General features: G+C 43.5%; 2 protein-coding genes across 2 annotated transcripts; both read left to right on the top strand.

Annotated features, from left to right (window-relative positions):
- The first annotated feature begins 21,113 nt into the window (after positions 1-21,113).
- On the top strand, positions 21,114-190,293 carry RGS22 (regulator of G protein signaling 22). The gene is made up of 26 exons (XM_040354637.1): positions 21,114-21,150; positions 30,866-30,894; positions 38,561-38,623; positions 44,339-44,557; positions 53,354-53,439; positions 66,223-66,388; positions 67,108-67,249; positions 73,532-74,114; positions 75,590-75,751; positions 89,946-90,126; positions 93,626-93,774; positions 98,088-98,199; positions 108,872-108,994; positions 110,553-110,654; positions 126,069-126,263; positions 128,956-129,048; positions 140,959-141,125; positions 157,195-157,357; positions 159,337-159,495; positions 163,805-163,873; positions 174,022-174,183; positions 176,775-176,954; positions 178,602-178,760; positions 180,625-180,741; positions 187,371-187,476; positions 190,129-190,293. The coding sequence occupies exons 1-26, from the start codon at positions 21,126-21,128 to the stop codon at positions 190,236-190,238; spliced, it is 3,822 nt and encodes a 1,273-aa protein (XP_040210571.1). The 5' UTR covers positions 21,114-21,125; the 3' UTR covers positions 190,239-190,293.
- A 50,259-nt stretch (positions 190,294-240,552) lies between these two features.
- LOC120941420 (cytochrome c oxidase subunit 6C) lies at positions 240,553-250,427 on the top strand. Its single transcript, XM_040354776.1, has 4 exons — positions 240,553-240,661; positions 245,447-245,580; positions 246,849-246,987; positions 250,299-250,427. Exons 2-3 carry the CDS (start codon positions 245,467-245,469, stop codon positions 246,972-246,974), a joined length of 240 nt encoding a protein of 79 aa, XP_040210710.1. The 5' UTR covers positions 240,553-240,661; positions 245,447-245,466; the 3' UTR covers positions 246,975-246,987; positions 250,299-250,427.
- The last annotated feature ends 5,808 nt before the right edge of the window (positions 250,428-256,235 follow it).

Genomic DNA, 256,235 nt, shown 5'->3' with positions numbered 1-256,235 from the left:
GATCATGGGCCTCTTGGCTGCATCTCTGATCAGTCTTCTTGTATGAGCTGAAAGTTTAGAGGGACGGCCAGGTCTTCGTAGATTTGCAGTGGTCTGATACTCCCATTTCAATATCATCGCTTGCACAGTGCTCCTTGGGATGTTTAAAGCTTGGGAAATCTTTTTGTATCCAAATCCGGCTTTAAACTTCTCCAACAGTATCTCGGACCTGCCTGGTGTGTTCCTTGTTCTTCATGATGCTCTCTGCGCTTTAAACTGACCTCTGAGACTATCACAGTGCAGGTGCATTTATACGGCGACTTGATTACACAGGTGGATTCTATTTATCATCATTAGTCATTTAGGTCAACATTGGATCATTCAGAGATCCTCACGGAACTTCTGGCGAGAGTTTGCTGCACTGAAAGTAATGGGGATGAATAATTTTGCACGCCCAATTTTTCATTTTTTTTATTTGTTAGTTTGAAATATCCAATAAATTTCCTTCCACTTCATGATTGTGTCCCACTTGTTGATTCTTCCAAAAAAATTAGTTTTATACCTGAAATGTGGCAAAAGGTCGCAAAGTTCAAGGGGGCAGAATACTTTCGCAAAGGCACTGTACATAAATAGTAGGTTGTATAAACTGAGGGTATGGAGAGTTATTCCTCAGAATTGGTGTGTGGGTTTTTTTTTTTTTTTCACTTCCTGGCAGTAAACTAGGTCAGGTTTGACGTGGGTTTTCATCATTTTTCGGGTGCATCCAATCAACTACAGCCCTGGACAAAGGTGTTCAGTAGGGATGAGCCGAACACCCCCCCCCCGTTGGGTTCGCACCAGAGCCATCGAACGGACCGATCATTCGGTGAATGTTTAGAAACCCCCCCATATTGACGTCAATGGGACTCGAATGGTCAAATTCAAAAGTGCTCATTTTAAAGCCCAATATGCAAGTTATTGTCATAAAACTGGTTTGAAAACCAGGGTCTTGCCCCAGGGAATATGTATCAATGGGGGAAAACAAGTTTTACAAGTTTTACAAACGGTTGTTTTTTTTCCTGGAGCAGTGATTTTTAATGACGCTTAAAGTGGGGGGGAAAAAAATTAAAAATTACTTTTAAATATCGTACCTGCTGGGTGTCTATAGTATGCCTGTGAGGTGGCACATGTTTAGAACTGTCCCTGCACAAAATGAGATTACTATAAGGAAAAAGTAATTTAAAACTTCTTGTGGCTTTAATGTAATGTCTGGTCCCTGCAATATGGATGAAAATCATTTGAGAAAAATAGCATGGTTTCCCAGGTCATCACAAGCCCCTTTGGCCCTATATACTTTGCACCGCCTGTATACTGCTGTTCAAACAAGACAGGGACTGTAGGTTTGTTGTTAAGTAGAATCTGTTTGTAATTGTGAACTGGTACTTTTTAAAGTGTAGCTCCAGCCATAAAATCTATTTTTTGAAAACCTAGAGAAGGGTTATCACCCCTGTAAACCATTTGTTTGGCTGTCTGCATCTGTTCAGAAGATTGCAATTCACTTTCTGTCCCAATGACAAATAATTTTTAAAAAATGTGGGTTTTTTAGTGAAACAAGGATTGGTGATAAAGCATCAGTGGACAGGAGACTCCTCTTACAAAAGAGAATTTCCCTTCCTAGGGGTAGATTTCCTCACTTCCTGTTGTCTCTTTCCGTTTGCAAGTAGGAGTCATTTGTAAGTTGGTATATACTCTGCATAAATTTGGGCCCTAGGTGTTGGTGTTGCCACAACACTGTAAGTCCTCACAGTTAGTCTTGGTGGGTGCTGGAACGCCCTGCTGTGTGAACTGTTATATCAAGAACTGTAATTGCATGCCATTGTTGAACAGTGGTAGAAAAAATTGGGCCTTTGGTGCTGGTGCCACAACACTGTAAGTCCTTACAGTTACTCTTGTTGGGCACAGGAATGGGCCCTGCTGTGAAATATTAGATCAATAATTGTAATTACATGCCCCTGTTGAACAGGGGCAGAAAAATTGGGCCTTTGGTGGTGCTACAACCTCTCTCAAATACTCTAGTTGGAGTGCTACAATGAGCCCGCTGCAAAGTATTGCATCAAATTGTAATTGCATGCCCCTGTTAAACAGGGGCAGAAAAATTGGGCCTTGGGCACTGGTGCACACTGCAGAGGACACGGGCAGTACACACACAACACAAAGCTTTAGGTCAGGGGTGTCCAAACTTTTTCAAAGAGGGCCAGATTTGATGAAGTAAACGTGTGAGGGCTGACCATTTTGCCTGACATTCTTTGAACCATTAAAATAAATGCAAATTAACAAATGTGCTACCCAATAAGAATTCTGTGTGGTGTGTGTGTGTGTGTGTGTGTGTGGTGAAATAAAAAAAAAAACTGAAGCAAAATAAGGGTCACCGCCCATGAGTGTAGCCTTCCCAGTGCCACGAATGCAGCCTGATCCATGCCCATCTGCAGCCTCGAAAGGAAACAGGGAAGGGGGCGGGACGAGCGCAAACAGATTACATACAGGAGAATCTCCTGTTTGCTTGACAGCTTCTTTAATACAAAGTCTTGCCTCCTATGATAGACAGAACAGTCGTCCACTGCCAGCCCAGGAGACTGGACTTCCTATTACAAATGCCGCCGAGTAAATAGGAGATTCTCCTGTATGTAATTGGGAAGAGCTGATCTAGCTAAACTATACAGTGTATAAATATATACAACGCCTGGGATGCATATATATCCTCTGCACACTGTAACTTTAACTAGCCTGCCTGCTCTATCTTTAACCACAGCCGCAACACACTACACAAGGCTGACCTGTAGGTGGCCTTTTATAGTGTGGGGCGTGTACTAAACCCCCTGAGCCATAATTGGCAAAAGCCACCCTGGCTTTGGCCAATTATGGCTCTCCGTTTTTTTTGCAAGCTGTGATTGGCCAAGCATGCGGGTCATAGCGCATGCTTGGCCAATCATCAGCCAGCAATGCACTGCGATTCCGCAGTGAATTATGGGCCGTGACATGCCACTCGAATTTGGCGCGAACGGCCCAAAACGTTCGTAATTCGACGAACGATCGAACATACGATGTTTGAGTCGAATACGAAGCTCATCCCTAGTGTTCAGTATACCATAGCAACATCTAACAAAAAAAAGGTCTAAAAACACTGGAGTTATAATTGCAAGAATTTCATAAGTGTTAAAGGCTTTTATTGACAATTGCATTACATTTATGCAAATAGTCAATATTGACCCTACTTTTTGAAGACCTCTGCAGTTCGCCCTGGCATGCTGTAATTTAACTTCTGGGCCACATTATGTTTGCTGCCAACCCATTCTTGCATAATCAATGCTTGGAGTTTGTCAGAATTTGCAGGGGGTTTTTTTTTTTTTATACCACAAGTTTCAATGGGATTAAGGTCTGGGGATTTACCAGACCATGAACCCAAACTGTTTCCCAAGCCTCTTGGTTATCACTTGTGCCTTATGGCAAGGTGCTCCATCATGCTGGAAAAGGCATTGTTCTCCCAATCCAAGAACAGTTTGGTGATAAATTTGCTCTCGGAGGATGTTTTTTGTACCATTTTTTTTTTTTTTTTTTTATTCATTGCTGTGTTCTTAGGCAAAATTTGTGAGTGAGCCCACTCCCTTGGCTGAGAAGCAATGCCAAGCTCTGCACTGTTGGTCTCCCGATCCCACAGCTGTCACTTGCTGGACTTTCCTGGGCGCCCTGAGGCCTTGTTAACAGCAACTGAACCCCTCCTTGAAGTTCTTGATGATCCGATAAAAAATTTTTTTTTCTCCCTTCGCCTTTCAGGACAGCACCTTGGAGAGAGCGTAGCTCCACCACTTCACAGGAAACACTGCGAGACAACGCCCCTTTAAAAAGCAGCTGCTTCCACCATGCCTTCAGTTTTAGTGTTTCCTCCACCATGGAAGCACTGCTGGGGAACCAGAGGGGCTGCGCTCTCTCCAGGAGGGTTTTGGCAGTACCTTCATCCATTGTTTTTTTCTCTCAGACCAGACCAACCCAACCCAGCTCCTTCCTGTATGTGAGGGGGGCGCTCCGGTGTCTCTTCCTTTGCTGGCTCACAGGAGTAATGGTCGATCGGGGGTTGTCCGCCCAGGGTGTTCGGGGGGCCGCGGTTGTGCTCACACTGAGCGTCCATGCCAGGTCTCTGCATGGCGGCGTTGAATCCCGGATAGTGGGTGACGTCAGTTCCGGTGGGCGGAGACTTCCAGCAGGGCGTAGCAGCAAATTGTTCCAGCTGCTGGAATGCAGGAGAAAGAGGCGGGTCATCTGGCCGGGACTTCCTTTCGCTCATAGGAGGAGCTAAGCAAAGGATAAGAAGCTATTTAAAACTCGGTGGCAGCAGCTGCGGTGGTCCATAATGAAGGAAGCTGAACCATCAGCAGCGGTGGCGGATGCATGCGCCCAGAATCCCGGCCAGGCCCAGGTAGGAAAGGTACAGTGGTGCCTCTTTCCTTTTTTTTATGCACTGGGTGTTCTTGTTGGTGTTACTTATTAAAACCTGCAACTGTCTGCTTTAGTATTAATGCTCTAATAGCAGTTCAGCAAGGAGTGAGACTCTGTGGCACATAGGGTGTCGGCTAAAAGGTGCTGTGTGTTCTCTTTATTGGCGATTTATTTAACCCTAAAAAGGGCCTGGGGGTTTTTCTGTTTACTGTTGTTTCAGAAAGCCACAGCTAAATCGGAGAGCGCAACAGGAAGAAAATGCCCCTCGTGCAAAAACCCTTTAAGGGATTCTTGGCCAAAACCACTGTGCAGATCCTGCATTGTGGATTTAGTGAGGGAAGAATCTACACAGTAGTGTAAAGATCTCTTATCCTCTGTAAGAAAAGAGTTGGCAGAGACCCTAGGGACAGTGCGTTCCCTGGTAGAGAAAAAAGGCTAGAGTTCCAGCCAGGAACAGAGTTCTCAATCCAGTATCCCTCCGTCCACTTCCAGACCAGTGGAGAGTGAGTCTGAGGATGAAAAGGGGAGCGTTCCCCCCCCCCCCCCTCAACTGTTGATTTGGAGGAAGATGAGGCAAGATCCTCTAGGTATAAACTGTCGCTTGAAGAGGTGGACGAATTGCTCAAGGCAATATATACCACTTTGGAAATCCAAGAGGAAAAATCCCAGTTGTCGGTACATGACAAAATGTATCAGGGTCTGAAAGAAGTTAAACATAGAGGCCCGGATTCACAGACATCGGCGCATATTTATGCCGCCGTAGCGTATCTTCTTTACGCTAAGACACTCTTTCCTGGTGTCATACCAGCGTGACGCTGGTCGGGCTGGGTGGTTAACATCGGGAGCATTCACTTAGGACATCAGCTTAAGGCTAATCCTGCTTTACATATCCCTATTTACTGGGTCTCATCTCCATACAGGGTAACAATTGGCTCTTTATTATCCCCAGCTACTACCTGGGTTAGAGCCATTTACTATATAACCCAATTACTACTTACCCATTTGGGTTTCATTAATGTTATCAATTATCTAATTTAGATGGGAGCCCCAGTCACCTGCCAGTTGAACATACATTCATCTGTGATTCATGTTTTATGCTCTTGGTTTTCCCACTGGCCCTACCTCAGTTCCCGGTTGCAGACAACCCTAGCGAACCATGCGTTCCTGGTTGCACATCCTCGCATGCTGGGAATGAATCTTACCCCACTACGCATCTGCCCCTGAAGATTGGCTAAAATGCCATGAAAGGCGTCTCGGGCTTACACAGATGCTACATGTTTCAGTTTTAGGACCTATCTTGGGTTTAATGATTCTATATTTTTAAATAATGCAATGTACAAGTTGTTATACAATGTTTATGGTTTTTGCATCATGCTTTTTATATGCACTGTCATGTATGTTTACTATTTTGTATACATTTGAAATCGCATGCTCTGCTATGTGTTTTAGACAAACGCATCCATATTACACTGTCTTATCTTTGAGTTCTCTCATGCATACCTCATTTAAAGTCCCAAACCCCTCTTCTATTCTACATATAACAGGGATGGAGATATATGTTAACATATTTCTCATTTAAGTCCCAAAACTTTTTTTCTCATCTTTACGCTACGCCGACACAGCGCAGAGAGGCAAGCGCAGAATTCACAAAGCACTTGCTCCCAAATCTGCGCTGGGTTTCTTAGGCGTAAGTCGGCGGAAGTGGGTGTGGGCCATGCAAATGAGGCGTGACCCCATGCAAATGATGGGCCGAGCGCCAGACAGATACGAATAACGAACGGCGCATGCGCCGTCCCGTGGACGCATCCCAGTGCGCATGCTCAGAATCACGTCGGAACTACTCCCTAAGATACGTCGGATCACTGCCTACGACGTGAACATAACCTACGCCCAGCCATATTCACGTACAACGTAAAATACGACGGCTTGTGTTCCCTGGTCCATACCTTTGCATGGGTTGCGCCTCATCTATGGGGAATAACTTTACGCCGGACGTACGACTTGCGCAAACCGCGTATATTATGTGCCTGGCGCACGTACGTTCGTGAATCGCCGTATCTCCCTCCTTTCCATATTTGAAAAGAAAATCAATGGGTGCGCCAGATGCGTCCAGCGTAAATATGCGCCCACGATACGCCGGCGTAGGCAAGTTACGTCGGTGAGATGAAGCCTATTTTTAGGCGTATCTCAGCTTGTGGCTCAGGCGCACAGATACGACGCACACATTTATACTTACGCCGGCGTATCTAGAGATACGTCGGCGTAAGTGCTTTGTGAATCCGGGCCAGAGTCTTCCCAGTTCATAAGATCCTAACACATACTATTAAGAGAGTGGAGGGATGCAGAAAAAGGACAGTTTTTCTCCAAAGCCCTCTAAAGACGGTTTCCTTTTTGAGGAAAAGCAAGAGTTGGTTTGGAATAAAAAAACTAAAATAGATGCCGCCTTCTCCCAAGTATCTAGAAAGACTGATCTAGCTTTCGAGGATATGGGCATCCTTAAGGATGCTATAGATAAAAGGGCAGATGGGCTACTGAAGAAAGCCTGGGACTCAGTATTGTCCAATCTGAAACCTGCAATGGCTGCCACGGTTGTTGCCAGGAACATGGAGTGTTGGTTGGAGCAACTTTAAAATCCATGTGATAGCAGGCACTTCCAGGAAGGATCTATTGGAGTCCTTTCCCAGTTTGCTAAAAGCGGTCAAATATATGGAAGACGCTTCAGCAGAATTCATCAGGATGACGGCCAGATCCTCAGCGCTAGTTAACTCAGCGAGAAGAGCCATCTGGCTAAAAACCTGGTCAGGGGACTCTGCCTCCAAAGTAAAATTATGCTGAATCCCCTTTTCAGGAGACCTGATGTTTGGGCCAGAACTAGAGTCTGTCCTTGACAGGACAGCAGATAAGAAAAAAGCTTTCCCACAAATGAAGAAAGTGGTGTAGCAAAGGAAAAATGTTCATCCTTTTCAGCAAACCAATAAAAAAAGAGCCCAAGCACAGAAAAAGTCCTGGAATCCTCAGAGAGGAAGAGGCAGGGGAGGGGTGCTCTTTAGACCTCCCGAACAAACTCCTAAAAAACAATGACCATCTCCCAGTAGGGTGAAGATTACAGGACTTCCTTCCAGCTTGGGGGAAAAAACAACAAGAAGTCCTTTCGCTCTGAGCCTAATCGCACAGGGGTACCAACTAGAATTCTCAGATTCCTCCAAATCGATTTTACATCACAAATCTTCCAAAGGTCTGGGAAAAAGCCCTGGCTATGAAGTCTCTTTTGCAAGAACTAATGCAACAGGAATTTATTTCCCAAGTACCGAAAGATCAGCGGGGGAAAGGGTTTTATTCCCACATTTTTCTGGTCAAAAAAACATCAGGGAAGTTTCGCCTGATCCTCAATTTGAAGATTCTCAACCTGTCCATAAAATTCAGAATGGACACGATTTTTTTTCTGTGAGGAATCTACTTGCCCCAGGTTGTCACATGGCATTGATTGACTTGAGAGATGCATATCTCCATGTTCCAATAGCACCCCAGTCACAAATTTTTTTGCGGCTAGCAGTAAATCTGGGGGGAGAAGTGTGGCACCTGCAATTTCGGGCCCTGCCTTTTCGGCCTTTACTCTTCTCCCAGACTGTTCACGAAAGTTATGGCAGAGGCTCTAGAACCCTTGAGGCTGAAGGGAATCCCAATAGTACCTTACTTGGACAATCTGCTGCTGTTCGCGGATTCGAGAGATCAGGTGGAGGTCAATCTACAAATAACCCAAGCACACCTAAAGGGTCTGGGTTGGCTTTTCAACCTCCAAAAATCCAATCTTCTACCATCCCAAAGGGTGAGGTTCTTGGGTTACAAGATAGTCAGTAAAACCAGAGAATTTTTTTTCCCCAAGAGGAGATAGAAAAAATGCAGTCAGCTCTGAAAGCTCTTCAATGCGACTCAGATCTCAGTGAGGCAAGCTATGTCCACTGTCGGTCTCTTGACAGCGGCAATTCCTTTGGTTCAGTTGGCCAGATTTCATGCCCATCCTCTGCAGGCAGACATCCTGAAGAATTGGTCCTATCAGGAACCCCTAGAAAAAAGGTTCAAAATAGGACCAAAGACAAAAAGATCACTCTGGTGGTGGAGAAACCAAAGAAACATTTCGAAGGGGCTTCTTTGGAACCTTCCAGTAACTCACCGAGTAACAACAGATGCGCGTGCATGGGGGTGGGGAGCCCACCTGAAAGAACAGACAACTCAAGGAGTCTGGTCAAAGTCAGAGGCAAGGAGATCCTCAAATTGGAGGGAGTTGAAGGCTATACAGCTAGGTCTTCTCTCTTTTCAGCTGACCCTAAAGAAACAACATGTACAAATATTATCGGACAACATGACAGCGGTAATATATTTAACAAAACAAGGGGGTACAAGAAACAGGACATTAATGGAGCTAGCTCATCAAATTCTGAGATGGGCAGAAAACAACTTGGCCTCTATCTGCAGTCCATCTGAAAGGTACGGAACACACTCTAGCAGATCTCCTCAGCAGGAAAGAATTAAGAGAAGCAGAGTGGTCGCTGAACCAGGAGGTATTCGAGAAAATCTCAGAAAAGTGGGGGTTTCCTCAGGTGGACCTCTTTGCATTTTCTTGTTTTGCAAAGACACCGGCTTTCTTCTCTCTTCAGAGGCAGGATCAAGCTATCGGGATAGATGTGTTGGCCCACAAGTGGGACTTCCCTTTGTCTTACGCATTCCCCCCATTCCAACTGGTACCAAGGGTATTGGCAAAATTCAGAGTGGAATCCACAGAACTAATTTTGATAGCCCCCTACTGGCCAAAGAGGCTTTGGTTTGCCACCCTGATGAATCTTTCAGCAAAACCCCCCCTGGAGGTTGCCGATCAGGGCAGATCTGTTGTCTCAGAATCAGATTCTCCATGCAGATCCAGGCTATCTCAACCTAACAGCCTGGTTTCTGAAGAACAAATCTTAAGACGAAAGGGATTATCAGAAAAACGTATTAATACCCTCCTGGCAAGTAGAAAAGAAGTCACCAGAGCTATATACTTTAACCACTTGGGATCCGCCTGCCGTCAATAGACGGCTACAGTGCGGATCCCAAAAGCCAAACCGCCGTCAATTGACGGCCGCCCCTTTGGGCGTTCCCCGCGCGCGCTCCAGAGCGCGCTGCGGGGAAAATCTGTGTTGGCCGTGTCCCTCGGACACAGCCAATTACAGATCGCCGCGAACGGCCAATCAGAGTGGCCGTTCGCGAGGCGATCTGTGCGGCCAATGAGAGAGGATCTCATATGTAAACATATGAGATCATCTCTCATTGCCGTTTTACACAGAGACAGCGGTGCTGTCTCTGGAGAGGAGACCGATCTGTGTCTCTTGTACATAGAGACATAGATCGGTCACCCCCCCAGTCACCCCCCCTCCACCTACAGTTAGAACACTAAGCAGGGATACATTTAACCCCTTCCTCACCCCCTAGTGTTAACCCCTTCAATGCCAGTCACATTTATACTGTAATTAGTGCATATTTATAGCACTGATCGCAGTATAAATGTGAATGGCGCCAAAAATGTGTCCGATGTGTCCGCCATAACGTCGCAGTCCATTAAAAATCGCAGATCGCCGCCATTTCTAGTAAAAAAAATAATTAAAAAAAATAATTCTGTCCCCTATTTTGTAAGCGCTATAACTTTTGCGCAAACCAGTCGCTTATTGCGATTTTTTTTTTTTTGTTTACCAAAAATATGTAGAAGAATACGTATCGGCCTAAACTGAGAAAAAAAAATGTTGTTTTTTTTTTAAATTGGGATATTTATTATAGCAAGAAGTAAAAAATATTGTATTTTTTTCAAAATTGTCTCACTTTTTTGTTTATAGCGCAAAAAATAAAAACCGCACAGGCGATTAAATACCACCAAAAGAAAGCTCTACTTGTGGGGAAAAAAGGACGTCAATTTTGTTTGGGAGCCACGTCGCACGACCGCGCAATTGTTAGTTAAAGCGATGCAGTGCCGAAAGCTGAAATTTCACCTGGGCAGGAGGGGGGTATATGTGCCCAGTAAGCAAGTGGTTAAAGTCTGGAAAGTCTATAATACCTGGTGCTCCAGCAAGAACTTTAATTTTAGTAATACTATTTCGGTTCTAGAATTTCTTCAAGAAGGATTGGAGAAAGGTTTAGCAGCAAGTACCCTCAAGATGCAGGTAGCTGCCTTATCATTTTTTTTTTTTTTGGAAAAAACACTGTCAAGGGAACCTTTCATCGTTAAAAATGGCCACTCACCAGATCCTATTAGAAAAAATGCCTTTGGTTTATTCCCAGGATAACCACTCCTATTTTATGGCACCACAGCTGTCAGATGTCTTGGATATAATAGTGAGGTCTCTCTTTCTCTATTAAAGCTCACAGAAACAGAGTGCCCCTCATAGTGTAGTAGGTAAAAGAATTTAATGGTTTTTAAAATGCAAAGCCATATATTGCATTTACATTTTGTTGTGCCTGTATGCCGACACCAAGCTTCTCCAGTCGTGTATGCAAGCATGTGAAGGAAAAAGCGTTTCTCTTTCGTGTCCCCCCCGAGCCTTTCTTACGATCGGCGTGTTGTCCTGTGGGTATCAGCAGCCTCTGCACGTTTCGCAAATTGTGTTGTCAGCAGGAAACTTCTATTTAAAGGGGCGTTGTCACGCAGTGTTTCCTGTGAAGAGGTGAAGCTACGCTCTCTCCAAGGTGCTGTCCTGAAAGGCTCGTATAAATACCGTCACCAATAAGTCTAACTAAGGTGTTTGTTTTTTTTGGTGCAATGTTGATGGCAGCAATATCCTTGCCTATGAATTCTCCTTTTGTGCAAAGTAATGGTGACTGCATCTGTTTCCTTGCAGGTAACAATGGTTAACGGAGAAAGAACACACTCCCCCTTTCCCTTTTTTTTTTTTTTCTTATTTTCATCGCAAAGAAGGACTTTGCAATTCATCTGATCATCCTTCATAACATTCTGGAGTATATGCAAGTTGCCATCATAAAAACTGAGGCAGCAGACTTTAAATTTTTTATATTTGTGTCATTTGTGCCTAGAAATTTTATCACTCAGTTATATTGTTATTTTATGTACATTTAGGAAAGTATCTAGGCCTTTCTTAAAGCAATCTACCGAGCTGGCCAGAACCACCTCTGGAGGGAGTCTGTGTTTCACAGCTCTTACTGTGAAGAAACCTTTCTGTATTTGGAGGTGAAATCTCTTTTCCTCCAGATGTAAAAAGTTCCCCCTTGTCCTGTGATGACGTGGGTGTTGAGTTATTCCCCCAGATGTACTCCCCCTAGCATGTAGGATGCATGCATATTCTTATCCCCCAAGTGTATAACTTTACATTTATCAACATTAAACCTTATTTGCCACTTGGTTGCCCAATTAGACTTGAGGTTGTCTTGTAAATTGGAGATATCCTATAACAACGTTAATCCACTGCATAGCTTGGTGTCTGCAAAGACAGAAATGTTACTTTTGATCCGAGACCCTATATCATTTATAAAGATATTAAATAATTACTGTTGTACGTGCAGTTGGTTTTGTGCATTGAATCATCAGTTTTAAAAGGGTTGACAGCTCTCTGTGCTGTATGATGGCTCATGGTAAAATGCACAGCTACTTATTAAAATTGTGTAAGTCTCTTTGGTCTTATAAGAAATGACAAATCTTTCGGTCTAGTTCCAGTCTTGCAGCAGCTCTTGCGTGTTTTCGGTTTATGTTCTGGTATATTGGACAATAGTTACTGAGACAGGCCTATATTGTTTCCTCGGTGTTGTAATTTCATCTGATACTTAAGCCAGCCATTTATTCTCACCAATGGTGACATTGTCAGGCACTTATCCCTTCTCTTCTGTAAATTAGGGTATATGATGCTCTGAGATCATCTTTCTTTTCTGAAAGCACTTTTTAAAACAATGTCGCACATTCAAACAGAGACCAGACGTAAAGGTAATGGAGAGAATGTCAAACCCTTGAAGTGATCAAGTATGCTTTTGAGTATTGAATTTTTTTTATTTTTTTATTATTATTGTAAAATAAACATTACAAACATCTGACTCATACTTGCGTACAAATTCAACTTAACCACTTGCTTACTGGGCACTTATACCCTCTTCCTGCCCTGGCCAATTTTCAGCACTGTCACACTTTGAATTATTTTTTTCCCTTTTCTTAAATTTTTGTGTGTGTGTGTTTGTTTATGGTAGTGGTTAAATACTATTTGTGTGAAAGGGGGCGGGGGGATGGTTTTTGTTTTGGTACAGGGCTGCATAACTATGCAATTGTCAATTATTTCATAGTTTATTATAAAATTTTGCAAACCAGGTGATTTTTCGCCTTCACTGATGTGTGCAGATGAGGTGGCACTGATGAGTAGTGTGGGACCAATATCCCTGTAACAGAAGTCGGTTACCAGCTTTCACATAATGTAGCTGCTGACTTTAAACATTGGGATACTTGCCTGTCCTGGAGTCCAGTGATGTTGCCACCACAGCCAATGTTTATTATTCATTGCTGTTAAGGCAGTGCTTCTCAATTATTTTCTGTCATGCCCCCCCTAGGAAGAAGAAAACATTTCGCGCCCCCCCCCCTAGGAAGAAGAAAACATTTCGCGCGCGACTGTAAATAGTATCATTTGTCTATAAAATTATTATAAGTACACCTCTGCATAACACCGTATCCTTATTAACGTATAAGAGAATAAATAGTAAGCACACCGGTCTTTCCTCGTCTCCCACCGTAGTCACAGTGAAGCCAAGCGCTACATACGCCTCGTCATATTTCCTCGTCTTAGCCTTCGGGAGACTTTCTGTTATCTCCTTCTCTCTCCGCCTGTCTTCTCATCCCTGTTAAAAAAATTTCCATGATGTCACTTGAGGGTCTGCTACACTTCGTGTCTACAAAGAGTCACACGGGCGGGTTTGGCCAATCAGGATAGAGCATTATGTCTATCCAATCGGGTCTGTTCTCCTCGAAAGGGTCACGTGGTCCTCCGCGTCGGGCTGCTACTGGGGCTGCGCTGGGACAATCTCAAGTGATCGCGCCGCGCTGCTCCCTCTCTCTGCAGTATGCAGTATTTGCCGAGGTCAAACGAGCCCCCCTTTACAGAGCCTTGTGGCCCCCCAGGGGGGCGCGCCCCACTATTTGAGAAGCACTGTGTTAAGGGTACCCGGCCGTGTAGCCTTTCCACTACACGGCCGGGTCCCTACTGCGAATGTGCGGAGTGCACTCCACTCTCACCGGCCTGGCAGAAGAGGGGGCGAGCTGCTGATGTACTTTGCCACGACCCGGTCTCCCGGAAGTGGTGACTGGGTCTGGCTGCATAACACTTCCTGCCTTAAATTGGCTACACTTTGCCAGTGCTGGCTCTGCTGCTCCTCCAGTAATCTAAAGATAGGGTAGATTTTGGATTCACTAGGAGATTTAGATGGACTTGACTAAAGCTGGCTATATACCATTAACCACTTCAAGACCAAGCCTATTTGACAATACTTTTTTTTTTTACAAGTTACAAAAGAAGAGACCAGTTTGGTACTGCCCATGACACACCTCCATCCCTATACAACAAAGCAAAAATAGCCTATGGGACTTTGAGTGAGGCGAGCACAGGGGGCCGTCAAAACTAGAAATAAACTTGGTTACAAAGTTTATTGAAAACATGAGTAACTACATGGACATAAAAGCCAAGCTACTGAGGTAGCATAATGACAAATTGCCTAAAAACATTCACGTGTGTTATTGTATTTGTTATACAGTAATCACTCGGATTGTGAGAAACACGGTATACAAACGTTTAGCAATACGCGCGTGTGTGTGTGTATATATATATATATATATATATATATATACACAATTATATACACACACAATTATATACACACACACTTCTTCCCTTTTTTTTTTTTTTTTTTTTTTTTTTTATTAAATCCTGACTTGCGAGCGTTGTCTTGAAAGATGAGCAGGATTCAAGCCAATTACCTTTTATGTGGCCAGAGGTGCAGAGGCACAGGTACCGTTTTTTTTTTGGTGTGGCAATCGAATTTAAGTGATCGGACATGGTGTAACTTCGTAAAAACTAATTTCTAATCAATGATGGGGGAATTGTGCGAGAACTATAATTGAAAAAGAAATGTGCATGAGCTGTGACCTGGAAAGAAAATAATATTCCTGGCCACAATTTTTTTTTATCTGTGGCAACATGAGGTGAAAATGAAGGCTTGGTTGATCAAATTTTAAAATCAATGGTGGCATCTTCAGATCACAATATTTCGGATTTTCAAAAGAAAATGCATTCAAAATGTGACCCATGCATGGCCTGCATTAGATAAAGGTGCGTTTAAAGGCTGAAAAAACGTTCTTTCTACTGTGTAAGCTTTCATTATAAATAATCAGGGGTAGTTGGGAAAACTGGTTTACACGCAAGTCAAATTCTTAATTAACAAATCTGTCTCGCTTTTTCACTATGGTATAACCTGAAATGTATACCCCATTCACACTATTCTGCACAACCTTCCCTAATTGGGGCTGTCTGGGAACCTTTAGGCTGGGTTCACACTGCAGTATGAAGCGGTTCACAGCAGGGGTTTGGTTTTTGGCTGAAACAGACCAGAAGATGTGTAATTCGCTCTGGAGCTGCTCTGGAGATTGAGAGACGGTCACAATCTCCTGACTTGCGAATTGGATGCGGTTGAAAACTCTGCCTTCTGCTCAGTCTGTCTCATCTGATTGTGCCGTTGTGGACATGTCCCGTCCAGTGGGATTTGATACCACGCTCCCTGATCCATCCGACAGTGAGGATGACTCCTTCACAGTTGCAGCAGTGAATAAGAAAACGCTGGCTGCTAGGGTTGCAAACTCATCCCTTTAAAACAGAACACATATTAATTACACAGGTTCTGTGGCTGATTAAGGAGGTAATTAAACTCACTTGGTGCCTTATTTGCATTAAATTAGCCTCACAACCTGTGTAATTAATATGTGTTCTGTTTTAAAGGGATGAGTTGGCAACCCTACTGGCTGCTGAGGGATAGTGGTTTGTCTGGATCAGTGATCCTTACTATGTTGAAGGCGACTTCTACCAAGATATACTATCGTACATGGGAAAGTGTACATTTCTTGGTGCTAGTCGATTTGGTGCTTATCCTCACTCCTTTTCTGTGGCTCGGATCTTGGCCTTTCTTCAACATGGCGTTGAGCAGAAGTTGGCCTGGAGTACCATCAAGGGCCAGGTGTCTGCCTTGGCAAACTTCTTTCAGTGATCCATAGCCACGCACTCTTTCGTTTGCACCTTCATTCAGGGCGTTTGGCATGTGGCTCCGCCTGTACTGTCTCTTTTGCCACTGTGGGATTTAAATTTGGTGCTCTCGGTTCTCCAGAAACCTCCATTTGAGAATTTTCAGCCGATTCCCTTGCCTACGCAGAAGGTGGCATTCTTGGTGTCTATTACATTGACCCGTAGGGTGTCAGAGTTGGCACCATTATACTGTCTTACTCCCTATTCGGTGGTTCACAGAGCTAAGGTGGTTCTTCATCCCTGTCCATCGGTCCTACCTAAGGTTGTCTCGGACTTCCATTTGAATGAGGACATTGTGTTGCCTTCCATGTGTCCCAAGCCGGCTCATCCCAAGGCATTTGCTTTGCATGCCTTTGGCTCAAACTATTGGGGTGTATCTGGCAGCCACGCAGTCCTTTCGGAGGTCAGACTTGCTTTTTGTGGTTACACAAGGACCAAGGAAAGGGCTGCCGCTTCTTCGGCTACCATCTCCAAATGGATCAGACAGGCGGTGACTCAAGCCTATTCTATTTAAGGTAGGGTTCCTCCTTCCCTGTCACAACTCATTCTATTTGGGCGCTTAGTACTTCTTGGGCCTTCTGCCATCAAGCGTCAATATCTCAGGTTTGCAAGGTGGCCACTTGGTCGTTGGTGCGTACTTTTGCCTAATTCTACAAAGTAGATATTTCGGCATCTGTTTATGCTTCTTTTGGCCGCAAGGTTTTGCAGGCTGCTGTTTACGACGGCCTGGATGAGCTCCTGTGACTCGGTTAGGGCTCTTGTTTTTAGCCTTTGGGTAATTTTCCCCCTCCCCTCATTTTCCTTTTGGACGTCCCTATAGTCAGGATTAATGGAGTGCTGTGTCCGTCGATGAACTAAAGAGATAATAGGATTTATGTACTCATCATAAAATCAATTTCTCTAAGTTCATCGACTGACACAGCACCCACTTCTCTAAGGAGTTTGATACTTTTTGCTACTAAACTGAATGCCTATAGCAGGGAGGGGGTTATATACCAGTAGAGGATGGCCCATGGGGGTAGCCAAGTTTTCTGTTCTGGCTAGCCCTACTCATGCAGAGGGCAATATAACCCTATAGTCAGGATTAATGGAGCACTGTGTCTCTCGATGAACTCGGAGAAATGGATTTTACGGTGCGTACAAAAATCCTATTATTCCAAATTGTATACAGCTATCTGTATTGTGAGGGTTTACATACACTGCCACCTCATTTTCCTAAGCATTCATCAATGTTTTAACTACCTGAGAATTATTGCTATGTTTTTTTTTAGTAGGAAAAGTCATCCTTATTTATAGGACAAATCCAAAAAGCCAGGAGGCATCCTAGATGACTAGGGGTGTTAACACTCAGGCATGTATTTCTATTGTGACAAACTGTTGTTATCTATTATGTGAGGGGCAAAATTCTGGATACAGGTTTGAGGCCTAAGGCCCCATTCACACTTCTGTGACTTGTCATGTGACTTTGGTCCACAAAGTTGCATGACAAGTCACACCCCATGTTTCCCATTGAGTACCATTCATATCTATGTAACCTAAAGGCGTTCCTGCACTACATTAGTCCGACTTTCATATGACTTGAGGGCCATAGACTTCAATGTAAACCCTTGAAAGTCACACTGTAAAATTGCAATGGAAATCACACAATTTTGATCCCGAACAAGTGTGAATGGACTCTAAACCTGTATTAGAAATTATGCACCATACTAATTCACGTTATATAGAGTATTTTAATACAGGTGGGGTCACACCATTTTTTTCTTTTTGAGTAACTCCCTTTTAATAACTTTTTTTGAGAGGTAGCGCACAGCCCATTTATTTCTAAATAATTTTTGTACTTTGTTTAGCTCTGGTTTTAGATCTTCTATTTTTTCCTTTACCAGAAAACTATTTATTTTTTCTCCTGTGCTAAAGTCTGCTTTGTGTTCATGCACAATAGATGCAGTAAATTTGTATTTATTTTTTCAGACAAAAAAAAAACTTTTTTAGTATTTCTAAGTGACCAATTTTGGGAAGAACAAATACATCACTGACACATTAATCAAGACAATCTCTAATATATCCCAATATATAAAAGAAAATAAGATTTTTTGCCATTTGACGCAGTAACTGAAACATTTATGAAGCTATGTTAACAGGTATTGTTAAAGTACTGGAAAAAAGAAGACTGCGCTGGAAAATAAATCTATTACTAAGCTGCAACACAAAGTGAAATACACACAAATACAGATAAAAACAAATATGGATGCGCTCTAAAATTAACGTGCAAGTGAACCTTCAGTTCAATGAAATTCATGTGACTTTTGCTAGACAGACACCATTGACAGTAACCAATGATGTCCATGACTCGTGGACATCGTTGGATAGAGATGGGGCTCAGCCATTTTATCACCTACCGAGCCACGTTTGAGCTTTGAGTGGAGGATTCCACCAGCTGTGTCCCTGATCTGACGGCCCCCATTGTTGGAGTGACCAGATTGGTGTCAGAACATCAGTGAGGAAAAGGCCCTGGCTGGGTGTTAGCCACAGGCAATTTTAGCCTGTGCAGCTGGTAAGCACACATTCTTTAAGGTGGTGAATTCACAGTGTCTGTCAAGCAAAAGTCACATAATATTCATTGAGCTGTCTGTATAGTGATTCATCATTTGCAAAAGATTCGCCTTCTGCAAAGAAATCTCCACTTGGATATTTGATTTGTTGTCACAGGATTTCCCACAGAATTAATAACCTCACAGTTGGGACTGTATTTGAACTCTTTAGGAATTTATTTACCGCTTTAAGTTAAGGTTCACTTGAACGTCAATTTGAGAGAGCAACCATATTTGTTTTTATTTACTGTATATATATTTATTTATATTTAATTGTTAAAGTACTGCATATGTAAATCCTCACCTTGTACAACAACCAATTCAGTTTTAGAAATGAAAGGCAAAACTGTACAGGGCCGGTGCTAGACTATTTTGCACCCTAGGCAAGACCAGCTACTTACAAACCCCCCAAGTCAGTCAGAAATGTTATATCCTTGTAGAAATATGGGAGGTAAAAAAACCTCAAGTAACAGAGATAGTGTGCAGCAAAATATGGCCCCTAAACGAACAAAAGGCTGTGACAGGCTTACCAGTACAACTGCCCCACAAGAGGCCAAATTACCTGCCAAGCTGCCCTATATACTCCCCACAGGAGAGAACACACCATCTGGTGCACGGCGCATGCCTGGTTCAAGACTCACAGTTCAACCGTGCATGCGCCGGATGGCTGATTGCGCATTCATAGCAGAGCAAGTAGGGAAGCAGCATACTGAGCTCCAGGCACCAGCGCCAACAGGGAAAGTGGGACAACCTGTCCACATGATGCCGAAGACCCAGACATCCAAAAAAAAACATACAACAGCAGGGACTACTGTAGGTCCATAGGCATGCACAGGGGGTGTGCCTGAGCAAACCCCATTCACCCCCCCCTGCAGTGCTGCTGCCTTCCCACCTCTCCTCTTCTGCCTGGCTGCTGCAGGGAATGTTTCAGGAAGGATAGCAGGGGAAGACACCAGTAAATATGTAATTTATCAGCACATTCCTTTTCTAAATGAATTTAGTGAGCACACTCGCTCACTGTGTCCATTCATAACCGAAGCATAGTAAATTGTTTAGTATGCTTTAGTTTGTGAATGAACAGGAAGCCTCTTAGCACAGAGCACTCATTCATTCACTGCCTGTGCAGCTGAGGCTGCAGAGAAAGGCATGTGTGTTTGGGCTTTGGTATGCACCCCCCTAATGCAATGGGCTTTGCACACCTATGTGTAAGTCAAGGTCAAATAGTACGAACCAGCGGCCGTGGCTGCACCCTAGGTGGCTGCCTAGTGGTAGCACAGGCCGTGTGTTTGTGTGTGTGTGTGTGTGTGTGTGTGTATATATATATATATATATATATATATATATATATATATACACACAGTATCTCACAAAAGTGAGTACACCTCTCACATTTTTGTAAATATTTTATTATATCTTTTCATGTGACAACACTGAAGAAATTACACTTTGCTACAATGTAAAGTAGTGATTTTACAGTTTGTATAACAGTGTAAAATATGGTGGCCACACACAATATTGACACTTTGGCACTGACTGGTGTGTTCTGGCGGGGAAGGGGGGCTGTCCCCCACCAGAACACAACAGCTCAGTGGGGAGATCACTGTACTAACATTGCATAGTTAGTACAGTGAGCTCCTTATTTTTTTTTAATTTAGCCTGCTTTGTTGAACGAAAAAAAAAAAAACTGCCTGGTGTGTACCAGGCATTATGCTGGCCATATATGTATAGTGGGTGGTAAAAGAAAGCTGCCTGTTTTTACTTCCTCACAACCACAAGTGTAAATGATTCCTGTAAATGCGGTTAGGTTCACACTAGCCGACTCCAAAGTTTGCGCTATTTTCATTTCAACTTTGGAGTCTTTTATACAATTTTAAAGTGACTTTAGACCCAGGTTAACATTGAAGTGATTTGGCATGCGATTTGACATGTCAATTTGCATGCCAAATCGGCAGCTATTGCCGGCAACGGCACTGTCCGGAGCGGTGCAGCAATGACTTTGCGGCACCGCACCGATTCCCAAAAGTAGTTTCTGTACTACTTTTGACGACCTCAGGTATAATTTCAATAGGCATCTGTGCAGGAATGTCTCTGAAATCTCCCCCCGAAGTCGGAACTGACATGCGGGTATGAAATTGTGCGAGTTCAGCTGAACTCGTACGATTTCAATCCAGCAGCAGTTGTGAACCTAGGCTTACACTCTCTGGCACTGAAGTTATGTCAAAGTCAGACCAAAGTAGTGCAGGAACCTTTTCTGAAATTGCAGCGACTTCCGTAATGTCAATTGGAACGGTTCTGATAGAGCTACATGGCATTTCACATGTCCTTCGACTTTTGGGTCTAAAAGCTGGAACCTAAGTCGCAGGATTGTATCTGTCCCAAGTTCCCCCATTTGTCGCAGCACCGCAAGGACATACTTATAGAGATTATCTATGAGACTCTTTATGAATTCCAGGGACAGAGTACAAGTAAAGCTGGGCACCGACATTACTAGTAAATATTTGCAGCCTTGCTCCCTCCTCTCTATTCAGCAATCCCCAGAGACAGACAGCACAGAGCTTGTAACCTGCTGGGACATTAGCTATGCTTCCAGGAAAGTTGTGGGTGGAGAAGAGCTCTCAGCATTCATGACACTTCTGGGCGACTCCATAGCAACATCAAGTCACACACACACCCAGCAAGACGGAACAGCAATCCAGTAACACTCTCTGCTCCATAGAGATCAGGACAGGCACCCTCACTATGCTGTCTGACCTGCCAATCATTGCATGAAAGCTCTCCGTCACTCATCATGGGACACAAGAGACTGGCAACAGGTAGGAGAGATCTGCACTGACCACCACGACACATCGAATGCCCGTCTTCTATTACCTATGATCACCAACTGTTGTGGTGCTTCAAGTCCCATCCAGATGCTGGCAGGGCATGCTAGGACTTGTAGTCCCACAACAACCGGAGAACCGGTAAAAAACATTTAGATGCAAAAATTGTTTCCATAATGGAATCAAATAATTGAGTGATACTGTAATATAAATATATTCTGATACATTTTTGTTGGGAAAATTGACACTCAGAAGTATTGAACTTAATTTTTCTTGGCTCGTCGTAGTGTTGTACATCACCGCGTTCTTGACGTTCGCAATTTCAGACAACATTTGTGTGACCGTGTGTATGCAAGCCAAGTTTGATGGAAATTCTGTTGGAAAAAAATCCACAGTTTTGTTGTCGGAAATTCCGATCGCATTAGACAAGTGTCCCCATTGGAGAATTTCCCCATACTTTTTGTTCTGGGGACAACTCTAAAATGTTGAATGATTCCCTCACATTCTTTCTATGTATGTGACAATGATAACCAGTAACAATAGAGAAGTGAATACCCCCAATGGAGACACAGACAGCAATAAAAACGTGTCCTAGCCGTTCCATATTATATCCTAATGTAGCAAGGTCCCAGGTCTTCTTTAGTCAAATGAGAACCTCCATAGCCAAGAGCTGCTGACATCCTTTCGTATAGACTGGGTTGTAAGGCATAGTGGGTGTAATGCAAGGTAGATTCATGGGCGCCAGACACTTCTGCATGGCGGGTGTCAGTGGATGAGTTTCTCTTTTTGGGTCCAATGTTGAATGGTACAATTGCAGATCACATGGTGGTATCGGTGTAAGAATCGGTGCAACCATCTACCCAGGGTTTCCTAAAATCATCCGTGCAAGCAAAGGCCTTGGCTGGGCTAAAGACAATGCCTGGTTAACTTGCCATCTGGTAAGCAAGTTTTTTATCTAGTGGCGGTGCACTTTATGAATTAAGCACTGTGGTGACTACATTAGATGAATTAATCTCACCATTTCAAAACCATTAGTTATATGTTCTCCAATGTCTTTTGGACTTTTGGACTTAGCGCGGCTTCCCTTTTTCACTTCTTAAATGCAAAGAGATTTTATTTCTCTTGAACAGAACTGTGGGAGAGAGGGTTAGGGCTAGGACTCCCTTAGGTAGTTGCAATGTTAATTAGCAGACTCAGAGACTTCTACAGGTAGACAGCCATGCAGGGAAAGGCATCCAGCAAGACGCCACATCTGCTGGTGTAGGAATGCTGTCTCCTATGGCAACAGTCTTAGAACAGTTCCCAATTTCTTGTAGGTTCTCAACCCACTGAGATCCCAGTCTCTTTGACTAGACTTGCTGATTCACTGCCACCAAATCCCCTGAGCTCTTCCAATCTTCACTTAAAACGGATCTCCCACGCCAAAAACGTTTTTTTTGTGAATGGCTATTTAAAAGTTAAATTACCCTAACTTGCGCAACTCACGTGTCCTGTCTTCCCCGCCCGCTCCGCTGCTATACAGTCTGAAATAAAAAGTTATATTCCTCCTTCCGGTTTCTGCACCATTTTAACTGTGGGCATATAAGCCCACAGCCCGGTACTTCCTTGTTGCGGTGGATGCTGATGTCCCAGCATCCACCGCTAGATCTCGCACATGCGCACGAGCAACGGGCACCAGCGGCTTTGGCGTCTGTGTTGCGCATCACAATCGCGCAATATTTTGTCTAACAGGGGAGAATACGATATCCAGCTCCCAGAATATGACACAAGCTCCCAGAAGACACTACGCGGGACAGGAAACTAAGAGAAACCCGACAAAAAACCCGAGGGAGGCAGACCGGAAGCCAATGCAGTTTAATGGTACAGTAAATACTATTTTAATTAAAAATATCGGTTTCAACATTCTTTAGGAGAACTATTATTTATGCGATCATGTTTAATTTTGGGTGGAGATCCGCTTTAAGTATCTTCCTCAAGCGTCACCCCCGCTTCTCTGCTGGGTCCCTAGCTTGGCACTCCAGATGCTTCTAAAGCTTTACCCCACTGGCCTGCTCGGTGCCAGGCTGGACACACAAGGCTGCTCTGCAAGCGTCACCTCCGCTGGTTGGGTCCCTGGCTTGACACCTGCTGAAGTTTCCCAATTCTTCACTGTCCCCGGTTGGTGAGAATACTGCTTGGGGACTTGCTTCAGCTGCTCACTGTGGCCCCTGGTAATAAGGTGGTTGGTCTCTTAGTGGCGACAGCTTCCCCTCTACATCCGACCACAACAGTTCTTCCGGCCAGCAGAGCCGTCACTTCTGGTTGGACTGCAAGCCGCAGTCCCAACCCTGCGCTGCTCTCTTGCTTCTGGATAGGCCCTCAGACAGCCTAGCAGCCAGATGTGCCCGGAATAGGCCCAAACTCTGGCCTAGCAGCCCGGGCAATAAAACAGACGTCCACCCAGACAGCCATCCAGATGGCACAGAACCCTGATCACCTGACTCCACCCAAATATATAGGTTCTCCCAGCAGGCCAAGGGATTTAAGAAAACCCCTGCCCATATATTCCTAATCTGTCCTTGCTTTGCCCTTTTCTCATCTAATGTCACCAGGTACCTAGCGGCAGAATAGAGAAGTGCAGCGATTTCAGATTTGGGGTGAACTCAATTGATCCCTAACAATGAGCCAAGGTTACTACACCTGGCAGGTAAATTTAGTAGCAACCCTGCCTAAACATCAGGGTGCTACACTAATCTAAGAAAAAAAAAAGCATGATTTACAGATTATATATTATTATTATATTTTTCATTCAGGATTTATATAGCGATAACAGTTTGCACAGAGCTTTAGAATATAAGGGAGGCAATACTGTCACAAAGCAATTTAAGACGAGGGAGTTAAGGAGGGTCTTGGGTGGGTGGAAGAACTTACAATCTAATATAGACTTTAAAGTAAATCTATATGTAGCGCTACCCCCTCAGGAGCCGCTGATTGTTTTGGGATCGGCGTATTAGGTTACCTCTATGTGTTGTCTAGGGGTGAAGGTAGTGAGTAGAGCAATAAGCGAATGTCCAATTCGTAGATAAGGTTTTCTGAATGCTTTATTTCTTGGCCCAACACGACCAACATCAACTTGAGGTAGACAGGTAAGGTTGATGAAGTAAAGGAACTTTGCGGTATCAGGCTTTGGATAGAAGGAAAGCAATCCTGCTTTCTGCAGTAACACAGTTAATCGCCACTCCAGCCAGAGTGGGTGAAGTGCCCCCGGACAGACCCCTGCCACAGGCCTGGCAGCCGGAGTGCCACTTTAAGGTTGCTGGGAGAAACGGGCCTCTGCCACAGACCTGACTCAGATGAGACCTCTGCCACAGGCCTAGTACTTGGATGAGCTAAATGATTGAGCAAATCCTCCCAGTAAATCACGGTAGGGTCACCGGTTGACAGTGCAAGTGTACCTGTCAATGTTCCGGTCACCAGATCCCCGATGGTTCGTTCAAGCCCTTTTGGATAACCTGCCTCCGGGTTCTCCTCAAGCCGCTTCCCCACCGAACGGCATACAGCCTGGGATCTCCTCAGTAGAATTGGGGACCTAGTAAGTCACTGGGGCCCCTTTGTGGCATCAGTTGCTCCAGGCCAGAAGGGCCCAGAGTCTGGAACTCCGCGTTGCGCGCGACCCCAGGCCAGGTAGGCCATAGTGGTGGGGCCCGCGATGTGCGCACACCCTAAAGGTGGGTGCCGCACCTGGAACCAGGAACCTCCGAAGAACCAAGAACAATGGCCTCCGCCACAGAAATACCCCCTCCCAGCATGCACAGCGAGACTCAACTCCTCTTATTGGCTGCTGGGAAGAAGTGGCTCCGCCTGGATCCCCTCTGGCGCCATCTGCCGTCCAGAGATGAGACAGTATCTCTGGACACACAGACTGACCCACAGGACAATCCAGAATTTGGTGACAGACAAATTTAACAAAATTAAGAATGAGAGCAACTTATCTCTCTCATTCTCCCACTAACTTTAGCATAGTGCCCTTACTGAAAGTAAAGGGGCGCTACATATAAAATGCAGAGATTGCACTGCAAATATCATTCTGAAAATGCTGGTTGTCTGTAAGGCCAGGTTCACACTAGTGCGATGCGAGAACCCTGCAAATGCACTGCGGGTTCCCGCATCGCACCCGACTCGCACGGCAGTTCACACTGCCATATGCAACCTGCTGGGAGTGTCATACAACATTAACGACACCCCCATTTCAGCTTACATATCGCACTGCGAATTGACAGTTCGGACATGAATCGGATGGCATAGGTGTGACCACCCATGTGATCCGATTCTGGTGCAGACCAAAAAAAGGGTCCTGTGCGTGTTTGGTCTGAATGTGGTGCATTATCAACCATACTATCTGTATGGCTGAAATCGCATTGCTTGGACATCGCATGTGATTTGCACTGCACTTGTGTGAACCGAGCCTGAGACACAACATTGATACAATCATGCAGATGAGCAAAGATGGAATTTCTGATTTGCATAGTTGTCCTAGTAGCTATGAGTTCTAAAGCTATCAATTCAGCATGACAGCTAGGCAGCAAGCATTTTCAGAAGGAGAGGTCAGCAGTGCCCCCCTTTTTTTTTTTTGCTTAGTACAGGTCTCCTTTAAGCACCAAATTTTAATTTAGACTGCACTGGAAAGAGAGGAGCTGATTTATTAAAACAAATCCATGATGTGTAGCCTATTCCATCCAGTGATATGTTCTTGTGCAGATAAGCAAAGGAAAGCTAAATCCCAATGGTTTGTTGTGGGTAATCACCCTCTTATTGATTAGTCACAGTTTCTATTAATCTGACCCACTGTCTACATATGACAACTGGCAGAGACTAGAAATAATTGGCTTTATTATGTCTTTAGATGTACAATGAGTGAAAAGTGCCCTACATAGAGCCTTCTGTGGGATAGGAATCCTCATGAGTTCCCAGATTCTTATGCCCCATACAGACGGTCGTTTTTTGTGATGAAAAAAAATGAAGTTTTTGAAAACGTCATTTAAAATGATAGTGTGTGGGGAAAATGTCGTTTTATGTCTTCAGAAAAACGACCAAAAAAAAATTCGAACATGCTCGAATTTTTTGTGTCGTTTTTCAAAATGTCATTTTTTGTGTCAATGAAAATGATAGTGTGTGGGCAAAACGACGTTTTTGAACCCGCACATGCCCAGAAGCAAGTTTTGAGACGGGAGGTAAAACTACCATTCATAATGGAGTAAGCACATTCATCACGCTTTAACAGACAAAAAAGCACGAATCATCTTTTACTAACAAGTAACCAGCTAAAAGCAGCCTCAAGGCGAATAGAACTTCCCCTTTAGAGTGCCGTCACTTTGTTCATCATTTTTCAAAATGATGGTGTGTATGCTACATCGTTTTTGAAAATGAAGTTTCAAAAATGTCGTTTTTTTTCATCACTTCAAACGTCATTTTTTTTTCATCACAAAAAACGACCGTCTGTATGGGGCATCACTCTCTGAGCCTTGGCATGTATCCTTAGGGTGAATTCACATTTGCAAATGCACCTGCAGTCTGATTACATGCAAGAACCCATGTGGGGTTGAAAGCAACGGGAGGCTGCCGGCTGGCTCCCACAGCTAATTGCACCCACAGCTACTTGCACCCACTTGCGTGATTGGCCCTGGACACAGGCAGCAATTGACAATTTAGAAAAAGTGGACTCTACATGGACTTTTTAGGCACCACAACACACACAGTCATCTAAAAGTAAAGAGTTTATTGATACAAAAAAAATCTAAAATGACAAACAAAGTGAGGTTAAAATTCCTAGCACCATATGCTAGTATAAAAACCACATAGACATTACCATAACCACTAATAGGCCAAACTGTAACTTTGTGTAGGACTTGTATAATTGCAGTCATTAATATCTAGGTAGGCCTGGTGTAGGTTGATGTAGAGAGTAGAGAAGCTCGGAGCTCTACATGTTTCACACCCACACGCTTCTTCAGGAGCTTGAGGTAAGTATTCATAGCCATATAGGGAAACCTGGGATGTCTGATCCACCAAAAGAGGGAAGAGGGGAAGGCAAAAGAAAGGGAAAATAATTGTCAATAACCCTCCAAGGATAGAGTCTATATGGGGCACTAAACAGCTGTATGGGGCACTTCAACTCAAAAAACAGCTTGTGGCTATAAAAATAAGGAGTGTTTTCAATCAATCAATCCACTGAGGGATCCAGTATTCATATGCCCCAACGGGCTATAAAGCCATGTATTGGTGGTCCAACTTAGGAGTGGTAACTTCAGTGTAGCAAGATGTGCTGGTCCCCGTTGCCAAAAAAAAGGGAAAGAAAAGAAACCCCTCATTTATAGGGGATGGAAAAGATGTCCTTGAACTGATTGATTTAAAAAAATATATATTTTAATAGCTTTTTACTTTTAGATGACCGTGTGTGTTGTGGTGCCTAAAAAGTCCATCTACAGTTCACTTTTTCTCAATCGTCTTTAATCGAAGTGTTGCAGCCTCTTATTACCGGTATATCTGCATCCACAGTACCATCCCGTGAGGATGCTTTTTCTTCATACAGGCAGGAATTGGACTGCAGAAGCATTCACGAGTGTGAATGCACACTTATGCCCCGTACACACCATCACTTTATGTGATGAAAAAAAACGACACTTTCTGTGAAGTAAAAAATGACGTTTTTGAAACTTCAATTTTCAAAGACGAAGTTGCATACACACCATCGTTTTCTCACAATGATCTTGCAAAGTCAGGTTACGTTCCACCACGTTTTACCATTGAAGCTAGCTTCTGGGCATGCGTAGATGAAAAAACGTCTTAGAAAACGACGTTTTTTGCTACACACGGTCAATTTCTGTGAGGTAAAAAGTGCACTTTTGAAAAACGACACATAAAATTGAAGCATGCTTCAATTTTTTTCTGTCGTTTTTTAGAAGACATAAAACGACGTTTTTGCCCACACACGGTCAATTAAATTGACGTTTTTGAAAATGACGTTTTTTTCCATCGCAGAAAGTGATGGTGTGTACGCGGCATTAAAGTAAAACTAAAGGCACAATTTTTCTATTTTGGATAATGTAATGGAGGGTCATAACCCTTGTCAAATATTTTTTTTTGTCATCTGTGTCCCATTTAGGATATTTCCTTTCACTTCCTGTCTCATAGTCAAACCAGGAAGTGAAAGAAAATCCATGGTTGTCACCAGCGTCACCTACCTCAGTTTTAGTGACAACTGAAATTTGGAATTTTCTTTCACTTTCACCTTCAGTGATAATTGTAAACACAACAAATAGAGAGGGTCAATCTCCCTAACGGGGGGACAAACAACAATAATGACCTGACAGGTAATCCCTCTACACTCTGTCCAAAATAAATAAATAAATGCCTTTGGTTCTACTTTAAGCTGGCCATACACACATAGGGGTAGATTCATGTAGAAGATACGACGGCGTATCTCCAGATACGCCGTCGTATCTCTGAGTGTGCGGCGTCGTATCTATGCGCCTGATTCATAGAATCAGTTACGCATAGATTTGACTAAGATCCGACCGGCGTAAGTTTCTTACGCTGTCGTATCTTATTTGCAATTTTAGGCTGGCCGCTAGGTGTCTCTTCCGTATATTTATGCGTTGAATATGCAAATTAGGTAGATAATGTCAAATACGTGGGGTCACACTACATTTAGGTAAAACACGCCCACATCATCCACATTTGAATTAGGCGGGCTTATGCCGGACCACATACGTTACGCCGCCGTAACATAGGGCGCAAGTTCTTTCTGAATACGTAACTTGCGCCCTAATTTACGGCGGCGTAACGTATCTGAGATACGTTACGCCCCGCACAAAGATACTCCATTGTATCTGAATCTACCCCATAGAATTTTGAGGATCAAAGAAGCCAAAAGGAAAAAATGAAGGTCAAACAGCGATTGCAGCCAATCAGCTGCAGTTTCTGTTCGGGTATTTTGACAACCATGGGTGTCACCACGTGGCAGGGGAGAATCGCCCATATGTGATGTTTAGCTTGGATGGAGGAACCTGTTAGATCTTTCATTCAACCTGCTGGCTAAACAAAATTTATTATTATTATTATTATACAGGATTTATATATCACCAACAGTTTACGCATGCACTATACAATGTAGAGGGGGGGGGGGGGCAGCACAATTACAGTACAGTTCAATAGGGCTGGAACAACTAATCGATTAATCGACAACTAATCGATTATGAAATTAATCGATTACAATTTTCATAATCGATTAATCGGCCAGTAACATAATGGGGTTAAAAAAACTAAAATTGGCCCTTTATAGTACAAAAAAGCAAATCGCTACTGTAAATATTACATTCACTGTCCCCACAGTAAAACAAATTAACCCCTTACAGTAGCGATTATTTGCTCTTTTTGTACTTCTTTTTGTTTGTTTTTTTAACCCCATTATGTTACTAAACATCTCAGGCCTGGGTCACACCTCTGTTTTTTGGTGCTTTTTGCAGAAACACACTACAGTTCATTTACATGTTTTCCTATGAGACACGTTCACATCCATGATTTTTTTTCAGCTGCTGCGTATTTGGAAAGGGCAAGGACTTTTTAACGCAAAACGGTGCCATTTTGTTTTTTTTGGTTCAATATACTTCAATGGAGAAGCTGTAGAAAAGCATGTAATGTGTTTTTGCGGCAATTTGTGTTTTGTAATCTGCCCAACAACAAATTGGCCCAATTTTTTTTTTTAAATGCTAATTATTTTTTATTTTTTTTAAGGCTATTGTCCGATTAATCGATTAATCGAAACAATAGTCGGCCAACTAATCAATTACGAAAATAATCGTTAGTTGCAGCCCTACAGTTCAAAACAGAAGGTACAGGGGGGCCCCGCTCGTAGAGCTTACATTCTAAAGGGAGGGGGTGGTGGTGAAAAAGGTAATAGTTGTAGAGAATGATTAGATGGGGGTGGCTCTGGGACAGTTGTTAGATGGGTGTGGGATAGGCTTCCCTGAATAAATGAGTATTCAGGGATCTCCTAAAGGTGGACGGGTTAGGGGCTGACCAGACATACTGGGGCAGGGAGACCCAGAAGATGGGAGAGGCTCTGGAGAAGTCCTGAAGGACTTCCTGAAGAAATCTTTGCATGTATGGCCTGTTTTACAAGACAGATCAGCCTGCTGTGAAGCTGGCCGTACACCGCTCAAATTTTGACCAATTAATGCTAAATCTGACAAAACAAGCTAAGGGTGGATCTGTCAGCAGCAGACGGCTCCAAAAAAGTTGACTGAAAAATAAAATAGCTGGATGGAAAATGTACAGCCAAATAGTGACTGCAGCCAATCAGATGCAGTCACTATTCAGATATTCAGACAGCCGCGGCTGCTGCAGTTGCTGAACACAATAGCCAGCAGTAAGGATTCTCCATCCCACGTTATTTAGAGTGAATGGAAGAATCTATTCATATTTCCCTGCATAGCTAAACAAGAGAAGTCTAATTATGTACGGCTACCCTAAACATCCTAACAATGCAGGTTCGATGTAGGTGCTGCCTCTTCATGTTGTGTGATATACAGTGTAGTAGAGGCATGTATATTTACTATGCTGTGCACATAATATTTTTAATTCTTACATTTTTCAGCAGGCAAATGATATAAGCAACAATTTTATTCATGTTATAATGCTCAGTTTTTTTTTTTATATATTCATTTTCCAGGGCCTCCTAATATAACAGAAGATGTTTTTGTAAGTATGACATATTCTTTGACATATATTTTCATATAACTACATTTAAAAAATATTTTCAGGAATAGCAACCTGTTTTTTTATAATCTAATGTTATGGGATTGTAGGCAGTAGGCAATTTAAAGGGGTTGTAAAGACAAAGGGCCAGATTCACAAAGGGGATACGACGGCGTATCTCCTGATACGCCGTCGTATCTCTGTTTCTATCTATGCGACTGATTCATAGAATCAGTTACGCATAGATATCCATAAGATCCGACAGGTGTAATTGTTTTACACTGTCGGATCTTAGGATGCAGTACCGCGGCCGCCGCTGGGGGGAGTTCGCGTCGTAAACCAGCATCGGGTATGCAAATTAGGAGTTACGGCGATCCACGACGGATTTTCGTGTTCGCTACGTCGCCGCTAGTCTAGTTTCCCGTCGCAAATTTAGTCGTCGTTTTGGGTGCCCTAACTTTAGTCAGCAATCGTGTTGCTGTCTAAAGTATGGCCATCGTTCCCGCGTCGAAATTTAAAATTTAACGTCGTTTGCGTAACACGTCCGGGAATACGGAAGTACGCTACGCGCGTTGCCGTTCGAAAAAATGACGTCACGGCGCGCAAAGCACAACGGGAATTGCGAAACGGAGCATGAGCAGTAGGTCCGGCGCGGGAGCGCGCCTAATTTAAATGGCACACGCCCATTTGAATTGGCCCGCCCTGCGCCGGAGGCCGCCGGCGTAGTTTTCATCGCAAGTGCTTTGTGAATCAGGCACTTGCGATGAAAACTTGCGGCGGTGTAACGTATCTACGATACCTTACGCCGCCGCGATTCTACGTGAATCTGGCCTAAAAATATTTTCCTCTTAAATTAAAGTCTGACAGTAGCTGATAAAGTAAAAAGTAATGTTTTGCATTATAACTAGTTTGATACCTGTTGAAATCGAGCTGTTTTATTCACCTCCAGCATTCCTGATTCGTTATTCTCACTGACTTCCTGGTTTGCGGTGCGCATTCATTCTTGCTACATCACGGCCTAGTGGGAACTACAGTTCCCATTAGGCTTGGCCTCCATGACTGTGAGGGATAAGGGAGCATCTTCACGCAGGGCTGTAGTCATAGGGAGGAGGTGAGCACATTCTGCTTTCCACCATGCAAAACGGCTCAGATGCTGGTGGAAAGCAAGAAGAGGAGAGACAGGAAATGGCATTTTCAAACCTGGATTACTGTATTTTGGAGGTCAAAAGGAAAAACGAGGTAAGTGATATTTAAATGGTCTAGCTTACAGCAATCAATTGATCTAATAAAAAATGAACCTTTAGTGTTCCTTTAAACAAAACTATTACACACAAGCCAGACCACTGAATTGGATGAATAACGGCTGCGGCTTTATTAATGGTTTTATAGTGGTTGTAAACCCACTTTTGAAAAAAAAAATAACACCTGCAAGACAAAGGCATAATGAGCTAGTATGCATATCATAGTATTATGTAATACTCACCTGGTGCAAATACACAATTTTTTAAACATAAACCGATGAATACTTTTATTAATCTTATATTAAAATACAGAGTACTTCAAAGATGGCCCAGCCACTATGGCTCAGGCCGAATAATCCTTTTTCCACAAATGTTATCCATTTCCCTCTACGCTTTCTATTATAAAAAAAGGGGCAAATAAAAAGCCATGTCAGGGGAAAGGGGGGGGCGGGGAGCTTTCCTAGTTAATCCTGACTGGCGAACACCTATGACCAGAGCCCCTTTTTATATGAGGGCCCTGTCAGATAGAAATCGCATAGCCTCATACAGCCTAACAGCAGCCCTGAATGAGAGGAACAGAGGCCACTGTGACATACAACCTTAAAGCGAAACCATCTGCCGCAGTGGCAGACTAGACTTGTAGTTCTCTCATTCACAAATTGCTGTGAGCGGAGCCCTAGACAGCAAAACTTTTTTTTTTTTAAATCTAACAGCAGGTGCGAGGGAAGGAGGCCCACCTGTCTGCTGTCATTAGGGAGGGGGGGGGGGTGCTGATAATGCTATTTATTACAACCTAAATACAGTAAGCTGTAACATGTTCTGAAAAGAAAACGTATCCTTTAAATCCTCATTTTTTTTTAATCCTCTACTAAACTACTAAACAAGTTGTTATTGCTATCTTAATCCCCAGTGGATAGATCTTCAATCACTTCTTCGGACTCCTAGTACTAGGACATAAAGTGAAAAGAACCTCCTAAGTGGAGGTGCAAATAACAGTAAAAACCTACCAGAGGTTCTGACCCTTAGCCTGACCCTCAGCCTATGGTGCAGTACAGAAACTACTTTGGGGAATCAGTGCAGCGCCGCAAAGTCGGCGTCGCACCAATTCAGAAGGTGTCATTAACCACTTAAGGACCGCCTAACGCCGATATACGTCGGCAGAATGGCACGGCTGGGCACAATCACGAACCCGATCGCTGCCGGAGTCCCACGATCGGTCCCCAGGGCTGAAGAACGGGGAGAGCTGTGTGTAAAAACACCTTCCCTGTTCTTCACAGTGGCGCTGTCATTGATCGTCTGTTCCCTGATATAGGGAAAGGCGATCAATGACATCACACATCCAGCCCCGCCCCCCTACAGTTAGAAACACATATGAGGTCACACTTAACCCCTTCATCGCCCCCTAGTGGTTAACTCCCAAACTGAAATTAACTCCCAAACTGTAATTTTCACAGTAAACAATGCATTTTTATAGCATTTTTTGCTGTGAAAATGACAATAGTCCCAAAAATGTGTCAAAATTGTCCGATGTGTCCGCCATGTCGCAGTCACGAAAAAAATCGCTGATCGCTGCCATTAGTAGTAAAAAAAAAAAATTCATAAAAATGCCATAAAACTATCCCCTATTTTGTAAACGCTATAAATTTTGTGCAAGCCAATCGATAAACGCCTATTGCGATTTTTTTATACCAAAAATAGGTAGAAAAATACGTATCGACCTAAACTGAGGAAAACATTTTTTTTTTATATATACTTTTGGGGGATATTAATTTTAGCAAAAAGTTAAATATATTGAATTTCTTTTCAAAATTGTCGCTCTATTTTTGTTTATAGCGCAAAAAATAAAAACCGCAGAGGTGATCAAATACCACCAAAAGAAAGCTCTATTTGTGGGGAAAAAAGGACGCCAATTTTGTTTGGGAGCCACGTCGCACGACCGCACAATTGTGAGTTAAAGCGACGCAGTGCTGAATTGCAAAAAGAGGCCTGGTCCTTTACCTGCATTTTGGTCCGGGTCTTAAGTGGTTAAGGGCAATAGCTTTAGCATGTGATTTGACATGTCAATCGCATGCCAAATCGCATCAATGTGAACCAGGGCTGATTTCTATAGAGTGCTAAACACATTGGGCCAGATCCTCAAACAAATTACGCCGGCGTATCTATGGATACGCCGCGTAATTTCAAAGCTCCCCCGTCGTATCTCTGTATTGTATCCACAAAACAAGATACAACGGATTCTGGGCTCGATCCGACAGGCGTACGTCTTAGTACGCCGTTGGATCGTAGGTGCATATTTACGCTGGCCGCTAGGTGGCGTTTCCGTTGAATTCCGCGTCGAGTATGCAAATTAGCTAGATACGGCGATCCACGAACGTACGTCCGGCCGGCGCATTTTTTTACATCATTTTTACATTTTTTCCGGCATATAGTTACCCCTGCTATATGAGGCGTATCCTATGTTATGTATGGCCGTCGTTCCCGCGACAAATTTTGAAAATGTTACGTCGTTTGCGTAAGTCGTTCGTGAATAGGGCTTTGCGTAGAATGACGTCACTGTCGTAAGCATTGGCTTGTTCCGGTTTAATTTCGAGCATGCGCACTGGGATATCCCCAAGGACGGCGCATGCGCCGTTAAAAAAAAAACGTCATTTACGTCGGGTCACGACGTATTAACATAAAACACGCCCCCATCACATACATTTAAATTGCGCGCCCTTATGCCGCCTAAGTTACACTACGCCGCCGTAACTTACGGCGGGAAATCTTTGAGGATACAAAAAAAAAAAGTAAGTTACGGCGGCGTAGTGTATCTGAGATACACTACGCCGGACGGAGAGAAGCGCCGCGCTTCGTGGATCTGGCCCATTGAGTTTCATGACCTGTGTGATGTCTTTGATGCAAAAAAAGTGACTGAGACATTTATACGTCTGGTTTGCTGTAGTTGTTTCTACTACATGAAACATATTAGTGATGAAATCATATGCTTGTATGTTATACACAGTATCTCAAAAAAGTGAGTACACCCCTCCCATTTTTGTAAATATTTTATTATATCTTTTCATGTGACAACACTGAAGAAATGACACTTTGCTACAATGTAAAGTAGTGACTGCACAGCTTGTATATCAGTGTAAATTTGTTGTCCCCTCAAAATAATTCATCAATAACATATATACAATAAAGCTAAATAAGTAGAACCTCACTAAACTGATAAACAGTTTGGAAGTCATGAATTGAAAGCTATTATATCAGTGGTCTCCAAACTGTGGCCCTTGCTTGCCTTTATCCGACCCTTGCTGCAGTATTCCTCTCACTGACACCAACAATGGGGCATAATTCCTTTTACTGACATCAACTACGGGGCACTATCCCTCCCCCTAATGTCAAAGATGCACTTTTTACTCTGACTGATGCCAGGACAATTTCTATTCCCAATGGCCACATTCCGGCCCCCTTAAAGTCTGAAAGACATCAAACTGGCCCTTTGTTTAGAAAATTTGGAGACCCCTGTTCTATATGAATATTCCCACACAGGTACATGAGACACATTCTCTTTAACATTATTATATAGGTGACTTATTGAGCTTGGGAACTGTTCTAAAAAACATTGACCCACTTAGATCTCAGCATTGATATGTTCAGCAGTGATTTACAGGTTGAGTGATTTCCTTTACTAATTGTTGGTCCTTTGGACACAGGGACTTGAACATCTAGCCTCAGTGTGCCCCTCCCAGCCTTTTTGTGCTCCGGTGAGGGGAAGCAGGATGGGGCTGTGTGTTGTATCGAGTGGTATTGATGTTTATGGCCCTGTGAGTTTCAGGGACGAGGGTCTAAAACGCAGTTCTGTCTTTTTGATCTCCATTCCTGAATGCACAGGGCCCTAAACACCAGTACCTGTCTATCCCGGTGCACTAAAACTCTGGGAGAGATGCTCTGCAGATGGACAGCCCCGTGTGCAAAGGATCTTAGTTTGTGTGTGCGTGTGTGTTGTGTATGTGTGTGTGTGTTGCGTATGTGTGTGTTTCCATCAGTCCTACCTTTTAGACATTGTTTCAACAGATAACATCCCTGTCCTTTAGCAGAAGTTGTGTTAGGTGGATGTTGCTAGGAGAGGTTAATATAGAACAGTTTCTTTTATATTGTTACAATGATTGTGTGTGTACCAAACACAGTACTGTTTACAGTAATTCTACCTGCTTAACGCTCTAATACTCAGTGTGATTTGGTGTAAAACTGAACAACAGGAATACATCTAAATATACAGATTAAATACACATATGGGAGACATTCTACGTGCCATTCAATTTGTATTTCCGTCCAGGAATGAGATTACTTTGGACCAGCTTGGCTGAAATACATTTTGCAGATGACACCTCGTTAGGGTGACCACATTTCCAAACTACCAGTCAGGGACACCCTCCCTTCCCAAAAATCAGCTTGTGCTGTAACGAATCACATTACAGTGATTGGACACAAGAGGCGGGATTTCTGATTTCCCCAATCACAAGCAGGGGGCGGGATTGTGCTCCTCCAGGCATTCCCAGCCAGGACAAGTACTGTCAGTGAGTGAAGCGGTGATGTGGCAGCCTTTTTTGGGGGCATCATATTGGCCGGGGGGGGGGGTGTCTGTGTCAGTTTCATTACGGGACACTGTATTGTCCTGCAATGAATGTGCCCGGGACAGACCTGCAAAATGCGGGACTGTCCCGGGCAATCCGGGACACGTGGTCACCCTACACCTCGTGTGTGGCAGATGATAAAGCTGTAATCTAGTGTGCTACCTATGCTACATACAATGAGACATTTCTTCTTCCAGCAGGTGTGCAAATGACTTCTCCTCTGTTTAGTGCACTAAACACACAGGATTTCTCTTGCTCCCGTACCTCCTTTTTTTAATGAATACATGTGTCTGAATAGCCAAAATGGAGAGGACGGGCAGATGATCACATGGTTTCCACCTTGACCAATCAGAAAACATCTTGTAGTCATTGAAAAAAATACAATGCTTCTCCTGAGTGGCAGGGGTGTGAGAGCGAGCAATCCTCTGTGTTTAGTGCACAGAGAGGATGCCACAGAGCACCCCCTGGATAAGGACATGGCTCACTGTATGTACCATAGACTACAAGAGTGAATTACAGTTTCACCATCAGTCACACAGAAGTGGCATGCGGATAATTAGTTTGAGACAATATGGTCCAAAGTGTTTGAGGCCGGAATCACACTTGTGCGGTGCGAATTTCAGCTCTCTTATCTCTGCAGAGAGATAACAGGAGTGTTCAGCAGATCAGCTCCATTTTAGATGCGAATTTGGAGACCTGGGAGAGGAGAGGGGAGGGGGGAAGTGTACTGAGCTGAATGAGAGAAATCCTGAAGAGAAATGAACACATGTGCGAATCAGATTCGTACCCATAGAAGATAATGGGCCTGAATTCGCACCGCAATGCCTAGAAAACGCACACGTTTTTTCGGCAATGCGCAGTGCGAATGAATCGCACATATGTGAACCAGCCTCATTGAAATCAATGTAGTTTATAATGTAATGAGAATTGGATGCGGCTTAAGCCACAACCAATTCGCATAGGTGTGAAGCTGATTTTTCCAATATTTTTTATCCCAGAGGAACCCCTAAAATAAATTCCCTGTCTCAATGATGTTTAAAAGTTTGAAAGCTGTCACAGTGGTGGTCAGAATGCCACACTTACAGACAGCTGTAAAGAAAATTGGTGTTATTCTCTTGGCTCTACCAAGTGGAATTGGTCCCAGAACTATGCATACACCATCAGATGGGAGGTCAATCAGTCACAGCTCAAGGAACCCCTAGCAACCTCAGGAGGAACCCGAGGGGTCCATGGAGAACGTCTGGTTTAAACCCATTCCTTGAATACGTCTTCAACCTATGAAAAAACTAGGTGACTGACAGACTCTATTTATTTTCAGGACTTACTGTAATCTCTCATTTCAGATGATTAATGTGATACCATTGAACAGAGAATGGTATATGAACATATGGCTATATGATTATACAGTATGCATTATAGTGATAAGTGATTGAACCAAAATGAACATTCACCATCAAAAAATGTGGTCTACTATATAGTATGATTTATCTGCTATTATACTTCACATGTGGCTTTCACCAAATGTCACCTGTTTACATTGATTACGTTTCTGCAGATCCTGGTATTGTAGTGGCTCATTATTTAATAAAGAAGCACAGAGGGGAATCATTTCAAACTACAGCACAGATCAGTACAATTTGTTCCTGAGCTTATTAATGGTAGGTGTGTCAGATACATCATGAAAGGAATATAGTATTCATTCAGGTATTGATTAACTGGCTGTCAAACTAGTCTGAAAGGGTGGGCATATCACTTCATACTCTAAATACTGTGGCTTAGATTTCATGACTTGTTGTGTTCTTTGCACAGGAGGACTTCCTAGTAACGGATGATCTGCTTGTGGATTACTTCAATGAATTCCTTCGCCTTCCAGTAAGTGTTTGTTTACCATGCAGTCAACAGTAACATGTTAATCTCCCATCCCCAGTGATACCAGTATTGACATTACACGTATTATGCCTAGTACACACAGGCTGAATGTCGGGTGACATCAGCCGTTTTTTTACATCACATAAAGCGACCGTGTGTACGCGGCATTATAACTCAATAGAACAGCAGGGGAGATCGCTGACCTGACATCGGATTGTTAGTACAGCAGCTCTGACCGGAGCTGTCAGTTTTTTTTTTTCTGGGTTGAACGAATAAACACTAGTGGTGTGTACTGGGCTTTACTCTCTGTACTCTGAAAATGAAAGAAACTCTAGGTAGTGATCTGGTTAGTGAAAGGAGCATTAATGCCCATTAGGATGACTAGCCTATCAGTATATAGGTCAAATGCAGACACTCATTTTCAGCACCACATTTATTTAGGGCTCATTTACATGTTTGGTCCTTTAACGCGTGTTCTGTCATGCATTAACATTTATTGAATTAAGGCTGCTCTTTTAAAATAATGGGCTGCCAAAAATTGGACGTGCCACAACATTTTGGACACATCACACTATGTTGTAATGCACTGCAATGCATATGCATATGCACTGCAGTGTGTTAGAGTGGCATACAATGAATAATACTGCATAAACACATGTAGTGTGCATTGCCATGTGTTCCCACAACATATAGATCTAAAACGGCTCTAGAGGTGTATCTAAAACCAAACTTTTTATAGTATTATATAGCGTGGTGAGGGGCTAGATTCCAAGTTTTTCTCTCCATTAGGGACATTCACTCTTCATATTTGTCCTGGGGACCATTGTTACTAGAGCTGAAAGTGATAGGAAAATCTGAATTCTTGGGTCACCAAACAGGCATTTAGGGGGATCTTACAATGAGGACACTTGTTCCAATGATAACTCTGTGGGAAGGCATGAAGCAAATCTAGCCAACGGCAAACAGATAGCAAATTTATCATGATCGGGACTTAAAGTGGAGGTTCACCCCCAAAAAAATGTTTTAACATTACATTCAGCCGAGTTGTCCTAATGACAATCGGCTGTTTTTTTTCCCGTACATACCGTATTTTCACCGCCGCTTCCGGGTATGTCTTCTGCGGGACTGGGCGTTCCTAATTGATTGACAGGCTTCCGACCTTTGCATACTGCGCGTCACGAGTTGCCGAAAGAAGCCGAACGTCGGTGCGCAGGCGCCGTGTAGAGCCGCACCGACGTTCGGCTTCTTTCGGCAACTCGTGACGCGCATTCTGCGACGGTCGGAAGCCTGTCAAACAATTAGGAACGCCCAGTCCCGCAGAAGACATACCCGGAAGCAGCGGTGAAAATACGGTATGTATGAAAAAAAAACAAAAAAAAAAACAGCCGATTGTCATTAGGACAACTCGGCTGAATGTAATGTTAAAAATGTATTTTTGGGTGAACCCCTGCTTTAACTGTTCCCTACTCTACCCAAAATAGAAGTTTAGATAAAATAGGGCTAACAGCTTAAGAACAAATATGTAATATATTGCAGATTACAGTCCTTAGATGAGGTGGCTGTCTTAGTAAATATCCGTAGATCTCCAGAGGCGGCCCTATTCCAAAAGCTACCTGATGAGGTTCCCTGGAAGTCAATGAAATGAATCACGTACATATTGTTGGCGGCAAGGATTACTATTGCTAAACATTGGTAACAGCCGGCAATTCCTCTTGAATATGTAAAGAGTAAGCTTATCTGAATTATGGTCAATGACAGACTCACCTATATACTTCGTAACAACACTAAGAAATTTGATAACATATGGGAACTGTGGATCTGCCGATCCGCCATATCCTAGTTTCCTAGTGAGCCCTGGGCTGACCCTCCCCTTCCTTTTTTCATTTTTCATTCTGGTTTCTTCCTTTTCTTTTCCTTTTTCTTCTGTTGTTTAATCTTGGTTGTTTCAGGTTGTCTTTAGGATAGGGTACCAGACATCCCCAGTTTCAGGGGACAGTCCCCTGATTGAGGACACTGTCCCCAGACCAAGTCTGTCCCTGGCTTTGTCCCCAGATTGGATTTAATAGGGGGCAGGGGCAATTTCAAAGACAGTCAGTGCAGAATTAAAATAAAAAAAATAGAATTACACCCCCCCCCCCGCTCCGCCGTACCTACTAGCATACGGGGGTGTATTTTTCCCATTATCTGTACCCCTTTCTGATGATCATGTGCTGGTCGGAGCGGAGGGAATGTTTCTTCAGTTTCGGGCGCATGCCCATTCAGCTTCGCTCGCATGTTCTTCTCTCTTGGTTTAAATCCTGGTCAGCCACCTGCCTATCTCCTTGCCTTCCCTGGCGGAGTGATCTTCCTCCGCTCCCCACCCAGTAGTAGCCGGGGCCTGAAGAGTAAGACTTGAGAGGCTGTGAAGCGGGCGGGGACGAGCAGAGAGTGCTGATTGCTGCCATTACTACATTACTATTACATTGCTGCCTGGTTGTAATCTAATTTGCTGATTAGAATTTGTATATTTCTGGTCCCTTGTGAATTGGGACTATGCTTCCTAACTTTTGATAATGATTATATTTCTTTAAAATCAGAATCCTAACCTGAGAACATTCCACTGCTATTGATTGTTTATTTGATGCTGGTCTACATTATTCCTATTTGCTTTTACTTTATGGACTTGTGTTTGTGATATAACAACAACCGGAGAACTGACTATTGTTTAACTGATATATTTGTTACTGTCAGATATTTTTCAATAGAATATTGAAATATAATAACATTATAAAGGGAACAACTGTTTTTTTTTTTTTACAGATAATTTGGCTTTGAATTACTGTATTTATTGGGGTATAACACAGATAACAGTATAACAAGAAGAGCTTTATTTAAACTTTCAACTGAACTTTTTATTTAGTTTTGCAGAAAGTGTGAAATTTAGCATTAGTTTTCCTAAAGAAAGGATCTAAGTTTTCATGAAAGCTTGCATCTTCTTTAACCCCTTCGCTACCGAGTCATTGTAAAATGACATCGACGGGAACCCTTCCTCCTTCAGACTGGACGTTATATGACGTCCTTGCATTCCCGGGCGGCTAGGGGGCACGCGCGCACCCCCGCTGCATTGCTCGGGACACAGTACTTGTGTGCCCGGCGGGCGTAATGTCCGCCGGGCACCCGCGATTGCCCGCAATCGTGGCAGGACCATGGATCTGTGTGTGTAAACACACAGATCCATGTCCTGTCAGCGGTGAGGAGACCGATGTGTGTTCCCAGTACAGAGGAACACACATCGATCTCCTCCCCTTGTGAGTCCCCCTCTCCCTAGAGTTAGAACACACTTTAGGGAACATATTTAACCCCTTCAGCGCCCCCTAGTGTTAACCCCATTCCCTGCCAGTCACATTTACACAGTAATCAGTGCAGTTTTATAGCACTAATCGCTGTGTAAATGTGAATGGTCCCAAAAATGTGTCAAAAGTGTCCGATATGTTCGCCGCAATGTCACGTTCACAATAAAAATCGCAGATCGTCGCCATTACTAGTAAATAAAAAAAAAAATGCCATAATTCTATTCCCTATTTTGTAGATGCTAGAACTTTTGCGCAAACCGATCAAATACGCTTATTGCGATTTTTTACCAAAAATATGTAGAAGAACGTATCGGTCTAAACTGAGGGAAAAAAAAGTATTTAAAAAAAAAAAGTAAAAGATATTGTGTTTTTTTCAAAATTGTCGCTCTTCTTTTGTTTATAGCGCAAAAAATAAAAACCGCAGAGGTGATCAAATACCACCAAAAGAAAGCTTTATTTGTGGGGAAAAAAAAGAGCGTCAATTTTGTTTGGGAGCCACGTTCCACGACCGCGCAATTGTCATTCAAAGTGCGACAGCGCTGAAAACTGAAAATTGGTCTGGGCAGGAAGGGGGTGAAAATGCCCTGTATGGAAGTGGTTAAAAACTTAAAACAGAACTAAAGGCAAACAAATTAATAGCAGGTAACCTCTTAATACCCAAATGCCAAATGTTCTGCATTATTGAGGGCTAACACAGTACAATACTCTATTACTGCTATCCGTTTTTTAAAAACTCTTTCCTTCAACGACCCAAATTCTCAAGAGTTACTTTTGACTCAAGGTTAACAGCAAAAAAAGAAAACCCCTGAAACAATTAAATATATGTTTTTGTACTAAACTTGTATATTTTTACATTCTGTTGTCTTTCCATAAAAACAGTAACTTTAAGTGATACTAAAGCCTTTTTTTGTTTTCAAATAACAAACATGTTATACTTACCTGCTCTGTGCAGTGGATCCTCCTGTTCTTGGGTCCCTCGCTGACACTCCTGGCTCCTCCCTGCTGCCAGGTGCCCCCACAGTAAATAGCTTGCTGTGGTGGCAGGCTCTTGACCCGAGGCTCTGTGTTTCCATTCACACATGGAACCTCGGTTTGGCCCGCCCCCTCCATCTCCTGATTGGCTCACTGGTTGTGATTGACAGCAGCGGGAGCCAATGGCTCCTGCTGTTGCTGGGAGCCAATCAGGAGTGCGAGTCCTCAGGGAAGCAAGGCTCTCCTGGACATCCTTGGTTCGAGAGGGAGCTCAGGTAAGTAATACGGGGGTCTGGGGGGCTCCAGCATGCAGAGGGTTTTTAACTTTCATCAATAGAATGCATAAAGGTAAAAACCTTTAGCTAGATTCAGGTACAATGGTGCAAACTTGCGGCGGCGTAGCTTAGCGTGTTTAGGCTACGCCGCCGTAAGTCAGCTAGGCAAGTACATGATTCACAATGTACTTGCCTGCTATCTTACGGCGGCGTAGCCTAAAGCGGGCGGGCGTAAGGGCGCCTAATTTAAATGTGTTTGAGGGGGGCGTGTTTTATGTAAATGAGGCTTGACCTCACGTTTTTTTACATTTTTTCCTACTGCGCATGCGCCGGGCGCCTACATTTCCTAGTGTGCATTGCGGCTAAGTATGCCGCACGGGCCTATTGATTTTGATGTGGACGTAAACAACGTAAATCCCGATTCACGCACGACTTACGCAAACAACGTAAAAAATTCGAATTTCGACGCGGGAACGGCGGCCATACTTGACATTACTATTCCAATAGGGCCTAGCTCTAACTTTACGCGGCCTATCTCTTACGCAAACGGCGTAAAAGTACTGCGTCGGCCGGGCGTACGTTCGTGAATCGGCGTATCCCCTCATTTACATATTCTACGCCGACCGCAATGGAAGCGCCACCTAGCGGCCATCCAAAATATTGCAATCTAAGATAGGATGGCGCAAGCCGTCCTATCTTAGATATGTTTAAGTGTATCTCTGTTTGAGCATACGCTTAAACATAAGTCGGCGTAGATTCTGAGTTAGGTCGGCTTATCTACTGATAAGTCGGCCTAACTCTTACTGAATCTACCTAACTGTGCCTTCACAACCACTTTAAACTGATAGTCCAATATACTTTTAGTGGCATAAAGCTGCAAACTGATAATAACCCCTTAAGATTCATGGTTTTCTCCTGCCAGTTTTTTTTTTTACTAAAGCCCATGTGTCCATGAGGCCTTAGTGTACCAGGGTTTCTATTATAACCAGGTGTGACCTAAGAGCTAGAAGATAAGTAAAGAGTTAGCTCTACACCTTTTTTCCTATTGTAAAATTAAGGTTTGTTGTCTCTATTTATCTCTCTTTTGCTATTTATATTTGTATATATACAAATATTTATAATTGTCGTTCTTTTTACAGACTTTCACCGAAGCTATCAAATTCAACAAAACGTATGGGATTTTCGAAGTACTCAGCGATTTTCCAGATCAGCTGAACCAGCAAATTAAAAAAATGTTGCAGGAGTATCAGCCCCCAAACCCCATCTACGATGCCACAAGAAGCATCACTGGACACAAATCCAAAAAATCCTCTGTTAATGATTTACAGCTGAACATTGATAAACATTATAGCATTATGGTAAGCTGTACTTATTATGCATTGTCTACTGTCTTAACCACTTCAATACCGGGCTTTAAAACCCACCTCCTTCCCGGGCCTATTCTGGCACTTCTTTCCTACATGTACAAATCCTCATTCTTTTGCTAGAAAATTACTCAGAACCCCCAAACATTATATATGTTTTTTTAGCAGACACCCTAGGGAATAAAATGGCGGTCATTGCAACTTTTTATCTTGCACCGTATTTGCGCAATAATTTTTTAAACGGCTTTTTTTTGTAAAAAAAACGGTTTCATAAATTAAAAAATAACAAAACAGTAACGTTAGCCCAATTTTTTGGTAAAATATGAAAGATGATGTTACGCCGAGTAACTAGATACCTAACATGTCACGCTTTAAAATTGCGTACACTCATGGAATGGCGCCAAACTTCGTTACTTAAAAATCTCCATAGGCGACACTTTAAAATTTTTACAGGTTGCCAGTTTAGAGTTACAGAGGAGGTCTAGTGCTAGAATTGTTGCACACGCTCTAACGCACGCGGCGACACCTCACATGTGTGGTTTGAACGACGTTTACATACGTGGGCGGGACTTACGTGTGCGTACGCTTCTGAGCGCGAGCTACCGGGGACAGGGGCATTTTAATTTTTTTATTATTATTTTTTCTTTTTTATTTTACTTATTTCTTTATTTTTTACACTTTTTTTTACACTTTTTTTTTTTTCAATCGCTTTTATTCCTATTACAAGGAATGTAAACATCCCTTGTAATAGGAATGTGCATGACAGGTCCTCTTTAAGGAGAGATGCAGGGTCAATAAGACCCCACATCTCTCCTGCAGGCTGGAAAGAATGAGATCGTGAAAAAAAATTCACAGATCTCATTCAAACTAGCCGCAATTGCGGTTTGTTTACTTACGGGGACCCGGGCGTGACGTCATCACATCGCGCCCGGGCCTCCGACGGTCATAGAGATGACTGGTGACCAGATGGTCACCAGTCTTCTCTATGGCAAACATCCAGCAGACGGCGATCATCTCTCCGGGCCCCCGGTGGGACGGGAGAGCCTGGAGAAGCACCGGATGGCGGCGGGAGGGGGGGATGTCCCCTCCCGCCGCCTGTAAGAACGATCTAGTGGCGGAACCGCCGCTATGATCGTTCTTACGGTGCGCAGGATCGCCGCCGCTAAAAAATGATATCTCAATGATGCCTCCGGGTGCAGGCATCATTGAGATATCCCCCCCGCAAAGCCCATCACGTCATATGACGTCCACCCAGGATAACAGGTCCCCGTTTTGGACGTCATATGACGGCGTGCGGGTGTCAAGTGGTTAAATTAAAGCCCAACTCAACTTTTAGCTTGAATCAGCTAAATGCATTCTAGGTGAATCAAACCAAATGGTGTGCAAAATCATACAGTTCATTTTCTTTAAAAATCAGCTACTGCTAGAGTAGAATGGCCTGTTCCCTGCCAGCATGTTGTAGAGAAAGACCCTTCCCCAGGGCCGTCTTAATAGCATCATGAGCTCCTGGGTAAAGTAATGCTCTGGGGCCCCTATAATGAAGACAGCGCAGGTAAACAGACATCAAGTAGGTAGGAGGCAAGTGGAGCTTCCCCTTTTGGGTGGAGCTCCGCCTTAACTACATGAACAATCATTCTGTACAGCAAAGTAACAGTGGGAGAATACTACATACATAAAGTAACAAAGCTGTCCTGTGCATATAATATATCTGCTAGAATGATGACTCCCCAGCACTATGACCCCTCTATGCCCTAGAGGGAGCATCCCTCCAGGCATTCATAGCCTTTCGGTGCAAACAGTGCTGGACAGCCTGCTGTGTCGACGGTGCTGCCGACACAGCAGCTCCCACTCCAGCTCCTACCCCGCAGCCTTCGAGTCCTAAGAATTCAAGCTGCATGGGGTGGGGTCAGAGCTTCACTGGTGCTCAGGCCCTGCCCACCCCTGCTGGCTGTGGAATAATAGGTATCGTTCTGCACAGCACGGCGCACCGCTGCCAGCCTGCCTTCCCTGTGTATTCATCACTCTCTGTGCCATCATGGGGCCCCCCAATTTCGGAGCAGCGTGGGCTCAAGGACCAGCTGCCTTGGGGAAAGTGCAGGGGCCTCCCATGCAGCTGGGGCCCCTGGGCAGTGCCCAGGTGTGCCCTCTCATTCAGACAGCCCTGCCCTTCCTCCCTGTTTGAAGGCAGGGTTCTTTTTCGGCAGAGGTCTGACACACAGCCAGAATTCTCCAATCATCAAGGAGCATAACCTTTATTGATTGGAGAGCTCTGGGTGGGGGTAATAGTGTTGGGAAAGAGGAAGGGGGAGGAGGTTGCTGGACCTCTGCAGAGAGACCACCACTACTATACAGAGAGCAAGGCTGCTTCTTTGCAGCATGCTGGCAGGGAATAGACTTTTCTACTCAGGCTGTGGCTGCTTTCTAATAAAAAGGAGCTGAAAGCTTTACATACCTTTTATTTAATGTGCTTGGAATGTATTTAGCGGGTTTCATCGAAAGGTTTATTTGGGCTTTAATGATACATTTCAGTCACATTTAAAAATAAATAAGAAGGAGTCAGCCTACTTACTCAGTACTTCAGTTTCACATGCAGATATTACTTTAGTACACAAATCCACCCCACTTCCCTTTGTCAGTACAGGGGGTCCCCGACTTACGAACGCCCGACTTACGAACAACTCCTAGTTACGAACGGGACTAATCGGCCATTTTTGACGGCGGGCACATTTGACGGAACATCAGAAAACTACGTATCTCCTGTTCTGCGCATGCACAGCCATCGGAAAACATTTGGAAAATTACGTAATTGTCCTTTAGCCGAGGATCCCCCCATGCGCATGCGCTGCTGCAATCAGCGGCGCATTGCGAGGGGAATATCTCCTAAACCGTACAGGTTTAGGAGATATTCTTTATACCTACAGGTAAGCCTTATTATAGGCTTACCTGTAGGTAAAAGTCAAAAAGTGGGGTTTACAACCACTTTAATATTTTGCCTTTAAACAATTATAAAAGCGAGAAGCTATTTAATAAATAAAAATAAATATGACTAATGAGACTGATATCTTACCAACAATATATTATGCAATGATGACCAATGAACTGATTCTGAAATCAGGTGATCAGATCAGATTCTCCTACATTTGCACATTTACTCTTGTACATTTGTGCCAGGATTCTTGAACTTACTACAAATAGGTAACTTTTGTTGCAAACAAACATATAATCCTGATTGGTGGTTTGTGTGTTTCCAGGTAGACTAATCCTTTTTTCTTTTTGAAGCTGTCAACAAACAGTTAAATTAAATGAAGCATTCCCAGGTATGTTACTTTGGATGCCATAAATAGGACAGCTCACAGTAGTAATAGCCCAGATCTCTGTGTGTGGCCAATATTGTTAATCTGTTGTTGCTTAGATGCTTGTTTGTGATAATCCTCTTAGTCACTATTCATAAACTGGATACATTGTATGTTCCACAACAAAAAGTCACACCTTCCTTTATCAGAAGTGCCAAAAGAAGAACTACTCAATTTAACAGTAAGGTTCACCTAATACCTAAACAGAATTCAGTTTAAAATAAGCTTCAACGTTTACCATTCAGCTTAGTCATTGCAAGAAGCACTAACTGCTCCCAAATCAAAAATATTTATTTAATGACTATGGCCCGGATTCATAAAGCACTTACGCCGACGTATCTTGAGATATGCCACGTAAGTGTAAATATGCGCCGTCGTATCTATGCGCCGGACTCTGAAACCAAAATACGCCTGAAAATAGGCTTCATCCGACCGACATAACTTCCCTACCCCGGTCGTATCTTGGGCGCATATTTACTCTGGCCGCAAGTGGCGCTCCCATTGATTTCCTATTCACATATGCTAATGATGTTTTAGGTACTTCTATGACGCTTGGCCTATCATTTGCATGGGGTCACGCCTCATTAGCATGGCTCACGCTCACTTCCACCTACGACGGCTTACGCCGAGGAAACCCAGCGTATCTTTAACAGCGAGTGGGAGCGAGTGCTTTGTGAATCCAGTGCTTGCCTCTGTGCGCTGCGCCGGCGTAGCGTAAAAGAGATACGCTACGCCGGAATAAATATGCGCCAATGTATGTGAATCCGGGCCTATGTATATAACATGCTGTGCAAAAACCTATATTTTTATTTGTGAAAAATATACTACAGCGCTAATTAAATAATCAATTCCACGTGCACCTAAATAAAAAACCAAATAATATAGCTGCTATCTTGAGTGATACCAAATCCAAACAGTGAAACATATAAAATATAGATGCGCTAATATTAACTTAAAAGGTGATAAAACGTACAAAGAAAACTAATCAGGGAGAACACTCCATAAACTGTGAATTACTAATATGTCCTTAATTAGTGCACAGTGATTAGCAGGATTCCATGCAGGGAAAAAAAAAATCACTCTCTTCAATCTGAATGCTAATCCAGCCCTCCACCGCTGTGATCAGATGATACAGGCACTCACAGACAGGGATTGCATGAAAGAAAAGAGAAAAAAACCTCTCATTGCGCAATATTCGATGACAGATCAAAAAATGTAATCAGAGCATTGACATATGCACTCACGAATCCCCGCTTTCAGTAAAGCATGAAAACGCCACTCAGTATGCTGTTTCCTCAGCTCGATCCGATGCACTCAGATTCGATCGCAGGCTCCTCCTTACGCGTTACGTCACAGGCACGCGACTTACTCATGGGTTCCTACCAAAGGTAGGTAGGAAGGTAGGAACCCATGAGTAAGTCGCGTGCCTGTGACGTAACGCGTAGGGAGGAGCCTGCGATTGAATCTGAGTGCATCGGATCGAGCTGAGGAAACAGCATACTGAGTGGCGTTTTCATGCTTTACTGAAAGCGGGGATTCGTGAGTGCATATGTCAATGCTCTGATTAAATTTTTTGATCTGTCATCGAATATTGCGCAATGAGAGGTTTTTTTCTCTTTTCTTTCATGCAATCCCTGTCTGTGAGTGCCTGTATCATCTGATCACAGCGGTGGAGGGCTGGATTAGCATTCAGATTGAAGAGAGTGATTTTTTTTCCCTGCATGGAATCCTGCTAATCACTGTGCACTAATTAAGGACATATTAGTAATTCACAGTTTATGGAGTGTTCTCTCTGATTAGTTTTCTTTGTACGTTTTATCACCTTTTAAGTTAATATTAGCGCATCTATATTTTATATGTTCTATATTTTTATTTACTTATCTAACCCCCTAGTTACTGAGGGTAAAACAAATCCTAACATGTGTTAGTAAAACCGTATACGTCATCACAACTACTTAAACCCCTTTCACACAGAAACCTCCGCTAAGCAGAATCCACTTGCTCAGCAGATCTCTCTGCTAACCCCCTTGAGCAGGCGGATGACAGGTCTGTGTCTTCTCCACTATGCAGAGCGGACAAGGACACAGTCCCGCTCACCTCTATGGGGCAATCAGATGGAAACGATGCCGCCTGTGCGTTTCCATCCGATCCAATCCGTTTTTGATGGACATGATTAGATGGCAGCGAGTGTCAGCGGACATCCGCCTCTCCATAAAAGAGACTGGAGGGTCCGACCAAGTCTGCCTGAAAAAAGAACAGGTGAACCTGATCGGACAGCCCATGGGAAAGGATCCCAAGTGTATCAAGATGAATTATACCTTCAGGACAAATTGGGATTTCATTTAGTGGCCCAAAATAGTAAAAAAAAAAAAAAAAATTTAAATTTCGCTGTATATTTCTTGCTATTACCATAACCTACCACCAAAGAACAACCCAAAATAAATCTTTTTGCTTCTGATGATCGCAGCAATACCATGTACAGGTGCAATATTGGGTTGGCCCACCCTTGTTGAAGCTATAAAAGCTTCAACTCTTCTGGGAAGGCTGTCCACAAGGTTTACAAGTGTGTCTATGGGAATGTTTGACCATTCTTCCAGAAGCACAATTGTGAAGTCAGGCAGTGATTTTGGATGAGAAGGCCTGCCTTGCAGTTTCTGCTCTAATTCATCCCAAAGGTGTTCTATAGGGTTGAGGTCAGGCAAGTTCCTCCACCAGAAACTCGCTCATCCATGTCTTAATGGACCTTGTTTTGTGCACTGGTTCAAATATTTTGGTGGCGGGGGGGTTATGGTGTGGGATTGTTTTTCAGGGGTTGGGCTTTGCCCCTTAGTTCCAGTGAAGGGAACTCTTAAGGCGTCTGCATTACAAGACATTTTGGACAATTTCATGCTCCCAACTATGTGGGAACAGTTTGGGGATGGTCCCTTCCTGTTCAAACATTACTGCACACCAGTGCACAAAGCAAGGTCCATAAAGACATTAATGAGCAAGTTTGTGGTGGAGGAACTTGACTAGCCTACCCTCAACTCGATAGAACAACTTTGGGATCACTTAGAGCAGAGACTGTGAGCCAGGCCTTCTCGTTTAATAACAAAAAGATGGCCCCTGCCCTCACCTATAACTGGGCTTCACAGCAAGGAGCCCATGGAAGGGGCGCATGAAAGACAAAACCAGAGAAAATTCCCAGCTCAACTCACCAACTAGTTTGCTTCTCGTCCAACATCAGTGTCTGACCTCACAAATGCGCTTCTGGGAGAATGGTCAAACATTCCCACAGACACACTCCTAAACCTTGTCGACAGCCTTCCCAGAAGAGTTGAAGCTGTTATAGCTGCAAAGGGTGGGCCAACTCAATATTGAACCCTACAGACTAAGACTGGGATGTCATTAAAGTTCATGTGTGTCTAAAGGTATTTCTACCCAATACTTTTGACAATATAGTATGTGTATGTTCTTTGTACCTGTAGTACAGGGCAGAAACAATGGTGTGCCTTTTGCTTTTTTTTTATCCTACCTAAAACACACTGACACTGAAAGGAATTTAAACAATACTTTTTTAAACAAAATCCTACCCAGAATATACCTACCGTACCCTGACCTTTAACCCTTACATTGATCCTAACACTAAGACTGGCACTGACCTTGATCAAACCTTGATCTAGCTATTTGTTTCTTTATTTTTAAATGTTTTGTATTTTTTTACACACTTTTGTTTATTTACATCTTCTTCTCCTGCAAGGAGAGAAAGGTCCAATGTATCTTCCTTTCCATCCAGAACGGAAAACAAGCACGGGGGCAGGCTGCACAATTTCTGATCCCTGTAATAGCCAAACAGAGGCTATCACAGTGATAAGGTGACCCAAAAACGGGAGTACCTGGTCCCAGTCATTAGTATGAGACCCGGGACTCCCAGTGAAGCCTGGTCCGTGTTCTGGGAGCGCACATTGCAGCATGCTCCCAGCACAAAGACAGGTACACATATATGTGGCCTCACAGATAAAGACCAACGTCAATGAGGCTGTATATGTGCGCATGGTCAGTGAGAAGGGGTTAAAGTTGAAGTTGAATTAAAAATATTTTTGGGTATACAGTACCAGGAATATATCTTGCATCTAAGGCCCTTTTCACACTACAAAATAAATCCGTTTTAATAATCCGTTTTAAAATCCGTCAGATAATGTTAAAAAACGGAAGTTATACGTCCTTTTAAAATATCATTAAAGTCTATGGCATTTTTTATTGTTCCGTAAAGATCCGTAATAGTCCGTTATAACGTACGGACGTTAGTTGTAACGGAATATGTGACGGGTCTTGCACTATTTTTTGTCCTTTTTTTGTCCGTTGCAATTAACGGATATATTAACGTCCGTTATATTTTAACATTGAAGTCTATGGCGCACGGACGTTAGTAAATGTCTCCGTAAATGTCCGTTATGTTAACGGACGTTAATTTTACTGAGCATGCTCAGTAAAGACTTCTGGAGCTGGACTTCAAGAAAGGGTGAAATGGTTTTTATTAACGGACGTTAGAAAGGAATGATATAACGGATGTATACGGATATATACGGATAAACATTATCCGTTTTCAATAAAGGAAGAATGGTAAAATATTTATCCGTATGTATCCGTTATTAAATCCGTTAATAAACGTCCGTTAATAGGTGTAATAACAGTAGAAACGGATATTATAAAACGGACATACAATCCATAGTGTGAAAGAAGCCTAATGAATAGTATCCAAGGTCCTGCTGATTACTGTAAAAATGATCACTTCAGTGATACTGCATCCTCTTTACTGCAAGTTTCTGGTGCTGCATGGATTAACTGCCTCTTAACTCTCTGTAAAGCTGGCCATACACTAGTACATTTTCGAACAAACATACAATTAACGATTTGGCGAATGTCGTTCAAAATTTCATTGTAACTATTTTGGAAAAAATAGGCTTACTGAACAAATACCACATACACTGTTAGAAATTTGGTTAAGAATGTTTTTCTCATCAAGCTCCTTCAAATTTTCTCATCAATGCAGGTGAAAGGGAACATAGATTTGACCCCACTAACAACTGGAAAATCTAATAAACATTCACAATATGAATTTTTTTAAACTAATTTTTACAAGTATAGCGCCCTGCTCATCCTCCCCTTCTGCCCCACATGTCCATTTATAAAATGCCTGGTTGTATTTTTTCACAGAATGCAGTGCTTTCTGTGAATGGAGGAGAGACGTATCAGTGATAGGAACCCTCTATTTCATTCACAGACCAAATAACTAAAGATAAAATACATATAATATATATATATATATATATATATATATATATACCTATCTGTGTAGCAATGTAGCAGTGAAAGTATTGTGACTTCAGCGACAAATAAATACATAACACACATTCAGCTAGAAAACATGTTAATGACTTATTTGCGTTTTTCTAAGTGTCTGAATCGGGAGCAAGGAGTTCAGTGGGTTAAGAAGGAGAGGCTTCCAGCTTTTTTAAAGAGTGATTGCTATTTTGAATACAGGTACAGTAAACTATTTTTATTTTCTTTATAAACTTTGTTCCTAATGTCTCTAGTTGCCATCTACAAAAAAAAAAAAAAACATGCCTTTAAAGCACGCTATACAGCATAGTGCTTGTGCAGAGTCATTTGTCCCTCTATATGAGGTAAAATACCTGGTTTATCCTGCTTGTTCTTGTGTCCCCCTGTGTGCTGACCACGGTACTTTTGTCTGTTGATTCATTAAACCGTGGTCAGTTTATGTGCCACTATCAGCCCGCTGTCTCTCTCTCTCCTCCTCTCCCCCTCCCTCCCTCCCTGTCTGTCAGCCATTGAGTCAGTGCCAATCTGCTCCCCGCCCCTCTCCTGCTGCTATTCTGTGTAAAATAACTCTGTGTAATTACTAGAATACCTCTGTTATATGCAGCTATGATGCACAGTGCCTTTGTTTTATAAAAATTATGTAGCTCCATTCCTTATTGCAGAGTACTGCTGTGCAGTCACCTGACCGCCCACTGCTCTCCTCCCGGCTGACATCAGTGGGGCATCTCAGTCCCTCCCGCTGTAGTCCTCAGATCAGGAAAGTAGAGCGGTATGACGTCACGTGACTGTACAGTGTCGCTCTGAAATAATATATTGCACTGCATAATTTTCATAAAACAAAGACACAGGTTTATTTACTAACAGCAAATCCACTTTGTACTACAAGTGCACTGAAAGTGCACTTGGAAGTTTAGTCGCTGTAGATCTAAGGGAAAGATCTGAAATGCATGTCTCCCTCAGATCTACAAGTGCACTTGTAGTGCAAAGTGTATTTGCCTTTAGTAAATAACCCCCACTGTGCAACATAGCTGCATATAACAGAGGGGATTTTAGTATTTACACAGAGTGACTTTACAAGCACTTTAAGGCCCCTTGCACACAGGGCTGCCTGGATGCAGTGTGTACCTCCCACTGTTTTAGTGCACATTTTATGGGCCCAGGAGGGACAAGTACAGCATCCATTCAAAATCTATAGCAGACTGAGGTTGCGCAGGGCTGAGCACTGTACCGAGAGTCATTTAGGACCTTGCACATTCAGGACCTTACCCCTTTGTCTCTGAATGCACAGGTTCAGGGCAGGACTTAGGGTGGTGGGGGCCCCTGGGCTTGAGTGTTGAAGGGGCCCCCTGGATCCGAGAATTGGGGGGGGGTCGAAGTTGTTGAGCGGGGGGGCGAATTGAAGTTGTTGAGCCGGGGGGGGGGGGGGGCGCACTAAAGTTTTAAAGTTGTTGAGCGGGGGGGGGGTTTTGCAGTTGTTGAGCGGGGGGGGGAGTGCCTCTCACCTGTGCCAACAGCCGGGGCCACAGACTGTCATTAGCCCGGCTCTCGGCTTTCTTCCCTTCAGCAGCCACAGTCCTCCACACACCGCTCCGGTTCCTCCTGCTTCCGTGCTGCCTCCTCTTGAAATGCAGGAAAATTAACCCTTTTGCGGGACTGCGGGAAGAAGCTGTCTGTGTGGGAAAGTCCCGCAGAATCTGTGCGTGTTGGGAGGTATGCGCAGGGCCGCCATCAGGAATTTTGGGGCCCCTTACACAGCTTAAGGCATGGGCCCCCTGGAGCAGAGAACCGCCTGAAATTGAGAAGCGGGGGGGGGCCTTTACAAAAAAAAGAAGAAATAAAGAAAAAAAATATATATATATATATAAAGGGGGGTAGCCATCTGGGGCCCTGGGGACCTCTGGGCCCTTCCTTTAATAAAAATAAAAAATAAACCTCTGGGCCCCTTAATAAAAAAATAAAAAAAATAAACATTTATAAAAAAATACATAAAAAAAGGGAGGTTGCCTCTGGGCCCCTGGGGACCGACAGGTCCCTAAGCGCCACCCAGTACAGCATTTAGCCCCATCCAGCTGAAATCTGCCATAGACACATGACAATGGTCTGCTTTTATTTGTATAGGTTAAAACAGTTGTTGTAACTGATTAAAAAGTTTTAGCTGGAGTTGGGTTTTAATTTGTTCTTTCTTACATGCATCCATCTAAGACCTCATGAGGAGGTTGAGGGGGAGGAGGATGAGGGGGGGAGGTTGAGGATGATCGGATGGACCTTGCCAGGGAAATCCTTGGCCTTTTGGATGTGGCTCCCCCTGAGGATGGCAGCAGTCAGGCCTCCATCAGGGGTAGCCCCTCCCACTCCTCCCCCAACAGGGCTCCCCCCCAAGGGTCTCTCTCTCCCCTCCTCCCAGGCCACAAGCCTCAGCTGCAGGCAGGAAGGCCACCCAGAAGACCAGGGGGGTGGCCGAGTTCCTGCCTGCAAATCTTTTGTGGGACCAGGCCTGTCAGACCCAACATCTGGGTCAGGTCACCCGGACTTTGGCCCAGATGGAGGACAGCCTGGGCTCCATAAAAGACTCGGTCACTGAATTGAGCACAAACTCGTTGGCGGTCATAACTTGTTTTGTGACCTGCAGGCCGCCACAGCAGGCGTGGCCCTGGAGGCGAGTGCCCTGACCCAGGCTGTCCACGCCAATACCCAGGCTGTCCAGGCCAATACGGCAGCCCTCACTGTCTGCTTGAACAGGATAGCCGTGGCCTTGAAGGGCAGGCCAGCAGTTGTACAGACACCAGGGGAGGCTCCTCCTTCCCCTGCTCCCCCCCATGAGTCTCCCCTGGTTGGCCGTGGCCGTGGCCGGCCCAGGCGTAGCTCACGCCGCCATTAATTTTGGGTGTACTTTTGATTTTTGTTTGTTTTCTTTTTTTTTTTTTTATTCTACTGTGATTATGATTTGTTATATTTTTGTGAATGATGTATGAATGTGGGGGTGACATTCCTGATGAAAAAAGGGTGTCACCCTCATTTTTGGTGGAGTAGGGATCCCCAGGACCAGGGAGAAGTGATCCCAGGTCCATGTGAAGGGTGCATGAATGCACAGTGACATAATTGGAGCCTTGGCGTGGCGTTGCTGCTCCCTAGTACCATGCGGGGTACTTCGGTCTAATCCAATTCGATGAGGATGTGGGGTGTGTGTGCTAGGGACCACAGTGGTGTGCATGCATGCATTCTCATTGTGCCATGTTTAATGTGTGTGTTTACTGTGCAAAGATGCCTTCTGCGAGGCGTCTCCTGGCTGCTGTTCCCTCAGAAGAGGGGGTACCCTCGGTCAGGGGGGGAATGTCTGGTTGGGGGGTCAGGTCATCACATATGTCAATCTCCAGGCCCCTTTTCACTGCGAAGTTGTGCAGCATGCAACATGCACCGATGATCTAGCACACAAATTTTGGGGAATACAACAGGGTACCCCCAGACTTATCCAGGCATCAGAAACGGGACTTCAGGAGGCCAAAGGTGCGTTCCACCACTGCACGGGTACGTATGTGTGCAGCATTGTAGTTTTACTCTCCTGGGGTTTGGGGGTTCCGGAATGGAGTCATGAGATGGGGTCCAAGTGCATATGCAGAGTCACCTGGAAGGGAAAAGACAGGAGGATGTTAGTCATGCATGTGCCCCTCGTGATGTCTGCATCATGGGGGGGGGACAGTCATACCTGACACCCATGTCACTCACCAACCAGCCAGCTGTCCCCATACACGTTCTGTTCAAATTCTCTTGGGATGTTGCTTTGACGTATTTATGAAGCTGTCATGGTTGGATCCTGTGTGTTTGGCACGGACATGCCATATGAGGTATTGGGCATCGACTATCACCTGTACATTAATTGAATGCCAATGCATCCGATTGCGGTACATGTGCTCTGTCTCATGGGGGGGCTGTGGTGCCACATGTGTGCAATCAATGGCCCCCACAGTTCGTGGGAATCTGTCATTGTCTTCATCCGCAGGTCCTCCTGGGTGGGTTTGATGATTTGGTTTGCCATGCGTCTCAGGATTGCAGGGACAACCTGGTGCACACATCTGCTAATGGAGGATTGTGACATCCCAGCCAACAATCCACTTGTGCGCTGAAAAGAGCCAGTGGCAAGGAAATGGAGTGTTGCCACTACCTTGACCAGTGGCTCCAGTGCATGTGAGCGGTGTGTTGGGCTGGTGATGTCATCCTGCAGGGTTGTGGTTAATTCCATGATGGCTTCAGGGCTGAATTTGAAGTTGCGATACACCTCAGGCGTCTGCGGTATATCCTCTCCTGTGCCCACCTCCTCCGTTCCCTCCTCCTTCTGCGTTTCTCTAAAGTCACTAGTATAGCTATGAGCATGGATGCCCCTGGCATGTTGGCATACAGATTGTTGTCCTGCAAGTGTGTGTGCTCAGCTCTTCCCTAACGGTGTTGCTTTAGCTGACCTGTACACGGCTGGTGCAAAGTTAAGGCACTTTTTATAAGGTGTAAATTTCCGCCGTGAAACTAGCAGATGCGCACAGGGCGTAGCCTACGCCGCACAAGCGTACTTTTGTGGATCGCCGTATCTCCCTCATTTGCATATTTAACTAGCAAATCAATGGTGTGTCTAGTGTATTTTGCGCTCCAAGATGCGCCGGTGTAATCGTTTTACGTCGGAACGGAAAAAAATGGTTTTCAGGCGTATCTCGTTTTGAGGATACGGCGCATAGATACGCGCGGCGCTTTTTTGAATTACGCCGCGCATCTCTAGATACGTCGGCGTAAGTGCTTTGTGAATCTGGCCCTTTGTTCTTTTTGTCTATGTTCAATAAACATCTTTCTGATTTAAAAAAAAAAAAAACGCTCTCCATCCAACCTCACTGAGCTCGAGCTGTTTTGCAAGGAGGAAAGGGCAAAAATGTCAGTCTCTTGATGTGCAAAACTGATAGAGACATACCCCAAGCGACTTACAGCTGTAATCGCAGCAAAAGGTGGCGCTACAAAGTATTAACTTAAGGGGGCTAAATAATTTTGCACGCCCAATTTTTCAAAAATAGCCCAGTGCGCATGCTCTAGTTCTCGGTGGAAAACGTCAATGACGCCGACGTGTGCGTCATTGACGTAAAGTCGTATTCAAGAACGACTTAGGAAAACGACGTACCCGACGGGAAAAGAAGACGCGGACCCGACGCCATACTTAACATGGCATACGTGGGACTGGCGTAAGGTTACCCCTCATATAGCAGGGGTAACCTTACGCTTACGCAAACGACGTAAGCGACGGTTACGCGACGCAAATTCGTTCGGGAATCGGCGTATTAGGCTCATTTGCATAAACAAATGAGACCTGAATGTAAACGCCACCTAGCGGCGAATTACATTTAAGATCCGACAGTGTAAGTGACTTACACATGTCGGATCTTCAGCGTATCTATGCGAAAATGATTCTAGGAATCACTCACATAGATACGCGGGTCAAAAAAGAGAGATCCGACGGAGTTTCCTGAGATACTTCGTCGTAACTCTACTCAGAATATGGCCTTCTGTCCCACTTGTTGTTGATTCTTCAAAAAAAATTACAGTTTTATATCTTTATGTTTGAAGTCTGAAATGTGGCAAAAGGTCACAAAGTTCAAGGGGGCCGAATACTTTCGCAAGGCACTGTGTGTGTATATATATATATATATATATATATATATATATATTTTTTTTTTTATTATTAAAGGGCCCAGAGGTCCCCAGGGCCCTGGATGGCAACCCCCCTTTTTTTATAATTTTTTTATATATATTTTTTTTTCTCAATTAGCGGTGGCATCCCCCCACTCTTCTCAATTCGTGGCAGCCCCCCTGCTTCTCAATTTCAGGTGGCAGCACCCCCCCCCCCTGGTTCTCTGCTCCAGGGGGCCCATGCCTGAAGCTGTGTAAGGGGCCCCATAATTCCTGATGTCACCCTGTTAAAGGAAGTGGAAAAGTAACAGATCTATTGGCAGGGTTAACAGGTCATTAAACTATATTACATTAACTGTGTTAATGCTATTGGCAGACTGTGTTTCATATATTCGGTATATATATTATATATATATTTTTTGCCCAGAGTTGCACTTTGGGAAGATTTACCAATCAGCTTCCAGGTTTTAATGGTTTTAACGTTTAAGGTTTTAAGATTTTAATGTCAAAGGTTAATTGAACATGCTGATTGGTTAATATGCACTGTGCACCAGTGTTAAAAAAATCTCCATCTTTGAGTTATATTTTATAGTTTGTTTTATTTATTTTTTCTCATATCACCAGACCTATCCTCTAAGGCCATTCATTTTGTGTAAATACTATATACAACTGTAAGAAGATAGAAGGAAAAAGCTAAAAAACAGCATTTGGAATTTAATAGATTTATCATTTTTGTTTTCCTCCCCTCAACTCTGTGTTATGGAAGGCTGGTATAAGAAAGAATGTGTTGAATGTTTTAAGTGTTGTTAAACATTATACGATAAGTGGTCATGAGATACCAAATGTTACCATGGTTACCCGAGGCATGGCTTTGTCAGGCAGCTGTAAAATGTGAGCACGGCAGAAGACCAATAAAGAGGGGAGTGGTGAAGATTTATGTCTGGTTTAACAGTTTTGAGGATAATGGCGTCTTCATGTTACCATGGATAAAGTATACAATATTCAGTTTGACTAAAGAGAGTTTAAACAGTGGCGGCTGGGGCTCAAAATTTTTGGGGGCGCAAACAAACGAAAAAAAACAAAACAATTGCAGTCTCACTGTGCCCATCAAATGCAGCTACTGTGCCCATCAAATGCAGCCACTGTGCCCATCAAATGCAGCCACTGTGCCCATCAAGTGCCATCAGTTGTCGCCACTGGCCCATCAATTGTCGCCACTGGCCCATCAATTGTCGCCACTGTGCCCATCAATTGTCGCCACTGTGCCATGCCATCAAATGCAGCCACTGTGCCATCATTTATCGCCACTGTGCCCATCAATTGTCACCATTGTGCCATGCCATCAAACACAGCCACTGTGCCATCAATTGTCGCCACTGTGCCCATTGTCACCACTGTGCCCATTGTCACCACTGTGCCATCAATCGTTACCACTGTGCCATCAGTTGTCACCACTGTGTCATCAATTGTCACCACTGTGCCATCAATTGTCACCACTGTGCCATGCCAAACGCAGCCACTGTGCCATCAATTGTTACCACTGTGCCCATCAATTGTTACCACTGTGCCATCAATTGTTACCACTGTGCCCATCAATTGTTACCACTGTGCCCAGCAATTGTAGCCACTGTGCCCAGCAATTGTCGCCACTGTGCCCAGTAAAATGCTGCCACTGTGCCCAGCAATTGTCGCCACTGTGCCCTGTAAAATGCCCCCCCTGCCTGGCACTTACCTTTCTGGGGTTAGCCGTGCTTCTAACGTCCCTCGATGACGCTTCAGCCAATCAGGTTACCGGTAACCAGAACCGGTGAACCCGATTGGCTGAGACGCCTGTCACTCTTATCCAAGGAACGCACCCCCCGTGTGTCCCGAGGATAAGCATCTGGAAGCCGTTTACAGCCTGAGGGCTGTAATCGGAAAGCCTATCAGAGCCGCTGTACACAAGTCCCTCGGAAAAAAATCAAAAGTACAAACACGCATGCTCTGAATCAATGCTAACCATAAGACAACATTAGCAGAAGTTGCCCAAAGGGTGGCACTAAGGAGCTGAAAAACCACGTAGTACGTCTAGTACATCACTACGTTCATGTTTGTTGGCTAACAAAGTTTTGCTATCTGTATGCAGAACAAGTTCACTGCCAACACCCTTCATACAAAATTCTACATATTTGTCCGATGGAAATCCGATCGTGTGTACAAGGCTTTAAACTGGGTATTGTTGCACTCTGCAGGCTGCTTATTCAGAAGGGGTGCCTCCCATGTTTCTAACAATAAAAAAAAACACTGCAAGCGTGACAAATATTTTTGAACATTTTGGATCACGCACAAAATTCTATGATTTTGCAACTATATACTACTCCCAGGATTCTTTTGCTCAGACTCCGGTGGAATTTAAATTTGGGACTTTAAAGTGGAAGAGTGTGAATTCTCTAGCTTGGACAATACAACAATGAAAAGCTGATCGAGGCTTTGGCCTTCCTCCATTCCAATAAAAATTGTTTGTTCTTTTGCACTGTTGTGTTCCTGTTATATCCCCTCATTCCTTCTGGTGATAACATGATTACAGGGCAAAAAAAGAAATGTTCCCAATAAGGCTACAGCCAACAATAACATGTTTTTGTAAAGTGCATCTGAATGAATTATTTAATCCCTCTGCAACTCATAAATCAATATTATTTTACAATTTCTTCTTTATATACTGTATATATGGCTATACTTTAGTCAACATTTTTTTACCCAACAGCCATTTAAAACCTCTTAAAGCTATTAAGTAGGACTGTGTTGGCAATGTACATTGTTCACAGCTATTTTAACAGCATATATATATAGTTTTCTACATTCTCAATTCTATAGCACAGCTGATGTCAATATCTAAAGTATATCTAATGCCAAATAAAATATGACAGGGGTTAAAACACTTCTTCATTCCATCCAAAACAAAACAAAAAAAGTTTTGGCTATAGGTATACTTTATGACTCTTTAAACAGTCCTTTTAGGCTAAACACACAGTTCTCTTTGATGCAGGTATATAAATCCTTTGCCTTATGCCAAACAAGGTCTCATTAATTGTGACTGTGGTTTTCATTTACTCTCAAATTGAAAAAGTTCTCAGTTGGCTATATATAGATGTGTTGGGGTTTTCTCTTACTACGTGCTCTTTATATACTATTGTTCCTTAATCCACATACTGTAATCCCTGTCTAATTATAAAAACGTTCTTGTTGTTCCAAAAAGATAGAATCTAAAGCTGCCCATAGATGGATCGAAATTTGTCCAGTTCAGGATGAATTCCGATCCACGTATGGCCACTGTGGTTGTACAGAAAGCGATCCTCCAATCAACTTTTGTACAACAGCCCTGTTGAATTTAAGACAGTAAATCAGTTTGGGGAGATTATTATAGCATCAGAATACATTAATCAGCGCTGCAATCAATAACTATAGCTTGCTTCGCTAATCAGTGTATTTTGACAGCAAGGAAGTCTCCCCGATGTCAGAATAAGATGACACAGAGGGAGGATTCCCCCATCCACATTGAATGTGTGGATGGGGGAATTGGGTCAATTGAACAAAAAAAAACCCCTATATATGACCAGCTTTAAAAACTGTTCTTAAAGGAGTACAATACACTCATTGACAAATGACCTTCCCCTAGAGTTGAAAAGAGGTCCTGTAATTTATTGTATCTTTCCACTAGCCAGTGTGTAACTTCTAAACACATTTTAGAGTTCCTTTCATCTCTTTAATAGGGATGAGCCCGATGTTCAAGTCAAACGTAAGTTCTACTCGAACATTGGGTGTTCGCCCATTCGCTGAATTTAGAACATTACGAGGCATTCACAACAAATTCGAAAGCCACGGAATGCACCATGGCATCTTATGAATGGCCAAAGCATGCACCTGACCTGCATGCTTTGGCCAATCACAGCACACTCTGCTGAGAGAGACATAATTGGCCAAAGGGTGCCTTTGGCCAATCATGGCTCAGGGGGCTAAGTCCACGCCTCACACTATATAAGGCTGCTGCTTACATGGCGGCCTTATATAGTGTAATGAATGAAGAGAGATTAAGCAGCTTAGTGGCGTGCAGGCAGTGTAATTCACATATATATATACATACCCAGCCTTGTGTGTATATATATATATATATATATATATATATATATATATATATATATATATATATATATATAATATAGTGTATTGAAGTGATTAAGGGGAACCCTGCACCAAAATTAATAAAAAAATGTTGCGGGGGTCCGCCCCAAAATCCATACCAGGCCCTTCAGGTCTGGTATGGATTTTAAAGGGAACCCGTACTTAAAATTTTAAATAAAATGGCATTGGGGCCCCCCAAAATCCATACCAGACCCTTCAGGACTGGCATTAGGGGCCCCACAAAATCCATGCCAGACCCTTATCCGAGCACACAACCTGGCAGGCCACAGGAAAAGGGGGGGACGAGAGAGCACCCCCCCGTACCAAGCCATATGCCATCAACATAGGGAGGGTGCTTTGTGGTCCCCCCAAAGCACCTTGTCCCCATGTTGATGAGGACAAGGGCCTCATCTCCACAACCCTTGCCTGGTGGTTGTGGGGGTCTGCGGGCAAGGGGGCCCCCAGATTCCGGCCCCCCTCTATGTGAATGGGTATGACCTACTCATTCACCAAAAATTATGGCGCAGACGGCCCCAAAAAAAGTCAAGGGCGGGGCCACCCAGTGATGTTATTAGGTGACCCGACCCCTCCGTTACATCAGCACATAAGAGCTTTCAAACCCAAAAGACGCCAGTCACGGAGATGCCTCCCATGGAGGCAGAGTTTTTCAGTTTTTTATTTTTCAGGATTGAAGATAGATGGACATAGCGGTACACTTTTAAAAAAAATTGTGCAAAACTGCCTCCTGTCATTTTTACTTGTTTGAAACTTTTTTTGGTGAATGGGTAGGGGATTGTACCCAATACCAATTTACATAGGGGTGGCGGGATCTGGCGGCCCCCTTGTTAATCTGATAAGCTCCCCACTCGGAGACCCCCACAATCAGCGACCTGCCAGTTTGCATGCTCGGATAAGGGTCTCGTATGGATCTTTTTTACATTTTGGCATGGGCCTGGTGATGGACTGGGGGGGGGGGAACCCACGCCGTTTTTTTTCAATACATTTTTTATGTATATTGCCAGGATCCGGCAATACATTACAGCCGCAAGCAATTTTAAATTACATCTTTTCCTTTAGAGGCCTACTTTACAGGCAGACTAAGGGAAACCGCCAAGCACGATATTTAAAGGAATATTTCATTTTTATTGTTTAAATCTAAGCATTATTAAAATCACTGCTCCTGAAAAAACTTCAATTTTTAAAACTTTTTTTGCATTGATACATGTCCTCTGGGGCAGTACCCGAGTCCCAAAACACTTTTTTGGCAATAACTTGCAAATAAGCCTTTAAAATTAGCACTTTTGATTTTTCATGTTCATGTGAATTGTATTTTCTACAATATATCTGCTTGGGAATGGAGAGGTATTAACAAAAAAAACACAGTCAGTGCCTCCTGCAGTTGTGATTGTTATCTGCAAATCTTAACTATTCCTGCAACACGTTTCTTGCCTCCCTTCTTACCTTCCAAGACTTCCTAGTGGTCAGTGAGAGTGAGGCCTCGTACACACGACCGAGTTACTCGTCGGGCGAAACACATCATTTTCCTCGTCGAGTTCCTTGTTAGGCTTGTTGAGGAATTCGACAAGCTTGCTTTGCGTACACACTGTCAAGACAAAATCTCCTCGTTCTCAAACGCGGTGACCAACAACACATACAACGGCAAGGGAAGTTCGATTTCACTGGCACAACTCTTGGGGCTGGTTTTGCTAATGTGTTTGCTAATGTGTTTGCATGTTAAAGTGGAGGTTCACCCAAAAATCAACTTTCTGCCATTAGATCCAGCATACTGCTGACATCTGCAGTATGCTGTTTTTTTTTGTGCTTATTGTTTTATCAGCCGTTGTTATCCGGCTCCGAGCGGGGATTCCTTCCGGGTATAGGCGTTCCTAAGCCAAGCGGAGTTGATTGACGGGCTGCTAAAGCGCGTCACGCCTTCCAAAAATACCCGAAATGACACTCGGGTGTTTACGGCGCCTGCGCAGTCAGCTCTACACGGCAGGCGTAGGCGCCGTATAGCGCCGTAAACACCCGAGTGTCACTTCGGGTATTTTCAGAAGGCGTGACGCACTTTAGCAGCCCGTCAATCAAATCCGCTTGGCTTAGGAACGCCTATTCCCCACAGAAATCCCCGCAACGGCTGATAAAACCATAAGTAAACAAAACAAAAAAACAGCATACTGCAGATGTCAGCAGTATACTGGATCTAATGGCAGAAAGTTGATTTTTGGGTGAACCTCCGCTTTAAATAAAAGTTTGGTAAGAGACGATTTGCACTTTTCAGTCTGTTACAACTTTAAAAATGTGTTATCTCCATTACAAATGCTACTTTTACTCCCGTCTCATACTTTAATCTGAGCAAGCGTGGGTTTCTTAGCATACACACGCTCGAGTTTCTCGTCGGAAACCAGCCTGACGAGGAACTCGACGAGCCAATTTGAGACTCCCATCGAGGAAATAGAGAACTTGCTCTCTTTTTTGCTCGTCGAGTTCCTCGACAGTTTCCTCGATGAAAAATGTACACACGACCAGTTTCCTCGGCAAAAAAGCTCTCCCACCAAGTTTCTTGATGGATTCTGCCGAGGAAACTGGTCGTGTGTACGAGGCCTGACTATGATAAGACAGAACCAATAAAGAGGCCTGGAAGTTGAAGAGAGGTACAACTTGCTGAAAAACGCTAACAAACTGTGAAAAACTGAGCTATTCAGCGTTTATCAGCGATTTAAGCCATAAGCAGGCCGCCTCTTGCACTACATAGTTGAAGGTAAGTCTAAAGGAAATTCAACAAGAAAATTGTATAATGTATGCCCAGCTTTATCTTCATATTGATATTACTGCCCTCCTGAACCTTTTTCAAACCTTTGATATATATATATTGATGGTTTTATTATTATCTCCCCTTTACCTTAAATAAACAAGAATGGACAACTGCTAGGCAGTGTAGAGGATAAATCCAAAGCAAAAATAAAAAATGTTTTACCTTCTATTGGGTCTAGTGAAAGTGGCAATTTTTTTAACTTATAAATATAACTTTTTTTTACATAATATCATGTCATGGATTCAATAATTGCTAAATGCATAGATAAATGAAACTCTAGGTTCTCAATTCTTTCATAATTACAGTAAATAAAGCTTAATGGTCCCTTTGGCTTTTCCTTTTGGTGGTTTCAGACTTGCTAAGCTGATGTCCCAGGTAAAAGTGAGGCATACAGGAGTTAGTTTACAGCTTGATCCTCAGTACCAGCCTTGGATACACAAACGAGAGGTAGAGCCATCCCCATCCCCACAAACGGAAAATGAGGAACTCATGAAGAAATTCTTTGTTACTCTTGGACAGGTAATGCCCAGCTCCAGCCAAAACTTTTTTTCTTTTTGGAATGAAATAGATATAAACTATTGACTATGGAGACATTTATTTGACCTGCATGCAGCTGTTGTAAGCTTTTTTAAGTTTTAGTGATGCAAGGTATAAAAAACCATGGCTTCTGTGCAGTAGAATGAGGTATGATATGAAGTATAAAACCCTTGCTTTTTATGGCATGTGATGGAAGTGATGAAACGTACATGCCTCCTGTTTAATATATCAGTACTGTAATGTATGTATTTTTTACTAGAGGGTTATTGGTTTCTCTTGGCCTACCTCAATATAACCTGGTTTTACTATCTAGTTTCTCAATAAGCATAGTTCCATGGAAGCCGCGATTTCTATATTTTGCAATGAAGATAGATGGCAAATCTGAAACAGCTGCAGGTATCGTGGATAAATTGGTCTATATTTAGGCTGTATTTGGCTATAAAACCGTGATTCTGGATGCACTTTTGGCCACTGAAGAATATAGGAATGATTTGTATTTCTTCTTCCACTATAGTAAAATAAGGGATAAGCCCCTTGTTTGGATTTGTGAGTAAGTGATGATGATATGTGAATACCTTCAGTTTTATTACAATGCTGTATTAGTTATTCTCCCATAATATAGATTTGTTATTTAGGAGAACGGAGATAATCCTGAAGTCTGTGGCTGACTAGTTAAATATTTAAGTTTATGTTTTTCCCAGGCTTCTTTTACCCAAACAAAAGAATGGTTTACAATAGCAAAGCAAAATGAGCCTACGACAACCACTGATTCATCTTTTGGACCCATCACCTGGGAGCCTGCACATGGTAGACCTTCACTGTACAATGGATATAATAATCATGGTAAGTGAGAATGCATTTCATACACAGCACTTTCAGAGCCAACGATGATTAATTTGGTCAAAATTCTAGCAAAAATAAGGCTTATGCCGCATACACATGTTTGAACATTCCGACAAGAAAAGTCCGATGTGAGCTTTTGGTTGGAAATTCCGAAGGTGTGTATGCTCCATCGGACTTTTGCTGTTGGAATTTCTGCCAACAAAAGATTGAGAGCTGGTTCTCTATTTTTCCGATGGAAAAAGTTCCTATCGCCAAATCTGCTCGTCTGTATGCAATTCTGATGCACAAAAAAACACGCATTCTCAGAATCAAGCAGAAGAGCCGAACTGCCTATTGAACTTCATTGATCTCGGCTCGTCGTACGTCTTGTACATCACCGCGTTCTTGACGGTCGGAATTTCCGACAAGATTTGTGCAACTGTGTGTATGCAATACAAGTTTGAGCCAACATTCCGTCAGAAAAAAATCCACGGTTTTCTTGTCGGAATTTCCAATAGTGTGTACGCGGCATTAGTATATCCAGGTTTAGCATACCCAGCAAGTGTATGTCTAGATGTTGTCTTTTTACCTTGTTCCTGTACTGAGAAATATTACTCCCTGCGACATCAGCACCAGGCTTGTGAAATTCTTGCAACTGCTGAAAGCTCAGTCGCTATTAATGTAAGTGTGCCCCCAGAAATACATCTCCCAAAAGCCAAGCGTTTGGGCAGGCTCCTGGGAGTCAAGGTGGCAGCATTATTTTGCTAGGAATTAAATCAATGTAAGCATATGGAAAGAGTTATAGGGGGGTGGGATATAGGCAAACGTCTGTAGTCAAGCAATCAGAGCTGACAACGCTGGTTGGGATTTTGGTGCAGAAAAGACACCTTGTTGTCAGCTCACTAGAGAAGGTTAGGAGCACACTGCATTTCTGGCAATTTAACAGGTATTTTTCTGTATTTGTAGCATTTTTAAAGCAATAAAATATGGAGGGAATAGGGAACTGCTTACCTTCTGCCATGTTTTTGTAAAACAAATTGTGATAAATAGAGGCAGAGAACAGAGAATATTATGATAGTAAAGACAGGTGTGAAGCAGTCAGTACTTTCCCTTATGCTTCTCTGATATCTGTATATTTTGTATAGAAATGAACAGTCTATGTTGTCCTTATGACGCGTACAGACGGTCGTTTTTTGTGATGAAAAAAAACGACGTTTTAAATCATGAAATAAAACAACGTTTTTGAAACATCATTTTCAAAAACGACGTTGCCTACACACCATCGTTTTTTCACAATGCTCTAGCAAAGCGAGGTTACGTTTCACCACTTTTTTCCATTGAAGCTCACTTCATGACTAGCTTCTGGGCATGCGCGGGTTTAAAAACGTAGTTTTTTGCTACACACGGTCAATTTCTGTGAAACAAAAAACGACGTTTTGAAAAACGACACAAAAAATTCGAGCATGTTCGAATTTTTTTTTGGTCGTTTTTTTGAAGACATAAAACAAGGTTTTGCCCACACACGATCATTTTAAATGACGTTTTTTAAAACGTCGTTTTTTTTCATCACAAAAAACGACCGTCTGTACGCGGCATTACACTCTACAAAGCTGAACATCAATATTTTAAAAACAAATTTTATTAATGCAATGCAGTACCTACATTTTTCCTTATATTAGCTTCATGTGATCCCCTGTACAGGAAGCCTAAAGCTGGGCTTAGACGGTTAGTTTTTTTTTCGAGGCAGATGGAGAATCCCTCCTGCCAGGACATTATATTCTGACAGCAGCTTCTGCTGCTGTCAGGATACACTGATCAAACGTTTTTCCAGCATGTGCGTTCAACAGAACAACCTTCTATACTTCCCAAACTCTGATACGGCTTGAGAATGGAGCTTCTGACATGAGAAGGGAGCAGACTGAGTATAGTAAATAAAATGTAAAATGATGAGCGCAATAATAAACTAATAAAAAGTGAAGAATAGCAAGTGCAATAAATGCTAAATATAACTGTGAAATAAATACAACAAAGTGCAATAAAACAGCACAAAATGTCCCAAATAATGATATTCTGTGATCTTCGGGCCAGATCCACAAAAGGGATACGCCGGCGTATCTACTGATACGCCGTCGTATCCCTGTTTCTATCTATGCGACTGATTCGCAGAATCAGTTACGCATAGATATTCCTAAGATCCGGCAGGTGTAATAGTTTTACACTGTCGGATCTTAGGATGCAGTACCTCGGCCGCCGCTGGGGGCATTTCTCGTCGAAATTCCGCGTCGGGTATGCAAATTAGCACTTACGGAGATCCACGAAGCGGTTTCCCTTCGTGAAGTCTCCGTAAGTTGTTAGTTTTCAAACGCAAAATTAGGGCTACTTTTACAAAGTGTAAAGTTAGTACACCTTGTAAAAGTATACCCTTCTTTCCCGAGGCGATGTCAAATTTTTTTTTTCCCGCCGCATCTTTTTTTTTTCCCGCCGCAACTTTTTTTACCCGGCGCGATTCACAAAACTCGGCGCAACGTAATTTCGCGCAATGCACGTCGGGAAAATCGCGTCGGGAGCATGCGCAGTACGTCCGGCACGGGAGCGCGCCTAATTTAAATGGGACTCGCCCCATTAGATTGGGCACGCCTTGCGCCGGACAGATTTAAGTTACACAGCCAAAAATTTCTAGGTAAGTGCTTTGTGGATCGGGCACTTAGGTAGAAATTTTGCAGCGGTGTAACTTAAATAGGAAGATTTAAGTTAAGCCCGCTGGCTGTGGATCTGGCCCTTCGTGTATAAAACTGATGTGCTTCTGGTAATCTTCTAAAAAAAATCTTCAAATAGTGAGCTCACAGAGAAGGTCATCTCCCACAGAGAGGTCCATTTTTTCTGCTCATCCAGTAGCCTCTGAAAGCAAATCCAGAAGCTGTACAGGTCATTGTGTGAGTTTCTCCCAGCTTTATCACTGCTGAGTCTAATTGGCACATCTAGTAGCCGCTGAAAGTCAATCCAGCAGCTCTACAGATCAGTCTGTGAGAGTTCCCCGGCTTTATCACGGCAGGCTCTGATTGGTGCATCCAGTAGACGCTGAAAGCAAATCCAGAAGCTGTACAGGTCATTGTGTGAGAGTTCCCCGGCTTTATCATCGCTGGCTCTGATTGGTGGCCACTGCCCGTACCCAGGGGTGTATTTAGGTTTTGTCCTGCCCTAGGCCTGACTAAACTCGTGCACCCCCTAATTGAAATTTTTTGAAGTGGGGACACTAGTTCTGATGGCCTGGGGGGGGGGGAATGGATTCCCTTAATTTGCATAGATTTCCTCTCACTTCCTGTTTGGCTATGGGACAGGATCTGAAGGGAAATCTCTGCAATGGGACAGGGATGGTAAAAATTAGAAGCGAGGCCCCCCCCCTCACAGTTACAGAATGCCAACTGCCCACATACTGGAAGCAGTGCGGCCAATTTATGGGGATACTAAACTAATTTGCCTAACAGTGTAGCGCAAGCCGGCAGGGACACTGTCCGTGCTGCCCCCCTGCAAAGTGCTTCCCTAGGCCTGGGCCTTGTTGGCCTAGGCCAGGATACAGCATTGCCCGTACCGTTGGAACCCTGTTTTAGATCACATTATGGGAACCATTCCAGGAGATATACAGCCAGAACAAGTTACCAAGGAAAGCAGAGATATCCATTCAAGGTTCATTATATCTACAAGGAGGTAAGTGCTCTGTGAGCTCACTATTTGAAGATTTTTTTAGAAAATTACCAGAAGAACATCAGTTTTATACACGAAGATCACAGAATATCATTATTTGGGACATTTTGTGCTGTTTTATTGCAATTTGTTGTATTTATTTCACAGTTATATTTAGCATTTATTGCACTTGCTATTCTTCACCTTTTATTCGTTTATTATTGCGCTCATGATTTTACGTTTTATCCACTTTGTGATTTATATATTTACACATTTAGATTGAGCTGCAGTTGTAATTTCAGATTTATACCCATTTATATTTACTTGGAGGCGCGAGAGCCTCATTTTATCAGACTGAGTATAGTGATTACCCCATTGGTTCAGCCTCACTCTCCGATAATATTGTGAATTGTTCAGTAAGCAAGATGTATTCCTAAATGCAGTGGAGAAATTGAATTTTATCAAGGTGAACATGTCTGCTTCATGAAGAATGTGTTCCCTATTACCCATTTTAAAGTTTCATTTGTTCCCCTTATCCTTTGTATAGCATGTATATGTTTTACAGGTATTAAAGGGGTTGTAAAGGTACAATTTGTTTCCCTAAATAGCTTCCTTTACCTTAGTGCAGTCCTCCTTCACTTACCTCATCCTTACATTTTGCTTTTAAATGTCCTTATTTCTTCTGAGAAATCCTCACTTCCTATTCTTCTGTCTGTAACTACACACAGTAATGCAAGGCTTTCTCCCGGTGTGGAGTTTCGTGCTAGCCCCCTCCCTTGAACTACAGGAGAGTCAGGACGCCCACTAACACGCAGCTCCTTTCTCTATCTGCAACGTAGAGAGCGTCCTGACTCTCCTGTAGTTCAAGGGAAGGGGCGAGCACGACACTCCACACCAGGGAGAAAGCCTCGCATTACGGTGTTGAGTTACAGACAGAAGAACAGGAAGTGAGGATTTCTCAGAAGAAATAAAGGACATTTAAAAGCAAAATGGAAGGATGAGGTAAGTGAAGGAGGACTGCATTAAAGTAAAGGAAGCTATTTAGGGGAAAACATTTGTACCTTTACAACCCCTTTAAGGTATTTATTTTATGTATGTATGTACATCATTCAAAACTAATATTAACATTTTATATTGAGAAACTGAAAATATATAAATATACAGGACATATTTATTCATATGCATACATAATGTAGTCGATTTACTAAAGGCAAATATGCTGTGCACTGCAGTTGCTCTAGATCAGGGGTCTCAAACTGGCGGCCCTCCAGCTGTTGTGAAACTACAAGTCCCATCATGCTTCTGCCTGTGGGAGTCATGCTTGTAACTGTCAGCCTTGCAATGCCTCATGGGACTTGTAGTTTCGCAACATCTGGAGGGCCGCCAGTTTGAGACCCCTGCTCTAGATCTTAGTATAGGAGGGGAAGGTCTGCTGATTTCTATCATCCAATCACATGCAAGTACAAATTATATTTTTTTTTTCCTTGCATGTGATTGGGTATTCTTTTCAAAGTGAAGCTTTACCTCATTTAATAAGCTCTGAAGCAACTGCACTTTCAGTGTACAGTATATTTGCCTTTAGTAAATCAATCTCATTGTGTCTTGACTGTTCACCCCATAGGCACTAAAGCCCCATACACACTATCAGTTTTCCTGCAGGTTTTTCTCTTCAGGTTTACCAAAACCATGTAGTGCAAGGGCCTGCCTGATTACATACGAATTGAAACTCTTAGGCCTTGTACACATGGTCGGACCAAACCGATGTGACTGGTCCGTCGACCGTTTTCATCAGTTCACCTCTGAAGTGGCCGTACGGCCTGATATGTGTACACACCGTCAGTCCAAAACCTGATCGGGTCAGAACGCGGTGACGTCAAACACACGACGTGCTGAATAAAACGAAGTTCAATGCTTCCAAGCATGCGTCGACTTGATTCTGTGCATGCGCGGGTTTTGAACCGATGCTTTCTGTACTAAACATTGGTTTGGTCCGATGGGGCAGCGGTCCATCGGTTCGGTTTTGAAGCATGTTTTAAAATTTTGGACCAAAGGAAAAGAGACCGATGGCCTATACACACGGTCGGTTTGGTTTGATGAAACTGAACTTCAGTTCATTCTCATCCGTTCGGTCCGACCGTGTGTACGGGGCCTCAGGGCTCTTTCACACTGAGCGCCCGTACAGGTCCGTCTGTCAGTTTTTTTTTGCGGACCTGTACGGGTGCTTCGTGCTCCTCTATGGAGCCGCGGATGTCAGCGGTGACATGCCCGCTGACATCCGACCCGCTCCGATCCGCCAAAGTGTGACGGAGGAAAAATCTACTTTTCCTTCCATCTGGTGGATCGGATGAACACGGACACACGGTCCGTGTTCATCCGATCCCCCCATAGGGGGGAGCGGAGAAAAGACAGGGCGATCCCTTCACAGTGTGCGGGGACCGCCCTGTCATCCGCCAGCTTAGCGGGGATCAACGGAGCGATCCCCAGTGTAAAAGCGGCCTAAAGGTTTGACCTCATATTAGATGGTTTTGGTAAACCTGAAGAGAAAAACCTGCAAGAAAACTGATAGTGTGTATGGGGCTTAAGTGTTATAAAGTGTAATTTATATATTGTATTTGTTTTAAGCATCACAGGAACCAATATCTTCATTATTGAAGAACACACAAGATGCTCAGGAAGAAGATGAGTATTCTGTATCCATTGCAGATTCTCCTATCCCCAGTCCAGTAAGAATTTATATTGAACAGAAAGAAGAGAAAACAAATAATACAGATCAGCAGGAAAAAGTTCAGGACAGAAACGTCCCAGTCTTCCCAACAATGGAGGACTTTTCCTTTTATTATGTTGATCAGGTTATGAAGACTGCGGTATCCAAGCTTAATGGAGAGAAGGTGGAACAAAATGCGGGTGAGATTGATGTTTTCAGCCTATCAGAGGTGACGATTCAGCCTCTGCAGAACACAAGCACTTCTTCCACTACATCTGAATCCACAATCGAAGAAGAAATTGACATCTCAGATTCAGACAGCGATGAGCTGGAAGCCCTGGAGTCCTCACGTAATAAGCATGAATACTCCCATATCCATAGCCAGAAAGAATTTGAAAGGTTTAAATCTTTTATAAAAGGAACATCTGGGGAAAAACTATTCTGGTTATGGATGGACATTGAACGACTGAAAGCTATAACTGACATGAAGAGGAAGCAGAGGTACTCATATTGCACCAATTATTTATTTGAATACTGATACTTTAAAAATACATTTTGAACTTGGTATTGACGTGTTTCCGAGGAGGTAGGTACTTGGAAAAATTTTTCTTTTCATGTGTCTGAAAGAAGCTAAAAAAAATCCCAAATTGGCCTGCAGTGTCAAATATAACCTCTAGATAGTGTAATAAAAACTATCGGCAGTGTAAACAAAGCTGCACTAAAAGTGCAAAAAGGGCAATGAGGACTGAAATGAGCCCCCTAATGATATACTAAAGTAAAAAAAAGTGCAAAATCTGTAAAGGTGTAAGACCAATATAATCGTAAAGTACACTGGGCCAGATTCAGGTAGAAGTGCGGCGGCGTAACGTATCGTAGATACGTTACACCGCCGCAAGTTTTCATCGCAAGTGCCTGATTCACAGAGCACTTGCAATGAAAACCTACGCCGGCGGCCTCCGGCGTGTGCCATTTAAATTAGGCGCGCTCCCGCGCCGGACCTACTGCGCATGCTCCGTTTCGAAATTCCCGCCGTGCTTTGCGCGAAGTGACGTCATTTTTTCGAACGGCGACGTGCGTAGCGTACTTCCGTATTCCCGGACGTCTTACGCAAACGACGTGAATTTTTTAATTCCGACGCGGGAACGACGGCCATACTTTATACAGCACATATGTGTGCTGTGTAAAGTTAAGGCACCCAAAACGACGACTAACTTTGCGACGGGAAACTAGACTAGCGGCGACGTAGCGAACGCGAAAAACCGTCGTGGATCGCTGTAACTCCTAATTTGCATACCCGACGCTTGTTTTTACGACGCAAACTCCCCCCAGCGGCGGCCGCGGTACTGCATCCTAAGATCCGACAGTGTAAAACAATTACACCTGTCGGATCTTAGGGATATCTATGCGTAACTGATTCTATGAATCAGTCGCATAGATACTCTGAGAGATACGACGGAGTATCTGAGATACGACGGAGTATCTGAGATACGACGGAGTATCTGAGATACGACGGAGTATCTGAGATACGACGGAGTATCTGAGATACGACGGAGTATCTCGGCTGTGAATCTGGCCCACTGTTCCTAGAAATAGGAAAACAGAGGTACAGCTACAACAACATATAGGGGGTTATTTACAAAAGGCAAATCCACTTTGCACTACAAGTGCAAACTACAAGTGCAAAGTGCACTTGGAAGTGCAGTCGCTGTAGATCCAAGGAGGACATGCAAGGAAAAAAAAAAAAAACATTTTAGCTTGCACATGATTGGATGATAAAATCAGCAGAGCTTCCCCTCAGATCTACAGTGACTGCACTTCCAAGTGCATTTTCATTGCAATTTCAAGTGCAGTTTGCACTTGTAGTGCAAAGTGGATTTGCCTTTTGTAAATAACCCCTGTTGTTTTTATTCAAATTCTAGAGGCAAGATTCCATTATACTATAATAATGTAGTATTGTACTTGTAATATATTTCCAGTCATCTTAACAAGATGAAAAAAATGTACCTGGTGGCCACCGGAGACCATTATCTTCAGGGTGAAGTCCTAATGAAACTGGACCTTCTCGATACCAATCAGTGGAGTGAAAGCCATCTACACTCTGTCCAGGGTGAAATTGTCAAGCGTCTCCTTCTATACTGGTAAGAATCTCTGTCCATCCAAATTTAAAAAAGTTTTCTCCATTTATGAGGAATCTGAAATAAGTCAATGTTACAATTAAAGCATATCTAAACCCAAAAAGATTATTTATTTTTTATATTGCAATTTACCCTTACTTATGCTTATACTGTGGTGACTGCATTTGTTTTCATTTTTTTTCCCACTTTATATTCAACTGGTGATCTAGCCAGAAAATCTGATATTTTTCTACTTCAGTTAATGAACCAAGCTGTCCAGCAAAAGTGGCAGTTAGAGGGTCAAGACAAACCATTAAAAGCTGAACTAAACCCTCCTTTCCTTTGCTGGCAGAGGATCTGCCATCTTAGCCTCTGTTAGATCTGCAGTTGCCATGGTGCTGCACATGTGATCAGTTATTACATCAGCTATCTGACAGCTTGACGGTTCAGTTGAGAGCTAACATAAGCGCACTAGTAACTGTAAGGGCCCATTTACACTATGTGTGGTGACCTGCATTTTTCCACAGTGTATTTGAAGGCATCACACATCAACATACAACAGTGCAACATACTGCACTGCTGTGCAGAAACACAAAGTAGTAAAAAGCTGTAAAAAGCTGCATGTGTGAACCTAGCCTAACAGTTATTATTCACTGCATGCCTTGAATGTAACTTTTGGCACCGATTTACTGTGTGCCAACCTTCCGTGGATGACAGTGGGACATGGCTAGATTCATTGGGCTGGTAAACACTGTATGATATTTCAGCTCACCCCTGCAGACCAGGAAAGGAGAGGTTAACACTAAAGTTAACCCCAGAAAAGTAGAGCTCCTCTTTAAAAAGTGTTAGCTGGAGTTCAGCTTTAGGCCTCATGCACATTGGGCATTTGACCATCTCCAGGGCTTTTTTTCACCGTGAATGCGGGGAAACGCAGTTCCGGCATATCCAGCACTAAATGTATGTAATTTGCAACGGTGCTGGGGTGCGCTGGAAGGTCTATTTAAGCTAGCTGCTAGGGGATCTATTGTTGCTGGAGGGGGTGTATTTTTGCATGGCAGTCTATTGTTTCTGAGGAGGTCTATTGTTGGTGGGTCTTATGTTGTTGGGGGGGGGGGTGTCAGTTGTCACTGGGAGGGTTCTACTGCTGAGAAAGGGGTCTATTGTTCCTGGCTGCTGGAGAATCTATTGATGCTGGCTACTGGGAGATCTGTTGTTGCTGCCAGGGGTCTATTATTGCTGGGGTAATATTTTGTTGCATGGGTCCATTGTTGCTGGGGTGATATTTTGTTGCAGGGGTACACTGTTTCTGGAGGAATACATTGTTGCCTGGGGGGTATATTATTGCAATGACAAATTCTGTACCACTTATTTAGCAACACAAACTTATACTTAGTTCTGTATTTTCTAAATGGGGTGGTGCTGGGAGGTGGGTAGGGGGTGGAACCAAGGGACAGTGCTCAGAGGTGGATAGGGGCAGACAAGTGCTGACTCAGAAGGGGGGAGTTCCAGCACTTATTCTCTGAGAAATAAAGCCCTGGCTATCTCTCCTAGATGCCTTTGTAAATGCGTGTAACACGTTTAAGTGCATCAAGCATCAATTAAAGAGGAGTTCCGCCTGGGGAAAAAAAATAATTAAAAGCCACCAGCTACAAATACTGTAGTTGCTGACTTTTATTAAATGGACACTTACCTGTCCAGGGAGCCCGCAATGTTGGCTCCCCAGCTGAATTTCGGATCTTCTGTCGGGTGCTGCCACTAGGGTTGCCACCTGTCCAGGATTCACCCGGACAGTTCGGGTTTGGGATCTTGTGTCCGGGTTTCAGTCTGCCTATAACCTGGACACATTATTTAGACTGGGCTGTGGCTCCCCAAGTAACTGAGGTAGTCACACAAAAATCTGTTACCATTCGGGAGATGCAGGCCACTGTCTGGGGGAAGGTTTGGCATCACTGTGGGGGAGCCACGATGTCAGCAAGAGCAGTTTGGCCACACCCACTGTTTGCCGCAGCGCGCTGCATTACCACTCTCCTTGAGGCACCCAAAGGTGCCCCAGGTCTTTTATAATCCTATTGTGTATACTACGAATAAAAACGTGCCCTGTGCCGCTAAATTGTTCGGGTTTGGCTTGAAGAAAAGGTGGCAACCCTAGCTGCCACCACCATTCGTCGTACTGAGCATGCACGAAGCGCGCATCGCTTTCTAACTGGCCTGGTGGTGGAGGAAGGAGGAGGGGAGCTGACCTTTAAAGGGAGGGCGGGGGTTGGGGGGGTGGGGGTGCAGATAAGCGGAGGTTCTACTTTGGAGAATAATAATTTATTTTGGCCATTGAAAATATTTAAAGTGGTAAAGGTGTCTAGCATAATGCACGTGTACACCGACATCAATCGTTTTTTTTCTGCCAAAATGCTGCTGCTTCTGTACGCGCTGGCAGGCAGTAGAGTTTTTTTCTGCCTCTAAACTCCTCTAAACTCCTCTAAACGCCTATGTGTGCATGGACACATTGGCACGTTTAGAGACAGAAAAAACCCACCAGACATCCTCAATTGCAGCATTAAAAACTTCCAGTGTGCATGAGGCCTTCCTGTGGTTCTAAAGGCATTTTTGTAAATTAAAAAAAGAAATTATACTTACTTTCTCTGTGTAACGATATTGAACAGAGCCAGCTCCTTATCTCTTCTTTGGTAGTCCTTTGCTGGAGCTCTCCCCTTCTTCTTTTTACGAGTGCCTCCACACAAGCCATGTGCCAATAATTTCTGCTGCTCTCATTGAAGCACATGAAAGCAGGAAGAGTGGAGACAAAGGGCCAGATTCACAAAAGAGATACGACGGTGTATCTCAGATACACCATCGTATCTCTGACTTACACTGGTCCTATCTATGCACCTGATTCATAGAATCAGATACGCATAGATAGGGCTGAGATCCGACAGTGTCACACTGTGTTACACTGTCGGATCTTTTTTTAAATTTAAAAATGGCGCCGGGGGCGTTCCCGCTGATTTACGATAAATAATATGTAAATCAGCGAGATACGCAAATTCACGAACGTACGCGGACCCGACGCGGTGTTCTTACGTCGTTTCCGTAGCGCGGTACCCGTCGTATACTTACCCATGCTAAAAGCAGGGGTAAGTATTGTTAAGTATGGCCGTCGTTCCCGCGTCGATTTTGAAATTCCCTACGTCGTTTGCGTACGCCGATTCACGAACACGCGCGTCGCAAGTCCCGCTCACGTCGCAACCACTGACGTCCTATTGACGTCAGTGGGAGCAATGCACGCCGGGAAATTCCCCGGACGACGCATGCGTATTTAAATCGGCGCGGGAGCGCGCCTGATTTAAATATGACACTCCCCTAGCCGCGGAATTTGAATTCCGCTGGGGGAGTTAGGATCCGCCGTCGCAAGTTTGGAGGTAAGTGTTTTGTGAATTTGACACTTTCCTCACAAACTTGCGAGGGCGGATCTTAAAACACATAGGTTACACGGATCTAAAGATCCGCTAACCTTTGTGAATCTGGCCCAAGAACTGTTGATGGCGCTGGAGAGGACTCATGTAAGTGTTTAGAGAGCAGAAGAATAGTCAATGGGGTGTTTTTTTGCATTAAAGGCTAACTCCATAAAGAAAAAATAATATAACGTATACAATTGGGACACAAGTCATATTGTGATTGAATGTTTTTAAAATCCCCTTACCTTTTCAATCTGCAGCCGCTGTCATTTTCTGAAAATGCAATATGGCTACCTGGAGGTTTTCTGTTTACAGAAACATCACTTCCTGCTTGTGTGATTGGCTCCCTGACTTCCCCAGAAGTCTGCACTAAGATACAAGTCAGATTTCAGGCATCCTCTTCAACAAAAATGTCATTTTTGGTGAAATACTCCCAATAGGAACATGTCTAAAGGGATGCAGACCCTACAGCTCTACTTATTGTTGCCTCGCAGGTGCACAGCTGGTTGGTACCATTAGACCCACTTAGAACATGGGCACAGAAGAACTAACAGTTATTTCTTCAGAATAACAAAAGGTAGCAATCTGCAACAAAGTTTGTTATATTCCTTGTAATGTACATAGATCACCCAGAGGGGAATGTTTTTTTCTCAACAAAGTAGAGTTACGCTGTAAGGTAAAAAACACCCAGACTTTAGGATCACTTTAATTCAGCTTTTAATTGTTACTGAAGTTTATCCAAATTTGAAAGTGCATCTAACACCACCCTCTCCCCAGGCTGACAATGCTGCTGTCTAAGGGTGGCTTTCTTGCTCCTACATCCAGAGTGGAGACACCCTAAGACAAGCAGTGTGTTACTAGGAAAAATATAGACACAAAAAGCGTCTATACGGTAATGCGCTGCCAAAATAATCCTAAACTAAGCAGCCAACACAACAAAAAATAGATCACTTTTTGTCACAAATAGAACATGGAAAAAACAAAAGTGTGGCGCTGATGAAAGTATAAAACAAAGTCCATATGATAGGACAATTGCAGGTAGTAAATAAGCCAAAGTCCACAGTAGAACCAGATCTCTGAAGCGAATGAAGGACAACAAAGTATAAGTTCCTTAAACCATGAAGATGGATATAGATGTCTGCTTACCAGATGTAGAGACTTGAATAGGTGTACACCTATCAAGTCATACAGGCTTGTAGGTTGCTGAGAACCTGATGTCGTCTGTTGGGGGAAAGAGATGTAGGATCCAATAGACCTTCCTCCTGAGTGTTGTAGATTAGCCGATAACCATGTAGAAGTCTCAGACACGAGAATCGATGATTGACCAAAAGGAAATTAAAACACACATAGCGTGATACTGTATATGGTTGAAATTTATTTTAAGGGAATAAAAAATTTACACTCACGTGTGACCGGAGGTAATAAAAGCGCTTGTATAATAAAAGGCAGAAAAGGTCAGTGTCTTCTCCCGACGCGTTTCGTCCAATAGAACATCGTCTTGGGGCACTGACCTTCTGCCATATGAGCCAAATATATAACAGTAGATGTCCCCTACCTTAATTCCGTGATCCGTATGGCGACAGGTCGCGTCGCATCTCGATGGATCTCCACTTCCGGGTTGGAACAAGATGGAGTCGCTAGCGTGCGCTTCAAGCCTTGATCTGAAAACGAGGCTTGAAGGAAAATGGGACGCTCATTATGCGAAACAGCACGCACAAGGCGAGGAGCGGAACGTAACTACGCTAAGCACCAACGTGAGTAACGTGACGCGACTGGCGTTCTGACTATGAAGCGCAATAAAGAAAATATGCGTGTCACCGGCATAAGACGAAAACTCACGTGGTGTAAAGCCTCCAATAGAGGCACACGGTGGACATGATACAAAACCGCAACACAAAAGAGTGGGGACATCTAGCGTTTAAATAAGGGATGGCACCAAATAACCAATTGTGAGTCAGTTAGATGTAATAATAGTCACAAATGCATGTGAATATTAAATGCAAATAACAATAAGAAAATTCATCTAAAAAATTCATAGATACATAAAATATCAATCTATTGATGTATAAGAATAAAAGATGAGATCAAAATAGAATTAAAAATAAGAAGTCTAAAAATGTAAAAAGAAACTTCTACATGATCATATATGGCCACAGTACCATAATAAAAAACAGAGAATGGGGATAATCATGATTTGTTAATAAAAGAATTAATATCCCATTCGACATTCAATCCATATGGCATATACGTTTGTAATTCGTATATCCAAAATGTTTCAAGCCTCGATACCCCTCTAGTCTTGGCTCCACCTCTCCAGGGGGCCACAAATTTATCTATAATCAAAAATTGGGTACCAGCAGGATCTCGATTGTGTTCTTGTCTAAAATGGCGTGGTACCGTGTGTTTTGTATTGCCCCCTAAAATCTTAGCAACATGTTCACCTACGCGAACTGAGAATGCTCTAATAGTACGACCCACATATTGCTTGCCGCACGGACAAGTAATCAAGTAGACAATATGTGTGGTGGCACAGGTGCAAAAAGATTTAATCGGGTAAATTTTGCCCGTAATACGTGACTGAAATTCAACAGATTTCGATCTCCCACAAGTGTTATACAAACAAACGTTGCATTTTTTGCACGGATAGTACCCTTTCATATCATGAAAGAACGTTGGTTGGGTGGGTGGGTCAACAACATTAGGAGCAATTTTGTTCCTCAAAGTGGGGGCTCCTCTAAAGATCACCTTCGCCCTATCTGGTAATAACGGACCCAAAGTTTTATCCTGTTTGAGCACATCCCAATGTCTATCAAAGATTTTTTTGATGTCATTGTGTTGAGTTGAGTAGGACGTGAGCATCGAAAATCTGAATGATGTATCGGGCTCACGAGGGACTCTTTCATTCAACAAAGAGTTACGGTCAATAAGTGCAACACGATGCAATTCTGCCTCGACTGACATTGAGTCATAACCTTTATCTAAAAATCTTTCTTTAAGCATGGAAGCCTGGGCGAGATAAGTTTCGCTGTCAGTACAATTCCTCCGTAATCGGAGGAACTGGCTCTTGGGTACCGATTTAAGCCACGATTTGTGGTGGCAGCTGTCCACCGGAATGAAGCTGTTCCTGTCCGTAGGTTTGAAAAAAGTACGGAATTTAAACTGCCTAGACTCAATGGCTATCTCTAGATCTAAAAAGTTAACCTTAGTCAGGCTGGAATCAAAAGTGAACTTGATGCCACGATTGTTTAAATTCAGAGAACTAAAAAATTCTCCCAGGGCTTCAGCAGTACCATCCCATAGGAGGAGGACGTCATCTATGTATCTGGCCCATAACACCAGGGACGGGTGTCTGTCAGAATAGATGACGTCCTCCTCCCATTTGGCCATGAACAAATTCGCCAAACTGGGGGCAAACTTGGCCCCCATGGCAACACCACGTTTTTGAACAAAATACTTCTGATTGAACCAGAAATAATTTCTAGTTGTGGCAAACTCGAGAAGTTCCAAAATATAGGACTTCTGGTCACCAGTAATTGAAGGATCGAGGCCTAAAAAATAGGAAACAGCCTCCATTCCTAGTTGCTGGGGGATACAGGTATAAAGGGACTCCACATCTGCTGTGGCAAGCAGATAATCACCCTTAAGTTCTATGTCACCAAGCATTTTAATGGTAGAGGTGGTGTCCTTCAGATAGGAGGGGGTACGCTTTACCAGGGGTTGCAAATAACAATCAATATAACGGCCAATTCTGGATGTGATAGAATCAATCCCGCTAATTATTGGTCTTCCGGGAGGCTTATATGGGTCCTTATGGATTTTAGGCAGGTAATATATTGTTGGGATTCTCGGGGCAACTGGTATCAAAAAAGATCTCTCTTTCTGGTTAAGAATGTGTGAATCAAAACCCTTAGTAATCAGGACTTCCAATTGTTTCTTATAAACATTAGTAGGGTTATTGGGAAGTACTTGATAAGTTGCTGCATCTCCAAGGATACGGTCCATTTCAGCAATATAATTATCCTTATCCAAGATGACTATCCCCCCGCCTTTGTCAGCAGGGCGGACTATAATGTCCTTCTGGTCGCAAAGGGAACGGAGTCCTTCCCTTGGTAGAGGATGGTTATAAAAAAATTTTATAGGTAGAGACTTCAAATCAAATCTTAAAGATTTGAAGTCTCTACCTATAAAAAAAATTTATAACCATCCTCTACCAAGGGAAGGACTCCGTTCCCTTTGCGACCAGAAGGACATTATAGTCCGCCCTGCTGACAAAGGCGGGGGGATAGTCATCTTGGATAAGGATAATTATATTGCTGAAATGGACCGTATCCTTGGAGATGCAGCAACTTATCAAGTACTTCCCAATAACCCTACTAATGTTTATAAGAAACAATTGGAAGTCCTGATTACTAAGGGTTTTGATTCACACATTCTTAACCAGAAAGAGAGATCTTTTTTGATACCAGTTGCCCCGAGAATCCCAACAATATATTACCTGCCTAAAATCCATAAGGACCCATATAAGCCTCCCGGAAGACCAATAATTAGCGGGATTGATTCTATCACATCCAGAATTGGCCGTTATATTGATTGTTATTTGCAACCCCTGGTAAAGCGTACCCCCTCCTATCTGAAGGACACCACCTCTACCATTAAAATGCTTGGTGACATAGAACTTAAGGGTGATTATCTGCTTGCCACAGCAGATGTGGAGTCCCTTTATACCTGTATCCCCCAGCAACTAGGAATGGAGGCTGTTTCCTATTTTTTAGGCCTCGATCCTTCAATTACTGGTGACCAGAAGTCCTATATTTTGGAACTTCTCGAGTTTGCCACAACTAGAAATTATTTCTGGTTCAATCAGAAGTATTTTGTTCAAAAACGTGGTGTTGCCATGGGGGCCAAGTTTGCCCCCAGTTTGGCGAATTTGTTCATGGCCAAATGGGAGGAGGACGTCATCTATTCTGACAGACACCCGTCCCTGGTGTTATGGGCCAGATACATAGATGACGTCCTCCTCCTATGGGATGGTACTGCTGAAGCCCTGGGAGAATTTTTTAGTTCTCTGAATTTAAACAATCGTGGCATCAAGTTCACTTTTGATTCCAGCCTGACTAAGGTTAACTTTTTAGATCTAGAGATAGCCATTGAGTCTAGGCAGTTTAAATTCCGTACTTTTTTCAAACCTACGGACAGGAACAGCTTCATTCCGGTGGACAGCTGCCACCACAAATCGTGGCTTAAATCGGTACCCAAGAGCCAGTTCCTCCGATTACGGAGGAATTGTACTGACAGCGAAACTTATCTCGCCCAGGCTTCCATGCTTAAAGAAAGATTTTTAGATAAAGGTTATGACTCAATGTCAGTCGAGGCAGAATTGCATCGTGTTGCACTTATTGACCGTAACTCTTTGTTGAATGAAAGAGTCCCTCGTGAGCCCGATACATCATTCAGATTTTCGATGCTCACGTCCTACTCAACTCAACACAATGACATCAAAAAAATCTTTGATAGACATTGGGATGTGCTCAAACAGGATAAAACTTTGGGTCCGTTATTACCAGATAGGGCGAAGGTGATCTTTAGAGGAGCCCCCACATTGAGGAACAAAATTGCTCCTAATGTTGTTGACCCACCCACCCAACCAACGTTCTTTCATGATATGAAAGGGTACTATCCGTGCAAAAAATGCAACGTTTGTTTGTATAACACTTGTGGGAGATCGAAATCTGTTGAATTTCAGTCACGTATTACGGGCAAAATTTACCCGATTAAATCTTTTTGCACCTGTGCCACCACACATATTGTCTACTTGATTACTTGTCCGAGCGGCAAGCAATATGTGGGTCGTACTATTAGAGCATTCTCAGTTCGCGTAGGTGAACATGTTGCTAAGATTTTAGGGGGCAATACAAAACACACGGTACCACGCCATTTTAGACAAGAACACAATCGAGATCCTGCTGGTACCCAATTTTTGATTATAGATAAATTTGTGGCCCCCTGGAGAGGTGGAGCCAAGACTAGAGGGGTATCGAGGCTTGAAACATTTTGGATATACGAATTACAAACGTATATGCCATATGGATTGAATGTCGAATGGGATATTAATTCTTTTATTAACAAATCATGATTATCCCCATTCTCTGTTTTTTATTATGGTACTGTGGCCATATATGATCATGTAGAAGTTTCTTTTTACATTTTTAGACTTCTTATTTTTAATTCTATTTTGATCTCATCTTTTATTCTTATACATCAATAGATTGATATTTTATGTATCTATGAATTTTTTAGATGAATTTTCTTATTGTTATTTGCATTTAATATTCACATGCATTTGTGACTATTATTACATCTAACTGACTCACAATTGGTTATTTGGTGCCATCCCTTATTTAAACGCTAGATGTCCCCACTCTTTTGTGTTGCGGTTTTGTATCATGTCCACCGTGTGCCTCTATTGGAGGCTTTACACCACGTGAGTTTTCGTCTTATGCCGGTGACACGCATATTTTCTTTATTGCGCTTCATAGTCAGAACGCCAGTCGCGTCACGTTACTCACGTTGGTGCTTAGCGTAGTTACGTTCCGCTCCTCGCCTTGTGCGTGCTGTTTCGCATAATGAGCGTCCCATTTTCCTTCAAGCCTCGTTTTCAGATCAAGGCTTGAAGCGCACGCTAGCGACTCCATCTTGTTCCAACCCGGAAGTGGAGATCCATCGAGATGCGACGCGACCTGTCGCCATACGGATCACGGAATTAAGGTAGGGGACATCTACTGTTATATATTTGGCTCATATGGCAGAAGGTCAGTGCCCCAAGACGATGTTCTATTGGACGAAACGCGTCGGGAGAAGACACTGACCTTTTCTGCCTTTTATTATACAAGCGCTTTTATTACCTCCGGTCACACGTGAGTGTAAATTTTTTATTCCCTTAAAATAAATTTCAACCATATACAGTATCACGCTATGTGTGTTTTAATTTCCTTTTGGTCAATCATCGATTCTCGTGTCTGAGACTTCTACATGGTTATCGGCTAATCTACAACACTCAGGAGGAAGGTCTATTGGATCCTACATCTCTTTCCCCCAACAGACGACATCAGGTTCTCAGCAACCTACAAGCCTGTATGACTTGATAGGTGTACACCTATTCAAGTCTCTACATCTGGTAAGCAGACATCTATATCCATCTTCATGGTTTAAGGAACTTATACTTTGTTGTCCTTCATTCGCTTCAGAGATCTGGTTCTACTGTGGACTTTGGCTTATTTACTACCTGCAATTGTCCTATCATATGGACTTTGTTTTATACTTTCATCAGCGCCACACTCTTGTTTTTTCCAAGCAGTGTGTTACTGGCTGGATCGCCAGTTGAAAATAAAGAAAAAAAGCCTAAAGTGATATTAAAGCTTTTTTTTTTTTTTTCTTTCTTAATAACAAACATGTTATACTTATCTGCTCTGTGCAGTGGTTTTGCACATAGCAGCCCGGATCCTCCTCTTTTTGGGTCCCACGCTGGCACTTCTGGTTCCTTCCTCCTGGTGGGTGCCCCCACAGCAAGCAGCTTACTTTGGGCACCCAAGCAGGCACGCTCCTGAGCAGCGGCTCTGTGTGTCCATGACTTGGCCCTCTGTTTCCTGATTGGCTCACTGGCTGCGATTGACAATCAGGAGTGCGAGTGCCCGGAAAGTGGACTCTGGTAAGTATTGGGGGCGGATGGTGGGGGTGCTGCACACAAAAGTTTTTTTTACCTTCATACAGAGAATGCATGAATGTTAAAAAACCTTGTGCCTTTACAACCTCTTTAAGTAAATTGAGGCCGCGTACACACGGTCGGTCAAAACCGATGGAAACTTGCTTTAAAATTGAACCGATGGACGCCTAACCGATAGGTCAAAACCGACGGTTAGTATGCAAAAGCATCGGTTAAAAACCTGCGCATGCTCAGAATCAAGTCGACGCATGCTTAGAAGCATTGAACTTCATTTTTCTCAGCACGTCGTTGTGTTTTACGTCACCGCGTTGGACTCGGTTAACCATCGGATGGACCGACCGTGTGTACGCTTAGGCTACTTTCACACTGAAAGCGCCCGGCAGCGCTTTACCATCATTTCAGTGGCCGAAGAAGGGGTTAAAAGCGCACCTGTTGCCAATCGCTTCGCCGGTGCTTCGGTAGTGCTGCCAATTCATTTTAATGGGCAGGGCATTTTGGGAGCAGTGTATACACCACTCCCAAACCGCCCCAAATATGCTACTTGCAGGACTTTTCAGAATGTCACCGCCCCAATGTGGAAACACTCAGGCTTTCACGCTTGGGTGGCATAGGAGACTTTTTTCAGGCACTTTACAGGCGCTATTTTTATTTCTATGCATTCAGTGTGAAAGGGGTCCTAAAGAAATATATGAATGTTTTTTTTTAGATATAGATAAACTTTAACTTTAAAATAAGCAACATTCGTTTTGAAAATGTAGAGAATCTGATATACTGTATATATTGTGTATTTATATATATATACATGCACAGTCAGTCCCAAGATATAATACATCGGTTGTATGTCATTTGGAACAGGTAAAAACAATTTTAAACACAGAATTTTTTTTATTTACATTTTTTAGATAGCATAGGTAAGGGTTAATACCCATGTAATGTTTTTTTTTTGCTGTCTGTGCCCCTGTTCAGAAGATTTCACCTCACTTTCTTCCCCTGTGACAACTGGATTTTTAACATTTTGAGTTGTTGTGGAAACATGGATCGGTAATAAAGCTTCAGTGGAGTCACCTTTTTCCCTAGATAACTCTTAGGCCCCGTACACACGGTCGGTTTGGTCCGATGAGAATGGACCGAAGTTCATTTTCATCGGACCAAACCGACCGTGTGTATAGGCTATCGGTCTGTTTCCTTCGGTCCAAAATTTTAAAACATGCTTCAAAACCGAACCGATGGGCCGCTGCCCGATCGGACCAAACAGATGGTTAGTACAGAAAAGCAGCGGTTCAAAACCTGCGCATGCTCAGAATCAAGTCGACCCATGCTTGGAAGCATTGAACTTCGTTTTTTTCAGCATGTCGTGTGTTTTACGTCACCGCGTTCTGACCCGATCGGATTTTGAACTGATGGTGTGTACGCACATCAGACCGTCAGGCCACTTCAGCGGTGAACCGATGAAAACGATCCGTCGGACCATTCTCACCGGTTTTGTCCGACCGTGTGTACGGGGCCTAACAGGAGTGAATTTCCCTTCCTAGGGGTAGATTTCCTCCCACTTCCTGTTGTCTCCCTCCATTTGTAAGTATGAGTCATATGTAAGTCAGATGTTTGTAACTCGGGGACTGCCTGTATATACAGTATCTCACAAAAGTTAGTACACCTCTCACATTTTTGTAAATATGTGTATATCTTTTCATGTGACAACACTGAAGAAATTACACTTTGCTACAATGTAAAGTAGTGAGTGTACAGCTTGAATAACAGTAAAAATTGGCTGTCCCCTCAAAATAACTCAACACACAGCCAATAATGTCTGAACCACTGGCAACAAAAGTACACCCCTAAGTGAAAATGTCTAAATTGGGCCCAAAGTGTCAACATTTTGTGTGCCAACTACTATTTTCCAGCACTGCCTTAACCCTCTTGGGCATGGAGTTCACCAGAGTTTCACAGGTTGCCACTGGAGTCATCTTCCACTCCTCCAAAAAGACATCACGGAGCTAGTGGATGTTGGAGACCTTGTGCTCCTCTGCCTTCCATTTGAGGATGCCCCACAGATGATCAATAGGGTTTAGGTCTGGAGACCTGTTCTGAGTGGAACCTGTCCTGTTAAACCGCTGTATGGTCTTGGCCGCCATGCTGCAGCTCAGTTTCAGGGTCTTGGCAATCTTCTTATAGCCTAGACCCTCTTTATATAGAGCAACAACTTTTTTTTCAGATCCTCAAAGAGTTCTTTGCCATGAGGTGCCATATTGAACTTCCAGCGACCAGTATGAGAGAGTGAAAGCGATAACACCAACTTTAACACACCTGCTCCCCATTCACACCTGAGATCTTGTAACACTAACGAGTCTCATGAAACCGGGGAGGGAAAATGGCTTATTAGGACCAATTTGGACATTTTCTCACTTTTGTTGCCAGTGGTTTCGAAATTAATGGCTGTGTGTTGAGTTATTTTGAGGTGACAGCAAATTTACACTGTTATACAAGCTCACTACTTTACATTGTAGCAAAGTGTAATTTCTTCAGTGTTGTCACATGAAAAGATGTAATAAAATATTTACATAAATGTAAGGGGTGTACTCACTTTTGTGAGATACTGTATATAATATCTTTTGCTTTTTGTTTCATGTTTAAGAAAGAAAAAGGGCCCATTGATACAGTCAGCAGTCAAAGATTAAACTGTTTTTCTTTTTGGACCCAGATTATTATAACTTTTTCCCTTGGTTTACAAAGTCATCAAATCGCTAACCATTTGAGAAGTAGGACAGCATTTTCTGCTAACTATATCTGTTCCAAGTTTAAACTTTCTTGTTATGGGGAATGCCAGCCTATGAATTGCAGTGCTTATAAAATCCAAAAAGACTGTTAATTCAAGAAAAGTAAGAGCTGCTGACAGTTAGTGGAGGCAGCCAATAAGAATACAAGGGACAGGTAAGACCGGGCAAGCTCCAACACTACCCCCAAAATGTCAGAGCTTTGCTTGCTCTTCAAACTATTAATCTGGGAAAGATCTTTGTAAAATTCTGAAACAGCTGCATTTATTTCATTCAAGGGGGCCGAGGTTTTGTTTGGCTGATACACCGTCTGCTAACACAGTTGGTGCGGATCTTAAATTTTGGTATGACCGTCAACTAAGACCTAAAAGAGATGCAGACCCCTTTGCACAGACAATAACATTGTTACCTCTCAGACCCAAGTCTTGTGCACCAAGGATATCAGTGGCAAGTTTTCCGGTGAGTGCTCATATGTTTATATTCTCATCAGCCAGCATTAGCTATAAGACAATCTGACAACATAGAGAATCTGACAGATTATGACAGTATTAAAAATGGTAAATAAATATTCCTGCTTTGTCACTTGCTTTCTTGACTTTAATTTCCACGCACATTTCTTAACCACTTCAGCCTCGGGAGAATTTACCCCCTTCCTGACCAGGGCACTTTTTGCGATTTAACACTGTCGCTTTAACTGACAATTGCGTGGTCGTGCGCCGTGGTACCCAAACAAAATTTACATCCTTTTTTTTTTCACCTCTGCGGTTTTTATTTTTTGCACTATAATCAAAAAAATAGCGACAATTCTGAAAAAAAGCTATATTTTTTAGTTTTTGCTATAATAAATATCCCCAAAAAATATAAAAAAAACTATTTGTTTTCCTCAGTTTAGGCCGATATGTATTCTTCTACATATTTGTGGTAAAAAAAATCGCAATAAGCGTATATTGATTGGTTTGCGCAAAAGTTATAGCGTCTACAAAATAGGGGATAGTTTTATGGCATTTTTATTATTATTATTTTTTTACTACTAATGGCGGCGATCTGCGATTTTTGTCATGACTGCGACATTATGGTGGACACTTTTGACGCGATTTTGGGACCATTGTCATTTATACAGCGATCAGTGTTATAAAAATGCACTGATTACTGTGTAAATGACACTGGCAGGGAAGGGGTTAAGTGTGTCCTAGAGAGTGATTCTAACTGTAGGGGGGCTGGGCTATGAGTGTCACGAGCAGTAGATCACTGTCCTGTCACTTGGCAGAACAGGGAAATGCCTTGTTTACAAAGGCATCTCCCTGTTCTGCCTCTCCGTGGCATGTTTGCGGGACACCGGCGGACATCGAGTCCGCGGGTATGGTCACGGAGCTTCCGGCAAGCGCGCTTTTTTAAAGCGACTTACAGGTACGTTGCTTTGCCCACACGAGCCATTCTGCCGACGTATATACACGTTAGGCGGTGGTTAAACTAAGGATGTGTCATCTTTTAGATTTTGCAAGTATGTTGTACATGGAGATACCTGTTCTTCTGTTTTAGGAAGCAGTTGCCATTCTTTATTTTGAAGTAGAGATTTCTGTTTCCTTAAATTACATTTTTTAATGGGGCACAATAAATTGTTAGTCATAATGCGCTACTATGCACAGCACATTAAGTTTAATACAGCCAAGACAGTTGATTGGAGGAAAGTTACACACCCCCTCTCCTCATAGGTAGAGATTTTCAGCTCTGTTTGTTGAATGGTTTACGGCTCTGCTAATCTAATTATAGCATCCTCCCCAACACAAATTTCAGCCTGCTTTTATCATATATGTTGGGGAACTTGTCAGGAGCTGTCAGGCTGATAACAGAAGAACGAAGCAGGCTACAGCTACTGGACATATTGCTTTGAAGAGAGATAGTAAAACACTGCAGATATATGTGCCCAGCTCAAATTTCATGAATCAGGTTTACATGCACTTTAATGTACTTGTTTTGCAGTAATAAAAACAAGTTCTATTTAGCCTACATAGCCATTACCTTAGTGTCCAGCTTGTTGTATAAAAAAAAAATTCTCCATTCCATCATTTTTTAATTTTGCATTATAAATGGTCTTTATTTGGGAATATGCTGCTGGTGTTAGTATGTTATCCACATCTTGAAGCGTTGCTGTTACATAATATGTATATTTTTTCTTTTTAATGGTATATAAAATGTCATTAGGCAACAAAAATAGATACCTATGTATTAATGTGAATGGTGATCACTGATTGCATTAGAAAAATGTACGTAGAAGGGTAGATACAGGGTGAAGGTTAAAGCGGAGATCCCATTAAAACATTTTTTTTTTAAAGCCAGCAGCTACAAATACTGCAGCTGCTGACTTTTAATATATGGACACTTACCTGTCCAGGGTGCCCGTGATGTCGGCAGTCGAAGGCAAACAATCGCTTGTCTCTTGGCTGCCTCCCGCTGCCATCCTCAGTGAGGGAATCAGGAAATGAGGCGTTACGGCTTCACTTTCCGGTTACCTACTGCGCGAGTTGTGCTGCGAGTCTGGGTCCCCGCTGTGTTCTGGGAGCTGTGTGTCGCCCAAAAGACAGCGGGGGTAAAGAGTAGGCGCCGGAAGTGGCATAGATCACAGAGGTGATCTATGCCTAGAAGTGGGAGCAAATACCGGTATTAGACAGATATCTGCTCCACCCTCCCCCCTGAAAGGTGCCAAATGTGACACAGGAGGGGGGGGGGGGGTTCTAAAAAGTGGAAGTTCCATTTTTAGGTGGAACTCCACTTTAAGGAGGTTAGCTGGGTGAATTCATATCTGTGTCTTCACAGTTTTCACATCCTAAGGTCCATCCAGGATAAGTATTTTTTTTTTTAAACACCAGGCTGAACATTGAGATGAGGGTTGTGTAGAATAAATAGAATTTTTTTTTATTTCTGCAAAAGAAGTACATTAATGCTATATTGGTACATAGGGGAGCTGGAATTTAGAAAAAAAAAAAGATGAACTTAGAATTTAGCAGTGCAGCACAATGATTTTGCCTTACTGCAGGTCTGATGTTAACCACTTGCATTTTCTGATGATGTCATAGGTGCTGACATTTTTAAGGTCAGGTTTTCCACATCAAGCATAAGCTGCGTCAGGCCTCGTACACATGACCATGAAACTTGCTGGGAGATATTTTTTTGCCGAGGAAACCGGTCGTGTGTACATTTTCGTAGAGGAAACTGTCGAGAAGAGCCAAAAAGAGAGCAAGTTCTCTATTTCCTCGACAGCCTAACAAGGAACTCGACGAGGAAAACTATGTGTTTCGCCCGTCAAGTTCCTCGGTCGTGTGTACGAGGCTTTAGACATCCAGATTTTCCATGTATGGCCAGATTTAGTCCTGGATACTAAAGCCTAGTACACACGGGCGGAATGTCGGCCGGCATCTGCCCTGTGTGTATGGCAGCCGGTCCGACAGAAGCCGGCTATTTGGCCGACTTCTGTCCAAGGCTCGTGACCGAAAAGGGTCTGCCATCTGGCTCCCGATCAATGGCTGAGACTGCTAACTGGAGTGTTGTGGTGGGGGGCCACCCCACTGTCAAAACACCATAGAACAGCAGGGGAGATCTCTGTACTAACATCAGATTTTTAGTACAGTGACTCCGACCTGAGCTGTCAGTTTTTTATTTCGTTCAATCCGCTAGGTGTACGAGTCTTAAAGCTTTACAACTGTTCCTGTAACATTTAGTTCCACTGACTTATTCAAAGAGTAATGAAGGTGCAATATCCCACTATGACCAATCTGATTTCAGCTCCATGAAAGGTGGAGTCAGCTCAGTTCAGAGATAATTGCTGATGGTTGACTAAGGAGTACCATACTATATGCTTGTACTTGTAAATTTTCTGTTTTTTTATATGAAAACAAAACATTAAAAAGGATGAATGTGCAGAATTTATATTTATGAATTTACATTATTTTACTTTGTTTAGGTACCGGAAAAGAGCCTTTCTTCTCCCACAAAAACTAAAAGTGCCTCTTTCACTAGACGATCTGAAAACCTAATATCGGCAATGTTAAAACCTGAAAAAAGACTGGTAAAAAGTTTACCTGGCAGTGCTGTCCAATCAAGTAAAATCCGGTAAAGTATTAATGCAATAATACATGTAATAACCACATATTATTGACTTGGCTAGTATACACTAATTAATATGCACTATATTGTCAAAAGTATAGGGATCCCTGCCTTTACAGCACATTTACTTTAATGGCAACCCAATCTTAAGCCTCGTACATATGATCAGATTTTCCGACGGGAATTGTGTCTTGACAGACTGTTGGCCGAAAATCCGACACTCCATCGGACAATTGTGCCCCGTGCACACGGTCGGAATTTCCGACAACAAATGTTCGATGTGAGCTTGTTGTCGGAAAATCCGACCGTGTGTATGCTCCATCGGACATTTGCTGTCGGAATTTCCGACAACAAATGTTTGAGAGCTGGTTCTCAAAATCCTACGCATGCTCAGAATCAATTCGATGCATGCTCATTGAATCATTGAACTTAATTTTTCTCAACTCCTCGTAGTGTTGTACGTCACTACGTTCTTGGCGTTCGGAATTTCTGCCAACATTTGTGTGATCGTGTGTATGCAAGACGTGTGCATGCAAGACACTCCGTCAGAAAAAAATCCACGGTTTTGATGTCGGAATGTCCGATCGTCTGTACGCGCCATTATTGTCGGATTTTCTGCAAACAAATGTTGGATGTCAGGCTTTAAAATTTTCTGTGGACAACGGTCTGTTGTCAGATTTTCCAATCGTGTGTGCACAAGACAAAAGTCCAAAGTACAAACACGCATACTCGGAAGCAATGCTCACCAAACGCAACATTAGCAGAAGGTGCCCAAAGGGTGATGCTAATGAGCTGAAAAAACACGTAGTACGTCTAGTACATCACTACGTTTGTGATTGTTGGCCGACAATTGTGTGCTGTTTGTATGCAAGACAAAATCCAGGCACAAGCCCTTCGGACAAAAGTCAAACGCTTTGCCTGCGGAAAGTCCGATCATGTGTACAAGGCTTTAGTCCGTAGGGTTCAAAACTGAGTTGGCACACCCTTTACAGCTATAACAGCTTCAACTCTTCCTGAAGTGTTTTTTTGAGGTCTGGCTTGCAGTCTCCGCTCCCAAAGGTTTACTATCGGGTTGAGGTCTGGACTCTGTGCAGGCCAGTCAAGTTCCTCCACCCCAAACTCGTTCATCCATGTCTTTATGGACATTACTTGTCCAAATCCTTTGGTGGTGGGGTTGTTTTTCAGGGGTTGGGCTTGGCACTCTTAAGATGTCAGCATACCAAGAAATTTTAGACAATTTCATGCTCCCAACTTTGTGGTGCCATTAAAAGAGAAGCACAGCCAAAGCTCGCTTGGCTGTACTTTTCCTGTGGATCACAGGAGTGCAGTTTGTTTTGCACTCCTGTGACCCTTTTTCAGTAGAGAGTGGGCTGAAGTCCGCTCTCTGCTGATGTCACAGAAGTCGGTCCAGGCTCCGTGTCATCATGACCAGTCAGGATCAGAGTCTGAGCCGGCCGCCCCCACCCCCTCCACAGTCCAGCACTCCAGTGAGCGAAGAGGGGGCAGAGCAGACAGCAGTGACTGACAGACAGCAGCTCTCTGCTCACGGAGCTATGAGAACCGATTGATCAGCATTGTTTGATCGCTCGTTCTCAGTGTTAAGCCCCATAAACACTATCAGTTTTCCTGATGGTTTTCTCTTCAGGTTTACCAAAACCATCTAATATGAGGTCAAACCTTAAGCGTTTCAATTTGAATGCAATCAGGCAGGTCCTTGTACTACATGGTTTTGGTAAACCTGAAGAGAAAACCAGCAGGAAAACTGATAGTGTGTATGGGGCTTGAGAGGCGCAGGGGGACAGATGCAGCATCAGAGTGATTCTGCATCCAGCTAGGTAAGTATGATTCTTAAAAAACAAAACAAAAAAAAAACATATTTTTCTATTAAAATTCAGGGGCGTGTAAAAGCGGGTGTGCCAATACTTTTGACAATATAGTGTACAGCAGCATATTTCCAAATGAAGACCATTTATTATACAAAATGTAAAGATGCTGGCATACCAATCCCCATTAAAAACCCACCACAAAGATTCCTCAGTCTCATACATTTCTATTACAACTTAAATATAATGTAGCTCCTCATACTGTATATATTTCCCAAGGCACATATATCTGTTGCCAAAAATGATGATGTAAATATAAAACATTAGATCAGGGGTCAGCAACCCTTTTCCACTTAAAGTGGATGTAAACCCCCCAATTTTTTTATGTCACAATGTAGAGAATACAATTTCCTATCATCTGTGCCCAGTCTTGCCACACAGAGTTAATCCAGCTCTGAGCAATCCTCTTTTTATTGTTCAGGGAAATAAAACAGACTTCCAGATAAAAACCAAAGTCCTTGCTTGAGTGACAGGTTATTTACATATCTAGTGCACTGCTTGCAGACATACACAGCTTCTGTAAAACGTGCTCAATTCACATCCCCCTCCCCTCTTCCCTCCAGCTCTATGTATATTCTGATGGCTGTTGCATTTTCTCATGGCACTCAACTGTGACTCACCCCATATTTTGAAAACATTTAATCATAACACAGGGGAGGGCACTTTTTTTCAGAAGCAAGGACTTTGGTTTTTATCTGGAAGTCTGTTGTATTTCACTGAACAATAAAAGATGATTGCTCAGAGCTGGATTAACTCTGTGTGGCAAGACTGGGCACAGATGATAGGAAATCTTATACTCTACATTGTGACATCCAAAAAAAACTTTAAGGGCCAGATTCGTTGTATGTGAATGCATGGAGGGCCACATTCATCTGCTAATAAATGAGGATAATAATAAGATACCTAACATGTTATGCTTTAAAATTGTAATAGCGACAAACTACACTACATAAAAATCTCCATAGGCGACGCTTACATTTTTTTCCAGGTTACCAATTTAGAGATACAGAGGAGGTCTATTATTCAAATTATTGCTCTTGCTCTAATGATCACGGCAATACTCACATGTGTGGTTTGAACCCCGTTTACATTTGCGGGTGCGACTTATGTATACTTACACTTCTGCATGTGAGCTTTAAAAAAAATGTAATAAAATTCTTATTTATTTTATTTTTACACTGTCCCTTAATTTATTAATCATGTGCACTGACAGACCAGACATTTAGTGGTGGCAGGTCTGGTGCGGCCCACGGGCCGTAGGTTGCCGACCCTTGCATTAGATCATGAAGTCTTGTTTAATGACAAGGTGGGATACATTCACATTTTCCTTGCTATTATCTGAAAATTCCACAACTGAGTCCACAAACTCAGTGGGCCAGATTCTCGTAGATTGGCGTATCTTTGTTCCGGCGTAGCGTATCCTATTTACGCTACGCCTCCGCAACTTAGACAGGCTAGTGCTGTATTCTCAAAGCTCTTGCTCCGTAAGTTGCGGCGGCGTAGCGTAAATAGGCGGGCGAAAGCCCGCCTAATTCAAATGTGGAACAGGGGGGCGTGTGTTATGTAAAATAACCATGACCCAATGTGATTGACGTTTTTCACGAACGGCGCATGCGCCGTCCGTGGACATATCCCAGTGTGCATTGCTCCAAATATGCCGCAAGAACGTATTGGTTTTGACGTGAACGTAAATTACGTCCAGCCCCATTCACGGACGACTTACGCAAACGACGTAAAATATTCAAAATTCGATGCGGGAACGACGTCCATACTTAACATTGGTACCCCGCATGTACGCCACCATATAGCAGGGGTAACTTTACGCCAGGAAAAGCCTAACGTAAACGGCGTATCTGTACTGCGTCGGCCGGGCGTACGTTCGTGAATTCGCGTATCTAGCTGATTTACATATTTCTAGGCGTGAATCAGCGTACACGCCCCTAGCGGGCAGCGTAAATATGCAGTTACGATCTGACGGCGTAAGAGACTTACGCCGGTCGGATCTAATAGAAATCTATGCATAACTGATTCTAAGAATCAGGCGCATAGATACGACGGCACAACTCAGAGATACGACGGCGTATCTGGAGATACGCCGTCATATCTCCTTTGTGAATCTGGGCCAGTGTGTTCTTTGTCTGTGGAGACAGACTAAGCTTTCTCTCATTTTAAATTGTTCAGAGTAACTTGCAGTCTGCCCGAGGCCTGCTCCAAACGTGTTGTTTGAATTGGGACACAGCAAACATATAGTGGGGTTTTCTCAAATTTCACTGCAAAAGTAGAGATACCCCTCTAGACCCAGCAGAGGGATGCCAAGGGGCAGAGACGAAATCACAACAACTGGTCACATTTCTAGTGAAAAACTGTATAGGGATGCCCTTGCCATGTCCACTGGGGGAACTTATTATAATAAAAATACTATGTCATTATAAATAGGACAAGAATCAGACCCATGAGCTGCTGTGCACCAACTGTACGTACTAGCCTGGCTAGAGACATTGTTGGACCAAAAGTTCATCGCAATGCACCTGAAGGAGGTCTTGTTTCTGTAAGTATTTTTAAAGTATACCAGACTGGGACAGGGAGGGTCATCAGTGTTAGCCTTTCTTTCTTTACTATATCTCACATTGCTGTCATTCCAATATATGGAACATTGTTGTAAGAGGCTAAAACACAGAGTTGACATGAACCAAGAGCTACTGCTGACTCTGCTTCGATGTTCAGTCATGAGACTAGGAGCAGGAAGAGGAACAGTGTTCCTTTAAGTGGAACTAAAGGCACTAAACTTACCGCCTCTGTAATGGTCCAGGTCCCCTGCCGACACCAGGTCCAGGTTGCTTGCTGAGTGTTGGTCTTCAGGCCACTCCATTGGCCGGTGTGGAATGACGTAACCCCTGTGCACGTGCAGGAGTCCGTCATCCTGGCACACGTGGACTGTGCCATAATGTAAACTGAGCAGCACATGCATAGCTTAGTTCACATGCTGCAGAAGACTGCAAGCAGGCAGGTAGGTGTATTTTATTGCAGAAAAGACATTACATGTCTCTCCTGCGATAACTACATGTCTGCTTGAAGTCTTGTGTTAAATTACTTCAGTTCAGTTTACCTATAATAGACACAGTTGTGTCACTTTCCAGTCTATGCAGTGTTCCAATGATGCATAAATCACAAACACAATGGCTGAATAAAATCACAAAAGTAGTCTGGTGAAATGTTCACGTATACAGTATATTTCAGCTGTGTATGTGGCTTTTTTGCCAAAATTCTGCTTTAAAGCACTAACAACCCTCTCCGCCCTTCGCTCTATGCAGCATTCTCACATGGGGGCCAATAAGTGTGCAGCTGACAACAACTGTTAGCCCTATCAGCATGGCAGCCAAGCAGCTAGCAATTTTAAAAGGAGAGATAAAAATAGTATCCTAAATGTTCATTTTAAGACAGGTTTCCTTTAATATATTAATTATAGTTGTAGCAGTACCCTAGTAGGGGCTGCTGAGTGTAGTAGTCTGTCTGTCCCCCTGTCCAGCTAGACACAATTTTCAAGCATCCAGAGACATAAAAGCAGTCCTTGTACTTGTTTTTTATTTTTTATTTTATTTAGTGGAATTTTACTTGGATGGTCATAAGAAACTTAGGAGATGCCCAGGTAACAATCAAAACTGGGACCAACTGTATAAACCACGGTATATACAATCTCCTCTTCTCCTCCTGTGCTTTCTTGCTTGCATACTATCACTCCTCCAGCACATCACTTGCTTACACTCCCCGGATAAGCTAGCACTGTAGGCCTGACACTGGCTCAGCCAGGCCTAAAGCAGATGCCCTTTGCAGGCAGGGACCATGGTCCCCTATGGTGTAGCAAAAAAATAGAATGTTCCAGTACTAGCTGTCCCTGTGGATACTGCTCCCAGCACCACCTCTTCAGGCAATGCCAGCTCTCCTGACTCCAGCTCCCCCTTTCCACTGCCTACGCCACCACAATCCTCCAGATTGGCTCTGCACCACCACCCATCCTAGACTGCCGCATCTCAGTCCTCTCAGGTGTGCCTCCCTCAAAGGCCCGACAGCCTAACACTCCATCTCCAAGGTGCCAAAATCTTCCACCTGATCAACTCCCCCTATTTAAGGAGGCCTGCCCCCTGCCAATCCAGATTGGGGATTGACCAGGGGTCCTCGGAACACCTCAGGCAGCTCCACCTTCCCTCTCCACCTCTCTTTCCAGAAAACACCAGAAAATTCTGGAAAAAAGTTGGAGGTCCTGGTGATGCTACCTGTGAGTCACCCAGCACTACCCTGAGTCACTCCCAACCCAGGTCATAACACACCCAGGCTTGGCTGCCAGCCAAGGGTGCTACATAGGAAACCGCAACTTCATCTTTTTTTAATCTGGCTGATAGCAGTCAAATTGGAAATTATTGTATTTTACTGGGCACACGGCGATTTCTGTAGTCACCTCCTGGTCAACCACTCCTGGGGGAAGAATTGATTAGCTGGATTAGATTTTTAAGGCCCATAATTGTTGTTCTAAGATGGGGCGGAGCAGGGTGCATTGAACTGGACATAATCAAACGTGCTTGGCTAATTACAAGTTTGATCGTTCTCAGGAATGGTTGCTAAGCCACAGAATCCTTCATTCTGCATAACGTTCTGCATAACGTGCAGTTAACGACTACCTGTACGAACTCTGCGGCAGGACAGGTTCTGAGGAGCTTGTTTTTTTTCACCGCGTCAGTGGCTGCTCATGCGCGACTCATGCAGACTTCTGCAGCCATTTGATGAGATCACCAAACTGGTTAGTCGCAGCCAGGGCGCCATCAGTGACATTGTACCTTATGCCTTCTTTCTGGAGCGTGCATTGCATCGTGTCATTGATCAAGCCGTCGAGGAGCAGGAGCAGGAGCAGGAAGATGAGGAAGTCGCAATGCTGGATGGATTCCCAGGGGGGGATACTCCACCTGAGACAAGTCAACAATGGGAGTCTGAAGAGGAGTCAAAGGAGGATGGTGCCGGGGGCAGAGGAGGAGGAGCAAAAAGAGCATGCTTTAAACCTTTCTGGGATCTCTAGTGTTGTCTGTGGATGGGGGACATTATCCTGGAAGATGAGCAGGAGCCAGGCCAGTACAGCGCTTCCAGTTTAGTGCAAATGGGGGCTTTCATGCTCCAGTGTTTTAAGAGGGACCCCCGTATAAAAAGCATAAAGAAAAGGACCAGTACTGGGTGGCAATGTACTTAGACCCCTGGCACAAACAAAACATGGCGGAAATGTTACCACCATCACAGAGGGCTATCAGAATGCAGCACTTCCAGGCCTTGCTTCAAAAAAATGCTGCATTCTGCTTTTGCGTCCGCTGGCAGAGGAATTTCCACTCACAGAGAAACAGTTTTGGGTACCAATCCAACAGCGCCTGCAAGAAGAGGGCGGTTTGAAGATGTCTTGGTCACTAATGATATGAGATCATTCTTTCAGCTGACCTCCGGATCCAACATCAGGGAACACCTAGACCGACAGGTGGCCGACTACATCGGGTTAACGGCCGATGTGGACGCACTGAGAAGTGATGAACCCCTGAACTACTGGGTGGGCAGGCTTGACCTCAATGGAACGGGTGACTTTGCAATGGAACGGGTGGCTTGCCCCTCATCCAGTGTCCTGTCTGAAAGTACGTTCAGCGCAGCGGGGGGGGTCGTGACCGATAAGTGCACTCGCCTAGCTCACAACAGTGTTGACTACCTGACATTTATAAAAATGAATGAAGCATGGATCTCTGAGGAATTCAACACATGTGACCAGTAGACTATGTTTCATTCAAATTCAGGTGAACGACTGTGGGCTAATTTTTGGGGCCTGTAATGGCCGACACTTACTTCTGTATCCGGTGAATAGCTTAATGTACCTCCAGCCACAGAATACAAAGTTGTTTGCTGTCAGGTGAACGCCTGTCGGCTAATTTTTGGGGCTTGTAATGGCCGGCACTTACTTATTTATCCGTTTTTTCACCCCAATACTTCTGGTAGGTCAGTGTCCATGTTGTGGGACTATTTGTGCACAGCTAATAACTATTTGGGGGCTGCAAATATGACCTGCAGGTTTTTAATATTCGCCTGCCATTAAAGTCAATGGGGCCCGCCACGAACTTGCGGTTCACGGACATTTGCGAAAGTTCGCGGTTAGCGTTCGCAAACCGTCCCGACGGATGTTCGTCCATCACTAGTGGGACATCAGTGACCATAGGAGGGACAGAAACCATATAATATTACCCTTAAAGGAGTTGTAAATGTTTGTTTTTTTATTTTCTAAATAGGTTCCTTTAAGCTAGTGCATTGTTGGTTCACTGACCTTTTTCTTTCGATTTCCCTTCAAATGTTTATTTTCTTTGTCTGAATTTATCACTTCCTGTTCCTCCTCAGTGTTCTGGCTGACTAACCCCCAACCAGAACGGCTCGGATGATGGGGGCAAGCTTACTGAGGAGAAACAGGTGAGAAATTCAGACAAAGAAAAAAACATTTAGGCTTGATTCACACCTATGCATTTTTAGTGCTTTTTGCATTTTGCAGATTTGCACTACAGAACGTGTTCCATAGGAAACAATGTTAAACGGACTGTAGTGCAAATCTGCAAAATGCAAAAAGCACTAAAAATGCCTAGGTGTGAATCCAGCCTTAGAAGGGAAATCGAAGGAAAGGGTAAGTGAACCAACAATGCACTAGCCTTTACAACCCCTTTCAGCTGGACACGCATTGGGACTCCCACAATTTTTGGGTTACATATTGCGCCAACCATGTGAACAAAAAAGCCACCCCTCAAAGTGTGGACCTTTGTCAACTTAAAAGAGAAGGGAACACTGCCCCACTCCTATATAGAACAGTTAAAACAAAGGATAGAGGCCATCCACAGATCATCCCCAATGACAGCTTTGAGGGATGTTTTTTTCATTCACGTTGTGGGCGCAATGTGTAACCTTATGTGAATAGCAAACACTACCAGCACTTATGTTATGATTATGTTCAGTGCCAACAGGGCAGAGGCGCAGTGCTTTTGTCAGGGTCCAGGTAGTTATTGGTTAACCTCCATTAGCATTCCAAATGATCGTTCACAAATTTTAAGCATTCTAATGCTCTTGGAAAGCACAGCTAGTATTCTTTAAGATCTGAGAGACAAAAAACTTTACTACCATACTGGGGAATGACTTAACATCAGTTGGTTAACAGCCCAAAACAACACCAGAAAATTAAGTGTTTTATTTTCTGTTTTTCCAAGAATAAGTGCTTGTTATCTACATTTTGCTCCAGGGGTCTGTCCAGAGTACATCTAAGATCTGCAGCTCTAAAATAGCTTGGAATTAAAAGTTTAAGGAGAAAGTAAACTGACTCCCTTATGATGTAAAGTGCGATCCATGAAATATGGTCAATATTAAATACCTTCTTAAAGACTGCTGGTATTGATTGAGAATTCCTGGAATATGAGACTATAATTCCATTACCAATTAGTAATTGTTAGGGGATTGTGTGCAAATAGCTGGAGGCTTAAGGAGCTCTTTATAAATCCTGACTGCTTAGAGATGGATTATGGGGATCTCAAGAAGTGATGATCGTCTTATGGAGATCTAAAAAAAAACAGTGCCAGGCTAGAACTTCCTGTCCCGGTCATATAGCCACTTGATGATCCTTGGTGTGATTCCATAGTTTAGCAGCTTTGCTGCTATTCTGGTTTTGTGCCACTGGCCTGTCTCCCCTGACAACTGTGCTGAGTATCTCCTCAATACAAACAGCCGTGTTAAACTCATGACCTCATGGAATAGCTTGAATGTACTTCAAATAAACTCTTTGCCAGAATAAATAATCCACCCCCAGAAACATTTGATTTCATCAGTCCCTTAATCTAGATTTAGGTCTTCTAAGAAGTAAAAATAATTTACATTACTTTTTTTTAGCTTAAGTATTATCACCAAGAAGTACATGTACGTCAGGGGAAGGTTAAGATTGCTTGCAGGTTGTTTTTTTTTTTACTGTAATATCTTCAGAGTGACCTAACTTCATTGAAAGTCAGAGCACACCCTTTAGAAAATAAGCAAGGGAAGTATCAGATCTCCAGCAGTTTTAATATGTAAAATAGGCTGGAGAGGGATAAGAGCCCTGCATACTGGAGTAGAACTTGCGAACCTCAAAAGTGCCAGCTGGACCATTCCTGTTGGTTGGGAAATGTTCAAAAAATAATTAGTGTAGACCATATTGTAATAAAAATGACCAGTATTTCCCAATCACTGTAGCAAGATAGCCAGTACAGGAACGTGTTATGACTGTACTAGACAATATCAACGTCTGCCCTTTTTACCATGTCCCAGAGAAGTCAGTCATAGGGAATTCACAGCATTGCTGCTTTTCAAAATTATCACGTCTTAGGCCGCGTACACACGATCGGTCCATCCGATGAGAATGGTCTGATGGACCGTTTTCATCGGTCCAAACCGATCGTGTGTGGGCCCCATCGGTTAGTTAACCTTCGGTCAAAAAAATAGGAACTCGCTTTAAAATTGAACCGATGGACGCCTAAGGCCGGGTACAGATGAGCAAACATGTACGATGAAATCGGTCCGTCGGACCGTTTTCACCGTACATGTCTGCCCGGGGATTTCTGTATGGTGGCTGTACTCACCATCATACAGAAATCCGCGCATAAAAACAATACGCGGGGCGTGTCAGCGCCGTCGCCACGACGATGACGCGGCGACGTGGGCGGCCCTGCCAGTTCAATGCTTCCACGCATGCGTCAAAGTCATTCGACGCATGCGAGGGATGGCGGGCGCTCGGACATGTACGGTAGGTCTGTACAGACAACCGAACATGTCCGAGCGGGCAGGATTTCAGCGGGCTGTTTTAAAACAAGTCCAGAAATATTTGCCCGCTGGAAAAAGGCCCTGCAGGGCCGCCCACGTCGCCGCGTCCAGTTTCAGCAGACATGTTCGGTCGTGTGTACGGCCCATAACCGATAGGTCAAAACCGATCGTTAGTATGCAAAAGCATTGGTTAAAAACCCACGCATGCTCAGAATCAAGTCGACGCATGGTTTGAAGCAATTCAGCACGTTGTTGTGTATTACGTCACCGCGTGCTGACACGATCGGTTATTTAACCTATGGTGTGTAGGCACATCAGACCATCAGTCAGCTTCATTGGTTAACCGATGACAACGGTCCTTCGGACAAAACTCATCGGATGGACTGATCATGTGTACGAGGCTTTAGACTTGTACCAAGCCTCAGAATTGTTGCATGAAATAGAGTCAGTTGAAGATAATGAAACAGGGGCTTTTGGAATATAAGAATGGTATGAGTTATCCAGAAGTCTTGGAGTTTGTTGTTAACCACTATGGGCCGGATTCACAGAGACTTACGTCGACGTATCTACTGATACGCCGTCGTAAGTCCAAATGTGCGCCGTCGTATCTTTGAGCTGATTCTTAAAATCAGATACGTCTGAATTTTGCCAAGAAACGACCGACGTAAGTCTCCTACGCCGTCGTATCTTGGGTGTATATTTACGCTGGCCACTAGGGGCGCTTACGTTGATTTAGGCGTCAAATATGTAAATGAGCAAGATACGCCGATTCACAAATGTTTGTACGCCCGTCGCAGTAAGCTATGCCGTTTACGTAAGGCGTACGTCCGGCGTAAAGATAAAACACCTCTATAGGTGGCGCAACCCATGCAAGGTATGGACGACGGAACAGCCATCGTATTTTACGTTGTTTACAAAAGTCGTACGTGAATGGGGCTGGGCGTAGGTTACGTTCAAGTCGAAAGCATTGAGCCGACGTATCTTAGGGAGTATATGCAACGTGATTCTGAGCATGTGCGCGCATTCAACGTTCGTTCGGGAATTCATTTACATGTGGTCACGGCTAATTTAAATACAACACGCCCACTACCTTCCTAATTTGAATTAGGCGGGCTTACACCGGCCCATTTACGTTACACCGGAGCAAATATGGGAGCAAGTGCTTTGTGAATACTCAGCTTGCCTCTTAATGTTACGTCGGCGTAGCGCATATGAGATGCGCTACCCCGGCAGAAAGATACGCAAATGTACCTGAATCTGGCCCTGTATGTCTAACAACTTTACCTCCTTTCTTGACCAGAGCTATATCCTCTTCTCAGGTCCCCCATTGGCAATCCTGGCTCCTCCCTCCACAAAGCTTGTTCCCGAGCCATCTCAGTGTGACCATTGGCTCTAATTGTACCCACTGCTGTCTCTAAGCCAATGAGGAGGAGGGAGAGAGACGAGAGAGCTTCTACTCAATCTGCCATTCCCATTCCCCTATTTACAGTTCCTTGACCCCCTTTCCTCCCCTTCTTCCCCCCAACCCCCCCTTTCTTTTTTTTTGTTTAGAACAGACCGACTACGCCACTACTTGGAGGTGAGGGGTCGACTCTGCTACCTTCTAACCATCATATGCTGTTTACCGTTAAATGTTTGTTTTTTGGATTCTTACTGGAGCATATCCCTCCACATACCTTATCTGCTCACTTAGCATTGGTGTCGAGTGGATGACAACTGTTAACTTTCCCCATGGTTCTAGTTCCTCCTTTTGTTGCTTGTATATGCATATATTTGGTATAAGTCTCAGTATGGCCCACCATCAGTTTTTTCCTGGTTTTGTTGCTTGTTTGTTTGTTTTTTATGTTTATTTCTATTGGGCTCATCCCTTTTGTACTTTTGAAAACTTTAAATAAAGAATCAAAACAATTTTTTTTTCCGCATTACATGTTTTCACTTGCCAACTGCTTAGATCACATGGGCTCAATTATCATTTCTTTGCTGATGACACTCAGATATGCATCCACAATAAACCAGATTCTACTTGTGACAAGACTGAAGTCATGCGTATTGGCATTCTCCCCCCCCCCCCTTTAAACATGTAAGGCCAGTCCTGGAAGCCTATCTACAAATGGCACTGTACTTGAGCTTCAGTATAAATTGAAAAATCTAGGGCTTATTTAACCTTTGATCCACATGTACACAATGGGGCAGATCCACAAAGATCTGCCCCGGCGCAGCGTATCTGAGAAACGCTACGCCGCCGTGACTTACTTGTCCTCGGTTCGAATCCTGAAAGAATTTGCGCCGTAAGTCACAGCGGCGTAGTCTAGCTCTGGCGGCGTAACGGCGTATAATTCAAATCTGCGATTAGGGGGCGTGTTTCATTTAAATGAAGCGCGTCCCCGCGCCGAATGAACAGCGCATGCGCCGTCCCTAAATTTCCCGCCGTGCATTGCGCTAAATCACGTCGCAAGGACGTCATTTTTTTTAACATAGACGTGAATTACGTCCAACCCGATTCACGGACGACTTACGAAAAAATTTTTTTTCAAAATAAACGCGGGAACGATGGCCATACTTAACATGGCAAGTCTAACTATAGGCGACGAAATGCCAGCTTTAACTATATGCCGGAAAAAGCCGACTAGAGATGACGCAAGAGAATGCGACGGCCGCGCGTATGTTCGTGGATCGTCGGAAATAGCTAATTTGCATACCCGACGCGGAAAACGACGTGAACGCCACCCAGCGGACGCCGAAGTATTGCATCTAAGATCCGAAGGCGTACGAAGCCGTACGCCTGTCGGATCTAACCCAGATGCCGTCGTATCTTGGTTTGAGGATTCAAACCAAAGATACGACGCAGGAAATTTGAAAGTACGCCGGCGTATCAGTAGATACACTGGCGTACTTCCTTTGTGGATCTGCCCCAATGGTGTCAGAACATCGTTTTCCCACTTGAGAAACATTGCTCAGCTGTGTTCTATACTATTGTACACTGTAGCTGAAATGCTCATCCATACATTTGTGTTCTCCCGACTTGACTACTGTAATGCTTTACTTGCTGGTGTACCTAAATCCAATATTAATCAACTACAATATGTCCAAAATTCTGCAGCCAGAATCCAGACTAAGTATGGGACATATGGCTATATTACCCCTATTCTGGAGTCCTTGCACCAGCTGCCCATCAAGTTTTGCATAGACTTTAGAATCCTCTTGCTCACCTTTAAGGCTCCTAATGGCTTGGCACCCCATTATCTGTCTTAACCCCCCCCCCCCCCCATTTCCTGGAATTAAGCCACAGCAGGATCTCTGGTTTAAGTTAAAGCTGTCAAATTTAATTTATTTATTTTTGGCTCAATTTAATTAGAATGGAAGATTCTTCCCCCCCCATATCCTCCTCTCCTCAAATTCTGGTCTTCTGTGTATCTCCCCTACTCACCTACACTTAATGGGAGATAGAGCCTTCTCCTGCTATGCCACAAAACTCTGGAATTTATTTCCAAAGAATATCAGAGAGTCATCTTCTCTAAACCCATTCAAATCAAATCTAAAAATATTTTTCTTTAGACAAGCTTTCACGTAATTATTCCTTTTTTCCCTCGGTTTTACCCTGTGTATATCTTGTGTTTTTGTTTCTCTTTACATTGTAAAGCGCCTCGAGAAGCTACCTTTGAAGTCGCTATTCAAAATGAAGTTTATTATGATGATTATTATTATTATAATTTAAATTTGATAAAAGTTTTACCTGCTCTATCCAAAGATTTTGGCTGAAATGCCACGTTAATGTAAAAAAAAAAGAACGCTGTCTACTTTAATACATATGTGAAAGGGTTTGTAATTTTGTTCAGCCATGTTTGTGATCCAGGCACCATAGCCAGGTAGTACAGCCAGGACCTGGACCTGCAATATAGAACAGCTTTGTGTAAAAACACACCAAGCCTGCGGTGGAGGTCTGCTTTATAACCACGTTTTTGAAAGCTTTTACTAACATAAGGTTTAAGTTGCAAGCTTTAAAATAAGGAAATATATGTATCTTTATTTTAATCATGTGACTATGTTTTAAATCTCATTGGACTGAGCTAAAAAAGAAACTATCACTTTTGGAAAATAACTTTCCTTATTATGGTGTGTTAGCTTTGTGAATTTGACCTATAAACTGTTGTTTCACCAAAATTCTCTCTCTTTTTCTATTCCCCTGCAGTTTAGCTTTTATGTAAGGAAAATACAATTTTTACCTGGCTTTAGTGCTTCATGGAGCTAATGTATTCTAAAGTATATATATTTTTTAATTTATTAGACCTGGTAACCTTATTTTTGTTATTTTTATGTTATTTCTTTCACACTCACTCATTCATCTTAATTTATGGGATATATGTGCCTGTATTGTGTGCTTTCAGCATGTGGACACAAGCAGCAGCGTTCTGAAGAGCTCCAAGATGGAAGAAATGCTGCAAGCTCTCCACTATGACTGTCGTGCTGGTTATTTCTTTGCCACATTCTGTGAACAGTCAGGAAACAAGGTATGCAGAACAGCACTGGCCGCTAGGGGCGCTTCCGTAGATTTACGCGTAAAATATGTAAATGAGCTAGATACGCCGATTCACGAACGTACTTGTGCCCGCTACGCCGTTTACCTAAGGCTTGCGTCCGGCGTAACGTTACCCCTGCTATATGAGGCGCAGCCAATGTTAAGGTATGGACGTCGGAACAGTTGTCAAATTTTATGTCGTTAACGTAAGTGTTACATGAATGGGGCTGTGCGTAGGTTACGTTCACGTCGAAAGCATTGAGCCAACGTTTCTTAGAAAGTATATGCAACGTGATTCTGAGCATGCGCCGTACGAACGGACATTTATTTACATGGGGTCATGGCTAATTTAAATGAAGCACGCCCCCTACCTGCCTATTTTGAATTGGGCGGGCTTACGCCGGCCTATTTACACTACGCCGGCGCAACGTACGGCGCCAGATCTTTGAGAATACTGGTCTGGGCTCCCTATTTTACGTTGGCGTAGCGCATATGAGATGCGCTACGCCGGCCAAAAGATGCGCCAAGCTACCTGAATCTAGCTCTTTATCTCTAAATATCACCCAAACCGTCCTCTTTGCTCCTCTTAAGAACTTCTGTTCTCTAGCTCTCTTGTCACCTCCTATGCTCACCTCTAGGACTTTGCCAGAGCCTTGTTTCCCCTCTGGAACCCAATACCCCTATCCTTTCAGGTATCTTCTACTCTTTAGGGAGTTCTAGCCCAACTCTATCTAAAAAGTGGAGTTTTACTTTCTCCATTAACTTATCCCCCCATAGTCATTTCCTATGGTGTCACTTGTTCCTCCCTTTAGATTGTAAGATCTCAGGAGTGGAACCCTCGGAACCCTCCTGCATTAGATTGGATTGTAACTGTCTCTATTAATATTGTAAAATACTGTGCAAACTATTGACACTATATAAATCCTGTATAATAATAATAATAATAATAATAAAACACATTGGGATTGCTGTGGCCATGGCTAGAACCACACTCCCAGCAATCCAGCAGTATTCTGAGATCTGCTGCATTCCCGCTGCACACCAGTTCCTGCACCATCATTTTTATCTGTGATGTCATCAGGAGGTTAGCTGTCTCTTTCGGGTTCTTGCACCTAGCCCCCTGAACATGCAGTGTGGCATATCATCAGGTGGTCAGCTGCATATACCAGGAAGAAACAGTTGGCTCCCTTGATGAGCCGAATTTCATATGAAGTAGCATATCCTGCAGGCATCTGGGATGCACGTTGTGGGTATCCTAATAGGCAGCAGGCAAAGTGACACATCATTCTCACCTAGGTGAGATCCTAGGAAGTGGAAGGAGATTTCCCTGAAAAGGGTATTTAAAAAAAAAAGAAGAAAAAAGTAATTTGCGATTTGGAGAGAGCAGGGGCTAGGGATAAAATAACAGAAAGTGTTAGGGGAGAGTGAAGGTCTGCCTTCATTTCTAATTAATTTGGAACTCATAAGTCAACGTGTTCTAGCACTGCCACCAGACAATTTGGATAAATGTATATATTTCTTTATTGTTTATTATTATTTTTCCATTTCAGCTGTGGGAGTGTGGCGTCAACTTCTGGTTTGATCTACAGTCCTATCATCACTTGTTTTACCAAGAGACTCTTCAACCTTTTAAACTATGCAGACAATCCCAAGTAAGTGGTAAATCTCGAGAATGAGATGTTTTGTGCCGAGAATGACTAGATTGCATAACATTCTTCAGCGTTTGTGACTCTTGTGAATTCCACTAAGGGAATATTGTCTTAGTTTGTGAGATGAACCCCAGTCTGAACCAAAAACACATGATGTATGCTCCTATCAAATCTCCTGAATGTCAACACAAAAAAAAAACTTAAATTGGGCCTGTGACTTTATCTTACATTATTTGTATTCGGTTATCAGAATATAAAAAATTAAAAGAAAAATGTCATTCTGTCAGATACTGAGCCAGCATTCTTAAGGAAACAAATGAAACTCTTGCATCTGTTATTATATTATAGTACTATTGCATGTCCACCCACTTTGACTGTAAATTGGCAAAGTAGGTTTTAGGATTTGAAAAAGTAACTGTAATGCGCTACAAGTAGATTCTTTAGAAAAAAAGAATGGTTTATGTTGCTAAAATGTCATCATTAAAATGGAATTCTGGGTAAAAAAACATTTTATGCAAAGGTTTGCATTGACACGAGTAATAATACAGATGAAAACAGTTAAACAATGAGGAATTTGCTGTACCATTATGAACATTATAAGTAATTTACACTCATAAGGCACCAGAAGAAAAGGAAATATACACACAAAAATAGAGGGTGAACAGGTTACAAATAAGCTGGTAAACACATACTCTAGAGAGGGAATGGTTTCAGTTACACGCATACACTCTGGTAGGTACAGCGTCTTGTTCCAACCTAGTCCAAGATTGACCCGATGGGGGAATGTCAACAAAAGACGTATCTCAATTGATCACTCTAACAAGACTGATGCGCTTGAGATGCATCTGATTCCGATTTCCACATACCTGATGCCTGTAGACTGTGGCCTAGGATGGAAAACACACTTACCCACACAGTAGGTTACTGGCTGTCAATAATATGTTCCTATGTTTAGTAAAATGTTCAAGACTCCCATCCTGTCTAACACTCTTGCTGTGCCCTCATTATCACTGCCCCTGCATTGTGTGCATCTCGGTGTGCCTCGTTGCTTATAACCCCCAATCTTGCTAGTTTAATACCAGGGCTAGCAAAATGACACAAGATAGTTGGTCTGGGGTAACAGGAAGTATAAATTCTGCCCTGAAAATCTCTTCTCTTATGTGTAGGCAGGTGATATGGGAATCTGTAAAACTTAGCCAGAATGTAGTAGAGGTATCTTTCTGGTTATGCAGTCAGGCCTATATGCCTATATCACAAAATTGGCTGAACAGAATTATAAATATTTTGGCAGGTAAAATAGTTCAAATTTTTTCAACTTATTTAACTGTTTACCTGGAGTTTCACTTTATTCCCATACAATCATCTATTAAAATCTATTTCTTCGTTTAGGGAACACATGGGCTCCAAAGGGGTAAGATCAGGTATGAGCGTTGAGGCAGTTCAAATTCATATTCATGATAAACAGCCATGGCTTAGGTGTGGCTTGGAGTGTTGTTATAGTGAAACAACTCTCCTCAGTGCAAATCCCTAAAATTTTGTTGAAGTTCCCTTTCAAGCTAGCTTAGTATTCTCCAGTAATGCTTTGGCTAACACAAGGTAATACACCATTACCCTCCACAGTGGCGTCACTAGGGTTGATGTCACCTGGTATGGTAAAATTTGGTGTGTCCCCCCCCCCCCCAGGTCAGGCTAGCGCATCAGCACAGCTCTCCTCCTGTGTAATCCCCCTAATGGAACCCCCCTGTGCAATCCCCCTAATGTAACCCCCCTGTATTCTCCCTAATGTAACCCCCCTGTGCAATCCCCTTAAAGTAACCCCCCCTTTGCAATCCCCCTAATGTAACCCCCCTGTTCAATTCCCCATATGTAACCCCCCTGTGCAATTCCCCTAAGCAATACCCCTAATGTAACCCCCCTGTGCAATCCCCCTAATGAAACCCCCCTGTGCATTCCCCCTTAATGTAACCCCCCTGTATTCTCCCTAATTTAACCCCCCTGTGCAATCCCCCTAATGTAACCCCCCTGTGCATTCCCCCTTAATGTAACCCCCCTGTGCAATTCCCCTTAATGTAACCCCCCTGTGCATTCCCCCTAATGTAATCCTCCTAATGTAACCCCCCTGCAATCTCCCTAATCTAATCCCCCTAATGTAACCCCCATCTGCAATCCCCCTAATGTAACCCCCCTATATCTCCTCTCCCTACAGTCACAGACCTCAGATCAGCGTGTTCTGTCCACATAAATGTTCCTTCTCCTAGGCTACTCCTCCTCCTGTTGTGGATATACTGTCAGTGTGGAGGAGGAGATTAGGCTCCCTCGGTCTGAGGAATGTATTTGTTTTGATAGGCAGCCGACACCTCTCCACACCTGCCTGAGTGTCAATAGGCGATTGCAGTGCCAGTGTTCCCAGAGGACATTTGAGCGCTGTGCACACTGCACTGGGCTATGGCACTCCGGAGCTGTCTGCCACACAAAACAATTCTTACTCCTCCTCCCCGAACATCGTGAGGAGTGAAGGAGATACTCGAGTGCGCAGGGGAAGGGGGAAGAGGAGAGAGCCGCAGCGCCTCTCTCGATCCAGTGCCGTGACGGGTGTAACCCCTCGGGTGTCTCTCGGGTGCGGCCCGCACCCCACACACCTGTCTAGCAATGCCACTGACCCCCCACTGTACATTCTAGTAAACTGAACATTCTTTAGAATGGACAATCTAGTATGCTCATGTGGTTTTGTTATTTTGGCACTGGGATGAAGTGGTCTCCCCACGTTTCAACCCGATACAAACTGCTGCAGAAATATTTCTGCATTGCCTCCAGACTCTACAACAGGGGTGTCAAACTCAATTTCATCGTGGGCCGCATCAGCAATATGATTGTTCTCAAAAGGGCTGGTTGTATCTGTAAGATTAGATGTCCAGTGCATCCCCTCCCCTTACATTAGATGTCAAGAGCCATCCCACCATCAGAAGATGAGTCCCCAACTCTCACTTACTTCACATCCCCTTTCCTTACGCTGCTCCTGGGAAAAAGCTGGATGCATTGCTTGAAAGCAGAAATTAGGGGTCTGAAGGAGGACCAGAGGAGTGCTTGGAGCTCTCCTGCAGGCCACATGAAATGGCCTGGAGGGCCTTGTGTTTGACACCTGTGCTCTGCAAGATTGTGCAGTGGCATGGCTCTGTCTTTTCTGTCTGTTCTGCAAATACCCTGAGCGCTTACATTTCTATTGTTATTATCTTTTTTTTTTTGCTTGGTTCTCTCAATCATTTTCTAAGCCATGTAAAGACATAATATTATATCATAGAAATTTAAAAACCTATAATTAATCCTTTATGGACAGGCATAGAACATTAAAGAAACATTTATTAAGGGATATACAGAGGCTACCATTGCTAACATCTCGTTCTGCAAATTCTAGTTGCTTGACTGTCATACTTTGGCTTCAATATATAGAATCACTAACCTAGAGGCAGGGCCGGTGCAAGGATTTTTGTATACACAGGCAAAGGTGCATTTTGCTGCTCCCCCACCATCATCCGCCCGCCACCCCCCTCCTGCACTGGTACCTCTTTCATGTTGTGCCCATAATGTCATGGGGCGGAGTATGGGGAATGTCACACAGCATTAAAAATGTGCCACTAAATGGCAGTATGTATTGAGAGGGCAGGGTTATGCATTCACCAGAGAACCTATTTTTTCACAATGCAGTTGGGTTTTTTAAGGAAATATCAGAACCTTGATGCCTCACATTTGAAAGAAGAGGTTAGAAAGATTCATTAGTCCCTTTCTCTGCAGCCTCAGCTGCACTGGACAGTGAATGGACAGAATCTTTGTACAGAGGTTCCTGTCATTCACAAACTGAAGCATAGTAAAGTTTACTATGCTTTAGTGATGAATAGACACAGGAGCAATTAATACATTCGCTACTGTGTTCATTCCCAATTCCAACTAACATTCACTGATTACTTCACCTTACAAAACTTTCTGTACAATATTATTATGGTCATTATTATTATAAAGGATTTATATAGTGTCAACAGTTTGCACAGCACTTTACAATATAAAGGGAGACAATACACAAATAGTACAATTAAAAACAAGAGGGTTAGAAAGGCCCTGCCCCTGGAAGCTTACAATCTAAGAGGGAGGGGCTGATAAATCAAAAGGTAGCCACTGTGTGGGATGAACTAATGAGGGAAGTAGAAGATTTGGTTGTTAGATGGAGTCAGGATAGGCCTCCCTGAAGAGTTGGGTGTTCAGGGATCACCTAAAAGTGGACAGAGTAGGAGATAACTGGACAGCTTGGGGTAGTGAGTTCCAGAGGATGGGAGAAGCTCTGGATAAGTCCTGGAGATGAGTGTGGGAGGAGGAGACAAGGGAGCTAGAGAGCAGAAGGTCTTGAGAGCAGCGGAGAGGAGGGTTTGGGTGATATTTAGAGATACGATTGGTGATGTAGCTCGGGGCAGAACTGTAAATGGCTTTGTATGTTATTGTTAGTGTTTTGCATTTTATTTGTTGGGCAATGGGAAGCCAGTGACGGACACTGAATAGTTGGTAAGGTGGATGAGTCTGGCAGCAGTATTCATGATAGACTGAAGAGGGAATAGCTTGCGGAGAGGTACGCCAATGACGAGGGAGTTACAATAGTCAAGAAGAGCGATAATAAGGGAGTTAATAAATTGCTTGGTGGTGTCAATGGTTAGAAAGGGAAGTATTTTGGAGATGTTTCATTGGTGAAGTCTTCACGATTTGGACAGTGATTGGATTTGGGGCTGAAAGGACAGGTCAGAGTCTAGGATTACACCTAGTACTCTGGCATGGGGGGGAGGGACTGATGGTTGTATTATTGATCTTGATGGAGAAGTTGGAGGGGGGCATAGGCTGGAGTAAAAATTATGAGCTCAGTTTTACAAAGATTGAGTTTGAGGAAGTGGTGTGACATCCATGCCGATATGTCAATTAGTAATGCGAGAGGAGACTGAAGGAGTGAGTTGAGGAGAAGAGAGATAGATTTGTGTGTCGTCAGCATAGAGGTGGTACTGGAAACCATGAGAGTTTATTAACAATATAGGGGGACCTTAAAAACATATGCCTTTGCAGCTTCCCATGTCATTTTGACATTTCCAACTTTTTTATGTCACTATCGATGAGCATCACCATTATAAGGTACAAGTCTGTTAAAGTGTGATAACAATGAATGTGATGCACTTCCCATTTAGCAGCCACTATTCCAGGAACCTTTATTTTCATTGCTGTTACTTGGGTGACATGCCATAATTGAAGGCAACGTCTTATCAGACCTTGTCAGGAGGCCATTTATTAATGAAGATGAGCTAAGGACTGGAGTTGAGTAGCCAAGGTCCTTGCCGGGTTTAGCAAGAATCAAGCATCTAAGCCAAAAAGTTGAGCAGGGACATAATCATAATCAAAGCCAAGCTCAGCAGGCATTCTAGCAAGGCCAGGCTCCATAGGTGGTATATAAATCTAGGGAGACAAAAGGTCAGGGATAAAATGGACTAGAAATGGGGAGGAGTCATGAGTAAAAACAAACTAAGACAAGAGTACAGAACACAGGAACTAGATATATAAATATAGAGATAAGATGAAGCTTAAACCAGTAAGAAAATGAAAATCCACAATTTCCAATCACATCCCAAATAAATTTGAAAATTTTGGAAGGGAGTGCCCCTGGGATAATACGGTTTGGAATGAAATAATGTGGAATGCCAAAAATATGTATAAAAATAGAAAATATATTTATTAGACACAAAGGTATACAAATACAGTTTATAGGAAATTGTTAAAACAAAGAACTAGCATGCAATTTAAATTGCCAAAATACACATAGCCGACATGTTTTGGAGACAAATGGCTGGATTTGTTTTTCAGCACATATGTATAGCTCCTTCTTCAAGGTTTTTTATTATTGGTATAGGCAAAAAGCATTTAGTTTTTCTATTAAAAGAAAGAAATAGAAAGAAAACATCATGTTAGTATAAAAATCAAGTACACTTGTATGTTTCTTTAAATCTCTCATGAACAGCATGACTTACATAGACATTAAACGCAGAGCATCCAAAAGGCCATACAAAGTCTGTACAGAAAATGTACAAAAAATTATTAATAACAGTATATGCATGGATACTTACATCTCGCATAATAGTTCTATATATGGGAAGGCACGCCAGAATTAGAGGGACCCCCGGGGGGATAGAATATCCAGCCCAGGTGTATTTCATACAGTTATATAGACGGCAAATGAGAAATGAGCCCAATCCCTGTTAGATTGAAACAATGTAATCAGGCACCATTGAGGGTCCGTTGAGAAGCCGACCTAGCGCAGCCCACCAAAGCTCACAAGGATAACACAGAAACGGACAGTGGGAGATCTGTTGGAAAGTGAACAGAGAAAGAATGTATATATACTGGAATAAAGCATAAACATTTAGCTCAATCCAGTTATGGTGACACCATAAAATGATGAATGTATCAAAATCCCCAAAAGAAGAAAATCATTACTCCCATACCTTGAATCTCACAGGGTTTCCTATGCCTAGGTAGAGAGACTGGCCCTTTTTAAAGAACGTTTACAGGGTCTCCAGGCAATATTGGATTGCAATGGACAATACATCCATGTAGCTCACCAGTGCTGATGAAAAACCCTTTGAAAACTGAATGGAGCCTTATATAAAAGTTATGTTCACATAGACAAAACAACATATAGTTGCCATGTTTGCAGGTTCTGCTCAGTTCATTCTGTTATGGTGGAGACCTTCCACAGGAAGCAGTTAAAACAAATGCAATGTGTCCAAATTTTATGCAATGTTCTGGTCAACACCCCATGACACAAGATAGTTTTTTACTCAGCTATTACTTTACACTCTTATACCTCGTACACACGGCCGGACTTTCCGAGAAAAAAAGTCCGGCCGTGTGTAGCTCCATCTGACTTTTTTTGTCCAACGGACCTTAGATAGAGAACCTGTTCTCTTTTTGTCCGTCGGACTTCCGACTGGGTTAACGGTGGACTTTTGCACGGTCAGAAGTCCGATCATGTGTACGAGGCATAACAGACCTGCTGGTTGGGGAGTTTTCCAATTTGTGACAAAATAATTAAAATAATGTTTTTTTTTACAAAGATTTGTGTACTGTACATTTGTTCACGTTGACACTACACAAGTAAGTCAATTATTGTGTAAAAAACAAAACAAAAAACATTATGTCCTATGACAGGGCTCAAAATTTCAAGTCCTGAGCTACTAGCCAGGCCTCAAGAGTTACTCGCCACCAGTTGCCCCACCTAATTCATACACTGCCCTGCGCCTAATTGCACCCGTAAACACGCCCTTGTAGATTATCTCATGGAATGACAATGTTTTATGCAGAATCAAGTTACAAAATTAAATATTACCAACAACAACTTTAACAAAATGGGAAAGGGCACTGGGGGCAGACCAGAGGGACAGGGCACTGGGGGCAGACCAGAGGGACAGGGCACTGGGGGCAGACCAGAGGGACAGGGCACTGGGGGCAAACCAGAGGGACAGGGCACTGGGAGCAGACCAGAGGGACAGGGCACTAGAACTGGGTCTCTTCCCCATTCTCTTGCTGTCTCCTCTGCAACTCCCATCCATCCTCTCTCTCCCATTCATCTCATCATCAGGAGCCTGTGTGTGCGGCTCCACGCTTGCATGTCCCCACTTCCCCCTTTTATTCAGGCTGGCAGAGAGAAGAGGAGCTGCAGCACAGCGGGAGGAAGTACAATCCAGCGCTGAGATCCACACACCTGCACAGCCATTGACACCATAGCACAGCGCACACTGACAGCGCACAGCACACATTGAGACCAGTCTGTTCACAGTGCTCAGGCTAAACTGTTGGACACTTACATAGAGCACAAGGAGAAGAAAACTGCACAAACTAGAAGGCTGCCGCTCGCATGTCAGGGCAACTTTCAGTGAGCGATGCACCGGAGTGGTAATTTTTGCAATCCTCCACCTCACTCATTACTTTCTGCTCTCCAGCTACATTGATCGGGGCCCGGGGGAGGGGGGCAGGCTCAGAGAGGTCATACTGTTAGGTCCCATGGCTTAATGAGAATTGTAAGGAGAGCACCTGTGTACTGCTCTGCCTGTGCGCGGCTCACCAGACTACTTTTCCCGAGCATGCACCTTTCCTCTTCGGCCGCCAATCTCATCGGGACTCTAAGTGTAGGCACAGATTGGAGGGAGATTGGTTATGCAGCCCTGTCATCACTCGCCCCCAGCTTAAATCCACTCGCCAAATGCTAGTAGGCGAGTGGAAATTTTGAGGGCTGTCCTATGAGAAGCATATACCTGGAAATCAATAATCAAAATAATAGGTACTATAAAAATGTTATTAAAAAAATTGAAAATTTTATGCCTCATTCACACAAACAATTGCATTTGTCAAACAACTTGCATTTCTAAATGCACATAGGGGGAAATTTAATAAAACTGAAGAACCCTGAATCTGGTGCAGCTGTGCATGGTAGCCAGTCAGCTTCTAACTTCAGCTTGTTCAATTAAACTGTGACAATAAAACTTGCAAACTGATTGGTTTCTATGCAGAGCTGCACCAAATTTTGCATGTTCTAGTTTTAGTAAATCTCCCCATAATGATTTTAAATGGTAAAACACACACTGGCCCAGATTCACTTAGGGAGCGCGTATTTGTGAGCGGACGTAACGTATCCTATTTACGCTACGCCTCCGCAACTTTGACAGGCAAGTGCAGTATTCACAAAGCAAAGTTGCGGCGGTGTAGCATAAATAGGTCGGCGTAACCCCGCCTAATTCAAATGTGGAACATGCTGGCGTGTTTTATGTTAATTTATTGTGACCCCGCGTAAATAACGCTTTTTACGAATGGCGCATGCGCCATCCGTGAAAGTATCCCAGTGCGCATGCTCCAAATTAACCCCGCAAAAAGCCAATGCTTTCGATGTGAACGTAAATGACGCACAGCCCTATTCGCGAACGACTTGCGCAAACGACGTAATCAACGGAAAATTTGGCGCTGGCCCGACGTCCATACTTAACATTGGCTGCGCCTCATATAGCAGGGGTAACTTTACGCTGGAAAAAGCCTAACGTAAACGGCGTATCTGTACTGCGACGGCCGGGCGTACGTTCGTGAATTGGTGTATCTAGCTGATTTACATATTCTAGGCGTAAATCAGCGTACACGCCCCTAGCGGCCAGCGTAAATATGCAGTTAAGATACGACGGCGTAAGCGACTTACGGTGGTCATATCTTAGACAAATTCTGGCGTATCTGATTCTTTAAATCAGGCGCCAAGATACGATGCCTCAGACTCAGAGATACGACGGCGTATCTGGAGATACGCCGTCGTATCTCCTACGTGAATCTGGGCCACTGTGTGTGCAATTCAGGTGTATTCAAATGAATAGCATTAAAGAAAAAAAATAGAAATGTGTGTCCGGCGGTAGATTAGATATTCTTAATGCATCAAATGCGTCTAAATGCATAAGGGAGAAGATTATATGCACAGTTTGTATATGAACACTATACTTCCCAGATTAATCTTATTTTTAGATAAAACAAATGCAGGAAACCTATGTGAATGAGGTCTTACTATCAAAAATAAAACACAGTTCCCCGCAACAACCTCTGGGTGACAGCAAATCTCCACATGAAACACAACGGAGCTATTAGCATGATCCTCTACACAGTGTGACCCATAAAATAAGTACAAGAATCCCAAACAGACCCTGTGGCATCATACATGGATGAGAACGCTCACTGACAAATCAGGCCATCGCCCTGGATATTTACTTTCCATCTTTAAGCCTTTTGCAAATACAAGATGTGTTTTCTCTGGAACACAAGCAAGCTTTAATCTGATCCTTTACCAAAGCGGCTGCAAGCTAAATGATCTTAGCACAGTATCCGTGTTCACCTCTGGCACACCATGGTGTCAGTGACTGGTTTCTGTGAGAAAAGCAATTACAATGGCTATTGGATATTGCAGACCTCTCACTAGGCTCAGAACACAAGTCTGTTGAGCTTTGAGGTCTCTGGAAGTGTTTTGTGTTCCGCTGATTTTGTGACTTATGACACATTTCATGAGGTTTTCTGGCAGCTGTCATGTGGAAATTGTACATCAGATGCTGGAATGATCCCAGTAACTTGAATTGCGGTCACATGTTAACATCACATTTGTATTACATATCTTATAAAACTCCTGTTCTTAAGGTAGAGGTCAATGGCGTGATCTTGCTTTACATTACCCTAATTTAATTGTACCATGGTAACTGTCATGAAAACAGGTACTGTGTTGTAAAGGTAATCTATTTTAATCTATTAATGGGCATTTTTAATAGAGTACTGTTAAAAGGACAGAAACAGTGAAACCCACTGCACAGACCTTAATGCCCATACACGCGATTGGACTTTCCGACAACAACGGTCCAACGGACATGTTTTATCGGACATCTGTATGCTGCATTGGACAATTGTTGTTGCAATTTCCACGAACAAATGTTCGCTGTGCATGCTCTCAAACTTTCCAACAACAAATGTGTTACGTCGGATCATCCGATCCTGTGTACACAAGTCCATCGGACTAAAATCCAAAGTACAAACACGCATGCTCAGAACCAATGCTAAACATCAGACAACAATAGCAGAAGTTGCCCAAAGGGTGGCGGTAAAGAGCTGAGTTCTGCCGTGTGTATGCAGAACAAGTTCATGGCCAACGCCCTTCGGACCAAAATCCACGGAAAAGTCAGATGGAAGTCTGATCGTGTGTATGAGGCTTTAGTATATATAAATAACCAATTACCACCTAAAATGCATAAAATAAAAAATATTTCTAATATGGTGTAATAAAAAGTGAAAGTATAATGTGTGAAAAAATATTGTTTGTGTTTTATACGTTTTATTTATGTTTTATATTTTATATAGACCATATAAAGGGCTAATTAAGTGGCACTAATATTATAACGTAAAAATTATTATGGTAAATACAATTAAAATTATGACACATTAGAATATAGATATAGATGTGATAAGGTATAATGAAATATATTATAATAAATAGTGATGAGAATTGACAAGTGGCCATTACCCTGTAGGTGTGCAAGTAAAGTGCACACATTTAACGATGTAAGCATTCCAATGCATGTATAATTGTATGATTATCTCCCTTATATATGTGTGTGCCAAAGTGATTTACAAGCACGTAACACCCAACAAACCTAATAAAAGGTTCATATAGATATAGAGAACATGTAAGTCTCCAATATGGTAAAAAGAAGATTAAAGAAAGAGATAATGGATACACATGAAAAAATGTCAATTAACAAAGACAAAAGTGAAGGAACCTGCACACATGAATTCAGTGCCTAATGTCCACAGCATTGAGTGTGTAATATTCCCATTGTTAGATGCGGATGCCTACATGGATAAGTTGGCGAAGAAAAAATGTGTAAAAAAGCCCTTAATTGTGTGTAAAAACACACACAATGTATCAAAATTGCTGCAGTCACTACTAGAAGGGGGGTGACTAGAGTATTGTTTGTCCCCCTATTTTTATTCATATGCGCACAGGCAGTCGCATCTCATGGTCACTATAGAATCGTACTATTATCACAACATCACAATAACCTAAAAATATATCATAAAACATGTAAATACATGAATATATAAACATAAAACCTTATTCTACACCGATGGAAACTGGTGCATGAAAAGAAACCATCTATTATATGTGTGTAGTCTGGTGGCTGTTGTACGGGATTGGATGTGATAACCGAATCCTAGTATATTCGAGTCCCGAAGGATAAAGTAGCCCAACTGAAGAGTCCTTTCCATATATTGTCATAGAATTTGTTTAAAAAAACTCAAATCAAACAAAAAAAAAAAAAGGAAAGAAAACATGAACACACATGACTAAGGCCCCGTACACACGACCGAGTTTCTCGGCAGAATTCAGCCAGAAACTCGGTTCAGAGCTGAATTCTGCCGAGAAACCTGGCCGTGTGTACACTTTCGGCCGAGGAAGCCGACGAGGACCTCGGCGAGGAAATAGAGAACATGTTCTCTATTTCCTCGTTGTTCTATGGGAGAACTCGGCCCGCCGAGCTCCTCGGCGGCTCCAGGACTGAACACGCCGAGGAACTCGATGTGTCTGGCACGTCGAGTTCCTCGGCCCTGTCTACGGGGCCTTATAGATGTATCTTATAAAAACAGGACCCTATAGGCATATATATATATGTACCTATATGCACTGCGACACCCAAAATAAATGACTATCTGCATGTATCTTCATTGATTCATATTATATACATCTGGGTTATTATTTCTAAATTGACAAAACCCAGAGACTAGATAGTGTACATGGATGGAAAGCCCATTTACCAAAAACATTGATGAATAAACTTGGGTGTATAATCTCGTATGGCGATATGGCAGTGTGTGAAGAATTTTATGTATAATCTCGTATAAAGATATAACGGTATAACTGGCATTATGGGATTCATGGGTATAAATAAATCTCTTTCACTGTTGGAGAAAATCCCTGCCTGTACGGCTCTGTCTAATAGTGCGGTGAGTTCTTTGGTAAAGGGGACAGTGGGATTAGATCTAATGCCGCGTACACACCATCACTTTATGTGATGAAAAAAAACGACGTTTTTAAAAACGTCAATTAAAATGACCGCGTGTGGGGAAAACGTTGTGTTATGTCTTTTGTGAAAAACGACAAAAAAAAAATTTAAGCATGCTTCAATTTTTTGTGTCGTTTTTCAAAACGTTGTTTTTTGTGTCATAAAAAATGACCGTGTGTAGGCTAAAACGATGTTTAAAACAACGTTTTTAAACCCGCGCATGCTCAGAAGCAAGTTAGGACGCGAGTTTGAATGGAACAGAGTGACGTCGTACGTGCTGAACGTAACCGTGCTTTGCTAGAGCTTTTGGAAAAAACGATGGTGTGTATGCTGCATCGTCTTTGAAAATGAAGTTTGAAAAATGTCGTTTTTTTTCATCACATAAAAAGTCGTTTTTTTCAATCACAAAAAGTGCCTCGTTCTTGTATACTGTGGAATCCAAAACCACCACTGTACCCCCTTTATCCGCATTCCTAAAGTATTACTATTATCTGCTGCCAGTATTTTAAATGCACATTTCTCCACAAAGGATAGATTACTGGGAGAACTGCCTCCATGACAATTACGAGCCAGGTGTGTGAGGTCTCTCTCCACTAGCTTTTGAAAAGAGTCTCGATCCCTGCCTCTAGATCCTATGGGGTAAAACTCAGATTTTAACTTAAAAGAAATGGGATCTCTAGAATCAATGGGATCAACAGGGCATGGATCAGACTCTAAAGCCAAATCTGTAAGGTCTTGTAATGCACAAACCTCTTTGAAAAAAATAGGAGAAGAGACACACTCACCCGTCCTCGAACCGTCCATGGAGGAATCTTCCATCCCAGTAATGGAAGTCAAAAAGTGTTTCTTAAGCGTCAAGCCCCGAGAGAATTTGTTTACATCCAATATGGTTTTAAAGAGATTAAAATGTCTGGTAGGGCAAAAATTAAGCCCTTTGGATAATAAAGTATTTTCCTCCATACTGAGAGTTCTCCTGGAAATGTTCAAGACGTTAGGTTAAATCGCTTCATTCTCCCCCGTAATGTGTAGGGGGTTTTTGTGTTTGTGTCTCTTCCCCCTCTTCTTGTCTTTTGGTGGTCACCTTTTTCTTTTTTGTTTTTTTTGTCGGATCCACGAGGGTGTGCATTGGAGCTTGCTCCTTCATTGGAGGGTGACCCTGACGAGATGTTAATGCGATCAGGTGACGATTCGGACCCTGTGGTGGCCAAGGTATCATTAGCAATCTCATTCTCCTGATCGGAAAAGCTGACTCTTTTGCCACTGTTCTTGCGCGATCGATTTGGTCGATATTGTGGTTTCTTCCACACATAGACGTTATCTCTCTCATAATCGATGCGGTTTTTCTAGTTTATCTAGTTTTCTGTTTAATTTTTCATCTAATTCCAGGAAATCAGGATGAGTTTGCAGCAAAGCCAGATCCTTTTGTATACTGGACATTTCTTGTCCGCAACTTGTCCATTTGTTTCTGGTTGGATAAAATCAATATTTCCATAAGTTTGAACAAACAAGTGCTGAGAGTGTCCGTCCTCTATTTTTTTAAATCGCTGTTGAACAGTTCCAAGGTGGGGAATTTTTTAATCCGTAACCCTCGAGGTATGTGGGTTAAGTTGATGTATTCAGACAGAAAATGGGTGTCCCAGAAAGATCTTATCTCCTTTGCCATTAGATGTTCTAATTTTCTAAACATCTTGAGGAGCGAGATGTCGTTCTCATCACCGATTTGTGATGTGTGTGTTTGTGAACCCAATCTGAACGGATTTTCTGATGGTGTCTTAAGGGTCCTGCTGCATTCCGTCTCTGCTGCTGATGATGTAGGCATGGTAATATCCATTTAAAAGACAGATTTCCTGAGTATAGGTAGATGTAGATCTTAACCAAAGATCGAGTGGAAAGAGAGATCAAAAACACACCACCGAGCTGGTAAGCAGCGAAGGCAAGATCCAAAATAATGAAAGAGAAAGAGTTACCGCTCCAGGTGGATTGTGTTAAGATGATCAGTATGGTCTCAGGAGATCGAGGGTGCTGGCAATGCACAAGGCAACAAGTGGAAGGAGGAATAGGAATCTATTGTGACAGGTCCTCTTTATGGAGATATGAGGGGTCAATAAGACCCCAAATCTCTCCTCCAGGCTGGAAAGCATGAGATCGATGAGACCGATCTCATGCTGACAGCTGCGATCACGGCTTAGTTTACATTCGGGATCCCGGGCATGACATCATAACGTCGTGCTCCGGCCTCCAACGGTCATAGAGATGACTCTCTATCGTATTCATCCGGCACCGGCCAATTCGTTCTGGTGGCACAGGAGAGCCCGGAGAAGCACTGGATGGCCGCGGGAGGGGGGATGTCCCCTCCTGTCACCTATAAGACCGATCAAGCGACAGAACTGCATTTCCCAGCTTTGTCTAATGTATTGCGTGGGATTTGTCCTTCCACTGGTATCAACCCATCTAAAGCAGTGAATTTGCTGCTTGTGGGGTTCAGTAAATCCTAGAACACTCTTATAAAATGTTGCTCTAATGAAATTTGTAGGACTCAGGTACTCAATGAAGCTCTTCGAAAAGTGACATCTGGATGGTATTTGTTGTTCCACAATGACCGAAAAGAGCATTCATTTTCTAGATCTGGACTGGAGTTTTAGAACAAAATAATCACATATGATGTGTCAGGATGTTGTCTGTGTTCATGTATAACTTTCTCCCAGATTCATATCCTATATAAGCCTGAAGTGATTTATTTGACCTGACCCCATTTCTTTCTTCCTTCCAGTATATTTTTGGCACTTACCTGGCTCCTTCTGCTTCTATGGACATTGGCGTTAAACAGAACATAAGGAAAGAGATTTACCAGAAACTAGATCCTCCTTTTGAGGATTTATTTGATTCAGCTGAAGAATACATCCTCACGCTCCTGCTCTCTGCCTGGACACTAATGACAAAATCAGACAGACAAGCCTATGGCAAGGTGAGCTATCTGTCACTCACTTTAGGGATGTACCTAAAAGGCTGATATTTTTGCATACCCCTGAGGTCCAGTACAGACGAGCGGACAGTCCGATGAAAACGGTCCGCCAGACAGTTTTCATCGGACATGTCCGCTCGGAGATTTCTGTCTGATGGTTGTACACACCATCAAACAGAAATCCGCGCGGACAGGATACCCGGTGACGTGGCCGCGCCGTCGCCGCGATGATGACGCGGCGATGTGCGCGACCCTGGAAGGTCAATGCTTCCACGCATGCGTGGAATATCCGCATAGTGTGATTTGTATAAAACTGGGGGATATTAAAATATATAAAATGTTGGTAGCAGCCGTCCAGAGCGGGCTGAAGATGCGTGGGGCTGTTAGCTAGCGTACCTCCTCCGCAATCCTCAATGCCGGCTGGGACGTAGGCGTGCGTGCTGGTCAACTGACGCGTTTCGTCATGTGACTTTTTCAAAGGTGCGCGGGTCTCATCCTTTTATTTGCGGTGGTATGTGGGTCCCTCCTCCCGTAGGGATATTGGTGTTGAAACAATATTGGCTTTCTTCTTCCCGTTAGTTGTAGGTGTGTCTCACCTCCCACCATTAACCCCTTACTTTCCGAATGGGGAGTCAAGGTAACCACATGCCGCCGCCTGGAACAAGGCAGATATTACAAAGTAAAACTCAGGGACGGTGTTAAATAGTCCATAGCGGGGCATCTGGAACAACTGTACACATAAACCAAGGGAAAGGTTTAGATGATAAAAAATAATATAATAAAATAATAAAAAATTGATTTGTTCATAAAAGAAGAAATGTATACACAATTTATATAAATAAGCGATATATATCAAAAGACACGACTGATAACCAGGGAAAATGGGTATTTCTCAGTCCCTATGAGAATACATATATCATCTTATTGCATATGAATTTATGCCCACCCCATTATTTGGCACGTGGAGAGTGTGTGTATAAGTGCTTTGTTATATATATATATTTTTTTAATCATTATTTATATATATTTACTTGTACTATTTGTTTGCACATATCTACATCACTTACAGTACACATATCCCCATTACTTTGCATAGTGGTGAGTGCACTCTCATTTCATTAGCGCTGCGTTTTGTTCATTTTATTTAGTCTTTGGCACGATTTATGAGACGTGTTTCACGCTAGCAGCTTTATTTCTATACCTTAGCTGATAGGAATGGTGGCTCGCAGGATTGTTGCATTTATATTTTCTTACTCACTTTTGTTGCCAGTGATTTAGACATTAATGGTTGTGTGTCAAGTTATTTTGAGAGGACAGCAAATTCACACTGTTATACAAGCTGTACACTCACTACTTTACATTGTAGCAAAGTGTCATTTCTTCAGTGTTGTCACATGAAAAGATATAATCAAATATTTTCAAAAATGTGAGGGTTGTATTCACTTTTGTGAGATACCGTATCTCTTAAAGTAGCACCTGAAATCGCACTGACCTGCTACTTTGAAATCATGCCACCTCAAGTAAAGTAGCACAATTCCAAAGCAGCATCAGTGTGAACCAGGGCTAAACCCCAGAAAAAAAAAATACTTCTGTGCATCTATTTTGAATACTATTTTTTTTATCACAGCTGCACCAATCTCCTAAATATTACCTGCAGATCCTGCAAGTCGATTCTCTGTGGGGGTTCCTGTAGTAAAGTGCCACAGCTCTCACCACTGCCCTTGCAATGCAGCAGTGGCGTTGTAGCTATTCTGTGTTAACTCCCTTAGGCCGGGCTCACATATGTGCAGCTGCAGGTTCGTGCCTGGGGTCTGCTGCATGTCAATTTACCGGCTCAGGTGCAACTCAGGTCCGAATATTTGCCTAAATTTGCACCTGATCCGGACCCAAACCCACACAGGAACTCTTTGCAATGCAGGATGCGGCTGCCCCGGACCTGTGTGAACCGTAGACTGTGGAATTGCTTTTTTTTAATTATGTAACCACACACCACATGTTGTATGGAAATTTTGCTGCTTCTTTAGGTAGGGTGTACATAGAGAAACTAGTAAAGGATGAGTGCACATCTGCCTGATAGATTTCAGTTCAAATCATATCTAAAGAAAGTGGTAGAAAATACACTGAGGGTTTTCACATATCTTTTTTTTAATAAAACAGCTATTCTCTACAACCCACTTTCTCCTCTGGAGCCATATTTAATTACGCTGGATTGAGAGCAGTTCTGCAGTTTTTCTTTTATCAATAATACAAAAACCTCAGTAGCCCCTAAACCTCATAACACTGTGGTTAAAGGTATTCACAGATGAGTCTTTTGCCAGGTGGGGGGGTTAAAAAAAACGTGATATGACACTTGCCGAGAACAGTAAAATGCTGTAAATAGCAAAAAAAGTATAAAATTTAAGTTTGATGTGGGAGTCCTGGTACAGCAGCCAAAGAACTTTCAAATTTTTCTTTTATGAGCTGTAGGTACATGTTAGGTGGGCTCTAGTCACTGTCTGGAACTCTTCTGCCTGTTTATTGTGATCCAAATTACCATTTGATCCAGTCAGCTGCTCTCCATCACATACCACAATATTCACTGTAAAATAGCTGCTATCATCGAACAGCTGGTCATTCCATTCATCTATTAGCAGAAATGTCTTACTACTGCAGAGGTTGATAGCATATTCCTGATTTTCTTTTATTCTTTTATTAGGTAGAGCTGGTTGAAGAGTCTCGACAGCTGGAGTCAGCTAACTATAGAAAGCTACAGGCTCTGCAACAGGAGAAGGCATCCTGGAAAGATGAGGTAAGAGACAACCTCTGTTCTATTATTCCCAAGGCCTGTATGGAATATGACAGACAGGTAAAAAAAGAGATTGCTCCAATCATTACATCCAAACTGAGCACACAGCAATAAGAACCACTATAGTGTTAAAAAAAAAAAAAAACACTGTCTATAAAAGCAAGACGACTGTGAATTAAGGTTCCTGTGTGTAGTGTCTCTTCATTCTGAGCACTTAATAGCTGTATCCAGAAGGCAGCAAGCTCAGTATTCTCCTGAACTTAACTACACAAGACTAATTAAGGGCCCATTTATAAAGTAGCAGTATGATCTAACTGTGGCCATGTTCCTGCTTTTCTAATAAAACTTTCTTCTAAAAAAAAACAAAAAAACTTTCTCATAAATGCACACCTCCTGCTGTGTGCTATGCCTCCTTCAGGATTCTGAAGTCTCATTTATTCTAATAAATGGGAAAAAGTGTTCTTGGTTAAGGAAGCCTGTCACATGATCTGAAACAAGACATGTGACAAAGCTCTCTATGCAGAATACACATGGCAGGGCAATGCCAGCCTCACACTGCATTCTTCATTATATAGATAAAACAAAATGACAGAACAGTATGGAGGATTTCCATGTTCTGCAGGGTATGGAGTCTGCAAATTGAAGATCTTTAGAAACAGGCATTAATTTTATTGTCAAAGTACTTGCCAAAGTACGTTGGACAGATGACTTGGTCCTTCACTTGGGCAAGAGTTGTATATAATGAGGCCGACGCATTTCCCCACAAAAATAAAGATTAGTTGGATTAGCCAGCTACTAAAAAAAACATGGGGAAAAAGTAAAAACATTTTGGACTCTTCTTTTTAGTGTGTTTAAAAAGTGGTGGTAATGGCAGTCAAGATGGTGTGTAGGATGGCAACACAAAACTCGAATCCATTGGCATGAAGAGGTAACCACAGCAGGATAAACTCAATATAGAAAGTGTTGTTCATATGTAACCACATGACCTGGGCCTCTATTCTTCGTGTGTATACTTCTTCCAGCCAGAAGCACACGGGATACATTAAGGGCTCATGTAGATGGGCTTAGTTTTTCTGCATTTGACTTGTGTTTGGAGTGTTCTTGAATTGTAAGTCTGCAGATTACTATTTACTTGTGTGTGTGGATGACTGTTTCGAGGTTGTATTTGACCAGCTTTGCTTTTACTCAGTGGCCCAACTGTGGGCATAGCAGTACCTGGACCTGCTATGGGGCTTAGGGTAGAGGGGGGGTCCCATTAGAGAGGCTGTTGAGGCAAAAAATGTGAAGCCTACATTCTAGAGGATGGCACAGTAGGAATCATCAGGATTGCTAGTTACAGATCCGCTTGCTGTTTCTTTTTTGTCTAGCTGCCTCAGTAGAGTAGAGTTATTGACCTCAGAACTTCTACTACAGTCCAGTCAGTCTAATAATAATGCATTTTTCTTGAGGCTGAAAAACCCTGCTGAAATGTTTAAGTAATGCTGCATTCAAATGAAAAAGCGGCAACTATAAACAAAGCTTATCCATACAATCCCTCAAACTGCATTGGTCATGTCTTTCTATTTTTTTATCTCTGTCTCTCTTGGTATCTATGTCTGTTTTTGGTTTGTGTATGTGGTTCCGGTCCCTGACAAGCGAAAGACTTTGATGCCCGATTAACAGCATTACTGTAATGCCTAGTATACACTATTCCTTTTTTTTTTTTTTCGTTCAACCTACTGGGCTGAACAAAAAAAACTGAAGAGCTAAGGAGGAGCCGCTGTACTAACTTTGCAATGCTAGTACAGCAATCCCCCCTACTGACGCCCCCCGCCAGAACACACTGTCTTTTGGCTAACAGCGCTGATTGGATGCTGATCTGCAGGCTTTTTCGGTCATGCCCCATATGGGCCGAATTTTAGACAGTTTCTGTTGAAGCGGCCGATGCTGCCTGATATTCAACCAGTGTGTACGGTCCTTAAGGATCTGCACTCCCCGGGCTTGATCTCCTTGCTATACTCCCAACCTACTACTGGCTCTTCACCACCCCATTATATCTACATGCACATTTGGTGGACCTGGCCAATCGCCCAGACTCTATGGACCTAGGTCTATGACATGTTATGAATTCTCTTTGGAATCAATATCCCAATGCTTACTTGTGATGCACTGCTCAACTCAAAACCTGATGGGCTTTTAAACATAAATTTAGGCTGGCAACCGATAATTTTACGGGCACTAAAAAAATCATAGCTAAACCGTGGCTGTCAGACTCCCTCTCACTGACAGCAGTACAATCCAAAATCCACCGGATGCTCATTAACGGCAAACTGATGGCTAAACTCACTGATACAATATTACGTTTTCACAAAACTTGGGACCCGTGGATCTCAAATTTTATGCAAACGGCTTTTGTCTGCCTTCTATTAGATCTATGAGTCCTAGACCCATATACGCATCATTGAGCTGTGGTCCTTAGAACCTCTGTGATGCTCCTCCCCACACATCCACACCTCCACTCCTCCACTCTTCCCCCCTTTTTTGTTCTTCTTTTTCCTTTCTTCCCTCTACCGCTATAGTTCACCCTCCACAAACTTATGATGGATCCCTGCAAGGGCCCTGAGACACCACATCGTTCTCCTTTCACTTTATTGTAATTATTCAGACAAAGTTGATCATTCTGTACAGCTGGCCTGTGTGCCAACTAAGTGTCTCTGTTTTCTTTCAGTAGCTCTGTATTTGCTACTCTCAAATCAATAAAAAAATTATTGAACAAAAATTCATTCTCCAGGGTTAATTTTGATTTTTTTACCTACTTACCTTGTCTGCTGAGTTGAATGAAAATAACATACTTCAGAGGCCAGAAAAAAGGCAGAATAGGAAAAAAACTGCCAAAAAGACCATATAGCAGAGCCTCTGGAGTATACAGGAACTCATAAACCCAAAAATATACTGCATAATGCAATTAAAGAAAAAATATCTAAATGTTTTAATGAAAAAATCTAAGAATTAAATATACACACAAATCACCTACCCCCCCCCCCCCCCAAAAAGACAACTAATTACCAAAAGGTGCATCTAGACGTTGTACTCACACCATACAGTCCATTCAATCATGGAAACCCACATGGGTAAAATAACAACAAATAGGTCTGTATGATCATTCGACCTCTACTGTGAGTAATACTGCAAAGTGTGGGCAGAGATAATCTATAACAAAATAAGTAATAAAAGTAGTCTGCACAGTATACTAAAAAAATGAAGGACTGCTGGGTATAATGATACACAGTTAACTGCCAGAGAAGCAAGCAAGGCTGAGGATATGCTCAGTAGCAGAATGGGAAGCAATACAGAGGGCAATAAACAGTTACATAGTTAGTCAGGTTGAAAAAAAGACACAAGTCCATCAAGTTCAACCATAAGAAATAAAATAATAATAATATTGTACAATCACATATACCCAATTCTATACCCACAGTTGATCCAGAGGACAGCAAAAAACCCCAGCAAAGCATGATCCAATTTGCTACAGCAGGGGAAAAAATTCCTTCCTGATCCCCCATGAGGCAATCAGATATTCCCTGGATCAACTTTACCTATAAATGTTAGTACCCAGTTATATTCTGTACATTTAGGAAAGAATCCAGACCTTTCTTAAAGCACTTTACTGAGCTGGCCAGAACCACCTCTGGAGGGAGTCTATTCCACATTTTCACAGCTCTCACTGTGAAGAAGCCTTTCCATATTTGGAGGTGAATTTTTTTCCCTCTAGACGTAAAGAGTGCCCTGTCCTCAGTGTTGACCGTAAAGTGAATATCTCAACACCAAGTTCAGTGTATGGACCCCTTATATATTTGTACATGTTGATTATATCTCCCCTTAATCTCCTCTTCTCAAGAGTGAATAAATTCAGTTCTTCTAATCTTTCCTCATAGCTGAGCTCCTCCATGCCTCTTATCAGTTTGGTTGCTCTTCTCTGCACTTTCTCCAGTTCCCCAATATCCTTCTTGAGAACTGGAGCCCAAAACTGAACTGCATATTCCAAATGAGGTCTTACTAATGATTTGAACAGGGGCAAAATTATATATCTCTCTCTGGAGTCCATACCTCTCTTATTACAAGAAAGGACTTTGCTCGCTTTGGAAACCGCAGCTTATGATCTACCAAAACCCCCAGATCCTTCTCCACTACGGATCCCCCCAGTTCTACTCCTCCTAGTATGTATGATGCATGCATATTCTTAGCCCCCAAGTGCATAACTTTACATTTATCAACATTAAACCTCATCTGCCACATAGTCGCCCAATTAGACAGAGCATTGAGGTCGGCTTGTAAATTGGCGACATCCTGTAAGGATTTTTAATTAGATCCTGTTGCAAGCGCCATTACACCCCCCCCCCCCCCTATTCATTAATTGCTTTAAGTGTGTGAACACTATTAGTCGTGGCAGCTGCATTATTAGTTTGATTTTATTAGTTTGATTTTCTTATTTTAGCTTTGTTGTGCCCTTGTTGAGGTTGGTTTTGCGCATCAGTTCCCCCCCCCCCCCGTTTTTATCCTGTAAGGACGTTATTCCATTGCATAGCTTGGTGTCATCTGCAACGACAGAAATTTTACTTTTGATCTCAGACCCAATATCATTTATAAAGATATTAAAAAGTAAGGGTCCCAACACTGAACCTTGGGGTACACCACTGATAACCTTAGACCATTCAGGTGCAATAGATAATGGGATACACCACTGATAACTTTAGACCAGTTCAGGTGCAATAGATGCACAGCACTAGACCTCAATGCGGGATCCAAAAAGGGAACAATACAGTAAAACTTTGGATTGAGAGTAACTTGGTACAAAGTCTCGTACACACGCTCGGTTTTCTCGGCAAGATCCAGCAAGAAAACTGCTGGCAGAGCTTTCTTGCGAGTAAACCGAGCGTGTGTACGAGGCTTTCAGGGTTCTCAAATGGAAATTTGCCCAGAATCTCGACGAGAAAAATAGAGATCCTGCTTCCCGACAAGAAACCCGAGCGTCTGTATAGCTTCCAGGGTTTATTGTCAAAGCCTAATTGAACAAGCTGAAGTTAGTAGCTGATTGGTTGCCAGGCACAGCTGCACCAGATTCTGAGAGCTCCAGTTTTATTAAATCTCCCCCCCTGGGGTCTATCTATTAACCGCTTGCTTACTGGGCACATATACCCCCTTCCTGCCCAGGCGAAATTTCAGATTTCGGCACTGTCACGCTTTAAATGAAAATTGCGCGGTCGTGCAACGTGGCTCCCAAACAAAATTGATGTCTTTTTTTCCCCACAAATAGAGCTTTCTTTTGGTGGTATTTGATCACCTCTGCGGGTTTTTATTTTTTGCGCTATAAACAAAAAAAGAGCGACAATTTTTGCTATAATAAATATCGTAAATGTGGCCGGCGTAAGCGCGCCTAATTCAAATTAGGCTGAGGGGGCGTGTTTTATGTTAATATGGGTTGACCTGACGTGATTGACGTTTTTTAGGAACGGCGCATGCGCCGTCCGTGTACATATCCCAGTGTGCATTGCAGCAAAGTACGCCGCAAAGGACGTATTGGTTTCGACGTGGACGTAAATTACATCCAGCCCTATTCACGGACGACGTACGCAAACGACGTAAAATTTTCAAATTTCGACGCGGAAACGATGGCCATACTTAACATTACTAGTCCAGCTATTTGATGGAATAACTTTACGCCTGAAAATGCCTTACGTAAATGGCGTATCTTTACTGCGACGGGCGGACGTACGTTCGTGAATAGGCGTATCTAGTGATTTACATATTCTACGCCGAACGCAATGGAAGCGCCACCTAGCGGCCAGCCTAAATATTGCACCCTAAGATACGACGACGCAAGCCGTCGTATCTTAGATAGGTTTAAGTGTATCTCTGTTTGAGAATACACTTAAACTTAGGACAGCGCAGATTCCGAGTTAGGTCGGTGTATCTACTGATACGCCGGCCTAACTCTTACTGAATCTAGCTATTAGTATTTATTTCCTATGATCAGCAGCACCATCTAATTGTCATAATGCTGTATTTTCTTCAACTGACCTGTAGAGGCCTGAGAATATTCGGTTTCCCCCATTCGTACAGAACAAATGTATATGCCAGACGAATAGCTAAACACTTTTTTTTATAAATAGGCCCCTTTATATACCAGTCAAATATGTCTAGGACCTGCAGCCTAACTTTCTCCTTACTCCTTACTCCTTACGCTCGTTAATGCCACAATGGACCTTGGATTCCTGCAGAGCATGTGCTATTCCTCTATATACCTCACCTTCCTTCTCTAACCTTGGATTTAAAGAAATTTAAAATCTTTTGAACTAAATTTGTAATGCATTTTATTCCAAATTATGACATTTTCATGAACTAAAAAAATTGTAAATATGTCTTTGTTTAGACTAGTTCTGAAGAATATTGCTTTAAAATATAAACATTTTTTTTTTTCAGTGATAAATTCATTCAACGCTAAGATGTTAATATTTTGTTTAACATTGCCATCTGTTTTCATAATGAACTGAACTTAGGACCTATTCAAAAGAGACCATTAAAATATTTAGGATTTAGTAGATCAAAGTAAAAATGTTTGGATGATTTGTCTTCCTTCCTCCTAACCATGGTATGTTAAATCGCCCTTATTTCCTTTAATGCCATATAATATAATCATTCAAAGTAATGACTGTGGTTTAAATGGACAGGAGTGGGATATCCTAGAGCGGTTGGAGGTGAGTAGTAGACGAGACCGGGTCACTATACCATATACTTCTATTGTATAGGGCTGGAAGTGCGTGTACAGTGAGTGTTGGTGCAGGTGCACGTTAAAAAAAACAAATTCTCCTGCTTCTAGACAATTAATACCTTATTTAAAAAAAATGTATTAAAAGCTCCTATTTCTTGCTTTAAATTGTAGTGACATTACGGGCCACATTTTAAATGTTTCTCCTTCAAGACCAGTGGTTCTCAACCTTCTAGTGCCGTGACCCCTTACTAAAATTTTCCAAGTTGTGGGCACCCCTAACAGTAAAATAATTTTTGTAGCGTGGGTTGTTAGCACCCAAGGCAAGACAAGTAATTTGCGCCTCTAACCCACGGACATTTAGCGCTTCATGAGTCCCTTCCACTTGTACAGTATTAAAACCCCTTATGGTACATTTTAGGACGTGCCACTCTTTCTCCTCTTTTCTTTCCCTTTTATCTCTCTCTATCCTAATTTCTTGATTTTTTTTCCCCATCCCTCTCTCTAGCCATCTTTCTTGTTCTTTCTCTCCCTTTTTCTTTGTTCCTCCCCCTCTTTTCCTCTCCCTTCCATGTACTCTCTGTTTCTTCTATTACTCCTTGGTGGGGGGATGAGTGGCAGTGCTGGTGGGGGAATGAGATGAGTGGCAGTGCTGGGGGGAGTTCTGATCAGCCAACTTAGAAGCTCTTGATCAAGGCCATCTGTGTCTCCGGCTTCACTGTGTCTCTGGCTTTGTGATGTCTCACAGCAGTGACACCTATGCTGAAATCAGGAGATAGTGTCTCCTTCAGCCCCTACCACTTCACATTCCTCACCAGTCAGCTGACCTCTAGTCTCTGCCCCCCAGCTACGCCGTTAACTGAATGGGCGACTACAAAGTGGCTGAGTTTGTTGCTGCGGGCTCCAGGAACAGCCCAGCTGGGCGGCCGAGAAAGGATGGGTAAGCAGTGTGGGCTTCAGGAACAGCCCAGGATTTGGTGACCCCTGGCAAATCATGCCGACCCCAGGTTGAGAACCACTGTTCTAGACTGTAGTGTGGAAGGGTACATCTTGCAGTGCCCATGTCACATCTTGGTGATGTGGACACTGCCCATTAGCTTGGATACTACCCTATTTAAAGGGGTTGTAAAGGTTTGTTTTTTATTTTCTAAATAGGTTCCTTTAAGCTAGTGCATTGTGTTGGTTCACTTACCTTTTCCTTTGATTTCCCTTCTAAATGTTTTTGTTCTTTGTTTTCTTTGTCTGAATTTCTCACTTTCTATTCCACCTCAGTAAGCTGTTCTGGCTGACTAACCCCCATGGATGATGGGGGAAAGCTTACTGAGGAGAAACAGGAAGTGAGAAATTCAGACAAAGAAAAAAAAACATTTAGAAGGGAAATGGAAGGAAAAGGTAAGTGAACCAACATTGCACTAGCTTAAAGGAACCTATTTAGAAAATAAAAAACAAACCTTTACAACCCCTTTAAGGCTGAACTCCAGGTAAAGGAAAACTGCTCCCTTGCAGAGGGGCTGCCCCCATATTGCAAGGATTAAATGCTTTTTTTAATCTGGGAACCACAAAAAATACTTACTAGAATCTCTGATCATGTAGGCTCCTTCTGGGCTGTAAGACTAGTTTCTGCAACCCCTTCTCCTCTATACTCTGGTGGTCACATCTGACATCATTAAGTCTAATGATGGCTGCAAGGAAATGGCCACTGTGTCCTAATATGACATCCGCGTGGGTGCAGTTGCATGTGCGTGTCCCCAACCATGCACCCACACTCATACAGGTGTCATATTGGGACACAGTGGGAGTATGCAGGCAGCCACTGTGTCCTAATTAACATCATTCAGGGCTGTCGTAATGAGAGGGCACACCTGGGCTACTGCCCAGGGGCCCCAGCTGCATGGGGGGCCCCTGCACTTTCCCCAAAGCAGCTGGTCCTTGAGCCCACGCTGCCCCAAAATTGGGGGCCCCATGGTGGCACTGAGAGTGATAGATACACAGGGGAGGCAGTCTGCCTCCTACCTACTTGATGTCTGTTTACCTGCACAGTTATAATTGTAGGGGCCCCAGAGCATTTCTGTGCCCAGGGGACCATGGTGCTATTAAGACGGCCCTGACATCAATGAGACTGCATTCCCGTACAGGTAAATAGGGCCCTATATGGGTGTGGGGGTCGTTAGCATGCAACAAACATGCAGATCAACTGCGCATTTTTGCTGCCCCCAACTGCAAGCCTAAACAAAACATAAAAAAACGTAATGCAGCCATGCCCATTGTTTGAATAGGTGTCACAGGGACAGAAAGAAATAAAACCTGACATAATGCTCTTTACAATAAATAAAATAAAAGGCTGGAGTCAGGCTTTAATCCACCCCCATGCCTGAAATGGGACAATTTGCCAGCCTATAAAGTGTCTACCGGTATGTCTCCCAGTCTCTTGCCGACTTGCTGACTGTGGATGACTGATGATTTCTTAAGTTTAAAAGAGACATTTCATACTTTGATGAAGGCATGAAGCTGTTTTTGTTGCAAATCTTCCAAGAAACATTGTTAAATTAATCTTCCAAATCCTTTATGCTGATGTCAGCACTAAGTGACTTTGGACAAACAAAATACAGAGAAACGCGACAGCCACAACGTCAAACATAACAAGACGATAATCCCTTTTACACAATGAGATTAGTAATTCCAAGTGGAGTCATTTATCAACTCCATGCTGAAACACAAGAGCTCATTTATCATTGTTTTCCCCATAGATAGACATGTCATGTTTCATTTTATGAAGTATGAATGGTATATGAAATGAAAAGAAACACCTTGTAATGCTTCCAGAACAGCACACCATAGAGTTAAACGTTTTGCATTGCATCTTGTATGACACACAAACACACACACATGCGCATGCAGTTTTTAGGCACATAAGGTAATTCTTGCGTCTTGCAATTTTTACATATGTTTAAACTGTGTATAGGTATTTGTTTTTCCTGTTTTATATTGTATATTGTTGATGTTTCTAACTTCATACAACATTACATGGTATGCTGACATTATATAAATTATAGAGTGGTAAGGGAAATGAACCCCAGTCTGTTTCCCCACTGGGGAGATTTACCCTGTTTGTCTTAATGACCATTGTCTCCTGTACATAAAGTAATGGGATATATACATTTTGTTAGTTGTGACCAAAACAAAAGGTGAGGGGGAATCTTTCACTGGGTAAACCAGTCTTGGAAACAGCTGTCTGTCTAAAAGAGGCTATCCTCTTGATTTGGAAAGATTCCCTCTTATTTCCTGCTGTGTCTCTGGAACAGGAAGTAAAAATAAATCACTGTCATGGTACACATAAAGAAAACCTGAAAAGGGGTCCTAAGACTCCATTGACAACTTGTTATTCAACTTTGGAGATCAAAATTGCATTACAGGTAATTTTGCATGTTTTCCAATGACAACAAGTGACTTAAAGTTGCAGCGACTTTAAAGTAGTTTATGCACTACTTTGGTCCGACTTTCATGCAACGTGAGGGCTATAGACTTCAACGTTAACCCTCAAAAGTCGCATGAAAGTCGTACCTGAATGTTATACAATGCACCAGTTGGGAAAAAGTTGTCCATTATCACTAATCAAAGCCAAAGTCGTATCCAAATTGCACACATCCAAAGTTGCAACAAAGTTGCACTCCAAAGTCGGAGCAACTTTGGAGTGGTTCAAGTGTGAATGGAGCCTAAAGGATAACTAAACTCCATAAAAAATAAAATAATATATTTTAGATTACCAATCATTGGATGTTGTGACTGCATTGATTTTCTTTTTTCCCAAACCTTTATTTCTTTTAATTTCATCTGGTGTTGGCCAGTAACACACCTCCTGTCTTAGTGCGGCTACATTCACTCCTCCACTGTATCTATGGGGGAGCAATGTTGCCACCGTTTAGATGGGCTTTACATAAGTGACTAACAATTTAAAACTGAACTCCAGCTCACACTTATTAAGCAAATACAGCAATCAATCACTCTTCTCCCTTGTTTCTCCATCATCTTTCAGCCATATTGCCTCCCCTAATAGTTTTTCTCTTATTTTTCCCTTTTATATATATTGTTTATTCCTTCCGAGAGCCGAAATTCATTCCATTTTTGCCATATTACTGGTATTTGTCTATTTATATATCCTTCTTCTCTAATCTGTCTTTCCATATATTGTATTTAGTTCATTTCACAAATCCACTCTGTTATGTTTAAGACTTTATCATTTCTCCAGTTACAAACTATTATTGTTCTAGCTGCTGTTGTCATATGGTGAAAAATATCTTTCTTAATACACTTTATAGTGTCCGGAATCAAAGATAACAAAGATGTATCTGTATTTCGGTTATACTCTGGACACTTTTCAGTATATCTCGTGAACCTTTTCCCAAAAGCTTCTCACCAGATGACAACTATACCAAATATTTTCCATAGTCCCCTTTCGATCTTACATCTCCAACAAATATCTGTTTGCCCACTATTTATCTTGTTTAACGCCACTGGGAAAGTATAAATATTTGAATACAGTGATTATTAATAATATAAAGTACAGAAAAAAGTCAACCTGTTCAACACCAAGTTATAAAAGTGAGTACACCCCTCACATTTTTGTAAATATTTTATTATATCTTTTCATGTGACAACACTGAAGAAATTACACTTTGCTACAAGTAGTGAGTGTACAGCTTGTACACAATCTTGTGCATCATCTTTAAAAGAGGCTTCCTTCTGGGATGACAGCCATGCAAATCAATTTGATATGTCGTATGGTCTGAGCACTGACAGGCTGACCCCCACCCTTTCAACCTCTGCAGCAATGCTGGCAGCACTAATACATCTATTTCCCAAAGACAACCTCTGGATATGACACTGAACACAGGCACTTAACTTCTTTGGCTACCATGCACAGCTGCACCAGATTCTCACTCCTCCAGTTTTAGTAAATCTCCCCTATTGTCCCTCTATAGGAAGAGTTTGTAAACTGCTGTATACATAACATCTGAGCCAATAAATAATGCTGTAGTGTGAAAAGAGCCATAGAAAAAGAATATAAATACATTTTAACATATAGCTCATGGGGTGGATACCCCAATAAAACCTATTTTTTTTTAATTTCTGTCAAGCAGAATAAATGTAATGAAAATATGTTTTATCAGGATCAAGCCAAGAAGTCTGCATTTGTGCCACCTCCTGACATCCCTAAAGAGCCCAACCTGTGGGAGTTGGTACCCGAGGAGTACAGGAATTACAACCTGGGCACCCTGGTGCGTCATCGGATGGAACTTGAACACTTTCGTTCCTTCTTAGAGGAAAATTTTGCAAGGTACAGAAATTAATAATAACCTGTGAGTGAATTATTAACATTGCTGATTTTCTATAAGTTATCTGTATTTGCAAAACATGTAATATTACCATCTCTTAGGAAAAAACTTCTTTCAAAGTGGTCTTCACTGTGCATTTTTAACACAGTACTTTAACACAGTACTCAGTGCTTTTATTTACCCAGAACAAGTATGCAGATAATAGGATCAAGGGTTAATTAAAAAAAAAAATTTTTCAATATGTATCATTATTTAAAAAAAAATTGCGGTTAAAAAAAGTGGTATTCACCACCAACACATCCTTTAAACAGTGCTATATCACAAAGTACAGCTGTTGTGTAAATACATCAATTTAAAATTACGAGTTGAAGATGTTTGATAAATACAATACAACAGAAGTAATACGTAGTTCTTCAACACATTCCATGATGAGTGTCATCAAGAAGAAATACTACATAATATAGATGATTAGCACCCACTCAAAGGATCCCATGAGATGACACCAGTCACTGGTCCCCCTTTTTACATATACTTTTTTTTCTCTTAAAGCTGGTATGCTACCCTGTTTCCTCTCCATGAGGTCCACCATTGGCCCCCTTTGCTCTCTGGTTGTGGCCGTCCTTGGGTTATGACTGGTGACATCTCATAGGATCCTTTGAGTGGGTGCCACACCTATATTATGTAGTATTTCTTCCCAATGGAGCTCATTGCAAAATGCATTGAAGAACTACAGGTTTCTTTTGTTTAATACCCATTGCTGTTTATCAAAGATCTTCAACTCGTTATTTTCTTACTGTGGGGTATTTTAATCATCAATACATATTGGAACAAAGTATCTTTTAATTATTCTTTGATCTCATTTATGGCACCTTGAAAGTTCAAATGTTCAAATTTTCTTTGTGCTCTTATATTTAGGGATGTGATGTCCAGGTGACTTTTCATTATGTTAATATTTGATTTCTTTTACCAGCTTTCCTGTTTTCGATTTTTGTTTCTGGTCATTGACTCTGAAAGTGAAAGAGTCAATAAAGCCAGGTATCTAGTATTAAATATGCAGATGGATGGCAGAAATGGCAGCCTATATGTTTCCCTTAGGAAAGGTTTACAATAAAAAGTATGGGAGTATGGGACTATAATGACACATTCAGCCATGTAGGATCTCTATTTCCTCCTCTCAGAATTTTGTTGTCACTGATTCGAAGGTTCCGTAGCACAGTGCTATTACCAAAGAAAGGTGACATTAATAACAGCCATGTATGACGTCACTGAGAGCTAGTTTGCTGTATCTGTGGACCATAGAAACCACAGAGAGACAAGAAGCTTACCTGAAACAGAAATAAGGGTGGTCTCTCTGTGGTGACGTGTCTCACGTGGTCAAGTTTTTATGCTTCACACTTCACAAGTGATTTCACTTATTGGTCCGTGTGTCATAAGGATTTCTCTTAATGAACTCAAATCACTAATGGACTTTTACATAAGTGTTTATTTTTCACTTTTCTTGTTGTCTCTGCACTGTGCTGATTTTACAGGAATATTGTACAACAGTCAATGTTAATATTTGCACATCTGCACTTTTTTTATAGTTTACACTTATTTGTATTATTTGATACATTTTTCATAGTGCTGCATTTATTATTGTATATTTGTAGCCATATACTATTATGCCCAGTGTATTGCTTCACACTGACCTGAAGATCTCTTCTTTTCTGCTGCTGCCTCCACTCTGGAGGCCGCTAGCCGGGATAAGAGGTGGAGTACAGTTGGTATTACTCCGCATGGGACAGGAACCAGCACTACAGAGGAGGCATCCGCCTATGCGGTTCTTCTTCCCTGCTACAGCTCCAACTTTACAAGTATCATAGTCCCTCTGCACTGCACTATGTTCGATGCTCTGGGATAGAGGGTCAGCAAGCCCAGACCACAATCTACCAGTCACCTGCCCGTGATCTACAGGTTAATCGTGATCTACAGGTTGCTGCCCCCCGGTTTACAGGGATTTGCATGAATGGTTCTATGTATTCCATAAACCTGCATGTAATATGTTGGAGCTGTGTATAAATACTAATAGAAAATAATAGTAATTGATTGTTATGGGAACAGCTCTACCACTGTTTAAGTTTATTTTTTGCATTATCTGTCCCCACCCAAGCTAAGAAAGAATTGATTTTGAGCCCCTTTATTATTATTATTATTATTATTATACAGGATTTATATAACACCAACAGTTTGCACAGCGCTTTACATTGTGAGGGTCTTTACTTCATATATAGTAATGGCTTTTGTTCTAGTACTTTGTTGTACTTGCAGTTTTGCCAGTTTGTTTGAGACTCATAAATCATTCTCACATTCTTCACACGTGTGTTATGACATGAACCTTTTCATGCAAATGTGCCCAATAAATTAGGTTTAGAGGAAAAGTTGATTGGGTCTAGGCACACATATATTACATTGTTCAAGAGGCATTAATATTGAGCTTGGCAATTCCCAAAACCCATGTTATCAGTGTTGTACAGAATAAAAACATCTGCCTCAGCCGGATGCGGCTTCTCAGCAGAACCAGTGCCAGCATTTTAATGGGCACATTAATTCCTCCCAGTGTCACTGTGGCCAAATGTGCTCCCTTGGTGTCTCACTGTGTATTTTACAAGAAACTTATCACAAGTGTGTTTTTAACAGTGTTGGGTTATGGAAGGGCTTTATTAGGTGTGCTTCACAGAACAAAACAAGTTTCCTTTTAGGCCGGTGCACCTTGCCTGCACCTTTACCTTTACTGCAGTATAAGTATTTCCCTGTTAACTACTACTACTAGTAAACGAGGGTACGTTGCTCTACGCCACCGGTATAAATTGGAACCTTTATTAAGGACTATTTATAAAATGTATACCAATAACTGTGTGTATGTTTTTCATTTTAATGGGGGGGTTGTTCCCCAGATCGAAAATAAATTATATCAATTTGATATTGGTGGTCAGAGATTGTCCAAAAAGGGAAGGGAACACTCTCCACTCCAATCCCACAGCAACCTTAAAATGGCGTGGGGGGGGGGGGGGGCCTATGGGGTAGTATCAACGCCATAGTGGTGGTACCTAATTCTCTAAAACAAAAGTATAGAGGTACATAAATGCTGCACAATGCAAAACCTTTATAAAAATTGTAACAAATAAGCAAGAGAGGTAACTCACAGAGGTTCTAAATCCCCAATGTATGAGGTCAGCCTCCCTATTTCCCCTGTTGTCTTTTTCAAAACAACTGGATTGCTGACCACCAAATATCAAGGTGTTGCTCAAAACCTCACTTTCCAATAGACCATGTGCAAACCCCAAAATCTAATTCCAAAAAAGGTGCTCCCAAAAGAAAACCCTAGATATTTTGCTCAAACTAGAGCTTTGGCAGGAATGTAAAACAATATAAAGGACCACTAACTAACATGGGAGAAACAGAGAATGCAAATTTTTTCTACATGGGGCCCGGCTTGGAGACCAGTAGCTATAGCAATAGAGAGGCTCCCAAGGACCAACAGGATAAGGCCTCGTACACACGACCGAGTAACTCGTCCAGGCGAAAAACATAATTTTCCTCGTCGAGTTCCTTGTTAGGCTTGTCGAGGAACTCGACAAGCTTGCTTTGCGTACACACTGTCAAGACAAAATCTCCTCGTTCTCAAACGCGGTGATGTACAACACATACAACGGCAGGGGAAGTTTGATTCCACTGGCACAACTCTTGGGGCTGGTTTTGCTAATCTCATGTGTTTGAGTGTTAAATAAAAGTTTGGTAAGAGACGATTTGCACTTTTCAGTCTGTTACAGCTTTAAAAATGTGTTATCTCCATTACAAATGCTACTTTTACTCCCGTCTCATACTTTATTCTGAGCAAGCGCGGGTTTCTTAGCATACACACGCTCAAGTTTCTCGTCGAAAACCTGCCCGACGAGGAACTCGACGAGCCAATTTGAGACTCCCGTCGAGGAAAAAGAGAACTTGCTCTCTTTTTGGCTCGTCGAGTTCCTCGACCGTTTCCTTGATGAAAAACGTACACACGACCAGTTTCCTCGGCAAAAAAGCTCTCCCACCAAGTTTCTTGATGGATTCTGCCGAGGAAACTGGTCATGTGTACGAGGCCTAAGTATACAAGCAGGGCATCCTGGCGAATGATGTGGGCCCATCTGTGGTACAGGGTCTACCTGCTACATCTACTGACATTTTACGTTTTTTTTCTAGAAACACTTTTTTGTCCCAATCAGATTATTACAAGCTTAGAGAGTTAAGGCACTATTTACATCTAACCTAAACACATAATTTAGCCACAATAACATTGTAGGAAATGTTGGTCATAGGGACCCCAGAGCTTTAACAGTGCTACACAATGAAAAAATAGCATGCTTGTAGCTACTCTTCTTCCTCCACATGTCATAGCTGATCAGGACTGACTTAGGAACTAAATAGAAGCTATGCTCATATAAATTTAAAAGACATACCTTCCTGAGTTTTATTGGCAGTTATGATGCCATCGTGAGGTTGGGTATAAACTTCTACTGTCTTACAATGTTTGCAAGCAGCGGCATAGGTCCCATGATCACAACAGTCCCTGATCTGGCAGGCCTGGGTCAATTCCAGAATCTCCCACACTCAACTTCTTCATTTTATACAGTAGTAACACTTACAATAATGCAAAGTGGAGAACCGTTCATATAAAATCTTCAATGGCAGACTGGGAAGCTGCTAAAGACTGGAACACTGCCTTGGTCATGTAATTTCTATTTCTACAAGACTGAGGACAAGGGGTGCTTTGGGCTGCATCACCAAGCCACTGATTAGATGGCTGGAGGATCTTCTATGAGCATTTCCAAGCTCTTCATATGTTTTGTTTCTGTATAATATACTGTAGTAAAAATTTGGAAGTGAGGGCTGAGCAGAGAGTTGTGAAAGTGTAGGGCAGGGGTGCCCAACCTTTTGAAGAGCAAGGGCCACTTAAGCGACTTGGTAACCGGTTGCGGGCCACAATGAGCAGAGCGGGTGGATGGCAGCCCACTTGGCTCTATAGAGCCAGTTCTACTCTCAGCACACCAAGCTCACAGGTAATAACAGAAGTCTATGGCTCAGTGCAGTTAAACCACAGGTGCACTTCTCTGCACCTGTGGATCAGTTTGAAAGCAGCCCAGTAACCACTACAGAACAGATATGCCCATATATACACTGTGATTTTAGTTTCCTTTAATAACAGTATTCAATTCAATTTTATTCCATCCCAGAGCATGAGGTCGCAGGCCAAATCAGAGGGCTCAGCGGGCCACTGGATGGGCACCCCTGGTGTAGGGTCTTGATTTCAAGATTATATTGGAGCCCCAACATCTTTAGCTATGCTCTGTTTTTGGGATCACATGTGCTTTACTTACTTCTTCCGTGTGGCCCCAAACTGTTCTATGAGTCATTAAAAGAAACTTTTTTTCTGAGAAAAATTGAAGAGTCTGTGTTTTCCTTCTGAAAAATGCTTCTTATGTGGCTATTATGCTGACCCTCTGATCTCAGTACACTCTGAGTCACAGACCCTGGAACAAATACATATCAGAAAGGTCTGATAAGGTCTGAAAGGTCCTTTCTTGGATAAGTGACCCACACAATTAAAGGTAAAGAGTCATCATGACAGCCAGGCAACTAGCATTTGTAGAATAAAATAAAAAAAGTCAAATATTGTAGCCTCTGTATTTTTTATCAGTAAAGGTTTGCTTTAAAGTAGATCCAGAAATCCAGTCACCAAACTTTCATGTAAAGCTGGCCATAAATGACTCATTTTTTTCGATCAGCCAATAGGCTGAATGAAAAAAAATTAACAGGTTCATCCATCCACACAAGCGAGGTGGGTAGAGGAATCCTCCCCACTGAGACAAAGTATTCTCATAGCGGGACTCTCTGCTGTCAAGATACACTGGTCAGTGGCTGCAGTAAATTGAGGAAACATTTCCAACAAGACCGGTCAACAGAAGTCAACCTATCAATCAACTTCTGATGAACAGACATTCACATATGGATCAACATTTAGCCAGTCCCTGCTAAACTGGCTGAATTGCGATGCCTCTATGGCCAGCTCAAGATATAATTTAAAAAGTTTTGGCAATGAAGGTTTTTTAAAATGTTTTCTCTTTATCCATTTTTTTCTGCAATTGTTCTGGTAACTAGTGTCCCTCAGGTCACAAGTGTTGGAAAATCCAAGATTTCTGGATTGTCACCAGAATGCGAATATAGGGGGAATATTCCAAAGGGTACACATGGTCTGTTTAGAGCTGTCTTAAAGAGAAATTCCCTCATAGTGGAGATATTTCCTCTTATGCCGTGTACACACATCGGGGTAGATTCACGTACCTTTAGGCGGGTGTAGCGTATCTCCTATACGCTACGCAGCCGTAACTTTGACAGGCGAGTTTGGTATTTTCAAAAATGTTGCTGCCGAAGTTACGGCGGTGTAGCGTATTAGGGCCAGCGTAAGCCCACCTAATTCAAATGTTGAAGCTGTGGGAGTGTTTTATGTATATTAACTGTGACCCCAAGTAAATGACGTTTCGATCGAATGGCGCATGCGCCGCCCGTGAACGTATCCCAGTGCGCATGCTCCAAATGACGTTGGCAAATCGTCATGCTTTCAACGTGAACGTAAATTACTGCCAGCCCCATTCACGGACGAGTTACGCAAACGACGTAAAATTTGAAAATTTTTACGCGGTTCCGACAGTCCATACTTAACATTGGCTGCGCCATGTGTTTGGTGGTTTATCTTTACGCCTGAAAACCCCTTACGTAAACGGCGTATCTTTACTGCGACGGCCGGGCGTACATTCGTGAATAGGCGTATCTAGCTGATTTACATATTCTAGGCGTAAATCAGCGTACACGCCCCTAGCGGCCAGCGTAAATATGCAGTTAAGATACGACGGCGTATCTTAGCAATATTTAAGCGTATCTCAGTTTGGAAATACGCTTAAATATACGACGGCGGGGATTCGGACTTACAATGGCGTATCTACTGATACGCCCGTCGTAAGTCTTTATGAATCTACCCCAATGTGTGTAGTCCCATAGGAATTTTTTCTTCGGAAAATCCGATGAATTCCATCTGAGTTTAGATATAGAACATGTTCTATTTTTCTCCGATGGAATTCCGTGATTGGCCAGGCAAAAGCCCGATCGTGTGTACGCGGCATTTCTCCCTGTTGTGTCTGTAGGACAAGAAGTAAAGGAAAATCTCTCAAATAAGACAAAGATGGAAAAAACAGACATGGGTTTAACCATAGCCTACTTCATCCAAATTAAATTAAAGTTTTGTCTTTAGATATACTTTAAAGCAATTTTGATGGCTATTTTCAATCTTTTTTAAATATGCAGCTTTCATGCAGCTTGGTAGTGATTTTGCAGTGAAAGTCCTTGTGTAAGCACTTCTGGTTAAGAGGTGACAATTGTGCTCCTGTGTGGTCACACTGTCATACATAATTCTGATGAAGACTTGTGGTTTCCTTCAGTGCGAGGCAAGGCACCATCCATAGTAAGGGGCCATTTGGCGTGTTTGTTTTTAACTATTGCTTTTTATATTAAAACAATATCATGCTATGGCCGTGCCTTTTTTAAATTTTTTCTGACCCAATGTGAGGCGGAGTTCCCCAGGCATAAATGATTGATTCACCCAGTGGAGAGTCTCCTTGTCCATCTACTGACTCGTCTGGTATTAACCAACCAAGCTATATCTTTTTTTTTTTTTTTTTTTTTTTGTCTTTTTTTTTTTTTTTTTTGTTTTCCCACTTCAGACTCCACCAAAGATAAAAAGGATCTTTTAGGCGAGGAGGGGGCCAGACTCTTGGCCCATACTTCACATGCCGATATCATCTCCTCTATGGTATCGCATCATAAGTGGGTGGTAATCTTTTATTTGATATATATATATATATATATATTATCCTTCTTTTCTTTTTTTTTTTTTTTTTCCTTTTTTTTTTCCTCTCTCTCCCCTTCCCCTTCCTTCTTTTCTTTCCGTTTAAATATTTCAAAAAGGAAAAAATTACTTTCCCTCCCTTTCCATTTCCACTTTAATTTTCAGAGAAACTACATCACTCTGGAGATCTGTATGGGAAAAAACTACCCATCCTAACCCTCCCCCCCTCCCCCCTCCCTCATCTTTCCCTGCCAGTATCAATTTATTAATTTGATAGTTTCGGAGCCAATATTATACCCAAGCTTCCCTTTCTTAATTACATCACTGTCCCTTGCGCCCTGGTTCTTGCTTGTATGTGTGCGAGAGGCCTCCCGGAATCTCTTGGGCCCGGATGGTCTCTCCCACATCAATCCTATCAGTACGTGCTTATCCAAGTCGTGTCCAAAAGGAGAGAGAAAAAAAAAAAAAAAAAAAAAAAAAACCCAAAAAAAAAAAAGAAAAAAATCAAAAAACATAAAACATAAAACATACCTGTCTCCCCCTAGTTCACTGGATATCCATAGCATCAGCGAAACCTATTGTGTATTTAAATTTTTTCCATTTTTCCCATTTTTCTACAAATTCTTCCCAGTTCGCCTCATCTTTAAATCTTAGATGTTCTAAATTATAAATTTCCTCCACTCTATTACACCACCCGTGCAGGGAAGGGCTCTCTTTTTTCTTCCAATTACGCGCTATCTGGTGTTTTGCTGCATTCAAGAGTTGTGGAACCAAAGTTTTCAAGTATTGTTTTGTGGGAATTCGTGATCCATGTAATACGCATACCCAAGGGTCATCTGGGAGGTCATTATTTGTAATTTCCTGGATCTTTTTCCTTATTTCCCTCCAATATGTTTTTATTTTGGTGCATTTCCACCAAACATGCGCCATTGAGCCCACTTCACCACACCCTCTCCAACATTGTTGTGAGGTAGATTTTGAAATTTTATGTAATTTATCTGGTGTAAGGTACCATTGAACCAAGCATTTATAGTTTAGCTCCCTGGTATCATTATTTATTGAGGTTTCATGGACCCTAGTTATTATTTGATTGATCTCAAAATCATTTACCCGGGATCCCAACTCTTCCTCCCACTTCGCGATATATGGTAGAACATTCTGTGATTTTGTTTCATTTAATATCTGATATATTTTAGAGATGATGCCCTTCTCCGTTTTTCCTTCACATAAATTTTCGAAAGGGAGTAAATTTGTTTCTGCTCTAACTGGTTGGGGAAGACTATCAAAAAAATGTTTTAATTGTATATAGCGCCATTCATTAATAAGAATCATATCCTGTTTATTTTTTAATTCCTGAATTGTTAAAAGCCTGTTAGACCTCATAACGTCTTTTAGTTTTATATTTTCTTGCAATATCCATTTTCCAAACCTATTTTTTTCTCCTGGTAAGAAATACTGTGTATCCGTTAAAGGGAGTAGGGGTGAGTTATATTCCCATTTATTTTTTTTGTGAATTTGATCCCATATAGTTAAAGCATATCTCGTAATATAGTGCGTTTCTAAATTAATTCCTCTATACTGTGCCGGTACCCAGATTAGTTTTCCCAGTGGTAGTTTACTCGTCGTGATTTCTAAATGTACCCACCTTTTTTCTGTATTATTTCTTGCCCAATCCATGAGGCGTGTTATTACAATTGCTTGGTGATATTTTTTAATATCCGGTGCCCCTAACCCTCCCTGTGATTTATCTTTAATCAGTATATTCATTTTAACCCGTGGTTTTTTCCCCCTCCAAATAAATCTTACAAGGAGTGATTGTAATTTTTTAAAATAGGTTTGGGGAATTGGTATCGGAAGCATCTGTAATTTGTAAAGTATCTTTGGCAAGATTGTCATTTTATATATGTTTATTCTTCCAGTCCAGGACAATTGCCCCGGAGCAATTCTATTTAACTCGGTTTTAACCTCGTTTAATAACGTCATAAAATTAATTTTATATAAGCTCTCTCTAGAGATTGCTAGCTTAATTCCCAGGTATGTTAATTCCTCTTTCCAGGCGAACTTAAAATCTTTTTGTAAGGCACTTCTATCTTTTTTTTGAATGTTAATACTCAAAATTTCTGATTTCGCGGGGTTAATTTTGAAATTGGATAATTTACCATACTCATTTATTATTTCCATCAGGTTAGGTAGCGTGGTCCTGGGGTTCATAACGTAAAATAATATGTCATCTGCATAAGCAGCAATCTTATGTTCCTCGCCCCCGGATATTAACCCCGCGATATCCGAATTTTGTCTTATTGTTCTTAGGAGGGGTTCTAATGCTAACGTGAATAACATGGGTGATAAAGGGCATCCCTGTCGGGTGCCATTTTTCATTTCAAACAGCTCTGATAAACACCCATTGACTTTGACTCTCGCTGTCGGTCTGTTATATAAAGCTCTTACCCATCCTCTCAATCTCGGGCCAAAGCCCATTGATTCTAAAGTATTTTGCATGAAGCCCCAGTCTACCCTATCAAAGGCCTTTTCGGCATCTATGGCTAGGAGTAGACCTGGGGCTCCACTTTTCCTAATCTCCTCTATCGCTAATAGGGTTCTAATCCCATTGTCCCTTCCTTGCCTACCTAAAATGAATCCCACCTGGTCCGTGTGTATCATTTCCTGCATCACATTTTCCATCCTTATTGCAAGAATCTTGGAGAAGATTTTTAAATCAATGTTTAAAAGGGAGATCGGTCTATAACTGGAGCATAAAGAATCATCCTTGCCCTCTTTGGGGATTACTGATATAATCGCTTCCAACGACTCTTTCATCATCTCCCATTTTTCGCCAATGCCGTTAAAATAAGAGCATAATTTGGGAATTAATATATCTGAAATTTTTTTATAGTATGAGCTGGTCAAACCGTCCGGGCCAGGGCTTTTCCCATTTGGTAACATTCGAATGGCTTTGCTTATTTCCTCTTCTGTTATGTGGTTCTCAAGATTATTATATTTATTCTGCGCGATCTTTGTTAAATCTGCCTTTCTCAAGTATGTTTTAATTTGTTCCTCTTTTAATATATCCTCCTCCTTATTACTCTTTTCCTTAATTGAGTACAATTTTTCATAAAATTTTAAAAAACTTTTAACTATATCTGATGTCTTATATCTTATCTCTCCCGTATTTGTTTGTATTTTTTCTATATAATTAGCCATTTTTTTTTTCTTCAGCAAATTTGCCAGGTATTTCCCTGTCTTATTGCTCCATAGGTATCTTTCTTTTTTAACTAGGTTTGAGGCTATTCGGGTTTCATGATCGATTAGTCCCTTTAATTCCTCCCTTTTAATGTTAAGATTCAGCAGGAGATCTCTCTGTCTCGTTTCTTTATGCAATTGTTCTAAGTCGAATATTTCTTTAACTATTTTTACCTTTTTTTGATGATTTTTTTTCTTCTTTTCTGCTCCTTCCTTAATCAGAATTCCCCTAACAAATGCTTTATGCGTTTCCCATATAATTGCTTCGGACATTCCTTCTGTATTATTTTCTAAAAAAAACTGTTCTATTTCTTTCCTTAATCTCTCCTCTATATCTACGTCCGTTAGTAAATCTTCATTAAGTCTCCAGTTTCTTTTCCCACAAGCCCTCTCTCCTATCTTCAGTTGTAATAAAATTGGTGCATGGTCAGAAAAAGTTGTAATACCAATCTTTGTATCTTCAGCGACCTCCAGTAATTTATGTTCTATTAAAAAATAATCTATTCTGGTATACGTCCCATGCACAGGGGAGCGGTATGTATAGTCTTTTTGACTTATATGTTGGGATCTCCAAACATCAACCAATTGGTGTTGGAACATTTTCCTTTTTAGATTTTTCCTCTCCCTAATTCCGGAGCCCTGTGCATGAGACGTACTATCTAATTTGGGATCTAACCATGTATTGAAGTCTCCTCCCAGGATACCATCTCCTATCTTAAAGTTCATAAACTCGTCTAATATTCCTGACTGGAATTTAACCGCATTTTTATTCGGGCCATACACATTCGCCAGGGACACCTTTACCCCATTCAGATTCCCCCCTAAAAAAAGGAAACGCCCTTCTTGATCTATCTTCATTTTTTCTAGTACAAATCTAACATTCCTAGAGAATCCTATAGCTACACCTTTGGCACGACTTATAGGAGAATCCGCATAGAACCACATGGGAAACTCATCTGATCGGACCCTACTCTTGGAGTCCCTAGTCAGATGGGTTTCCTGAAAAAAGACAACATCTGCCTTCAGGAATATCAATTCTCTCAGTATGTTCTCTCTTTTGCTTGGCGCATTTAACCCTCGAACATTGTATGATATTATATTAACTTTTGGCATCCGAAACTATAGAATTATAATTTATTACAAAAATTTTACTGGCCCCTCTGCTTCCCTCTCTTCTACCCCCCCTCCCTCCCCCACCAAGCACCCCTCCCTCCTCCTCCCTCCAACCCATCCCCCCCTCCGCCATCCCTCCCCTCCTCCCTCTACCCCCCCTAGATTGGGGGAAAATGACCTTCCCTAGGTCTATAGATCCGTGGCCCTCACCCATGTGGCCCTACGGTTCTCCCCCCTCGAGGTTGAGCTCTAGGTAGGCGGGTTTGCGAGCAGATGCCCTCCCCTAATGGGGTTCCTGTGCCCCCCGTCTTCTCGTTTCTTTACCATCGTCCTTTCTCTTATCAAAATGGTCTAGGCCAGTAGGTCCACTACCCTCATCTGTCCCCCTGTTGTCTTCTTTCTATCTTTTCCACACCCACTCATCTACTGCCCCCCTCTCCCTCCCATCCCTTCATCTCCCCCTTTTATTTATAAAATATACTATTTGTTTTTTCTTAAGATCTGTTTCCATGGCTGCTGATCGTCATTGGGCCCCCTCTGGGCTTTTTCCCACCATCCCGGTATCTCAGTCTCTGGGATATTCAGCTTTTTACAAAAAGAAATTGTGTCTTCAGGGAATCTTAATGTAGCAGAGCGTCCTTCTTTTTTTCCAACCAAACATGCTGGGAAGCCCCAAAAATATTGGATTTCTTGTCGCTTTAATTGTTCCAATAATGGCTTTAGCACTCTTTTCCTTGCCAATGTTTCGGGGGCTAGATCAGGGAAAATCTGTAACGTTGATTCCTCAAATTTAGCAGGACCGTTGGCTTTCAGATGTAGTCGGATTCGCTCTTTGTCTTGAAAGTTGTGGAATCTTACGATTACATCTCTCGGTAATTCATCCGCAACTCCAACAGGTTTTCTTATTCTATGAATTCTTTCTATTTTTATTTTTTCTGTTGCAGTTTTACCCAACATCTGGCCAAAAATTTTATCAGTTTTTCCCTGTAGATCTTCAACTTGTTCGTCTGGGAGTCCCCTAATCTTCAGATTTTTCCTTCTATTTCGATTTTCCTGCTCTTCCAATCTGTATTTTAAATACCTTTGTTCTTTCTGTATATCTTTCATCTGATCTTTAAGTTCCTTGACTTCTACTGCCTGTAGATCTATTTTCTCCTCTGTTTCTTCTACTCTCCTCAGGATGTGGTTCATGTCTTCATGAATAAGTACCATTTCTCCTTTTAGAGAAGATTCCATTTTGTTCATTACCGTTTCCATCCTAGCAAACATTTTTGCAATTTCTCCTTTGGTTGGAAGTTGATCTTCTGTCAATCCGCTCTCTTCCACCTCATCGTCTTCCTCGTCTGCTATAGTAGAGGATCTTGCTCCTTCCAACCCCTGGGATTGTCTTCTTAATCCCATTTTCTGCGAATTCTCTGTGGTTTTTTTTCTTGTTGAAGCCATTTTTTCCGGTGTATCTTTAACTGTGTTCTTTAACATATATTTTTTAATTGAATTTGGGCTTGCACTTATTTTTGGTGGGTTTGCTGTAGCCCCTCTAGGTAATCTACCCCTCATTCTATTATTTATACATGCATAACTCCAAACTTATGTTAAAAACAAAAAAAAAAAAAAAAAAAAAAAAAGGACCATGCAAAAATGATCGACAGTGCCAAGAAGATCAACAGTCCCACCAATCTATTCCGGGAGTGCCGGGCAGCCAAAAGAGTTTATATTTTATCAATACTCCTATACATTTTCCCCTTTTCCCCTTCTTTTCCCTTTCCCTTTTTCCTTCAGCAATCAAAGCCGTTTCAGTATTTATTAACAACTAAACCCTTTCTTCAAACTTCCAAATTCTTTAGGCAGGCCGGAACCCACTTGTCGATCACCGCTGTTTAGCTAATCCCGCTGGTCATTGGCTTTGGTTTTTAGAAACTATTTGTTCTTCCCCCAATGATCAAAGGGGTTACCGAGACTGGACAGGAAAGGACCTGTTTTCCATGGGATAAATTATGTACATGCTTTATTTCCCCTTTTCTTTTTTCTTTTTTTTTTTTTTCCTCTGTCACTCCCTGTCTCTCTCCGTTTTCTCTTCTTTTCCTTCTTTACACACACTTCTTTACACAGACTAAGTGCAGTATTGGGAGGTTTTAGGGTATCAAAAATGTCATGTATTTTCGTTCTTATTTCAATCGCTAATCAATTCCATTAACCAGATGTCTCTTATGGTGCCTGTTAGTGCATTCTCACAATTCCACAGTTCAATGCAACTGTAGCACTATAAGCTGATCACTATACTGCGTATGATATATGCATATGATATAGTCACAATATGGTCACAATCTCCATCATAGTTTATCACCGTCCCATTTATTTATTTTTTCTGCCCACTGCTCCTTATGTCAATAAAGTTATTATGTCAGTGATTTTTCAGCGATTTTTCAACTTTTGCAGACTGCCAGGCAAATACAACGTCTATTAAAAAGGACTGAAATGTTCTACTCACCACTCCGAGTCCTTATAATGCTTGAGGACCTATAAACATTTTACATATTACGCAAGTTTACACCTATATTGTATATTATTCTTTGTGACTTCTGTGACTTCTATTACTACTCACGAAACCTGGGATACGCTGTGCCACTTAGAATCTTTCCGATCCTGTTGTCCTCTGTATGCTTCTATTAGCTTCTATTAGCTCCGTGGTCTGTGGCAGGTAACGAGGAGGAATCCAAAAATCGGTCCTTCACAATGCTGCCTCTGCTCGCGCTCACTCTGTACTCTGCTCCAGGCTGCGGCAATCTCTCCTCTCCTCCCGACAGACCCGACTGTCAACGTGCACCGCGCCACGTCTGTACTACTCCAGCACTACTCTAGCACCTCAAGCCACAAGCCCCGGGTCAACATGCGAGAGATAGAAGCAGGTTCAAGGTTCAGGGTAAATGGTGAGGAAAAGTAAGGAAGGCTGGTAGGACGGAGGGGAGGGGGAGACGGGATAAGACGGGGCGAGGACCTGAAGACCTCCGTTAGCATCCGTTGCTACCGCTAAATGGCTCCTGGGCAATGAGTCCGTGAGTGCATACCGCTGGCGTGCCGCTGCTACGGACTACGGGCTATGAGTAACACGATCATCACTGGGCGTCATGGACAATGCTTCACACCCCCCGACTTCCAGTGATCGCTCTGACCCGACTTCCCCGAGCCAGCTCTGTCCGTGCTCCCGCACTCCCGTACAAGCCTCCGGGTTAGCCTTCTTGGATAAGCACACAACACGCCATACGTGCTAAACGCCAGCCCTGATCACCTGCATCTCCTCCGAGTTCAACGGTGCACAGGTGTGGCAACTGCTCACTCCCTACTCCACATGGAGCCCCTCCTCCCTCTCTATGTCCAGGATGTCCAAGCTATATCTGACCTGTCTTTTTAGTTAAAGGGGTCACGGTCAGTTGGTAAGTAGGCTACTTACCTTACCCACTGGGTGTGTGTCCCTACAAGATCGGTCTTTCCCCATGGTGATGGGCTCAAGTTCTCAACCACTTTGTACCCTCTATTACTATTGTGCCTTATTTATCCATATTGTTGCGTTTAATTGCATTTTTTCTATAGAATATCAATGCACTTTTAATATTGTTGATCTTAATTGCTAAGCACATTTGATCACTCATTGTACATGCTATCTAATTTCATAGTATATATTAGCGCCCTCTTATTATCTTTATACAACCTAAACATTTTACTGGGGAGACGAAATAGAGCCCCTGAGTTATCCTGCCCATTTGCTTCATGTTTTCATGGGCATCTTCTCATTACTTTTTCAGTATGGATCTAATGTGCTGGGTTGATCTTGAGCAGCTCAGAAGAATGCCTCACAAAGATAAAGAAAAAAGACATGAAAAATCAAAGGATATAAAGAATAAATATCTTAATAAAAAATATTTCTTTGGTCCAAACAGTCCGGCTACGAGAGACCAGCAAGAACAGGTATAAGATGAGAAAGCAATTCTATTATCTTTTATGTTGCAGTCTTTGTTTATTGATTGGAAAGAAGAAAAGTATTGAGGATTTAAATTCTGTAATTGTTGTATTAAATTAAAAAAATGATCAGCAGTCACTGCTTTGCCGCACCTCCTTAATGCATCTTAGTGTCTAATTCTTGTGTATTGGAAGATGCCCCAGGTTCCTGGCAGGGAGGATTGGGTGAAGCTGGTGTCTTGTTTAATGGAACCCTTAGGAGTGGATAGCACAATGCAATGATAAATAGAATTAAGTTTTACTCCTTCTGGACCAAATGGAATCACTATAGCTCTCTGGAGTATCTGAGGCATGCCCACTTTGGTCTATGATTGTGCTTGTATCCCTTTCTGTGGGCATTGCCTGGAATCCATGTATATAGTTTCGGTAGACCCCTTTAGTCTATTGCTAACATATAACTTAAGATTGTTTCTGCAACCACATCTCTTTCCTGCCCAGACTGTATCTGTGTCCTGGTATTTTTTATTTTATTGGTTGTTTTTTATGACCCATTTGTTTTTCCATTTACATTCATGTTATTTTTTTTTTTTTTGTATTCATGCCATCCTTGGGTACACTTCCAACCAACTTCTGCTCAGTATGACTCCCATGGGGCATCATTAAGGAGTTAATCTCATCTGATTAATTGATCGTGTGTACCGTTTACTGATGCCAATGCATCTTTTTCTGCTACGTTGGATGCACACTGATGTTTTGTCTCTGTGCATGCATTTGTATGATAATTTTATTTTCTAAAATAAAGATCATATTATTATTATTAATATTATTATACAGAATTTATATAGCGCCAACAGTTTGTGCAGTGCTTCATAAAATTAAGGAGACATTACAGTTACAATACATCTTGGTACAAGAGGAATCAGAGGGCCCTGCTCATTAGAGCGTACAATCTAACAGATTAAAAATAATAATAATAATAATAATCAGGGTGATGAGTAAATATATTATTAAGTTGTGGTCGTTTTTGAGAAGATTGAATACCGGTAGTTAAAAAAAATTTGCTAATTCTAGGGCCTGTTATACTGTATATATCCAGGTCAAAATAGGGAGAGACTGTATTGTATGCTCTCAAATAATCAGGTGGATTGGCTGTCCCAAATCTCCTGAAGTATTATAGGGCAGTCTAATTGACTCAACTAACACAAATGTATTCTACTACATACAAACCAGACTAGATAACTATTGAATCACAAGCAGGTGCCACTTAGACCACAGACCTCCTTATGTGGTTGCCGTCAAAGCAGCGTTAAACAAATCTAATTCCCCTCCCTTTCCCACTCATTGCATTTATGGACTTCCCATTAGAGGGTGGCTACAAATTCCAATCGTGTGTAGCCCCATCTGAGTTTTTTCATCGGAAATTCCGATGAATTCCATCAGAGTTTAGATATAGAACATGTTCAATTTTTCTTCTATAGAATTCCGTCGGAATTCCAATGTGATTTGGCCAGGCAAAAGCCTGATCGTGTGTACGATGAATTACTCACTCCCAAAGATGTTTTAGGGACCATAGACTTATAGAGCAGTTCACATGACCGCAACTAATGTGCATGGCTCATTCCAAGCAAACAGAAGTGAAGGGGGAAACAGAGGAGGTCTGTGAGCTCATGGAGAACGTTACAAGGAAAAAGAGAAACACAATAAGAAACAATTTGATAAAAAATAGATTACAGGGCCATTAAGTAGTTCATGTGTATGGATACTTTGTGCAGAATAAGGACATAGTTTAGTGTCACTTTAAGATTAAACTAGATTTACAGTATATACAGCCTAGAGTAACTTATATAAATTATTAATTTAAAAATCAAATACAAATTTTCTAAATCACAGACATCACAGACACAGTTCAAAGATAATTAGCAAAATGTTTTTTTTAGGCAAGATGAAGTATTTTCTTAAATTTTTTAACACTTTGACCTTTTCTGCAGGTGATGAATCTGGCAGGGGGCTGGGGGAAAATTCTTCATGATCGCCTATCCTCTGCTGTCCTTGTTGAAATACAGAAATATGTCCGGATGAGGATAGAGAAGAAATGGCTTCCTATGTTCCTGTCAACAGAAGAATACAGGGAACGCCGGAAGATGCAAGTAAGAAGCACACTTTAATTAGGGTTGTCCCGATACCACTTTTTTAGGGCCGAGTACAAGTACCGATACTTTTTTTCAAGTAGTCGCCGATACCGAATACCGATACTTTTTTTAAATGTGTCCCCATATGCAGCCATGTCCCCCACATATGCAGCCATGTCCCCCACATATGCAGCCATGTCCCTCTGGCCATGTCCCTCACATATGCAGCAATGTCCCTCTAGCCATGTCCCTCACATATGCAGCAATGTCCCTCTAGCCATGTCCCTCACATATGCAGCCATGTCCCTCTGGCCATGTCCCTCACATATGCAGCAATGTCCCTCTAGCCATGTCCCTCACATATGCAGCCATGTCCCTCACATATGCAGCAATGTCCCTCTAGCCATGTCCCTCACATATGCAGCCATGTCCCTCACATATGCAGCAATGTCCCTCACATATGCAGCAATGTCCCTCTAGCCATGTCCCTCACATATGCAGCGATGTCCCTCTAGCCATGTCCCTCGATGCGGCGGCACGATGCGGCGGGGGGGGGAAGGGGGGGGAAGTATTCTATTTAGGTATCGGGGGTATTTGCGCGAGTACGAGTACTCCCGCAAATACTCGGTATCGGTCCCGATACCGATACTGGTATCGGTATCTGGACAACCCTAGTACTAACGATCAGATTATCGTACGATCGCTTCAAAAGTGGTCTTTTTGTACGATATTCTGATCGTGTGTCAAGTACAAAATCGCTGGGGTGTGAATGGGGCCTAAATCTTAAGCCTAGTACACACAATGAGATTATCAGGCGAATGATCAGCGTTTTTTTTTTTCCTTTTGCATGCTAGTCTCCATATTGAAAATGAGTAGGTTACTAAAGTACAAAAATTCTATTGATGCTATTAAGATGGCCCTGGTACTAGGCTTAAGATTTAGGCCCCATTCACACCCCAGCGATTTTGTGCTTGACACACGATCAGAATATCGTACAGAAATACCACTTTCTAATCGATTGTACGATAATCTGATCGTTAGTACACAGCTTTTGTTGGAAATTTTCAGAAATACAAGAAAAATGTCCTTTCTGAAAATTTCAACAAAAGCTGTGTACTAACTAGGGTTGTCCCGATACCACTTTTTTAGGGCCGAGTACAAGTACCGATACTTTTTTTCAAGTAGTCGCCGATACCGAATACCGATACTTTTTTTAAATGTGTCCCCATATGCAGCCATGTCCCCCACATATGCAGCCATGTCCCCCACATATGCAGCCATGTCCCTCTGGCCATGTCCCTCACATATGCAGCAATGTCCCTCTAGCCATGTCCCTCACATATGCAGCCATGTCCCTCTGGCCATGTCCCTCACATATGCAGCAATGTCCCTCTAGCCATGTCCCTCACATATGCAGCCATGTCCCTCACATATGCAGCAATGTCCCTCTAGCCATGTCCCTCACATATGCAGCCATGTCCCTCACATATGCAGCAATGTCCCTCACATATGCAGCAATGTCCCTCTAGCCATGTCCCTCACATATGCAGCGATGTCCCTCTAGCCATGTCCCTCGATGCGGCGGCACGATGCGGCGGGGGGGGAAGGGGGGGGAAGTATTCTATTTAGGTATCGGGGGTATTTGCGCGAGTACGAGTACTCCCGCAAATACTCGGTATCGGTCCCGATACCGATACTGGTATCGGTATCTGGACAACCCTAGTACTAACGATCAGATTATCGTACGATCGCTTCAAAAGTGGTCTTTTTGTACGATATTCTGATCGTGTGTCAAGTACAAAATCGCTGGGGTGTGAATGGGGCCTAAATCTTAAGCCTAGTACACACAATGAGATTATCAGGCGAATGATCAGCGTTTTTTTTTTCCTTTTGCATGCTAGTCTCCATATTGAAAATGAGTAGGTTACTAAAGTACAAAAATTCTATTGATGCTATTAAGATGGCCCTGGTACTAGGCTTAAGATTTAGGCCCCATTCACACCCCAGCGATTTTGTGCTTGACACACGATCAGAATATCGTACAGAAATACCACTTTCTAATCGATTGTACGATAATCTGATCGTTAGTACACAGCTTTTGTTGGAAATTTTCAGAAATACAAGAAAAATGTCCTTTCTGAAAATTTCAACAAAAGCTGTGTACTGTCTTTAATGTAATATATTTTCACAGTAGGCTATGCAGGGTGGTAGGACAGCAAGGGAAGCTTATTGGTAAAAAGGCAGGAGGTCACAGCATGGGGCATAGTCACTGTTATAAATAGTGTCTGTAAAAACAAAATATATACAAACATTATGTGGTGCTGCACATGATAACCACTCCCACAGTGTAGATTGAATAAACTCACCAAAAATCAATGCCTCACATCATAGATGATCGACATATAACACTCTAATGATGAAAATTGGCTTCCAGCTTTCCCAGGATCCTCCCGCTTCAGGCAGTCATATTTTCTTATAGGCTCTTCATCCAGTAATCGCTCATAAAAAAAAAAGAGGCTCACAATAGTTCAGTACCGTAACCACGAGGTGGCCCTTTGAGGAAGTCCGTATGAACAAAAACGAATCAGTGCGTTACCACACGTAGGGCTGGAAGTGATGCAAGCACGCTAGCCTGGAAATGACATGGTGTTATTTAGTGGATCTATGAGGGGGTGAGGCGCCATGTACCCGGCTGACACATGGGAAGCGGGCACACTGACAGTTGATTTTCTGTTTAAAGGGGTGGTTCCCCCTAAAACACATTTCTAACAATAGATTCGTAAGACCCGTTACACTGCGGGTAGGCTGGCTTTTTTTTTTTTTTTTTTTTTAAGTACATACCTCGATCTCGGCGTTTCGTCCCTTGTCAGTGGGCGTTCCTAGTTGATTGACGTTCCTCGGACGGGCGAATACGTGACGTCACGACTTTCCGAAAGAAGCCGAACGTCGCTGCGCAGGCGCCGTATAGAGCCGACTCTATACGGCGCCTGCGCAATGACGTTCGGCTTCTGTCGGAAAGTCGTGACGCGCAGTATGCGCCCGTCAAAGAAACGTCAATCAACTAGGAACGCCCACCGCCAAGGGACGAAACGGCGAGATCTCGGTATGTACGAAAAAACAAAAACAAAAGCCAGCCTACCCGCAGTGTAACGGGTCTTACGAATCTATTGTTAGAAATTTGTTTTAGGGGGAACCACCGCTTTAAAGACAGTGTTTTATAGAACCTTTTTGAGTTCTCCTGAGACCCGAGGTAGGAGGCTACATCCTCAGAAACATGTTGCCTTAGCGACCATTAGCTTCACTCTTCAGCTGTTCCTGCTCATGCATGAGGTGCCTGTGGAGTCCATTTGGGTTCTCTTATATCCAGAGGATTTCTGCTGTGAGTGGGCGGCTCACGTGCAGCTTGTCGGTGGCTGTACGTCATCCCATTGGGACTACTCATCTCTGCTCGCTCCGAATCCTGCCCGGAGCCCTGTGTGCCAGAGCTACATCACAGCACAACCATAGACGCTTCTGTTTTAAGAACAGCATGTGAGTGTTTAGTGTTTCCTTGTTATTTTGTATCTCTATTTATTAAATGGTGTTGCACTAGGGGCTTTTAACCCCAAAAGACCATATCCATTTTTGGTGGAACTTTGACTATCTCAGTTTTTTTCTTTTATTTTAAAGACTTTTATATTAAAGACATCTCGGACTGCTATTTTTGTTTTATGTAGTTGTGGTTATGGCCCTGCACTATTGTGAGCCTTTTTTTATGGGCTATTATTGGATGGAGAGTCTATAGGAGATATGACTGCCTGAAGCAGAAGTGACAATTTTGATGATTATATGCCGATCATTTATAATCAAAGCTTATTCTTTGTAATAGAACTTGGTAGTTTTGGAGCACCTTGGAATTAAATGCTGCTCTTTTGAACTAAGAGGTGCCAGTAGAGTTGGTTTGAAATGCTCCAGAGCTGGTCCTACATCAGTTAGGAGAAGTCCCAGAAGACACTAATAGGCTTATATCTCCCTGGTGGTTTGAGAATATCTTTAAATCCCTCTGCAAAATTTAGAGGTCACAGCACAGCAAAGATACATTTGGACTGACCTGCTCAAACTGTTTACCCTGTGTTCTCTACAGCAATAAGGGGCGTGACGATGGATGGGTGTTTCTTTTTTAAGAGTTGTCAATCTCTGTCTTCCCTACTATGGGACCCAGAAATACCATGTTGTCCATTGTTGTATTAGTGTGATAGATTCTGTGGTAGCTAAAATATTGCAATTTTTTGTAACAACTGTATATGTAATGTTGAATATTTAAACAGTGTATTTGATTTGTCTCCAGTCACAGATGAAGGATGTGGCAGAGGATGTCATATCCCAAACAAACAAGAAGAAACTGGGAGTATGGAAGGTAAATTATTTGAATTGACATTATACAGTATTATTTCATAAAGCAATTATTTGGGAATTTTCTATATTGGAGTTACCTCCAGTGTAATAGAAAATTTGCATGATAAGAGCACTACAAAGCTTGGGCAAAAATCTCAAACATTCTCCTTTATCAGGGCTTGTGTGCTGGTAGTAAGTTCAAATTTATACTGGACAACGGCTGTAAAGTCTAATAGAGCCCCAAATAATCCAGGTCGTTTTCAGAGGCCAAGCCAAGACTGCTGTGAAATACAGACATTGCCATGACTAGGCAATATTGTCAAACAATAATTTCAGTGGGAGGGATTCAGTATGTAGGAAATTCGTTTTCTCCAATTTTGTTTTTGCCCGTCAATAAAACAGAATTTTTTTGGTACTATACAAACATTACGGCTGGGTTCACACCTATGCAAATTGGATGAGGGTTTTTCCTGCATCCAATTCGCATGACAGGAAAATGCGACCGGCTCTCTACGGAGCCAGTTCACATATCTCCACGGCGGCTGCGGAGCGTCTTTGGCTCAGTTTCAGGGCCGAACTCAGACAAAGATTCTGCTCTGATTTGTCCCTGAAATGGAGAACAAGGATGCACAGTGTTCCTGTGCGATCTGCGGCCGTCTTAGGTGTGAACTGAGCCTTACTTTTTTGGGGAATCTGTCTATTCCTTGATACATTCCTTGATACACGGATCCTCTTCAACCCCAAAACTTATCTTCTAGGCTTATCCTTCAAACTTTATTAAAACATGCCACAAAATTGTTATATCACACAATCATTGCAGCTAGATACCTGATAGCCCTTAAATGAGAAAAAAAAACAGAACCACCCACTCTCCCAGAACTAAGTGCTAGAATTAGAGATGCGCACCCAGATGAATATGGCGAAGAACTCTCCTTCTAAACTTTCCCCTTTGGTTCAAGATTTTGAGGACACCTTAGTACTCGACAACCTTGCTGTGGAAAAACACAGCTTTCCCTAAGTCTAGGGCCTTTAAGAATTATTCTGGTTGAGGCCCCAACCAGGCATATGAAATTTTGTCTGTTACAAATTTCTTATTGCGTTGGGACTGCATCATCTGAGCGAGTCAAGCTAGGCGCCTTACCTTAGGATTTTAGGTAGTTCTATGTGCCTTACCGTGTCTTTAAGCAAATAATGTGCTCTGAATAACACTGCTTTTATATATTTATTGTATGCTGCGATAAATCATTACGTTTGTGTGTTTTCTTACACTTTATTGCATTGTAGAAAACATCCATAAAAAGTAAGTTATGTAAAACAAAATGGAAAGTAATTGAATTAACCCATATAGTATTGTATGTATAGTCTACATTAGGGCTACTAGCCAGGCCTCAAGAGTTACTCGCCACCAGTTGCCCCACCTAATTCATACACTGCTTCACGTCTAATTGCACCCCTAAACACGCCCTCGTAGATTATCTCATGGAATGACACTGTTAAATGTTTTATGCAGAATCAAGTTACACAATTAAATATTACCAAAAACAACTTTAACAAAATGGGACAGGGCACTGGGGACAGACCAGAGGGACAGGGCACTGGGGGCAGACCAGAGGGACAGGGCACTAGAACTGGATCTCTTCCCCATTCTCTTGCTGTCTCCTCTGCAACTCCCATCCATCCTCTCTCTCCCTCTCATATTAATCTCATCATCAGGAGCCTGTGTGTGCGGCTCCATGCTTGCATGTTCCCACTTCCCCCTTTTATTCAGGCTGGCAGTGAGGAGAGGAGCTGCAGCACAGCAGGAGGGAATACAATCCAGCGCCGAGATCCACACAATTGCACAGCCGTTGACACCATAGCACAGCGCACATTGACAGCGCACAGCACACATTGAGACCAGTCTGCTCACAGTGCTTAGGCTGAACTGCTGGACACCTACATAGAGCACAAGGAGAAGAAAACTGCACAAACTGGAAGGCTGCCACTCTCATGTCAGAGCAACTTTCAGTGAGCGCTGCACTGCCTACCTGGGACACCCGGAGTGGTAATTTTCACAATTCTCCACCTGACTCATTACTTCCTGCTCCCTGCTTTCTGCTCTCCAGCTACATTGGTCGGGGGGAGGGGGGCAGGCTCAGAGAGGTCATACTGTTAGGTCCCATGGCTTAATGAGAATTGTAAGGAGAGCACCTGTGTACTGCTCTGCCTGTGCGCGGCTAACCAGACTACTTTTCCCGAGCATGCACCTTTCCTCTTCGGCCGCCAATCGCATCGGGGCTCTAAGTGTAGGCACAGATTGAAGGGACATTGGTCATGCAGCCCTGTCATCACTCGCCCCCAGCTTAAATCCACTCGCCAAATGCTAGCAGGCGAGTGGAAATTTTGAGGGCTGGTCTACATAGTACTGCCTGTATAGTGAATGAATGGTGGATATAGTGTCAGATGAAAGAAGGATCGTGTGAGTATCTAATCTTTTTTTCTTATAAAGTGGTAATCAATGGTATGATCTTCTGATGTGATGAGATGTGACCTAGAATGATTTGGAGACTGCATTAAAACAAATTATAAGGAAAAATAAGCATGCTAGAAAAACAAAAGTTATTTTAGCCGCACGTGTGACAAGGGCCAAAAAGTTGCAGTGTTTTTGACATTGCGGCAACTATAATGCCGCGTACACACCATCACTTTATGTGATGAAAAAAAATGACGTTTTTAAAAACGTCACTTTAATTGACTGTGTGTGGGGGAAAACGTCGTTTTATGTCTTGTAAAAAACGACCAAAAAAAATTGAAGCATGCTTCAATTTTATGTGTCGTTTTTCAAAAGTGCACTTTTTACTTCACAGAAATTGACCGTGTGTAGCAAAAAACGTCGTTTTCTAAGACGTTTTTTCATCCACGCATGCCCAGAAGCTACTTATGAAGCAAGCTTCAATGGTAAAACGTGGTGGAACGTAACCTCACTTTGCAAGATCATTGTGAGAAAACGATGGTGTGTAGGCAACTTTGTCTTTGAAAATTGAAGTTTCAAAAACGTCATTTTTTACTTCACAGAAAGTGTCGTTTTTTTTCATCACATAAAGTGATGGTGTGTACGGGGCATAACTATTTGATCCCTTATGTCTCCATCACTTTATGGCCTCTTTAAAAATAAAAGCTGTTACTGGTTGAAAATGTTTGCTGTTGATCATTGACAGTAACAAGAAATTGTAGCATGACATTATGTATTAAAAGCAGTGTTTTCTAAAGTCCTATTGAAGTATTTACCCTCACAGTAGGGGGATAGTGAAGGGTTTCAGAATTACTGGTCGGTATTGCCGATTTAAGCCTCGTACACACGCTTGGTTTTCTCGGGAAGAACCAGCAAGAAAACTGCTGGCAGAGCTTTCTTGCCGAGTAAACCGAGCGTGTGTACGAGGCTTTGAGGTTTCTCGTCTGGAAATCTGCCCAGAATCTCAACGACAAAAATAGAGATCCTATTCTCTATTTTCTCATCAAGATTCTTGTCGGCCTGTTTCCCGACGAGAAACCCGAGTGTTTGTATACTTACCTGTCGTTGTGGAAACCCGCGCATGCTCGAAATGACTTTGACGCATGCGCGGTAGCTTCCTCGGCATAGGTATGGTGCAGCAAGATGGCGGCACCGCGTTCTTGTCTTTCAAGAGAACTGCGGTTCTTTTGAAAGGAGAGTCTGTACACTCGGGCGGCAAGAGATTCTTGCCAAGAATCTCGTCAGGAAAAAAAAGGGATTTTTAATACAGCTTACCTGTAAAATCCTTTTCTTGGAGTACATCACGGGACACAGAGCGGCATATTCATTACTAGTGGGTTATATGGAGTACCTTCAGGTGATGGACACTGGCAATCTCAAACAGGAAGTGCCCCTCCCTATATAACCCCCTCCCATAGGAGGAGTACCTCAGTTTTGTAGCAAGCAGTATGCCTCCCAAAATGGTCCCCATAAGAGGGGTGGGAGCTCTGTGTCCCGTGATGTACTCCAAGAAAAGGATTTTACAGGTAAGCTGTATTAAAAATCCCTTTTTCTTTCTCGTACATCACGGGACACAGAGCGGCATATTCATTACTAGTGGGATGTCCCAAAGCAATGCTTACAATGAGGGGAGGGAGACATCTTCCCAAGACAAAAGGATTTAATTTAGAGAAATACTCAAATCATAATAAATCCAACTTCGTTGAGAAAAATAAATTTAAATTTTAAATTTTACTCAAAAGGGAGCCCCCGGAATCCGAGGGTCTCAAACTGCAGCCTGCAGCACTGCCTGCCCAAAGGCTGTATTAGTATTCCTTCTTACGTCCAACTGGTAGAATTTTGTAAACGTGTGGACAGAAGACCAGGTTGCCGCCTTGCAAACTTGAGCCATAGAGATCTGGTGATGTGCTGCCCAGGAGGCGCCCATGGCCCTAGTAGAATGAGCCTTTAATGATACTGGAGGAGGCAACCCTTTCAAGCCGTAGGCCTGAGTGATTAACTGTTTAATCCACCTCGAGATGGTGGATTTTGCAGTTGCCTGCCCCTTCTTGGGCCCATCCGGTAAAATGAACAACACATCTGTTTTCCGGATCTTCTCTGTAGCTTTAAGATAGGCCTTCATGGCCCTGACAATATCCAAGGTATGCAGCAACCCTTCCTTTCTGGAAGTAGGTTTAGGAAAGAAGGATGGTAATACCAAATCCTGGTTTAGATGAAAACTGGATATAACCTTTGGTAGGAAGGAAGGATGAGGGCGGAGAACGACCTTTTCCTTATGTAAAATAAGATATGGTTCCTTACAGGATAAGGCTGCCAGTTCCGATACTCTTCTGGCGGAAACTATGGCGACCAAAAATACTAACTTCCTTGTCAGTAAAACCAAAGGAATTTCAGCCAACGGCTCAAAAGGTTGTTTCTGTAAACTTGACAGAACAAGATTTAAATCCCACGGACAAAGCGGGGATTTAACTGGAGGATTAATACGCAAGACCCCTTGAATGAAGGTCTTAACCAGCGAGTGGGTGGCCAGCGGCCGCTGAAACCATACTGACAAAGCTGAAATCTGTCCTTTGATTGTGCTTAATGCCAGTCCTCTACCCACTCCTAGCTGGAGAAAACGTAATACTCTATCGATGGTAAACTTACGAGAAAGCCATAACTTGGACTCACACCAGCCTACATAGGCCTTCCAGACCCTGTAATAAATCACCCTAGAGACCGGTTTCCTGGCTCTGATTAGGGTAGAGATTACTTTCTGAGACAGACCTCTACCCCTGAGAATCAGGGATTCAGCTTCCAGGCCGTCAAATTTAGATGCCGTAAGGCAGGGTGGAGGATCGGACCTTGCGATAGCAGTACTGGCCGTAGAGGAAGAGTCCAAGGGTCTCCCACTACCATCCTTCGGATTAGTGAATACCATGCCCTTCTGGGCCATGCTGGAGCTACCAGGAAGACTGGTATGTGCTCCACCCTGATCCTGCGCAGCAGGCGGGGTAGTAACTGGAGCGGGGGAAATGCATAAAGAAGTTTGAACTGATGCCAAGGGCAAACTAACGCATCGGTTCCGCAGGCCCTGGGATCCCTTGTGCGGGACATGAACCTGTCTAGCTTCTTGTTCAGTCTTGATGCCATGATATCCACGTCCGGCACTCCCCATTTCTGGCAGAGTGTCTGAAAGACCTGTGGATGCAGAGACCACTCCCCCGGCAACAGAGTCTGGCGACTTAAGAAGTCCGCCTGTAGGTTGTCGACTCCGGGAATGAATATAGCCGATATGCAGGGCACATGGGCTTCTGCCCACAAGAAAATCAAGCTCCCTTCTTTCTGAGCGGCTTGACTCTTGGTTCCCCCTTGGTGATTTATATATATGCCACCGCCGTGGCATTGTCCGATTGTATTTTCACCGGGAACCCTTGTAGTTTGGACGTCCAAGCCCTGAGGGCTAGTCGAGCAGCTCTGAGCTCCAAGATATTGATGGGCAACTGCTTCTCTGCCGCTGCCCAAGAGCCCTGGCGAGTGCAACCATCCAAAATTGCTCCCCAGCCCATCCGGCTGGCGTCTGTGGTTACTATCTTCCAGGTCACAGGACTGAAAGTCTTTCCCTTCAGGAGATTCTGAGGGTTTAACCACCAAGCTAGACTTTGCCGCACTCTTGGTGAGAGTGGCCAAGGAATTTCTAAGGCCTGAGGCCTCTTGCTCCAGGCTGACAGGATGGCTGCCTGCAGGATGCGAGTGTGGCTCTGAGCGTACGGAACCGCCTCGAATGTGGCCACCATCTTGCCTAGTAGCCGCATACATAGGCGAACGGTTGGCCTTCTCTTGCTTAGAACCATTTGTATTAGCTCTTTGATGGCCTTTAATAGGGGTAGGAACACCTTTTGTTGTTCTGTATCCAATCTCATGCCGAGATAATCCAGCTGCCTTGTGGGCAGGAATGCTGACTTGTCTCGATTTAGGACCCAGCCGAACCTCTCGAGGTACTGAACCGTGAGGGCCACTGCTCTTTCCAGGCCAGGAGACGAATGGTCTACGACCAAGAGGTCGTCCAGGTAAGCCAGGACCGTGACCCCCTGGATCCTTAGATTGGCTAGGATTGGGGCTAGGACCTTCGTGAATACCCGGGGGGCCGTAGCCAACCCGAAGGGGAACGCCACAAATTGGAAATGACGCTGAGCCACCGAGAAGCATAGAAATACTTGATGTGGCTGAAAATTGGCACATGAAGGTAAGCATCCTTTATGTCTATGGACGCCATGAAGTCGTCCTTCTGGAGCACGGCGACAGCTGACCGAATAGTTTCCATCCGGAATGAGCGGACCTTTAGATACGCATTTACTCCCTTTAAGTCCAAAATTGACCTGACATCGCCGTTGGGCTTTGGGATGATAAACAGGTTGGAGTAGAACCCCAATCCCTGTTCCCGGACTGGTACTTCTACTATCACTTTCTGGCATAGCAGATGATTCAATGCCGCCATCAATGCGGCTCCTTTCACAGGGTCGCCTGGTACTCTTCACTCCTGGTAATGAGGAGGAGGGAATTTTAGAAATTCTAGCTTGTAGCCCGTGGTCACGGAAGACCGTACCCAGCAGTCGGGAATGGTGGCCTCCCAAACCTCTGCAAAGAGACGCAGCCTTCCCCCCACCATCGTGGGTGGGGGCGCCCCTTCATAGGGCCGACTTGGGGGCTGGCTTTGCAGGCTTGTGGTACCACTGCTTCTTGCCCCCAGTGGCTTGGCCCTGCGGCTTATTGTTAATGCCTGATCTTGCAGGAGGCCATCGATACTGTTTGGTATTAGAGGGCCCCTGCCCCGGGGAGGGCTGGCGCCTAAATGCGGGCCCTCGGGCCTTCTTCTTGACTGGCAAGAGAGTGCTTTTGCCGCTTGATATAGTCTGAATATATCTATCCAAGTCTTCTCTGAAGAGACGTCCTCCATGGAAGGGAACCCTACCAGGAGTTTTTTGCTCAGCCTCCCAATTCTTCAACCATAAGAGCCTTCTCATATGGATTAGAAATAAGGATAAACGTGACGCCTGCTGGATGGAGTCCTTGATAGCATCCACCGTAAAGCGTATAGCCCTGGGTATATCCAAAATTCCTCTGCCTGCTGAGCAGGGATAAGTTTAAGCATTTTCTTAGTCTTATCTGATAATGCTTGGGCCACTCCAATAGCAGCCACAGCGGGCTGAACTATCGCCCCTGCTGAAGTAAAGGAGGCCTTAAGTAATGTTTCCAAGCGTTTATCAACCGGATCCTTAAACACCTGCAAGTTTTCTACAGGACAAGTTAAAGATCTGTTCACACATGAGATGGCTGCGTCCACAGTAGGGACAGCCCATCTCTTTGAAAACTCTTCCTCTAAGGGTTACCTGTCTGGCTTAGCCCAGTCCTGAAAAATCAGGTCCTTTAACAAAGGATGTACCGGGAATACCAAATTGGCTTGGGGCGCTTTCAGGGAGCCCAATGAGGATACCGCGGAGGCCAGAGGCTGAGGCACAGGTATCTTAAAAGCCAACCGCACCATATCCGTTAGGGACTGAACCCACAGTCTTTCTGTGTGAGAAGCTGAAAAAGGTTCCTCTATTGTAGAATCCTCAGAACCTAAATGGTCAAGGTGATCCTGACCTCCCTCTGTCTGGTCTCCTTGATCCTCCAATTCGTCAGTCGGAGAGGATATCCTCCTCCAGAGACTCAGACCTGGGAGACGGGGATCTAACCCGCTTCTTCCCTGCCAAAGATGCCGTAATTAGAGCGGCCATCCTCCTTTCCAATCCACCCAAGGTGGAGGCTAACATCTCTTCCGTTACATAGGAAGGAGCTGGTTGAGTAGGGCCAGCCATAGCACCTAGCAACCCTGATGGCTCACCTAGGACAACAACTTCCGGGCATTCCGGAGTAGTAGGGGCCACTAGATTTTGGATATCCTCAGAGCCCGATGGAGAACCTTTTGGTTTTTTAACCGTTTTAGCGTTCTTAGCGCTACCTGCACCCTTAGGAGCCATAATATACAAATTCTGAGGCACTCCGCTAGTATACAACTGACTGTAATAGCTGGAGAAAATACACATATAATCAAATAAATGTGAAACAATAGGATAGGGTAATGTTAGAGGGACTCCAAACCTCCCATAACCTATAAAAAGGGAAAATCAATACTGAGCCCCAAGGGCTTCAACCAGAAAAAAATATTTTTTTTTTTTTTTTTTTTTTTCTGGTATTGACCCCCTAATGCTGGGCTAGGTGAGCACCCTAAGTGTTCAAAGGCGCTGCTTAGTACACAGGCTTGAATGTAAACTTTTAAGCCAGAGGCTCCTTAGTAAGGTGTACTTCCCACAACTGCCACCGGGTGTCACTGTGCCAGAAAGCTCTGTCAAACCTTCCTATGCTGTAGCCAGCATCGCTGCTCCGTGTCCCCTCACAGCCTTTACAGACTGAACAGCCCTCCAGGATTTATCCTCCCTGTGTGCAGGGGGGAGGAGCCGTCCGGCGTCAACCGCCCCCTCCCCGCGGCGTCGCCGCCAGCGCGCGCACAGATAAGTAAAAGCGCGCGCACGCGCGCGTCAAACGCCGCTAGGGGAAGCAGGAAGCCATGTGGAGAGGAGACACCAGGACCTTAGACGCTGGAGCAGCAGACACAGGTAAAAGGGAAGCTTTAAACTGTCTCCCTAATGGTATGGTTCCTTCTCTGTGGAACACCCTGCCCAAAAAAAGGCCCTCCTTGTGACAGAAGCAGCAGCAGCCTACTAGCCCAGCCAGGGGAACCATACCTGGGTGTTTTGAGCCATCCCGTTTGAAAACTTTGTGGTTCTCCTTTGCCCATGCACAGAGGCATAAATACGCTGCCCAAGAATCCCCTGTAGGAAGCCTACTGTCAAACCAAGTTCCGTAGGCCCCCTGCTTACCTTTCCACGCCGCAGGGTATTGCTCTGCAAGAGGCCCAATCTTCACCCTTCACCGTGGGTATGGTCATAGACCTTCAGGGACTGGGGTCTTAAAAGAACACCACAACCTGGACCTATACAGCACCACTGGCAACAGGTATTCTCTAGGTTAGAAACCAGACCTGGAACCCAGGGTCCAGCCCTCCAAGGAGAGGCATTATAGGCAAAACCCCATCCACGAATTGGGGCCCGGGTACCGTCCACTTTGGCTATGAAGCACCTTGGACGGATCCGGTCAGCTGGCCCTGGTCCCAAGGACTACTACAGGCACAGCCTCAACGTGCACCAACACCTAAGACACTGGCGAAAAAACTGAGGTACTCCTCCTATGGGAGGGGGTTATATAGGGAGGGGCACTTCCTGTTTGAGATTGCCAGTGTCCATCACCTGAAGGTACTCCATATAACCCACTAGTAATGAATATGCCGCTCTGTGTCCCGTGATGTACGAGAAAGAAACAACATTTTTTCCTGACGAGATTCTGGCCCGTGTGTACGAGGCTTAAGTATCAGTTACCAGCATCGGAGAAGTATAGTAAACTATTTATTTGGGCTTGCATGGGTACCAGTGGGTGTTTCTGACAAGGCAATTTCCTACATAAGTGGATGCTGGCAGTGTAGATAGATCAGTCATGTGGTCTGTATACTACATGTGAGATATTGCAAAGATTGTATTAGTGGTACACGATAGAGCAAAGTCTGATAAACAGTGTGTTCAAGGATATTTTTTTCCTTACAGCACCTAGATAATAAATGGATTTCTTCCTCCAAAGAAATTATCGCTTTCCGAAAAGCTTTACTGAACCCCATCACCACAAGCCAGTTCCAGCGTTTCATATCTCTTAAGGGAGATTTCTTTGAAAATGGACTGCTGTTTTGGCAAGAAGTGCAAAAGTATAAGGTATGTCTGTTACCTGTAAAGTGAGTAAAACACTTATATATCTTTAGACTTGACTTCATCATTTTATATCTTAAACCATGCTTATGTGTATTTTTATCTGCATAAAAATCTATGTGTAAAAGTACCTAGATGTGTTAATCAGTCACCAGTACATTAATTATTATTAATATTATTATACAGAAATTATACCAACAGTTTGCGCAGCACTTTACAATATAATAGGAGACAATACAGTTACAATTCAAAAAAATATGGGGTCATATAATCTTACAATCTAATAGTGGGGGCAAGTAGTATAAAAGGTAATAACTGTAAAGCCATGTACACACGATCGGATATCTGATGGAATCTAATCCGATGGATTTTTTCGTTGGATATCCGATTAAGCTAACTTTCATCAGTCTTGCCTACACACCATTAGTCAAAAATCCGATCGTGCCAAAACGTGGTGACATACAACACTACGACGAGATGAAAAAAAAGAAGTTCAATGCTTCCGAGCATGCGTCGACTTGATTCTGAGAATGCATGGATTTTTGTCCGATGGAGTTCCACACAGACGATTGGATTTTTCTATCGTTTTTTTATCCATAGGAAAAATGTAAAACATGTTCTATTTTTTTTCACTGATGGGAAAAAAAGACGATGGGGCCCACACACGATCGGTTTGTCCGATGAAAACAGTCCATCGGTCTGTTTTCATCGGACAAACCGATTGTGTGTACACTGCTTAAGGGATGAAGCGATGGAAGAATTAAATGTTCAGTTAGGTGGAGGTGGGATAGGCTTTCCTGCAGAGATGAGTTTTCAGGGATTGCCTAAAGGTTGCCAGAGTGCTGGACAGATTGAGATAGAGAGTTTGGGAGAGGATGGGAGAGGCTCTGGAGAAGTCCTGGAGATGAGCATGGAAGGAAGAGACAAGAGAGCTAGAGTTGATGCTGATGCTCAGTACAGATAAATGCTGAACTGTGTCTCAGTATGCCAACAGGGACATGCACACAAGCATAACTGTCCTCGGACACACCTGTTGTCAGAAAAATAAGACCATTAGATGGGTGTTGACACTGGAGGTCTATCATATTCTGAAGACCACAGGTGTCAAGATAACAGTTTTCTCCTGATCTTGCTGAAATCTTCCAGATTGGGCAACAACTATCTTATAGACAACAGTGCCTTGCAGCCTCTGCCATAACCCTGTGTACTGTATATATTGGATTCAAACTTGTAGTATGCTTTTAGATTTAGCTCACATTTAGGTTGCTTTCGTTTGACTTTCAGTCTCTAAAGAGAATACTTTAAGCTGTTTCTGAGTGGCTTTGAGTTGCTTTTGAATTTACAATAACTTCTGTTATGAGGTTTAGAAGATTAAATGCAAACAAAATCCCATAGATATATAACTTAAACCACTGCCTTCTTACTTGTGATGGGAGAGTGCACTAATAATGGGTCACAGGCTCCTAAAGTTGTTATTAAAAAATTCCCATTTTACAGCCGCAGTATTAAAAAGTTTCTTGACAATTTTAATTACTTAGCAACAAGAAATTAAATACTTGTTAACTATGATCCTGGATCAGTAGGTTTAATATTTAAAGTTCTAGAAATCTTTTTATATGTCAGTTACCTATCTTCCAAGCAAAATCATGGACCACATGTTCATTCTGAGGCTAGGTATGAAGTTCCCTAAAACATAATGTATAAGTTTCACGCAACTTCCTTAGTAGGCATAGATCACAGCGACACGTTACTATTGATATGGAGGGGAATTTCTCTGGGTTTTGTTGATTTGTGATACAAAGAAATTTTTTATTTAGAAGTGGAATCTCCTAAATTGAAAAATATCTTATGCTTTGCTTTTAGTTCGACAAAACCCAGCTCTATAAAGTTATTGTATAAAACATTTTCTTTAGAAGGTGGACAGTCTCATTCGCAGGAATTTAACAGGCACCTTCCCCGAAACGAAATATTGCATAATGGGAAAGTCCTAACAGACCAAAACAAATAAAATGTTATTGATACATTAAAATCCACTAGAACATTCATTCAACTACACTCTAATTGAATAAGAGAAGTTATGAAAGTCTTTCATGATATACAGGAAGACAAGTAGATCGATTCACTTGGCATAACGCTTCCTTAGGATCCAAATTCTCGTCTCCAATGCATTACGTGGTAGCTGACAAAAACATATAAGGGTACAACACCAAAAGCATAAACAACTATTAATCTGAAAATTACATACATACATACATATATAAATCAAATTATCAAACAAAACAAAGACACATATAAATCCCCCTGTCCCACTGTCCTCAATGTTGGGACTTTCCTATTATGCAACGTATTTTATAAAACGAACCTACATTAGTTTTGATGTCTACTCTGTCATTGTGTCCCTCACTGCCATCCAAGGCTGCTCTGCCTCTGCCGCTTCCGGTGAAAGTCCTCTGACAAATGCTATAAAAATCAGAACTAAGGGTGTGTATATTTACTTTTTACCTTCCCTTTCTATATTCATTACTAGGTTTAATAAAATAACTTTATGATCTTAAAGTATGCCTCTACATCATCAATGACTGGTCCCTGTCTTCTAGGAACTTTGTCATTCTCATTGTGATGATGCCACCATCCAAAACAAGATCACCGCTATCATCAACTGTTTTATCAATTCATCCATCCCTCCAGCACTGCAGATAGATATTCCTCCAGAGCAAGCAGAAAAGATTTTAGAACGACGTAGGGATTTGGGGCCTTATGTGTTTCGGGAGGCACAGGTCAGTTAAGAAAAAATGATTTACTAATTCTTGTTTGTTACATTATGACTTTAAAATGTAGCTAAACCCTGACAATGAATGTCTCTTATTCACTCCTATTTGGTCTGTTAGGCTCCATTCACACTAATGTGTTTTTTTATGCTTTTTGCAGCAATGCATTTATTTTTTTAACATGGATTCCTATGGAACACGTTCACATCAATGCATTTTTGTGCCTCTGCGGCTTTGAAAAAGGGTCAGGGACTTTTTTAAACGCGCAACGGTGTTTTTTTGTGCTTTTTGGTTCAATAGACCTCAATGGAGAAGCTGCAGAAAAGCATGTAGTGCATTTTTACCTTGATCTGCGTTTTGCATTTTTTTAATCTGGCCAACAACAAATTTCCCCCCCAAAAAAAGCAAAATGCAAATCGCAGCAAAATCACTCTAAAAAATTGCATGAAGCACAGCAAAAAGCACTGCAGAAATGTTTAAAAGCAACATGCATAGATGTGAATCGCGCCTATGGCCCCTTTTACATGATCGCCCTGCAAAGATTCGCCTGTCAGTTTCCAGGCCGATCTGAGCGGGCCACCCATTGACTTGTATGGGCAGGCGGATCTTAGCAAAGATGTGCCCGCTAACACCCGTCTGCCATCCGATCCGACAAGATCGGCCCAGTGAGCAGAGACGGACCTGTTATCCGCCTGTTTAGCGGGGATCAACGGAGCGATCCCCCGCTGAGCTAGCGGAGTCCTCTGAGCGGACCTTAGGCTGCACTCACACTACAGCGTTTTGAATCACAGGCATATTTGCTGTGATTTGACAGCTCTGATGTGTGAATGACAAATCGCGGAACTCGCATTTGAGATGGCATTGATTTGAATGTCACCTTAAATTGCGGTGTGGGTCTGCCACGATTGTCGCGCGATAAAACCTGCTGCAATCGGGGCAATCCACATTGCAGGAAGCATGTCACCCAAAACAAGCTCCAGAACTTTTTTGGGGCGACCTGCTTCCAGCGATGTAGATTGCCGCAATTGCGGCACGTTTTATTGCACGTCAATCGCAGCACACCCACACCGCGATTTGAGGTGTCATTCAAATGAATGGCATCTCAAATGCAAGTTCCGCAATTTTTCATTCAAAACATCAGCGCTGTCAAATCTGCAAAAAATCTGCCCGCGATTCAAAACGCTGTAGTGTGAATGCAGCCTACAATATACAATTCAGAGCGTTTTGGTATATCCATTTGATAATTGCAAAAATACCTGTTTATCCTTCCACAAATCCAGTGTTGTCACATGTCCTGTGCACTCTGCAATGTTGTCTAAAACACTTTTACTAGCCCTGCACAGTTCCACTTTGCAAAAAGATTGCTGGAAAAATCTTTATAGTCGTCTATTATCTGCTGTCCTTGCTTAAATACAAAAACATGTCCAGATGACCATATGTCCTATGCTCTGCTGTCCTTGTTGAAATACAGGAATATGTCCAGATGAGGATAGGGAAGAAATGGCTTCCTGTCAACATAGGAAAACCTATACGAGTGTGCAAGCTCTGCCAATTGAATCTATTTGACATTTCTACTCAATAAAATCAGAGCTATATAAATAGCAACTAAGGCTACTGGACCCAAATATTTAGCTCTGTGTGTATTTTTACACCTAGATGACAATCTTCAGCATCATGTTCAAGTTTTGGCCTAATTTCTGTGAATTCCGGAACCAACTGACTGATGAGAAGATTGTACCTCTGCTGGAGAGAAAGAAGGCAAAGAAAGTACAACAAATGAAACAAAAGATGAGAGAACAAGAGATGCTTGCCAAGGTAAGAGGATCGATAAAACTTTCCTGTGAGCCTAAAATGTAGTGGAGGGATTTAGCTTTTTCATGACCAGAAGTATTCGATTTTCAGATCAATTAAAAGAAAAAAGTAGCAGCGTTAGCAGGTGTTGGTTAACTTGACAACAACGCTTTGACTAATTTGCATACTTAAATACATTTTATAATGTATTTTTAACATATACGCTTTTATTTTGTACAGTGTTTTACCTTCCGGCTCCAGTGACATCTACAGGCCGAAAGGCTTATTTTGAAACTTAAGCCTTTAACCTGCATGTGATCACTATGTCCTAACCGACATCAAGGGCATTGCTAGGACTGTGAAACACTTGGGGCACCCTGGGGCACAATGAGGAAAGTAACTCAAATACACATAAATCTCAAGCCAAAGATCAACAGCAGAAGCAGTGGTTAGGACGTGCACAGAACATCTTGCAGAGTAGGAATGAGAAAATACCCAACATTATGGGGCGTTTGTGACAAATTTGAGTGCAGCGGAATGCACAAAATGCACTGCGAGATCGCTGTGCAATGATGTCTGATTGGCCAAAGCATGCACCTGACCTGCATGCTTTGGCCAATCACAGCGCGCTGCTGTAAGAGCCATGATTGGCTGTGCAATATATATAAATAGTGCAGTCAGTGTACAATTTATAATACAGTGTATTGAAGTGGTTAAGGGGAACCTTATGACAGAATTAAGAAAAAAAAGTCATGGGTTCCCCATCCTGTTCCATACCAGTCCCTTTGGGTCTGGTATAGATTTTAAGGGATACCCCACGCCAAAATGTAAAAAAACAGCATGGGGTCCCCCCAAAATCCATACCAGGCACTTTGGGCTCGGCATAGATTTTTAGGGGAACTCAACGCCAAATCTTTTTACAAAATTGGTGTGGGATCCCCTCCAAAATCCATACCATACCCATAACTGAGCAAGCAGACTGGCAGGCCAGGAAGGGGGGGGCGGCGAATTGCTCCCCATATTTTGAGCTGTCAGAGTCTATCTGAAAGCCATAGCTTCTATATAGAAAATCAACTCTGCTTTTGTCCTGCCTAGGGTCCAGGAAAAGACACGCTTTTTCCAAGTGCACTATTGCCATATGGATAAGACAGCTCTTTGTGAGAGCCTATACGCTAAAGCACATGGGACCTCCATTACCTTTACATGCTCACTCCACCAGATTGGTGGGAGTTTCATGAGGGGGGTTTTCATGAGCATTCTGCCATCGGGCATCTGTTTTTTTTTTAGGCTGCCATTTGGTCTTCAGGTGGATGTACAGGCCTCTGGGGATGCAGCTTCAGCTTTTAGCTACAAGGTTATTTTTAGTGGCACCTTGAGTTGGATCTTGGACCTCTTTCTGTTTTGTTTGCCTTGTTGTTGCCCACCCTTCTAATACATCTCTTGGGGATGTCCCACAGTCTATGAATATCTAGTCTCTTGTAATGTACAATTAAGATAAAATACATTTTGACTTTCCTGTAAATTTTATATTGTGGAATACAGTACAGGACACCCTCCCCCCTGTCTCTCTGTTACTCTGTATTGCTTGCTAAAAAAGTGAAGTCTTACGGAGTGGGGTAGTGTTATGAGGATATACTTCAATATACTTGTTGTATCCAAAAGGTTTACCAGTGTCCAATTAACTTAAAGTAGCAGCCTATAACCCATGGTCTATGAATATTCAGCCTGTGTCTTTTAATGTACTCCATTTATCCACTCTATCCCTGCAGTGATGGGGGTCAAAATATTTTCAGATTTGGATGAAATTTAGATGAATTTGATAAATTGAGGACAAGTGTTCTCAATCATCATTCTTCTCTGACAACAGAATTTCTCTGTATATTTACAGCAGACACAAGAAGAAACAAAAAGGAAGGGAACTCTCTCCGACATCTATGGTGATAATGAAAGTTCTTATAGCGAGGAACTCTTTACTGGCCGTGAAGGTTATGGACGCAACCGAAATGTAAGTTGCTAATTTTTAATACTCATTTCTGGTTAAGCTTAAAGTGGTTGTAAAGCTTTGTGTTTTTTTACCTTATTATGCATCAAGGTGAAAAAACACCTTGTACTCTCCGGCCCCCCCGTGCCCCCATTTTACTTACCTGAGCCCTGAACTTCCGTGGGCTTGTTCCCGTATCGCTATCCAAATGGCTCTTTCGGCTGTTCATTGGTTAGATTGATAGCAGCGCAGCCATTGGCTCTCACTGCTGTCAATCAAATCAATGACGTGGCATGCCGGGGGCGGGGCCTGGTTATACACCTGGAAGTTATGGTCACCGAGTGTATGACACGGGAGCACAACCGTAAGGTAACCCCTTCGGGAGAACGCTTCCCAGAGGGGGTTAACTCTTGCGGGGAGGAGCCGCGAGAGCTGCCGTGGGACTGCAGAAGAGGACGATCAGGGCCACTCTGTGCAAAACTAACTGCACAGTGGAGGTAAGTATGACATGTTTGTTTTTTGTTTTTTAAAACTGAACCCATACAACCCCTTTAAGCTTGACCTGCAACATCAGTAAATGAGGTGAATGATTGGCAACTCCATACAGATCCATGTCATTTCACCTTATTAAACCTACTGGGCAAAATAAAATTCAAATTTGGGAAATTATTGTCTTGTATTTACCTTGGCTCCAACATAGGCATAGAAACATAGAAAATTAACGGCTGAAATAAAGACAGAGTAGTCTGCCCAATTTTTTTTTTTTTAGAGGATGTTGGTAGGACTCAAGTGCTTAAAATGGGACTGTAAAGATAAACTTTATTCAGAATTATTATTTTATCTCCACCCATTGTCATACATTATTCCTGTAAATCAAATCGGTCAAAAGGAACTCTATTGCTGCACGGTCAGCCAAGATAGTCAACTCCCCTTATTTGCCCTGTGGTGTAAACCCATCTACCTTTGTGCAAACAGGTATAGTATTGCTTATAAACCATTATTAATGGTATAATAATCAGGGCTGGAGTTCTGCCCTAAACCAGCTGATTGAAGGAAAATGGTGCAGAAAGAAGTTATTTTTACACAGCCAAATCATTAGTCTTGGATAGAGTGGGGAAGAATAAGACCCCCTGTTAAGTTTTTACTGCTTTTGGGGATCTACTAGAGAGATGTCACAGTGACTAAAATGGGTTTTCAAGACAGGAAGAAAAGGAAAACTTAGGAAATAAGAATGTTTTTTTTTCAGAAAAGTAGGGGAAGGCTGCCATATTTGTATTACTCTGTGTCCCTTTAGCAGATTTCCCTTACTTACTCTTTGATAAAACTATATAGTAGGAGAAGATATCATATATCCAATCACTTTGTATCCAATAAGGCAGGCCCTTGCACTACATAGTTGATGGTAGATCTAAAGGAGAGTGTACAATCTGACTGTACAGTGTATGGTGGGCTTTACAGAACCCAGGGCATACTTCTGTTTTCAATTTACAGCTCTATCCACATGTTATCCACATGTTATCTGATCGCTCAGCTTCCACACACTCTGCCAAGTGAATAATCTATAGCTGTGTGTTTAGTGAGAATGATATTCACTGATTGCATAGAAAAAACATGCACCTGATAAGGGGTGGTAATGATCTGCTAGAGTAGGAGGGTAGACGATGCAGGGTGCTAATGATATCAGCTGGTAAACTCCTTCCTGTGTCACATCCCAAGGTCCATCCAGGAAGTAGTGGAGAATTGTTTTCATATAGTCAGCTGGACAGTGAGACGATAAATAGAAAGATGTTTTTATTTCTGCAAAAGAAGTACACTAATGGTATATTGGTACATAAGGGAGCTGAAATTTAGAATAAAAAAAGTGAACCTATCCTTTAAAGTGAAATTCCAGCCAAAACTTTTTTTGTGTTACTTAAACTAAGTAAGAGTTAGGACAGCAACAGAATATTTTCTTACTTTCTTTTCTGCTGACTGGTGCATCCAGAGACCACTTCTCCCATATGGACACAGGCAATATTTTTTGACCAATATAATAGAATAGTCTGCCTTATGGGTATTCCTGTAGATTGACTATAGCAGCAGCCACTAAAAAGCCACTATGGTAGGATAAGATGTTACAAAAAATTGTGACCGCCCTAATGAAATATTGTAAAGGTTGTACCCCTGCCAAAATAAAAACTCTACATCACAAAATACACTGGAATTCATAACAATACAGTAAAATTCATCAATCTACAAGGGTATCAATCAATCTCATTCAATCTATAAAATTAATCAAAATGAATTAAAAAAAATTTGGCCATCCAAATATTATAATGAAACTGGACTAAATATTATGTGCAATTCATAAATACCCAAACAATCAGTCAAATAAAATAAAAAATCAATTGCTGCTCTCACATACAACTATCTTGCTACTCATAGATTGATGAGATGCATGTCATGCTGTCTGTTTGGCATATCATACAATTAAATAAAAGTGGGAAACGTATCCTTTTTAATTTTGATAAAATAGCTATGGGACCCCTTATACTGGTTACTGACCAGTATAATAACATGTCTAGTAACATAAAAGCTATATAAAAAAAATTTACAATATTTGATATGTATTTTCTTTATTATATTTTGGACTGTTATTATCACTACTGTTGTAAGCATTCTACTTAGTTTGATCGTATTATATTCAGACATATTCACAGCACACATATCAGAATAAGTCCCTCTGCTAGTTCATATCCAGAAGTCAAAAGGGTATTGCCGGTCTTTCTTATTATTACTATCTTCTAACAACAATACAAATAATAGGGTATTCAATGGGGGTTTATGTCCTACTATCAGTTTTTTGATCCAGTCCCAATAACTCAAAATAATCCACTTAAAACAAATAGTTGCAGCATAGAAACTATAAAGTAGCCATGTATCCAGAGACCAACAGGTCACACGCTGACCCTTACTTATAAGTAAGCATATTAGCTACATTAGGAAGGTGGAGGGAGATTTTTGCGCAATAATCATGTATATTTGACTGAGCGTGATTTAGAACAACTGATAACAATAAAGATTATCTACAATTTATATTTATATATTGTGGTGGTCTCTGGATACATAGCTACATTTTAGTCTATGCTGCAACTATGTGTGTCTTTCTTATTATTACTAGATAGCATCCTAGATAGCATCCTGTAACTAGAAAATGCATTTCCTGCAGAAAATGTGTGGGAATGCTGAATAGCTGAATTGCTAAAGCTAACGGGATGAATAGTTTAAATCCGTAAGAAAAAGTTGAAGAAGTGAGAATAGGTGGAAAAGTAGGAAAAGCTGAAAAGCTTTTTTTTTTTTTTAAATGCTGACACTAAACTGAATTGTTGGCTTTAAAAGTTTGCAAAGAATAAGCCCAATACACACTCTAGAGAAGAAAAAAGAAAGGCGCACCAGCCTCGTGCATTACCGTTTGACAGTTTAATAAATGAATAAGAAAACATAAAACTACTCACAAACGAGATAGTGTAAAAGGCTTGTCAACAACGGTATGGTGATGAATACCCCTCGAGCCATAATCCCAGATGGGGGGGAAACGAGGTGTGTCACTGCTTGGTGTGTCACTGCTCTGTTTAATCGATACAATTTCCTGAAATGATCACTAAACTTAAACAGCTTTTTCACAAAAACTGTAAAAGATATCAAACTGAAAAGATATTGCCGGATAGCTAAATATTTTGTGAACATTCTAAAGTTTATTTGGCGTCTGTAGGTGAAAGTATGAAGGAGCTGAAACTTTTGGGAGAGGAAGAAGATTTTAAAGCGGAGCTCCACCCTAAAGTGGAACTCACGCTGATCGGAACCCTCCCCCCTCCGGTGTCACATTTAACACCTTTCAGGGGGGAGGGGGGTGCAGATACCTGTCTAAAGACAGGTATTTACACCCACATCCGGCCACACAACTTCGGATTTTCTGCGGGCAGATCAATCAGGTCAATCAGCGGCGCAGTGCAACTCGCACATGCGCCGTAGGGAACCGGGTAGTGAAGCCGGAGCGCTTCACTTCCTGGTTCCCTCACTGAGGATGGCGGGGGGAGCAGCAGAGTGACGAGCGATCGCTCGTCCTCTGCTGCGGACGGTGCTGGACTCCAGGACAGGTAAGTGTCCTAATATTAAAAGTCAGCAGCTGCAGTATTTGTAGCTGCTGGCTTTTAATATTTTTTTTTAGTGGCACATCCGCTTTAAGGATTTGAAGCATGCTCTCATTGACTTCAGTGTTAAAAAAAAGTGTTAAAAAGCCTATTATTTTAAAAAGTATAAACAGTACAAAAAAAATTGTCCCATCATCAGCAGAACATTTTAAAAGTTGAATGGCTTTAATAGCTGAAAGTATGCAGAAGTTACTTAGCGCCAAAAAAACTTATGGAATAATAAAATTAAAGTTAAGAATAATAAAAAAAAGAATAACAATACTGGGAATGCTTGGAGAGCATTCTCACTAATAAATATGTATTGCAAAAAAATAAGAAAATAAATAAATGTTTGGGTTTAATACCGCTTAATTTTTTTTCTGTAACAAATAAATATGTAAAATAGAAGAAAACATGAGCTGTTAATATGGCAAAACAGGAAATGTCCCTTAATTATCCATAGATAATCAAGTTATATTAGGTGATGGAATCTTGTGTAATGTTGTTATAATACTCACACTCATCCGACAGTTTTTGCAGCTGTCTTCCCCATGCATTTCATTGCCAACCAAAAAGTAACTACAGGGAGTGCAGAATTATTAGGCAAGTTGTATTTTTGAGGATTAATTTTATTATTGAACAACAACCATGTTCTCAATGAACCCAACAAACTCATTAATATCAAAGCTGAATATTTTTGGAAGTAGTTTTTAGTTTGTTTTTAGTTTTAGCTATTTTAGGGGGATATCTGTGTGTCCAGGTGACTATTACTGTGCATAATTATTAGGCAACTTAACAAAAAAAAATATATACCCATTTCAATTATTTATTTTTACCAGTGAAACCAATATAACATCTCAACATTCACAAATATACATTTCTGACATTCAAAAACAAAACAAAAACAAATCAGTGACCAATATAGCCACCTTTCTTTGCAAGGACACTCAAAAGCCTGCCATCCATGGATTCTGTCAGTGTTTTGATCTGTTCACCATCAACATTGCGTGCAGCAGCAACCGCAGCCTCCCAGACACTGTTCAGAGAGGTGTACTGTTTTCCCTCCTTGTAAATCTCACATTTGATGATGGACCACAGGTTCTCAATGGGGTTCAGATCAGGTGAACAAGGAGGCCATGTCATTAGTTTTTCTTCTTTTATACCCTTTCTTGCCAGCCACGCTGTGGAGTACTTGGACGCGTGTGATGGAGCATTGTCCTGCATGAAAATCATGTTTTTCTTGAAGGATGCAGACTTCTTCCTGTACCACTGCTTGAAGAAGGTGTCTTCCAGAAACTGGCAGTAGGACTGGGAGTTGAGCTTGACTCCATCCTCAACCCGAAAAGGCCCCACAAGCTCATCTTTGATGATACCAGCCCAAACCAGTACTCCACCTCCACCTTGCTGGCGTCTGAGTCGGACTGGAGCTCTCTGCCCTTTACCAATCCAGCCACGGGCCCATTGATCTGGCCCATCAAGACTCACTCTCATTTCATCAGTCCATAAAACCTTAGAAAAATCAGTCTTGAGATATTTCTTGGCCCAGTCTTGACGTTTCAGCTTGTGTGTCTTGTTCAGTGGTGGTCGTCTTTCAGCCTTTCTTACCTTGGCCATGTCTCTGAGTATTGCACACCTTGTGCTTTTGGGCACTCCAGTGATGTTGCAGCTCTGAAATATGGCCAAACTGGTGGCAAGTGGCATCTTGGCAGCTGTACGCTTGACTTTTCTCAGTTCATGGGCAGATATTTTGCACCTTGGTTTTTCCACACGCTTCTTGCGACCCTGTTGACTATTTTGAATGGAACGATTGATTGTTCGATGATCACGCTTCAGAAGCTTTGCAATTTTAAGAGTGCTGCATCCCTCTGCAAGATATCTCACTATTTTTTACTTTTCTGAGCCTGTCAAGTCCTTCTTTTGACCCATTTTGCCAAAGGAAAGGAAGTTGACTAATAATTATGCACACCTGATATAGGGTGTTGATGTCATTAGACCACACACCTTCTCATTACAGAGATGCACATCACCTAATATGCTTAATTGGTAGTAGGCTTTCGAGCCTATACAGCTTGGAGTAAGACAACATGCATAAAGAGAACGATGTGGTCAAAATACTAATTTGCCTAATAATTCTGCACTCCCTGTAGATGCCATCTAAAGATCCTATTTTGTATAACACAGTATAGCCTATAATGTTTTTTATATTTTAACAATAAAGTGCTAATCTTTGATAAATGATTATTTTGAAACTCTAATTTCATTTTTCGGTGGATATTGTAAAACATTTCTTATCGCCTAAGTCCTCACAGGTTCTTTATGTATTTAGTGGGAAAACTGCAAACTCAGCCATCTGTTCTTCTTTGATTGTCTAAAGGTTATCCCTATAGACAGAGTATTATAAGTGTGTATAGCTGAGTAAAATTATTTTTCGTCTAATGATACAATTTAAAGTCGGTTTTTATATTGTAACGTGACATTTTGCAGGTATCCTGGAGCTATTCAAAGTACTTGGAGGCACTGGAACAGGAAAGGATGCTGCTTAAAATACAAGAAGACCTGGAGAAGAAAACTGGATCAAGTGTAATATCAGGTAACATGATCACTTCAGATGTGTATGATTTGCAATGCACTTTTAATAGTTTCAATTATTAAAGCGTATGTAAGCCCAAGAACAAACATGTAATATATTGCAAATTACCAGTCCTTAGATGTGACTGTTGCATACATTTTAGGCACATTTTTCATCATGTTCACCTAGTAATCCTGCCTGTAACACACTTTCTGTCCAAGGGTGGTAACCTCTACTCACCATGAATTAATCTAAGGAGAATCAGCATCGGACCGTTTTCATCAGACGAATCGATCGTGTGTACGCGGCATTAGAGTTTACGTTCAGTGCCTTGAAAAACTACTCATTTAAGTTTTTCACATTTTGTCATGTTTCATCCAAAAACATGGGATTTTATGTAATAGACCAACGCAAAGTGACACATAATTGTGAAGTGGAAAGAAACATTATAAGTGGTTTTCAAAATTGTTTACAAATAAATATCTGAAAAAGTGTGGCGTGCATTTGTATTCAGCTCCCTTTACTCTGATACCCCTAACTAAAATCTAGTGGAACCAATTGCCTTCAGAAGTCACCTAATTAGTAAATAGAGTCCACCTGTGTGTGATTTAATCTTAGTATAAATACAGCTGTCCTTTGAAGCCCTCAGAGGTGTGTTAAAGAACCTTAGCGAACAAGCAGCATCATGAAGGCCAATGAACACACCAGACAGGTCAGGGATAAAGTTGTGGAGAAGTTTAAAGCAGCTTTAGGTTATAAAAAAAATATCCCAAGCTTTGAACATCTCACGGAGCACTGTTCAATCCATCATCTGAAAACAGAAAAATTATGGCATGGCTGTCCACCTAAATTGACAGGCTGGGCAAGGAGAGCATTAATCAGAGATGCAGCCATGGTAACTCTGGAGGAGCTGCAGAGATCCACAGCTCAGGTGGGAGAATCTGTCCACAGGACAATTATTAGTCGTGCTCTCCAAAAAAATAGTATTTATGGAAGAGTGGCAAGATGAAAGCCATTGTTGAAAGAAAGCCATAATAGGTCCATTTTGCAGTTTGCGAGAAGTCATGTGGGGGACACAGCAAACATGTGGAAGAAGGTGCTCTGGTCAGATGAGACCAAATATTAATTTTTTGGCCTAAAAGTAAAACGCTATGTGTGGTGGAAAACTAACATTGCACATCACCCTGAACACACCATCCCCACCGTAAAACATGGTGATGGCAGAATCATGTTGTGGGGATGATTTTTTTCCGCAGAGACATGGAAGCTGGTCAGAGTTGGTGGGAAGATGGATGGAGCCAAATACATGGCAATCTTAGAAGAAAACCTGACTTGAGGTTGGGGCGGAGGTTCACCTTCCAGCAGGACAACGACCCTAAACATACAACCAGAGCTACAATGGAATAGTTTAGCTCAAAGCATATTCATGTGGTAGAATGGCCCAATCAAAGTCCAGACCTAAATCCAATTGAGAATCTGTGGCAAGACTTGAAAATTGCTATTCACAGACACTCTCCAGCCAATCTGACAGAGCTTGAGCTATTTTGCAAAGAATGGGCAAATCTTTCACTCTCTAGATGTGCAAAGCTGGTAGAGACATACCCAAAAAGACTTGCACCTGTAATTGCAGCGAAAGGGGGTTCTACAAAGTATTGAATCAAGGGGGCTGAATACAAATGCAAACCACACTTTCCAGATATTTTTTTGTAGAAAAATGTTAAAAAAGATTTATAATTTCCCTTCCACTTCACAATTATGTGCCAATTTGTGTCGGTCTATTACATAAAATCCCAATAAAAGACATTTATGTTTTTGGTTGTAACATAACAAAATGTGGAAAATTTCAAGGGGTAGGAATACTTTTTCAAGGCACTGTACATGTGGATTATTACAGCTCCTAACAGGATAACTAGGTCTATTCTAATCTGAGCCTAGTTTAATATGTAATATCCAGGTGATTGAGTAATTATGAAGTACTTATGAAGGTTTCCTCAACTCACTATAGACTAGGTTTTCAGTGTTCCATGTTTGTGACCCCCACCTATGGATTGACTCCATCAGCTCCAAGTCAAAACAAGAACAGTTATGCCCTGTACACACGATCGGTTCATCCGATGAAAACGGTCTGATGGATTCTTTCATCAGATATCCGATGAAGCTGACTTTCATCAGTCGTACCTACACACCATCAGTTAAAAAAACGATCGTGTCAGAACGCGGTGATGTAAAACACAACGATGTGCTGAGAAAAATGAAGTTCAATGCTTCCGAGCATGCGTGGACTTGATTCTGAGCATGCGTGGATTTTTAACCGATGGACGTGCCCACAGACAATCTTTTTTTTCAATTGGTTTTTTAACCATCAGATAATTTTAAAACAAGTTCCTAGTTTTTTCACCGATAGATACAAAAACCGATGGGGCCCCCACACGATCGGTTCGTCTGATGAAAACGGTCCATGAGACCGTTTTCATCAGACGAACCGATCGTGTGTACGCGGAATCAGACTCCATGGTGGGGAAAGTCAGAAATTGTAAATATGTTTAATGGAGCTGCAAAGAACCAGGAAACCTGGTGGGTGATTTAGCCCACACATTTACCAATAACTGGAATATTAGTTTTAGCTGGACAGGACTGTCAGACTATTTCCTAATGGTTTATCTCTTTGTTTAGATAATTCATCACTCTACAGCATTAGAAGTGATGATTCTAAAAGATCGGGGAAGACTTTTAACTCATCACATGGACAAACACAAAGGGTTCCCTCAGCTGCAAGACCCTAATGGAGACTAAATGGGTCTGGACATTGTTCTGCTGCTATTGTAACACGCTATTGTAACACATGAACCATCATCAATTTATTCCAGAATTTATTATTTATGTCAGAAGAAAGGTTGAATGCATGAAAATTGGCATAAATCTTGAGTTTTAGTTAAAATAAGTTTTATGATGGAACTCCACACAGTACTTCAATATTATTTTTTTAGCCAGAGGTTTAAATTATGTGTTCTTTTTTTATATAAATTATAGTAACAGTGTGTTGAAAATATAAAAGTTAAAGGATCACTAAAGGAAAACATTTTTTTTGCTGAAATGACTGTTTACAGGGTATAGAGACATAATAGTTAACTGATTCCTTTTAAAAACGATTAAAAATAGATAAAAAGCAATCATATAATGTGCCTCTTAGATGCAAAAACGAAACTGAAAGTAGTTTAGTCTTTGCATGTTATTTTATGCCTCTGTGCTGGACAGTGCCATAGAGAGTCATGGCTAGGAAAACGAAACTAAACTCTCCCATGACTTTTTTCATACGGAGCCAGACAACCAGGAAGTGTCCAGAACAGAGCAGTTTTACAGCAACATCAGAGCAAAAACGAGCAATGAGGATATGAAACCAGGACTGCAGTAAGGTAAAGGAAGCTATTTAGCTAAAAAAAAAAATTCCTTTAATGACCCTTTAACCAATAGTAATGAAGCGTTGCCCCTTATGGATAAATATTTAGCACATTTATCCTTTTCTGCTTCATTCTCCGAGCACAACCATAAAAGATCCTGTGTACCTTCATTGGAAGGCACACACTTTGTGATACCAGGCAGGCTGGACAGTTGAGAGCTTAAAGAGGAAGGATTGTGTGGGGATGGACAGGGAGGTATAGACAATACACAATGGTTAAGCATCAGTACAACTGCCAAACTGTGCTTCTTTTAATCAATTTCCATATAGAAATATGCCCTCATATGCAAAAAATCGAGAACTTGCTTGGATCAGGGTGTGTAGCTGGTATCTATTTCTTGGAGAAGAGACATTGGCTGGCTTGTAAATTTTGGATGATTGTCTGTTGTTTGTCTTCAAATATGCAATCAAGGAGGATACTAGCAAAGATATCCAGTTGTCTCTTTGAAGAAAATATATTTTTGTGGTTGGATTATTAGCAATTGACGAATTGCCATTTGTTGTCTCCAGGTACATTTCGATTTTTACAAAATTTTCCACAATTTTGTATGTTTTACTGTTCAATAAAGCTTTGTGACATATAGTTGTGTACATTCTTCGACCTAATCACAGGTTCCAGGGAAATGTGGGTACAATTTTATAGATTTGGTTATAAAAGAAGTAACCATAAACATGGGAAGGTGGTCAGATAAGCAGACACAATCGGTTTTGTGAATAAGTCAGTACATGTTCATGTGAATAAAGATGGTAGGAGGGAGAGAGCATATGAACACTTCTGTTTCATGGCTTGTCTTGGGGGAAGCAATAATGATTGTATAACATTTTCCAAGAAATATCAGCCAAAAATGTCCAGTGACATGAGATCATTTATCTGATCTACCTGTATTTTAATTTGTATGGACAGTTTTAAGCAAACCTTTGAACACTTGTCCACTGTACTAAAGAGCACAAATTCTGCTCTGCTGAAAGTCATCCCACCCTCCAAATAAAAAACATTTAACAAAAACTGCAAAAGCCATTTGAGAAAAAAAGTTTATTAATCCAATGGCATAAACCAAGAAATGACACTCACAATAGTTGGTGCTCAGCCCAGTTCTGAAAATGTATTCAATCATGTATGGGAATTACACATCGCTAGAACTTGTTGCTTCCATGCAGCTTTTGCTCCACCAGTGCGGAATTTGCAGGTCTCCTGACAAAGTCATAGAAGATGAAACACATTGGGCATTTACTAATACATGAGGAGGATTTCGACTTTGTGGGAGTATCAGATGCCTGGTTTGACAGCTCACATGACTTGCTTGAGACTGTACATGGGTACTCCTTGTATGGAAAGGACAGGATAGGTAGAAGAGGAGGAGGAGTGTGCATATATGTTAAGAGTGAGTTGCTAGTTAACATGAAGGATAACATTACTAGCGGGGCAAGGGAAGATGTAGAATCCCTGTGGCTGGAGCTTCAAGGGGGAAAAAAACAAACAGGATAGTGGGTGTATGCTACAGGCCCCCTAACCTGAAGGGTGAAAAGGAGACCAATCTCCTCTCACAGGTAGAAATATTGCAAAGGCAGGACAATGTTATTATCAAGAGGACTTCAATTATCCAGATATTGACTGGGCAGATGGAACTGGCTCACCATCTCTTGAATGTCTTGCAGGATAATTTCATGTCAGTCGGTGGATGCCCCAACTAGAAATAATGCTCTGCTAGACCTGCTAATTAAGAACAACACAGAGCTGATTGCAGATAGCAAAGTTAGGAATAACTTTGGTAACAGTGATCACAGAGTAATTACATTCACCATAAATCTTAGTAAAAGGAGATATAAGGGTAGTACAAGAACAATAAACTTCAAGAGAGACAATTTTACTAAGCTGCACTACGTCATGAAATAAATTGGAAGATTTTTTTAGAAACAAAAATCATGGAGGAAAAGTGATAGTGCTTTAAAGTGGAGTTCCACCCATAAATATAACATTACATCAGTAGTTTTAAAAAAAATTCATTAGTCCTTTAAGAATTTTTTTTTTTTTTAGATGCCTTCAAAGTGTTGTTGCTAGGCAGAATAGTTAATCTTCCTGCACCTAGGTGCTTAAGCTTCCTAACCTACACAGCACAGACTCCTGGGAATGTAGTGGGTATAACTTTCCAGGAGTCTGTGCACTCCCCAGCCTGAAGAATCATGTGACTTGGACAGTACAGGTGCTGAAACCTGATCTGAAACCTATTACACTGCTTGTGCAGCACTGAGCATGTGCGAGATCTGCAAGGCTGAAATCCAGGAAGTCATACAGTCTGGCTTCATGATGCCCACACTTAAGATGGCCCCAGTCAATTTCTATTTTATAAAGTGTCTAAATGCTGTAACAACCTAACAAAACGGACCTTAGTTTACAGACTAACTTTACTAAAATACATTAAGCTTGTGTATTACAGGGGTATTTATATTTAAAAAGTGAAATTGTGGCCGGAACTCCGCTTTAAGAACATATTAATTCATGGAATCAACCAATGTATTCAAATCGACAACAAATATAAAATAACTAAAGTTAAATCTCGGTGGCTAAATTCAAGCATAAAAGAGCATATTAAAGAGGAAAAAATGTCCTTTAAAAAAATACAAGGCTGAGGGGTCATCCTCAGAATTCCAACACTACAAAGAATGCAATAAGAAATGTTGAAGTGCAATCAGGGCAGCAAAAATAGACCATGAGAGACACGTAGCAGAGGAGAGTAAAAAGAATCACATTTTTATTTTAAATATGTTAATAGTAAAAACGCAAAGCCAGAGCATATTGGTGGCAGAAAGGATAGTCAGGGAAACTTAGTTACAAGTGGCAAGAAGAAGGCAAATGTGTTTGGCTGGGCTCACACTGCAGCACGACTCACAGCAGGAGTCCGGTGTGTCCCCATTCACCGTTTAAGGTCCGATTTAAGCCCAAATTTTTGCCTGAATTTGGACCTGAAACGAACCAAAAGACGCACAGGACTCCTGTGCAATTCGCACCAGAGATGTGCGAACTGGCTCCATAGTTAGCCGGTCACAATCTCCTGCAATGCTTTTTTACTTCCTATACACTCCTCCCTATCTTTTGCAGACTTTTTTCTTTTTGGGGAGCCTAGTATTGACAGGTACCTGCTCTTCTGCCCGGGTTTGCTTAGTCGATCCAAGTGGAAGTCTATCCTCTCCTTCCCTTGGCCTCTTGGGACACATCACAATTAATGGCTAATGGTTGTGTGGGACCATTAACAAAGCGCAGTGTGGCTCAGGCATGGGCAGTGGGGAGCCAGCTGTGAAGCCACAAGGAGTCATAGTTGGCTTCCCTGGACAGGTAAGTGTCATTTTACTAAAAGTCAGCAGCTACAGTATTTGTAGTAATTTTTTTAGAGGGTACTGAAGAACCTCTTTAAATTTGAATAAATCACCAACGAACTTAGCCAGGTTATTGTTAGACAGTTATTCCTAATCCTTAAGGACAGCTTACTGACTGGAATGGTACCAGCTGATTGCTGAAAAGCTAATGTGATACCCAGTGGCGGCTGGTGCTCACATTTTTTTTTAGGGGGGCGCAAACAAACTAAAAAAAAACATCAATTGCCTCCACTGTGCCCATTATACGCAGCCACTGTGCCCATCAAACGCCGCCAGTTTGCCCCCTTAAATGATGCCAGTTTCCACATCAAATGCAGCCAGTTTCCCTCCAAATGCAGCCAGTCTGTTCTAAAAAGGAAACCAGTTTCCACTCAAATGCAGCCAGTTTGTCCCCAAATGCAGCCAGTTTGTCCCCAAATGCAGCCAGTTTCCCCTCAAATTATGCCAGTCCCCCCCCCCCTGCCCAGCACTTACCTTTCTCAGGTTAGTGCCATCCTCCTCCATGCTCCCTCCAAGTCCTCGATGTCTTCTCCCGTTCTCGATGTCGCTTCAGCCAATCAGGTGACCGGTAACCAGACCCGGTGCACCTGATTGGCTGAGAGGCGGGTCAGTGTTAGGGAAGCAATTCCCTAACACAGCATGGTTTAAACGGGGAACGCACAGCCGTGCGCCCACTGTTTAACTATTTGGAAGCTGACTAGAGCCCACAGGATCTAATCAGGAAGCCTATTAGAGCCAATGGCAGCACTCCCAAAACACACCCACTGCTGTAATTCAGTTGCGCTCAACGGAGAGCGGACACCTGAATAGTGGGCGGCAGCGGCAACAATAGATATATTTATGCAATGCATGAATATATCTATTGTTGAGTGACGGGTGCAGGAAAAAGGGGGCGGCGCTCCTGCGCCCGCTATGGACGCACCGCCACTGGTGATACAAATATTCAAAAAAGGGCCAAGATTTATACCTGGGAACTACAGACCAGTCAGCTTAACATAAATAGTATGTACACTATTGGAAAGGATGATAAGGGACTTTATCCCAGAATTTGCAGATGAAAGTAGTATCATTAGTAGTAAACGGCATGGATTAATGAAGAAACAACCTTTTAACATTCTATGAGGGGATAAGCTGTAATTTGGATAGAGGAAGGCTTGTTGACTTTACCAAAGCATTTGATACATTACCCCATAAGCACTTAATTCACAAATTGAGGACTGTTGGTATTAATGATAGTGTATATACCTGGATATACCTGGATAGAAAACTGGCTGTCTAAAGGATGGTGATAAATAGCGTATCTTACCAATGGTCTAGAGCTGTGAGCGGGGTGCCCCAGGGCTTTGTCCTGGGACCAATTCTGTTTAACTTGTACATAAATGATATAGAGTATCTCTCGGCGCGTATTTCAAATTGGGCGGGTAGGGGGCGTGATTCATTTAAATGAAGCGCGTCCCCGCGCCGACTGAACTGCGCATGCTCCATATCAAAATTTCCCGCCGTGCTTTGCGCGAAATGACGTCGCAACAACGTCATTATTAGAACTTCAACTTGACTTACGTCCATCCCTATTCAAGGACGACTTACGCAAAAAAAAAATCAAATTTTGACGCGGGAACGACGGCCATACTTTAACATGGCAAGTCTATCTATACACCACAAAATAGCAGCTTTAACTATACGCCGGAAAAAGCCGACTAGAGACGACGTAAGAGAATGCGACGACCGCGCGTACGTTCGTGGATCGTCGGAAAAAGCTCATTTGCATACCCGACGCTGAAAACGACGCGAACTCCACCCAGCAGGCGCCGAAGTATTGCATCTAAGATCCGAAGGCGTACGAAGCCGTACGCCTGTCGGACCTTACCCAAATGCCGTCGTATCTTGGTTTGAGGATTCAAACTAAAGATACGATGCGGGAAATTTGAAAGTACACCGGCGTATCAGTAGATACACCGGCGTACTTGCTCTGTGAATCTGCCCTCAAGTCTGTGGTACCCGCCGATCGGCTCTCACTGTGTGTAATTACAGTGGGAGCGACCCGCCGGCGTGCATGCACTCCACCTACCTGGAAATGTGGGATCACAAATATATATATATATATATATATATATATATGTGTGTGTGTAAAACTGCTATAGGGCGACCTGAACTGGTTAAACTGCATAAGGGGTTCTTTACTGTTAGAGCAGTAAGGATGTGGAACTCCCTTCCTTCAAAAAACTTTTAGATGAGCATCTTAACCTCCCTGGCGGTCTTCCCGAGACTGACACGGGGTTAGATTTTCTTGCTACTATCGGTAACCCCGTGTCAGTCACGGGCTTGCCTCGCTAGATCCACAGGCACTTTTTACTTACCTTGTCCCTGGATCCAGCGATGCCACCGCGCTGTGTGAGCGAGCGGGACCTCGCTCGATTCACATAGTGCTTCCGTGTGACGCCGATCTCCGTTCCCTGCGACGTTACGACGCACGGGGACGGAGAACGGCGCCAAATTCAAAAACGTAAACAAACACCTTACATACAGTATACTGTAATCTTATAGATTACAGTACTGTATGTAAAAAAAACACACCCCCCTTGTCCCTAGTGGTCTGTCCTGTGTCATGCATGTCATTTTATATAATAAAAACGTTTCTTTCTCCCTGCAAACTGTAGATTGTCCATAGCAACCAAAAGTGTCCCTTTATGTCAAAAATAGTTTTAGATCAGCTAAAAAACAGCGATAATAAATTATAATCACTTGCAGAATTGTGCGATAGCGATTTGTGGGGAAATTCGTCATAAAAAAAAAAAAATAATGACAGCAACAATTCTGCAACTGAGCAAATTTCAGTGATTTTAATTTGATTACATTATTGAATAATTTTTATTATAATTATATTATTATTTGTTATAATTATTTATAATTATTTATTATATTATAATTTATAATTTTGTTTTTAAAAAAATGTCATACCCGGGATGCCTATTAGAATCTTGTTTGGTCAGATTTAAGTGAGTTATTTCTAAAAATGACAGACCTACAATATAAAACGCCAAATTTCCTTGCAAATAATGGTACCGCTTTCAGCACCTTTTTTCTGACAGAATCATACCGCCAGGGAGGTTAACAAACATAATATACAGGGATATGGCAAATGATAGAGACAAAATACATACATACACACCCACACAGGCATGACTGTATGGACTGGTGTTTTTATTTAACCTTATCAGCTATGTAACTATGCAGTCACATGCCACTATCCTTAAATAGTTAAACATTCCTACTGACTTAGGTACATCCAGAGGAAGATTCAGATGACCAGAAGATAATAGGGGAATCCTATTCCATGCCGCTCCTCTATTACTGGCCCTACCTTGACCTTTCTATCCCTTGCATTGTATTGCACTGTTTACCTGATTCATTAAAATACCGCACATTGAATAAAATTATCATTGTCATCTAACAACTGATGACCCAATAAAAAAAGGAACTATAACCAACAGCCAACTTGGATGGGAGACATTTTGTGATCTTTGTGATTAATTACTCTCTTTATTCATGGAATATGGAGATAATGTTCTCTCTTTAGATGTCTTCCACATGAGATGTTTAGAGATCCAGATCTGGGGTCCTGGGAACACATCTTAACTGGTTCACAATTTCCAAAGCTTTATTACAGCTTGTTCTCACTGCAGCTCTTCTATTGTCTCATTAGTAAAAAATTGCTTAGTACAAAAGAAAAAATAATACGATTGTCATCCACTCTTAATAATAGTATGTTCTTTAATGACTAAGTTGTGCTTAGAAATCAATCATACAAATGTTGTGACATTGCAGGCATTGCATGCGTGTGTGTGGCTAATGTCATTGCCTGAAGTTCACCTTTTTGTAGAATGCAAAATACATACGAACAATATTAAATACCCTCTGTGTGGCCTTTATCTGGCCTTACATACGTAGGCAAGGCCACTCAAAGGATGAAGGATCTCCCCTCACACAAATACACCAAACAACAGAAACTGGAGGATGAGAAGAGTTTAGCATATTTCAAAGCAGCTGGACACAGTGGAGTTGATTTACTAAAGGCAAATAGGCTGTTAATTTTTCAAGAGAATTTCCGCCAGTGTTGTCCACCCTCAGTATTTTTCCTGGCAGCCAGTATAAAATGGTCACTTTTCTCCTGCCAGTAAATGCCAGTGACAGGAAAAGGTTGGCAGTAAAAAAATATGGCTGTGATGCTGGAGACCATCCGAATGCCTGCTACAGTGTGTTGGGGTGGTGGTGGCGGGGGGGATGGGTATAGCAGAGGCGGTACCCGAGTATGTTGTGTGATGTCATGGTGCAAGGGAGCCGAGCAGAGTGACCAGAGCCTGGTGTGCAGGTCTGCGGGACAGGACAAAGGCAACTTGAGAGTGGGACTGTCAGTGCTGTTTGAACTGGAGTGAACTGAAGGGACCACCTGTCTTGGAGAGAGACTGTCACTGTGGCTCAGAAGGGGACGTGTCGGTGAGGTGTCATCATCATCTTCTGTGCTGCTGCACCCTGCTGTCAGTATCAATGTGAGAGTTAATTTCATGTGTGCAAGCCTGGCCATTCTAATTTCATGCCCTCCTGTCCCTGGGCTACTTACTTACTATAGCGAAAATAAAATAGGAAATATGTTTTTTGTCCTAATATCTACCTTAAATCACACTGCTAATCGCATATTGTACTTGTTTGAAGCCTAAATACTGAAACTTGCACTTATAGAGGTGAGAGTTATCAATATACTATACTCACTTGGTAAAGCAGACTGAGCTGTCTGTACTATCATTTCAGTTCGTTCTTCAGACAAAAGTTTTTTTTTATGCTAACTTCTCACTCTGGTGTTCATTTATGAAACTGAACATCGGTGATTCTGAGGATTGCAGCTGATCTCAGTTCATTAACAGTTTATAAAACAGAGATGATCGGGGGGGGGGGGGAGGGGAAAGTTCTCCCTTATCTCCACACGCAGAGAAGCTTTCATTGACAGAACAAAAATGGCCAGTTAATGAAGCTGCGATCTCTCAGCACTTCACTGGCGATCTGTGTCAGAATTCACCCTCCCTGATTCACCAGCTCAGAGCTGGTGAATCGGGGAGTAAAGAGAGAATCCCAGGGAAACTGAGGGGGAAGGAGGAAGGTTATTGACTTCCTTCTTCCTCGATCAAACTCCCCAAGACAGTAAACATGTCCCCCTCTTGGGCATGGAGTTCACCAGAGCTTTAGAGGTTGCCACTGGAGTCCTTTTCCACTCCTCCATGACAACATCACACAGCTGGGGGATGTTAGAGACTTTGCACTCCCCCACCTTCCATTTGAGGATGTCCCACAGATGCTCAATAGGGTTTAGGTCTGGAGACATGCTTGGCCAGTCCATCACCTTTACCCTCAGCTTCTTTAGCAAGGCAGTGGTCGTCTTGGAGGTGTGTTTGGGGTCGTTATCATGTTAGAATGCTGCCCTGAGGCCCAGTCTCCAAAGGGAGGGGATCATGCTCTGCTTCAGTATGTAGTAAACCTGTAAAGCTCTGGTGAACTCCATGCCCAAGAGGATTAAGGCAGTGCTGGAAAATAATGGTGGCCACACAAAATATTGACACTTTGGGCCCAATTTGGACATTTTCACTTAGAGATCTACTTACTTTTGTTGCCAGCAGTTTAGATATTAATGGCTGTGTGTTGAGTTATTTTGAGGGGACAGCAAATTTCAACTGTTATACAAGCTGTACACTCACTACTTTACATTGTAGCAAAGTGTAATTTCTTCATGAAAAGATGTGAGGGATGTACTCACTTTTGTGAGATACTGTATATAGTGCTTAATAAACAGACACCAGAGTGTTTCAGTGAATTTTTGGTACTGTAATCTCGCTCTGTCTCAGGAGATTACAGCAACAGGACGCATTCTCCACTGTTTGAAGCGTTTGTACATCACTTAATTTCACAAATAGAGAAGTGATCTACACTGCTTCATAAACTGGAAATCGGAGGAGAACGATCTCCACTGTGAATGCCAGAGAACTGAGCAGTGGATATTTTCCACTGTTTCATAAATGGACACCTTTATGCGCATCTTTGTTGAATTTTTATCCTCAGAATCAAATAGACTACCCCAGGTCTCAATAAAGTGCCTCCACTCCTACTCTGACCACTATCCCTCTCTAGACGTACACTGACCTACCTTAGACCATATGGGATGCAAGCATCCTTTGACTTACAGCTTAGGCCATGTACACACGGTCAGACAAAACCGATGAGAATGGACCGAGGTTCAGTTTCATCGGTCCAAACCGACCGTGTGTACGGCCCATCGGTAGGAAGGCTGCCGCTCCAGGTGAGCACACTAGAACAATCAATGTCCACTCAGGAACCAATGGGTGCCGGCAATGCACGGGATATGCAAAAGAAGAAAGATATGGACAGCCGCACTCCAATTTCTTAAAAAAAACGTGCCCTTTATTGGGTAAAGGAAAAATGCACCACAAGTATCAGCACACAGTGGGAAAAACAGCTGACGCGTTTCGCATTGGATATCAAAGCTTAGTCATAGCTCATAACATCGGTCTGTTGTCCTTCGGTCTAAAATTTTAAAACATGCTGTAAAATCGAACCGATGGACCGCTGACCAATCGGTCCAAACCGATGGTTAGTACACAAAAGCATTGGTTCAAAACCCGCGCATGCTCAGAATCAAGTCGACGCATGCTTGGAAGCATTGAACTTCGTTTTTTTCAGCACGTCGTTGTGTTTTTTCGTCACCGCGTTCTGACCTGATCGGATTTTGAACTGATGGTGTGTACACACATCAGACCATCAGGCCACTTCAGTGGTGGACCGATGAAAACGGTCCGTCGGACCATTCTCATCGGATGAACCGGTCGTGTGTACAGGGCCTTAGGCAAAGGCCACTACTCTAACCTCCAGGGCCTGCTGCAGATATTTGTTGGTGGGATCAACACTGGTAATTTGAAAGAACAGGGTTCTCTTTCCCCTTCCCCACCACACTGACACCCCTTGGTTCCATTGTAGCCACCCTGTTAATCGGGCAACAGAGAACAGGTACAATCACTACAGTGTCATGGCAGTTGAAAGCTTCAGAGGAAAGATTTTTCCCCTGTCATTCCTCCAAATTATGTTTAAAGACAATAATTGATTCAGACCAACAGCACTGGACTAAAACGGAAATATTTTTAGAAAGATGTAGCAAAGGATGCGGCTATTACTCAAGATTGTGCATTGTTGTGATCAGACGCAATTGGAAAAATTATGACTGCATTTACTTTTTTGAATTGAACATATACAGTATACTCAGCTGTCCAAATACATGCTCCAAGACTGTGTTTACAATCCAATAAATCTATATTTAACTAAGATTGTTGACATGAGCATTTATGGCCAGAACTGCGTGTCCTGTGAATTGATTCACATTCAGAGACATGAGAACACATTTTCCTAATTTGATTTAAAACATTAAATACAGCCCAAACAGACGATTAGGTTACTCAGTGTCTTCTTATTTGTTAATGATGGATTTTCTCTAATTATCCATGGAACAAAACATTAAAAACCTATACTATCCAAAGGAATTTGTATGAAAATTGATAGCTCCTAACTGTCATAACACAAGGGCCCATTTGTAAACCACAACTAAATACAATTTTGCTGTTACATGTAGTGACAGGCTGAATGAAGTCCAACCACTAAAACAATTTAGCTCCCAGATAAGGTCCTACAATACATTTTTGTAGTCTAATGCCCCGTACACATGATCACTTTTTGTGATGAAAAAAAATGAAATTTTTAAAAACGTCATTTAAAATGACCGTGTGTGGGGAAAACTTTGTTTTATGTCTTCTGAAAAACGACAAAAAACAAATTCGAGCATGCTTCAATTTTTTATGTCATTTTTTAAAATGTCATTTTTTTTTCATCACAAAAAGTGATCGTGCATACGCGGCATTAGATGTGGTGGCTGCATTTGTTTTCTTTTTTAGGGTCTTTCCTTTATTTTCACCCGCTATTTTGGCCATTAAGTCTGTTGTATCCCAAAAGAAAAAAAAAACTGTTTTTGATGTAATTACTTTTAAAGTGTAAGCCGGAGTTTGGCTTAAATTTGTTAGTTAATCGAAATCTTAACATTCATAAAGAATTGTGTTTTTATTTATATCAGAACATTTCCGTGACACTTGTAACAGAATGTGTTTACAGCGATATAAATTCACTTGGTTACAAGTATCACAGGAATGTCCTCATATGAATAGAAGCACAATTATTTGTGAGTGGCTCCTCTAACACAGGTCTTTTAATCATTTCCATTTTATTTTTTTACTTTTATTTTGTTAATTTTTATGTTGAAACAGGAAGCATTACATGATTTAATATACACACATTTTTTTCTGCTATGTGCAGATTCAAACGGTCTCTAAACTGTAAAGAACATGGTTGCTACGGCAACACACTGATGTCATCAGGCTCTGGCAGTTGGAAGGAATTTAAACTGTGCAGATTCAAACGTCTCTAAACTGTAAAGAACATGGTTGCTACGGCAACACTCTGTGATGTCATAAAACTCTGGCAGTTGGAAGGAATTTAAACTGCTCCGGCAGAGATCACGTCAGAAATCATTGGTCACTGGACAGAGCAGCATCACTTCTTACAGAGGGATCAGCTACTACTACTGACTGCGATTTACTTTTGCCAATTTAATAGATTACTGCAAATTTCTGCATTTTACCTTTGTGGGCTTCGCTCACCGGATTTAGATTGAACTTTTCTTTATTGTACTAACCTATCAGCAAGTAAGTCCCTCTCTATACTTTGTATATTATTATTATACAGGACATTGTACATATCTTGGTAGCATCAATCCATTTCTTCATATGTTTATTCCATGGACAATTTCTAAGGCCCCGTACACACCATAGAATCCATCCGCTGAAAAATCTCAGTGGATCGGTTTCAGCGGATAGATTCTATGGTGTGTACATTCCTGCGGATATTTATCCGCGGAAATTTCACAATTCCAGCAGATAAAAATTTGTAGACATGTCTACAAATCTATCCGCTTGAATTGATCCCAACGGATTGATCCGCTGGTCTGTACAGCCGGTGAGTCTGTACAGACCGAAGGGATCCCCCGCATGCGTCGTAATGATTCGACGCATGCATGGAATTCCTTATATGACAGCGTCGCGCTCGTCGCCGCGTCATCATCGTGGCGACGGCGCGACACGTCATCGCGAGGGGATTTAGGCGCGGATTTCGATCCTATAGTGAGTACACTCCATCGGATCCAAATCCGCTGAAATCCTCGAGAGGATTTATCCGCGGAAACGGTCCGCTGGACCGTATCCGCGGATAAATCCTCTCGTGTGTACTAGGCCTTAGGCCCCGTACACACGAGAGGATCGATCCGCTGAAATTGATCCGCGGATCGGTTTCAGCGGATAGATCAGCTGGTGTGTACGATCCAGCGGATATTTATCCGCGGATATTTTTCGGGCCGACCGATTTCCAGCGGATAAAAATTGCTTAGCATGCTAAGAAATCTATCCGCTGGAATCGGCTCCAGCGGATCGATCCGGTGGTCTGTACAGACTCACCGGATCGATCCGTCCGAACCCATCCCTCGCATGCGTCGTAATGATTCGACGCATGCGTGGAATTCCTTATATGACAGCGTCGCGCACGTCGCCGCGTCATCATCGCGGCGACGGCGCGGCACGTCATCGCGATGGGAATTCGGCGCGGATTTCGATCCGATGGTGTGTACACTCCATCGGATCAAAATCCTCAGAGGATTTATCCGCGGAAACGGTCCGGAGGACCGTATCCGCGGATAAATCCTCTCGTGTGTACCCGGCATAAGTGATTCTCAGGGGATTTCATTACATTCATTCTCTACAGAACTTTCTGTTACATCTCAGGCTGTTCTCATCCCTCCAACTGCCAAATAACTCAGCAGAAATTTGAATTTTCCCTCCAGTATTCCTTTTCCTAAACGTGACATAGCTGAGCAGCTGTGTTTATATATATATATATATATATATATATATATATATATATATATATATATATATATATATATATATATATAAATAGTATAAGGAGTTAAGGAGTATAAATCCATATTAAATCCAAAAACATTTAGTATATTGCAGCTTACCAATTCTTAGATGTGGTGGCTGTAAAGAACATGGTTGCTACGGCAACACACTGATGTCATCAGGCTCTGGCAGTTGGAAGGGATTTAAACTGTGCAGATTCAAATGTCTCTAAACTGTAAAGAACACGGTTGCCTGGCAACATATTGTGATGTCATAAAACTCTGGCAGTTGGAAGGTATTTAAACTGCTCAGGCAGAGATCACGTCAGAAATCATTGGTCACTGGACAGAGCAGCATCACTTCTTACAGAGGGATCAGCTACTACTACTGACTGCGATTTACTTTTGCCAATTTAATAGATTACTGCGAATTTCTGCATTTTACCTTTGTGGGCTTCGCTCACCGGATTTAGATTGAACTTTTCTTTATTGTACTAACCTATCAAAAAGTAAGTCTCTCTATAGTTTGTATATTATTAGTATACAGGACATTGTACACATCTTGTAGCATCAATCCATTTCTGCATATGTTTATTCCATGGACAATTTCTAAGTGGTTCTCAGGGGATTTCATTACATTCATTCTCTACAGAACTTTCTGTTACATCTCAGGCTATTCTCATCCATCCAACTGCCAAATAACTCAGCAGAAATGAGAATTTTCCCTCCAGTATGACCAAACCTTTTCTTAAGCATGTCATAGCTGACCAACTGTGTTTATATATAAGACACACTGGGTCGTTTTGCAGGCGCTGTTGTGCTAAAAATAGCACCTGAAAAACTGACCTGAAACAGCCGCTGCTATGTTTCCAGTGTGAAAGCCCCGAGGGCTTTCACACTGGAGCGGTGCGCTAGCAGGACGGTAAAAAAAAGTCCTCCTAGCAGCATCTTTGGAGCGGTGAAGGAGTGGTGTGTATACCGCTCCTGCCCATTGAAATCAATGGGACACTGCGGCTATACCGCTGGCAAATCGCCTCTGCAGAGGCGCTTTGCGGTGGTTTTTAACCCCTTCTCGGCCACTAGCGGGGGGTAAAACCTAGTGGCCGAATAGCGCCACGAAATTGGCGGTAAAGCTAGCAGCGCTTTACTGCCGACGCACCTCCCGCCCCAGTGTGAAAGGGGACTTAGAGCTGCACTATTCTGGATAAAATGAGAATCACAATTTTTTTGCTTAGAATAAAGATAACAAATTGGGCTAACTTTACTGTCTTTCATTGAAGTATATTTCTTCCTCAAAACATTGCTTTTGTAAGAACCCTGCGCAAATACAGTGTGACATAAAATATTGCAACAATCTCCATTTTATGCTCTAGGGCAGGGGTGCCCAACCTTTTTAAGAGTGGGGGCCACTTAAGCAGCTTGGTAACCGGTCACGGGCCACAATGAGCAAAGCGGGTGGATGGCAGTCCACTCTATAGAGCTCACTGAACTCTTTTTTTTTTTAGTGGATCGGATTGGAGGTAAGGGTTTGTAAACGGACAAAAGTCCATTTATCTGTCACTCCTTAGAGGTGAATAAAGGGTCCGATAGGGTCGTACGGACCGCATGAAAGGGGCCCAAGGCTGCTTTCACACTAATGCACCGTTGTTTACCCACCCCGCAGATTCACCTGTGGCTTTCCTGCAGGTTAGCTGCACTTTGCCATAGACTTCTATTATATCCTGTAGGTGTGGTGCACTTATAGAAAGCACACCAAACTTGCAGGAACCAGCAAGAAAACTGCTGGCAGAGCTTTCTTGCTGAGTAAACCGAGCGTGTATTCTGCTCTCTATTTTCTCGGCGAGATTCTTGTCGGCCTGTTTCTCGACGAGAAACCCGAGAGTGTGTATACTTACCTGTCGCCGTGGAAACCCGCGCATGCTCCAAATTACTTTGACACATGCGCGGTAGCTTCCACGGCATAGGTAGGGTGAAGCAAGATGGTGGCGACGGCATTGAATGTGACGAGCGCATGCTCGTTTTATGAGATGACGTCACCGCGTTCTTGCCTTTCAAGAGAACTGCGGTTCTTTTGAAAGGTCTGTGTGTACACTCGGGCGGCAAGAGATTCTTGCCAAAAATCTCGTCGGGAAAAACAACATTTTAGTCCTGACGAGATTCTTGCCCGTGTGTACGAGGCCTATGGCTCAGTGCAGGTAACCCGCAGGTGCATTGCTCTGCACCTGTGAACAGTTGAAAGCAGCCCAGTAACCACTGCAGAACACATATGCCCATATATACACTGTGATTTTAGTAATAAACTTACCTTTAATAACAGTATTCTATTCCATTCCAGAGCAGGAGGTTGCGGGCAACATCAGAGCGCTCCGCGGGCCACTGGTTGGGCACCCCTGCTCTAGGGTCTCCGCTAAAAATATATATTCATAGCCGGATTCACAAAGACTTACGCCGACGTATCTAATGATACGCCGCGTAAGTCCACGGATGCGCTGTCGTATCTATGCGCCTAATTCACAGTACAAGATACGCCTGAATTTTGACTTCCTACGACCGACGTAAGTCTCCTACGCCGTCGTATCTTGGGTGCATATTTATGCTGGCCGCTAGGGGCGCTTCCATTGATTTACGCGTCGAATATGTAAATGAGCGAGATACGCCGATTCACAAACGTACTTGCGCCCGTCGCAGTAAGCTACGCCGTTTACGTAAGGCAAACGTCCGGCGTAAAGATAAACCACCAAAAAGCTGGTCTAAGTATGTTAGGGTATGGACGTCGGAACTGCCGTCGGATTTTATGTCGTTTACGTAAGTCGTACGTGAATGGGGCTGGGCGTAGGTTACGTTACGTCGTTGCCATTGAGTTGTCGTATCTTAAGGCGTAAATTTGACGTGATTCTGAGAATGCGCGCGCATGCGCTGTTCGTTCGGCGCTTCATTTTCATGGGGTCACGATTCATTTTAATACAACACGCCCACTACCTGCCTACTTTGAATTAGGCGGGCTTACGCTGGCCCATTTACGCTACGCCACCGTAACTTAGGGAGCAAGTGCTTTGTGAATACTGGTCTTGCCTCTCTATGTTATGTCGGCGTAGCGCATATGAGCTGCGCTACGCCCGCTCAAATATATGCCGCTCTATCTGAATCCGGCCCATAATGTTTGGGTTCTAAGTAATTTTCTAGCAAAAAATACAGAATTGAACTTGTAAGCAATAAGTGTTATGAAAGTTCATTCCTTTTGATATATTCTAAAAGAACCAAGAAACGCATTGTTTCTCTTAATTGCTGTTGATAAACATTTGCCAGCTGAGTTTTTTCTTTGGACAGCTCTGAGAAGAGAATGGCTCTGCACTTGTTTAACATGAACCCGGGGAAATGCTATATTAAGGCGGGGGTTCACCCTAAAAAAAAACATTTTTTTTTCTAGCATGCCATCAAGCATACTAGCGCGATCTACAGTACACCATTATTTTATTTTTTGGCGCCGTACTTACAGTTTACTCCCGTAGTGAAATTTCAGACTCCCAGCGGGGAATGGGCGTTCCTATGCACAGGGAAGATGATTGACGGCCGGCTATGGCGCTCCCCGAAGATAGCCGAAATAGGACTTGCCTCTTCACGGCACCTGCGCAGTCAGCTCCGATGTCTGTGCGCAGGTGCCGTATAGCGCCGTGAAGAGGCAAGTCCTATTTCGGCTATCCTCGGGGAGCGTGACGCGCCATAGCCGGCCGTCAATCATCTGCCCTCTGCATAGGAACGCCCATTCCCCGCGGGGAGTCTGAAACTTCACTACGGGAGTAAACTGTAAGTACGGCGCCAAAAAATAAAAGAAAGGTGTACTGTAGATCGTGTTAGTATGCTTGATGGCATGCTAGAAATTTGTTTTTAGGGTGAAACACTGCTTTAAGATCGTGAGGGGGTTGAATGGCGATCTTTTAATGATTAATCGTGCACCTCTAGTATATATATATACAGGTATATAAAATAATTAATTATATTGCAGCTTACCAATTCATAGATGTGGTAATCACATAATTGCTATGTAGTGATTGTTTCATTTTCCGGGGTATAAAGCACCAATAATAACAATGTTCTCTTTTCTCTGTTTTGCAGGATGGTGATTCGATACCTTCTTCATCTCCTGATACTCTCAGGAATCGTTTCATACATGGAACCCCCGGCTGACTGGCTTTCAGACCACCGCATGAGAGTGAGGGCCGATATGATGGAGAGAAAGAAAATAGAATTTGAGGAAATGTTTGAGAGACTGAGGATAGAGGAGATACAGGCGAGACAGGCGAGAGAGGAGTTACTGGCGATGGCAAGACTGTCCCAACAGAACCCGCCAACACAACTTTACCAATGGGCCACTTATCTACCGATTATAGTGGTCTGCATTCTATTCCTCATTGCCACGTTCCGAATGCTGATTAAAAGCGCATCTGGACAAATGTTTTTCTTCTCTGTAAATATTTTTTTCTGCCTGTACATAATTCCACTCGTAATCAACTATTTCACAGGAGTGGAAACTAATACATGTATTGTTTGGCCACTGAAGGCTGAAGTGGGACCAGAACTCAGCCTGACTATAGGATGGATGTTCCATTTCTATATCGCATACTTCATTCAGGGACTACACATGCTGGTTGAGTCCCACCTTATTAAAATTGTTATCCTACTTGTGCCGCTATTTATGTTCTCATATTTGATGGCATATGGACTGAAAACACTTGTTAAAACCTTTGTGGAACATGGTGTGTACCATACGCTGGAGGCTCCACAAATCCTCCAGGTACTGGCATTGTGGCTCGGCCTGCACTACATTGTGTGCATTATCTTACAAAAGCTTCCACGGGGTAACGGCAGCGACATGTTGACCATCGTCGTGCTTTTGTTGGAGTTTGCAGCATTTTACTGGATGAATACATTGGATGCGACATCTCTGGAGAAGATTAACCCCTGTACGATGTAGAATGGGATGAGTGACAGTTAGGGCTGGAGCTAGGCTATTTTAGAGGGATGACCTATATGCACTCATCTACCATCAAGAGGGTACGCTACCACCCTAAGTATAGGGTGAGTGTGGCCAGTGGAACTTCCCCCCAAGTTTCATCTGCCCTCACTCCCCCACGCCAGGAAACTGGTAATACCACCTGCCCTCACCTATATGCATTCATCTACCACCAAGAGGGGACGCTACCACCCTGGGTATGGGGTGAGTGTGGCCAGTGAAACTTCCCCCCAAGTTTCATCTGCCCTCACTCCCCCACGTCAGGAAACTGGTAATACCACCTGCCCTCACCTATATGCACTTATCTACCACCAAGAGGGGACACTACCACCCTGGGTATGGGGTGAGTGTGGCCAGTGGAACTTCCCCCCAAGTTTCATCTGTCCTCACTCCCCCACGTCAGGAAACTGGTAATACCACCTGCCCTCACCTATATGCACTTATCTACCAGGGTGGTAGCGTCCCCTCTTGGTGGTAGATAAGTACCTACCGCCAAGAGGGGACGCTACCACCCTGGGTATGGGGTGAGTGTGGCCAGTGGAACTTCCCCCCAAGTTTCATCTGCCCTCACTCCCCCACGCCAGGAAACTGGTAATACCACCTGCCCTCACCTATATGCATTCATCTACCACCAAGAGGGGACGCTACCACCCTGGGTATGGGGTGAGTGTGGCCAGTGAAACTTCCCCCCAAGTTTCATCTGCCCTCACTCCCCCACGTCAGGAAACTGGTAATACCACCTGCCCTCACCTATATGCACTTATCTACCACCAAGAGGGGACACTACCACCCTGGGTATGGGGTGAGTGTGGCCAGTGGAACTTCCCCCCAAGTTTCATCTGTCCTCACTCCCCCACGTCAGGAAACTGGTAATACCACCTGCCCTCACCTATATGCACTTATCTACCAGGGTGGTAGCGTCCCCTCTTGGTGGTAGATAAGTACCTACCGCCAAGAGGGGACGCTACCACCCTGGGTATGGGGTGAGTGTGGCCAGTGGAACTTCCCCCCAAGTTTCATCTGCCCTCACTCCCCCACGCCAGGAAACTGGTAATACCACCTGCCCTCACCTATATGCATTCATCTACCACCAAGAGGGGACGCTACCACCCTGGGTATGGGGTGAGTGTGGCCAGTGAAACTTCCCCCCAAGTTTCATCTGCCCTCACTCCCCCACGTCAGGAAACTGGTAATACCACCTGCCCTCACCTATATGCACTTATCTACCACCAAGAGGGGACACTACCACCCTGGGTATGGGGTGAGTGTGGCCAGTGGAACTTCCCCCCAAGTTTCATCTGTCCTCACTCCCCCACGTCAGGAAACTGGTAATACCACCTGCCCTCACCTATATGCACTTATCTACCAGGGTGGTAGCGTCCCCTCTTGGTGGTAGATAAGTACCTACCGCCAAGAGGGGACAGTACCACCCTGGGTATGGGGTGAGTGTGGCCAGTGGAACTTCCCCCCAAGTTTCATCTGCCCTCACTCCCCCACGCCAGGAAACTGGTAATACCACCTGCCCTCACCTATATGCATTCATCTACCACCAAGAGGGGACGCTACCACCCTGGGTATAGGGTGAGTGTGGCCAGTGGAACTTCCCCCCAAGTTTCATCTGCCCTCACTCCCCCACGCCAGGAAACTGGTAATACCACCTGCCCTCACCTATATGCATTCATCTACCACCAAGAGGGGACGCTACCACCCTGGGTATGGGGTGAGTGTGGCCAGTGAAACTTCCCCCCAAGTTTCATCTGCCCTCACTCCCCCACGTCAGGAAACTGGTAATACCACCTGCCCTCACCTATATGCACTTATCTACCACCAAGAGGGGACACTACCACCCTGGGTATGGGGTGAGTGTGGCCAGTGGAACTTCCCCCCAAGTTTCATCTGTCCTCACTCCCCCACGTCAGGAAACTGGTAATACCACCTGCCCTCACCTATATGCACTTATCTACCAGGGTGGTAGCGTCCCCTCTTGGTGGTAGATAAGTACCTACCGCCAAGAGGGGACGCTACCACCCTGGGTATGGGGTGAGTGTGGCCAGTGGAACTTCCCCCCAAGTTTCATCTGCCCTCGCTCCCCCACGCCCAGCATACTAGTAATACCACCTGCCCTCACCTATATGCACTCATCTACCACCAAGAGGGTACGCTACCACCCTAAGTATAGGGTGAGTGTGGCCAGTGGAACTTCCCCCCAAGTTTCATCTGCCCTCACTCCCCCACGCCAGGAAACTGGTAATACCACCTGCCCTCACCTATATGCATTCATCTACCACCAAGAAGGGACGCTACCACCCTGGGTATGGGGTGAGTGTGGCCAGTGGAACTTCCCCCCAAGTTTCATCTGCCCTCACTCCCCCAAGTCAGGAAACTGGTAATACCACCTGCCCTCACCTATATGCACTTATCTACCACCAAGAGGGGACACTACCACCCTGGGTATGGGGTGAGTGTGGCCAGTGGAACTTCCCCCCAAGTTTCATCTGCCCTCACTCCCCCACGCCAGGAAACTGGTAATACCACCTGCCCTCACCTATATGCATTCATCTACCACCAAGAAGGGACGCTACCACCCTGGGTATGGGGTGAGTGTGGCCAGTGGAACTTCCCCCCAAGTTTCATCTGCCCTCACTCCCCCACGTCAGGAAACTGGTAATACCACCTGCCCTCACCTATATGCACTTATCTACCACCAAGAGGGGACACTACCACCCTGGGTATGGGGTGAGTGTGGCCAGTGGAACTTCCCCCCAAGTTTCATCTGCCCTCACTCCCCCACGCCCAGCATACTAGTAATACCACCTGCCCTCACCTATATGCACTTATCTACCAGGGTGGTAGCGTCCCCTCTTGGTGGTAGATAAGTATCTACCACCAAGAGGGGACACTACCACCCTGGGTATGGGGTGAGTGTGGCCAGTGGAACTTCCCCCCAAGTTTCATCTGCCCTCACTCCCCCACGCCCAGCATACTAGTAATACCACCTACCCTCACCTATATGCACTCATCTACCACCAAGAGGGTACGCTACCACCCTAAGTATAGGGTGAGTGTGGCCAGTGGAACTTCCCCCCAAGTATCATCTGCCCTCACTCCCCCACGCCAGGAAACTAGTAATACCACCTGCCCTCACCTATATGCATTCATCTACCACCAAGAGGGGACGCTACCACCCTGGGTATGGGGTGAGTGTGGCCAGTGGAACTTCCCCCCAAGTTTCATCTGCCCTCACTCCCCCACGTCAGGAAACTGGTAATACCACGTGCCCTCACCTATATGCACTTATCTACCACCAAGAGGGGACACTACCACCCTGGGTATGGGGTGAGTGTGGCCAGTGGAACTTCCCCCCAAGTTTCATCTGCCCTCACTCCCCCACGCCCAGCATACTAGTAATACCACCTACCCTCACCTATATGCACTCATCTACCACCAAGAGGGTACGCTACCACCCTAAGTATAGGGTGAGTGTGGCCAGTGGAACTTCCCCCCAAGTTTCATCTGTCCACACTTCCCCACGCCCAGCGTACTGGTACTACCCCCTGGCCCCACCTATATGCACTCATCTACCACCAAGAGGGTCCAGAGAAAATGGGGTGCCTTGCAGATAAGTTGGGCTGTAGTTCCCCATGCGGACAGAGATTGCTGGGAGTTGAAGTTCCTCAGAGCCTGAGCAGAGGCGGCAGATTACACAGGCACGTCGTGACCCACCTGTAGTCTGGACAATGGCTCCTCCCTCTGGAGCTCTGTGTGGGGGATTGTCCCTCCTCCCCCGATCTCCACACACCGACACCTACATCTCCACTCACTTACCACCGAGGGTGGAGCTCCAATTGCCCACCCTCCCCCACACACAGGGCTGATCCAGGAAATATTCGATTGCCTCTCGGGGGATCAGGAAGGAATTTTTTCCCTAGCTGGAGCACATTGATCATGCTTTGCTGGGTTTTTCGCCTTCCTCTGGATCAACTGCCTCACAACCCAATACACCCATTCATCTACCACCAAGAGGGGACGCTACCACCCTGGGTATGGGGTGAGTGTGGCCAGTGGAACTTCCCCCCAAGTTTCATCTGCCCTCACTCCCCCACGCCCAGCATACTAGTAATACCACCTGCCCTCACCTATATGCACTCATCTACCACCAAGAGGGTACGCTACCACCCTAAGTATAGGGTGAGTGTGGCCAGTGGAACTTCCCCCCAAGTTTCATCTGCCCTCACTCCCCCACGCTAGGAAACTGGTAATACCACCTGCCCTCACCTATATGCATTCATCTACCACCAAGAGGGGACGCTACCACCCTGGGTATGGGGTGAGTGTGGCCAGTGGAACTTCCCCCCAAGTTTCATCTGCCCTCACTCCCCCACGTCAGGAAACTGGTAATACCACCTGCCCTCACCTATATGCACTTATCTACCACCAAGAGGGGACACTACCACCCTGGGTATGGGGTGAGTGTGGCCAGTGGAACTTCCCCCCAAGTTTCATCTGCCCTCACTCCCCCACGTCAGGAAACTGGTAATACCACCTGCCCTCACCTATATGCACTTATCTACCAGGGTGGTAGCGTCCCCTCTTGGTGGTAGATAAGTATCTACCGCCAAGAGGGGACGCTACCACCCTGGGTATGGGGTGAGTGTGGCCAGTGGAACTTCCCCCCAAGTTTCATCTGCCCTCACTCCCCCATGTCAGGAAACTGGTAATACCACCTGCCCTCACCTATATGCACTTATCTACCACCAAGAGGGGACGCTACCACCCTGGGTATGGGGTGAGTGTGGCCAGTGGAACTTCCCCCCAAGTTTCATCTGCCCTCACTCCCCCACGCCCAGCATACTAGTAATACCACCTGCCCTCACCTATATGCACTCATCTACCACCAAGAGGGTACGCTACCACCCTAAGTATAGGGTGAGTGTGGCCAGTGGAACTTCCCCCCAAGTTTCATCTGCCCTCACTCCCCCACGCCAGGAAACTGGTAATACCACCTGCCCTCACCTATATGCACTCATCTACCACCAAGAGGGGACGCTACCACCCTGGGTATGGGGTGAGTGTGGCCAGTGGAACTTCCCCCCAAGTTTCATCTTCCCTCACTCCCCCACGTCAGGAAACTGGTAATACCACCTGCCCTCGCCTATATGCACTTATCTACCACCAAGAGGGGACACTACCACCCTGGGTATGGGGTGAGTGTGGCCAGTGGAACTTCCCCCCAAGTTTCATCTGCCCTCACTCCCCCATGTCAGGAAACTGGTAATACCACCTGCCCTCACCTATATGCACTTATCTACCACCAAGAGGGGACGCTACCACCCTGGGTATGGGGTGAGTGTGGCCAGTGGAACTTCCCCCCAAGTTTCATCTGCCCTCACTCCCCCACGCCCAGCATACTAGTAATACCACCTGCCCTCACCTATATGCACTCATCTACCACCAAGAGGGTACGCTACCACCCTAAGTATAGGGTGAGTGTGGCCAGTGGAACTTCCCCCCAAGTTTCATCTGCCCTCACTCCCCCACGCCAGGAAACTGGTAATACCACCTGCCCTCACCTATATGCATTCATCTACCACCAAGAGGGGACGCTACCACCCTGGGTATGGGGTGAGTGTGGCCAGTGGAACTTCCCCCCAAGTTTCATCTGCCCTCACTCCCCCACGTCAGGAAACTGGTAATACCACCTGCCCTCACCTATATGCACTTATCTACCAGGGTGGTAGCGTCCCCTCTTGGTGGTAGATAAGTATCTACCGCCAAGAGGGGACGCTACCACCCTGGGTATGGGGTGAGTGTGGCCAGTGGAACTTCCCCCCAAGTTTCATCTGCCCTCGCTCCTCCACGCCCAGCATACTAGTAATACCACCTGCCCTCACCTATATGCACTCATCTACCACCAAGAGGGTACGCTACCACCCTAAGTATAGGGTGAGTGTGGCCAGTGGAACTTCCCCCCAAGTTTCATCTGCCCTCACTCCCCCACGCCAGGAAACTGGTAATACCACCTGCCCTCACCTATATGCACTCATCTACCACCAAGAGGGGACGCTACCACCCTGGGTATGGGGTGAGTGTGGCCAGTGGAACTTCCCCCCAAGTTTCATCTTCCCTCACTCCCCCACGTCAGGAAACTGGTAATACCACCTGCCCTCGCCTATATGCACTTATCTACCACCAAGAGGGGACACTACCACCCTGGGTATGGGGTGAGTGTGGCCAGTGGAACTTCGCCCCAAGTTTCATCTGCCCTCACTCCCCCACGCCCAGCATACTAATAATACCACCTACTCTCACCTATATGCACTCATCTACCACCAAGAGGGTACGCTACCACCCTAAGTATAGGGTGAGTGTGGCCAGTGGAACTTCCCCCCAAGTTTCATCTGTCCACACTTCCCCACGCCCAGCGTACTGGTACTACCCCCTGGCCCCACCTATATGCACTCATCTACCACCAAGAGGGTCCAGAGAAAATGGGGTGCCTTGCAGATAAGTTGGGCTGTAGTTCCCCATGCGGACAGAGATTGCTGGGAGTTGAAGTTCCTCAGAGCCTGAGCAGAGGCGGCAGATTACACAGGCACGTCGTGACCCACCTGTAGTCTGGACAATGGCTCCTCCCTCTGGAGCTCTGTGTGGGGGATTGTCCCTCCTCCCACGCTCTCCACACACCGACACCTACATCTCCACTCACTTACCACCGAGGGTGGAGCTCCAATTGCCCACCCTCCCCCACACACAGGGCTGATCCAGGAAATATTCGATTGCCTCTCGGGGGATCAGGAAGGAATTTTTTCCCTAGCTGGAGCACATTGATCATGCTTTGCTGGGTTTTTCGCCTTCCTCTGGATCAACTGCCTCACAACCCAATACACCCACTCATCTACCACCAAGAGGGGACGCTACCACCCTGGGTATGGGGTGAGTGTGGCCAGTGGAACTTCCCCCCAAGTTTCATCTGCCCTCACTCCCCCACGTCAGGAAACTGGTAATACCACCTGCCCTCACCTATATGCACTTATCTACCACCAAGAGGGGACGCTACCACCCTGGGTATGGGGTGAGTGTGGCCAGTGGAACTTCCCCCCAAGTTTCATCTGCCCTCACTCCCCCACGCCCAGCATACTAGTAATACCACCTGCCCTCACCTATATGCACTCATCTACCACCAAGAGGGTACGCTACCACCCTAAGTATAGGGTGAGTGTGGCCAGTGGAACTTCCCCCCAAGTTTCATCTGCCCTCACTCACCCACGCCAGGAAACTGGTAATACCACCTGCCCTCACCTATATGCACTCATCTACCACCAAGAGGGGACGCTACCACCCTGGGTATGGGGTGAGTGTGGCCAGTGGAACTTCCCCCCAAGTTTCATCTTCCCTCACTCCCCCACGTCAGGAAACTGGTAATACCACCTGCCCTCGCCTATATGCACTTATCTACCACCAAGAGGGGACACTACTACCATGGGTATGGGGTGAGTGTGGCCAGTGGAACTTCGCCCCAAGTTTCATCTGCCCTCACTCCCCCACGCCCAGCATACTAATAATACCACCTACTCTCACCTATATGCACTCATCTACCACCAAGAGGGTACGCTACCACCCTAAGTATAGGGTGAGTGTGGCCAGTGGAACTTCCCCCCCAAGTTTCATCTGTCCACACTTCCCCACGCCCAGCGTACTGGTACTACCCCCTGGCCCCACCTATATGCACTCATCTACCACCAAGAGGGTCCAGAGAAAATGGGGTGCCTTGCAGATAAGTTGGGCTGTAGTTCCCCATGCGGACAGAGATTGCTGGGAGTTGAAGTTCCTCAGAGCCTGAGCAGAGGCGGCAGATTACACAGGCACGTCGTGACCCACCTGTAGTCTGGACAATGGCTCCTCCCTCTGGAGCTCTGTGTGGGGGATTGTCCCTCCTCCCCCGCTCTCCACACACCGACACCCGCATCTCCACTCACTTACCACCGAGGGTGGAGCTCCAATTGCCCACCCTCCCCCACACACAGGGCTGATCCAGGAAATATTCGATTGCCTCTCGGGGGATCAGGAAGGAATTTTTTCCCTAGCTGGAGCACATTGATCATGCTTTGCTGGGTTTTTCGCCTTCCTCTGGATCAACTGCCTCACAACCCAATACACCCACTCATCTACCACCAAGAGGGGACGCTACCACCCTGGGTATGGGGTGAGTGTGGCCAGTGGAACTTCCCCCTAAGTTTCATCTGCCCTCACTCCCCCACGCCCAGCATACTAGTAATACCACCTGCCCTCACCTATATGCACTCATCTACCACCAAGAGGGTACGCTACCACCCTAAGTATAGGGTGAGTGTGGCCAGTGGAACTTCCCCCCAAGTTTCATCTGCCCTCACTCCCCCACGCCAGGAAACTGGTAATACTACCTGCCCTCACCTATATGCACTCATCTACCACCAAGAGGGGACGCTACCACCCTGGGTATGGGGTGAGTGTGGCCAGTGGAACTTCCCCCCAAGTTTCATCTGCCCTCACTCCCCCACGTCAGGAAACTGGTAATACCACCTGCCCTCACCTATATGCACTTATCTACCACCAAGAGGGGACACTACCACCCTGGGTATGGGGTGAGTGTGGCCAGTGGAACTTCCCCCCCAAGTTTCATCTGCCCTCACTCCCAGCATACTAGTAATACCACCTACCCTCACCTATATGCACTCATCTACCACCAAGAGGGTAAGCTACCACCCTAAGTATAGGGTGAGTGTGGCCAGTGGAACTTCCCCCCAAGTTTCATCTGTCCACACTTCCCCACGCCCAGCGTACTGGTACTACCCCCTGGCCCCACCTATATGCACTCATCTACCACCAAGAGGGTCCAGAGAAAATGGGGTGCCTTGCAGATAAGTTGGGCTACATGCCCAGGTAAAAACAGGACTAACATTTATTTACTAACACACTGGTCAACATACAATGACTGGCATGCACTGACCTACACTAGCAGACGACGTCCAGATGTACATAAACTGACCGCTCAATGCTTTAGATAGACGCACACAGACAGACAACCAAATTAGGAGAGAGTAGATCGTACACACAGATTATAGTTTGAGGCCTACTACAAACATACATCCAACATTAGAAAAAGGATGACTAGCATCCAGTAGGGTAGCTTAGTGTAGTTAGTGTAGGTCCTGCCCTAGAAGAGTCTACCTTGCCGTGGTGGGCAGGCTTGGAATCTCTTGGTCAAAAGTGTGTCAGCGAATGGGTGAGAGGATCACTAGATCTTCACTTCTGGCCAATTGATTTTACCAAAGGACTCTTGGTTTAATCAGAGTATATATAGTTGGAAAAGGAAACAATTTGTATAGGTCCAGGGCCGGACTGGGACAGAAATTTGGCCCTGGACTTCATCCAGACCGGCCCACTTTAATAGCTAGATTCAGAAAGACTTATGCCGGCGTATCTACAGATACGTCGCGTAAGTGTAAATATGCGCCGACTTATTTTTGTTCCGTACCCACAGAACAAGATACGCCTGAAAATAGGCTTCCTCCGACCAACATATCTTTCCTACGCCGGCATATCGTGGGCGCATATTTACGCTCGACGCATCTTGCGCTTACATTGATTTCCTATTTAAATATGCAAATGAGGGAGATACGCCGATTCACGCATGTAAGTGCGCCCGACGAAGGCTACGCCCAGTGCGCATAAGTCTTACGTCAGGCCTAAAGTTATTCCATCAAAAAGCTGGAATATCTTTGCACCAGGCGTGCACAGGTCAGCTGGAGAGCAGCTACAGCAGCAGCGTTACGGACTAGCTGAGCAAGCTGAGCACCCACACTTGCAGGACAACACATCTGTGTGCCAACATGCCAGGGGCAACCGTGGTCCTAGCACTACTAATGGGTCCACCGACTCGTAGGAGGGCACGGGAGAGGATATACCGCTCGCGCATGAACGTCTTTGGCATAGGTGATTCGGAGGTGTATCGCATCTTCAGATTCAGCCCTGATGCCATCCTAGAATTAGCCAGAACCCTGCATGATGACATCACCAGCAAAACACACCGCTCACATGCAGTGCAGCCACTGGTCAAGGTACTGGCAACACTGCATTTTCTTGCAAGTGGATCTTTTCAGCATACAAGTGGAGTCGTGTCTGGGATGTCACAATTAGTGTTGCTCACGAATATTCGCATTGCGAATATTCGACTCGAATATAGCATATTCGAGAAATCGCGCTATATTTCGAATTTCGCGGTTAATATTCGCAATTCCGAATATTCGCATTTTTTCAATTTGATTTTTAAAACAGATCACATCCTATCGACGTCTAAAAGCATTGCTGGTATGATTAGAGACCCTGGGCCGAGTAGCTAAGCTGAGGCGATCCTTTTATGTTGCCAAATTGAAAAAAAAAAATTGCGATTTTTCGCTATTGCGAATGCGAAAATGATTGCGAATTTTCGATAACTGTGGTAGGAGAACTCTGATTGTCTCTGATGCAAAAGGGGGGGGCTTTGTGTATGTGTATGTTATGAATATTTGTATGTTTGATATTATTATTTTTTGTAAGAAGGAAAAAATTGCGCATACCTTAAAAAAGGGGAGAATACAGCAGCAACTCAAAAATGTTATACAACATAAATTAATACAAGACAGAAAATGGAGTCGCTCTACAAGAATAAAAAATATGTCTAGTGACAAGACATGTGGGCAAATTATAAAATAAGCAAGCGCAAATAACTTGTGAAATACACAGTGAAACAAATATATAAAGAAATATAGTCCCAATAATAGAAAAATAATCTTTCATAAAAATGTCTTTGATATGTGAAGTGAAAAAAAGTCCAAAGCATGCAGCATGAACGTGTTCAATCTTCAAGGTGTTTGATTGACAAATGGCTGTGACAGATGGATAGAGTAAAGAATCACCACCAATGCAAAACACTTTTTATTTTCTATTGTAAAATATCAAGAATATTCTGAGCCAATCAGAGTGCTCCTTCCGCATTTGCCGAATATTCGCAATTATTTTGTATTGTAAAATATCAAGAATATTCTGAGCCAATCAGAGTGCTCCTTCCGCATTTGCCGAATATTCGCAATTATTTTGTATTGTAAAATATCACGAATATTCTGAGCCAATCAGAGTGCTCCTACAGCATTTCTCGAAATTGCGCAATAAATATCGCATTCGCATGTTGCGATATTTCGATAAAATATCACGAATATTCTGAGCCAATAAGAGCGCTCCTCCAGCATTTCTCGAAATTGCGCAATAAATATCGCATTCGCATGTTGCGATATTTCGATAAAATATCACGAATATTCTGAGCCAATCAGAGTGCTCCTACCGCAGTTATCAAAAAATCGCAATTATTTTCGCATTCGCAATAGCGAAAAATCGCAATCATTTACTTTCGATAAAATATCACGAATATTCGAATTTAGCGAATATATCTCGAATATTCGAATATATATTCGAGATATATCGCGAAATCGAATATGGCATATTCTGCTCAACACTAGTCACAATCCACCATGAGCAGATGTGTGCACCAGGTTGTCCCCGCAATCCTCAAACGCATGTCCCACCACTTCATCAGACCCACCCAGGAGCATCTGCAGCAGAAGGCAATGGAGGATTTCTACAGAATTGCCAGATTCCCACGCACTGTGGGGGCCATTGATTGCACACATGTGGCACTATGGCCCCCCCATGACACAGAGCACATATACCGCAATCGTAAGCACTGTCATTCCATCAACATACAGGTGATAGCCGATGCCCAATGCCTCATATGGCATGTCCGTGCCAAACACCCAGGGTCCAGCCACGACAGTTACATATACCGTCAAAGCACCATCCCAACAGATTTTTAACAGAACGTGTATGGGGACAGCTGGCTGGTTGGTGAGTGACATGGGTGTCAGGCATGACTGTCCAAACCCATGATGAAGACATCACGAGGGGCACATGCACGACTAACATCCTCCTGTCTTTTCCCTTCCAGGTGACTCTGCATATGCACTTGGACCCCATCTCATGACTCCATACCGGACTCCCCAAACCACAGGACAGCAAAACTACAATGCTGCACACATATGTTCCTGTGCAGTGGTGGAACGCACCTTTGGCCTCCTGAAGTCCCGTTTCCGATGCCTGGATAAATCTGGGGGGACCCTGTTGTATTCCCCAAACTTTGTGTGCCAGATCATCGGTGCATGTTGCATTCTACACAACTACGCCATGATAAAGGGCCTGGAGATTGAACTACGTGATGACCTGACCACCGAACCACACAGTCCCCCCCTAACTGAGGCTACCCCGTCTTCTGGGGGAGCAGCAGTCAGGAGACGCCTCACAGAAGACATGTTTGCACATTAAACACACACATTCATCATGGCACAAGGAGAATGCACACATGCACACCACTGTGGTCCCTAGCACACACCCCACATCCTTATCACATTGGATTAGCCCAAGTCCACAATGCAGGACTTGGGAGCAGCAACGCCACGGCAAGGCTCCAATTATGTTGCTGTACATTCATACCACATTCACATGGGTCGTGGGGATAAATTCTCCCCAACGACCGAGGGTGACACCCCTTACTGGCAGGAGTGTCACCCCCCCCCCCCCATTCACACACCAGTCACACTGTAACAGCACTCCTCACTGTGTGCTTTAACAAATCAAAAAAAAGGCTCATGACCTGAGCATAGAATAAAAAAAAGCCACTTATTTGGGCTGACGGGGGCTGTGCCTGCTGGCACCTCAGCTGCCTGGGGTGGGGGGGGTGGGACATCTGGAGGTGGCTCATCCCCGGGTGTGCCACTCCTGGCAGGTCATGGCTGCCTGCCCTCCAAGGCCACGGCAATCCTGCTCAGGAAATGGTTCGTCTGGGCCTGCATCCTCAGCTGGCGGGTCTCACGTTATGCCGCTGGTTGCGCTGCCTCTGCCTCCCCTCCTCCTAGATGGCAGCAGTGTTGGCATTGACGGCCTCAGTGAGGGTCTGCACCTCTGCCACAAGGTTCACAGCAGTGGCCTGCAGGTCCCCCACGCAGGTTACCACTGCAGCACTGTTGGCATTGGCATCTGGCACTGCGTCATAGATTTTGGCAGAGTGATGTGCCACCTGCTGCAGGTGCCCGGCTATCTCCCCCATATGCCGGGTCTGCTGGCCCTGGTCCAGGGCTATTTGGTCCTGTACACTTACAGGTACACCCCTCGTCTTCTGTGTTGCCTTTCTTGGGGCAGAAGACGCTATCGAGCGGGTGTATGGTGAGCCCCTTGAGGTGGTTCCCCTGCTGGTGGGAGACACAGAGGGGCTACCCCTCATGGGGGTGGAGGTGTGAGAGGGCCCAGCCATAAAACTGGACTCCTCTATAATGAGGCCGATCTGGCCAAGGTCCACTGACTCCTCCACCACCTCCTCGAGAGGAGAGGTGTGGACACTCCCCTCCACCGCAGGATCTTGGGGGTCTTGCTGAGGCTGCTCCGGGGACGAGGTGGTTGAACGGCCACCGCCAGCAGATGGGCCCGCTCCCTCCTGCACATCTGTGGATGATATAAAGCAGTCACATGTTGGGGGACTCACACACTTGTCACATGTTCCCTTCCACCCCCTCACATGCTACACACCAGATAGGGGATATAAAACACTTACCTGTCCTCGAGGCATCATCCCGGGAATCGAAGCCCTCAACTCCCTCCAAATGCTCCCTCTGCATACACTGGGCGACCTTCTCCTCATCCGGGGTCAATACAATAGTGCAGGGTGGTCCACCCCCGTGCCACTCTGGTGCTTACGAATTGCGGTCAGCTTCTCCCGCACACGGAGCCTCAGGTTGTTTATTTTTTTGTTAATGTCCTTGGCGCTGCGGGTGGCATTGCCAAGGGCACTAACCTGAGTGGCAATTGTGTCCAGGATTTCTTGCTTCCTGGCGCGGGTGGTATCGCGACTCTCCGCACCATGGAGGAACCTATCATATTGCTCCATAGCAGCAATGACAATTGCCCTCTCCTGTGGAGAAAAATTCCTCTTTCTCTTGCTGACTGGAGCAGCCATAGTACAGCAAAAGAGCCAAGAACTAACGAACAGCAAAATTACCTTGCTCAGGGGGGGAAAAAGCAGGATGTAATTTTGCGTCGGACGGACGCATGTCTGGGCGTATTTATGCGCTCGGCGTAAGCCGGCGTATACCAGGAAGTTGGGCCGGCGCAGTTGTGAGCATGCGCACAAGGAAGCGATCATACGTCGACATCACTGCGCATGCTCCGTTGAAGATACGCCGGGCGTAATACACTGCTCCACGCTCAGGCCATCATTTGCATAAGTTCACACCCACTTACACTTACACCGGCTTACGCCTTCAAATTTAGGTTACGCCGGCGCAACGTGGAGAGCAAGTGCTTTGTGAATCATGTCTTTCCTCTCTGACTTATGCCGGCGTATCGCATATACGTTGCGTTACACCGGCACAAAGATGCGCCCATCTACCTGAATCTAGCTATAATTGTCCCCCTTGCATCAGAGTCCCCCTTACATCAGTGTCCCCCCATCAGAGCCCCCTTGCATCAGAGCCCCCCTTGTATCAGAGTATCCCCCATCAGAGTCTCCCTTGCATCAGAGTGTCCCCCATCTGAGTTTTTCTTGCATCAGAGTGTCCCCCATCATAGTCCCCCTTGCATCAGAGTGTCCCCCTTGCATCAGAGTGTCCCCCTTGCATCAGAGATCCCCCTTGCAGAGAGTCCCCCTTGCATTAGTGTTCCCCTTCAGTGTCCCCCCTTGTATCAGAGAGTCCCCTTTACATCAGAGTGCCCCCCTTGTATCAGAGAGTCCCCCTTGCATCAGAGTGTCCCCCCTTTCATCAGAGAGCCCCCTTTGCATTAGAGTGTCCCCCCTTACATCAGAGTGTTCCCCCTTGCATCAGAGTGCCCCCCTTGCATCAGAGTGTCCCCCTTGCATCAGTGTTCCCCCTTGTACCAGAAAGCCCCCTTTGCATTAGAGTGTCCCCCCTTACATCAGAGTGTTCCCCCTTGCATCAGAGTGCCCTCCTTGCATTAGAGTATTCCCCCTTGCATCAGTGTCCCCCCTTGTACCAGAGAGTCCCCTTTGCATTAGAGTGTCTCCCCTTACATCAGAGTTTTCCTCCTTGTATCAGAGTGCCCCCCTTGCATTAGAGTGTCCCCCCCTTGCATCAGTGTCCCCCCTTTGCATTAGAGTGTCCCCCTTACATCAGCGTGTCCCCCATTGCATCAGAGAGCCCCCCTTGCATCAGAGTGTCCCCCATTGCATTAGAGTGTCCCTCATCAGAGTTTCCCCCATTGCACCAGGGTGTCCCCCATGAAAGTGTCCCCCATCAATGTGTCCCCCCCCTTGAATCAGAGTGCCCCCCTCTCCTCCCCCTCCCACATGTACTCATTCACAGCTCTCCAGAAAGGCAGCATTGTTCCTCTCTTCAGTCATGCGATAAGTGACAAGTGATAAGGGGAGAGAGGAAGGAAAGTCTTCCGGCTGTCTATCTCCCCCTATAGGGCGGGAGGGAGCAGAAAGGCTAATACTCACTCCAGCAAGTGATGGCTGCTGCTTCTCTTGACAGGAGTGAAATCGTGATTACTCACTGTCAGAGAGGAGCGGCTCGAGGACTGCACCTGACCGGCCCACTAAGCCATCGGCCCACCGGGAAACTCCCGTAGTCCCAATGGCCAGTCCGTGCCTGTATAGGTCCATAATTATAATTTCATAAACACGCAAAAAAAAATTGGTATATTTACATTTGAATTGCTTCCTCTTTTACTTATTCCTTTTCATGACTGGGGGTCATTACCACTTGGATGCACAGGCCCACATTTGCAAGGCTGGAAGGGGCTCTATGGCTACTTCTTCCACTTCTGGTGTGTATAGGGATGTGCAATAGGTGTTTATGTATTAACATGTGTGCTAACCATATATATATGTATGTACTGACAAGCCCCTTATGAGACAGTAGTGACAAGGTCCTCTCAATGGAGACATCAGGGGTCTTCTAGCTTCACCCCAAGTACTGGATATACGATTAAATCCTGTAATGACACATTCCCCTTTACTAGGAAAAGATATCACGTTCTCAGGGAATTTTATATTATTTTTTTTTATTCATTTTATATTCCTACACATTCCACTCACACAATATATAGGGAATTCTTTCCTGTTATCCAGGGCTAGAGGATCTGCTCTATTCAGAAAATGTGTATTTCTGTAGACTGTAGACTTTAGGCAATCTAAGCCTTTCTCTAGTCTCCAAAATAATTGTAAAATTCTCAATTTTAAAAAGTGATCGTGAGGCCCGGTTCACACTTGTGCGATGCCAGACATTGCATGTGATTCGCAGCGCACTGCTGTTCACATTACATGCGATGTCTGTGCGATGCGATTTCAGCCATACAGATAGTATGGCTGATATCGCACCACATTCGGTCTAAACGCGCACAGGACCCTTTTTATCTGTTCGGACCAGAATCGGATCACATGGGTGTTCACACCCATGTGATGGCGAGAGGCTGTAAGTAGCGGCAATGACTAGCAGCAGAATAGATATCAGCCGGATAATCAGCAGCGCCAGCCAAATAACAGCCTTTAGACAGCAGCGGACAGTGGCAGCACACAGCAGGTAACGGCCAGCAGCAAGCAACGGCCAGAAGAAGGATAGTGGCAACGGCGTCCTTATCTCATTATCTCCCAGCCTCCACGTCTTGCTCGGAGGGGGAGAGTAATGCTTCTCGGTATCTCGCCCAGCAGACTTCTCCCTATCCTACGGGAACACAGAGCACAGAATACAGGCTCACAGGATCATTTGGAAACCCCGCCCATCACTCAACACGTCCACACGTTCACTCGTCCACACCCATTCGACACAATAAAGCAGCTTTAGCGCCGGTTCACACTACCGCGACTTGGGATCTGACTTGTGATGCGAGAAATTGCAGCGAATGGAGCCGTCTTAATGCACACTACTGAAGTCGCTCCGACTTCAGAAAAGGTTCCTGTACTACTTCAAAGCGACTTGTACCCATTGATTTCAATGGAAGTCGCCTCCAAAGTCGGATCACGGTCTTAACTGAAGCAACTTTACAGGAAGAGCAAATTGTTTTCTCAGGCAAACCCCTCCCTCCCACAGAGCTGATTATTGTTTGATTGGCCACTGGCAAAGTCGCCTGTCCTGGAGGCCACTTGAAGTTGCCTTGTAAAGTCACGCTGGAAGTCGTGTTGTCCCAGTGTGAACTGGCTCTTATGCCCCGTACACACGATCACTTTTTGTGATGAAAAAAAATGACATTTTTAAAAACGTCATTTAAAATGATCGTGTGTGGGCTAAACATCATTTTTTGTCTTCTGAAAAACGACCAAAAAAAAATTCGAACATGCTTCAATTTTTTATGTCATTTTTTAAAATGTCATTTTTTGTGTCATAAAAAATGATCGTGTGAGGGCAAAAACGACGTTTTAAACCCGCACATGCCCAGAAGCAAGTTATGAGACGGGAGGTAAAACTGCCATTCATAATGGAGTAAGCACATTCATCACGCTGTAACAGACAAATAAGCACAAATTGTCTTTTACTAAGTAACCAGCTAAAAGCAGCCTCAAGGCGAATAGAACTTCCCCTTTAGAGTGCTGTCGCTTTGTTCATCATTTTTCAAAAACGATGGTGTGTGGGCAACATCATTTTTAATGATGAAGTTGGAAAAATTTTGTTTTTTTTCATGATGAAAAATTATTATTTTTTTCATCACAAAAAGTGATCGTGTGTACGCGGCATAAGGTTTGTTCAAAATGTTATTTCCTCATTTCAAGGTTCTATTGCTAGACAGCTTTTGGGAGTCCTATAAAAATGGCAAATTAGCACCAAAGATCTTAAATATGAAAACCAGTCTACAATTCGAAATTCACAGACAATCTCAAGCAGTTTTGTTTAAAAGAAGCAATATTCTTCAGTTTAGTAGCATCAGCTCTTACAGATGTTCTACATCAGTGGTCTCCAAACTGCAGCCCTGGGGCCAGATGCAGCCCTTTGCTCGCTGTTATCCGGCCCTGGGGCACCATTCCTCCTGCTTATATGAGACACTATTATGCCAAACTGACAACATTGTGGCACTATATCTCTTCCTAATACCAAATGTGGCAATTTACTCCCACTGATGCCAGGTAAATTTCCACTCCCGCTGGCCACAGTCCAGCCCCTCTATAATTTGACGGACAATAAATTGGCCCTTTATTTATAAAATTTGGAGACTCCTGTTCTACACGTTTAGAGGTGAATATGGATGAACAGGGTGATTTCTGTGAAACTGATTGCAGTAAAATTTAGCTAAAGTAGAAACTCTCAATTTTGCTCATTCAGCTACTCTTTTTTTCTCCAATACATAAAAAGTGGGGGGAAAACATAATAAAAATTCACCAATCCCCTAAAATAAAGAAAAAGTATCCTACTAACGAGGGGTAATTTTGTTTGCCCAAAAACAGGTCCAAAATGGTTAAGAGATGCACAAAAAAAAAATAAACTTTGGAGATTCGGAAGATGCTGAGAGTAAAAGAAGTTATGAATACCTATTTAAAAAATAAAATAAAATATATATTGTAACGGAATGATCCGGGACACCCAGAGACTTTGTGAGGATGGGGGATACTCCTGTGTCAGCGTCACTGATAACTCTTGGGTCTGAGTCCACCCTGTGCCATTTGGGCATGGGGTGGCAAGTGAATCATAATTCATGTATTACATGAGATAGGACATCACTGATAGTTCGTATTGCAGGATTTTGAGATACTGCAGGATGTTGGCCCAACCAGTCAATAGTGACTCATTCTATGATTAGCCCTGACTAGTGACATGCTAATTGAGTCAGGGGCTGGAAGACATTCCATTGTCCTTGTGTAAAGGTGTTAACCCAGGTCTGCTCCCAGAACTCTAATTATGCATGCTAAATACTGTTTATGTGTAATAACACTGTCTAAAGCCTAGTGATGCTCAGAGGTGTGAATAGGTGTCAAGCTGTATGCGGAGACGGAACGTCTGCCTAGGGAACTCCTTGTGTGATGGGGTTTTAAGTTTGTTATGCTGTTAATGAAGGAATGTGCAGTGATTAGACATGATAATTAAAGGCCGGCGCCGACTTGTCTAGAATGAGTAATTAGCCTTAGTGTGTGATTAGGGGGGTGGAGATCTCATTGTCCCTTTGAATACTGTCACATGGTTGTACTGTATATAAGACTGAGAAGAAACCATTAAAATTGTCTTCATTTGAAACCAGAGAACACGGAGCAAGTCTCGTTATTCTGGGAAATGGGAGGCCTGCTTGTTTGTCTGTGTGTCGGATGAGCTGACGTAGTTGATGGAAGGTCGTAAACGGTGGTGACCGTTACATATATATACATATACATATATATATATATATATATATATATTGTAACAGTAGGAGCTACTGTCACGGTAAAATGGTCACAGGGTATGCACAGTCCACATACAGAGCGTAGATGTGGACTGGAGAAGACTGCTTTTGCTCAGGTGAGCCCTTTATAATGAGAGTGTAGGAAGATCTCATGGCTCACAGTTGGAGACAGCTCCACAGTAAGAGACAGGAGGTCTCCAGAAATCAGAGAGGCTGTAGGAGACAGCCAGAACATTGGTAACTGCAAGAGGCAGAGCTGTAGACGCTGAAGGGAAGCCGTCTATGTTGAGGAGTCCGCTGGTCTGGGCGACCAGGATAACGTGCAGAAGTACTGCTACAGAGAGCCAGGTGGGCTAGTATTTTCTGTTTTGCATTTGATGGAGAAGAACCCCCTGCGTGGGAAACCTGTGATTGGACTTTTATTTTTGCCTTTTTAATAAAAATGGGCTACTATGCCCTTAAATACAGTTCCTGACTGGTGTGAATCACTGAAAAAAAACGCGAGAGTTAACAACCCCCAACCTTACAATCTATATATGTAGCGCCCTGCTCCTGATGTCCAGGTGCTATATTTACATTTAGTGGGTGTCTGAGCTGGTAGTTAGCTCAGACTATGGCTGTGCTTGGAGGGTTTTACCATTGTTGCCTGTAGGTGGCGTTACCACCACAGGCCAATGTTGGAACACAGGCAGGCCAGAGTGTATTGGGTATTTATTCCCCGGGAATAGCCCAGTGGGAGTGGTCTCCCCACTGGGAAGGATACTTAAGGGGCAGACGCCATTTTCTTGGGTCCTTTTGCCTCGTGGCCCTCCTGGCTCAAGGTATGTGATGGTCCATTTTCAGCCCCTGCATTTCTGCCAGGTAGGCCCAGCTGTCTTGACTGGGGCCTACAATTCCTCAATGGAGGAAACCAGGGGAGGACCTGTCCTGGGGAGGACCAAGCAGAAGGCTGGTATCTCGGGAGAGGCCTGGTAACCTCATTGGAGGATGCACCGTATTCTATGATGCCTTACAGTGTTGCCGGGTTGGCTTAAAGGCTCTAAACTGTATGGCAGGAAATCTGTGTACTAAATGCTGTGGCAGAGGATTCTGGAACAATTTATTTCTATCTTCAAAGAAAGGTCTGTGGCAGAGACTGTATTCTTCTTTTTTTTTTTGTCCGTGCATCATCCCGGCTGCTAGGCCAGTGAGAGGGACCTATCCGAGCAATACCCACTCTGAGGAAAGTGGTGAGTGTGACTTTTGAAACTTAGAAGTTCCCCAGTGATCTGCATTGTGTGCCTGAACCTTCCCCTGACCCTCCATCCTTCTACCTATACAAGTTTGTGTGAAATAAAACCTGACAGAAAAAGGATTTACAACTTGTGTGGACATTGAAGTTTCTTAGACTCTCATCTCATCCCCTAGACAACGAAGAGCGAGGAAACGTGCAAGGCCCAAATCTAAACCAGTAGCTCCTACGGGGGTAGTGCTACATATATATATAATTTTTTTTAAACCGAGTTTAGTCTCCTTTTATCGCTCTCAGTTATATGATGTAGGCAGTAGTCAGGAATATATTGGGTGTTTGAGCGAAGTAGTATTTCTTCCCTGCAAATTCTCCTGAAAACACACATTTGTGGGAGCACACGACCTGCATTCATTTTCCTCCGTGTGAGTAGAAGGGTTGATTTAATAAAGGCAAATAGACTGACTGCACTTTTGCAGTTGCACTCTGTAAGAGAAGTTGCTCCTATTAAATGAGCAGAAGCTTTGCTGCCTTCCATCATCCAATCATGTGCAAGCAAAAAAAGCATTTTTTTATATAAATTTTCCTTGCACATGATTAAGTATTCTTTGCAAATTGAAGCTTCACCTCATTTACTAAACGTAACTGCACTTTGCAAAGTGCACAGTCTATTTGCCTTTAGTAAATCAACCCCAGAGTCTCATCAATTCCTATGATTATGTTTGGTCCACATGTTTTCTTCTCAGCCTTATCGCACAGTTTCCTGACACACACTGCTCATAAGACCCCTTTCACACTGGGGCTGTGACTGCGTTAGCACCAAACGCTGCTCATTTTAGCGGCGCTTTACTGCTGTTTAAGCAGCACTCTTGTGCCGCTGTTCGGCCTCTTTTAACCCCCAAAAAAGGGGTTAAAACCTTGCCATGAAGCGCTTTCAAAGTGCTTTTAAATTGCTTTTGAAAGCGCTGCCCGTTCATTCCAATGGGCAGGGCATTTTGGGAGTGTTGTATACAGCGCTCCCAACCCGCCCCAAAGATGCTGCTCACAGGACTTTTTTCCCAAGCGCACCGCCCCAGTGTGAAAAGACACACTGGAACGAATGAGAGGTGGTTTTAATTTCTAGCGCTAAAACGCCTGAAAACCGCCCCATTGTGAAAGGGGTCTTAAAGCGGGAGTTCACCCAATTATATATTTTTTTATCTTTTCCCCTTAGATGGATGTTCGTTTTGTCTAGGGGAATCGGCTAGTTGTTTTAAAATATGATCCGTACTTACCGTTTTTGAGATGCATCTTCTCCGTCGCTTCCGGGTATGGGTCTTCGGGAGCGGGCGTTCCTTCTTGATTGACAGTCTTCCGAGAGGCTTCCGACGGTCGCATCCATCGCATCACTAGTAGCTGAAAGAAGCCAAACGTCGGTGCGGCTCTATACTGCGCCTGCGCACCGACGTTCGGCTTCTTTCGGAAAATCGTGACGCGATGTATGCGACCGTCGGAAGCCTCTCGGAAGACTGTCAATCAAAATAGGAACGCCCAGTCCCGCAGCCCATACCCGGAAGCGGCGGAGAAGATGCATCTCGTAAACGGTAAGTACGGATCATATTTTAAAACAACTAGCCGATTCCCCTAGACAAAACGAGCATCCATCTAAGGGGAAAAAGGGTCATGTGCGGGTGAACCTCCGCTTTAATCTCCTCTAGTCCACTACAGTGTTGTGACTGATCTTTAGTTGCTTCTCATATCACACTGTGGAAGCTAAAGTGAAACTAAACTCTGGTTTAGTTTAATATTCTATTTACCGTATTTATTGGGGTATAGCGCGCTCCCGCGTATAGCGCGCACCCCTAAAGTTGCCCCGAAATTCCTGTGGAAAAAAGATTTTTGTACTTACAGTTTGGTGTCTTGCGCGGCGTCTGCGGCTTTGGGTGTCCTCTTCGTCGGGTCCGGCGTCCTCCCCGCTCGTTTCCCGCTTATATACCGAGCGCAGTACACTCGTGTAAAGTCGGGCAGTCTCGGCTACACTCGCGCTCACGTCCTGTATGTCCAGGACGTCAGCGCGAGAGGAGCCGAGACTGCCCGACTATACACGAGTGTACTGCGCTCGATATATGCCGGCGCAGTATTCAAACTCGGCGCAAGAAAGCGGGTATCGGCGTATATCGCGCACCCACAATTTTGCCCTGATTTTCAGGGCAAAAAAGTGCGTGGTATACGCCGATAAATACGGTAAGTACCGTATGTTTTTCGCTGCTGGGATCTAACTTGTTGTTAGAGAGTGGACTTGTTTGTTTTCCATGGTCCCACTGTATGTAGGAACACCCACCCTTGGCACTATGGGATGTGTAGTGTACAAAGAGCAGTGCCCATAACAACAACTAATGTGCACTGCTTGTTCCAAACAAATGGAAGTGAGGGAGAAAAAGGAAAGGTCTGGGAGCTCACAAAGGATGGTAAAGGAGGCAGAAAAACACAGAAATCTAATAAAATAATTATTACAGGGCCAATAGATAGTGGATGTGTATGGATTATTTTTGTTTCACTTTAACTTCTTGTACCGACAGTAAATAAACCTAACTGCTGAGATGTGTATATTACTTCCCTCCTTCTCATTCATTCAGCACATAAAGGCAATAGAATCACAAAAATATTGGCACCTATCCTGAAAAACTCAGGGACAGTGTCAGCTACATAAGTGACAATATTTGGCCTCCAAAGTGTAGTTATTTGAGAGCATGAGAGCAATAAAAAAAAACAAGAATGGGAAATCCTTCCTACAGAAGGCTGAGGCCCCGTACACACGACCGAGTTTCTCGGCAGAATTCAGCCAAAAACTCGGTCGGAGCTGAATTCTGCCGAGAAACCCGGCGTGTGTACACTTTCGGCCGAGGAAGCCGACGAGTTCCTCGTCGAGCCAAATAAAGAACATGTTCTCTATTTCTTCGTTGTTCTATGAGGAAAGTTGGCTTGCCGAGATCCTCGGCGGCTTTACACAGAACTCGACAAGCAAAACGATGAGTTTTGCCCGTCGAGTTCCTCGGACGTGTGTACGGGGCCTGAGTGTTATGACACTTCCAGAATCCCTGCCAGAACTTCCAATGCTACTTGCAGGATCCCTGACAGAACTTTCACAGTTCCCTGAAACTATGCTGGGTGTGTCCTCTGACCAAACGGGTATTTAAGGAGGCAATACAGACTCCTTACTGCTGACCCTGCTCCCCTACTGGTGCTGCTATATTTTAGGGTCCAGTGCATGTGTGTAGGTGCTCTGCCTATTCTTCAGAATCTGGCAGAGCTGCGCACACGTGGGGAGTGCAAATGTGGCATGATTAGGAAGGTGCATGGCGATTTGCTGGGGATTGCACAAACCTAACACAAAGATCTGTACCTCCCTAATAGTGTTCACCCACGCACAAATTTGCTGAAGGTCTCTGCTAGATAGTGAAGGCCAGGCAAACCTGGCCTTCAGCACATCTCTGCATGTGTGGATCAAGTGCAATCTAATTCTCACCTAGATGGAAGCACTGCCCTGCAGCAAAAAAAAGGTAAAAGTTTAAAAAATACAGGTGGTTCTCAAAAAATTAGCATATTGTGATAAAGTTAATTATTTTCTGTAATGTACTGATAAACATTAGACTTTCATATATTTTAGATTCATTACACACAACTGAAGTAGTTCAAGCCTTTTTATTGTTTTAATATTGATGATTTTGGCATACAGCTCATGAAAACCCAAAATTCCTATCTCAAAAAATTAGCATATTTCATCCGACCAATAAAAGAAAAGTGTTTTTAATAAAAAAAAAAGTCAACCTTCAAATAATTCTGTTCAGTTATGCACTCAATACTTGGTCGGGAATCCTTTTGCAGAAATTACTGCTTCAATGCGGCGTGGCATGTAGGCAATCAGCCTGTGGCACTGCTGAGGTGTTATGGAGGCCCAGGATGCTTCGGTAGCGGCCTTAAAGCGGGAGTTCACCCATTTCTAAATTTTTTTTTTCTTCCCCTAGATTCCTGCTCGTTCGGTCTAGGGGAATCGGCTATTTGTATTAAAATAGGTGCAGTACTTACCCGTTTTCGAGCTGCATCTTCTTCCGTCGCTTCCGGGTATGGTCTTCGGGAGCGGGCGTTCCTTCTTGATTGACATTCTTCCGAGAGGCTTCCGACGGTCGCATCCATCGCGTCACTCGTAGCCGAAAGAAGCCGAACGTCGGTGCGGCTCTATACTGCGCCTGCGCACCGACGTTCGGCTTCTTTCGGAAAATCGTGACGCGATGGATGCGACCGTCGGAAGCCTCTCGGAAACCTGTCAATCAAGAAGGAACGCCCATTCCCGAAGCCCATACCCGGAAGCGACGGAGAGGATGCGTCTCGTAAACGGGTAAGTACTGCACATATTTTAAAATAAATAGCCGATTCCCCTAGTAATAACGAGCAGGAAGCGAAGGGGGAAAAGTGCCCTCTAAGGGTGAACCCCCGCTTTAAGCTCATCCAGAGTGTCGGGTCTTGCGTCTCTCAACTTTCTCTTCCCAATATCCCACAGATTCTCTATGGGGTTCAGGTCAGGAGAGTTGGCAGGCCAATTGAGCACAGTAATACCATGGTCAGTAAACCATTTACCAGTGATTTTGGCACTGTGAGCAGGTGCCAGGTCGTGCTGAAAAATGAAATCTTCATCTCCATAAAGCTTTTCAGCAGATGGAAGCATGAAGTGCTCCAAAATCTCCTGATATCTAGCTGCATTCACCCTGCCCTTGATAAAACACAGTGGACCAACACCAGCAGCTGACATGGCACCCCAGACCATCACTGACTGTGGGTACTTGACACTGGACTTCAGGCATTTTGGCATTTCCCTCTCCCCAGTCTTCCTCCAGACTCTGGCACCTTGATTACTGAATGACATGCACAATTTGCTTTCATCCGAAAAAAGTACTTTGGACCACTGAGCAACAGTCCAGTGTTGCTTCTCTGTAGCCCAGGTCAGGGGCTTCTGCTGCTGTTTCTGGTTCAAAAGTGTCTTGACCTGGGGATTGCGGCACCTGTAGCCCATTTCCTGCACACGCCTGTACACGGTGGCTCTGGATGTTTCTACTCCAGACTCAGTCCACTGCTTCCGCAGGTCCCCCAAGGTCTGGAATCGGTCCTTCTCCACAATCTTCCTCAGGGTCCGGTCACCTCTTCTCGTTGTGCAGCGTTTTCTGCCACACTTTTTCCTTCCCACAGACTTCCCACTGAGGTGCCTTGATACAGCACTCTGGGAACAGCCTATTCGTTCAGAAATTTCTTTCTGTGTCTTACCCTCTTGCTTGAGGGTGTCAATGATGGCCTTCTGGACAGCAGTCAGGTCGGCAGTCTTACCCATGATTGCGGTTTGGAGTAATGAACCAGGCTGGGAGTTTTTAAAAGCCTCAGGAATCTTTTGCAGGTGTTTAGAGTTAATTAGTTGATTCAGATGATTAGGTTAAGAGCTCGTTTAGAGAAACTTTTCATGATATGCTAATTTTTTGAGATAGGAATTTGGGGTTTTCATGAGCTGTATGCCAAAATCATTAATATTAAAACAATAAAAGTCTTGAACTACTTCAGTTGTGTGTAATGAATCTAAAATATATGAAAGTATAATGTTTATCAGTACATTACAGAAAATAATGAACTTTATCACAATATGCTAATTTTTTGAGAACCACCTGTATATATATCTTATTGCGGGAGAGAGAGGAGTTAGAGCCTGATACAAACAATTTGTTTTTGTGGGTGAAGGTCCCTTTAAGCTCCAGCCTTTGAAGGAGCCGCTGTTACGTCTTCTTCCAGCTATTTTGCCTTGTGCAAAGGATCTTTGATATACTTCTGATTGACGTTTTTTTGATAACCCAGATTGACCCGACTACTCTGTTGCCTGCATTCTGTGCTCTCTAATTTGCTACTTGCCTACGACCTTTGCCTGGACCTGACCACTCTCTAATCTGCTGCTTGCCTACGACTTTTTGCCTGGACCTGACCACTCTCTAATCTGCTGCTTGCCTATGACCCCTGCCTGGACCTGACCACTCTCTAATCTGCTGCTTGCCTACGACCTTTGCCTGGACCTGACCACTCTCTAATCTGCTGCTTGCCTATGACCCCTGCCTGGACCTGACCACTCTCTAATCTGCTGCTTGCCTACGACCTTTGCCTGGACCTGACCACTCTCTAATCTGCTGCTTGCCTATGACCCCTGCATGGACCTGACCACTCTATTGCCTGCTGTCTGTTTATGACCTTCATGGCCTGGATCTGTTTACCTTTTTGCTTTACATTTAATTTACAGTTATCACACTCAGCCTGCATGTCCTCACTCACCCCATGGTGAGCATGATCCTGAGGGCTGTGACCTGGTATCAATATGCAATAAAAGCCATTATAAACCATCAGAAGTTTTGATGAACACCAAATGGTACTTAGATTCTCACTGCAGGTAAGCCAGAACCCACCGGGGGGGGGGAGGGTGTTACTGTAACACTAAGGCCTCGTACAGACGAGCAAACATGTACGATGAAAACGGTCCGCCGGGTATTGTACAGGGGTTAGTAGGATGTAGGGTAGCATACAGAAGTACAAGGCTCAGTAGGATGTAGGGCAGTGTACAGAGATCAGTAGGATGTAGGGCAGTCTTTGGGGTCAGTAATATGTAGGGCAGAATACAGAGGTCATTAGTATGTAGGGAAGTGTATAGGGGTCAGTAGTATGTAGGGCAGTGTACAGAAGTCATTAGTATGTAGGGCAGTGTACAGGGGTCAGTAGGATGAAGGGCAGTGTACAGAGGTCAATAGTATGTAGGGAAGTGTACAGATGTCAGTAGTAGGTAGGGCAGTGTACAAAGGTCGATAGGAAAAAGAGAAGTGTGCAGAGGTCAGCAGTATGAAGAGCAGTGTATAGGGATCAGTAGGGCAGAGGAAAGGTATGGTCCAAGGGTGTCAGGAGGGCATTGTACTGGGAGGTCAGGAGACCAGGGTGCGGGAAGGTCAGGAGAGTACATTACTGAGGGGTCAAGAGGACATGATGTGGGGGGAGGGGGTCAGAAGGGCATGGTATTGGAGGGGTCAGAAGGGCATGGTACTAGGGGCTCAGGAGAACAGAGTACAGGGGGTTCAGGAGAGCCCGGTAATGGGGGTCAGAAGGGTATGGTATTGGGGAGTCAGGTGGAAAGTACATGGGGGTTAGGAGGGTATGGTATTGGGGGGCTAGGAAGGCACAGTACTAGGGGCTCAGGATGGCAGAGTACAGGGGGTCAGGCAGGCATGGTGCAATGAGGTCAGAAGAGCATGGTGCAGGGAGGTCAGGAGGGCATGGTGCAGGGAAGTCAGGAGGGCATGGTGCAGGGTGGTCAGGAGGTCATGGTGCAGGGAGGTCATGGGGGCATGGTGAAGAGAGGTCAGGGGGGAATGGTGCAAGGAGGTCAGAAGGGTATAGTATTGGGGGGGGGGAAGAAAGGCAGAAAAGTTATTTACTTATGCAGAGTGGCGCAGGGAAGCTGTCATGGCAGAGCTGCTCTCACCTACAAGTGCACCGGCTCGCCTCTCACCTACAAGTTCCTTGGATGGATCGAAGGGGGAGGCACGCACTGCAGTTTGTGGTCACAAGCCCGAACCCGCATGAACTATTTCTGAGGCTTCCCATGCCCGCCAGTTGCATGTATGCAAGGGTCGGGGCTGGGATTGGTTGAGCGTGTGCCTGCATGCTCTGAAGCTGTCAAGGAAAAACTATGTCGGCAACCTGGGGATCTGTTCGCGATCCACCTATCATCTACTCGTTGTCCACAGGTGGATCACGGTCGATGGGTTGCAGACCCCCGCTTTAAATGCATGTAAATGCAACAAAATACGTCTAAACCTTGCTTTAAGGCCCCATTCACACCAGAATGCAGTACAGGAAACCAGCATTCCGTGCACATTTTCTGTACCGCGTTCAACCCTCAGTGCGTTTGCCTGCACTGGATTGTACGATACAGAAGGACCATGCGATCCGGTTGCAGTGCATTGCCAAAAGTAGTGCATGCATTCCTGTGCGATTCCTAATGTGAACTGGCCCTCAGGGCTTGTTCACATCGTGCTCCGTGACCTTCAATTCTCTGCACTGGATAAACATAGGTCGCTGCGAGGGAACAGAGAAGACAATGCTTTTCTAAGTGGCTTGTTCGCACATTGAAGCGGTAGTAAAGTCAAAGGGGCAGATCCACAAAAGAATTACGCCGGCGTATCTCTTGATATGCCGCGTAATTTCAAATTTTGCGCGTTGTATCTTTGTTTTGTATCTACAAAACAAGATACGACTGCATCTCGGATTGATCCGACAGGTGTACGTCTTAGTACGCTGTCGGATCTTAGGTGCATTTTTTCGGCGGCCGCTAGGTGGCGTTTCCGTCGAATTCCGCATCGAGTATGCAAATTAGGTAGTTACGGCGATCCACGAACGTACGTCCGGCCGGTGCATTTTTTTACATCGTTTGCGTTCGGCTTTTTCCGGCGTATAGTTACCCCTGCTATTATGAGGCGTACTCAATGTTAAGTATGGCCGTCGTTCCCGCCTCGCATTTTGAATTTTTTACGTTGTTTGCGTAAGTCGTTCGCGAATAGGGATTTGCGTAGAATGACGTCACTCGTCGTAAGCATTGGCTTGTTCCGGTTTCATTTCGAGCATGCGCACTGGGATACCCCCATGGACGGCGCATGCTCCGTTCAAAAAAAAATTTGTTTACGTCAGGTCACAACGTATTTGCATAAAACACGCCCTCATCACATCGTTTTGTATTCCGCACCCTTACGCCGCCAAAGATACACTACGCCGCCGTAACTTACGGCGCAAATTCTTTGAGGATTCGAAAGAAAAAAGTAAGTTACGGCGGCGTAGTTTGTCTTAGATACGCTACGCCCGGCGGTAATATGCGCCGCTGTACGTGGATCTGCCCCAAAGTCGTTTCTGTACTACTTTTGTGGAATTCGGAGTGCGGTTTCAATAGACATCTGTGCAGAAAGCCGCCCAGATGTGTGAAATCGCCCCGAAGTCAGGACTGACGTGCAGGAATGACATTGTAAAGCGAGTTCAGCTGAACCCTCACAATTTCATTCCCGCTGTCAGTGGGAACCTGGGCTCTGCTGGGAAACAGCCGCTGGTCCCAATGTGACAGCCATGCTGGTGTGTCCCCAAATGCAAACTATCTGTGTTTGGGGACATGCGCCCACACAGCTGTCAGAGTGGGACCAGTGGCTGTGTTCCAATAGACATGAATAGGACTGGCTGCACAGAACACCCGTGTGGGCAAAGGCGGCTCTTCTCACGGGTGTATATAGAGGTATGCCCATGTGAATGAGGCCTACAAGTGGTTTGCATTTCTCATATGACTTCGGATGTGTTTAGAAAAGCTAAATACAGGGGTGCCAGGACTAGGACCCCTTTCATACTCGGGCGTTTTTTAGGCACTTTGGCGTTAAAAAAATTGCCTGTTAGGCCCCCTTCACACTGGGGCGGGAGGTGCGGTGGCGGTAGAGCGGCGCTATTAACACCCGCTACCGGCCGAAAAAAGGGTTAATACCGCCCACAATGCGCCTAGAACCAGTCTGCCCATTCTCCTCTGACCTCAACAAGGCATTTCCGTCCACACAACTGCCACGCACTGGATATTTTCTCTTTTTCGGACCATTCTTTGTAAATCCGAGAGATGGCTGTGTGTGAAAACCCCAATGAAATACTCAGACCAGCCCCTCTGGCACCAACAACCATGCCACATTCAGTCACTTAAAGCGGAGTTCCACCCAAAAATGGAACTCCTGCTTTTCGGGACCCTCCCCCCTCCGGTGTCACATTTGGCACCTTTCAGGGGGGAGGAGGGAGCAGATAAATGTGTAATCCAGGTATTTACTCCCACTTCTGAGCATAGACTGCCACAGTATGCATGGCAATCTATGCCATGTCCAGCCCTTTCTCCGTCCCCTCGCTGTCTTCTGGGAGACACACAGGTCCCAGAAGACAGCAGGGACCAGGGAAACCTTGCACATGTGCAGTAGGGAACCAGGCTGTGAAGTCGCAAGGCTTCACTAACCGAAGATGGTGGCGTCTCCACCCGAGAGCTCAGGGACAGATCGGCTTTGGGAAAGGACATCGCGGGCTCCCTGGATAGATAAGTGTCCATATTTTAAAAGTCAGCAGCTGCAGTATTTGTAAAAAAAAAATTTGGTGGAACTCCGCTTTAAATACCCTTTTTCCCCATTCTGATGCTCGGTTTGAACTTCAGCGAGTCGTCTTCACCACGTCTGGGTGCCTAAATGTATTGAGTCGCTGCCATGTGATGTACACTTTGCGTTGCCAATCAATTAAACAGGTGTACCTAATAAAGTGTCCGGTGAGTGTAGAATATACATGTATATATCAGAAGTGATAATGCTCTTCAGCACTAATACATGATATGAGAATCACTTTCATGCCGGGGAGGAGGTCAGTCATGGCCGCCCCCACACTCTCCTCCTATAAGGTCATTGCTGAGCACAGAACACAGGAGGCGTTTGCAGGAGTTTTGGCCCAGCGCGGAATCCGTGACCGGAAGGGGCGGGGCTATTACTGCGTCTTCTTCTTCCGCCCGGACTCGTCTCATTGAGGAAGGACACGGCTGTGGTGGAGGTGAGTGGTGGCCGGGCTCTTCATACACCGGTGTACGGCTCTCTACATAGCGGCGGCCTCCTCCCTCCGGTGACACAGAGCTCTCCCCGGGAGGAGGACTGTCCTTGGCCCCTCGTGGCCTGTCCTGTGGAGAGCCGCACACAGGAAGCGGAGATGTCTCCTGTCATATCACACCGCATTGTATAGGAGGGGGGAGGAGGACGACGAGGACATGTTGTCGTATTATATCTCCTACACCCGGGGCTGTCCGTGCATGGAGGGTCAGTACAAGGACACTGAGCTCTCCTTCCGGGTCACACTATATAATAATATATATATGGGGGGGGGGGGGGGGGGTCACACATTGTACCTTCATGTCATTGTTCTGCCCTAAAGAAGACTGATGTGCGTGGGGAGAGAATGGTGGCTTTTTGTATAAGCTTTATTTGAAGTGTACAAAACAGACACTTCAGTGCAATGTGCTGTACTGTGTGGTAGTGCAATGAAATGCGCACTGTATGAATTGTATGGCAGTTCTAGTCGGCATTGCAGTATGAATGGGACGTGTTGGAAACCATCTTGTTTCCTGTGGTGACAGATGTGTTGCCATGCAGGTCTCTGCACAGGGTGTGGATTGGCCCTAAAGGGTAAGTTCACCTTTTAGGAGAATGTTACACTCATATTTAGGATGTGACCTTCTCCTATGTACCCGCCTCCCTCCGCCAGAGCCAATGGGACTACTTCCTCTCTGTGAAGGTGGGCAGCGTATACTCTCCGCTGTCACTTTTACAAAACGGCGCAGGGCTCCGCCCACACCGCCATGTTATTCATTCAGAGATTGGTGAATGAACTGCAAGTACCGTTTTGCATTGCAGCGGATATACTTGTAGATTGAATGGGCTGCGAGTGCAATGCTCAGCACACTCGTAGTTCAGTCATTCCCGAGTTATACCGACACCAGAGAGCAAAAAAAAAAAAAAAAAAAAAAACCCCATTCCCCAGAATTGTGGCTCTCCCTCTAGCTAGACGGAGAGCCACAATTCTGGGGAATGGGGTTTTTTTTTTTTGCTTTCTGCTATAATATCCACAACAATGTTTGTTTTTTTTAAACATTTTTTTTTCCCTCAGTCTAGGCCAATATGTATTCTTCATATTTTTGGTAAAAGTCGCAACAAGCGTATGGTTTGCGCAAAAGTTATAGCGTCTACAAACCGGAAATTATTTATGAATTTTTATATAAAAACTTTTTTTCTAGTAATGGCCTGTGAATTTTTTTTTTTTTTTGGCCAGATCAGACACTTTTGACATTTATAGAGCGTTCAGCACTAGAAATATGCACTGATTACTGTAGAAATGACACTGGTAGGGAAAGGAGTTAAAGCGGAGCTCCACCCTAAAGTGGAACTCACGCTGATCGGACCCTCCCCCCCTCCGGTGTCACATTTGACACCTTTCAGGGGGAGGGGGGTGCAGATACCTGTCTAAAGACAGGCATTTGCACCCACTTCCGGGCCACACAGTTTCGGGTTTACTGCGGGCAGAACGTCGCCTCCCGTCCTCCCCCCGTTGTGTGCTGGGAACACTCGGCTCCCAGAGCACAGCGGGAGCCAATCAGCGGCGCAACTCGTGTATGCGCCATAGGGAACTGGGTAGTGAAGCCGGAGCACTTCACTTCCTGGTTCCCTCACCGAGGATGGCGGGGGGGGGGGGGGGGGGACAGCAGAGTGATGAGCGATCGCTTGTCCTCTGCTGCGGACGGCGCTGGACTCCAGGACAGGAAAGTGTCCTAATATTAAAAGTCAGCAGCTGCTGGCTTTTAATATTTTTTTTTTTCATGGCACATCTGCTTTAACACTGGGGGCGATCAAGGGGTTAAGTGTGTGTGTTCTAATTGTGTGGTGAGGGGAGTGACTAGGAGAGATGACAGATCACTGATTCTACTTTGTAGGACACTCAATCTGTCTCCTGTCCTGACAACACAGTGATTTAGGTGTTTACACACACACACATATTCCCATGCTGGCGTTTGCGCACGCATCGGATTGCCCGTTTTGAAGTGGTTGCTCGCAGGCTCTCTGGCATATCTCCTGGGCAAAGGTCATCTCCAAGGGCCAGTTCACACCAGACACAGTTCTGTGCGCTTTTTTTCTGCACTAAAAATGCATGCACAGCGTTTTCCATGTATTCCAATGGCCCTAGTTCACACCATGCAGTCAGTTTCTGGTGCAGAAACTGACCGTAAACTGACTGCATGGTGTGAACTAGAGCCATTGGAATACATGGAAAACGCTGTGCAGGGAAAAAAGCGCACGGAACTGCGTCTGGTGTGAACTGGCCCTTGGAGAAAACAGCCTGTGTATTGATGGGACTACTATAGCTATATAAAAGAAACACTGCACCTTTGTAAGATCTTAAAGCGGTGGTTCACCCTGCAGAACAACATTTCAGCATAAAATTCGGCATAGTAGCGCGAGCTACAGTATGCCTGTCTTAATTTTTTTTATCCCCGTACTCACTGTTTAATCGTACATAGAAGATTCCGTCTGCCGCAGGGAATGGGCGTTCCTAGCAAGAGGGAGGGTGATTGACGGCCGGCTCTGGCACGTCACGCTCCCCGAAGACAGCCGGAGTAGGTCTCGGCTCTTCACGGCGCCTGCGCACAGGCGCCGTGAAGAGCCAAGCCTATTTCGGCTATTTCCGGAGAAGCGTGACGTGCCAGGGCCGGCCGTCAATCACCTTCCCTCTCCATAGGAACGCCCATTCCCCGGAATCTTCAATATACAATAGCACAGTGAGTACAGGGATAAAAAAATACAGACCGGCATACTGTAGCTCGCGCTACTATGCCGAATTTAATGCTAGAGGCAAAAAAAATTTTTTTTAATATAGAGTGAACCCCCGCTTTAAAGCGGTTGTAAACCCGCATAAATTTTTTTTACACCTGCAAGGAAAAAGCCATAATGAGCTAGTATGCACCGCATATTAGCTCATTATGAAATACCTCGGAACGAGGTAGGGAACTTACCTGGTCCACGCCGCGCGTGTCTTCCGGGTATCGCCACTCCCGCGAATGCGGGCGGGAGATTTCCTTTCCGGCATGGGTCGGCGGGGCCGGCTATTCAACCGAGGATCCCCCCCTGCGCCGCTGCAATCAGTGGCGCATTGCGAGGGGAATATCTCCTAAACCATACAAGTTTAGGAGATATGCTTTATGCCTACAGGTAAGCCTTATTATAGGCTTACCTGTAGGCAAAAGTAAAAAAAGTGGGTTTACAACCACTTTAATAGTAGTCTGCTTGGAGCTCCTCTGGAAGTCTGGCTGAAAATCTAGAAATCTGCACATTCCAGGACAGAATATTGTTGCTTTTTACTCCTGTATTGGGGGTGTGAGCGGACGTCCAATGGGTTTCATGTCCTATCAATTGGGCAGATATGAGGATTGCTGACTTTTTTTTTGCCCATGGAGGCCCAAATTCACACAAGTGTTTAACCCTTTGCAGCATGCAGAGACAAATCGTAGACACAAACTAAATGCACATTGGCATGCACAACCAAGTTTGACTGGTACACGGGAATAAGCACATGGAGCCAGACAGAGCCTGTGTTCCTGGGTCTGTGGGGCTCATACTTGTACCTGTCAGTCAGCTGTGCTGGGGAGTCCATACAGCCAGTCTTTCCATTCAGTTTTTTATGGGCTGCCTGCACACAGTTCAGTGATAGCACAGCCTGCATGGGGCGGAGTGTGTGAATGAGACATAATTTGTGCAGCCTTTAGGGCCCCTCTAAACAGAGGACTGCATGTGGCCCCCTAGGACCTAGTCTCCTAGAAATAGAACTGTGGGAAGGGCCAAGCAGGTCCTCCCACTACAGGTTGCTTGCGGAATACTAAAGGAGTGGGCGGAGACCAGTCAGAGCAGCAATGACCAGTCTTTGCCTCTTTATGGGAGCCTCCTGTAATAGTCTCACATTGGATTACTGCACAAAGCACGCCAAGATTCAAGGAAGCATACACTTGATTATTTGGGCGATATTTGCTCATCTTGGAGTTCAGCTTTGGTACTTTGACTCGCTGACCTGCAGAAAGCATACAGAAATGAGCTTCACATATATTTTGTATTCCTGCCAAACACTAACTAGCCTAACATATTTCCTCCCCCCTTCCTACCAATGCGGACTAACCCATGTGGGGGAAAAAAAAGTATACTTCTATTTATCCTGCTCCGGTCACGTGGTCCAGATCTCCTCTGTCAGCCCACAGCTGCAGGGGAGAGGAGGGAGTGCTGACAATGGCTGGGGTATAGGGGTCTGTAGGGGACGGCTCCTGGATTTCAGCCGTCGGGCGCTCTCCTTTCCCCTGCAGCTGCTGCTGACTGACATGGAGATCACCAGAGCAAGCTGATAATAGGTAAATAGACACACAGTAGTCTGTAGGTAGGGGGAGGGGATATTTTGAAGGGTATTTGTGTTAAGCTGAACACTAAACTCCACGCATCATATAGTTGAAAAGTGTTATCATGTAAAAGGAAAACCGCCTTTAGTTTCGGGGTGTCCTACTGTAGGGGTGTCATCTCATTTTCAGGTAGAACAGACTCAACATCTTCCTGATATGTTGAGGGTTTAACAAACTCCATCGGGGACATGTGACCTGGGCAGAGGAAACACTCTGTATTGTGGAGAAAGGACGGAGTATTGTGTGTTGTAAATGTGTGTGGCGCACACAAGGAATGTGGCTTTGTGCATTATAAAGTTCCAGAATAATCAGCATGAAAATGTCACTGACTGCTTTGTATGTTTTTTATTCTTCAGGTTTACTAAACGACGCCATCATGTCACAGGGACTTCTGGCTAAACCTCAGATGAGAGGCCTTCTGGGCAAGAGGTTGAGATTCCACATTGTTGGGGCCTTCATCTTTTCCATCAGTGTCGTGGCGCTGTACAAGGTGATTGCTTTTAGATTGGAATTGTTTATTCTTAGTTTAGCTCCCGGTCTCCCGAAAAGGAGGGGATAGGAAGCAATTGGGCGAAAGTTCAAGTTTTGGGTCCTTTAGAAACTCATTCTGATGGGTGCTGAGACCCGTCCTCTGGAATTGCTGTGTGTGAATAGTGTCTGTGTTTGGATCCTTGCATTCGCTCCAATTGTATGACAAATTGTGACATGCGACTGTGTCCATGGAGCCGCTATATCTGCAGCTACTTCTTTAGGCTGCATGCACACAGCTCTGAGGTGGATTCACACAAAGCAGACAATAGCTCTGCACAGAAAACATGTCTGTCTGAATGAGCCCCAAAAGGCTTTACAGCTCATCAGTTTAAAGTTAATGAGGGACTGTGGTGCACGAGCATTGCTTACATACACGTGAATGTCCTAAGCACTTTTGCATTCATGTATGTATATCTCTTGCATTTTTTATTTGTTAGATTTGCCCTGGAGACTTATTAGTGAAAGGAAAACCCAGATCTTGGGTGACAACCACAAAAGTGCTCCCTTGGGGAGGATTGCCTCTCACTTCCTGTTGTAGCTATGAGACAGGAAGTAAAGACGAAACTGTCCAGTGGAAAACGGATGGTAAAAACACTGGGTATGGAGGGGGGGGCTTTACACCCCTTATTATTATGACAGCTCTGAACCTGTAAGTGCTCAGCTTCACACTCCCAGGAGGGGTGAAAGAGCCTGGGAACTCAGAGTCCCTTAAGTGACCAGGCATTATCGATTGCTAACAACCTTTCGTGGATCGATTACACGACCCGGGGGTACATTTTAAACACGCATGCACTGTATTATTTTTTTTTGGGCCATAAAACTTTGCATTTCAATAATCGAAATTCACCCAACGTTACCAAAGCCAAATGATTGAGCTTATTGAAAGATTTTCTATCCATGTATGGCCAGCTTTACAGAGAATTTCTGTCGGAGGGATGACTTGACTCCATAGTGGTTTGACGTCCTGGGGTTCCATGCTTCTCTGGAGGTGCCCAGTATTCTTGCTGGCTGCAGAAAAGCATGGAGCTACATGGTTGCACAGGTCTGGTGAGAATATGGGCTTCTGGTGGCAGTGGAGCTCTCTATGTTCACCATGTAGGACAAGGTGTCAATGTTCCTGCAAAGATTAAAGGCTAACGTTTTCTAGGTCGATTTTCTTCATGGATGTTTTTAGTACAAAATATGATCCATAAAAGTGTAATAATCATAATTCTTCTTTGTTTTTAGTTTGGAGTGGCAGAGCCAAGGAAGAGGGCGTATGCCAACTACTATAAGAATTACGATGCAGTGAAGGAGTTTGAAGCCATGAGGGAGGCTGGAGTGTTTCAGGGTGTGAGGCCCAAGGGAGAATGAGACCACATTCCAGGTAATGAGTGATAGGAAACGCCATACAATATTTGGGATGTGTGACTTGTGAGCTCTGAGGACTTCAATATGATGTTACTATCATTTGGTTGTTTTCTGGGCTGGCAAATGTCAGTGTTAGCAACAAGCCATAACAAATCTTCATTCATAACTACTTGGGTCTAGTTCACACGGGCATTGCAATCACACAAACAGTACTATGGAGAGCACACAGTGCTGTTCACATTTTCCTATGGAAGCCTTATGTCGAGTTTGCAAGGAGTTGAAGTGCTTCAAGTCTATTGTCCTGTCCCGGGATGCAGTGTGGGTGTACATTACAGTGTGTGTGTGTGTGTGTATATATATATATATATATATATATATGTGTGTATGTATGTGTGTATGTATGTGTGTATGTATGTATGTAGTCGAAACAACTAATCGATTATGAAATTAATCGATTACAATTTTCATAATCGATTAATCGGGCAGTAACATAATGGGGTTAAAAAAAGCTAAAATTAGCCCTTTATCGTACAAAAAAGCAATTCGCTACTGTAAATATTACTTTCACTGTCCCACAGTAAAAAAATGAAAGAGAAAAGGGTTGGGACTTTAAATGAGATGCGTGTTGATGCAAACAGTATGTATAAGTAAATTTGTATAGCTTAATAACCAGGCTTAAACTAACCTCCTCTGCTTTTAACATACTAAGTTAGACAGTTGAATTTGGCTTGCAATTTGGTTGATAGTTTGAGCCTGGTTATTATGCTATACAACTTTATTTACTTATACTGTTTGCATCAACACGCATCTCATTTAAAGTCCCAACACTTTCTCTCTTTTAATTTTTAGGGATGGAGGCATGTGTTATCCACATGCCTCATTTTAAAATCCCAAACCCAGTTCCATGTTTACAGTAAAAAAATTAACCCCTTACAGTAGCAATAATTTTCTCTTTTTGTACTTATTTTTTATTTTATTAACCCCATTATGTTACTAAATGTCTCAGGCCTGGGTTCACACCTCTGTTTTATTCAGAAACACACTAAAGTTACTTTACATGTTTTCCTATGGGACACGTTCACATACATTTATTTTTTTCAGCTGCTGTGTATTTGGAAAGGGCAAGGACTTTTTACTGCAAATGGGTGCTTTTATTTTTATTTTTTGGTTCAATATACTTCAATGGAGAAGCTCCAGAAAAGCATGTAATATGTTTTTGCGGCAATTTGTGTTTTGTAGACTGCCCAACAACAAATTGGCCCAAAAATGTGAATTTTTTTTTTTGTTTTTTGTTTTTTAAGGCTATTATCCGATTAATCTGCCAACTAATCGATTAAATATGAAATGTTCGTTGCAGCCCTATATATATGTGTGCCAAAACCATGTCAACTGTGCTGCAAACGCACATAGGACATTTGGGGGGAGCTTTTTTATGTTCATTAAATGCTTATGGACTATCAATAATATAAATGTGTTTACGTCTCAGTATCTTGAGCAAGTGTGAACAAGCCCCTTAAAGTATAACTAAGGCGCCTTTTACACGGACGGCTGTTCTGCCGCAGTTAAAAGCATGTTTTTTTTTTTTTCTTTTGAAATTCAAGACTCCAGGCACAGCGATCGGCTGCATTTGTACACTGCGATTAGCTGCGTTTACATGCAGCTGCGTTTAGCTGCGGTTGGCCATTATTGTCATCCCCATAGCAACCGTTTTTATTTTGATGTGCTTCCTGTTTTTTTCTTTTGTTCACGCTGCTATCCGCAGCTGACAGTGCACTGCGATTACCTGCAGATGGCTGCGCAAAATCGTTCTGGACGCAGTCAAATCAATTTTTTTCTATCTGCACCAAACCGCATGTAATGAAAACGCAGTGTGTGAATGGGGCCATAGGAATGGCATTGTGTGCTTTCAGCTGCGGTAGAAAATTATAAAATCCGCACCTAAAAGCACCATTCTATTCGTCCGTGTGAAAGAGGCCTAAAGGTGGCGCCATTCAAATTTTGTTATCGGCATAACGTCTGACAAGAGATAAAAAACCAACCTGAAATTTGTGTGGGGGAGGCTGCTATAAATTGGCAGAGAGCTTTTCTAGTCGCAGCACAGCTTTGCACATTTCTTCTTTCCTCTGCCTATGGGGGGGGGGTGCCTTTCCTCCAATCGGCTCACACAGTGTATGCCAGGAATCCACACACTGTTAGAATTTTCTCTTCCTGTTTTCACCACAATGTGCACTTTCTAAACAGTCTAGAAAGATGAAGACAGCAGATATACAAGTAAAACTTCACTTATTTCATCCCAGTGTATCATCTGAGACTATTCACTTCACTGGGTATATGGAGGTTTTACATCCACTTTAAGGTAAAGCTACACAGCTTTTGAATCTGGCCTCGCCCTGAGGCGATTTAGTTCGCATTTGTAGCGCTATACAAGTTACTCACTCGCCTCACTAGTTGGAAAGTAGTTGCAAGCATGCAAAGTAAGGAAGCTGATTTTCGATTGGATCGCTAAGATGACACTTTTAAAAGCACTTTAGATCTATCAGCGTTGGTTGATGGCAAAAGTTCTAGTGACAATTGCTCTTCTATGAAATGTTGCAGCGATCTCTATGCTTGGCTGCAAATTGTTGAAGATGAGTAGAGCTCAACCCAATGCTGTAGTAAATCGCCAGCGACTGATTAAATCACTAGCTACACATTACTATTGCTGGCATTAGCGAGTTGTAGCAGCAAATACTTTGTGAAAACATCACTCATCTGTCATCAATGCTTCACAAATGTCGCAATTTACTTGCTTTCTCTAGAGCAGTGTTTCAACTCCAGTCCTCAAGGCGCCCCAACAGGTCATGTTATCAGGATTTCCCTCTGATGTAACGGCTGTGGTAATTACTAAAGCAGTGAAACTGATCAAATCACATGTGCAAAATAATGGAAAGCCTGAAAACATGATCTGTTGGGGCGCCTTGAGTTGGGAAACACTGCTCTAGGATGAAGCCAGGGTAAGGGATTCCTGGAGCCTGTCTTGTATGCGAGTTGAAGTAATTTCCAGCCTTTGGACTGCCAGTGCTGATGTGAATTATGCACATGCGCACTGAAGTTGCATTATCTCCTTTCTTGGGTATGCTGTGGGTACATTTTTGTAAAGTATGAATTTATGCAAATCTCTGACTTATGTGAGATTTGTAGATTCTTGAGTATACATTATTTAATATCGGGAAATTTGCACTAAGGACAGTTCAGAACTGACTCTTATTTAATTGATGTGATATTTTTTGCGCAATTCTTATAATCCCCCTTTTTTTTTTTTTTTTTTTTTTTTTTTTTCCCCTTTAGGAAGATTCTGAATTGCTCCATGTGCTGAAAATGCTTGATGTATATTACAATTTCCAGTGCAGGTGAACACCACTGGACTTCTTTCTACTGTTCTGTAAATGTGTTTAAATAAAACATTGAAATCCTGAATATTTCCTGAGTGTTTTGTAGCTTTGAGGTATTGGTTGTCCTTCTCTCCCTAGACCTGTGTGTGGCGCCCCCCTATGCACGTTGAGGTCCATAGACCAAATTTACACACATTCCCTGAAATTTAGGTCGCAGCAGTGTGAAAGGGGCCCTTATGCAAGTTTATCCTTGGCAGGTAAAGGCTATAGAGTAAAGAAGTTCTGTTCTTACTGATTTGAACTCTGGAAAAGGACTTGGAGACACGGCACTCTCCATTTCCAGAGGTCCTCCAAGGGCACTCCAGTGTGTCATCGATTGAGACCAATGTTAAAGTGATACCTTGGTGGTATATGATCCCCACTCGGTTGTCGAATATACCCAGGCTCATCTTCATTATGTTGTCATATGCAAGAATGAATGCAGTGTAGGGGGGGTGCAACGGATCAAAAAAAATCACGGATCGGATCGATCCTCGGATCAGGAGTATCGGATCGGATCGATCCTCGGATCAGCAAAAAAAAAAAAAAAAGACAAATCTTGTTCCACCCACCTAATCACTATCCACCCCCCTCCACCCTGGTGTACAGACATGCTCCCCAGGTGATGGTGTAGCTCCTACCTGCAGGTGCAGAGCTCACTGATGCTGTCTCCACATGTCTGCAGGCAGCATGTCGTTATTCTCCAGTGTTTACATGGAGCCCAGTGGACAATGACTTAGATACTGTTTCTATAGATAGACAAGTCTGGGGAATCAGAAAGGACCTCGGGGACCCTCTGTTTATTTTTGCGCTCTGCTGGACAGTTCCTTTTTACCTACTCGTAACAAGTGCTTTCTCCATCCTGGCAAATGTCTACCCGTAGCTTTATCTTTACAGGTGCAGCTTGACTCATGGGCCTCAGGCACTGAGTGAGTGCGGGGAGGCGTGTCACGATGTGCTCTGACAAGCACACGGGGTGTAGCAAGATGGCCGCCGCTCCGGAGCTAGGCCTAAGCCTGGGACTTTCCTACGGCCGAGGCTCCGGAGCATTCCGCGGATCGCGTGGTGTGCCGATCCGAACGGGGTGACCCGTTCGGATCACGGATCGGTGACGATCCGTTGCACCCCTAATGCAGTGTGTGGTGGGAATGTCCTTGTTTACAGGGCTTTTGGAATAAGGTATGTGCTATCTGGAGACAGTTGGCTGGAGTTTCCATTCCACAAGCCCTGGACTTGGCAATGCTAAATGAACCCGTTGACCAGACTCCTCGAGCCACCCAGTGACTAGCATTTTTCATCCTCTTGGTGGCCAAACTAACCATTGCTAGGCATCTCGGGTACAGCAAAAATTCTCCTGGATAATGCTTCATGAATAGCTCGCTGGCATAATCCAAGATTCTCACAAACATTTTGGAAAGGTCTGGAGTCCCTGGGAACAATATATGTGCATTTAATTATAGGGCTCCTAGAACCATTGTTTTCAGCTATATCTCTCTTTGGGGCTTTCTCTTCTACCCCCTTATGTCCTGTTCTTTCCCTTTTCTGCCTCCTTAACACTTGTCTGGAGATTTGGTTGTGTCAGTTTGGTCTAATCAGGACCTTCAGTTATGATGGCAAATATATTATCATCATAGAGCAATCACTTTAGCATTTTGAAGGGTTGTTTTTACATTTTTGACAAATGATCAGTCTATCATTTTAATGGTAGGTTAATTTTAACGGTGAGAGACAAAACAAATACAAAAAAATCCAGAAAAATGCACTTCAAAAAAGTTATAAATTGATTTGCATTTTAACCACTTAAGACCCGGACCAAAATGCAGCTAAAGGACCCAGCCAGGTTTTGAGATTCGGCACTGCGTCGCTTTAACTGACAATTGCGCGGTCGTGCAACGTGGCTCCCAAACAAAATTGGCTTTTTTTTTTTTCACAGAGATTTATTTTGGTGGTATTTGATCACCTCTGCAGTTTTATTTTTTGCGCTATAAACAAAAATAGAGCGACAATTTTGAAAAAAATTCAATATTTTTTTTTTTTTACTTGTTGCTATAATAAATATCCCCCAATAATATATAATTTGGAACCATTGTAATTTTCACACCAAAAAATGCATTTAAAATGCAGTTTCCTCTGAAAATGACAATTGCAGTTTGGTAGTTAACCACTAGGGGGCTCTGATGGGGTTATGTGTGACCTCATGTGTGTTTACAACTGTAGGGGGGTGTGGCTGTAGGTGTGATGTCATCGATTATGTATCCCTATAAAAGGGAACACACGATCGATCCCACTGTGAAGAACGGGGAAGCTGTGTTTCCACACAGCTCTTCCATTCTTCAACTCCGGGGACCGATCGCGGGACTCCAGCGGCGACCCGGAGCTTAGGACCGGGGCGCGGCCCACGGCTGGTTACTAGCACCGGACGTACCTGTGCCCAGCTGTGCCATTCTGCTGACGTAAATGTGCTGGAGGCGGTCCTTAAGTGGTTAAAGTAAAATTATTTGATCCCTTTGAAAAACATGACTTATTTTATCCAACTCCGCTTTGCAGATGCTCTCCAAGTCGTTCGAGTTACCAAACATCAGCCTTAAAACCCTAACATTCAGCTCCCTCCACATATTTTCTATGGGATGACTGGCTGGGCCACTCCAGGACCTTAATATGCTTCTTCTTGAGACACTCTTTTGTTGCCTTGGCCACATGTTTTGGGTCATTGTCACTAGGGGTGCAACGGATCAAACTCTCGGATCGATCCTCAGATCAGGAGTCACGGATTGGATCATTTTCAGATCAGCAAAAAAAAATAGAAATCTTGTTACACCCACCAGAGTTTTAGATTTCACAGTTATTCTCAACACAAAACGGAGCTTATGTGCTTAAATACAGTGTTTGGAAATCCAACGGACTGTTTATTGCTAATGTGACAGAACACCTCTGATTTTTCACATTAAATTTAACATTTAAACAGTCCGTCGGATTTACAAATACTGTATTTAAGGGTATAAGCTCCGTTTTGTGATGAAATTAACTGAATTTAAAACTCTGTTGGGTGTAATGAAAGATGTCCACTTGCCCCCATGTCCTCCGATTACAGATGCAGCTGTTAAGGGGCCAGAGGTATTTGTGGAGAGGCCCCCTATCTCCCTATTTTCAGATTGAACATTACAATCATGCTTACTAGGGGTGCAACGGATCTCCTACCTGCAGAAGCTCACAGATGCTGTCTCCACTCTCCACATGTCTGCAGTGAGTGCGCTGTGCGGGGAGGCGTGTCACGCTATGCATTGGGCTCTGGCAAGCACACGGGGGTGGAGCAAGATGGCCGCCGCTCCAGAGCTAGCCTGAAGCCTTTCCTACGGCCAAGGCTCCAGGGCGCTCCGCGTGATGTGCAGATCCGAACAGGGTGGCCCATTCAGATCACTGATGGGTGACGATCCGTTGCACTCCTAATTGTCACGATGGAATACCCATCCACGACCCATTTTTAATGCACTGGTTGTTTTATTTGTTTATTGTCCCTTTGATGCAGTAAAGTTGTCCTCTCTCCTTAGCAGAATAACACTCCCAAAGCATAATGTTTCCACCTCCATGTTTGATGGTGTTCTTTGGGGTCAAAGGCAACATTCCCCCTCCTCCAAACATGGCAAGTTTAAAATGTTGCCAAAGAGCTTGATTGTGATCTCATCTGACCACAACGCTTTCACTCAGTTCTCCTCTGAACTTGTTTAGCGAACTTCAGACAGGCTTTACATGTGCTTTTCTGAGCAAGGGGACCTTGCAGATGCTACAGGATTTCAGTCCTGCACAGTGTAGTGTGTTACGAATTGTTTTCTAGGTGGCTATAGTCCCAGCTGCCCTGAGATCGACAAGTTTCTCCCGTGTAATTCTGGGCTGAATCCTTACTGTTCTCATGGTCTTTGAAACTCCACAAGGTGATAACTTGCATGGAGCCCCAGACCGAGGGAGATTGACAGTTTGTCTTTTTTCCATTTGTGAATAATCGCACCAACTGTTGTCACCAAGCTGCTTTTGTGACGGTCTACAATCTTGTCCCCCGCCATCCTTGGACAGCTCTTTGGTCTTGGAGAGATTGGAATCTTCTTGCTTCAGTGGACAGGTGTCTTTTATACAGGCAACAAGCTGAGATTTAAAGTGTGTGCTCCTCATCTCAGCTCGTTGCATGTATAGAAGACACCTGGGAGCCAGGAATCTTGCTGATTGATAGGGGATCAAAATACTTATTTCACTCATTAACTGCTGGCCGACCAGCCGCCGCAGTTATATGGCGGCAGGTCGGCTCCCCTGCATGAGAGCCCATAGCTATACGTCGGCTCTCGCGCAGGCCACTAGGGGCGCTTGCCCCCGACTCACGTGCCCAGCGGGCGCAATCGCCACCAGGCACACGCGATCACTCGTTACAGAGCGGGGACCGGGAGAGAAATGCTGATCTTCTGTTCATACAATGTATGAACAGAAGATGAGTAATTTCCCCATGTCAGTCCACCCCCCTACAGTTAGAACACACCCAGGGAACATACTAAACCCCTTCCCCGCCCCCTTAGTGTTAACCCCTTCACTGCCAGTGGTGTTTTTATAGTAACCCAATGCATTTATAGCACTGATCGCTATAAAAATGCCAATGGTCACAAAAATGTGTCAAAAGTGTCTGCCGTAATGTCGCAGTACCGGAAAAAAAAATCGCTGATCACCGCCATTACTAGTAAAAAATAATAAGAAAAATACCCCCTATTTTGTAAACGCTATAACTTTTACGCAAACCAAACGCTTATTGCGATTTTTTTTTTTTTTTTTTTTTTTTACGGAAAATATGTAGAAGAATACGTATCGGCCTAAACTGAGGGAAAATGTTTTTTTTTTTTTTTTATATATATATTTTTTGGGGGGATATTTAGTATAGCAAAATAAAAAATCTTCATATTTTTTTTTTTCAAAATTGTCGCTCTATTTTTGTTTATAGCGCAAAAACTAAAAACCCCAGAGGTGATCAAATACCACCAAAAGAAAGCTCTATTTGTGGGAAAAAAAGGACGCAAATTTTGTTTGGGAGCCATTTTGCACGACCGCGCAATTGTCAGTTAAAGCGACACCGTGCCGAATCGCAAAAAGTGCTCTGATCTTATGGTCCGGTGGTTAAAATGCAAAACAATCTCTAACTTTTTTTGGGTTTTTTGTTTTTATTCTGACTCGCTGTTAAAATAAACCTACCATTAAAATTAGACTTTGTTAAATGGGCAAACAAAATTAGCAGGGGATGAAATACTTTTCCCTCCTCACTGTAGAACAGTTTAAAATAAACACAAATAGGTAATGAGAAACATGGCTAGCTGACCTACAAAAAAAAAAAAATTACCTGGCGGATGCTGCTTTCTTGGTGAAGCTTTTTATTATTGACTGACCCAAGTATATAAAGGTAATTTAATTCCTTATTTTGCTGCATGCTTGTTCCAGGGCTGTGCTGATTTAAATCCAGGAAACTTGCATGTTCAGGAGGGAGCCAGCAGGGGCAGCTCTCCATTCTATACGCAAAAAAACAACCTGCGCAGAGATGTCATTTCTGACCAGCAATACTAATGTGTGGTGGGAGTAGCTGATATGACATGGCTACACTGGGGACATCAATTCATAGATAATATCTTCACTTTGTTAGATTGCATTATCCAGTGCTTAATGTCCTTATAGCAGATGATCTATTCACATTATATCTCACAGCACTAAAGAATTTCAAAACACAATTTTTTTTTTTTTAACTTTATTTTAATCAAATATAGTTACAATATCTATATATCAATGAAAGTCAACATTGTTATAGCAGCGGGTAAGCACAGAACACTTTCTT

The sequence above is a fragment of the Rana temporaria genome, chromosome 5 (assembly GCF_905171775.1).
Source record: "Rana temporaria chromosome 5, aRanTem1.1, whole genome shotgun sequence".
NCBI lineage: Eukaryota > Metazoa > Chordata > Amphibia > Anura > Ranidae > Rana > Rana temporaria.
This window is presented reverse-complemented; position numbering and strand designations above follow the sequence as displayed.

What these genes read in the sequence shown, in the direction of transcription:
- RGS22 (XM_040354637.1), top strand. Translation starts at nt 21,126, where the DNA reads ATGGGACACAAGAGACTGGCAACAG. An exon ending in ATATAACAGAAGATGTTTTT is followed by an intron (nt 30,895 to 38,560) that starts GTAAGTATGACA and finishes TTCTTTGCACAG; the next exon opens with GAGGACTTCCTAGTAACGGA. An exon ending in TTAGAGGAAAATTTTGCAAG is followed by an intron (nt 141,126 to 157,194) that starts GTACAGAAATTA and finishes TTACTTTTTCAG; the next exon opens with TATGGATCTAATGTGCTGGG.
- LOC120941420 (XM_040354776.1), top strand. Translation starts at nt 245,467, where the DNA reads ATGTCACAGGGACTTCTGGCTAAACCTCAGATGAGAGGCCTTCTGGGC. An exon ending in GTGTCGTGGCGCTGTACAAG is followed by an intron (nt 245,581 to 246,848) that starts GTGATTGCTTTT and finishes CTTTGTTTTTAG; the next exon opens with TTTGGAGTGGCAGAGCCAAG.